The following is a 266,743-nucleotide window of genomic DNA, read 5'->3' on the forward strand; positions in this document are numbered from 1 at the left end:
CCATGTGCTCAGCTGAACCCTATGAGATGGCTACAGTATGCCTGCCCCATACAGAGCTGACATCCTCGCGGGGCCCATCTCTGAGACTGCTGAAACATTAACTCGCATGTGGTGGGTCATTTGCTGCATTTGCTGTCTTGAGATTCAGGGGTGGGATCAAGGTGATGGGAAGAGGGCAAGCCAAGTTTACCGTGAGACTATAACCAACCTTTTCTAATAGACCACATATGGAGAAAGAAGTGCTCTTCCTCTGTCCCCTTTTACAGAAAGCATGTACCTTTATATTAGGATGCAAAACCTCAGTCAGTCACCTTGCTATTCCTTCTTTCCCACAGAGCATGTGGCAGGACATGTTCTCATTTCCAAGGGGACTTTTCAGACCCTGGTTCTCTTTAAAAGAAGGCATCGTGGAAAAAGGGCATTCACACTGGCCTGTGAAAGTGGCAACATGGAAAAATCTTTGTTAAACTCAGGAGTCAACAAAAAGGAATTAGCCACAGCAAGTCATTCTCCTGAAGCTACAAGTAATGGAATTTGTGAAGAACTGGGTAGCTTGGGATTATTTTGAAGTTCAAACTTCTCTTCCTGGTCAATGAGTGTTTCACAAAGGAGCATGGAATTAATTTAAATTCAAGACTACAGACAAAACAAATGGCTCACAAATAGCTTATAAATGTTTTCTTGCATAAGAATAACTCTGTGATCTACCACTGAGTTCACTGCTGAAGTGTCTGGCCACAGCAAGGGACCTGTTCCTCCTGCCACACTGGTGTAAACCAGAATTGATTCAGTTGAAACAAATAAATGTATGAAGTCAGACTAAAGCAAATCAAACTGGGAGAAGTCTTACTTGTGTTTTGTAAACCCGTGCTAATGTTACTGTCTGACCCACTGCACTCAATTAAGCAAATTTCAGATGTATGTCATATATTCTGCAAATCATCTCTTCCCAGTTTATGTTCCTACAATTACACTGACTCTGCTTGGTGAGTATCTGGCCTAGTATTTATGACTTCAATTTCTTTGTCATTCATCATCAAAATTACTTGAGGGCTTCACTTAAAGAATATTGGAGCCTCCAATGACTGGATAAATGTATGGGTTATCTCTTGTGCTTTCTCTGACTAGCACAGCATTTTTCCTGGGAATAAATATGAAAGAGAAGTAAATCACTGGCCTTATGATTTTATTAATAAATAATGGAGATTGTAAAATACAACTTTCAGGCAAAAGATGATCTGTGTCCTCCCAGTACACATGCATACACACACACATACATCATTTCCTCCATTTTAGGATCTTGCATGATTGGGCTTTTTCTTCACATGCTCTATTAGATATATAATAGAATGCTCTATTATAACTGTAAGAGTGTGGTACTATATTAGGAAAAGAACTCGTGGGATATTTGAAATCTTTGTGAGCTACAATTTAAGCTTGTTTTTTTTTTTGTGTGAGGTGAAACTGAGGACAAGCTAGCCTAAGCAGGAGATGTTGCTAGCAGGTAATAGAACTGCCTTGGTCAAACTGACTCTTTAGTAACTTTCTGATAGATTTTTAAGAAAATAAAATTCTTGAACAGCATAGGCTGTTCGCTTGTCTGGTTTGTTCGGAGTTCTTTATTTTCTGAAGGGTATTTCTGCTGCAGTACATGGGTCCCTCAGTGGCTGATACAGCACTTTTTAATCAACTTTTAATGCCTCTTAAGTGACAAAGCAAACCTGAACAGTATGTTCTTTTGTTTTTATAAAGAACACATATAAATTGAGTGTATTTGTGACACCAGTTGGTTTAACACTGACAAGGGTTAAGTGCTTAAGCCATGTAGAACTAGTCAGGCGTTTTCCTGGGCTTCACCTTGTTTTTTCCTCCCATGATTCTTTCTTCAAAATTCCATATTTGCCTTGAATAAAGACCCTGACCCCTCCTTTGACATAGAAACAGGCTGACTGTTGGGAAAGGTACGGCATAGCAGGCAAGAGAGGAACAAGTGAAGAAAGGGAGAATAACTTTCCTTCCCTCGCTCTGCAGCCTTGTTACCAACGGTATACCAGTCTTGTCTTGATGCAGCCTACACACCACTTCAGGAATTTCTTTGTGTTTTCAAGGACCACTGTTCCAATGCCTATGCCTGATTCTCAAGATCAGACAGCTCTATCTGGTGAAAGTCTTTCTATGGCAGAAAGTCAAAAAAAAAAAGAAAAAAGCAGTAACTGCTTCTCATGGATCCCATAGAAGGCATAGGTGTGGGCAAAAAAGACGCAACAAACCCCTTTTATTCCAGGACTAAACATTTGCTCAAACGGGTTGAAAGAAGTTACAAGACTATGTGCAACAGTGCCATCTGATGGGCTTACTCAAAAGGGTAAACAAGGTGACAATCTGCAGGCCTGGCAAGCTACCTTCAGTCCTAAGCAAAATGATGTGCCCAATACTAGATTTTACTGAAAGAAGCTGATGTCCAATGAATTCTTATTTACATAGCCTTTTCCCATGAGCCTCTGTCAAACCACTTTTTAAAATAAGGTTATGGGTATCTTTGATAAAGGTAAAGGGTTAATATAAGTTCAATTGTGGGGCACTTTATTTAGTTTTGTTGGACATTTTGATTGAGACAGTACAGCAAACAAAACATACAGGCAAAGCTAAATGCAGTAATTACTGGGCAATTGACCCTCGAGTGAAATTTTGAAGCAGGAAGCAATGCAGTGGAGATGATGGTCCAGAGGTCTCTCAGGAAATGCTGGTATGTCACAGGCACAGACTACTACTACAGAAAAGATAAGGAAATACTACATAATTGATCAGCATTTATGTGTTGTTATCTCTTTGACAATGTAAAACACTGAGGGTTTCATCTTTGCAGAATACATTGCCTTTAAATAGTTGCTAGAAATTTGTAGGACAAAGTTAACATAGGGATTAATTTTTTTTAATCTAATTAATTCTTCTACAAGACCCCAGTCAAGTGATTTTGCTTTGAAGGATGAGGTGTGATCATTACCTATTAAAATAAATATAGAAATGAGGTTTCTGAATTTCAGTCGTGTCTTCCAAGTGCTTGGTGTGGCTACCTACACTAGACTGCCTCTCCCTAAGCCTCTTCTACCTATAGTGCTTGAAATTATTATTATGTCATTAATATTGAAAGGATTGTTCTTCTTACATCAATTCCAAATATGAAGTGACCTTTTAATTGATTTACATCTTCATTACTGTATTACAGCATAGGTAAAACACTCGATTTCCCCAGGTCTGAATTCCCATGAATACAGAGAAGTGGACATCAAAATTTACTTCATTTGCTGCAGTGAAAGTGCAAAAGCCATCCCTGGCCACAGAAATCAGTTCATGGCCCTGTAATAGAAACAGTTTTTATCAATGAGCCAGGAGAAAACCTTAAATTATTATTTATACAATCCCTAAATAACACAGACACTGGCAATATGTATAAATACTGGAAATATATATAAATATTGGAAAGAGAAGACTTTTGAAAAAAGGCCTGAACCATTTTGTTGGTAGGATTCACATCAGTGTTATATTGTTCAGCATAGGTAAATGAAAACTTAGGGAAAACATAGTACATCTTTTGGGGAATCACTTTATCTTCAACCAGAAGTCCTCTAAAAATGGATGTTATGATAGATAACTGGTTGAATATTGACTATCTTCTTTTGTGTTTGTTTTCAACTTTCTTTTCTCTTAACTTTTACAGCTAACAACCCTGACATTTTTTCTCCACAAATTGATTAGTCTCGGAAAGTAGAAGCAATGCTGAACCATTGTCATGCAAAAATACTTCTTTCCAGAGATGAATAATAATACACAAAATTTGGTTTTAGCTCTTGATTTTCTTTGGAGTTCTAACTCCTGTCTAGGGAATGTTTGTGGAGGAAAGCCCTGTTCAAACATCTGTCTCAGAGGGGGATTAGGTACATAACATATGAAAGGCCAGGGCAGAAAAAAGGTTTGTGTTGAACCAGGAAAGGATTATTTCGTTTATTGCTGTTTGGAAGGAGACAAGGAAATACGGAACGATGGCAGGGTCGGAGGGAGTGGGAATGGTGAGATGTAGGCATCTCACACATAAAGCATCATTGATGCCTTTGGAAAACTGAAATTAAATATGCAAACACTATGGTTGAGACATCTTATTGTACTTGACATTTCCTGAGTTGACTCACATCAGTCCTTGATATTAACAGGAGAACAATCGATTCTCTGTCAAAAGCTGTTGATAAACCTATTTCATAGCAAAGCTCACTTCATAGTAGTACCTGGAGATAGTACTGATAGAATATTTAGATTCTATAATTTACACATTGGCAGATATTAAATCTATAAGCTATTTTGCAATAAAAGCACAATGGGAAACCTCAGGTAACCAGCCTTTTCTTTTGTGTATGTATTATGTGTACAGTTTAGTTATGCAACAAAAAAGACCAAATCCAGATGTCCTCAGCTGACATAGCAGAAATCATGTCTAACACCCTAGCCTTGCTATGAGTGGAGCCACAGTGCAGAGCACAGAAGTATAACATGGTTGTCTGTAGCTTCATGATCAGAGGAAAGGTAGGAAGCAAATATGCAGCCCCATATCTATGCTTTTATCTACTTTTCTTATTGATCCCAAAATGCTCTGGGAGCCATTCTACAATGAGTGACTGATATTAAATTGATGTTTACCAGTTAATCTTGTCTGCTATCTCCTTTGTCAGTAAGTCTAGGCCTGGTTATAGCCTACAAGGTAAGATGGAAATGTGAACTCCAGCCAGTTATGTTGTCAGAGTGGCACTAAACCTGCTCTATCAGTAAAACCAGAGGTGGAGGCTCATAAATCTGTGTGTGCATGTATAGCTGCCATGATCTAGTTCCTTCTGGGACTCTGCATGTGGCTTCCAAACAGAGTTCCTGGCAGTTCATCTTTCTCATCTAGAGGTACATCTGCGATAAAGCAGATTTAATGGGGAAGACCTTGCAGTGGAATAACATAAGCTGTATGTTTTCTTTCTTTCCTCTCACCAAAAGCTAATATGCACTTTCTCCCCTGTCCAAGTCAGATTAGCTTCCCATAACAGCAGTCACCCATGACAGTCTCCAGTATTTTATTTCATTACAAACCAAGCTTTATGAACTTCATGAACTGAGCTTCATGGACTTTGGAGCTGACTGCAAGGGATGCTGAAAAAGCCTCAAGCATTTGCACTTGGAATGGGGCAAAGCTGTGTATTTGGATTCTAGCTCTCTGCCTGCATGTCTGACTGTATATGTGATCTAATGCCAAACAAGAAAGTTCATCTATGAATTGCAACACTAATGTAATGTGCAATGCATATAGAGAGGAATATGTTTCATTTATGGAGCATGAAACAGTAGTATCTGTTATCCTTTGGTTTTGTTAGCCAAGAGAAAAACAAATCTTGTGATATTTTTGTTTGTGAAGAATCAACATTTTTTTGGAAGTTTCTCAGTAGAAATATTATACCATGTACTTTATTAACACTGATTTTTAAAAAAGCTATCAAGTTAGTCCACTGGTTTAAAGAGAATGCATTAGCACATCCTTTTTTTTTGTGTTCTTTTTTTTTAGCTTTTCTAGTCATAAGTGCAATGTTTCACTGCATATTTAGCATAAGTTCTACAGTTTCATGGGAGCATTCAAAACACGAATTCTTATGAAGCAGAGGCAGGACTGAAAGATATTAACAAGGTTTCAAATGCATCAGAAGCAGTAAGCATGGCAAAGAGTCTGTGGAGTCAACAGTTTCAGCTGTAAAAGAAGCTTTACAGAAAGATAAAGACCATTAAAGAAAATCTGGATTAAATCTTTACTTACTGATGGAGGTTTCCACCACAGCCTTTCTTTACGGAGGGCTGTCTGAGGGGCTGTTTCAAATTGCAGCATCAGGAGAGATTTTTGAATTAAATTTATAAAATGAGAAGTAGGAAATCAGAAGGACCAGGTGGTGTTCAGCCGGCCTTCCTGAAGGAGCGCACGCACGCATGTGAAAATGTCATGTGTTATCTGCCATTTAAAATCCATGTCATTCCCAGAGAAACAGAAAGGAACAGATACGACAGTGTTTTTAAGCCATCAGGGAAGATTTGGGGAGCTATAGGTCAGTAAGTCTCACTTCTATGTAGGGGAAAGTACGGAAACTATAATAAAATACAGAATTACTAGCCACGTGGAAAGATTTGATTTAGCAAGGAAGAGTCAAAACTGCTTTTCTGGATGGAAGTAACAGCTCAAATATTAAATATTTCTTCAAAGTAATTAATGACCACACAGACAGCTGTCCAGAAGTGCCCACTCTGTGTTTCAGGCACGAGAAGTAGAGGGGAAAACACAAACTCTGTTAAGTGACTGTATGAATCCATGTTGAATGCTGTAAAAAGAACTTGCTTATGGCCAGTGTCTCAAAATCCTAGATCTGTCTGTGTCTAAGAAGAGCATCATACACTTACAAGCACACAAGCACTCATAACACCAGAGGTCACATTGCAACAAGAAGGTATTTATTCTTTCCCCATTCTTCTGCACCAGAAAACACCTCCCATATATGCTCCATTTCCCCTGCCATCTACAGTAATTATGCGCACAGGAGGCGGGTGTCCCAGTAATATTTCTAAACCTTTCACTTCACAGAAGGAGTCACTGTTGAGTGTTTTCTTCTGGAAAAGGCAAAGCAAGTAGCCTCTCGTCTTGATTCAAACCCTCTGACTTTTGGAATCTTCTGCTAAATTTTATTTGCCATACAGGAAGGGTGTAGGAGGGAGGGAAAGAATTGAAAAACTCCAGTCTTGTGTCAGTTATCAAGTGTTTTAAATTTAGAGATTTTCCCATCAACTAGAAACTAAATCCACTTGCTTGTTGCCAGGGAAAATGGGTGAAGATGCCATTTCTAAAGTGTGTAAAGACTTTGTGGTTCATTTCACAATAATATTTGTTGAACTTTTGTGGCATGCTTTCAGAGGAAGCAAGATGGAGCTGTGCTAGTCATGATTTGCTAAATAGTGCGTCCTAATCCTTACTAGTTTTTGTTTATTCGTGCCTTCTGTGGGATTTACAGTGTTAGCTCATGGAAAGAAAACGAAAATCCCAGCAGATAGAGGAATGCAGCCTTCCAGTCCACTGCTTGGAGGCAGGTTTGGATATTTCTGTCAGGAGGACTTGTTCCACTTTTGACAGAAACCTATATGCACAGTGAATGGGGAAAAGGAGCAGAAACAGGTGGTCAGCTCTTCAGGTGCAGACCTGTGAGATCCAGGAGACTAAGGTCCACACATAAGATGACCTTGAAATCAGAGGTACAGCCCAGCAAGGCAATGAAGGTTGAGCTGTGCCCGTCTCCCAAGAGCTTATCACACCCCTGTCCACTGCTTCTGACAGCCAAAGCTGTGGTCAGGTAGAGACCATCTAGTTTTGGGTACCTCAGGGCACCTCCAAGCAATGCCACAGTGAGGAGGAGGATACAAGCTGTGCTACAAGCATTCCCACGAGCTCTACCTCCTGCCTCACAGGTTGTTTCAAAGGCTTTCATTATCCATCTCTCCAGGCTGAGCCGACTGATAAAGGAGCTCCTCTTATTTTTGTCTCACCCACTCTGAAACAGGATCTGTTCATTGTGAGAGAGCCTTTTGGCAGAGGAGGATGCCTGCTCTTTGTTTTGTTTCCTCTTGACTCTCACTGGCCATAACCTTGATGGAGCTGGAGGAGGGAGCTGCAGTGTTGCTGTGGGTGGCGAAGCCCCATCCCACCCATGGGGAGCAGGTGTGGAGGGCTGGTGAACAAGGGAGGGAGTGTGTTGAAATCCTGCCTGTGCTTTTCCTGTTCAGGTGATCCTGTCACTGACAGATCTGGTCTGAACCTTTGCTACTGCTGAGGAAGGAGAGGGTGGAGGGAGAGGAAAACCAAAGCCTGTGACATATAATGAAGTCCTTATGTGCTGAAAACTTGTATTCAATATGCCATAGACAGAGATGCTGACAGTCACACTCTGTGCCTTGCAGGAAAAGGTTTTGAGGGGAAAATACATCGCCTTTGCAAATGCTGGCACAGAGCTGGAGTGGGCCTGCAGAGCATTGGGACTGTTCAGTGATGACTGCTGTTAGAGAACTAAGGAAGAAGTAGTTGGATTTTTATTTTTCTTTTTACTTTAGTGCATAGCTCAGTTGCTGAGTGTGCAGAACAAGGACTGCAGCATCCAAGAAGGCTGGATTTCTGTTCCTCAGTCTCTCATGATCTTGGTGCATGAATTTATGCAGAGCTGCTCTGTCCTGGGCTCTTTGGTTTCTTCATCTCAAGTCTTTGCAGCACTTGAGAAGCCAAATGTCAAATATTAACTAAATTCTCTTCATTTTTAGTCTTGGTCAGTTTTTCAATCCTCAAGAGAAGTCGGTTTTTACAAACCTCTCCTTTCCAGTGAAAATGCATTTTCCTACACAAGTTACTGTGAAAATGACGTGGCGAGACTCCATCAGGGCAAATGTGTGTTCTGTGGCTGATACGCAAGAGAGAAAAGACTCCAGCTGCATCTTCCTGTGCTCCTTTGAAGCAATTGGGAAAACAGGACTCAAAACCATGTGTAATTCATTAGTTTAAGCCTGACTGTACCTTGTAGATTTTGTTATGATCTATTTTTGTTATGATCTAAATTTTGTTATGAATTTGGAGGCATGTATTCTTGATTATAATGCAGGATTTTAACATGCCATTTGAACTGCAGTAGAAACTTCTTTTGGCTCAACTACTCCAGTACATTGTGTATTCAGTTCACACACCTTTTTCAGTAGTAATTCCTAAGGTTATCATCTCACTTCATTATTTCTCTTCACTTATAATACTGGACTCAGGTTTGCAGGACACAATTTGTGAGCACAGGTTCCACAATCTCTCTCTAGTTGGCATGATACGAAGTAGCTATTCTGCCACTGCAAACTGCAATATGAGTATTTTCAACCAGAACTGGACAAGCAGATATGAATCCCTGAGACCCCCGAAACCACATCTAGCATTCTTACTGTATAAAGAGTGGTATGCCATATCTGTATCATTTTATCTCTCTTCACCATATTGACACATTACCATATTGCCACAAGTTGACAACCACCCACACTCCACACCCTGTGCTGAGTGGTAGGAGAGACACCAGTGTCTAGCTACTATAGCTTTTCCCAATCCAGGAAATTTTCCTCAGGATTTGCATGGTGGGTTGGCCATGACACACACATCCAGCTAGCACATCCCTGGGTAGCTTGGCTGTAAAAGCTATATATCTAGTGAAAGAAGCTGTGTCAGTTTGCAGCTGCAGCTCTGCACCCACGCCATAGTTAGGGATAAATTCCAAATGTAGTTCTTCCCTTTCGCCTTTTCCAATTTCTCAAAATATTGCTTAGAAATAATAGAAGTCAGAGATAAAATTTAAAAATAGAGGCCTCAAAGAAGAGCCTCCCATCTGTGGTGGCGCTTTCACTGTGCACGGCTCTGGCAGTGATTCCTCAGATCCCACCCTTCCTAGGGCTTTTCTTTCTAGGCTTGTTGGTTTGTTTTAAATAAGCAAGCCAATAAGGCATAAGTTTTTTTCAAATTAAGCAAGATCTAAAACGAAAGACAATTTTGCACATAGGAATGAGGAGCAGGGCGGAATTATGCTTTTATTAAAGGTAGATGTCCTTTTAGGTTGTTTGAACCACTGTGCAATGTTTGCAACAGTATGGAAAGAAACTGAAATTTATATTTGACGCTACATTTAATGCAGTTTTTTGTTTTGTAGACTAGTCAGAACACCACTTTTCATTCAGGAGATCAGAGATCTGCAATGGAAAACATTTTCTTTCAGTTCATTTCGCAGCGTTGTTGCTTCTGAGTCACTAGAAGAGCTTTTTCTGTTACCCACATTATACTCTTAGAACATAAAAGCCTAAATGCAGAATAAATGCTAAGTACAAAACTTTCATCATAAAGTATATGTAATAAAAAAAACCAAGCCACAAACAAAAATCAGAAACCAAAACTCTCCTCTCATCATTGCAACTTCATATTATATTCTTCAAAACGTTGTCTTGCATAGATTATATGCCAAGACATACTTTCTTGAACTTCATTTCCTCCATGACAAAACCCAGGGCAGTCTCAAAAACTGTGATGCTGTCTATTAAGACCATGATGCTGCAGTCTGTTGTAATTTCTACCATGTAAACACTGATGGCTTGACAGGCAAAGCAGACAGCTCAGTTCAAGTTCAACGTCATGTATTTCAACAGTATTATTCCCATTTTTTTTCCTATGTACAAAATAAATTAGATAGCTTAGATAATAATATTGCATTTCTGAATGCAAGCAGCAGGTCTGGGGTTTTCAGCATTAGCAATGTCACTGTTCATCCAAGGGAACAGACAAATGTGCAAAAAACATTTGGGTAAGCATTCCCCATGTTTTGAGTCTTTTCTTATACCAAAACAAAACCCAGAGTGTTTTGGGGTAGCTGAAATTTACACAGACCCATGTGCAATTTTGGAAATGTCTGGATTGCAGGATAACAGAGCTTAGGAAGCTGCAATTGCTTCTGTTTCCCTCTATTCAAAATTCAGACGCTTTTAGCCATGTCCTTTATTTTCAAAATTATCTCACATTACTACTTTACACTGTTACTGCTAATTCATGTTCTTATGAAGAGTAGGGATTGGATTTAGTTATATAACAACCATCTTGTAGGTAATGTGTGAATGTTGACTATGATCTACCTTCTCCATAGTACAAAATTTGTCACTAAAAATATAGTATCAAAGTGAAATAATTTCTATGTTAAAACAGTACCCAAAATCATGTCTTACTCTTTGGGGAATGTCATGGGCTAGTCAGTGCTCGTGAGCTTCCACCTACCGATAGTCCATCCTGCTGGGAATGAATGTCCACAGGCATTTGAAAATCTAGACCTGATTCCAGAAGTATGAATACAAAAGGGTAAAGTTACTGTTTTGCTAACTAGATGAGATACCAGATTCATGTCTACAGTTGAGACAATTTGTTGTTGCACAAAGTTGTCATTTTGTAAAACAGGCAAATAGTTGCCAAGCTGGAAAGCAAGGCAGAATGTGGCCACACAAGTATGTCTTTATTATCTTTTCCTTGATGTGTTCCTACCATCCAGATGTTTCTAGACATCTGTCTTTGCTCAGCAGGCACAGTCCCATCACCTTATGCTGAGTAATTGAGAAAAACAACATATACTCAACTCAGCAACACCCTGTTTACGGGATAAAAGCTTTAATTTCAGCACTTTCAACTTGGAGTGCTATTTGGAAACATTTAGCTCATAAAAAGCCTTAGAGTTCACGCTTTGACCTCATCATGACCTGAACATTTTGTTAACAAAGTACCCTGTTAATGTTTTGACCAAAAGAACGAACATACTTGGGGCTGGTTGTGTTGCCAAAGTGGTGCTTGCTCCTAAAAAGGGAAAGTTTTAATTTTATTTTCAAAAGCAGTGTCTTACTCCTAACTATATATGGAAATGTCATCAATCAGTCCTGAAACAGAGTGCACTCTGCAACGCATTATAATAGCTTGTGTTTCTCCATTCGGTGTAACAAATCTCACCGTACCGTAGCTTACAGCGGAAGTCTTATATCTATTTTCACTCTACTAGCTGGAGTAAATGTGAATATAATTTTAGTTTTAATTACCAGCAGTGACGTATAAAGTAATAAGCTAGTTAAAAAGGGGGATAGTAAAATACATAGCTACTCCCAGTCATATTTACAACAGAATTCTTTGACTAAATTGCTTTTGCTCATGTTATTTTTAATTACCATGTAAACCACCTGAACCCTTTCCCTCCACTGGCACGATCTTCTGCTGCTGCCTCTTTTTAATGTAATAAGCAACAATTTAGCTAAAAAATAGGTTCTAATGATTTATATCAGTAAAAATTTTCTGTAAGTCTTGGTTAAGATTCAAAAAGCAATATACACTATGCATATCTTAAACCAGTCATATTAACTCCCCTGTTTTTTCATATGGAGCTTATCAAACATTTTGGGGTTTGGGGGGTTTGGTTTTTTTGTTGGTTTTTGTTTGTTTGTTTGTTGGTTTTTTTTGTTGTTGTTGGGGTTATTTTTCATTTTTAATCATCTTATTTACTACTGTCTCCTTCATGTGGAAATAACAAGCACTTCAAGGTCGTTTCAGAAGTGAATCTTAAGAACTCAAACCAGTCATAGCTGATTGGGTTAATTTGCAAAAGGGTGTTCTACAAGTCCCTGACAGGAGAGTCCTCATGGAAGAAAATATCAGTGAGTAGACAGGTTGCAGGGAAAAAAGTGAAAGCGGATAATAAATGAGAGGGTTTGTGGCTTCTTAAAATATTGCCAGCTAAATGTAGGACAGCAGAGGCCTTGTCAAAATTAGCAGCCAACATGATGTAAGTGTGTAGGATAAAATTTATTTTGTTGGTGGGGAAAAGAAGACTGTTGTAACTTATTTAGCTACAGGATATTGTTTCTGACACTTTGTCAGCATGTTCTTATTAATGCGGAGGCTGAGCATTATTTGTGTCAAAATTGTCACTTGGAGCCCTCACTTCCCAGCAAACTTCAGTTTCTTAGTAGTCTGCAAACTCACACTGTTATTTTTACTTTGGTGTTCAAACTCTCTATGATAAACAGAAAGAGATAGAAACCCTTCCTAGAGCTCAAACTACTGAGCACAGATTCCTAAACTTTTTATTTTTATTTTAGGTAAGAAGCCTGATCATCTATAGGAAAACAGGATGAACATCTAGAGAGTCTTATTTGGAAAAGTCTACCCACTTTTGAAGTATCCTGTTCCTTGAAGAAATTACACTATTTGTTTCAGAAAGGTCAGCTAATTAAAATGCTTACATTAAATACAGAATATCCTGAGTTACAGAAGCTTTAGGAGAACAATTAAATGTGGTTCAGATTTAAGCCAATCTCTGTAAACCAGGGTTCAGGGGAAATCTTTAGTGAGCATATTTTCATGAACATTCTAGGTGATGGAAAACAGAAAGTCCATATTAAATGTGCAGACAATAGGAAGGCTGGTGCTTCAGACATGACAAAGAGCTCGGAATGATACTGAAAACTGAAGTTACATGGAAAAAAACACGTATTCAACAAAGAAGAAAGTAAAGTACCATGCTTAGCCAGAAGGAATCAGCTTTTCAGATGCAGGATGGGGAACAACTGGTTAGGTGGACAAGGATGGAAGAGGATCCTGGGTTTACAAAGCACTGTTGCCAGACTATAAATCAGCTTTGTCATCCTGCTCTGGACAGGCCAAATGCTAAGCTACAACTTATAAACAGGGGAAAAGGCATGCAGCAGCTTCTGTTCTACTCAGGCAAAAAACATGCTGTTCTGCTTTAGTCGATTTTGGTGTCTCCACTTCTCAATCCACTGTAGCTCTATTTCCTAGGATGATTGTTACTCCAGGCTTTGCAATACCTTCTTCAGAGGATGTGGAGCCAGCCACCATTGGTGATAATGAGCAGGGGTTCTGTGGTTTGTCCATCCTCCATGGCTCTCCTGTACAGAGTGCCCCACACAGGGGACTGGCTGCTTGTTTTGCATTGCTTTTTATTTCATTTCCATTTGAGAAGGTGGGCCCAACATCCAGATCTGACAATAGTTCTGAAACATTTCTGTTCCTAATTTCTCCCAAACTCTAGGCTCACCTCCAAGTCCTTTAGATAGGAAAATGTCATATCACATTTGTATTGCCTTCATGTCAGTCATTCTGCAGCAGCGCCAGGCCAAACATCCATCCAAACATGGAATGGAAGGGAAGACAGAAGAAAGGATAAAAGGTCAGGTCTCAAAGTACTGCACATAATTCATTGAGGGGAATGAAGAACTTTCAAGTTTCACATCCATAATTTACTTGAGTTCAGGCCAGTCAATAAACACCCTTATTCTGAAAAATATGTTGTGCAGCTATTGAATTCTCATATTTTGTTCCACTGGCTTCTAAAGCCCTTCCTTAGATTTTGCTATTTCTAATTGATTTCTGATGAAAACAAAGACAATTACTTGGTCCGACTTAATTTTCGTTTATTTTCTAAACTGTATGCCCTCCAGAAAGCAGAAACTGGCTAGCCACAAATGAATTATCGTAGACTGCTTGGGGAACAGCTTCGTGAGGAAAAGCAGTCACTGCTGAAGTCCAGTATTCTCTTTAGCCTACAAAAGACTTAAAACTTTGATATTTCTATTGCAAGCTAGTAACAACACTGGTTTCGGTTCCACCCTCCAGACAACACACCACCTCCCTCAAGTGGTCAGCGAAATGAGGATTGTTTTCTCTGCTTCAAGGGCTGTTTTTTGGCACTGCCCAAAGAATGTGTTGAAGAATGCACTTCTTAAAAACATTATTAATAGATCGAGTTTAAACTGTTCTGCAAAAAAAAACCCATTTTGAGTAGTAGAAAGAGATAACAATCCCATAGAAACAAATACTTAGCTGGCATCACTTGGGCACTGTAGACTTTTGATGAGAAGAAAACTGAAATAGCTGCTTTTGTGTGGATGGGCTCTAATAGCTTGCTGCCTGCGGTTACAGGCTTCAGTTATGGTCACTGCTACAGCAGGGATTGTATAAGCACATATGCTAATCAAAACTGTGGCACAATTGGAAAAGCAGCACTGTTAATTCTGATGGTTTGCTCAAATCCTCAATAATTACAGTTTTCTTCTTTTGTTCAAAATGCTCCTCATTTAGAAACAGTTCTTTTGTAATTTGCTGCCTAACATGTGCTTGCAGAGCAAACTGGAACAATGATGGGTAAGAGCTCACAGGAACTCAAACCAGAATTACATAAATTCTGAAACCGGCAATAATGATGGCAAGATAAAAACAGAGAACAAATAAAAAGCTTCGCACATCAGGAAGCAACCCAGGCACACACTATAGGGTTCTGAATGCAAATTTCTCAAGGAACAATACACTGTAGAAGTGCCTTGCAGAGAGTCATATACCCAAGACATCAAGCAATGCCTTTGTACATATGCTGACAATATCCACCATGGCTATGGGTAAAGGAATTCCTGCTCATGCAGCCAAATCATGCTTTTCTACACATCACTGGATACCTGCAAAATTCTGTGGGTATTATCCAGGATAAAACCAGACATTCACACAGACCGCTATCCTGTCAGTGCTCAGATGTTGTGATTTTCAGCATTAAATCACATGAGCAAAGACTGATAGCAAACACAAGAAGAAAGCAGTTCAGGTAGAACTAGGAGAACAATTTAAAATCAGGAGCACTGTAAAAAGTATCTTTATTTATAGTCTGACAAAAAATATCTAAACAAACCTATCTAACAAAAGACTACACAACACATAGGTTTAGAGAGAAGGCAAAAAACAGAGATGCCAAGTCACCAGCAGTTAAATTTGTTAGCACAGGAAACACAGTCCTCATGTTTCAAGGCCTAAGTCGGTCCCCAGCAGGAGTCAGGAATAAAATTGTGAAGTACGACACATACAGCCAAATACATTATGAGCATTGCTCTTGCTAGAGGCAATGTTCTGTTCTAGGATGTAATTTTTGTTTCTTTTGCTGGGTAAAACTGCAATCAGGTAGTTCCAACCACTTCTTTTAACAAAAGCCTACTAATTAAAGCAACACTACCCAGCCTCCTTCTTGGCATTAATGAAGTGCCAGAGGAAGGAAGCCTTAAGCATTTATTTTCCTTTCAGAACATCTAATATCCCACAGTAAAGCTGGTGGAAAAATGGTAACACATTTCCTGACCAAGAAAAGAAAAAAAAGCGGCAGGACGTATTTATCACAAAAGTTTGAAGTACACAGTTTCTTCTGCAGTCGGTTTGAAAGCTGTTGAAAGGATAACGTCCTCTGCATATTTGAAAGAAAAATAAGTGGAATGAAAAAAGGTCCTTCTTGCCTTACTACAGCACCAGGGTGGTTTAGGTTGGCTGTTGCAGGTCTCTGAAAACTACATCCAAATCAGACTGTACACAACTTGCAGGTGTTGTGACAGAAGCATGGCTGAGGATGACAGCCTTGTAGTACAGATGTGAATAGATGCAGAGGAAGAAGATAGTTTCAGATAACTTGCAAGGTGGTCATTGCTAACTTTATGTGATTAATCTACAGCTACAACTCCTATCCATTTGTCTGCTATTTTCACTTATTCTCCTGCTCCTACCTTGAGCTGCTTTTCATTCATTATGGAGTCTGAGAAGCCTGTAGAAAGAAAAGTGATTCCTTGATACCAGATGCAAGCCAAACCAAACTTTCACCTCTAAATATCCCTGAAGTTTAGAATTGCTTGAAATTTAAACTCGTATCTAGATCCAAATTTGGCTGTTTGAGGTCATCTTTACACATTTTTGTTAAAAAAATAGCATTGTCTGATTCTCCCAAACTTTTTTACTTCCACCTTTTGGGTCATGGTCAGATTAGCTTACCAGAAGCTCTGGTAACCTACCGTACACATCCCATTCCCTCCCCTCTTCACCTCATAATCTTCCAGAGATGAAATTCAAGATTGCCCACTAATTGTAACAGGACAGCTTCTCAGACAGATGACTTTCCAAGTAACCTTCTCATTCCACTCATATTCGGGGAATGAAAAAGTATGCCAGAGCCTTATGTGATGATGGATGAGGGCCAACATTACAATTTACGTTTGTGACCTGGCATACAGATGGAAACACAGAGTATGATTCAGTGGTTTTTTCAGCCTTAATCCCTACTAAAGAGCGGCTCTGCCAAGGTAAACGTGACATTTTAAATGAAACTGCTTTGCATACGCTGCATGGAACCTGAGATCCCACTTTTGTACTGTGGTTTCCTTCTAAAATGTAGCTACTGCCTGACAGGGCAGAGTAAGTATGCAGTCTGGACTCCCCTGTGCTAACAGTATTTGGTCTGCTTCAGCAAATGGCAGTGACGAGCAGACCGTGCAAAAAGAGTGAGACAGATGTTATTTGAACATGTACCTTCCCAAAGCTGAGAAAAGGAGCAAAAGAAAAGGGCTGGATCCCACTTTCCTTCCCCACCCAGGCAACTCCCAAGCAACAAAATCCAAATTAAGCCCCACATTTGTAATAACATCATATTTCTTAGTAAATCTATCACTAACTTACAGAACTAGGAAGGGCAATACATCTCATCATTACATCCACAACTCAAAATAAAGTTTTAGCACTGGAAACACTTTCCTCTTTCCCCTTGACATTGGCTCCTTCATGCTCTTTCTAAAAATGAAATATTGACAGTTTTTTGTTGGTCTTTTTTTTAAAAAAAAAAAAAGGAGAAAAGGAAGGAATTCAAATCATTTAGTGCTCATTACAGCACCAGTCCAGCACAGCACAAAAAGCTAGCCTCTGCTGAAGTATACAAGTAGTCAAAATCAGTGAGGTTTATCCAAGAGCTTAAAGGTACTGCACCAAAGCCTGAATGTTTCCAGCTGAGCCTTTCTGCACCAGAGCGGTAGGAACACCAGTGGTTTTCCTCAAGCAAAACCCTACCAAAACAGTTCTCATGCAGTGGACAGAGCTATATCACAAAATACAGCTCATCTCCCCACTCTCTTGCTCTCCCAAAGACACTGCTGTGAGCATGCAATAAGATTTATTAGACTGAGAGCAAGTCATTTCACCAAACACTCCATGGTCATCAAATGTCATCAAAGCCATTATCTCTTACTACCATTAGCCAGACCTGGATCAAAGTTACAACCTGTGTTGTGTATAAATTACACATCTCCAAACATTGCATAAGCCTAGGAAAAGAGCACAGAGACAACTGGAGACAATCAGTTAACACAGGCTTCCTCAGCCTGCCTATCTCTGCCTGGGGAGAACATAAAGCATTTAAGTATCCTTGTGTCTTACTTCTTATCCACTCCCAGCCACTTTCTATTATTTCCTTCAAACCAGGCATAGTTTATATGTGAAGAGGTGAAAAACTGAAGCCCCAGTTAAGTCAGGCCTCACCTTGGGCTCCAGGACTGAGGATCAGAAGTATAAGATCCTATTCAACAGCTTGCTGGTAGCACTCCCTTGACCAGATTTACCCACATGAGCACCTTTCTTTTAGCACTGGCTTTTGAGCCTTTCCAGGAGCTTCCCTGCCTTATCTCTCAGGTCCTGCCAGAAGGTAAAGAGAGATTTCTATTTATCTCTAAACATGTGGCTGTCCTACAGGGACCTATTGTTAAGACTTAGGTAGCTGGTTTGTCTTTGAAAACAGTTTCTTTCTTATGTTCTACTTAATGTGTAGGTCCGGAAATAGCTGCAGTAATGATTTCTACATTTTTTTTTTTGTTAAATATGACCAGAGCAAGACTATTTCAAATCATCTATTTGATCTAAACCTATTAGTAAAAATGTTTTCAGTCTCTTAATGCTGAACTTATAGAATGAAGTGCTGAGAAATTCCTCTTCTTCCAGAAAAGAATGATGGGGAAATGGCAGCAGAGTTCACAAAGAAGTAAAAATCAGAAACATTTGAAAGACATGATTTCCATTCAACTTCCTTAAAAAGATTCTGAAAGACAGGAACTGAAAGAATCCCACGGATTTTTCTAGTCAAACAAGTATGAAAGGGGACTTCCTAACATCCCAGAGGTGCCAGGGACGTTGGGTATCTGCCTTCAGCATCCTAAACGTTTTAGTTTAGTTGCTGTTACTCTACCTCTGCTCTCGTCCTCTAGCTTCTCCAGTAAAGCTGTCCCTGATCATCTGTGTGCAAATACTGCCTAACAGGGATTTCTGACACAGATTTATGTTCCTTTCAGCAAGGTCAGCTTGGACTTCAACCACATTTCTAGGCAGCTAGATGCAGCATCCTTTCTCATGCAGCTATAAGATCTGCCTAATGCAGTGGAATCTTCTACTGTTTAAATATTTTTTTCCAGACTATAATTTAAACAGGATTGGCCATAATTATATATGTTTTGGAAATCGGAAAAAACGTATGATAGGAAATGTATGTTTCCTCCTTTCCATTGCTGATTTTGAGGCTCTCCAAAGAGGTATCAAAAGCTTTGAAAACTTTTCTTCTGCTTTCACTGATCACATCTTTTTGATATTAAAAGTCAAAATGCAGAAGTTTACAAGTCAACAAACCCAGCACATTTTTATTGCAATATAACCGCAGAGCATTGCACTGCAGGAGTTCCAATAGGGCAAGGTATAATGGTTTTAAACTAAAAGAGGGTAGATTTAGGCTAGATGTAAGGAAGAATAGGTTGGAATAGGTTGCCCAGATAGGTGGTAGACGCCCCATCCCTGGCAACATTCAAGGTCAGGTTGAACAGGGCTCTGAGTAATCTGCTCCAGTTGAAGATGTCCCCGCTCATTGCAGAGGGGTTGGTCTACGTGACCTTTAAATGTTCCTTCCAACCCAAACTATTCTACAATTTTATGATTTTATCTGTCTTTAGAAAGTAAGTGCAGACAAAAAATGAGACGAAATCCAACTGAAATGCAACTGGCAGAAAGGGGGAGAAACAGGTTCAGAGGGATAAAGGAAAAAAAACAAAGATGAAAAAGACACAGGGACATAGAAGCACATCCATGTGTCTCTCTTTCTAACTACCAGCAGATCATTGGATCTTAATAAAACTCCACATGGAAGGAAAGAAGGAAGGAAGGGAGGGAGGGAGGAAGATAAAGACTGAAAGCAGCTTCAAAATATTGCTAGCTGTAAAGGATAAAAGATGTGCAAAAGTATGTAACTGTATTAGGACAACCTCATTACAGCTCATTACTCCCTAAAAACTTTGTAAAGATAGAAAAAAATGTAAAGCATTGTAACATCTTCTGACAGTTTTAGTTGTGTAAGCTGTAGTGTAAACTTTGTAAGAGCTAAGATGTTAAAAACCTTTGGACCATGCATTAGCACTTCTTTTAACTAACTGGTTAGATATTAACTTTAGAAGCATATTGGACATCATAATATTTAGGAGCAGATTTAGCTATTTTTTTATTGATATAACACATAAGATTCACGGGTCATTTGTAAATTTTGTTTTCAAGAAAAGAAAAACAAGAAAGTTGCAAACGAAAGCCCTGCCAATAGTCAAACAAGGAGAAATGTAACCAAACTAGTGGAAATCTGAAACCACACGTGTAGTCATGTGAAGGTGCTGCCATAGAACTCCACAGATCTCCAAGGCGCGTGTTGACTCTTTAAACCAAGAAGAATTCTTGGATGGGTTCCTGAAGGACTAAGACAATGACAGCTGCTCCCAGGGACAGTTAGTACTTCAGGATGATTCCACTTCAGGATGCAGCACTATCCGTGAAGTTGGCAAATGATCAAGGTGGCATCGTGTTCCCTAAATCTAACCTGCAGGCACAAGCAAGTTTATACAAATCCTCCTTCCACTATTTAACACAGATTTATTTGTTCTTCCTGTATACATGTTCCATGGGCATGTCCATCTTTATTCACTTTATGTCCAAAACTGCCTGCTTTGAGTGACAGGCACACAAAGCTCTGCTGCAGAATCATTTCAGTGGATGAATACTGCACCTGAACACTACATAAGTCTCTAGAAGAAGCACAAAGAGTTAAAGATGGATGTAGTGTTGGTGCCTGCCTTTCGATAGCACAGGATTAAAGCAGGAAGCAAAAGGGACTGATCAGCCTGAGAGGGATTAAGCCCACACACTCCCTAAAAAGCGCTCTAACCACCAGATCATAGGGTATGCTGGACAAGAGCATTCCTCATTCTCCCTCTTGAAACTGAGCCACAGTGCAGCTGGGCATGCAGGAGCTACAGGCAACAAGGAATATGTAAGCTACTAATTAAGGCACTCATCTTGGAGGGAGAGGGTCAAAAAGCCTAGCCTATTGGCCTGGTCTATTCTGGATTTTCTTTAACCCACTAGTCCAGTGACCATCTGAAGGGAAATGGATACGGAGCTCTAAGAAGTAGGGTGTAATCTCCAGCTTCCTCCCTTCACAGTCAAGTAACTAACTAATCAGTTAAACTCAACATGTCTCTTGCTGCCGTTTCCTGCAGGTTCAACAGATGGAAGAGATACTCTTAAATGGGGTACAGTATGGCCTTGCAGCTTACTGCTTTTACAAGATAAAGAGAGAAGTTTGTTCCTCATCCAGCTGAGGAGACCCAGCACTGAAAGCATCCTGCTGCCCATGAGAGCACTGTGACCACTGCTATGTGGAAAGAATGTCCCTCTGGTCCCCTCTTCCATTAGGTACCTATCCTTAGAAAGTATGCAGACAAAGCAGCTTAGTAGAGACTAGCACATAATTTCCAAAAGGTCTGCTGTATTCTTAGTGGAAGAAGCAGGTACCTAAATTAGGTGACCTGGCTAACCATGAGAGGTGGCGCTACTCACAAGACTGGCACTGAATGGGATAAGGAGGCTAAGCAGATGAAGAATACACCTGATGCTGGTTTGTGCATATGTGTGTGTGTGTGTGTGAAGGAACATGAGCATCTTCCAATGTAGTGATCGCTCAGGTAATGTCAAGAGAAGTTAAGACATGCACATGCACAGACATAGTGTAATGATCCAGCCAGACTGCTATAAGCTTTTGGTTTCTGCTGATACAAACCAGATGTTGACAAGATCTGAATTTCTGAGTTTGCTTAACTCCTTGGAGCATCGTTTTAGAACAAACACAAGAGGCATCTTTGCTCACAGCTCTCACAGCTCTCTGCTCTCCCACATAAGACTCACCTCAGATGAACAGGTTATTTATTTTCCAGTGGGAAATGTCAGTTACTTAGCATCATTTGAAAACTTGGAGGGAGGAGGGGAAAGAAAAAGACTGAAATTTTCAAGGCAAAACTACGTTTTTACCCTTCATTTGATCTGATACAGTGGCTTGCTACTGTCACCTACAGATTCATTGGTATGTTTAAGCAGACCAGAGAAAAACCTCACACTTCAGCATAGCAAAATAAATGTAAATTTAATGTACTGCTTATTGCAAATCGATTTAAGATTTTAGTCAAAGGATAATATCATCCTCCTCTCCCTCGTCATTTATTTACTGCATGAAGAACAGCTTCTTAGAGAAGTACTTCAGAGAGAGTGTACCTGGATAAGAGATTAACATCTGTCCCATTCTACTTGTGTGAGATAGTACACAACAATTTCAACACCACCTAGAGCAACTCTGTATAATTTCACAGCTAGCATATAGTGCCTCGAGTTATGCCTTCACAAGTGTCGTACTGTGGATGTTAACAGCGACATTTGAGAGGGAGTTTCAAAATTTTAGCTTACTGACTTGATCTTTGCTGCCACATAGCAAAGGCATGCCAAAGAGTCTACCCAAAGCTACTCCATGGGAGTCAAGAGCCAGCAAGGAGGAGGAAGCATGCCCCCAGCAATGCTGCTGAGTCCAGCAAGAACAAAGTCTCCTAGGTCTACACCCTTTTACATAGAGGGGGTGTCTGCTCTCTATATATTATTATGTGGTATCCCCACTATTCTAAACATCTCAAAAGAGTGGGAAGGAAGAACAGGGAAGACTAGAACCCTTCTCGTGCAAACTCTTCCCCTCCAAACTAGCTGCCCTGCACCAGCTGTGCCTCCCAGATGTCTGCAGTCTGTGTCTGGCTCACAAACGGGAAAAGCAATCGGCCTTCTTTCCTGAAGGAAGATTGTCTCAAACACAAAAACTGTGGGAAAATGCAGAAGACCAGACTATATGGCATGGCAAAGCCTCTGACCAAAATATAGTAAATTGCACTTATAAAGTGAACAAAAGATGGGGAAAAATAACTCATGGATGACCTATAACAAACTTTTCACCTAGGTGATACAGTGCTCCTTTTGCCATTTCCACTTATTACTGAGAAAATCTCTTGCTCTGCAAGAGCATCTACTTTTACAGACTTGCATGGATGTTTAGTGCACTGCTCTGCAGTAGCACACTGCTGCCTAGCTCACCAGAAATACATGGGTGGAGGACTTGGCAAAACTGACTTGATTGTTTTCACCTGAACTGATCAATAGCGCTAAAAAATCTGTAGGGGTTATAACTGTCCTCACTGCAAGGATCTCTCATCATGTAAAATTTGAGCGTGCAGCTAGCTATTCATGAAAATAAAATTAATTTTATGATCAGAAAACCTATTTACATAAGCATTGCAAAATCCTTTATTTGTTGGCTGTTTGGGTTTTTTTGGTTTTTGTTTTGGGGTTGGTTTTTTTTTTTTTATATGAACCAGCTCGCTCTCCTTCCCCCGAATCAGCAAGGATGATCTATCTTTTCCAAGGAGAAGAGCAGATTTAGAGTAGCCTAGAAGAAAGCAAATAGCTGAAGAGGCCAGTTTCAGACTTGGAGGTGTAAAAGGATGCAGTGAGGCAGATCTCTGGCTTACAAAGACAAAGAGGACTCCACTATAAGTGGAAGCAAAAGAGATGATGTTTCCAGTGCTGCACATGTTTGGTCCGTTCAGTGGGTAAATAATAGATCAGTCTACTGGATGTGATAAGTCTCCTGGGATATCTGCACATGTGCAAGAAACACCCTTGTTTTATTAGGATCAGAGAGGAGAAATCCTGAAACTCTCTCTTTTTGTGACTTCAGGTCACAGCCTGGAAGAGATTGTGTTAGGGAGCCTCAGTCTCTGGCACTAATCAATCCAGCATCTTTCCTGAGAGGTAGAAGAGTTGATAACCATCTATACTGCCCACAGAACACTGACAGTAGTCTAGCAGGCTCACTGATCAGCCAGGCTTCTGAGTAGTAGTCAAAATGAGACAAAATAATTAGCTCCAGCTGTAGATTTGGAACATACATCTAACTAAAGCACCTCTCTCTCTGAAAAATGTCCTCCTGTCAACGTTGCAAAGGCTCTGCTTGATAGGCCTGTTCTCCCTGGTCTCTGTATGGCTGACAGCCCTGGTACTGCCAGCTACTCTGCAATCATTCCCATTTATTAGCTGGAGGCTGACAAATCCATTGAATTCCACTCAGCAATAAAGCATGTAAGGAGTGACAGTGTCTTCTGCTTCTGGGATTACTCACTTGCTTTGTTTTTGAGCAGTTCTTAAGTGCTTTGCTGGAGTGAACCAAGCCACACAGCACCATCCAGTATCTGGCACTGCAACTGCAGTCGTACATCCAGTGCTCTACATTATGCTAATAACGCTAAATGCTCTGCGTTTAGGATAGGAAAATATAGATATAGATATAGAATATTAATATAGAATATTATATATCCTATGATGTAGATATAGGATATGGATATAGAAAAATATATCTATGGATATAGATAAGAATAGGAAATATCTATGAATATTCATAGATGAGTTGGTAAATCATGGAAGATTTGAAGGAAAATGATCAGAGGGAAAGTTACACTGGTGTGATCTACAAGCAAAGAAAGAAAGACTTCAAACCAGATGTTTTAAGAGATCTTACTCTACACAGAATACACTAAAGGGAAATAGTCCTGGTTTGACAACGTACAGGACATGCTGGAACAGCCTAACACACTGAGATGACAAATTTAGGCTAAAGATCAAAAGTTAACTATAAAATCAGTTGGACAGAAGTGCAGACACTCAAAAGAGGCAGATGAAACCACAAGATCTGCAGCTGTGCAAGAACCCGTAAGGTACCACAGGACATGAACCAGGGCATAGTCCCACGAATGTAGGGGACCCTTTTTCTGGATCACCCAGGTTGATGTTATATTTTTCCCTATCCATTGATAGACTAAACTTACTTCCGTTGAAGTCAGTGGGAATTTTGCCACTGACTTCCCAGGGAGCAGCAGCCCTGTTATTTGGCTGTGTACGATTTCAATTAAAAAGTCTATGAATCACATCATTTTGCCCTTGGCAGCTGAGACATGAAGACAGCGGGATAGGAAAATTGCAGCTCAAGCAAATGGAAATCATTTTTTATTAATCTTTTTTTAAAGGAAGATACTCAGCAGAGCTTTCTCTTTTTTTTCTCCTGTTCTGTAATTAACAACTGTCTGGTGTTAAATAAAGTAAACAAGATGATAATATCTTGTTTACTTTTCCCTATCTACAGGTTTGATCCTGTGAGATTTATTCACCATTCCTCATTCCAATACAGAAAAAGTTTTCTTCTTCAGGGGTCATTCAAGTCCTCACTTAGCTCAATTTTGACAGTTAACTTGGGCTGCGGCTAATGGCACACCCTTGTGAACAGGGCATGGGGAAGCCTCTCAAAAGTACTTCTGTGAGCTTCAATGATACCAGTGGAGCTGACTAATTGCTCAGATTGGAAACAGACCTCTGACCTTCCACTGCTTCTGTGTCATGAGCACCCAGCTGGTTTGAAACATACCATTGTATGTGCATGCCTGCATTGTAGACTTGGGTGTGTTGAAGTATATTTACCAAAAAAGCTATCCTGAGAGCAAACTGCAGTTATGCAAAAACCTTTGTGTGCAGTATTTTCTGAAGGAATGTAGGAAGAACACAGGACAGTGCCAGTGGATAGAGAGTGATGTTCAGATGGCCTTGGCTCAGCTCCAGCCTTCTTAAATGTCTGAGTACAAGTCATTAGGAAAGTGCCAGAGTAGATCCGTAGACAGATGACTGCTGATTCCATTAACGCTACATTCAAAACCGAAAAAAAGACCCAACCCAAGCCTGAAAAACACAAGGCTAGAGGAAAAGGGTACTGACTGAGCACAAATGAACATGGACAGGGTGTGCCTGTCTGATCAGCCTGTGGAGAGGCATTCCTGTGGCTCAGGGATGCCACTCCATAAGCCAAGCTACCCCACATCCCCATCAGATCTGTCTGGCTCACCTCCACTGCACTGCATGGTGCCGTCTCGGGCCAGCCCCAGCACCAACATCTCAGATGCTCAAGGCAGTTGGGTGTTTGGCTCACACTGATTTCAGTGAGATTTAGGCACATAAAGCAGGAATAACTTTGGATAATCTGTGCCTTAATTCCCTGTCTGTAAAACAAAGATATTTGCCTTTTCCCATACTGTCTGTTTTGATCTGTAAGACCTATTTTGACAGAGAAATATTCGTTGTTTTTTTCTTTTATGAAGGCATCAAGTCATGAAGGGGAGACTAAAAATCTTCAATTCTGTAAATCTACCAGGTCTTCTTCATGTTTGTGCCATGTGTCCCTTGGTAGTCTTCTTATTTAATATCCACGGTCCACGCTTTCTTTCCATAACACACATAATCCTTTGATACTGCATGGAGTAGAGTTCAGGAGCTTTGCAAGCCAAGACATTTTTAAGTGATTTATACAGTGAAGCAGAATTTCCTCTGCCCACCTGCAAGAGATGAAGAATTTCTGTGATTGTAGTTAATTTTTAAAAGTTTCCATTCATGTAGGGTTTTTTATTTAAAAAAGAAGCAGCACATTAAAAGGATTCAGATATATGTCTGCTACTTAAATCTTCAACAGGTCTCACAGTGTGCCACTTGGAAGAGCAAGCTTGATTACATTTGAAACAATCTGCTTGCTACATGTATTTGTTTTAGCTGTAAATTGTTTTGTTACACTATAAACAAACAGAATATAGGAAAGGAAAATATCAATTACACATGCAGAGTTTTTCCTCTAATAACATCACCACACACTTGCTTTTATTGAAGTAGCAATCTGTTCATTTTCATTAGCAATGTCATGCTCTTAACAGCTATTAAAATCACTTCTTGAGGATCAAATTAGAACAATTAAATGGAAAAAAATAAGCCCTTCTAATACAAAACCAGTCTCAGTCTAGACATGTAGTAGCAAGATAGTGGCAAACATTTTCATATCCCATGCCTTACTCCCTAAGCCATGCTGTCCCTTGTTAACAGAAAAAAACCCTTCAGATTAATCAAAAGAATACCTATCAGAGAATATTCCATTTGGAACAAAAAGAGAAATTATTAGCAATGTCATAAAATTGCAGCTGGTAAGTTGAATGTCTGCAAGGATTGCAGGCAAAGAAGCAGTGCTCAGAACTCTAAATTAAACACAAATTAAAGGCCTCATTGAAAATTAAGAGACGTGCCCCTACGTTTAAAATAAAATGTATGGAATAGGATGCTGAAGAAACTATCAAAAGCAGCAACCAAGGAAGGAAAATTATTACAGGGTACATAAACACTAGTTAGAGGAATAGCATGGCCTTCTTCCATCTTGGAAGGCTGTTATGTTACTAAAAGGCAGCAGTAAAAGATCAGAGCATTGTTAATCAGCATGAAAGGAGAAGATCAGCCAAGAACAGCAAAAAATAAATATATTTTTAATGGCTATTAAAAATCGCAGGTCTTCTGGCCAAGCAGGGAGTCTGGGATGTCTGGCTACCTCACTCTAACAGGAGACACAGTAATTGAATTTACCCTTTCGTGCTTACACAGAGGAGGCCAGTTTTAGCAGCACCTGCGGTATGCAGAAACAGAGAGGGAAGCCTGGACAGCTGTTTTATCTGTCCCTTTGTTGTCGTCTTTGGTAGGCAATGGCTTCATCTCTTTGTACAGAGCAGCTGAATAACCGCAAGATGCTGTGGCACTGAACCACTGCTCATAACAATAGCTTAAGTCCACAAAGTCTAAGTTCCACCTATGTTTAATAAAGTAGGTAGATTTCTTACAACATATAGAATAACGTACATAATTTCTATGCAACAAATACCATGTGTACATGTTTTCAGCTGAGGTTGGGCCTTTAGAGGCACTTAGACAATAGAAAACACCAGAAATCTTAACTGCGGGGAAGACTGTCAGTAGAGCTCAGTGAATGAGCAATATAAAGAGCAACACTTCAGTGCTTCAGTAACTGTAGGCCTCACAAATCAATGATGTACCTGCCTCAAAAATCAATGATGTACCTACTGGAGGAGCAGGACATGGAGCCACCAGGTTAAACAAAATATTATCTAAATCTTACCCTTCTGAAGGAGGATCTTGCTAATGGAATTTTAAACCCCTTGTGGTCATTCAGGAGCTGCCAGACGTCCCTCCAATGAAGCTTCAGGCTAGACTTACACCCAAACACCACCTCGCTAAATGTATTTGTCAGGAGGGCATACAAAATGAGATAAGACTGCTACTCAAACGTATTGTGCTCACATACTAAGGAGTATTGTTCTGTGTGTTGTGACTTTCCTCACTTTCTAATGCAGAAGTGGATCCATCTTTCACAGGAGTTTCTGAAGTGAAACATAGCTAAAAGGCTTATTTCATAGGAATATTCAATAAACATGATGAAGTACCTTACACCACATACCAGCTATTGCTTCAGTGGGACTTACTGCTAAATATATGACACTGTGACCAAGGCATTGCACAGAGCTGATGACACGCTACTCCTGGGAAACTGAAGACTGGAAAATAAAAAGCATCTAAAACGTGATATTTCTGGTGAATCAAATGCCAGCAAACTGTCTCACCCATGGGTCATTTAATATGCACTTTCAAAGCAGATGTGGTTTCTTTTAGTGCTGTTTACAGATCTCTGAAGCTGCAAATACAATTCCTTTTGTTGCTCAGACTTTTTCCCATCTGAAATACAACATGGATAGAAGTCTGGGTGTTATTTTAGGATGTCTCTAATATTTTTATTTTTATTTTTATCTTGCATTGCTTGTTAAAATTTCTTTGGCTCCCATTTGAACATCTGTGGAAAATACAAGTGGGTTTACATTTCAATAAGAAGCTTTCATTGATTGTTTTTTCTCCTGAATGAAATCTGTCCTCCTATTTTCATGTTTCCATGGGAGGAAATCCAGTTTTCTTCTGCAATTCCTTATTTTTGTTTGGTTCTTTCTGAAACCTTTAAATTACCTCTTATTCTTTAACTGGGGGAAAGGAAGAAGGATTCCTTTCCTCACCTCATGTTTTGGCCATTCATTCTTAGCAGGATCTCAAAATGTATAGATTATATTCACAAGTCATATATTGTGATATTTTTTACTCAGGTAGCAATTACTGAGACAGCTTTGGATTTTTAAAACTCCATCTGTTGTTCAAGCATAAAATTCAGAGGTAGTGATTGCATTGATCTATGTGAAATGCCGCATACTTTAACCAAACGCAATTCAAGAAAGCAGCATTTAAGACCCATGGTATATTTCAGCTGGGGTTCAGGGTCTAGATCTGAAACTGAACCAAAGCCAAGAATAATGTTCCATTTATTTCCATGGCTTTATTCCTCATTTAGATTAAAAAGAAAAGGAAAGAAAACACAAAAGTGCTTTAAATCTCACAAATTGAATGTAATCAGAACTGTACAGCATAATCCCACAGGTTCAAACTCAGGAACTAGAGCTTTAATTTTCAAACGCATGGGGTTTACAGTGCACTTAAGATGGTCCAATCTAGCACTTCACTGTATTATTTTATCTTATTTTTTTTAATAAGATAAACTGTAGATCAAATGCTCTTGCCTAAAACAATGTTGGTTGTTACAGTGTTAAAATCAGAATAAGTCTTTTCAGGTCAAGGCATTTTGGTAATTTCTGTTAGACGTCACACAGGCTACAAGGATCTGTTACATATAATATTCCTTTAATTCTTAGCACCAGCAACAGTTTACTCTTTGACAGCTCTAATATCAATTTAGTTTTGATGAATTCTCGAAGCTATCCAGAGATACAAAATTCACAGCATGAGATTAGGTATCTTTTCAAAGTGGACTTTACCACCTGTTTTGTACGACTTCATGAAGTCTGGGGTTTTTAATAGCATCTCAGGACCTGTGACTTCAAACTTGAGCACAACCAGAAAAGCAAAGAAATTTTAGAATTGCTTCAGCATCGTTTTATTCAGCTGGAAGCAACCGATATTTTGCAGACAGAAGCACAAGGGTGTTGGTTATGCCAGTTCATCTGTTTATGATCTGTATCACCTGACTCCTGTGCTTAATAAAGATAAAAAACTTTTTTATATGTACTGATAAAGGTGACTTAATGCAAAATCCTATCACTTTCTGTCTGCTCGAGCTCCTCTCATCCCTCTTTTGTAGGTTGAAGGCAAAGATTGCGGATCCTCCTGCTTTCTGTGTTCACCTGCAACTTTGAAAAGCATCTGTAGGACAAAACCTATTCGAAGAGAGAAAACTTTGGCTATCCTGATAATATAAGTCTGTAAAAGAAAGCCTGCCTGAGAAAGGAGGTGAGAGAAAAGGTAGATATTTTTCCCACTTTTTTTCTGCATTTTTCTCCTGGAGAAGGCTAACTGCACACAGAGAAGCACACGCAACCAACCAAAGCCTGCAGACTCAAAAAGAAAACGAGCTTCTGGGGAATCCTGTTTGAGACAGGAGTAAATGGGGAGCTCCCGTGTGATTTCGACAACAGCACACTGTTTGCTTCTTTGTGTTTCTTACTGTGATCTGAAAACAGAGACAAGGTTTCACGGTTTTCACTTCATGAGCATAGTACAGAAAATTTAAAAATATGGTAGAACCCATGGGAAAACAGACCTTTACCTGTTCTGCTGCTTTAAAGCCTTTCACCCAATTTATTCTGATTGCTTGACTCTTATAAATTAAGAACCAGATTGACAACACCTAGTAAATTAGCATAGCACTGCTAAATATGTCAAGTTCATTTACAGGAGTCCAGATCTGAATCCTCTGTTGCCTTAAAGTATGTGTTCTGTACTAAGCAATTTCCCCAAGCTGTTTAATCATTTTGGATTGTTAGGATATTTTTGCACTCTATTCATGAGATTAGCTTTATTAGATTTATCTGAAGTTTCAAGAGATGATGTAATTCTCAATGACTAAAGCAATAAAATTGAGGTTTTTTCAAAAAAAGAAATCATAACAAGTTTGCCAGCATTGTAAAGTGAAAAAGAAGCAGAAATGGCAAAAAATTCAACATGGATGGGGCAGGTTATGACTGGGAAATATGGAAAATTAGTTGTTTGACTGCATAATGACTTAATAAAAATATGTACTTTACACAGTGTAGGCTACTATATCTCAATTTATACTTGTAAAAGCAATCTCCTTTTATCTCTCCAGGCTGTGGAACATCTGGTAAGCAGCTTCCACGCTGCATTCTTTGTTGCCCACTGAAACTTTAAGGTTTGAGGAAAACCCATTACCCAACTTGTCCCTAAAAAGTAAATATTTTAAGAGATCCACCAAAATGTCTGAGGATAATTCACGTATTTATGGACATGCAATCAACTTTATAGTTCAAGCCAGTTCTGCCTCAAAGGTTCTGCAGCTGATGGTGGGAAACCTGTTTTTCATGGCAGATGGATGACAGAAAGGATAGCCCTTCTCAGAGGGAACATGTTTAACAACTTTTGAGAATTGAGCCATACAGTGCAACTCAATCAAATGCAGTAACAAAGTCTGAAGATTGAGCTTCTTGAAAATATTTCCACCACGACTATCTTTGGAGGGGAATTTTCTCACAAGTATCTTCTTTCTAGCTCTTTTTCATTCTCTTTCTCATTGAAAAACTCAACAGCCAAACTCTAAAACTTTCCCTCTTTGGCCTGGTGCATCATCATCCCTCAGGGTGGTTGTGCTCTTCTTCATTTCCCTCAGCTGGCTTCTGTCATCATACCTACAGGTGACTTGAGGAGAGCTATGGGGCAACCATGGAGCTGAGCTTGCAGGTCAGATTCAGAAAGTCTCCTTTGGACCTTATCCTGATCTTGTTAAAAAATGGAGGACACAGGACTGGAAAAATACTATCCAGCCTGTTCATAAATCAAACCTACAGATTTAGTGCAGCTTTTCCCCGTATCCCACTCCCAATATTTTTACATTCCCATTGCGCCAGAGCAGCAAGTTTTGAAACACCCTTATTTTTTATGTGGTTTGTCATTTACCAAACTTACTCTCAGCTCACAAAAAGTAGCTGGATGCCATGCAATAGCAGAAGACACAGACAGCTCTGCAGCAGCTTTGCCTTCCAGGCACGCTGCTAAACCTGTCGCCCAGGCTCAGTCCGCACCATGCTCAGCAGGATCTGAGGCCAGGGACCTGTCCAGGGCTGAAGCAGCACAACCTTCAGACCTGCCTGTGGCCAGCCCTTCCAGAGGAGCCCATACAAGGGATCTCAGTGGTTTTGCCCATTCCACTCTTTCATAAACTTCTAGGGCTGGGGCTGGCTTCACACCACAGCAGATGTCTAGTGATAGCCTGACAAAAAATATCTATGTGGGGGCAGTTGCTTTGACAGGAAAATGTCTGAATAGCTAACCATAGCTGTTAGGAAGCTGGGTTGGAGAGGCCAAGTAACGGCATGGTCCTAAGGATGAAAAGATTGGAGTTACATCATTTCTAGACATTGCAAAAGGACACTGAAGCATGAGTCTGAAAAGGTTTGCTTTAAATTAGCATTGAAAACATATGCACAGGTCCTAAATTGAGCTCTTATGGCTCATACGATTTGTTATACTGGCACTTCCCACCCCTGGCTTTGTTTAATCTTACCCAGATGTGCTGTACTACAGAGACCCAGACATAAGGTATGCACATTTACCGCTCCACTCCAGCCCTGCAAACTGTCCAACAGGTGTGATTGCTGAAGAGCAATATATCCTGGTGGTACCAAATAAAAAATAAGAGGGAGATGCTCTGGGTCAACAGGAAGGTGCGAGGCAGGGAAAGGAAGCTTTACTTGTTTTAACAACTAAGTTGCAGGATTCCCTGGAGGGAGCCCATGATGCCAAAGAGAAGGTACAACCCTCTCCCATGAGCTCTCTCCATTCGTCTACCCCCATCTCAACTGCCTCCTCCTTCCTGACTTTGAAGAGGAGAAAGGAAGAAGATCCCTCTCTTGTTCTTCTTATGAAACAAAACTCTCCCTCTTCCTCCTGACCTGCTCTGTGGATGAAAAGGGAGAATGAACCCACAACCTCCCCCTCCCCCTGCAGCTCCCAGGCAGGGTAAAAAGGCACTGCTGGCATGGGTTTCCTTGTTTAACTTTAGGCACACAGGATTGAATTTATGCTCTTAGCTTTTAGCCTGTTTCCTTTTAAAAGAACATACTGGATAAAAGTAATTGCTTAGGGCAAAAAAAGACACTGGGCTTTGAGTTTCATTCAGCTTATTAGTCCAAGCTGACTTGTGGCATAACAGTAATTGTTCCAGCTATCTGGTTAAACGTCCAGCTTGCTCCGGTTCTGTGACTGTTTCTTTTCAGTGTAACTTGCAGCTGTATAGAAAGGGTACGAGTCCCAGCACCTAGAGTAGACAAGGAAAACTACTACTGTTAAATTCACAGGTTTCGGTATTTAAAGGGCTGGGTGCTTTTAATCTGCATATGCTGCTGTTAAAAAGTTCTCCTTTGCCACTATTCCTTCTAAATGACCTATTGGAATCCAAACATGTAAAAAAGAAAAAATCAGCAGAGAATGGTGGCAACAGCAAAATGCTAACAGAGAAGTAACAATTTACCTGTAAGAAACAGCCAAAACATCAGAAAATGCAATCTAGCTAAATAAATAAAGTGAACCATGAGCTGAAGTATAGCCTGCAACAGTTCTACAGACCTAGAAAAAGGACTCTTGGTCTGTTAGCATACCTCCTGGAAATGTATCAAGTCATGGGCAGGGGGAGCTGGGATGCTCTGCCTCCTTCAGGAGCCAGGGTGGAGCTGGCTTCTCGGCAGCACTCATCTCCCTTCCCTGATCTCCAGGAGACCTCTCTGTGAATGCCGATGGTGGTTTTCAGGCATTTCTTTATTTGCAGACCCCCTGGAACATTAGGGTAGAGAGGCAGAGTACATTAAACTGCTTTAAATCCTACTGCCAATAGGCTTGTTTTTCTTAGTCTCCATTCACAGGCCCTTTCAAAGTAGTTCTAAGACAATCCAGAGGTTTAAAAGCACTGCCTTTAGACCCTCACTTTTGTCAGCAAGGGAAGGAAAAGAAAAACAAAAGCTGTGAAAGCGTGCGTCCATCACAAGTGAAAGTCCAGAATGGGCAGAGATTCACAGGAAGTTCTTAGAGAACTTGCTATCCCCCTGTCCAGGAAGGTGTTTAGGATTATCCTAGAAGCTGCACCAGCTGCTTTTATACCAAGAGAAACCGGCATAGGAAGATGGATAAGACGGTAGAATCTGTCAGAAATGCCAGAAGATGCCCTGCAGAGAGCTCTGTTTCTTCTGGTACCAGACTTGTATGAAGGCAAAGGCTTGTTCAGGAAATAAACTTGCTCTCATCTAATGACAGGGACATACTGAATTCTGCTCTACCTCAACCTCTTCTGAAACAGAATTTTCATAACCTGCACGTACATGGAATAACAAAGTACCCAGAAAATACAAGTGAGAAAGGGTACATTGCTCTTGAATTGAATGAAAATTAATTCAGTATTTTCAAAGAAAGCTGCGGCAGCCTTCTTCAAAGCAGAAGTATCTCACCAAGTGCCCACAAGGATGGTCTGATGAGGCGAGAGGTCTTTGCAGTTTCAGAATTAAGCCCTTTGGGAATGAATAAAATAGAAGATTGTGTTACGCTGATAATATTCTTCTGTACATTTCAGTCTCCATAATGCTCTGGACACAAAGCATTTAATTTAATTAGGGATAGGACAAGAAGGCCATGTTATGGTTTTGGTTTTGAAGAACTACATTAGTCAGGTTGTGATTTGCACAACCCAAATCGGGCATGGTTTAAATCCAGGCTCCATTTTTAGCCAAACCACCAAAGTCCAGAGGGGATAGAGGGCCCAGATCAAAGGTTTCAAGTTCAGTCTCATGTCTATAATGGACAAACTGGAGTGGTTTGGGTTTGAAATTTGCAAAACCTCATCACTCAGGTTTTGGTTTTGCAAAAGCAAAAGAAACTTGGAGTCAGTTTGAATGTCATTCCATTTTATCTGAATCATTAAATTTGGGGGAGAGGATGGGGTTTGTTAAAGACTCCATTTATGCCCCATCTCCAGCTGTAACAGCGTTATTGTGATTTTTCAGGAGACAGAAAAAAAAAAACAGCCTCCCAAAAAAGAAAAAAGTAGATTCTGAAATCAGTTTAGCACTCATTTTTTTAAGATGCTAAGCAATTCTGCAAAGTATTGAGCTAACACAGTTGCCAGTACCTTTACAGGACATTGAGGGCACATGGCATTTTGTACGGGACTAGCCCACTGGCACTTTACAGGTCAGGCCCTTCACTGGCAGAGCTGTCACTATGCCTCTAAACCTTGATAGCCAAGGATCTGCTCCACTGAACTAAATCTCACTGCCGTAATTAAGTGTGTAAGTCCCAATCGTGAAGTTAGTCAATTTGGATAGAAGCAATTGGAACACTAAGATGTCAGAGATTTAAAAATTGATATGACATTTGAAACTGAGAATTCATATTCTCTGAGCTGAAAGGTTAACACTGTCCAGTACAGGATATGTGTTGGGAATGATTAGACAAAGAACATCTGATTATCAGTTATGAAACAACTCATTAAAACAATGCTATTCATAGCTTAATTCAGTAATGTTTTATTATTCCTTCTTCTTCTTCCTCTAGCTCTGCGTTGATTTTTCTCAAAGGCAAATTCAGATATAAAGCAAGTTGCTGACATTTTTAGAAATCCGTTGTATTTATGTCCTCTAGAACAATTTTTGCTCCCCCTTTTTGATTGCTGTGTTTTCAGCAAATGAAAAGATTTGAAAGAAAATATATTTAAATAAACATAAATGTTCGTCAGTGTTATTAAGAATCAGACCTAGCTGTTAAATTTAGGTATTCTTTTAATTTTGAGTAGAACAAATGTCAATACATGGTTCATTAAAGATACCTCTTTTGCTCAAATAAATTTGGATCAATTCTGTAGTCAACGATTACATGTCTGTAGAGTAGTATCAGAAAATGAGTGAAAACATGTTAATGAATGGTAAAATATTTATGTCATCTTCTTCCTAGCATTTGATCACCAGCTCCCTCTTCCTATACTGCTATATCCAAACTCTGTCTTCATACTCAAGTCCTACCTCTTAATTTTCCCAGATGGCTGCTTCTTCTCCAGATTCCAGCACTTGATGACAAATGTGTGATGAAGCTTTACCACAGACCATGTGATAGAGCTGGGCCAACGGAGACATTCACTTTCCACAGTTTCCTCTCCAACCTCCTTAATGCATCCAGGTTTCTGAAATCCCAAGATCTGTAAAGGATTCTGGAACATTCTGGAAGACAGAGGGGATTGGAGGCACCTGTGCTCATTGTCTTACTAGTCACTCTTGGTCATTATTAATGACTATGTAACACATTAACCAACTTATAATAAATTGTCTTATCTATTTTCTGACTTCCCTCGGTCTCTGTTGTTTATCATAGAATCATAGAATCACAGAATAGTTAGGGTTGGAAAGGACCTTAAGGTCACCAAGTTCCACCCCCCTGCCATGGGCAGGGATTATACATTCTTTTCTTCTTTGTCTGCTTTGTCTTTTCCTTTTTTTATTTATTTTTTCCTTGTCACCTTATCAACTAACTTCAGACTATGCATTTTGCCCTCCATCTCTTAACCACAGTTCACCCAGATCCTTTTTCTCTCTTCCCATCCATACACCTATGTCCTTAATGTCAAATACCTGTCTCACCCCCTTCACATGGACTCATAACCATTATTACTACACTGTTGTATTATAACCACAGCAAATTGCTCTAAGTTGCATGCCCCTTACAGACAAACTAAGGATTGTGGCTCCTAAGCTTCTTGTAATTGTTTCACACACCACATTCATCCCTGTAATCCTCAAAACTGCCCTGATCCAGTTTTCAAAGCCTGGAAAGCAGTAGTATGATTTCACATTTTGTGTGAAAAATACATCTAGATATGTGCCTGAAACAGGAACATAACCTTATGTCTTCCTGAGTGCAAAATAGCATTTCATGTTGTAGTTGTAAGCTCTACAAATACCTTGGCTTTGCTACAAATACCCTCCTACTACATGTGTACCTAACCTATACAACTTTGAGAGTAACAGGCTATTAGCACCCTGCATACTATAGCCTGAGACCCTACAGCTCCTGTTGATGTTGCCTTCAAATACACAGGGAACTCACAGTGCCTTTCTGAATGGGACAGTGCAGGTTTGTTAAATCCTTTATTATCTGTGTTGTAGAATGAGGATAGAAGGGAAAGCAGATTAACTCAAAACAGCTGCTCTGGCTGTCCTGTGATCAGGTTCTGCTTTAGCAGCTATTCTCTTATCAGGAAAAAATTAAGTTTTCCCAGTGGTATGTGGCTGCTTGCTGTCTTCAGGCCCTAGACCTTATTCCTTTCCTGCCAAAAGGAGGTTAAGAGCTCATTTTAACTTGGGGGGAAAGGTGGGATCAAAAGTATCAGACGCTTTCCAAAATTATTCTCAAAGAGAGGATTTCCCAGATAAAGAAAACCAACATTGGGTTGTGATAACTGGAAACTCATTTCCCACTTAATGTTGTGAGAATGGAAGAAGCTCTCATGAGGTACTGCTCAATCCCAGTGAACAGATAAGCGCATGAAAACTTTGAGTTCTGTGCATGCTGGGGATGTAGGAATGGACTGCCTCACTGAACCAGAACAGGGTGCTGATGAATTCCAGGTGATGTATGACACGTGCTAGTAGGAATGGGGAAGTGGGTGATCACATGGAGACAACCAGTGTTTTAAAATGGAAAACAGTGATACCTCATGCAGAAAACCAGTGTTTTAAAACAGAAAATGGTGATACCTGCTAGGGGGAAAATGCTCCTTTGTAATTCCCAAAACAGGCCCAATGTTTACACTTCTGGCATAAATGCCTTACACATCATGAATGCTAACATATATTTTTCCAGTTTCCTCTCTCAGCCTCATTCAGACTTCCAACAGCACTCCAGACTCACTATGGAGTAAAAGCAGAAGGAAAAAAACAACAAACAACAAAACAACCAAAACCCAACACACATACACAAAAAAATAACTAAAAAAAAAGCGGGGATAAGCAGCAAAAGTTTATTTTTACAGACAGCAAAATCAGAAAAACACAAGTCAGGGGAGATTACCCAATACTGAAAATAAATCCCAGGTTTCAGGGCTCTCACTCAGTACCCTGAACAAAATTTCACCTTTCTATAACTCATGTTGAAAAACTGTCAGTGTTAAAATGACAGTGCCGGGAAGGGCATTGCATGTCCTCAGACCAAATGCTCAAAAAAACTTTTTGCTCCTATCACAGTAATGAGGGGCACAAGAGAGATTTGTTGGGAAAAAAAGTCAAAGCTTTAAGATGAAGGGGTGTTAGTTTGGAAAATTTTGTCACAAAGGGTTGCGGGAATTATTTTTTCTGCCTATAACTAAGGAAATGAAATGCAAACAAGTCTCCTTTATAACTCATTTGAGATTTTTAAGCACTGAGAACTCAAGAATTTCATTACTAACATTCCCACGGCAACTGGAACTTGTCCATACTGCACATGTATACGGCACCATAAAAGCTAACACTCCAGACAGTAATAGAAAATTTCTGAACAATACTTGTGTACTGTGGTGGTTATTGCAGAAATTAAAAGGCTGATTTCCATCGTACATCTTGTATCAAAATGTCAGCCAGAAGGCTGAAGTAACGTTGGATAGGTTTCACTCAACTGTTAAGGCACTCTCTTAACTTCCTCAGAGAAATGCCCTTCTCTACATTGCCCTTGAACCTTCTCCACCTTTATCCATGAGCCATCTCCACCTTCACACACCTTCATGCTGTCCTTGGTTATGTCCACTGCTATAAGCCATGAGATGAAAATCGCTGCAGATTTGTTGCATGCTTGGGAGGATGTAAGACGGTGGTAGCATGCCTGCTGGGATACAGGAACACAAGAAGCCGAAACAGAGGTGGCATCAGTTGTGTACCAACTCTTTGGTCCTACCTGCAGATTTGAGGTGTTAGATCATTCTGCTACTATAACAGAGAAGCTTCCCACACCCAGGGTATGGGTAAATGCCTCTCTATTATGCACAAATCCAGCATTCAGGGCAGTTAATCACAGTGGAAACAGATCTTTGATGTTTTTTTCATGTGGACTCAAGGTTCTGTTTGACCATCAGGCAGGAAGTCTTGCTCAGGGCATCTATATTTAAAAACTAGTAATAAACCTTCTGTGAAATGTATAGTATATAATAAGCAAGTCATTGTGATACCATCTTTCACCTCTGTGATAGTAGCTGAGCTTGTGGAAGCCAAGCTGAGTCAGGAAAAAGTTGTCTTTATCTATGTATGTCTCCAAGATGCACCATCTGTCACCCATAGCCGGAGAACCACTGCAGAGCTTGTCTTGGTATCACCATCTGCCATCTGGAGGCAGAACAACCAGGTAACGTGTTCAGGCGACAAAGTTCTTTGAGTCAAGCCAGGGTACTTGCAGGAATTATGAGTGTGAACAGTGTATAGGTCCCGATCTGCCACAGAGGAAGGCTTGGTGCTGGAGCACACAACTGGCAGCTGTCAGGGAGCCTGTATCTCCTTCACCCATGTTCCCACATTTTCTGCTCATCCTTCCTGAAACATCTCTGCTGCCTTTTGCTCTTCTGCTCTCTCCAGCACAGCTCCCAGGATGGGTTCTGCTGAGCATCTGTCTCACTCCTCCTCCAGAAACAGTTCCCACCAGCTAAAACAGGCAGACCATAATAATCAGGACCACATGCAAAGCAAACCGAGAAGGTCTCTCCTATTTGCAGTTCACCTCTTTGTTCTGGCCTGCTGCTGGGGAAGGGAGCTGTGAACTGGGAGGGAATCACTGCAACTTGTGGGGATGAGGGAGCTGGTAGCTTGTAGGGAAGCTGAAGATGGAGCTTGGAGCCAGTGAGCTCCAAGCTGAGTTGGCCGAGGAGCAAGTGGAAAGATGAAAATATGGGAGACTCCTATGTTTTTGGCAGTTGTGGGACTGTCTTTGGCTCACAGCACAGTACATGACTGGCACAAATAGTTATTTGGAGGAACAAGGGAAAGAGAACACTGTATATTTCACATACAGTTTGACCCTCCATAATCAAATTTGTTAATAATAACCAGCAAATAGCTGAGTAGTAATGAAATGATACAGAACATGTTCTGTGGAAATTTCTAGGCAGCACCAAAACTCTCATGCTGAGTTCTGTAAAACACCACCCTTTTAAGGAGGAAAGAAGCCATTTGAAAAACAGCCTTCCCATCCTCCCATAGGTCAGATGCAACAGATGGATTCAGTTATGGCAAAATCAATAGAACAAAGAAAGGAATTAAAAGTAATCAGGTAGCTGAGCACTAATGCATCCAAGAAATTGAGTCAAGGCAGCAAAGGAGGACATTGCCAGTGACTGGGAGCAGAACAGGGGAAATGTCTGAAGGAGAGGGAGAAGGAAAGGAATTTGTGGGAGAGATACAGCAAAGCAGAGCTAGAGACATAGAGTCAGACTCCCAGACTTGGAGTTTCCCCAAGCAGCTCTATTCAGTGGTATCACACAGGCACTGCTCATATTGGGGAGCTTCTCATACTGGGGAACAAGCTTAGCTGGCCCCTGCCATGCAACAGGGTTAGGCAGATTGCCCTAGCAAACTCCACTTTGCATGGTGCTGGGAAGGCAGAAGACCTTGGGTCTGAAGATAAATCTGCATACAGAGACCTAACAGGAATACAGAGAAAAGTTTGAGAAAGACAAGTCCACTGAAGCCAAAGATTGTAAGAAGGAGGGGAAGACAAGTAGCATGCTTGAATCATATAAAATAAAGTCAAGCTCCACGAACTGGCATTCAGTGATTCTTATATATATGTACATATATGGCAATCCATGACTCACATGATGGAAAAGGTCAGAACAAAATATCGTAACAGTCTCTGCTGACCTTATACTTTATGAATCTCTGAATTATGAATTTATATTTGAAAGTGCAGCCCTCTTGCAGGTCCAGCAAGATACACCAACAGCACTTTAATGGTGAGCCAAGTGAGAACCACACATGGAGAATAAAGTCATGAGCAGCCAGGCAGCGGGGCTATTGTAATCACTTTTTATACTGCTATTTAGGAAAATCTGAAAGGGTCCCAGTATTTTTTCCATATGTGAAAAAAATCGATGCAAGTTTTGGGTCTCAGCATGGGGACAAGTATCCAGGCCTGCCTGGGAAGGTTCTGCTCTGCAGCTGGTCATTTTGCACAGCTAATCCCACAGCCGCCACGCAGTTCTGTCAGCACAGTGCTGCTTCCTGACTAGCACACTCCATGAATCTTATGTACTGTCAGTGCATCATGCAGAGAGGATTTTGTTTATACACACACACACGTGTGACAGAGAGCTCCCTGGAGCTGTGTGCATTATAACCTGTGCTTTGACATTTTCCCTTAGCTGGCTTTGATCAGACTATGAGATTTTTGTTGAGGATGTGCCATATATGCAAAGCAGATTTCGTGCAGCGTGATAAGGACAAAGCAGTGGGATGCTAGATGAACAAACAAACAAGCAAGCAAACAAACACCAAACCTCTACTAAAAATTTGATTTTGCTGTCATATGATTCTGTTTTGGCTTCTGTTTACAACATTTAAGGGTAACCACACTGGTGGCTGCAAATTCCCCTCTTTAACTTTGCTGTGTTCCTCCAGGTCATCCCATAACCCTCTTTTCTGTCCTTCATATTTTCCCACATAGATCATTGTCTTTGCAATTGGAATATTGAAAATCGTAAACACTGAATTGTTTGCCTGCTGGCCTTGGAAACACTGCAACCACCCCACTCCACCCATGTGCATGTTCATCTGCTGTCCTCCCATTCCATTGAAGCCACTGCTGAAGCTGTGTGACGGTTGTCCTCAGGGCTGCTTAAGGGAGACCATGCCCTGCCAAAGGGAAGGGCGCCTTTAGCACAGCTCCACAAGTGCACACGTGAGCAGGGCCCCAGAGATGCTGTCCTCCCAGGAGGGGTTTCAGCCTGCTCCACCATGGGATACAAACCATAGCTAATTAGGGTCATTTATTCCAGCCCATAGAGAAACTGTTGATTTTAAAGGGAACTATGTCAATCCCGGTTCTGCATGGAGCAGCTGTGGCCTGGCTGGGGTCATCTGGGGTGTCAGTAAGGACACGGCTGCAGTTCGCAAACGTGTCCCAGAATGACCCAAATGGAGAAGAAGGCTGTGGGAAAGCCCATCCCCTTCCCTGGACACCCCTTGTCCCTGGTAAAACAGAAGAAGCTGAGATCCCTCCCTCTTGGTATTGTTTTTGGTTTGTCGAATTTGAGAATCCTGCTCAGAAAATAGTTAAGCTCATTACACAAGATGGTGTGAAAATAAAAGTGAAAGCTCCTGCCCCATATATGCCTTCGTCACTTCTCCATGAGCTGCAATGTTTTCTGTTGTGCTATCTTCCTTTCCAGTGCTGTTTTTTGTACAATAATAACATGCTCAAAAGTCTCCAAAGCTCCACTTCAAGATAAACAGCAAATTAGATCTACCCAGACACAACCGCCTTCAAATAAATTTGCAGTTAGAAACTGCCTCAAAGACATACAGTCACCTTTACGTTTTGCATTACACATCTGAAAAAGCAGTGACTGCCCTGCTTTCTACAAATTATCTGCCTTGAACTGAATTCCAATTTTATCATACATTGAAAATGAAGAATGGAGGAGAAAAAGTGGAAGGGAAAACCTGACTGACACTTCCCTATGTACTCTATAATGATCATGCCATCAGCCAAGAAGGCTAACTTCCAGTTAAGGACTCTGACCTGTAAGGGGTTATATCACTGACAGGGCTATTTCCTCTGAGCTAAAATGTTAGCATAAGAGGTCTTACAGCTCACACTTAAAAGCAATAGCTCTGAGAAAAGCAGGTACCAGACAGTAGGTTTGGGGTTTTTTTAAATCGCTGTTATATTCCTAACGCTTGCAGAATGACCGTATCCTGAAAGATTTTCTGTCTTCTGATTTAGATCAGAATAGTTATTTGGATTTCAGGAAAGAGTTATTGTTCCCATGTGCAGCAATTTTTATATGGCCAACAAAGCTTTGTGATGTTTCTAACATATGGTGTGAGTGCATTTAATGGTTGGACTTGATGATCTTAAAGGTCTTTTCCAACCCAAACGATTCTATAATTCTATGATTTACTTGACAGCTCACTCTATATTTAGTCCAGAAGCTTGGGTTAGAAGACACAGCAGTGATTAGAAACTCCTTAGCTCTCACCTGGCTCTTCTCACTGGCTCTCTGTGTGGCTTGGGATGCTAGGCTAGAGCAGTTTTCAAAAACACCCTCAGAGCAGGACTGCTGAGTCTCTGGCTAGTGCTAGACACTGCCGGCATTCTCCTTACACTCCTGGAAAAAAATCACATGGTTGGGCTTTTTTCTCCTGAAGTGTTCACCTAACAGCCACCTAAGTTCTGGGACATAAATGTCTATATCAGTTTCCCCATTTCTAAATGTGGTACACTAATATTAATGTGCTTCACCAACATGAATCAATTATTTAAAATCTTTACAAAGCTTTGATGTTCACTTTGAATCAGTTCATATTCAGTCTCTTTTATTTCAATACAGAATTCAAGTCAGGTTGAATCAGGATGTACACGTGCTACACAGCATAAGGAGACCTTCCTTTACAGGCAATCCAGAATGGTCTGACTTCAGCCCAGTTCTAATGGCAATTGACTGAAGTGTTTACTGTAAGTCCAACAAGTCCCAGCTGCAAGACTCCTTATGCAAATGTGCAGGTTGACTGTTGCCACTTACGCCAAGTAGCCTTCACGCAGGATTTCTGAGCAGCTAGCAGACTGGAAGCTCTACATCTAGCCAAACAAAGTGAGAAGGCAGTAGGGAATTGCTAAAATGTTATAGAGGCAGCAGGGATAGAATAACCCCTGATTGTATCTGCAAAACAAAATTCTTCCAGCATAAGCTGTCTCAGAATAAAGCCACATTCTGGTGATTGCTTCAGATCTTTACTCGCACAAATCACAGCCATTCACTTTTTTTTCAACCACTGTTGCTCTGCTGTGTCTGGAGAAATTGGCAGGGCTATGAAAGGGCTGCCCACCTTCCTTACAGCAAAGTGCTAAGTGTCCAGAAGGAGAGCATTTCAGAAATAAAAACAATACGCAGTTCACAGGTGATCAGCTCCACGGAAACATCGGCTGTTCTCAAGGATCTCAGGCTCTCCCCAAGGCTTTCTTCTCTGGGTCCTCGCCTGTCAGTGCTGAGGTGAAGAACGTTTTGATGGGTTTCCAGCATTGTCATCCTGTGCCCCTAATGCAAAGCATATGGGGAGATCTCTGTGGCTGAGGTCTCCTTACAGGTCATCTTGCTGGGCTCTGCTTCTTGACTGGGATTTTTGGTGGACATGTGATGAATGGAAGTGTCCCCCACGCCCCATCTCTGTTATACATTCAGCACAGAGAAGTCATTAAAGCAAATTTAAGCTTTAATATGTCTATATGAGGACAATCAATTTCATAGTGTGGCATAAGGAACAATGCCAGATTGATCATCTGAGGACAAGCAGCTTCTTTAGCAAGTGTTATGCTCTTGCAGGCTACCTATTGTTGTTTTCCTAAAATTGCTAGGATCTCCTTAAATCAATCAGCCATGGGTACTTCACAAGCAATTGCCAGTTTCGGAGTAAAATTTTCAGAAGCACCTTTGTTACTAAGCCCTGCTGACTTTGAGTGGTACTTAAAGATCAAACGTATGGTCAGGTTACTCAGACCTGTCCAGCCAGGAGTTACCAGAGGTTGTGTGCAAGCTGAATGGCAGTAAATGTCTGTGTGCATACAAATGCAGTGTAAATTGATCTAATTTAAACTCCTCATATCATGAAGTAAATTCAGAGCTGCCACAGACTGAAAGTAGACACATGGAGAGGTATTGCAGCTTACTGGACACATGGTCCTGTAGGCTGCAGGACACGTGGACACATAGGCTGCAGGAGCTGGGTGGTTGGTCTGGGCTCTTAGGTTCCCAAATCCCTTTCAGAAATGGAACTTTGGCACTTCAAAAAATTACACAAATCTCGTTTGGATCTTGACAGCCTAAACTCAGCCTTGTGAACCCCACATAGCTTTGGAGGCACTTTTAGAGATAGCTGCTATCAATAATAGCACTTGGGGGAAAAGAAAAGCTACAAAAAATAAAAGGCAACTCTGACATAGCTTCCCCTTCTCCCAGCTGAAGATACTATGGGACCTTACAACTTACAATGATTTCTGACTCCCAGGCAGATCACAACAATTGTGCTCAAATAGTCATAGTGAGGAGAGAACTTGGTAGTGGAAAACTGAATTACCATGTACTTAGCTTTACTTTCACAAAGGTTTCTAATGAACTTATCATATAACTTCCATAACAAAGCATGTAATCATTCCTCTTTTTCATTGACTAGTAGCCTCAGGTCTACTGCTAAACCACATGCTACAATGAAGCTGTTGTTTTGTTCGAATTTAATTCTTAGACCTAACAAAAGGACACCCTGGCAGAGCTTGTTTAAAGTAGAAAATTGGTTACATCCCTTGAAGCTGAAAGAAAATATAATTTATTATACCGTCTTCTCAATGTCTTCATGAGCATTGTCCATTTTCTGTAAAAGCATGTCAATAAATCAACCACTAATTGTTTGAAGGTCAAGCAAAAGGTTTTCCTTGTAGTTGACTTCTGTAGGTGGGGAAACATTCGGCTTCATGGCTAGATGTTCTTGGAATTAATTTTCCACCAGTTCTTGTGCTACTGAATGTCAAATATTTCTGTCACATCATTCTGTGGAGCTAAATCTAATTGCCACCTCTTTGAAATGTTTCTTTGAACATTTCTGTGGCTTTTTAATTTTCGTCTGTATTCTTTCCTTTTCTGCCTTTGGCACTTTTTTTTTTTTTTTTTTTAGCTCCAAAGACTGTTCTGAATCTAAAAGAGCCTTGTTAGGAGCCAGGCTACAAATTAAAATTGTGAGTAAGTAAATGAATCTTCACCGTGGTGTGCTGACTTCCTTAATACTTTAGAAAAGGGTCTCACTTGCTCTGCTGGGCTGAGAGGGAAAGAGTGACTGGCCATGGCAAGAAGCCATGCACGAGTTTAGCAGAGAAGGTGACCTCTGGATGCCTTAAAAAAGAGCAAAGGTAGTTACAAGAATGCAACTCTTCCCTGACTTCATCTCATTCAAGGAGCTGCTGGAGGGACATGCTTTATGTCAGACATTATCACAGTTTTTTCCCATTGTGTTGGTTATCATATACTATTCGGCATCAGTCCCAAGGAACTGACTGCACCAATGCGCATGAGGCTCTGGCTATGCAGCCTGTTTCTTTGCTTGCTGTGGTGAGTCAAGGTGGAAGGCTGTCACATCGCACCTGGTACAGTGCGCATCACAGCATCCTTTCTGCCATGGCCACTAAAGCTGATCTCACCTACTATTAAATGCCAATAGACATCTGCACCTGGGCTAATTGTCTAAACTCACTCTATAGGTAATGGGGAGAAACAGACACACCAAAAATGCAGTTCACCTCTTCTTAGGGCTTCCTAATTAATCTTAAACAGGGCAGATGAATTGCTCTCCTGATAAGTCCATTTCTTTTCTTTGACTATAAAGGAAGTAAGTTCTGTAAGCCCCTAAAGTTAGTTTACATGAATGTGCTCTACCTATCTGTAAGGACTAATTCTTTTTTTACAGTATTGACATGAGCAACATTTGTTGGATTTTTGCTTCTTTCTAGTATTTGTTCTTTACGGAACTAACTCTTTTCATATTTTAATCTCTTTGCCTTTATCATACGTACGATGCATGATGTCTGCTGTTCCTCTGTTGCCTTGCTCATTTACTAGACACCAGCAACATGATTGGTGCTGGCTGCATCAGAAAACATTCACTCTGAATTCACTGACTGAGCAAAAGTAGCAGTTGCACAATGTTTCAGAATCAGAGAGAAATTCTACATCTCTTCCTGAAAGATGTAGAATCATACATCGTCTTCCAGATGAGAGAGGCAATAAAAATAGCAAGGATCACGCAGCAGATTGGGAACAGATGATTTCAGAACATAGCTGAATTTTGGAGAGAGTGCTTGGGTGTGTTGGATGGAAAAGAATTCCTTCGAATTCTTCTAAGGAAGGAAAGGAAATCTTTTCACAAAGACAGGAGAAAAGACTAAAATGAGAGAAAGAAAGAGGGTTAAGAATGTAAGAAACGAATGAGAGCAGTTTGAGGAGGGTGCCTATAAATCACTCCCACCTCCTGCTCTGCTACAACCAGCCCAAATTTTAGAAATGCCTGATGGTACCCTCCTTCCTCATGCTGCTTCTTCCTGCAAGCAGTTCATGGTATTGCCCCTGCCCACGTCCCTGAGGAGAGAGCCTTGCCTCTAACAGCAGCCAAGGTGAAGGGGTAGGAGAGAAAGACTGCAGTGAGAGATGTGAAGAAACCATTCAGGTCTGTCCAGAGGGAGGGGTTTATACCCTGCTAAGATCTAGAAAACAAGCGGAAACTGTAGCCATAAGTTTCGAATAAATAAAATAAATATTAAAAAATAAACCCCAAAACAGTTCTGCAGTTCTAAGGAGAAAATAATATTTGATTAAAAGACAAAACATGTATGGGGTAACTTTTTCATTTCCTGTTCATGATGAAGGTATTACTGACATTACTTAAACTGTGTTGAAGACATATAACGAGAGTCTAAGCAGATATAAATGCTCTTTTGGAATGTTATTTATAGTTCCTTGGTACCCAATGCCAAATGTTAATAAGGTTTATGAGAAACCAACGGAGACTGTAAATTGTTAGACTTCTAATTTAAATCATGTTGCTGACCCCATTTGTTTCCTACACATTCATCTGTCATTCAGATAAATCTGATAAAACTCTCCAAGTTGGAAAGACATTTTTGTTTTCTGATGGTGGGAATCTATTAGACAGACAAGGAGTGAGGTTATTTGGAACAAAGCTACAGGCACCACACCTGAATATATACCACACCTGAATACTTCTTTTTTATTTATTTAAATGTTACAGTATTTGATAAATTGCTTATGCAGCCATTTAACTGACTCTTCTGGAAAGTGTTTATTTGCAGTCACCTCAATGTCAGCAGTGAAATGAGCCGGGACTGAAATTTCATTAAGAAAGTCATATTTCATTATTACAGCCCCAGCAATCATCACTCTGTATATGTTAAGTACAAAACCTATAGATTCTTTAAATAATAATACAGCTATGCCAAAAAATGGGCATGAGCCAGACAGGATATTCAGTGTTAACGCACTGGCCATACCAACAGGCCGGGCTGTTATGGGACAAATAGCTGAAAGAGTACGTGGGTCTTAAACTTTGAATTTCCTTTGATTTGCCCATTTCAACTTGCAGCCTTAATTTCCTTCAGTGCAAAGAAAATCTCAAGGTACCTGCTCTGTGCCAAATTAAGCCCTTCTGCTCTAAGATGTGAAGGAGAAGGCCAAAAAAGGAAGGGAAAAGTTATGACAACCTTCCTTAGGATGTCTCCTCTGAATGCTTCCCTCAGGATAGAAGGCGGTTTCCCTCCTGTGAAGGGAAGCCTTCACAGAGGGAAGGTTTAAGGTTGCAGAGGTGGGTTAGTACCCCATCCCACAGACAGCCACAGGGTCCAGGGCAGGGGCTGCTGCCCTCCTGGTTTTGAAACTCCCACCATCTTATTTCTATTTCAGAGAAGCTAAGTTTAGCCTTACTCCAGACTCCTCTGTAATGTTTGTCTACAAATGAGCCTGCCCCAGTTTAGTTAAATCAGCCTTAACATTTCTTCTCCCAGAATACAAGTCTGTGTTGTAAGGGTTTGGTATTCCTATGGAGTGGCATGCTTCAGAATATATGAGGCCAACAGAGAGAGGGACAGATAGACAAACAGGCAAACAGGGCTTAAGCAGACATGCTGCCCCGAAGCAGGTGAGAGTCCACAGCACAAAGCTCAAGGCAGGGTAAAGCCTTGACTTAAGAGGGCTTGTTTTGCCCAGGTGTAGTCCTTAATTTTTCTTCCCATCACATACCCTGTCACCTGAGTGGTCTGGTGCACCCCAAACGTCACACACTGACTCAGAAGCAAACTGCAATATTTGCATCTGACTGTGTTATGAAGGTAACTTTGGGTTTAGAAGTCTCATTTTAAAGAAACAGTATTTGGAAATAACCGCATGTTAGGAATCAGGAGGCGGAGCACTTTCATTGCTCATTATGCCTTGTAGAGATTACATAGAATTCTATTCCTATTTTCTGTCAGCAGAAAAAATCTCAAGGAAAACAGTCACGCAGAAATGAAGACAATTTAGACATAGTAAATAGAATAAATCATATAAGGTACAGTTATACTGGGGGTTTTGTACTTGCCTTTGAATATACCAGGATGAACAAAATGAAAATCAGAATATCACAGGAAAATGGGACCAAAGGGGATCTTGAAAGACAAGCAACTCTTAGATAGCTTATCTACACGTTCCTTCCCAACAGTGTGATTCAAACCCTTCAGAAGTCAATTTGTGTCATAGGCTTCAGTGGCTTTAACTCAGCTCCTCCGTGTTTTACAGTCCCTTTAGAGCAAGAGAAATCTAGCTGACCTCCTCCTATACACCAAATAAAGTTTCCAAAATGGCACCTCAGCCTTGCTGACTACACGCTTTTCTTTTTTAATTGTACACATGTATCCCTGAGAAACCTCACTCCAAGTTCAGGATAAACTCATGTTTCCTCTGCTTGCCAGAAGAAAATGAAAAGTAAAGCCCCATCAATTTTATTGCTCATAATTGTGGATAAAATGCAATATATTTGGCTCATATAAATTTGCTAGCAAATTATATTCAATAAAACCCTGGTGAGCAATTTAAAAGCATAAATCCCCCCATGCTGAAAAAAAGCTCATAAATTATACAAGAAAAAGGAGTGATTTCATCAAAGAGCCAAGCTCTGCCCATGGAATGTTTCAATAGTACTGGATTTATAGTTTTCTGGGAGACGATTTATGATCCCTAATTTTCTGCAATAAAAAGCTCAGCGGGGATTCTCTGAATGAAATATCTTTTAACAAAGAAATAAATAAATAAAAATCCATCTGAGAGAGAATGCAGACAATGCCATTCTTGGAGAGCTGTCCCTTTCGTGTTCCATTAATCACGGAAGACCCTAATAAAGATTGCATAGTGAGAAAGGAAAGAAAGGCCATTAGACTTTGAAACAGATGCATTTCACAGTTGGAGAGGGCATTTTTAGTAATAAATTCACTCTTGATACTTCATAGCCACTGTCTTTAAATAAGAATAAAATGATCAGACTGGTTTTAAGGAAAGGTTAAACATTTCCAAAACACACAGGGATGATTACATCATGTAAATAACCTAGAAGGGGAGGTTGTGTGTGAAGCCTGTGCACAGATGTGACATGTAATCACAGCTAGATACAGAGAGATTCACTTCCCCTAATTTTAGGGCTCTGATTCACAATCCTTGCCAATGGTGGTGGCCAAAGAGGTTACTGTTCCCACGGGCCATTAGTCATAGGGCAGCAGAAACTATGAATCAGAGCACGCATCTGTGACAGGTCACAGACCAGGGTGCTAAGGTAAAGTGAGAACAAGACTTAAGTTAATATGCCAGGCTGTGAATTATGACAGCTCAGGAGATAACTTAATGTCTCTTTGACTACTAAAGGAATGGAATAGAAAAAAAATCTTCAATCACCTTTTAGAAACTACATGTCAGATTGAGGACTGTTCTCCCCCTCTACCATGCTAGTTCTCCATACACAGCCCATGACTCTAGTACACAGGAATAACTGTCAGGATAAGTGGGAGCAGTGAAAGTACCTCCATTGCTGTGGTCATCAGCAAACACTCAAAATCTGTCACTGATCTTCCAGACTTTGAGACTTTGAAAAACAGAAAAAGGGTTAAGCTGCGGTTCAAGTAGATTTCCCATTTCTATTCACTGGATTTTCCTTGGTTATTTCTCCTTTGTAAGAGCTCTAGTCTAGGCCTCCAAGGTTTCAACTTCCATAGCAAAAAATAGACACAAACAGTTAGGGGCTGATCCAATGCCGACACAAGCCGATAGACAAAAGCTCTCTATTGCCTTTGTTAAGCATTAGATTGAGCCCTTGCCTAAACCCATGTAATAAGAATGAAAAGAAAATGCTCAAAAACATTTTGCTTTGACAGCTAACAATGGGCAGAAAAGGTCAGTGAAGATATTTGACCGACCAGTATTTTTCTCATCAACTATTTTATGAAACGGCACAAGAATTGCTGAAATTAACCTTGGTTCAACTAACTTTTTCTTACATAGCACAGCAGATTAAGTTGACAGAGCTTCAGGAAAGAGGGGTAAGAAAACTGCAGCAAGGAAGAAGATTTTTCAAGAAATTAATTTAAACTCACATTGCAGCTCTGGAAGACTACCAGCGAAGTGTGTTGAGGCGGAACAGCTGGCTCAAAGGAAGGAAGTGTGTCTTTGGAAAGGTAATTTGTAAGTATTAAGCATGCAAGATTTGCTATCTATCATCTATCCCCACTCCAAAACACTTTACAAGCACTGGGCATTTTGCCCATGTCTGTCTGGCAGGACCTGGGAGTACTTCCTAGCTCCTCTGCCTAGGAATTCACATCAGCTACATCCAATGCTGTGTTGGGAGCAGACCCAGCTAGAGACTGGTCCTCTCCATCCCATGGAGTGGAAATAGCGACTTTTAGCCTGTGAGGTAACTGCAAAGTGCCCCTGCTGCTCCCCTGATCTGCACAGAGAGTATGGTGCCTGGAGCTAACTTACCTCGTACCCTTACATTTGTGGCTGAAGCAGACCTGGAGAAGGCAATCATCAACACCTTGTTCATTGTTCCCCTAAGAAAAAAGAAACAACAAAACAAGAAACCCATAGACTATAGGTTGATAATTCACTGCTCTTAGAATTGTTTTTCTGTTGTTGTTTGGGGTTTTTTTACCCGAGTATCTGGACTGTATTTCTGATTGATCAAGAATGCAAAATAAGACCTGGGGTTTTTTTGCAGGTATAAGTGTTCTAGTTATCTACAGATATTCCAGTAAATAGATCGATATGTTTTTCATCCACTATTGACACCAGAAGAGACGTTAGGGAATATATATATGCAGCCATATATTAACACATCTACTTGGCATCCTAGTGTACCAAAAATGTAGCATTTTCTTATGCAGACAGTGGTGTCTGGCTTCTGTACCAAATAGCAATAACATTTATTCAACATAAGTAGAAGCATCTCTACAAAACAACAGCTCCCTACAAAATAAAGGCATTTGAAACTAGAGCTCTGTGACTCAATCAATCAGCTGAATAGATTTCATTTGAGACAAAATTAAACTTATTTTTTACATGTCTTGGAGATAATTCTAACATTTCACTAAATGAGACATCACTGACGCTGAAGCGTCCTAGTATGTCCCCTGAAGTACACCAACTGGCTTACCTAGGCAAGAGCTGTTTCTGTTTAGGAGTACCTGTTCCTGAAAGGGCCTTTAAAAAATGCCTGCTTCCTGGGATCTTCCACCTAACCGAGGTAAAAAGCCAAAGAGATGTGGGGAGGTATGGGAAGGCATTATGGGAAGCCATCCCTTAGTTATTTATCTTGATCCATAGAAGAGTTCCAAACCAGCCATCCAGACTTTTACTTGATCCCATATGGAAATTCAGGTCAATAAACATGGTAATTATCCACGGCATTGTGAAGCCTCACTGCATTACTACAGGTTCCCAACGATCCGCTACAATAAAAATAGGATTTTTGAAAAACCTGCCCATTATTAGTGCTTAAAATGGCAGAGCTGGATCGCCAGAATAGATTATGTTCAGAGAAGTGAAGGAGCCCTGCCTGAAAGCTTTTCATTTTTCTTGTTAGCGTAATCTGACTACAAGAGGTCTTGAAGCTACTAAAAAAGGAACCAAGCAAATAAGAAGCTGGTCCCCCAAACAGAAATGCACAAGAGGACATCAAAAAAGAGACAAAACAACTAGAAGACAAATGTACAGTAGGCATAAAAGAAACAACAAAAGAATAAAACAAAAAAGAAACAACAAAAGAAACAAGCACCTCCCGTATGAAGATAGGCTGTAAAAGTTGGGGCTGTTCAGCCTGGAGAAGAGAAGGCTGCGTGGAGACCTCATAGCAGCCTTCCAGTACCTGAAGGGGGCCTATAGGGATGCTGGGGAGGGACTCTTCATCAGGGACTGTAGTGACAGGACGAGGGGTAACTGGTTAAAACTTAAACAGGGGAAGTTTAGATTGGATATAAGGAGAAAATTCTTTCCTGTTAGGGTGGTGAGGCACTGGAATCGGTTGCCCAGGGAGGTTGTGAGTGCTCCATCCCTGGCGGTGTTCAAGGCCAGGTTGGGTGAAGCCTTGTGTGGGATGGTTTAGTGTGAGGTGTCCCTGCCCATGGCAGGGGGGTTGGAACTAGATGATCTTGAAGTCCTTTCCAACCCTAACTATTCTATGATTCTATGAACATAAGCTGAAGAGCAGTCCACATACGTGGAGGGGAGGAGAGAGTAGGGGAGGAAAGGGCAGGGGAGGAAGGCTAACAGTAAAAATAGGCGCTTACTAAATAAGCCATAAAAAGCCAGGGACGCCTCGCCTAAATGTCATGGTGTACTTACTCCTTTCAGTGTACTTACTCCTTTCTCCAGTTAATTTCAAGCATAAGAAAGTTGAAAATGGCTCAAAAAGAAAAACAGAGCAAGAGGGACTGTGTGCTTCACCGAGCGCCAGTTCTAGGATGCCCCTGAGTGAATCAATAGAAAGCAAGAGAAAAAATACCTGGAGGGAGTGCACTAACTTGCCTACATGCCTGCTGAGGCCATCAGATATCTCACGGTGTTTCTGGGCTACAGTGAGACAAATTGGTGCTGATATTCATGCCAAGCCACAGATACCACACTCAATTTGTTAGGGAATAACCCAAGGTCTTTCCAGCAAAATATTCACTCCCTCCATATCCTGTCAGTGAGCAATATGGAAAAATTTCCCTCTAATGGGTGAGTGCTGTGTCCTAAAACAAGACTGAGAAACCATAGCTTGTACTTCGTGCATGAAAGTACTGGACAATTAGAAACTCAGCTGAACCATGCAGATTGTCTGCTGATGAGGGTAGACGCTTATTAAAAAAGCGTGGAGGAATTTATTCTTTGAAGTTTACAGCTGTAGCCATTTCAACCACAAGGCCAAGTTTACATCCACGACAGCTGAAAAACACAGCACAGAAAAAAGAGATCCAGCTTGCTAATTACATGACCGTTTTCAACAGGAGGCTTTTGTTTCCTTCTATTTCTGTGGCTTTGTCAGGGCAAAAGGTGATTTGTTTCATACCCCAGGAAGACGAAGTCTCTTGCTGTTCCCCAAGACGGGGTAACCTGGACAGGAGGAGTGTCTTGAAGCAGCTTCTGTCTGCTCTAGGTGGGAGGCCAGGCTGTTTTCAGTGTGAGTCTCCCCACAATGCCTTCCTCCCTTCACGCTCCACATAAAATTACTTCTCCCAAAAACATACTTCTCTCCTAGAGAGAAGCCAGGATAGGACTCAACTAGAGATGAAAGAGAACATTAGTATCCATGCTTACTTTCTTTTCAGGTTACCTGTTAAATTACAGCAAGGACTCTAGAGATGTGTTTTTCTTTTACCTGGATGAAAAGCTTAAGGTCTCTAGCCTCTGTAATGACACTCTGATGTCATGTGTTTAATGCAGTCCGTCGAACAAATGGTAACAACCTTCCTCGATGTTTTATTCTTGATTGAACTAAGCTGCTGCCTACTTGTTCTTCACCTCAGAGCCAAGTGATCTCTTCACTGCTATTCCAAAATCAGTGAAACAACATTAAGACCATCCAAGACCAAACCTTGACATTGCCACATAGCCCCAGTTCAAATCGTCTTAACAAAAACTTTTCGGAAGCATCCTCAAACCTGTAGGTTGCCTAGTCTGATCTGAAGAGCATTAAGTGTCAGGACAGGCATCTCTCTACATTTATTACGCTGTGTGACTCTCAAGCTGATGTCCTAGGGACATCCATATATGTGATGGACAAGGAGCAGCCTAGTGCATATTTGTCTGTGTAGTACACGGTGTGATGGACACAGAGCTACTCCACAATAATTTTAATAGCATGCATTGGCCTAATAACTGTTTATTGCACAAATATATTGGTTAAGTTTAATAGTAGACGGTAAGGAAAACAATCAGAAAGGAAGAAAAACGGCTTGAACTCAGCCAGCCCTGCAGTTAACACAGGACAATGGGAAAGTCATGGGCTCACAGGAGTCTGGTTCAGCTTCCTGCAGGGCCTACTGAGCTGGTTGGGAAAAACAAAGCCAAAAGTCTGACAACCAAGAAGCACAAATGAACTCTGGCTGCATCAGCAGGACTCTCTTTTCAGAGCCAGGGAGATCTTGGGGAGCTGTTGAGGAGCACCAGACCAAGACTCAGGCACTCGCTGTAGTGTCTGCGAGTGAAGCAAGACCCTGCCTCAGTTGCCAAAGGGGAAGAGCTTTGGATAATTTGGAGGATGGGGAAGAACTGCTCATTTTGTAAGTGCTTTTTGGAAAAGGAAGCAATACTGTAGTTTTGAGAAAGTGACTTTGACATTTTGTGGGCATTATTTGTCATCCTATCCTTGAGGGAAAGTCCACAGGCATCCAAACATGGCTGGGCGCTTTGTGAAATCTTTCCTCCCTGTACTGCAACGCCTGGCAACCCAAGGAGAGATGAGACCCAAACTCTTGAATTCTCCCTCAGCTGGCCAAGGCTCAGTGCCCAAGATGAGATCAAGACCCAGTTGTTTGTAGTAACAAACTCTGGTGGGACTACAGATATCGAGGCCACCCTGTGAGCCCCACAGCCCAGGTCGTCCTGAATCACCCTGGTCAGACACTGGCAGTTGGCTCCTCCACATCTCTCCTGCCAAGAAGCCCATCAGATAGTGCCTGATGTCTGAGCCCAACTGTTTTCTTCTCCTCTTGTGGGCTTTGCAGTCCATCAGAGCCCCAACACCAGAGGGGCAGAAATGTTGCTAGTCATGCAGTCAGAGTGGCACAGAGTGTGCCTGAACAGATGCACAGAGCAAGCTTATGCCATCTGGAGAAAGCATTGACTACTGGCACTGAGGAGGGTAACATCTCTTGCTAGGGCGCAGTATCCTTTGCTCTATTGCAAATAAGTAAGCTAGGCTGGTTTAAGACACCTAAAATGATGTTAAATCTGTTAGCCTATTACTGATTTTGCATTACATTTGCAATGGGATATGTACCAAGCCTGCTCAATTCCTGCCTTGCAGCGTACCCTCTCAGCATTGCTTTACCAAGCTGCGTTTCAGAACTAGCGGTTCTCCTCTTCCAAAACCAAACTGCTCATTTAGGTGAAATTTCATTGAGATTTCTGTGTGCATTATAGATGTGTATCCCCAAGAAAGGACATAGCCCTTGCTGAACAACAGCGAACACTCACTGGCTTATGTGTATGAGGACAAGTGACTGCTAGGTCATATTTAATTCACCCTTACCACACTGACCATAATTCTGTCTGAAGAGAAGAAAACATTGCATGATAGGGAAAACAGGCAGACCACAAACTAAGTGTACGCCACAAAATCCAGTACTGCATGTTGAGTAAGCAGATGCCACTGGAAGGAAAGTACAATACTGTAGGTACTAAAAACCTTCATCCGACATCTGCATTCCTTTATTTCTATCTAAAAGTCTCCTTTAATAGCTGGCTTCATGATCTTATTTTCGTTCTTTCAGATGTAAAATGGTGGTAGCCTGTATCTGCAAATCTCTGAAAGACATTTTCCTTCCTGCTCAGAAAATCGGGTATTTTCTTGCTACAAGTGAATTAATGTTCATCTGAAAGACAATTTCTGACCAACACTGGTGGGTTACTTTAGGGAAGGTCATATATGATCATAAAGAAAGCAACATTTGTCTGAAGAAAGAACCAGCAGCAAAAAAAATGTCTGTCAACCTTACACAGCCTGAGCAGCGCCTTGTCCCTTAGTGGGACCCTAATCTTGAAAAGCAATGCTAACAAGGGAAGAACTGGCCCATAAGAGCAGAAATCTTTTCCCTTCTGTCCACAACTGCTCAGAGAAACTACAGCTCAAAATCTTAGCAGGGAGCTGGATGCCGAGTACCTCACAGTCTGGATGCACAACTTGAGAAATATTACAGGGGCCCAATTTTAGAGGAGTCCTCTCAAAAATCAGGCTTTATTTTGGACATCATAAGTATCACCAGTCAGACGCTAAGATCTTGGATAGAAAGTGCCTCTTCCCATAGCAGCATGCACATCTTCACAACAGGAGCCCAGTCTGCTGTTTGTAATGCTTGGCATTCTAACCTCAATACACAAAGTAATCTGCAGGATATGTCTTTAGCATGCTTACATGGTAATAATGATGTTAAAGTAGAACAGCCGTATGATTTATTATGCCCTGCGAAATAAAGCAAAGCCAATCTCTGCCCACCACGGAAGTACCATCACAGTAGAAAATGGAAACAAGAAAAAATGAAATACCACCCAGGCCTGGTTCAAGCATGCAAACTTTCTAATAAAATATCGGAACCAGATGCTGCTGAAGATGAGTGATAATTAAAGAAGATAAATTAAAGAAATGTTTTCCCAGGGAATGACTCTACTGCACACAAATTGTTTCAGCATGGGGAAAAAACATAATAAAATTACCGCTGCTGCCTGTTTCCAAAAGTTTCCATTAATAAGTCAAGGCAGGTTCCCTGCTAAATTCCCTCATATCCAGGCTCCGTCTTTGCCTCTGTTGGTTTAATCTTGGTGTGGTTTAGCAGAGTGAGCAGAGGATTGAGCGCCAGGAGCTCAGTTCCAGCACTGACTCACTGTGTGGGCTCCCTTTTGCCATGCTCGGGGCAGGTCAGCCTTAGAAAGCACATCTCTAAAAAGGTTTTGAGGGGTGCAGTGCCTGACGGTGTCCCCAGTCTTCATGTCAGATGTGCACAGTTCACCAGAGGTTCTCCCCTGCCTGCCAATCCAGCAAACCGAGCTCGGGCTAAGCCTGTGTAATGTGATTTTGTTCTGTCTGGTGTCTCATCGCAAGCAGTGAGTACACTGGAAGCCAAATTGTACAGACACCTGTGCAAACTCACTTCAGGAAACATGGCTGAAGCGCTGCAGATGAAGGGCAGATCTAGCAGACCCACTAAGACCACCCTGGAGCTTTATGTGCCTGTGTATAAACTCATCTTAGTACAGGTTGTTGCTAAGTTTCATTTTGGCTAAACACAAGATGATGTTTAAGCCCCTCAAAGACTTTTAATTTCTTTAGATTTCTTGCATGCAGAAAGGTGCCTGTCCAATTGCTGTAGGCATTTTCGTAGCAAATAAAATAATGTGCTGCACTGGGAAAGGAAAAGAATAAAATGAAACCATGTAAATACATGGCCTACTTCCCTTTTAACCACATGTTCCCCAGGCTCATAACCTCTGTGAATGCCTATGAGGAATAATGTGGTTTGCAGTTTGCCTTTAAAGTCAACAAATCTGGCCTGTTTCAGGCTGAACAAGGGCTCAGACACAAGATCGGGTTCCCCTGGCTTAATGAGCTGCCATGCAGTGAGCATCTGCGTGAGCACAGTTCGCACATGGTGAGTGCAAGGTGAAACAGCACAGCTTCAGCCAGCCTCACTAAGGTTCCTGTCTCCGGGCTTCTGCCTTGCTTGCCCGAGGGCTGAGACGATGTGTATGGCGGGTCAGTGCAGTTCAGTGGCCACCTCCCCGCTTGCTAAGCTGGGGTAACAGGGCTGCGTGAATTGCATGCAAATGTCAAAGCAAAGACAGCTTCATGAAGGACACTGGGCTCACTGCTCTTTGTCCTGCATAGTGAAGTCAAACCAAACAGAACAGGGATGGGCCTCTCAAGCACACAAGTTCCTACCTATTTGCAGATGTTTTAGCTAAAACTGGGAATTTATACTCAATTTGAGGCTCCATGCAAGATAAATCTGTCCACAGGCTGTCACCTGCAGGTCCTATCCCCGCCACCCCCATGGCAGGAGGAGCTGCACTTGGTGCCTTCCCCTTCCAGGCCTACAGAGAGGAATCCAGGCACAAGGGGACAAGGAATAGGTGGCGGTAGCTATGGCTGCTTCCAAAAGGGTAACAGCCATGATCTGCTGGCCAGACTCACACACTGAAGAGCAGTGCTGACTACAGCTCTCACTTGGTCCTCTAAAACATGCTCTAAAAAATCCTCTATTAAAATGCTCTACCCCCTTTTTTATTTGAAATAAGGAGCATTGGTTACACATTTCATAGGGAGCGTGGCGACTTCCCAATCTCTGCTTCAGTCCTCATGCTATTGATGCCATGGGGCATCTGCCCGAGTCGCGCTTCTCTCCTGCAAATCTGTCTCCACATCCTTCTGCAATAGCTATATTGTCTGAAAAAAGGGCTGAGAAAAAGAAACACTGGGGAGGGAGGAGAGGAGAGGAGAGGAGAGGAGAGGAGAGGAGAGGAGAGGAGAGGAGAGGAGAGGAGAGGAGAGGAGAGGAGAGGAGAGGAGAGGAGAGGAGAGGAGAGGAGAGGAGAGGAGAGGAGAGGAGAGGAGAGGAGAGGAGAGGAGAGGTGGGAAAGGGAGAGGAAGATGGAGGGGGAGAGGGGGGAGGGAGAGAGGGGAGAGGGAGAGGAAAAGGAGAGGAGAAGAGAGAAGAGGAGAGGGGAGGAGAGGAGAAAAAGAGACGTGAGTCTGGGTGTGTAATTTATATATGAGGGAAAGTTTAAACCCGTGTGATTGGCAAAAATACAATGTTACTAAAAGCCACAGACATGCTAATTGGTGAGTCATTTAAGTAAACCCTATTGATCTTGTAAGATTGCCAGTTTTCAATTTTCACTTTTGCTTGAAACAGCTCAGAAAATAAGACTTTACCAAAAACTCATGATCAGTGACTTCTTAATCCAATATTTTAGTAAATGTAACTCACCTGTCCTGAGGGGTGCTTTTGTCTGACCAAGGGAACAGTTACAGAGAGCTTCCCTTTACTCCCCTAAGCCTCTCCCAGGAGGAGATGCACAGTCAGGGCAGGCCAGGTCCTCTATGTTTTTCTTCTGCAGCTGCAAACCAAGATATTATTCTCAGTGGTGATCTCTACTGCAAGTAACCTGGTTTAGGTGCATGAGGAATAACTACCAGAGGCCTTTGACACCTCAGCCATGCCACTGCAAAGGTGGGGAGATATGAATGGTCAAGCTTGGCTCAGCTCAGTCTCTGCAGTTCTTGCAGCCATGCCCAGCACAGGAGTTCTGAGCTGCTCAGAAGTTTGACTGACACCATCGTCTTGCTGCCAATGAAGGAACATGACCAACGTCTGACAGTCCAAATATGAGCTTAGAATGGTGATTCACATCAAGACACAACAAATAACGAAGCTTTCATCCCATTATCCCACTCCTCCTTTATAATTTGGGCTGTAGCTAAGGCAAACTTGAGAGAAATGGCCAAAGCAGATATCCCTGGCCATCCACCCTGCTCCTTTGCCGCAGGTTAGGAAGGCCTTTTCCTCCCTGAAGGAAGCACCATCAGCTGCCAGGCAATTCTGGGCTTCTGAGATAAAGGGACAGGCTCCTTCTCTGCCTCAGACAGTGTCAGTAAGCAGACACAGGCTTTCCACGTTCCTAAGCAAAATATTTACTTTACAAGCACTGAAACAAAATTTGGAAAAGTGAAGAATAATATTTATTTTGACAACATTAAATTGCATTAAGGTTGAAAGTGAAAATTAGATGCATGCACATACACCGAGGGCATTATTCACTAATCACAAGAACATAAAAGAACTGGAAAATACCCTCCTCTACTGCCACTATGAAAGCTGGTCTGGACTAAATTACAGGCAAATGTATAATTAAGCAAGCTATTATTATCCAGTGTCTTAGCAGATGCTGACCTCCTTAACGGTGATTTGGATGAGAATTCAGCCGAGGTTTGATTTCACAGCTGTGTCCACGATGCCTTGGACCTGTTGTTCTGCCCCAGAAATTCCCAGCATGTGAGCACTGGTGTGTAACTGCGGTGCTTCCAGTTTCCTATCCTCCCTGGCTGCTGACTGGTGAACTTTTCTTTAGCTTCTTGGGAAGGAGAAAATGGTTTCACTGATGTGTCAGCCAGGCTTTATACTTGAAACCTGTGTTTAATTACTTTGAAGAAGCTTTAATATTCCACCAGTACAAGGAGGGGGGACCTTCCACTGCTGTGTTATTCTCTTATTTTTATTTTTTGCAGGTGTAGGCTTGTGGCTTAGTTACTGAAATAACAATTCTGCTGGAAACATCCCTGGCTTGAGAGATGAGCTGCCAAAGTGTTACAGGCTCAGTAATTTGTACATGGAAATGAGGATCCAGGGAACAACATGAACATCAGTGGCCCGAGGAGCTTATGATTAAAACATGATGCTGAGCTCTTATGATTTCTACAGCTAATTAGCAAGATTTATAAGCATCTAACAAAAACCAAGTCTGAATAAAGTAATGATCCTTATTTTCCACTTGGAGCAGAAAACTACTGGGTTCTAAAATAGCAGGGAAAGCAATAGAGGAGCAAACACCCTTATCTCTTCATTTGCCCACAGTTTAGCTTAATTACTTCTCTCTTTTCCACAGGATGAATGGATGTCTCTCAGGTGGCAAGCATGAAGTCTGTGACTTATTCACATCAATGGCAATACCTTGTTTTAATAGAGAAAAGGCTTCTTGCAGTTTCCTCGTGGCTTCATACTAGCACCAGTTTTGTTTTCCAACAGCATGTTGGGGGAATGTGAGACGTCTGAAAAAGCCACTTCCACCAATATATACTTGGTTGATTCTGTTTGCCAGAGGTGCAAAGGAAAAGGAGGGGGGAAAGGAGGGAAGAATAAATACCAAGCTAGTCCACAGAGGAGCAAAGGGCTCACCCTGAAGTCCTAGACCCGCAAGGTCCCCTGCTGCTCCCAGGAGGGCTTCTGGCTGGCAGTGCCTGCGTGATCCACCTGGGAAGATCCCAGTGTACACGAAGGGGCTGTGTATGACCCAAGCCTTTTCCCTACGGATTCTATCTCCAAAAGCTCAAACGCCTTCACATAGTCATGGACTGGAAACCCCTGGCCAGGGTGTGAAGCTCTTTTATTCTTCCTGGACAACCTTTTCAGCCAGAAAAGGAGACATCTCCAGAAAACTAGATTGCATGGACCTTTCACTGCATAGGGTGAGCCTTGCTTAAAGTGTAGATAAAGAGAGATACCATTGGCAAGCAAATTGCTCCAACACAGATCCACAGCTGAAGTCAGATGTGGTGACTGGTTTTGTTGCGATTTGTCATGATAGCTAGCTCCTGTGCACAGCACAGCTCAGATTTCACTCAGAACGCAGCTGGCTGTTTGGGCCAGGGTGCTCCTTGCCCAGTTTGCCTTTGGGAAAAGGTTCTCCAGACATTGCGTGCATTGCCCTTTTTCAGCATCAAGCACCGGGCACCTCTCCTGTTTCTAGCCAGGACTGCGAGGACCTCAGGCAGGTCTGTGCCCCCCTTGCTGGGAATCATGACCCATGGTGGGGGACTAAGAGCTTCACCAGGCCCTTTGCTGCCTGGGCAGCAGTGCTCTCCTATGGAGCTATGTGGAGGGAGATGTGCTGTGTACAGTCATCCCAGGCAAACCTGACCTTCGGAGGGCTGTACTTACTTTGTTGTCAGTTATGAACTTTTAGTAGCAGGCACAGCATCTTCCCGTGTCCATGGAAAGTGCTTTACCCATTCTGTATGTCACCACAACATAATTAAAAATACGCTGTCTTTCTGCACAGTCGGTGTGACCACAAAAGTCCATTTATAAAGCTCCATCTATTTATAGTGGAACTGTGTTTCCTCAGCTTAGAGATATACAAATATTGGTATGACATGCTTCACAGTATCCTAGCATTTTATTATTTTTAATGAACCACTGTCATCACTTCCTCCAGTATTTCTTTTCCCTGTTCCTGTATTCCTAGACAGTTGGCCTAAATGGGTATAATGGGATAATTTCCACTCCAACAATGGTTTGGCACTTACATTAAACAGTGCCTGGTAGCTGGCGCATCCTTGAGACTCAAAGTTTACCAAAGTTTATGGTGAGACCCACACTGGAGTGATGCCATATTCTCCATTTTCATCTCCAAAAACAAAGCTTTTTCGGTGACGTGGAGTGGGAGCAACTACCCAGAAACACTGTTTGAGAATTTCTGATCTAACGTTAGATGGGGAGGCTTAGCCAATGAACTTCCTCCAAAGTGGCACCTACCATCCTGCTTTCTTGGCCAGAGGTGCTTCAGACCACAGGAATATCACATCAGCATCTTTGACTGCAAAATGTACAGTGAGTAAATATCCCATTATTGTTATTATTATCTCATTGTATAAACCCAGGGCTGCATACGGATGCAAAGCTTCAAAACAGGGCTGTGGGTGAAAGGATCTTGCCCTGCCGGAAAAACGGAATGAAGGCCTGTGCTTGGACAGCATCGCTGGGTCGCTGGCAGTCCTTGGGCTACCACTAGCAGCAGCAGGAGGGGAGCAGGGTAGGGGGCAGCACACTGCAGGGCAGCACAGGGAGCAGGGTCTGCCCAGCCTCTTTTACAGGTGTGCAGGGAAACAGGGGAGCGACAGGCTGCTGGGGCTCTCCTCCTAAGCATGTGCGCTCCAGCTGTGCCAGGAGTGAAAGCCAGCCAATAAGGAGTATTATTTATAATAACAATAATAACAATATTAATAACATAAGAACATCTGGTAGCGGTTTTTTTCCATCTACCATTTGGCTGGAGGCAGAGCATCCGGGTGACATGACAATCCTTGTTTCTGTTTCCAATTTAGCCCCAGCTCAGCTGCTGCAGTGACTCGGAGACAGGCGCTTCCAGGGATGCATCCCTGGCTCCCAGGCTCGGCTGGCCCCACAGGTGTCACTCTGGCCACCTAAAATTTTCTGGGGTCGGGTTTCCTTTATTGGCTGTTTCACAGGAGATTGCAAGGAGTTTTTTTACGCTTCCATGGCTCCTTTCCATCCCGCCCGGCAGAAAGTTACCCAACTACAACGGTGTGAGGTTTCAGACAGAAAACAAAAGCTAGCTGTTTGAAAACAAAACTGAAGGGGCCCTCTTACGCATTTCATGCTATTGAAAGCATACTTGACTAAATACATATTTAAACCATTTTGGTATTGTTTTGAATTTTAAGGCTTTCAAATGTGTCCAGTAAATATATCACTTCCATCTCCAAACATTTCAGTTTTGACATGCAAATAACATCTAGCCTGCAAAATTAATGCTGTGATTAAGAAACAGTCCTCTAGCTTCTCTTTCCTCATTATACTGACACAAAACTAAACGCAAAATTACTATGGAAGCTGCATCTGCTGCTTCTGAAATGCATATAGACAGTTATAATAGAAATCTTTTTACCCATTCTGCTGATCATTAGTTTCTCCCAGCGAGATGTAGGCTGGGGAGTTAATTTCGTCAGGATCTAGTGCACAGAGAGTGGATTGCTCAGCCACATGCAACAGGCTTTCGCTTCAAAGCAGGTAACGCATTGCACAGACTCTCATCTGCTGTAAATTTATACAGGTTGATGAAAAAATGTGCACTATTAAAACTTTGTGCTCAAGAATAACATTCATTTAAACACCTCAAAGTCCTTAAAGACTGAGATTTATATAGAGCAAATGAAGAGGCCCCCTTATGCCTTTGGAGGCATGTATCCTGTTCCTGTCCTTGGGGTCAGCCAGCTCTGCACGTACGCTCAAGGACAAACTAGGCCCCAACACTCATTATATTGTCATATTTGCCTATGAAGCAGCAAATGTTGCTGATAAACAGAAACTCTAGGCCTTTGGCTCAGCTCTTGTCCAATTATTAAAATCAATTGCTTTAGATGACATCTGAAATAAATCTATTTCTTCTAATGCAGTTTACACACCACTCCATGGGTAATAGGTTAGATTAAATCTAATTATCCAGCTAGACCTCCTAGTCCATGCAGGGCAATGCAAGACTGCTCCCAGCACCTTTGGCTCTAGTGCAGTGACTCTAGTGACTCCTAAAAAGAAAATATCCAAACCTCCCCCCTCCCCGCAAAAACCCAACAGTGAAAATTTCGATAGTGCATTGCTATCTGTAACTGGCAAAAGCCAGGAATTTGGGTTAATTCTACCTCCAGCCTTCTTTTAATCCCCACATGGGCTCCCTGTTGTCACAAATATTGTTAGCATATGAAATCTGTTGACTGCTAAACTCTGGGGAATTCCAGTGGTGAAGGAATTTCCATACCCTTAAATCTGACACATTTTCTGAAGCGGATGCTCAACTAATGCATCTTACAAAGCTCCGCTAGTTGCTTCCATGCTAACTCACAGAATCTAACAGCCAGAAGCTCTGGCATATGAATATTGGGCTAGAGTCTCATCCCTTGGCCTGGACAGACAGTGGCTCCTGGCTCCCAATCCTCTTGGGAATGCTCATGTTGCCAGCCAAGTGGGACCCAATGCTCACCTTCCTTTGGGATGATTGGCTGTCTCCAGGTTCAGTGATTGCAGGGCAGCACACAAACAGAATAGAAATTTGGCAGCCAGAAGAGATGGGTTAGAAACAGAGTGGGAATGAGCACACCTGGGAAAAAGAAACTGGAAAGGAACAAATAGAGAGCTGCAATCAGAAATCATCTGAAGAAATGCTGTTAGTATGTTATGCGCAACAACGTCCTTGATAATAGTCCAGGACTCTCAATTTGGGCCAGGGAACTGTCAGCTACAAAGGAGTAAGTCGTTACATAGGTTCATACTATTAACAGTGACAGTGCTCAGTAAATCTTACCTCGTGTGCTGTAAACAAGTTTTTATTCCTGTGGCTCAGGACAAGTCCTTTCAAAACCTAGAATTTATCTGTCTCCCAGCTACGCAGACCAGTGGTCCAGCTTTGCAGGTAGAACTGAAACACTGCAACACCGAGCACTGCACTGATTGCATACATTTTTTTAGCATAAATAGGTACGATTCACTGTCCTCTTGCAAGATACTGAGCCTCTCAGTACATTTTCTCCTCCTCACATCCTAGCTCTCTGAAACAGGGTCTTCCCTCCATTCTGCAGTGCATTCCCTCACAAACATGCTCTTCTGGTTTATGTGAACTGAAGTATTTGTGACAGTCACTTGGAAGGGTGAGAAGTGGCTATCTGCCTCTGAAAGATCTGGTGTTTCAAAGAAGGGGTCTGCCTTATTTTACCATCAGCGGTAGGCAGTGAGCCAGCCAGTCTTTGAATACTGAGTCTCTGTGCAGCAGATGACTGAATACCATTAGGCAGAGGTGCTCTGCTCCCCACTCCAGGATTTCAATAGTCCATTACCAAGAAATCCTGAATATTAACATTGATTTCCTGGTAAGTTTTTCATTGGTTTTAAAAATGCAGGTCTAGAAGACTGATGAAAGGTTCCCAGATCAATGTGTGTTACGGTGTCCTCAGAAATCCAGAGAGAATATTAGTGGTTCACTCTCATATTTCTTCAGGCATGCCTTCTGAAAGAAAAGCTCGGTTAGTGCTGAGCATCATACCGTTGTGAAAGGACAGAGAAATCAAATAGGAGAAGCACATGCTTCAGGCTATGCTAAGAAATACCCCTAGAAATGAATACTGCAATTGTGAGGCAATTTTGTGAGGCAATACTGACAGGCAAGACACCTTCCTCTCCTTCTGGGCATAAAAAAGAGAAACTTCTTTCCCAAAAAAGGCTTGGAGGGGAGTAGACACAGTCTACCTGGAAATTAAATCTGGGAGTCTTCAAGAGCTTCAGGATCTTCAAAGCACTGATGCTCACAAATTTGCTTGAACATTTTATGTTGCTCTTCAGTGGAGAAAAAATGTTGACTAGATTTACCTTGATTTCCAAAACCAATTTGTAGGCTCCCTGAGCACCAGGCATGCTGGGTTACTGGATTACTTAACACTTCCACTTATGTGCTTCTGAGTGTTTTGGCCATAGGGCCATGGATTACTCTGTCTTCTCAAAGAGGATGCTGCTAGGAGCATAGCTCCCTCCTGGCACGAGGTTAGCGTTGCTGGTCATGAGCTGTGGGCTCATGTTGTGGCGGAAGGAAGAAATACTTCTTGGATTCATAAAGAGAGGACCCTGGAGCGGCCAGTAAATGGGAGATGAAGTGAAGATGACTAGTGTCATAGTGATTGCTGTCAGCAAGCTACCCAGAGCACAGTCCCTTGCAACTTCTTTATAAGGAAGGACAAAAGACTCAGGCAGGGGAAGAGAAGCCATCCAGCCCAGTGAATCAGGATGGACAGTCCATCTCTGCAGTGGGTAAATAAGCTAGGCCAGCTCCCACCACAAAATAGCAGAAGCTGGAGGGCTAAGCCTACTTAACTTTAACCAACTTTTGCTAATGTGGGACCTTAAATCACACATTTGGGGGGATCAAGAAACAAGAGTGCTACTGGCTGCATTACAATGAACAAAACGAGCAGCAAAGTGACTGCATGTGGGTAATAAAAATAATACCCGGTGGGAAACATGCGGAATCATTTAAATGATGCAAGAGAAACGATATACATCTGAGTATATTTTTCATAGGCAAAGAGACAAAAACTGGTCCTCCAGCAAAGCTGGGGTACAGCCAGGGACTTGGATGTTGCAATGTTTTAATTTGCAGATTTCTTGCTGCCTAGTAGACTCCTCAGCCACGAATCAGGCAGTCGAGATACCATTCCCAGGGAGAATTAGGTGCCTTAGTAGTCCTAGTAACCAGCACACTGAGCATGAAGTTATGTACACTGGCCTGGAGAAACCACAGAACAGAACAGGACCACAGTCAGAGACAGCAAAAATATCTCTCTCTGCTCAGTCTTCAATCTCCTCCTGAAGGCAGGTGTTCAGGCCTAGTTAACTTCATCACAAAACCGTACTTTTCCGTTTTCTTCACCTCGCACTGCACTGAGTATCTTAGTGGCTAGATCGCTCTCCACAGAGTATGAAAACCCGCTTCAAACCTCCATGCTGCCTGATCTGTAGCAAGGATTTAGTCATGACTGCTGCACATCACGTATGACCACCAACATTAAATCGTGTTCACCTGCACCCTCTCCCTCTGCAGTGACTATGCAAACTGAAATGCCTTCAACAGGAGAAACTGAGAAAGGGTCACCTTGAAACACCAGGCGAAGCAGTAAGCTGAATACTGACAGCGGATGCCAGGGAATGACATTCCAATTTTTGTTCTAAACCAGCTAGGGAGTATGAGTTTGCAAAAATGGCCAACTTCCCAGGTCAGCCTTCTGTCTACTGGGTAACATCTATCCAATACATCCTGAAAAGCTTAACTTTTGCCGCTTGCAAAAGCAAGACTCGGTCTGATGACAAATGTGAAGGCCGACCTACAGCTGCGATGGGGGGAGACGCGCCATTTAAGAAGTTGCTCTGCAAGAACTTGGGGGTGAGTGAGGCTCTGAGAAGAGTGGCCACACCAAGGCTGACGCTGCAGTAAGCGTGACAACAGACAGAGGGTTAGGTGGACAGCATGGCCTTTCAACCGTGCTTAGAAATCAGGATTTAGGTGCCCCGAGAAATCTACACATCCGATACTAACACAACAATGCCATAGCTGCCTCTGTTACTCACAGTAAGGTGAAGGTGCAGATAAACCTTGCAAAAGCTTAATGTGGAAGAGTTTCATGGCCAGCTCTTTGTCAGCATTTTCTCACCCCTGTATTAGGCATGGAAAACTGATAGACAGGCTCTTATTACCTTCCCTTGTGTTTGCTACCTTGATAAAAAGGCTGTGCTCTCCCAGAGGAAGAGAAGCAAGCTGTGTAATTCTTCTCTATTAGATGCAATATCTGTTGAACTCTGCCAGAAATTCTCCTTCTCCTTGTGCTCCTTTGTTAAGCATACAAGAGTAGTACTTACGTGAAATCAAGTGAGAGCTACATCCAAAACACAACTATCCCAAACAATATTGATGTGATTTTATCCAGCTAACAGTGAAATGCTTCTGCATGAACAGAATCTATTTATGTAACATTATTTTTGCATATTGCTTGCAGGCAACCTCTCCTCTGATTCTGGTTGGCAAGCAGACCTTAGGGCACTGAAGGAACTTATTTATTAATAAAAATATACTTCTCATTGCAAATTTAGAATATTCTTGAAAGTCTAACCTTAGAAAATCACTTTGAAATTGGCTTTAATTATATATGCTTTAGACTGGTATTACAGAATCCTTGAAATTTAAGATAAATGTGCACTAATGCATTTCCAATGCATCATTACTCGCAGCCTCAGATTCAGTGTATTTCTGTCTCTGTGGATCCCAGGGAAACTCTGTTTCCTTCTGTAGGCAAGTGATTTTCATTCGTGTCTTATCTAGCTCCTTAAGACAGGCTTCCCTACTAGATAAAGCACTGCAGCTTGAAACCATGGGAAAGGAAAATGCAGACCTCTTTGCCCAGAATGACCATCCAAGGGAACATGCACTCAATAAACAAAAGAACCTTTCAGTTAACGTTGCACATGCCAACAGCCATCTTGTTTTCTGCTAAGAGAATATTCTAGGCTGAAAAGACTGAGATAAGCAGGACTGAAACGGTGTTGTTGATGTAGATGTTTGATTTGACCAGTTAGTGAAATATGCTTCAGAAAACCTTACTGAATCTGATCTGGGAAAGAAGAGTCAAAAACCAGATAATTTTTCTGACCATACAAGACCATCTTCCACCTCTCAAGAATACCCCAGACTACTCCCTTGTTATAATTAAGGTTATGTGGGGTATTATTGGTGGCAAAACTTTGTCGAATAAACAGGACCTATTTAGCAATCGGTTGGACAAAACAATAACAAATTGTCCATGAAAGCAATAATCCTGTGCTGGCAGAGATGGACACGGGATGATCTAATTGACCTTCCACATTTAAGCTTTGTCATCTATCACTGGCTACAGGCTACAGAAGAATGAAAAAATGCGTAAGACGAAAACAGGTTTAACAATAGAAAAAGAAAACACAAATGTAAATGCAGAATGCAATATGATTGCTCAAGCTGCAAATTATAACCAGACCCAGGGACAGATTAAGAAATGATGAGTATACTCAGAGTGCCAGACTCCAAATAGTAGGTTACTGTAATGCCTCCTTTTTAACCCCACTCAGTCACTTAGACAGCAGCACACTTCTTTGCCAGAACTTGGATCTCTTCACATTCAGGACGTAGGTAGAAATGCACATTCAAAGCTCCAATTTTAATTCTAGGTCTACAGAGCATTAGAGACAACCTAGAATTCATTTTACAACAGGAAATGTCACAGAAACTAGCTCATCTCATCCAAGGCAGCTGAAGGCCGGATAAAATCTGTGTCTGTGGAAGATGGTATAATTGACACATCACCTCTGAATAAATTCTTATAACTCTCTATAAACTCTTGATTTCCTAGATTTTATGCTAGAGGCTATGCTAATTTTTCAGCCACAGTTAGCTGAAAAAAATGCTTGCATTTCTATTATAATCAACCTGAAAATCTTCAGTTTGCAGAACAAGTCAATCTGCATTGCTTCAGTTTCTGCTGATTTGTAACGTACACCCTGTGGCCAGCCCAATTAGGCTACCAGGGCCTAAGGACAATAGCATGCTAAGTGCTTTTCCACACTCTTCAAGATGTAACCACAGAAGGATTATCCACCTTTTTGTTCCCAGGCTCAAGCCTATCACCTTACCAGGCAAAATAGAGGGAAAGAGACTCTTCTCCCACTGTAGAACTGCTCTACTTCCTTCCTTTGGGAAACACCGGATCTGCTTCCCAATTCCTGGTAAAGAAGCAACTCTAATGCATCCCCACTTTGTTCAGCTGAAGTTAAAAAGCAGAAATTCTTTAAAAGAAGGAAAAGAAGGAAAAGGAGGAGCCACAGCTCTGCTGTCTCTCATCTCTGTTACTCATCTTGAGGTCCACTGACCTCAATGTTTTCTGTAACATCAGGAGATGGCTCCTAAAATGACTACCCCTTGCTTCAAGCATACTCACAGCTTTCAAGGGGCTTTGCTGGGATGCATCACTGCCTGTTGGGGAAAACAGTAGGAGCCAGTCATTCAGACAACAGGTTCTTATGGGTTGTCAGGACCTATTAGCTGGTAGTATGAAAGTGACCATTTATATTGTAGTTTTCCAATTTCTTCTCTTGCAAGTAGAATTCATGATAAGTTTAGGCTCATTCTATTCCTTAGACTCTTTAACAAAAGCAATTTCTGCCCTCCATTTCTAACAAACGGTCCCCAATCTCAGTATTATCCCAACTGCTCTACTAAACAGTTACGGATTTCCACTGAACAATTTCTTTGCAAATCAGATTGACACAGAGCAATTTCCTTGGCCAAGAAAACCAAGAATTCAGCCAAAAAAAAGAGAAAAAAAAAAGGCATTTTCCCCCTCAATTTTCAGGCAAACACACAACTGTAATAATATTTGAGCATATTTTATCATCAAAATCAACTACTTCACTCTTAAACAACTTACACTATTCAGCCAACCATCCAACTAAACTGCTGGTCTGTCCAAACAATTACTCACATTTTAAACCAATGATAACAGGCAAGACAGTGGTTTCCATAATAAATAAAGTGATCATTTTAAGTAGAAACCATACTTAGTGTCTGTTTCTCCAATATATATGTTATTTTATGTGCATTGATGTAGCTAATACTCAGATGACAACCAACAGAGAATAGAAAAGAAACCAAGGCTGGCATAGATCCTACCTCATCCTGAGTTTCTGCTTCTGGGACAAGAGTCAGGAAAATGAAAGGTCTCGGTAAATGTCATTTTGCCATAAGTAATGAGAAGGAAAAGTGGAAGGTGAACCCACAAAAAACAACAGAACAAGATGAGACCTTGGGATTTCAAACACTCTTCCAATTCATACAAATAGAGGCTACTTCCTTTGGGTTTAAATCCCTTCCCCACCTTATCGCTCTGTTGCACATTATAAGTAGAGGTCCCAACCATTTACCTGGCTAGATTACCACAGTATACTCCCAGACAACCTGCTATCACTAGGAGAACTCAGGTCATCAGTGCCCAGTCCAAAATGTATGCTGCTCTACACCTGCAAAGGGATGGGCATTTCTACTGGCATGAAGCAGACCTGTTTGGAGCCAAGCACATGGCACATTTTGTTCCTTCCAAGCCCCACAACTCAGGACACAGTGTTCAACAGTAAAAGTATTGACAGCACAAAATAAAGCAGCTCAGCACACCAATGCTGGCTTCCCACCATGGTGAGGAGAAGAGAATGAGTGTCTCTCTTAGCCTCTGGCACCCAGGCATAGATCCCTTTCCCCTCTAACCACCCATGTAGGCAGGTGCTAAGAGGGGACCCGTCCCTATGAAGCTGGCTGCAGCCAGACCCCCTTTTTCACAAGAAAAGACCTGGGACCTTCAGAGCACAAACCCAGGCTTTGGTGGTTTGGGCATGATGCTGGGTTTTGTTGCCTTGGGGCTTTTTTTCAGGCATACATTTATGTAACAGGGAACACCTGAACTAACTGAAATCTAAGTAACCATGTGGGGAAGGAACAGGGGGGAGGAACAGGGAAAGGAGTGGAAAAGCTTGGTCTTCAGTAATTTACCTGTAATAACTTCTGAAACTGGCTAAGCACCTAAGCATGTGCAAAACAGCATAGCCTGAAGTCTTCCTCTGGATCACCTCCAAGACATTGATGCATATACAATAATAATTAATGAGATTACAGATTTTGTGAGATCCCATTGTTTCCAACTTAATGCAAGAACAACAGTTTTGGAGGGGTCAGTTGCCCTTTCTTATCCAAAGGACTTGCGCCAATGTAAAATTACTAAGTGGGAGGAGAATTAAAGCATGTCACTGGAAACTGGACAATTTAATTCCCTGGAGATAATACATCTGGTTTTATAGTTCATTCTTTGATATTTCTCTTTAAAAGCCAGAAAAAGTACAAGCAACTGAATACCAATTAAACCGTTACAGTGTCTGCAGGGCTTTTTTTCCATTACAGGTTCAGTAATCTAAATGAGGCATTTTAGTTACTTCTACAGAGTCCAGATTTACAAGAACACACCGGCACGCACACACACATATGCCTCTGAATGCTGAAAACCCTGGTTTATAAAATCAGTTCTGAGGAAACTCAGAAGCAACAATGAAGTTATGTATCTAACAGAACAGCTGGCAGAGAGGGATCGTTTTGAAGAAAGGCACACCTTTTGCTCCACTCAGAACAGCTGTATGTTTGAGAATAAGTCAAAGTGAAGTACATTCACTCATTGTAGCTACAAAGGCATCCTACAGTTACAGCAGGGACTACTGAATGTTTACAGCACTTGTGCTTCGAGTTCTAAATAAAGCAACCTGTGGGACTGGGTGCTTAATGCTTGTGATTCACCTGGTGTTCTTTACCCCCTTTTTTCAAAACTTAGGTATTAATGCGACAGATTAGTTGAACACTTTAAAAACTGCCCTATCCAACTTTCCAGATGCTCCAAATCTACAAAGCAAAAGGCAACTGGTACCGAAATACAGTCTTTTGGTACCAAGCTTACAGACTGGTAAAACCTTAAGCCAAGAAGTGGTTAGGTTTCCCACTTTCTGCCCAGACTATAAAGAGGATGTAATATTTCGTGGTAAAAGTTTGCCATGGAAGATATTTGCCTTCACTTTTTTAGCAAGTCTATTTGGCAGATATAGGGGAATGGACCATTAGGTATTTTTCCATCTCTAGCATCTATTATTCTAGTTTCATCTAGCAATAGCAGCCCAGTACCCATTTGTAGCAGTGAAGGCTTAGGAAGGTAGAGTTAAGCGTAGACATTAAAACACAGGCTGCTGGAGCAGCCAACACGATCAGTTGTCCATATCTGGTAGCCAGTAATCGGATAGTCTAGCCTTTTGCCTTTAAGACTGAAAATATCCATCACCATAGAGTGGGAATTCATTTCTAGAAGAACAAACAGAAAACTTTGAAAATAATCTTCTAGGCTTGTGCTGGAGGCATCTCACCACCCTGTCCTCTGTCTTTGTGGTGACGTGTTGCATCCTGCGGAGAAGGCTAAGGCAGACTCTCTGAAATCTTGTCATGTTTTTCTCTTCACCTTGTCACAGCTCTGCTGAGTGACGGAGAAGGATCTGAATGGTCTATTCTCTCTGGAGTGGGAGAATAGTGTCAGCACTGCTCTAGATTTCAGATCTGGCAAAACGTGCCTGAAGGTGACGTGGAAGAACAGTAAGTTTTAAATGACATCTCTGTTCTCATATGACTCTTGTGAAGGTCTGCCATTAATAACATAAAGCTTTCTTAAAAATCAAATGTTACTCGTGGGTCTCTCATACTGAGTATGTCGGCACAATGCTGAGTTAAACAAGGCAGGCGCTTATTTTAGATGTGGAGCGATAAGCACTAATTATTTACTTCTTTTAATGAAATTCTCTAAGTAGGTTTTAGTCCCAGCAGCACTGGTACTCACAGGCCAGTGGTGCTCCATAGATAAATTAGTCTTTCTTGATATAAGCACTCACAAACATTTTTCTTTGGAAGCCCTAACACAGTCAGGTCTTCTGTGGAAAAAATCTTTCAGACAAGCTTTGAAGATAACCGCTACAATGAAGGATTAATTTTCTTAGCTTCCTGATCTTGATCTGTTTGCTGTAGCGTGGCATAAAATAAAGAGAATCTTCCTTAAAAATGACAGATCACAGTGAATGAAACCAATTGTGCAGATTACAACCTTTGAAGTTTTATTGAAGATCATATTAACTGTCCAGAAAAAATTAACAACCATTGACAAGTCCTCCTGCATTATTGCTCGTGGCACCAGGCAGTTCACATAACCTGCATTTTGTTCAAGAGAATGAGAAGTATATTGTGGACAATTACTTTATAGTGCACCACGAATTTCCCCACCAATTTTAAAACCAGTCTTTCTTTCACTGCTTTTTCAGTGCTTGTCAGTGCTTTTTCAGTGCATGCCTATGGGTCATTGGCTCTTTCCAGTCACAAACAAATCAATATAAACAGTGTGTGCAAGCACTAACATATTAAATGCTACAACAGAACTCTACAAAATTAGTAGTCTCACAGATATATCCAGATTTAGATTTACACATCCAGAACATTCTTCTTACCTGATCTCCTAGCACAGAAATTGAGAGCATTGTGAGCTGGTTGTGATCAACCCTGGGAAAAAAAAAGATGGTAGTGTAGTTTGGGAGCTAGCCTGAGATTTGGGAGATGTTAATTTTCCTGCTCCACTATGACACTCATGTATGGTCTCAGGCAAGTCACAAGTCTAAGATGGGAATAACATATGTTGCATTAGGATCTTATGAGGACAAATTCATTCAAGAATACAATACACTCAAATCATAGAATCGTAGAATGGTTTGGGCTGGAAGGGACCTTAAAACTCATCTAGTTCTACCCCTCCTGCCATGGGCCGGGACACCTTCCTCCCATTATACCAGGTTGCTCAAAGCCCCATCCAACCTGGCCTTGAACACTGCCAGGAATGGAGCAACCAAAGCTCCTCTGGGCAACCTGTGCAAGTGCTTCACCACCCTCACAGTAAAGAATTTCTTCCTTATGCCTAATTTAATCTCCCCTCTTTCAGTTTAAAGCCATTCGCCCTTGTCCTGTCCCCCTTGCAAAAAGTTCCTCTCCAGTTTTCTTGAAGGCCCCTTTAGGCACTGGAAGGCTGCTCTAAGGTGTATCAGAAGCTTTCTCTTCCCCAGGCTGAACAAGCCCAATTCTCTCAGCCTGTCTTCACAGGAGAGGTGCTCCAGCCCTCTGATCATCTTCATGGCCCTGCTCTGGACTCACTCAAGCAGGTCCGTCTCTTATACTGGGGGACCCAGAGCTGACGACATAAATACGTAAAATAACTATGCAAGCTCTGAGGCTGGAAACTTAGCAGGATAATTTGTAGAAAGAATGGCCACAGCACTATGTAAAAGGAATCTTTATCCTTCATTCCTGAAGGTAGATGTTCCACGTGGGAAGATGACGGGAAGCCTCAGAGATGAATGCCTACTTGCATTTCACATATAAAAAATGCCTTCAGGCTTCAGCCAGGGTATAAATCTGGTATACCCACTGCAGTCACAATCTTCTGCCTGCAATGCCACTCTTGTAACACTTCATTTTCTCAGCGTATCAAGTACAAATACCCCCACATAGCACCTCATTCCAAACACCTTCCAAAACTCCTCTGCTTGCTGCTCTTTGCTGGGTAACTGACTTAACCTGCTACAGAACACTGCTCATCCCACATACTACTCAGGGTGGGATTTTCTAAGCAGTGCTTTCGCACATTGAGTCCAATTTATGTGCTGCTGCTTACACCTTACCCACAAAGGCAAGGGCTGTTTCACCAAACCACACTCAGGGATAAAAAACCCAGCACATCATTACACCACGTAGTCAGGCATGCTCTTTGAAACACCAGGGTCAGAAAGTTCCAGTATCCAAATTAAAGGAATCCCAGGGTTCACTGACTAGGAGGAAAGAACAAATTTCTCACTAAAAGTAAGTAACCACTGGGATGCAAATCCAAACAGGACAAAGCCTAAATCAGAAACACATTATGCTCCAACAGGGCCAGTTTCACAGGGTTGGAAACTATTATGACCCAAATCAGTTTGGAAAGAGAAGTTTTGAAAGGAAAACAGAAATAATAATTAGGAGGCATTAAAAAAGAGAGGACTGAACACCTAAAGATCTACAATCACACACACAAAAGGAGATCTTTGCTGCTGTGACACGCAGCATGGCTGGACTTCTCTATACCTTAAACTCTCCCCAACCTGAAGAGAGGATGCAAGTGCCCCAAGGCAGCAAATTTCTTCACTCCCCTTGGAGGTGCTTAATCCCATGGACCAAACATGGACCAAAAGCCCAGTTGCAGCTCCTGATCATCATGGTTTCTCTGGGTTAACTTTGACACATCCTGTCCCTGAATCACAAGAAAAGAAAGCTTTCAGCAGCCAAAACATAGTTCTTAATTTAAAAGAAAAGCACAATAAAGCATAAGTTGTGAGTAAACAGCCCCCACAGGCAATACTCTAGTTTTACTTTATCTTCCTTTCCTCAAAGACATGGCCAATTTGTGCTGCAAAAGGCAGCTAATTATTTTCCTTCTTCAACCTTCCAACAATTCCAGTTTAACAACACCCACTGTGACACAAAAGACCATCAGCTGCTTGCTTTCCCCTGCCAGGAGGTTCTTAGGCAATTCACTCAGGAGCTGCAGTGTCCACAGTCAGCCTGAGGTCTAGGAGGGATGTGACAGAGACCAGAGTTTCATGATCACAGTGAGCTGATCCAGCAGCTCACCTCCAATGGAAGAAAACTCCGTGCCTTGCAGTACTCTTTTTCAGCAAAAATAGGTTTCTGCTGACATAGTAAGTTGAACTGGCACATGAAGGCTCCAGTAAGAACCAGAGGCAGTGCAAGAGTGGGCAACTCTGCCGAGCACAGTGGGAGGAAAGCCAGGATTAGGGAAAGGAAAAGGCGCAAACGCCCTCTCCTTTCAGCAGCACTGCACTGTCACATTAGCTTCCCTGCTTGTGAAACCGCAGGCTGAGGACTTACTGCAGAGCAATTACTTATCTGCAGAACCTTTCATGAGAATTACTCTGGTACTCCCAGGCAGGATTCGTATCTCGCCCATCAGCTCCCCAAAGCACCATACATATAAAGTAACAATCTAGTGAAAGGGGGAGCAAAATTAGCTGTACAAATATTTACATAACCCATGGAAAATGTACAAGTAGGCAGCAACTCTCAGAACTCATAAGCCAGAAAACTGATAAGGCAGCCAAAGGGAGATAAATTCTGTGACCACCAAAAGACACAGATTTGGTGAGATTTGATGTTTGGGTGTTGCTGTCCTGTGTGTTTGTTGAATTCTTGGCTGTTGCTGTATATCAAAAGCAAATTGCTTTGCTTTTGGATGGATAAAGTAGGTAAAAATGAAGATGCAGAACTATTTAATAAATATTTTTATCCAGCATTATAGAAGCAGCAGCTGATATGCATATATGAAATGACTGTGAATTAACTGGCCTCACTGTAAAGAGTTTCAGTATAACAGTAGACATCACCCACAAAAGTAAGTCTTAAATGAACAAGTCTGAATGGTGCATATCCAAGAGCTCTAGAAGAGCAGACTGACAAGCGCTCTAGACTTACTCCTCTCCATTTCCTAGAAGGAGACTAACATGACTGCTTTAGATACAGATCTTGACATGAAAGATTAGGCAAGTCAGACCTCAGTCTAGATGTTGATTGTCGGTGTGTTGCAGAAACTGACGATATCTGGAATAAAGAGAATGTTGTGCCAGTTTTGTAACAGACAAAGTACTGGCCTGCCAACTTGGTCTGCTGTACCAATCTTGATACAATAAACAATCAATGAAAGAAACCAGGAAGGAAATTAAAACAGTCAATATAACTCAGAACGGGCACCTGGAGAGCGGCTTCCTCGAACTTGTAGCGATTCCTGAAAGCCTGCTGTCTGAAACTCTCAGCTGCCTCAGCGTGGTTGTGAAGAGAGGAATGAACTGAGCAAGGTCTTAGCAAGCTCAAGGGGTTCCAGAAGGCTCTCCTGGCGAGAGGGAGGAGGGGAAGGAACATCGGCCACTTGCCAGAGATTAATTTCTTTAAATTGGACAGATCAATGTAATTGTTTGTGGCAGTGGGAGAGCTTGCAGCTGCTGGCTCCAGGAAGCCTGGACAGCAAGGAAACACAGCACCAGCACTGCTAGGATTAAGCAAGAGAGGTGAGCACCCAGCAGCTGGGACTAGGGAAGCGCGGTGTCTTCATGTCCCTGCAGTGACAGGCTTGCACATGCTTTGTCATTGTGAACACCTACTTCCCAGCATGGCAACTTGCTCTAAAACCCATGCTGGCTATTTACACGTAGGGTAGCTGGTCTGAGATAGGACTTAACCGCCCCCCCCCACTGCTGTCAAAACCTCACCCTGCAAAATCCAGGGGTCTGTCCTGCAAAGGGGAGTCCCGACAGGCAACTAAGCACCATTTACCCGCTCCATGCCCTGCATGCAGGAGCCTGCTACCCCAGCCCAGGCAGGGGAAGAGCAGGGAGAGCACTAACAACCGTGTCATTACACAATTATCTTTGCTTATTTTTCCCTTTTTTTTTGACTCAGAAGATAAGAACAGTTGGAGAAGTATATGCTGTGGGGCCTCAGCAGATCTACTGCCAGGACTTGCTGTTTGAGGCTTTCATCCATCCAGTTTTAATCCAAATTAGTAGGCGCTTCAGAAAGGGATTCTGGCAAAGTCACTGCTGGGGAGATTTCCACCATTAATTCTGCCAGGCATATGAAAATACAATTAACGAAAACAGAGAAAGAGGGGTGGGATATAACAGTTCTTTGGCTCAAACATCTTTTGCTTTGCTTTTAGAGTAAAAACAAAAATCTATATTTAATTAAAAAATAGCCCGTATCTTTTTCTTCGACATTTTTACGTAAGACTAAAAATGCTATCCTGTGGTTATTATAAAACTAATTTGTTACTGAGGTAGACATCTCCCTTGCTTTATAAAGAGGCAAGGCGGCTGTGGGTGAGAGGGGAGGGTGGTCCCTGTGTGGCTTTTTGGTCGGTCATTCCCCTAACAAACAGCGGTAGTTTATCGAGTTCTGCCTTACAGTTTGTCAGGTCGCTCCAGAGAACAGCAGGATAGGGAGGCAGAACAAACACAGGCAGTGCTTGGGTACTTGTGCACTTTTCCCCAGTGCACACAAGCATATTCACCACTGTCCGCCCCAGCTGCTTTGCACTGCCAGGACTGAGCAGAGGCATCATGCTGCTGAAGAAGCTGCTTTCCAGTAACCGCTATCAAAGAACCACCCCATAGCATGTGACCTTTGTGACAGCTCCTGTGCAAGCCATAGAGACTAAAATATGACATTTTACAAAGACCAACTTTGACTACTAGTTACTGATTATAGCAAACCAAGCCCTTTTCTCATGTAATTTCATTACCTTTTTCCAGGGAGCGTAGTGTTAAGGCATGAGGTACAAGCAAAGGCATACAAGTGTTCTCTGTCACATACACATTTTGAAGAGAGAGTAGAAACTTCACAAAATATTCCTAAATTGGTAAGAGGATGTTTATTACCAACACATAAGGTTCTCTCCAAGACAGAAACATGTGTCCTACGGTGCTGCTCAGATTCTGGTTATACTAGTCTTTGCCACAACTGTTACTGCAATAAACACGCTGCACTTGCCTAGCACTTCTAATCTCAGGGTATCACGGCTTTATGCACACAGCCACCACAGAGCAGAACACTTATAAAGGCACGAACTGTGGACAGAAAGGCATCATTACACCCATCACATGCATTCACACAAAGAACAGGACCACAACTCAGTGGAGAAGACTGCCTGTGTGTAAGGACCTATCCTTCTAACTGAACAGATCCAAATACTCACAGGATTTTCTCCACATACCTATGCTTCATCTTTAGCCAATAATCATAGTATTTTATGAACCTTCCCTATTACTCATTAAGAACTTTCATAGCTAAACTTATCCTGGACTGAAATTACCCACTAGCATTTCTCCTGCTCCATTCAATAGAGAAAAAGACAGATGAAGGTTTAGTCTTGCCTCCAAAACGCAGTCACCAGTATAATTCCCAGTGTTCAGTGGAAATCTCCACTACCAGTCTCAGGACAAAGCAAAGACACTCTGGGCTGTCCAGCCATGGCACTGAACATCCATCCTTAGTCACCACTCAGAGGCATCCCATCTCATGAGACAGACTCTTATAGAAGGAAGTATTGTCATTAATTGCTATGTGACTATTTTGCCAGTGATATCTCCTTACGGAGATAAGATTGTTTAGTTAGGAGTTATGTCTTTGATTAAAATTAATTATTTATCCCATCATGTACAGTAACATGAACTGTTATTTTGCATTTTATTAGTGAAAAATTTGTTTAAAAGAATCTGTGAAGAAAAAGTTTTAAATTAGAATGTTATACAGCAAGTGGCATTTTCACTAAATTAATACTGTGGCCTTCATAATAACAGTGCTGGTCTGACAGCTTTAGAAGATAAGATTTTTTTTTAATTTAAACCATTTTTATGTAAAGCAACAAATTCTGGATTAGAATCTCAGATGATCATTGACAATCATTGTATCTTTATACAAAACAGTCTCTTTTCAGCACCCAAAAATGGAATCTAAATTAATTAATGGGGGGAATTTTAAACTAAGCAAAACATCCTTTCCCTACCCTGCTGTACTCCAAATACTCCTTGTCAAACCCAACATGCTGGGTCGCAGCTTCCTTTGCTAAGGTCTGCTGTGGGTTGCCAGCAATCTACAATCCATCTCCTGGGCACCTTAATGAATGTATAGATGCAAAAGCTTGTAACAGTGGCAGAAAAAATGTTAAGATCTTCCTCCTACCAATGGATTCTACCTTTTAGCTGTCCACCTAATTTTAGCAACCTACAAGAATTAAAGAACTTCCTTGGCAAACCTGCTTTGAGGTCCAATGCCCATAAAGTAGCCAGACAGATTGTCCTTTCTCTGGGACCTCAAGGCTGATGAAGCCTTTTAGCTACCAGAGAGCTGATGTCTCTTTTGAGTGGTGTCCTCCCCACTCACAGGCTCAGGAAAGCTGTAACTGGTTAGAGGCACTGTACAAAATGGCAGTGGCCACGACAGAATACTGCAATGAGAACAGTTGCCAGGATACAGACATAAACAGAGATTTTTACAGCCTAATAAGCCAATAACAGAACATCAGAGAAATACATTTAAAAGGGTAGCATGGAGACAGGTAAGATGCATTGTGCTGGTTTAAGTTATGTGATCACCAAAATCAACAACTTCTGAGAAGGTTAAAAAAACACGTTTTTTTCCAAGTAGCAAGCAGAAGAAAAAGGCAGAGAGCGATACCGGTCTCTTCATTCTCCTGGGCACCCACAACTCTTTTCAGTGGCAGGGAAGAAGTTTCCAGATTGAAAAGACAGCCTTGTTCAACTCTGGACCTCATTTTAAACAGCAGATGAAGCTAAGCAGCAAAAAAAGAACACATTAGATTTTTATTCCCGGCTTCTGTGAAGGGGTGAAAAGGAGTCAAGAGAAACATGGTGGTATGGGAGCTGTGCCAGCAGAGAACAACCTTTGCCTTTTGGAGGCTTCATCATCCTCCTGTCAGCTAACTCCAGAACTGCTTGTTGTCCAACAGGAAAACCCATAACGACTGTTATCTGCTCCAGTCTTGCCCCTGTCAACTGGACATTTCTGTCTCTGGAAAACCTGTGGCCAGAGGACAATGTGAAGTCACAGGGTCATCATCACTGTGGCACCCTTCGCTCATGCTCTCTGTATGTTTTTGGGTTTTTTTTTGCTTTAAAGAGATGAAGCATCAATGCAAACAGCACTGGTTGTCACAGCAGCAACAGAAAACATTGGTTATGAGTTTTTTGTCTCCAGGTCTTGTTTCCATGTGGGTTCTCCAATATTAAATTTAACAAGAGCTGAACTCATATTACAACCTTTTCCTTCAAAGACATTATCTAGGTCTTTTTCTTCAACACCTTTGCCTATTTCAACAGGATTTGTCACTCCCTGTTATCTCTAAGACCTCATCAAACCTTGACCTTCTGTCAAATTTGTTCAAATTAGCCACTAATTACAAAAAGTATTAGAGCAAGAACACACAATTAATGCAGAGAAAAATCTATTACTGCTACTTTTCTACTTCTTCTTCCCACAGATACATGAGAGGATTGGCAGCCATGAATGCCACCACCACCAAGCAAAGGGATCCAGTGAAAAGAAGGGGCTCTTTCCTTTTCTTGCCTCCACAAATCGCTCCCCACAGCAAGAGACAGCCTCTGCCCATACGACCTCGCAGCCATTTCCAGCTCCTTCCTCCCTTCATCTAATTCGCTACAGCGCAACAAAGCCCTCCAAAAATAACATTTATTTTTCAAAACTGGAAAATGGCACAAAACACCCCACAGGAGAGAATGACAGCGGCATGAGTTCAGTGCGGGCTCGTGAACGGACCTTCCCTGCCAGGGACAGGAAACTGGAACCTCACAAAAAGAGACTGAATGGAACCAGATTGAACAAAGCGCCAGAAACCACAGCCATCGATGGCCAAATCCTGCCGAAAGGATAACTCACCTGCCTGTCAGTCCTTCACTACAGCAAGCACAATGACTGTGTCACGGCTCTACAGCCATAAACGCCTCCGCCTTGCAAGTCTGCACGTACGATACGCTGGAGCATGCATATGAAGTAAGGAAAAATTTAAAGATGAGAAATATCTCCAACTTACAGCTTTAAAGGTGGGGATCAGCAGTGCTTGAATGTTCGATTTCAATTCTAAACTATTTTTGATTAGTGGATGTTGATGCAGTATCTCAAATGCACTTCATGTTTCTGTTCAAAATGGTATCCTTCAGTAATGATAGAGCTGTTATGTATGAACTGCTAAACAGCTGCCACACCACTGCTGTTGAACGGACTGAAAGTTGGACAAGGCAGAGGAGGAATAAACTAAATCATTCTCTTTGAACAGACAGAGCCAGATTTGCCACTACCCTACATCTTGTATAACCATTTAGACCATGTCTATGTAGGGTAACTTTTATGAAAATGAAGTTATAAATGCATAAATCCATCGAGAAAAATTCCTTACCTATGAAGAGCAGAATGTAATTTTAATTTGTAAAGTAATAAAAGCTGAATGCCAAATTGTAATGCTAAAATTGAAGTCAGAAGTTGTACGAAGACAGGTTTTCAGAAGCAGTAATTTTTTGATGTAATATTTGAAAGTGATCAATTCAAATTCTGCTTTTGAAAAATGTTCTGAGCTTTGATCTTGCTCCAAGTTTAGCCCAGAATAACTATTATACAGCTGACATTAAAAGCCTCAAAACAAAGTGATTTATAATGGAAACACAGAAAATAAATCACTATTTCAGAACTTCCCAACACACCACATATTAGATCCAGAAGGTCAGACAAAGTTGTCATAGAGCATGTGAGCTCTCCCTGCTGCAGCTGAGGACAACACACAGAAGAGCAAATTGAGTTAATAAACTCAATCAGATACACGGAATAACTAGAGCTTGAGAGGCACTTAAAGATTATAATGTACCAAGACTGTAACATGACCATAGTTAGTGACTTGCAGCAAGTTCAGAAGCAAGGCTTCCTCTGGCTGGAGCATGCAGATACATTCACCAACGCCCTGCTGAAGAATATTTGACCATACCAGACCATCAAAATAAGAAGAGCCATTAACATCCTGAATTAATAGGCTCAGTGATTTTCAAATGAGGTATTTTCATGATGGACATGGTGCGGATTCAGCAAAGTTTGCCCTTTAACAAATACAGTTTCAATTTCAAAGCTTTGATTAGGCTTAATACCATTAGGGAAGCATTACTGATTTTATGCTGTTGTTGTTACTGCTTTAACTATCAATTTCTGAACCAAAAATTGCAGACAGTTGGCTTGACCAAGAGTCAAGGTTTAGGAATGTAAAAGCAAATCCAAGGTACAGATGAGCTTCAGATGTGGACAGGCTTCACAGGGTTTAACAGGCTCTCCAAAGTCTGTCAGGTCACAGAGGCTTTTTTTGGGGGGCAGGGCGGGGAGGGAGAGAGGTGTGTATGCACATCTGCACACATTTGTTTCTTTGTGGTTTTTGTTTGTTTTAAACACTTCTGGCCTCAGCCAGGGCAACTGGAATTCATACGAGCAGTTATTGCATGCAACAACTAAGAAAAACTCACAACAATCTTTTGGTTTATTGTATACCATGTACAAAAAAGCAAAACAAATGAAAATGATCATCTTAATAAGCAATTGTTAATCACCACCACGTGTAGCTGAAACAGCCAGATGTTTACAGTTTAAGAAGCCAAATAATACTACTACTTTTTTGCAAACGTTAATGGTGAAAGAACAGTAATAATGGTTTTAGTCAATCATCATTAGTACTTGAAAGTACAAATATAAATTAAATAAGACTCAAAAAACTTGTACAATAAAATCTGCTATAAACAAAGCTAATTAAAAAGAACTGCTCTCAACCTGTGTTGTGGGTTTCATCTTGGTTTAAAATGTTTATTTTTCTGAAGTATCCAAATGAATGTTCGTATCCAGATGTTCTTACCAAGAAACACGACCTTCATTCTTTCCTCATTTTTTAATCTGTTTATATTATATTTTACTTCTGATTGTCTTTTTCTTCCTTGGCAATCCTCTTTGTCACACCACTGAAATACTTCTCACGGAAAGAATTGTGTCCCCTGTATGGCATATATTGTCCATCCAACAAGTAAGAATTCTGATCTTGATCCTGCACGGTATCAAAACACAAGCATTAGATTTTAAGATAGAATGTTCAGCATGTATTGCCATTGGTTTTCCTCCAGTCTTTTTCAACCAAATACAATCAAAAACAAAGCTGGTTTTTGGTTGGTTTTTCATTTGTTTTGGTTTGGGGTTTTTGTGGGGTTTTTTTGTTGTTTGTTTTTTTTTTTTTTAATGTTTGCCATTGAATTGTTAAGTCACTAGATTGATTAAAAATATTACAGTGCTAAGGCTTCTACTAGGATTAACAAGAACACACACATCCTCCTGCAAAGTCTTAAAATCTAACAGAAATGAAAATCTGTATGCAATGGATACTCATTTGACAATGATCAAATACAAGCTGTAAGCAGATAAGAGATTTTTTACTGGTTATTCTGGGATTCTATGTACTCATTCATATTTTCATTATTCTACCCTGTACAGCAAAATGATGCAAGTGGTCTATACCAAGCTGATGAAGTTTTAACAGCGCTGTATCACTGGAAATATCTCAGCTGACATCACCAGGAACCACTCTTTCCGTGAATGAATGAGAGCAGAGGTACTCTGCCATACAGACTTTTTATGAAGAAAAATATAGGGATAAGCTTCCAGAAAAACATACCATCTGGATAATTCAATCACTCAAAGGTTTGTGGAAGGCAGAAACAAACAGAACACAGATGACTAAAAGGAGTTCCTACAGTTACTGCAGCACAACCAGAAGATTTTTTTCTTGTTCAATATTCATGTACTTTGGAAAGTTAAAGTTGACACACTAAATCCGTACACATAATACCCATAATACCTATTTGACATCAGCCAGGAATATTATATATACAAAAGTCTAGTTCATCATGCAGTGTCTTTATACAATTAAGATACTTGTCAACTAATGTTATCAATACTCTAATATAAACAACACATCATATTTTAATCTGAGTGCTAATGAAAACCAATGGCAACTTTTAAAAACAGTTTTACACTTATGGTTGATGTCAGTTTATTATGTTCAATATAGCAAGATGGAACTGAGATAAGCAGCCTCATACAGGACAACAGAGCTGTGCAAAGAGAAAATAAAAACAAGTGTATGAGACCATTCCACTAAATGTTTCAGAGTTATTCATATCTGAAAACAAGGTTACTGTGGAATGCTTTAGCATAAATAGTAGGAACATGGTAGTATATTTAAGTCAGTATTTTCATACTACAAAAGTATTAACTATGCAAGTGATGAACTAAATCCTAGTGGACAATCTTCCCCTTTAGCTCTTTTGTAGCGTTTCCAGTCTTCCACCTAGCAAGATCAACATCTCATCTTTCTTTGCATATATTAGTTCACATTCTGAAGGAGTGAAACAAAAGGTTTTTCAACACGGCAAGATGCCTGTGCGCATGTACAAAAGTGCCCTCTTCTGGACACAATGAGATATTCCTCTGAAGCAGTTCTCATCTACCACCCTAGCAGATAATTTAAGCATGCCACTGGCTTAAATTAACCTGCTAAATGTTAAATGCCATTGGATACATAACACGTAAAGCATATACACTAGTAGCAGCAAATTAGTTCCATTTAAATACTGCACTGTTGGAAAACTACCTCAGTAAACCCACTGCAAACACAGTACTATTGTCTTTTGGACACCTCTGAGATACTGCCATCTCCAAGACTGATTATCAACATACTTTTAACATGTCCATGGGGAACCTGGGAGGAAGAATACTACAGACAGACAGGAAACAAGGAGGATTTGAGACACACTCCTTTCACAGCCAGCACCCACTTCTCCAGGTCTCTTACACAGGACCACTCTGAGGAAAAGAACACTTCTTATTCCCCTAAATTTGCAGGTCAGAAATCCTTCTTTGACCTAAATATATAATTTTATACCTTTGCAATGTCTTTTAACAATAATTCTACATAATATGCTTGTTTTGAGAAATGGATGGGATATTTCACTCTGAAGGATAATGATACATGTATGGGTCAACAGTATTTTAACATAAAAATTAATCCCCACAACCTCTAAGAGGTCACACATCTGTACACCATTCATCTTGATTCCTTAAGTAACAAAATGCTGACTCAAGGTGAAGGGAGTAAGGAAGAAAGGTATCATCTCCTCTGCCCCCAAGCTGGTTAGGGCAAAAAGAGGAACATAGTATGTCAGAGCAAACTTTAAGCTAAACACAGCTGTAAGAGGAGCATCTGCATTTATCAAATGGAAGCAGGTTTGGTGCATCACTACTGTCCTGGGTTCAGCAGTAGCAGTCATTTTTCTCCTTCTTAGTAGCTAGTGCAGTGCTATGTTTTCATTTCTTGGCCTGGGAAGAGTGTTGATAAGGCTGATGTTTTTAGTTGCTGCTCAAATGTTTGGTCTGACCAAGGGCTTTCTGAGTCTCATGCTCTGCCAGGGAGGAGGGGAAGCTGGGAGGAACCAGAAACAGGACACCTGACTCAAAATGACCAAAGAGGTATTCCATACCACAGCATGTCATGCCCAGGATGTAACGGAGAGTTACCTGGAAGGGCTAGGGGACTGCAGGGTTGGACGAGGTATCGGTCGGTGCTCGGCTGGGGCGAGTGGGGCGAGTTATTGGTTGGCTGGTGTTGAGGTGTTGTATTCTTTCCTCTTGTTATTTCCTTTATCATTATTATTATTGGTGGTAGCAGTAGTGATTTGTGTTATACCTTAGTTACTAAACTGTTCTTATCTCAACCCGTGGGAGTTGCATTCTTTTCGATTCTCCTCTCCATCCCTCCAGGAGTGAGTGAACGAGCTTTGTGGTTGGGTTTAAACCACGACAACTACACAGCAGAAACCATTTTGTAAATCCAGGCCTCATCAAAGCTATGCAAATCATCATTCACTAGATGTGAAAGAGATCTGCAGTCAGGCATGGATTTCATGGAAAAGCTTACGAAGGAACCTCCTGGCCCACATCACAGTAATTACACTGTGAGAGCTTCTTTTCCCTACCTCTACCCTGTACAGACTTGACTGCCCAATAAAATGATGGCATTGCTTTATAGAAAAATAACAGATTGGGAATTCTCAAAAAAAGAGAATAAGTAAGAAATCCCAAACTACCTGGAGATGCCACTCACTGTTGACATTTACTAGTCAAAACAGTCTTATGGCAATGTTCATTGCCCATAGAGAACGGATCGAAATAAAAGGAATTCTTGGATTTCATAGACTAACAATTTTGGAACAAAATCTAACTTAGGGTACTTGATATCTACACAGGAAGCTGAATGGTTACAATTTAAACATCAGGGATAGGATGGATTTAACTCTACATAGATAAGAACTTGTTAAAAAATAAACTTCATGAAACAATTTGTTTTGACCATTTACACTATAATTTGCCTAGCCATCAGGCACCATCTCATTTCAACAGGGAAGCCAGTCAGACATCCTTAGTTTGCATAGCGTAAGTTGGTAGAATATGCACTCTAAATATCTGACAGGAATGTTTTACAGTAAGAGAAGATCTCTTACGGAGGGTGGCAGTATCAATACTGCTTGTGATACACAGCTGAATGTAGAGATGAGTAGCATCTTTTTCCACTTATTTCCTTTGAAACAACTGTACGCAGTTTTCAAAGCATGAAGTTTGCAATTGGTTATTCAACAGAAAACAGTGAAACTTCCCAAGAAATCATTTCCAAGTCTGATCAGCAATGATCAGCCTGCTTGGCACTAGGCCAGCTCCTTCCCTAGTCTGACAGCACTACCAAGATGACAAAGACTTCTTCCTTTCTTTGTGAAAGTCAGAACTGAAGTAATTTGTTGATCGCTGGTGATTCTTTATCGTCATCTTCGGTTCTCACTTTGAATAATTCAAGTTCTCAAAACAACAGGCTAATTGCTAACAACAGTTATCATGTTGAACTTTTGCTCTGAAATGTTTTATGACGACTTCTGTGACAACTGAAAACCAACGAGGCTCTTGTCAAAGTGCATGCTACCAAACTGTTTCTAGCTAATTTGAGTTTTCAACTCAACACTTACTTGCTGTAAGGGCAATACTAAAAAAGGTGTGACATATTTCCAATAAATAATGAAGGAGTTGGAAGAAAGAGGAGGAAGCTTAAAGATAACAAGCGAGCTTTATTCTTCCTTAAATCTTGGCAGATATTAAGTGATACTGTAAAGGTTTATATGAATCTAGCATGACACAGTTCAGCCACAGGGCAATTACCCACATTCAGGTTTTGTTTTAAAAAACCTAGAAACCTTCTTAGCCTTATCACAGCTTCGTACCACCCTACATCTGGTGCTGGACAGTAGCTATAAAAACCACTTGTACTAATGTTATACAGCTATAAACAGTACAGAGCAGTTTCCAAATCAGGGACAACAGGGTCATATCCAGGAACAGACACTGCTAAATTCAGTAGGAAAAGTTCTACACCAGTAACAAGTGACCATGTGACGGGGAAATGTTGGACCCACTCAGTATGGTGCATTTCTATGTCTGATGCTCCAGAGTCCTTTCATAGGCTTTCATATGCTCAGAGCCCATCCCTCAGTCAAATTCTCTGTTTCATCTTGCTGCATAATTTTTAAGTGTCTCTCTTAGTCCTTGTCAATTACAGACCTCTCCTGCATTTTTTTTCTTTTTAGAAGTCCAGATTAGAAACTTCAGAACCAGGTAGCATTTACCAGCCACATAGATTCCATGTATTTCTGTAAAACAGCCAGCAGAGGAATGAAACAAATAATTCAGCAGTAGCTGTAATAATGCAACATGGGGAAATCAACAAGCCTCAGAAGACAAAGACAGACATACTGTTGGAAAGAAACACCAAACAACCTTACAGGTAAACATTCTTATTAAGTTCACCCCTTCTGAAAACAGTCGGCTGACAGATTCCCAAGAACCCTTGTGGTAAGTAGTGCTGTAGGTTTCTATAGTCCAATTTTTCTACTGATAAACCACTTACCAGTTATTTGACATTTAAATTAAAAATAATTATGACAGTTCAGATCTAGTTGGCATACACTGAAACCTTTTAGCCTTACACAACTGTATTTTTAAGGCTTTTGAAAAACAAACTGGCGCAATGGAAGGTATGCTTTTATTTGATTCAGGCTGTAAGGACTCGTTCAAACCTCCTCTGACCTGAAGCAATACCTGCTCGGCCAACAGCTTCTCAAACTTCCGCTACCACTGTATTTCAGTTCTTACATACGAATGCCTACAGTCTTTGGAGAGCTGAACGGGTATTTTTACTGCTTAAAAAAAGCCTCCCTTCACAGTTCAATGAGGGCAGCCTCACACACAGTCTTGCCTGATATAATATCAATTAGAAAATTTAATTTCAGGTTTAGAGGAATACTGGGGCAATCCATACCCATTTAATACCAGTAGGGACAATAATGTCCATAGAAAGAAGTAATACATTCAGCTAGTAAGCTCTCACCTCGTATCACTTCTGTTTTGTTCCTCTCCTGCTCGACACTCCAGTTCCTCACTTCTCTAATTCTTCTGCCTTCTGAGTTTTAGAATACTAAAAGTCACTAGCTAGCTACTGCATTCACTTTTATTATTATGACTATAATTTAAGACTGGGGAGGAGGGTCATTACTAATGACCACCATGGCTATCCAAAGAAGAGCCTTAAATGTTAAAAACCAAACAATTCTTCCACTCAGACTGTCCAGATTGGAAAAGTCTATTCATATCAACACTGTGTTCAGTAAGAAATCTCCTTCCAGTTGGCGTGATTTCATCATACACTTAAGGAGAACAGACTGGATGCTCACAAGACAAGTGACTTATATACCACCTTTTGCAAGGTTTTTATTCCAACTTTTATGATCTTCATGCTTATGATGAATTATGATAGATCAATACTTCAACTAGACATACTCACTTTTTACATTCACTCTGGTCTCCTTTATATTGCAAGCACAAGCAAATTGCACCACCAATTTCACATTTAGTAACTAATTGAATTCATCTCTAGTTAAGAGTTTAGGGTGTTAATAGTGGAATTGAATTTGCTGTGAAATCTGCAATTCATTATTGGTGGCATCACTGGGGAAACCAAAGGACTGCATAATGAGACTACACAATTTGTAAAAGTTCTTAGCCACTTGCACGTACTACATTAAGCTGAATTAAGAGGCATTTGAGAGTGCCTGTTACAAACCACTCTAGTAAAGCAGACAGGAACTGTCTGGAAATGCAAATGCTTGTATATTCACAAATATTCACTTTTTGATTGGGGGAAAAAGAAAACCAAATAAAGACCCAACTACTGAATTTTACAGTCATATCTGGGCAGTCAGAAGTATCCAATTCAAAGATTGCTCAGGATATTAAGACAGGAAAAAGCATTCCAGATAAGGGACACTCAGTGGGGAAATCCTTGATAGTTAAACAAGACCATAAACCAATCCGCGCTAGCTAAGGAGTCAATATGTATATTGTTATTTAGACAAGTTTTGCATCATCAGAAACTGAGCATGGGTCCTGGTATCTTTGAATTATTTAAAAGACATCTGGAGTCCTGAGTGTAAGCACCTGCACAGCTTTATCTAAGCAGTAAGCCTGCCAACAAGACTCAGGTGTTCAGAGCTAAGCACTTCCAGACATAAACCTGTCAAAGCATGTACTGGAGAACAGGTGATGCACAAAACAAGAATACCAAATGATGAAAGTCTATTCGCAGAAGGGTGGATATATTTTTTAAATCAGAACATGTTATCCTACAGCCCTGGCAGTAATAAAACTCCTGCAGAAAATTCCTACAAACACCCTGAGACACACACGTCAAAAACTTTCATAATTTACCCTCTCGGTTTGCTACTGGTGAACTTGGCAGCTCTGGCTCCAAACTCCACACAGCCTTTTAAAAAAACCAGGTGCTGCTTGAGAATCTCAGTCACCATTAACAATATAAATGCAGTACTGAAACCCTGCTGTGTTACTAGCTCAAGCACCATGCAGACACAGCAGTCTGACCATTTCCTGTCATTAAAAATAGCTCTTCCAACTGACAAGGAATATACTAAAAACACTTGTTCACTGTTTGCATGTGTTTTCATTAAGAATTTGCTTCACCTTGGTTTAGTATCTCTTTTAACAGTATGAGGCGATAGAAGCAGCAAGAATGAAAGAAGATCTGAATGAAATATTCCCTGGGCCTCAAGGAATAAGTGCCTTAGGAGAGGTACTCACTGTGTCCCAAAACAAACAAAAAAAGCCGATGTATTTCTGTACTTATGTCACTCTGTGAATGGGGTTCACAGACCTCAGTTTTCCAAGCAAAGCATATGCAACTTTCACAAGTAACTAAGTTTGGAAATTTCTGTTGTATTATTAAGTAGCCCACTCAGGATGAAAAGTTTATAAAAAACTGAGGAGAAAAAAGAAAAGACCAAAACTAAAACAGTCCCTTAAATCACTAACCAAGAAATGTGTGGCAATTTTATAAAAGCTCTAACTTTCATCATAAAACACTCAAGTGTGATAGAAATAAGGATCAAATGCTGAACAGTACGAACTTTTCCCGAATGCAATAGCTCCTATTTTATACAACATAATCAAGAATTCAAACTTACCTTGAATTCTTTCACCTTTTCCATGGTTATCAGGCGCCTTGATGTGTGGCTGGAAAGCATCTGCTCACAGTTACTAACAAGTTTCAGGCATGGGTGGCGGGGAATGATATCTTCTGTATATCTGGAAGAAATAAACATTCATAGAGCTGTAAGCTCATGAGTTGGAAGTCCTGCATCTGAAACAAAATTCATACAGATTCTTCACAAAATAGCTTACACTAGAAAGCTGATATACATTTTAATCTGATTAAAGAAACTCAGGTATTGGTGATCAAGAGTTTTTACATCATAAATCCCAATCATCCTGTGACAAAATGTGTAGAATAAATTAAAAACTCACAGTAAAGAGAATCCTCCCCACATTTTCTACATTTCTGGCATTGCTTAAGGATAACAAGTGAGGTGTCGAACAAGAGAGACAATACCAAATACAGACTTGAAATTAGGAAAAAAACCAAGCAGTACTTCTTTGCATTGTTCTCAAATTTGCATATCGCGAAACAACCTTTCAGTTACTTCTCGTGTGTAATCAAGTCACTACTTCTGCTAAGTGAAGTCAGAACATGCTTTTGACAAAGGAGAATCAAAATTCTCAACTCTTTTTTCTGTTAGATGAGACTTTTGATGCATCTATTACCACCAAACTCCCTCCTTCTCTTACAAAGGCAGACATCTGCCACAACATCTTAAAAAGTTTCTCTGCACGACCACATAAAAGCCTGACTGCAAAGGAATTAAAAGAATTTAGACTCAACAATGATTTCAATGTCAGATTGAAAGAGTAAACTTTGGAGGGAGATGCTATCTTACAAGGGAGAGATCATTATCACTTTGTTAAAAAGCCTTGTCTGTTAGCATCAATGCATATTATTTCTACATTCTTTTCAGGTAAAACTCAGAACATTATCAAGTAAGAAATACAGTAGCTTTGTTTTTAATTTAAGGTAATATACATGATCTCAAATAACACGTGAATCTGATTGCAGGTGTTGCCAAATATCTGATAACACTACATATTAGTAGACAGATTCTTGCCTTCCCCCCACATACCTGATGTTTGTTCCTGTGTTCATCATGACAGCTGAAATTGAAGTTAACTATACTAACATTCTGTGCAAATATAGGGACTTCAGTATTTCAGCTGTATGTACAAATTCACTTTTCAAGAGACAACCCAACTACAGCTTCAGAGAGCTGACCTCCCCAAAACACCAACTAAAGTAGAACCAGAACATGCAGTTCATAGCTCTCTAAAGTTAAACCTTCATACTGCTGTACTGAGGAAGCATGCTCTTACCCATGTTCTATGAGCAGACAAAAAGCTCTGATATTTTGACAAACTCTGCTATTTTGAGAATAAACTCGGTAATTCTGAACAGAGGCTATTGACACAGCAATCTAAAAACTCACAACCACACATGTTCAGTCAGAGTTAAGCACATACAGCCAGACATTTGGAACGATTAGCTATAATACTGTTAATGGCATTCACTGCTTTGTTTGCGAATATTCTTACAAGATAAAAAGCTTATGATACCAATTCTAGCACTAAAAAAAAAAAAAAAAAAGCAAGCTACTAAGTGTGTTTTTCTGTTAGGGAAGCACGTAACAGAAATGGCTACTTTTGACTTCCAAATTTTCAAAACTGCATGTGATAATTACATGTAGGGCTGTCACAAGACATTTCCATGGTGAAACCAGGGACAACAACCACTTTGTAAGTATAGTTTGACTGCGCATAAAAGCGCACAACATCACATAAGCTACCTTCAGAGCACATCTACACCCTGAAGATACTTAGAAACAGCTACTGTACATTAACTTCTCACTTTACTGTGAAACAGTTTTTGGAAAAAATAAACCCACCCCCACCCCCCAAAAAAACCTTGGATAAGAGATGCTGAAGTAAGGTATGCAAACAGATGTGTCTCCTTTTAAACCCAGTTTTAATCTCAGGCTGCACTACTGAGCAGACAGCGTCTGCTGGCCTCTCTCATCCTTAACAGGGCTGCTCCCCTATGCTTCTTGCCTTTCACTGCCATCTCTTGGTCACTTGGCTTTTGCTTTATCAGAAGATAAATTATTACTGACAAGTCCCAGAGCCAAGAATGTTCTCTTATAGGACCTTGTCATGCACCTCTATCAACTACTCTACTAGAAACACATATTAATAACAGCCTTGCTATTATCTTAGAAATCTATCTGCACCTTGAAACTAATTTTCTAAGTTTAAACTTCAACCCATTAGACATGCATTTGCAAGGACAGGTGAAGGTTTTTTCTTTTTGGTAATAGTCAGAAATTATCTCCATCTAAAAGCCTTATTTAAAAATCTGCTTTCTCTTATATGAAATTGTAAAATATGAAGTCTGAGCACTACTTGTAAGTGCTAGTACTGTGGAAGTTCCAGCCGTACTATGCCCCAAAAGAAAGCACAGTGAGAAGACCTAAGGGGCCTACAAGAAAGCTGGAAAGAGGCTTTTTACAAAGTCATGTGATGATAGGACAAGGGGCAATGGCTTTAAGCTGAAAGAGGAGAGATTTAGATTTGATATTAGGAAGAAATTCTTCACTGTGAGGGTGGTGAGATACTGGAACAGGTTGCCCAGAAAAGTAGTGGCTGCTTCATCCCTGGCTGTGTCCAAGGCCAGGCTGGACGGGGCTTGGAGCAACCTGGTCTACTGGAAGGTCTCCCTGCCCATGGCAGGGGCATTGTAACTAGATGAGCTTTAAGATCTCTTCCAACCAAAACCACTCTATGATTCTATGGTTCTACATACCAGAAATAAGAATACATACTCAGGCCTGTATATCGGCAGCCAGTAAACTAATCTTCCTCCCATCACCAAATACTCTGCCGCAAACTTCAATAGGTCAAAAAAGATGTCACTCAGATGATAACTGGATGAAACGAAGATGTGATTTTCTGTGCTAAACAAAAAATATTTTACAAGTGTAAACATAAAAGCTCAGGTAAAACCTACATTTTTAATTAAAAAAACCCCAAAACCAACAAAACTACACAGAATAGCACTGTGATTTTGCAAAACTACAGGAGTACAACTTCTATACAGCTTCTAATATGAGGAATATGACTTCCCAAATTCCCTACTGGGTCTTTAGACTATCATCTTTAGTGCTCATGGAAATCAAAGACTCATAAGCACACTGGGAATAGTTATTTTGCACAGCCCCTTTCTTAAGGGCAATTTAGAGTAAAAGACAGAAGACAAGGAAGGCCAGGCAGTGGAGAAGCCATATGTTATCTCTGAAGAGAAAGGAGCAGTGGAAATCCAAGAAAGAAGGCTAAGGTAAAATAAAATGAATTAAAAAAAAAAAAAAAAAAAGGGAGTTATTCTATTTTAGCCTGATTTTGCATTGTGCACAGACTGAAGAGAACTTTAATAATAGGAAACACAACGCAATTGTGGCTCAAAGACAAATAGGATTTGGAATCTGAACACAAGCAAATGATAAGCAGGGAGAACAAAACCAAGACGATTTCAGGAAGTGACATGCTAATTTTGCAGAGCAGAATGAGCTTTTGTTCTTTATTTATTATTACTACCCTTTTTTTTTTTCTAACTGCTGATGGGCAAGCAAGAAATAATAAAGATTCTAAAACTGTGACTGGATTTCCATGACGATGTTTCTATTCTACAACAGACAAAACAGCTCACCTACCTTCTTTCAGCTGTCTTAACTGTTTCCTTTTGTGAACCCGTTCTGCGAGTAGCTTCTCTGATACCATATGGTGCTATGCAAAGCAAATGCACAATGCAGAGATGAGAACCTCACTCTTTGTTCAAATAACATACAGTTAGATTAGACATACACAACGGTGCACAAACTGTGGCTTATACAAAAGCTCTTACAAAGTAGAAGTTGGTCAGAGTAATTTCCTCAAGATCTATTAGAAGTTCCTTGCTCAAAAAGGTTATTTTAACACTGTTTCAAAGAAAGCCCTTCAGCTGTAAGCCACTTCTAGCAGCCTAGGTGTTTACTGCACTACAAAGGACAATGCTTTTCTGTTTTGTTCATTAAAAGATATTCCTTACTTTTCCAATATGTGACTAACAATCTCATCTTTTGTTTGACAGACACAGACATCTCCCCTGTAGCACTCAGCTATACATTTTTCAAAATGAAATTATATATATTGGAATTTCTTGCCAACACATTACAGAAATGGTAAGACAGGTAACAAAAGCCAGAGATGGCTTTTTCTTTTGCATTTTCACACATTTCCAATAGCATAACATACTTCACGTTGAACACATCTGGTTGTGTGAGTCTTTTGTCAGCATCATGGGAGCACCAATATAACCATTTTGCAAATGAAGAAGTTGTGACTAAATCCACAAACTTAGTTCTAAGTCATATTAATGTTCTACATTGCCTTATTGCCAAATAAAAAATAGCAGGCAACCCACAAAGCTGCACTCCCTATATTCCTCATTAATATGAATGGATCATTGTAACAGCCAGCACCAGAGATCAGAAATTGCTGTATCAGGGTCTTTTATTTATTCTCTTAGCCTCTACTCCCTCTCGCACATAACAAAAGGAGTTAAGTACATTAGATTTCTAAAAGAGTGAAGGATCCTTTCAAACTGCTAGTGTGCCTAGTAGTTAAGTGTATCAGAAACGCACTAAAACTTCTTGGAAACATTCCAATAAGCACTTAAGTCTCCAGAAGTCCATCAGAGCTGCACGGCTGATTCCAGTGTGCTGCAGTTCAAATCTTAACAGCAACATGGATCATTCTGATAACAAGTCTCTGTGCATCAGTAAAGTTATGCCTTTACTGAATGAGACTTCCTTGAAGGATGATTTTCAGCCATATTGATTTCTAGTGGCAAATATAATATGCTGTCCATGGAAGAAAGTGTTATAGCCAACTTTCCTACACATCTGTAACTAGCCTTAAAATAAATGCAGAGATGTCAAATGCAGATTTCAACAGTGCTGCTCTCAACAGTCAACTTTCACAACATGAAAACTGCAGGCCTGAGCACTCATCAACACATTAAAGCAATTTACATAGACAATCTTTTAGTCACTGTTATCAGGCAACAAAAAGCAGTACAAGCTTACGATCTGTAATGATTGCATCGAACAGCATCCCTTTTCGCCATACTGGTCTTGAAGAATCAGAAACTAGTGCATCAAGGTAATATTTCTCTAAACCGTACTGTCGGAGATTAGCTCTGATATTTTCATCTGGCCCTCTCCATTTCTGGTTCTTTCTGGTTGCTTTGCCTGAGGGGAGAAGCACATGGAAAAGAAAAAAAACCCATACTCAACAACAAACTATTTTATAGGAAACGCTTTCGGAAAATCTGTGATTCAATTTAAAGGAAAGTAACTGTAACATTCAAAACGAGGGTCTATCTCCTGCCTTATTCTACTCACTGTCACAAATACTTGTGATAAACTTCACAAGTAACAAGGAATACTGAAAATACATGACAAATTCTACTGCACCATCTGCACAAGATATCTAAAGATGTATTTATAATAACGCTAGTTTGTATATGTTCTCACTATACATCAGTCCTAATTGTGTCCAACGACTCAGATATAATTTGCACTGGAGTCTTTCAGAGAAGTAAGAATGGAATTCGTCTTCCTGGGTTAGGTTACGAGAAGCTTCCCCCACCACAGACTAAGAAAGCACACAGCTGTTGTAACTACTATTTGGAACCTTGTTTTGGTTTTTATTATTCCTTTTATTAAATATTTCCTGATTAAATAAGAGAACAGCTTAGCTAGGATACATGCAAATGAGTTAATAAAAATAACCATGACCAAATAAATCCTGTGAAATTGATGTTGCTTTAAAATCCACTAAGTATTATCTGCTACCATCAGTATTTCTTAAATTCCAGAGAGTAAGATTTCTGTGGCTTAGAAATATGTAACATACCTAATCCATGGATTGTATTGTAATCTATATCAGTACCACAAACATATGCTCCAAAGTGTGCTGAGGAGATTAGAAGGCCACCTATAAAGAGGAGAAAAGGGGAAAAATATAAACTGCTGCCATAAATGTTACCTGTGCTAGGATTTTTTTCTCAGGAACTTCAGGAGTTTTACACCAGTAGCAGCACACTACACCTAAAGCTAGACCCAGGAAAAAAAAAAAGAAGAAAAAAAACCCCAAACTAAAACTACCAACCACTTAGAATCATGATGTAACTATAACCAGAGCTAATAACACTTAATAACACTAAGCCCCTTGTCTGCTATACCTATCTTCCTTATCTTGCTATGCCCTATGTCACTCCTTATTTCTGGAGACTGTTCTTAGGAGCTTGCTTATGGTTTTCTGTATTTCAAGGCAGTAAGATCCTTTAATCGTTACATGAACTGAAACTTTTAATTCTACTTGGCAAGGAGCAAAATTTCAAAGTGTTGGAAAATTCAAATTGTTGGAAAAATCATTACAAGACAAATGGCAATTCTACCACATCTGTTCTCAAAGTCAATCTCCTCGATTCTGTTTAAAATCAATCCTGTTGTTGATTTTGGCCACTCCCTGTGTAAGAAGCAATGGTCAAGAACCTTCTAAATATTTCCAGCGTAAACAGCAACATCAAAAAATTTTCTATAATTGTTTTGCTGTGTGAAAACTATATAGAGATGCATTTTTCTGTGAGTATGCTGCCTATTTTGCCAGTATATTTATCAGCATGCTCACCCTGGAACTAAACTATTTTATTAAACATTACTATTGTGATCTGCTTTCCTAATTAAAAACAAAACAAAAAGCCGGAAAAATACGTGTGATTTCCCCTTGAAATTTGGCAATGACTGAACAGCCCACAGAAAAGAGCAAATTATTTTATCTCTTCAACAGCTTTCAAATGAAAAAATGGATGGACAGCAGGAGATTATCAAAGAGCTGTGCTGTCAAGTTGTTAATAAGGAGGTATGCAGCTCACATGATGAATTAAATAAGAACAAGGCTGTGAACCCCACACTACCGATGCCAGCTGCTTATGGATACAAATAATCCTGCTAAAATAAAGGGGATGACTGCTACAGGACGAAGCGTTGAGGAAGCAAGCTTGCTGTGCAGGTGACTCCCTTCCACTGCAGCGTAGAGTGGCATCTCAAGTGGCAGCATTGCTCCATGCCACACATAGAGCACTGACAAATCCCTAACATGTCCTGCATACACAGGCTAAAATCCCTGTCTCAGGCACTAGAAAATTCCTACGCAGTGTACTAATGAACTCTACCAAAACTGAAGGTGAGGGAGAAAACCAAAAAGAATTCCTCTGCTTTTTGTTGTGAAATGGATCAGGGAAAAGTAAGGTTACTCACCCCAGAGGAGTCACCCATTTCCCTTCTTGGCTGCAATCCCTCAGAACAGATGGGCAGTACCTCCAGAGGGTCAAGACAAATTTAGCTAGCCCTGACCCCAAGTATGGCATACCACCCAGTCCTATAAAAAAAGTAAGAAGAAAGTACTTTGCCCATCTAAGAATGTTTTTAATCACAGAGGAAAAAAGGGTTTTAGTTAAGAAAACATGAACTTACAGCTTTTAATAAATTTCAGGTGGTACTAGCTCAATTGTGTTCACATGGAAGGTGCATGAATACTTAAAAACTCTAACATGGCCAGCCCTTTGGCCTGCTATGGACAAAAGAAATGTAATCAAAGGGTTAATCACTGAATCACTGTGTCCCCAGTGATTATCAGCAGAACAATGATGGCACAGAACTTCACACCTTTCTATCCTACTCTATTTCCCCCATCTCTTCAGCACAGGTGGGGCCCTGGTCATACCACTATCCTCCAGGATGTCAAAGAAAACATTTCTGTCATTTGCAATTATGCAGTATCACAAATCAGCAAAGTAGGGACAAATACCTTTCAAAGGTATAAACAACAAGCTTACTGAGCTAACCTGAACAGATTGTCTAGGAGAAAGTACAAAGCACTCAGGTAAAAGACTTCATTTATTCTTCCAGAAACCTCCAGGTTTTCTTCTGCCCAACACTGAGGAAAGGATATTTAAACAGTTTATAGAAAGTCTGTTTTACAACTCAAAACCAATCCTAGCCAGTCCAATTCTGCTTTACAAAAAACGGGACTCAAGTCTCCTAAACCAGCCTGATCAAAAGCACCTTTTATTCCAAGGACAAATTTCAATTGCTCACTCTTACACCAGTGTGGAAGACTTGCAATTTGGCTCAGCCAGCAAAAACAGTTTATTTCCAACAGGCAAGCACCATCTTGCAAGGCCATTCTAACTTGGTACTATTAACCTTTTCAGCATAAAAACCAGGAAGAAGCCAAGCCAGGTATTAAAAGTTGCACCAAAAAAGAAACCTTCAAAATGCTCCTCAAATCTTGAATGTATGTCCTTTCCAAACCCATCTGCTCAAACTCACTGCATCGCTCTCAACTCTTAACTACCTCACAGAATTCCAGTGCCAGGGAACTGCTGCACTGACAATCTGGAAAATCCTCTAAAGGACCCCAAGAGACAACTGAAATTCCCAGGGTTTACCCACCAAAAGTAGGTGGCAAAGGCCACTGTTTACTTGTTTCATTATAAATACACTTTACTGACAAATGGGGTACTACCCAGTATCTCCAACTTCCCAAAGTACAGTTAAATATCAAGCCAATATAGTCCAGATGTCTCATGCAATAAACCCACAAAAACTGCAACTGAAATCATTGGGCAATCTGAAGAGAATTTTGCATATGCTATGTTCTGAACTGAAACATCTCTTAACATTTATCTTGCATTTATTAACATTTATCTTGCATTTCTATAGCTTCACCACTTCAATGTGATTTACCCTTCCTTTCTTTTCCCCAATTTTCTCTTCCAAGGAAATAAACATTCTCAGAGAATTTTGCATTTTAAGTTTAGCAGATTTTTGTAAAAAGACACAAAACCATAGACGTCAAAATGAAACAAGCTGCTTAGAAAAGAGGCAGAGGACTTTCCTCAACCTTTCAAAGAGTACTACCCATCTACAAGGAACACAAGAACAAAGAGGAGGAAATTTTGTAAGACATTATGGTGCATGTAAAAAACCAGGTCATAAATGAACAAAAATTTAAGATAAAAACATACAGTTCACAGGAACCTCATGTTTCTGAAAAGATTATATCCCTGGTCTGTTTTCTATGGTATAAAGAAGCCACATACTAATATGAATTTGTCCTATTAGTGACACTGTAGTGTTGTCCTCTCTCCCCCTAACTTCTTTGCAGTGATTTCCACAGCAAATTCTCTTCATCCTCCCATTAATGTAAGTATTTTTCATTGTACATGTCTCACATGTCACCTTCTTAATCAAAGTCTAGCAAATCCAGGTCAGAAACATAGCCTTTGTTATGCTTTTGGAGATACTACTATCAGTAGCTTAACACAATATACACTTGTATGATTAAACGGCAGGAGCTGACACAATAGATCTTCTATTTCACCTACAAATAGCTGAGTTTCCCTTAGGCAAAAAGCGCGTCTATGCCACACACAGACTAATATGTGGAATAAGAGCTCCCCCTCCTGGCTCAACCAGGAAAAGTTCAGCTGGGGGCGAATACCTTGGGTGAGCAATATTATCCTGAAGACCAGACGTGATGGTACAAGGAGGTGATCGCTATCTTGAATGCTATGACCTAACTATTGCCATATTGTGTTATATGCTCAGAAGTGCCCTCAGCACTCCTCTAAAAAGCCACCTCCACAAATGCTGCTCCTTGTAACATTCTGAAAGTAGCTGCAGGGAGCACTCTAGCCAAATACCAGTTTTTGGTCACTTGGCTGCCTTAAGCAGACCGTGACAACCACAAACTGGTGTTTTAAGACACGTTACTTAAGTCTGTCTTCACTGTATTACTTTATCAGAAGTGTAAAACAAACTGCTTACATTTTCTGAAGTTGGTCTCCTTCCCCCAAAATCCCTTTCAAGTTAACAAAACATTAATTTTAGAATCACCATTTTGCTTTTGTATCATCTCAATTACTAGTCGAGCACCAGAAGCCACTGCACCAGGAAAAGTGTGGTGCAAACAGTAACACAATCTCCCAGTTTTTCCCACCAGTAGAAAAAAAAAACAAATACATACCTGTTCCCACAAATGGATCATATACAACATCATTGGGTTTTACTCTCCCATGGTTTGCCATAATGAAAGACAGGCAGGCATCCATGCTCGTGTTTCCAATGAAGTGTCTCCTTTTTACACTGTAGGACTCAATAAGTTCTCTTTGGCCATCTGCAATCTGTTGAAGCATTTAAAAATCACTGTCAGGTCTTAGATACATATATAAGCAGACATCTAACAGCTCACAAGAACTGAAGCAAGCATACTCACGTACCCATCTACCAAAATAGAGGTGAAAAGGCTCTTCTGGAACATTATTAGGGTCCATTCCATAATCTTCTAAAATCCAAAAGATGTGTTCTGGTTTCTTTAAATTTACTTTTCCTTTGAATGGCAGAAATTCAAGGGCCTGTGCAACAAAATAAAACAGAATAAAAAAGTAACAGGTTCAAACCTTTTAAAGATGCACCCCCAAAAAAAACTAAAAGGGAAAAAAAAAACCCACAGTTGTGAATATGATACATTCTCAATTTTCTCTGGATTTACAAAATCACTTCTCTTGTAACTAAAGACAGCTCTAATGATTAAGGATTAGATATCAGGAACTATGTTTTTTATTAACTGAACAGAATCCAACTTTAGAATAAATGAGCTGTACATATTAATTATACAATTTTCAAGTTGCAGTGATGATGAAGAGTGGAATTTAAAATTTCAGTAATGTGCAGCTACACCAATTCACACACTCAGCATTATTTCATGTACACAAAAACTGAACAAACAGGAAAGGGCAGCTACTACGAATACAGATAATTTTGGTCTCAGTAAATTAAGTACATAGCCTAAATAGGTGCTAAAATAAAACATGGAAGAGCAAAAACTAACAGTAATTTAGAAAAACAGTCTAATTAAAATACTGATATAGTTAGGAGAGCACAAGCGTAGACAGGAGCATAAGGACAGAAGAGAAAATCAGCACACAGCCCACAGCTTGCAACTTAAGTCACTTGTTCTACATTCTACAACAATAAACACCTAAGATGGAGATCAAGTAACAGATTTTCTAAACACCGAGCACCTAACGCTAGCCACTTGAATCCTATGGCTCTGGGCAATAAGCTTTAGTTTCCCAGGACACTGGGCTGAAACCAGAAGTGATATTTGTCTTTACATATGCCTTACGTGGTATGTTCAGAGAAAAAAAAAAAAAACCAACAACAAAACAAAGTAGTGAATTTTGAGGGAATGTTAATTCAGACACAAAGATCTCATTTAGAGCTTACTAGACATAAGCTCTAAACTGCGTTAAGACCTTCAGGAAAACAAAAATTAAATAAACAGCATGGAGTTAAGAACAACATGAACAGATGAAATTAAATGTCAAAGATTTCTTAAACATCTACTTACATCTATCTTTTTTATTTTCTGTGCTTGGGTCAGGGTTTTGTTAAATGTATGAATACATATTTTGTAAGTAGAGTCTGACTGCAGATATGGAAGCTGAAAAAGAAGCAAAGACACTTTCATTTGTACAGCTTCAGTGCTATTACCACATTTTTAATGACGAATCTGGTCATTCTACAATTCTACAATGGAGCTATGGCATTGTTGGATAGGAACAGAGCAACTGATGTCATCTACCTGAACATGTGCAAAGTGTTTGACACTGTCCTGCACAACATCCTTGTTTCTAAACTGGAGAGGCATAGATTTGATGGGTGGACACATGGTGGACAACGAATTGGCTGGACGGCCACACTCAAAGAGTTGTGGTCAGCAGTTCAAAGTCTGAGAATGGTGATAAGTGGTATTCCTCAGTGGTCAGTACTGGGACCGGTCTTGTTCAGCATCTTTGTTGGTGACATGGACAGTGGGATTGAGTGCACCCTCAGCAAGTTTGCTGATGACACCAAGCTGTGTGGTTTGGCTGATATCCTGGAGGGTAGGGATGCCATCCAGAGGGACCTTGACATGCTTGAGAGATGGGCCAACCTCATTAAGCTCAATAAGTGCAAGGTCCTGTACCTGGGTCAGGACAATTCTAGGCACAGTTACAGGCTGGGCAGAGAACTTATTGAGAGCAGTGCTGAGGAGAAGGTCTTGGGAGTGTTGGCTGATGAGAAGGTCTGCATGAGCCAGCTTCAGTGTCTGCTTGCAACCGGGAAATCAACAGTATCCTGGCCTGCATTAAAAAGAGTGAGGCCAGCAGGTCAAGGGCAGTGATTTTACCCCTCTGTTCTCATGAGACTCCATCTCAGGGTTCAGCTCTGGGGCCCGCCAACGTAAGGAGATGAACCTGCTGGAGCAAGTACAGAGGAGGTCCAAGAGGATGATCAGAGAGCTGGAGCACGTCTCCTGTGAAGACAGGCTGAGACAGCTGGCCTTGTTTAACCTGGAGAAGGCTCCAGGGAGGCCTCAGAGGAGCTTCCAGTGCTTAAAGCAGGCCAATAGGAGAGCTGGAGAGAGACTTTTTACAAGGGCATAGAGTGACAGGGCAAGGGGGAATGGCTTTAAACTGACAGAGGATTGATTTAGATTAGATATTAGGAAGAAATCCTTTAATTTCTGTGAGGGTGCTGAGGCACTGGCACAGGTTGCCCAGTGAAGTTATGGCTGCCTCATCCTGGAAGTGCCCAAGGCCAGGTTGAACAGGGCTTTGAGCAACCTGATCTAGTGGAAGGTGTCCTTGCCTGTGGCAGGGGAGTAGAACTAGATGATCTTTGAGATCCCTTCCGAACCAAAATGTGCTATGAGTAAGGAACCATTTTATCCACATGCTTTATAACCATACCATCTTGTCCACTGGATAGTTCTTCAAAGATGCATAGAGCTCTCCTGCAGATCTTCCATGACCCCACAGCTCAAATATAGATCTGAAATTACAAAGTTTAAGAGTGCAGTAATGTGGAGGGACAAAAATACCTTACAGACACTTCTTCCTTTTAATCTTCTTGGACAATGTACTTAGGCTTTGCTTCATGAACTGCTGAAATTCAGTATTTAACTCTTAGCACATGCTTAGGTTTTGTTCTTAACAGGACACACAATTTTATTCCCAAGGTGATATTTCAATTATGCTTTTTTGTTTGGTAACATGTACTAAAAGGTAAATTTCAGTCTTAGTACCTTTGGCTATCACCAGACCTTTTTCTAGCACACGGTGGTATCAGCAAACAAGACAAAATTCATTTACACCTACCAATTTGATGAGGTAAGCAAAGGCTGAAAAAGGTCAAGAGCAGACTTACAGTGTTTTGCTGCCCTGGAGTAACACAAATGGTCACTACATGCAAGACGCAGTTTCACATCTCAGAGGTTCTGTCCCATTTTGAGATGTTGAAATACTGTCATCTTATTTTGTCTGTTTACTTAATGTCAGCTTTAAGTATTGCCTTGACAATGAGAGAACTGATGCTACTGTAATGAAGGCTAACACCACAGACCTCTCCCCCAGCATTCAAATATCCCAACCAAGTGGCCTTTCCATATCAAAGAAAAAATAACCCTTTTAGTGCAGGAATCCTAATGTCACTGCATTTGTTGTTAGACACTCATATGCGCATTTGCAACATGCTATAAACACAGTCTTTAAGGACTGGAATGCTATGGAGCACCTTTTCAAAGAATGTTCAAAGATTTAGCTCACTCAAACAAAAACAACAGAACTACATTTTACTAAGTGACACTAACAGATACCAAAGCCGTGATAATTTTGTTAAAGTACTCCTTTCCTGAATAAATTAAGGCTATATTTCTAACCTGCACCCTACCCTGAAAAAGAGAGTACTTTTTTGCAGTGTCTATTTTTTTTATTAAAGCATCTGATTAATCTACTGTGAGAATTTAAGCTATATTTATAGATAAAGCAACAAAAATGCTGACAGCATAGGCTATCAGAGAACTGAATCATTTAATTTTATTCAGCTGTTGGAGAAACTCTTCTAACAGGCCTGCTTCCTACTTCTACACTTACATGTGTATTTGGGGAGGGAAAAAAAAACAAACACAACACAGAATGTTGGGAAGATTTTGTTTAGATAAATGTATACTTCAGAACTCCTAATTTTTATTAGCAATGCAATGGAGATGCTTCAACAATCTTACTCTAAAATGAACATCTCTCCCCACGGCCAGTAGTAGGTCAGTAAGAAAAATCTGGACCTGTTATGCTTTCTACATCAGGTAAGCATACATTAGCTGAGAGAGGATGGCATATGGAGCATCTGCAAACTTCTTTAGACATCTATGGCTGCTTTTTGAAGTACACTACAGCTTTTCTCCATCAGAAACATACTGTCATAACAACAATTTTGTATACATGGGGTTTCTTTAGGCAAGAGTTGACAGACCAAGTCATTGTAGGTAAAACTGAACACCTGACACAAACAGCACACAACAGGGACCATGCGACACTGCGCAAAGGCATCCAAACTAACTCTGAACAGGACAGCACAGACTTAGTATGGTCACAGAGCCATACCACAGTCATGTTGCTTCTCATTCTGAACTATACCTCTGAGGTATCTCTCAAGCCTCAGCAGAAAGCATGTTATTGAGACACCTCTAAAAAGGACCAAAAGCAGCTGAAGCAATCACACTGTGGCATATTCCTGTGGCCTTGAATTTTCTAGAAAGACCTCTGCTGCAGCAGTCTGGGCTGAGGGCTCAGATACCAGCACTAGGAAGGTCCACAACCTTTCCCTTCCAAACAGGATTTTTTTTTTTTTTTTTTTTTTTTACATATCACTAGGTTTATCTTTTCATTCCAGACATATTTTAAAACAAGCCAGTAACTAAACAGTACTCAAGGCAACTAAAACACTGACACTACAGGTCAAGTACTGGCTCTGCAGTGAAGAACACCATTTCAAGACCCTGCACTGACTGTACACTAAGTAAAGAGAATGGGCATGCTACACAATCAATCCTATAGGCTCCAGTAATGCCTTCTCAGTTCTAGAGGTAATTAAAGACTGCTTAAGACTCTATACAAAATTAGTACTAATTTTATATACATATATATATATGAACAACTTTCCACTGCCTTCATTACCATTTACAAGATTTTTCACCTCTTACTTTGCACATACTGTCCGTTTCATCAGTCCCCTTGCCATCTCTTCTGAAGGAATACTGAGAATCCAAAATGGAGACTGAAATAAAGAGAAGATAACTGAGGCAAATACCAAGCTGGAGGATCTCACATGAGTTACACAACTACACAATTCTGATCTATAAAAACAGAATATGCATGCTGAAGATTTTAAAAATAGATAAACAGGTGAACTGTGCAGAGAACATGAGAATAAAACTTTTAATTCGAGACAAATATGTATACTTGGCTTCAGTGTCTGAGAAATTAGTAGGTATTTCATTTTCCCACCACATCTTTGACTGGTAAAATCTATTATTTATGCTTCTCTAGCTTATCCATCCTCTAAAGACTCAAAATACCTCATTACGCACAAGCGGTAAGTAAAACTCAGTAATAAGCACGAAGACCAGAATCATAGAGCTTCCTAGCTTCACTCTTCCAGATACACTGCCTCACTGATTTAGTCAAACACTAAATTCAAACCACTGCTGAATGATTTCGCGGCTCGGATATTCCGAGAAGGCAGGAGAGCCTCCCAGCAGGTGGCACTGCTTCCTGTCACACTGTGAATTTAAGCCATCCTGAGGTGCATTTCATGCACCTTTTACTCAGTCCTGAGTCTTTACTGAATTTGAGAATTGCTTAGTTTTGGAAGATTCCTTATTTCCCTCAGAAAATTCCAAATTTATTCAGCTACCCACATTTAATAAAAATACTACAAAAAAACCATACTTGCACATCATACCTGCACTCAAGTAAAATATTAAGTTCACTTACATTTACATGAATTTCCTGCTCACCGCTGAACTGTCCACCGTGAAGTGAGAGCAAAGATTTTATTTCCTAAAGTGAAAATATAATGGTCAGCTTTTAGAAGCATTAATTAATGTTTCAAAGAAAGGAAAAGGGAAAACAAAATCAGCATGCCATAAATCTTAATGCAGATGGTGATCTCCATAGGGATTATAAGCAAAACATTAGCGAGAGCAACAGAAGAATGAACAGTTTTTATTATCAACTAACTGTGGGAACTGACAGTGAAACACTCAACATAGATGTGTGGACAGAGCAGAGATTCACAATTAAATTCAGTTCTTACGTACTGCCCATGAACTGAAAAAAAAATTAGACTCTCCTGAAAAAACAGTCTCTCACAACATTTCTCTTACAAAATTATTCTATTCTTCAAATATTTTTTGGACTTTCATGTAAAAGCCATGTCTCACCAGTAATACTGACCCAGGGCCAGGCCCAGCACTGAGCATCAATTCCTTTTCTGTTACCTCTTGGCTTTATGGGTATCTCAACAGTTTTCTTCCATAGATGTCTTTCCTCAAGTAAATTAAATCATTACTTTTCCAAAGTAAACAAAATTGAGCATTGTTAGATTTGCAAATGAAACTGACATTGCCTTATTTGTTTCCATTTGCATAGAAAGGACATACCAAAACACTGGAAGGAGGTCTGCTCCAAGAGAATAGAAGTTTATGCACAGCTATTTCATTGTATGGTACTGGGATAGCAAGAGCACCTGAGATTTTACACATATCAGTGGCATCTCCACACACTACTGGTAATATTAGCTACACCAAAGTGACAAGAAAGAAAAGCATAAAAATCACGACCTGTGAGAAAAGGCTTGGAAAGAAATGCAAACATGACCTCTACACACCTAAAGGTTGCTGATAAAGTAATATTTTTGACATTTACTAAGAGGAGATGAGAGCACTGGCTTCTGTGCTGTGGATGAGAGGTTGGGAAGATCCTTACAAAAGTAAAGACAGTAAAGCACCGGAACAGATCTGCCAGAAAATACTGGTAAGTGAACATCTGACATGCACCACCTGTCCATCAGAGACACTCTGTGCTGGAAAAAGAATCAGGATGCCCGATGTCAGCCCTCAGTATCTGATCTACCCAAAGAGAAACCCCTGACTATGGAGCACAGTTTCCTACCGACTAAAAAATAAGAAATATGGAACTTCATCCTACAGACACTTAACCACAAACGTCGGTTTCAACAAACACCTTGTGCTGTTGTGATCCAGCACCATCACCAGAAGAAAAGCAGGCCTCTTGTATCCCATATGCATGTGTGCTAGAGCTGGAGATCAGGCAGCTGGATCCTTGCTTGTTTCATTCAGTTTCAGACAAATCAGGTCCCTAACGCTGCTCATTACAAAGCCAGATGTGTAGCTCAGCAGGTCACCAGAGTACAAGAAAAGGGAAATGGAGCTCCTGGAACAACCAAATAGAACTACAGCCTTCATGAGAAAAAAAAAAAAAAACTTGCTATGTTACATACGGATCATCTTTTTTTTACTTAAAGACTTTGCCTAAAGAAAAACTGGTTTGATCATAAACAAACTTGTGTTGCAGTCCCACAAAGCAGACAGTAAAAAAAAAATTATGCACAAAAGCATGAAAAATAATGAAAACAAATTATGCAACACACATGAAGGTATTTAAAAACGTGTAAGGATGACCTACCAATTCTAACAAAATAACTCTGCATTTCAGCACTACTTTAAACAACAGCAAACTACCCTGGATATCTTATTACTAGCTCTTGAAGATGGTGCCTAGTGGAGTACTTAGGGTACCAAAATTTTCTTAGTGTAGTAACACGGTAAGTCATCCTGGGAAAAAAATAAATCATAAGCTAAATTCACAAATCAGAGGGTTTTCTTATAAACCCATACATTGTTACATTAAACTAGACATTCACCAAGGGCACAGAAAAACCACCAGGACCTCACAAAGAATAGCAGGGAGCTTCAGATGTTACTTTTCCTGTTTTACATGATTTCTGTGAACACCGCTCAGTAAGATAAAACTGATTTAGTGACAGCGAACAAACTCTGCACCCCAAAATTTGCAGCCAAGAGGCATAAACATGTCCACGGCAAGCAGACTGCAGTCCTCGAGGCAGCAGGACCTGCTGGCTCCCGCACCATGTGTGCTGCTATCCTACCACACAGGGTCTGCTCACTGGTCCTGTGTCAGCCAGGGTGGCGCAAAGCCTTCTGACCACAGGGAAAGCAACACTCAGGATCGAAAGCCAGAAGCGAGCAGCCCTCGGTGTCGCCAGTAAGACTTCTGAGGAGAGTGGCTTGTGACCAGGACTCCAGCCAAGGCACTGGAGACCTCCATTAGCTCCCGGCCTTTGAGGCAGAGATTTCAGGGAAGCCCCATCCTAGCTGCACCCCAATAAAGGCATCTGGACCCTTCTGCCCCACACAGCTCCATCAGTGACTGGGTCAGAGAGGATCTCACCTGTTGCCAGGGCCACACCAACCATTTATGTACCCACACTATGCTAGTGGGAGCAGCTACATAGTTTAAAAAAAAAAAAAAGAAGTCACCACAAGACCTTAAAAGCATTTCTGTAAACAAAGTTTTCCCTATCAGTTTCCATTTCTGATCTGAAGACCCTGGTACTTTGCTCCCAATCTCTCCTAGTTCCAAAGGCTCTTAAAAGCGGCAAGGAAAGTCCTGCCTTACGGGCACCGTGAAGCGGCTCTCCACGGAGGCTGAAGCAGGAGGAGGAAGCTACCTTCCGCTACGGCTGAAGGCAGGAGGGGCAGCCCCGCGCCCAGGACCGCCTGACACAGGACGCGGAGAGCGAAAGGCCCCGGGCGCCCTTCGCCCGGCAGCCGCAGGCGCTCCCAAGACAAGCGGGGCGGGCAGGAGGCGAGGCCCCACCGGGACCGGCCACTTGCCGGGCACGCCCGGGGCTGCTCCCGAGGGCAGAGGCTCCCCCGGCCCCCAGGGCCCAGCCCCGACCCCGCGAGGTGCTCACCGGCAGGCGGAACTCGAGGTGCTCCTGCGCCAGCAGCAGGAGATACCGCCGCAGCGATACAGCCGCCAGCTCCATGTCCAGCCATTCCCCGCCTCCCCACACCGCATGCGCGGCCCGGCGGGCCCAGCGCCGCGGCGGCAGCCGGAGAGGGGCGGGAGCGACGGGAGGAGCCTGCCCGCCTCGGGGGGAGGTGGTGTTGCCAGCCCCACCACAGTCACCGGTAAGGGGGATGGGAGCCACAGAGTTCGTTGTGCGGCTCCGCCCGCTGCGGAGACTAGAGCCTAGGCGCGGGGGACGGGATAAAGTACGGCTCTCGATCTTAATTACTGCTTATTTCACCTCCTCCTCACTCTTTTCTTACCGTACGTCACGTGTAAGTGCAGCGGTACCGGCGTGTAAAGCAGTAAATAAATACATGTGTACTAGTGACGGGGGAAGGCTGCCGTTTCGGGCCGTGCACCCTTGTCCGCGCAGCTGCGGCCTCGCCTGCCCCGGGCGGAGCCTTCGCACGGTAGAGCAGGTCGTCAGTGACACCAAGAATTAACAGGCGCCAAAGGGGTCACGTCCGTTTTTCCAGGGGAGGGAGGTCGGCCGGGTAAGAGCAGATAGAGACACACACACATTCCCGGTAAAGGGACAGAGAGAGATGTGACTGCCCAGCAGGGGTTCAAAGTAACCAAACAGGTCTTTATATTGCCTCTGTTGGTTTATTAACATTTAGACTTGCTAGCTATAATCCTACACTCACTGCCCTCCCTGTTAAGTTGAGCTGAAAAGTTTGTCTTATCCAGATTTCGCTAAGCTTTTTATTAGGACAAGGCCAGCTCAGCGCTGAATTCATGTTCTGTATTTTCTGTGCTGATTTTTGAACAGCCTTTTTTTTTCCTATGGCTAAGATTTTGCTCATGATCTGTGAGCCCTGCATGGGCATTGTTCTACGTGGCCCTCCGTAATCTCGTCCTGCAGCTTCTCCTGTGCTGTTTTCCTGCAGTAATCAAAACTCAGGCTTGCTGTGAAGCTTTAGCTGTGACCATTGACAAGAAAACAATCTAAATGTGGACTTTCCTAGAAGAGAAAGAGGTAGGTATGGATCAGAATTGCTCACCTCAGCAGCTGAGTGCAGAGACCCAGCAACACTGAACTGCTGACAAATCCCATGTGTCTGAGGTTGCTTCCAAAACCTTGGGATTGCTGAAAGACATGTAGTGGAAGAAGTCTGCTTTTATTTTTCCAATCTGTCTCCCTTTAAATATCTTAGATGTATAGCTCCCATTTTAGAAACCCCGTAGAAGAGAGTATTATTAGTACAGTTTAATCTGAATCGCTTTGAGACTTTCTTACTTTATCTAGAGAACACTGCTGTCTGCTCTCAGAAGGTGAATGCCTCAGTTTTACAGTGATACTGTTTTCCAGAGAATTTAAGTGAAGTCCTGTTTTTTCCTGCTTTTGTCTTGAGGATCCATGCAAAATCGCTGGCAGTCTTTATGTGCTGCTCAGCACAATTTGGAAGTGTATGTATGTTAATAAGTAAGACTTGCGGAGTATTTGATTCTGACATAAAAACAAAGTGCTTTTTAGATGCTGTGTTTGTAAACCTAACATACAGACCTGTACTGCCACTGAGGAGAATCATATAGTTTGTTAGTATGGGTTTGGGGAGTCATGTTGACAACATTACATAGCTGGTTTAGGGAGGGAAAGGAAGACAAAAAGTACTTTTTTTAGCCTTCAAGGGAATTTTAAGGATGCAAAATGTGATTAGTCAAATTCAGATTTATCCAGGAAGCTAGAATTAACCACCCTCTTCTCACAAAAAAATATAACAACAGGATCATATGGCAGTCATGAGTTTCAGTTTAAAAGGGGAGGTCTATGAATGAAAAGCTGTTACTTCATGCGTGCGGCAGCTTGTTGTTCTTTGTCATCTTTTGCAGCCATTGTGTTGCCATCTCCAGCTCACCCCATGCACTTTTCTAGACTCAAAGGCATCATGAGTGTTGTTTGACTGAAAATCACATATTCTGCTGGGGAACTCTGGAAGAGCTCTGTCGCTGCTCATGGGGTTCACATGCAACAGCAGCTACATATGTATATAGGCAAATAAGAAACCTTACCAAAAAAACCCACAATGCTTTTAAAATAGGCATACCTAATCTATAATTCAGTTATTAAATTGTTCAGAAATTGTATTTCTGTCTATTTCCCCATAGAAAAGCCAGCACTAATCCTCTATTTTATTTCTGAGTAGCTGTTAAGAAAAGTAGCAGCTCTACTAATGTGCTGTACAGAAACTAATGTGTCTATTCCAACAGGTGAAGGATACAATCCATCAAATAAGTGGTTATAACACATTTGGATCTCTATAGGTACATATGAAAGTCTGTCCCTAATTAATCAGAATAATTACATACTGCACAGATAGTTGAAGTACTCATAATTCCATGCGTAGTGGCTCCCTTGCCAGCTTCCTGCCTTTAGGTTTTAGTAGTCAGACATGGCTGGGCAGCACAGCCTTTTAAGGGAGAACTATCTATTCTGATTTGGTTTTCTTCACTAAGTAGGGCATTGCAGACGGTGCCAAGCTCACTAACTGGATTTTTACTTCTCTCTTCAGTGCCTGATGAGCAAAATCCCCCTGGTCCCACCACATATTGGCATTACAGCTCTAGATACTGTTTTCTGCGGATAATAACTTCCATCGTGTCTGGGAACCTCATCAGCACAGTGTGGGTTTGTCCACCTTTAATCAGTGTGCAGGCAGGAGAAAGGCTGCCCAGTCCTGCCTATGGGTTGGTGCCTCTTGCAGAATGGTTTGCTCTCTCGCCTGTCAGTAAGACTGTGCTGAACAGGTCAGCCAGCACAGTGGCAGGTTGTTTTAGAAGTCTGCAGGGCTGCCGGGGGTAAGGATAAAGTTCTTTAAAAGGCATCATTGCATGAAGAGTAAGTACTGCACTACATTTGTGTTGCATGAAGGTGTGGGACTGGTGGTACACCCTATAACCTGTAACTTACTGCCCTGTATTACAAAATTACTCTGAATTTCACCTGAATCACTTCTACTTTCTTCACTGCTGTAAAATTATGGGTGGACTTAACAAAATCTTCAGACGTTTAACAAGTTTTTCAGCAGCCTTGCTTCTCACTTGGGCAAAACTGTTCCAAAAATTATCAGGCTGATTTGTTGTTTTCGCTTCACAGCTGACAGCACACCCAGGAACCACAGTTAAACCAGCCATTGATTTTTTTCCTGCTTGAGTGCCATAAAACATTTTCAAGAAATGGAAGAAGATAAAGGGCAGAGTGCTAAAGCTACCAGTGTGGTGGGTGACTTGAGGAAAAGTTGGCAGACCTGGGCAGAGGATCACATTGAGTATCAGAGAAAGAACCCATTCAGCAGTGAGGACAGGCTTGCATCTAAACCTGTACATACTCACAGAGGAGATCCTACCTACGGAAGACCCCCTGAAGGGTCTCGGACAGAGCAGAGAGGGAAAGATGCTCAGTCACACGTGGGTAAGGAAGTGGAAGAGCTGTGCTTGATCATCAAAAGCATTGGAGAGGTGGGAGAAGATGGACATGTGAGTGTAACATTCGGGCAGCTGTTTGAGACGTACGTGACTATTTCCAATAAAGTAGTAGGAATCTTGTTAAGAGCCAGAAAACATGGTCTGGTTCATTTTGAAGGTGAAATGCTTTGGCAAGGAAAAGATGATGGTGTGATCATCACTTTACTAGAGTAAGGCTTTGTCATCTAATGAATTCTGCATGGTTCCATTGTAAAAATGTATCTAGATAACATCTTTAAAGAGGTTTTCATTACAGAATTCCAGCTCAGCTACTTACTGGGACATGAGCAGGAGAGAAAGTGGGTGAAAAAGATACTTTTGTAAAAATGGTAGAGATTTGGACAGAAACCATAAATAATGAACTAACCCATCACACTGCCATTGGATTGTCCTTTCATTGTTATCATCCGCTACCAAATATACCACGGTTCTTCACATAACTCTGCTGGCTTACTGCTTTAGGTTACAGAAAATATAAATTACGAACTTGCTGCCATACAGTACTGATTCTTGTGGGCTGGGAAATACTGTGTGTGGGACTTTGATTTGTAAAACATGGAGTTGGAAACCTTCATGGGAGCTCATATACTTCTTCAAAAAAACAGCACAGTACATAGCAAAATTTAGGTTATTTTTACGTGGTGATACTGAATATGGAAATGCTATTCATGAAGTATGAAAATTCCCAAATTTCCAGAAATATCACAGCAAGGGTATTTGATGGTTCCTAAATGAGTTGCATCTCGCATGTGTTTTGGAGACATGCACTGCTCCTGGTATTTAATAGTCTGTTCTTGATCATCGTATCTTTTCCAGACCTTCCGTGTCTCCTCTTCTTTTTCCTCTGTATCTCACACCTTTTTTACCTATTCTGTTCTTCTAATGCTGTGTGAGACTGTAGAAAATCAGAAAGTTCTGCAGCCTTTTTTGGTGAATTCAGCTATACCTCTTCATTGAAGGTAGGGTGCCACAAAAAACAAGTGATGTGAAGGACAACAGAAACTGTTGTTCATAGTATATTAGGGCACTGTGTGTTCATGAGGAAAAACCAGAAATCTAGCACTGTTGTTTGCAAGAGAAGGAGAGTAGAGACCCTGTAGTGCCAAATGCATAAATAGAAGTTTAGTGGTGCAGTCTCATACCTTATTTATCTGTGGTGGAGCTGTGCTTTCAGAGCACAGTTGTGAGTTTTCCAAACTGGGAGAAAAAATGATCAGCTAGTTAAAGCTGAGACTGAAAGGTGACTGAAAAATGATTCGTTCAGGGCTATTTTGGGGGAACTTTTTCTATGCTAAAAACAAAACCAAAAGATTGGTTATGTATGATAGTTGTAATAATGCTATTAAAAATAATTGGGAGCTCTATATACGATAGTTCACACCAAGAAAACTGTATTATTAGAAATACAAATATAAAACATATATATAAAATATATATTCTTAGCAGGGTAAATAAAAGCTTTTATGTGGTGTTAACTACACTACTTGATGGATCTTTAAAGCCAGATATTCTCTTGCCTCAAAAGGATGTTGAAATTAAATTATGAACTTGATAAAAGTGGTAGATTATTTGATGTTATTTATACAAACGAATAATTTTCTTGCAAAAAGCCTAAAAGAGTGGTTTTTTGTATTGACATTTTCATCCAATGGGGATTTGTATCAAAATAAGCCTTTGACTAAGCAAATAAAAATAAAGATCTCATTATCCCTCTGCCTCCTTCTCCTAGTGAAAAGACAATGAAAGTAGAAAAAAAGGAAGAAATTAATGTGCTGAAATAAGTGGACAGGGGAATCAGATGCAGGTAGAGCATGCATGGGGAAACAAAGGATGGGTCTGAATCGCCACGTAATTTTACCAGTTTTACCATGTTGGAAACTGGGGAATATGTACTGCACTAGGCATTGCTGGCGTGTGTTCCCTTAGTTTTCCAATCCACTCCTTCTTCCTGAACAAATCCTTGTCTTGCAGCTGAAAACGAGAAATAGAATTTGTGAACTTAACACATTTAAAATGCGTTGTTGCTGGAACAGTCTTTGTTGCCCAAATGACACGAGTGCACCTCAGTGGATTTTGGCTCCCATTAGATAAAGTCTGTACATATATTTTGATTTCAAAACAAATCACACTTTTTACAATACAACTATGGAATGCAGGTCGTTTAACAATTTTGGAATCCAGTCAGTTCTGACATAGCATTAGCTCATAGCTTGCAAGAAGCAGTATCAGGTGGTTCAGATGACACCAGCTCACTAACAGGATGGCAGTAGCAGGAAAAACAATACATTACTAGATACTGTACAAATGATACATTAAAAGACACACACTTGAGGCAGGCTGTGTAGCCTGAGCACCATAAGATGGAAGTCCAGCTCATGTATACTCACTAGTTCTTAATTAAGGCTGGCTCAAATGGTTAAATGTCAGGAATCTAAGCTTCCAGTGCCATGTAAGTAGTTAGCGTTCGATTCTTACATGGCCTCTGCTGCACTCTCCTGCTGCTGATTGGTTTAAATATCACTTGAGTACAGCTAGAGCTTTAAGCACACCTCTGATCAAAACAAACAAGCAGAGTAAGCCCTAATGAAGTGGTCTTACCCACATCATAAGCAACTAAAAAAAGCTTGCCCTATCATGGTATTTTGAATAAAACCAAGGCTTGTTATAAAAAAACATTATTTATAGAGGAACGGATTTTTTTTTAAGAATTATACGTCCAAGTTTCCTGCAACTTTAGATGAATATTCTCTGTAGAGTGACTGAGATCTTTCTATGTGCCCATCCAATGTTTATGAACACCAAGCTGACAGACTGGGGCAGCATGCGGTCCAATCTCCTGCTTCCAGCAATAGCCAATATTTCAGAAGAAGTCTAGAAGGTAGATAATACAATTGGTCAGCTTGTCCGCTAGTACACTCCAGAATAAGAAACTACTCCTGAAGACTTTAGTCACAAATGCATCATATTGAATGCACATGACTCAATTTAGCTACCAGTTCACAAGTTTAACACAGTAATTCTTCCTCATCTGTGAGGAAGAGGAGGAGATCAGACAAGCATCTACAGATGAGACAGGAATTTAAACTTTCAACAGGCAACTGTTTTTGTAACAGGCTCCCATTAGAGTAAGTGGAACAGAATTTAGTAAATTATTTCTAGTATTTCTAGTATTAGAAGTTTTCTAGTATTACAGCTTATCTGGAGTAGTGAGTAAACTCTGACCTTCTAAAAGGTGTTCTTGCTCTACCGAGTAACTTTCAGCTCTTCAAATCTCTCCTAAATTTCTTTGTGACAAGCTCCCTCAGTGGTCTTTTCCTCTTCTGCCACTTGAAGCCTGTGAATTCTGCAGCTGGTTTAGACTGTACACTGTATGGGGATTATCTGTATTTTGTCAAGCACTGAAGGCACTTAGAGCACTTCAATAAATGTTGCACATCAGACTGCAATGACAGCAAATGAATTTTTATGTTTCCAAGTTTGTCAGATTTCAAAAGCGATTTTCACTGGTTTGCTCCAATTTTTATGCTTTTGTTTACCACTCACACTTAAGATAACTTCAGATTGCCTTGAGGACTAGTTACCAGTTTAATCACATGGTAAATGCTGTCCTTAGTCAAAACATAAACTTTTTATTCTACATTTAACAGTGCTGTCTGTGTATCCATTTCATCATCTCAGAGGGGCAGTTAGTACTTCAGTGTAAAAGCTTTATTCTCTGGGTTCAAATTAGGTTGAGAATTTATGCAAAACAATTGAACAAAAAAGCACAAACAAACCTTTGTCTTTCCTAAACTTGTAGTCAAAAAAGCAGCTTTTCTCAGGACAGCTAATACTGGATCAAAGAACAACAGAGCCAGCAGCACTGGCTAAACAACTTCACTTTGCTTCTCCAGGCTCCTGGAAAGTAAGAGCTGCCCAGTTCATGCTCCGACAGTTTTATTGCTCTTTGTGCTGCAGATGATTTTGGAAGTTTTAAAATTATGTTAATAATGCTGCTGTAGGAGAGAGTGCCAGTTAACGGTGTCTGCTCACCACCTCTTCCAGGGGCTAGCCAGGAATTCTGAGTGATACTCGAAGCATTAGGCTTTTCATAAAGTATTTCTTAGCCTAATTAAAAAAATTATCTGCTGAGTGCAAGAATGGTTGTCAATATAGAAAGAAAATGGAAAAACAGTTCTACGCTTAAAAACACTAATCAGATACTGAACATCCATCTCAGTAATTAATGTGTCTTGTTTAATGCTTTGTTGTTTGAGCCGATTTGAGGCCTGTCTGCTGCTGTCAGAACAAGCTGAATTCCCTATCTTGCTCATCAGTAAAAGTTTGGAAGCTAGATTGTATCCTGATTTGTACCTTTTCAGTCTTACTGTCATTACTAGGACTCTTCTCAAATGGAAGACATAGAAGTTGACCTTTGTGCTTGTGTGTACATTTCAGAACATACTGGGTCTGTCTGGGATGGAAATAGTTTTCCTCAGAGCAGCCTGTAAGGCACTACGTTTTGGGTTGGTGACAGAAACGGTGCTGCTTAACACATGTGTGGTTATTGCTGAGCATTGCTTGCAGCATCAAGGCCTTCTCTTTTTCCCCACTCTGCTCCTCCAGTGTGCAAAAAGCCTGCACACGTGAAACAAACTGACCAGCAGGGATATTCCACACCATACAAGAGAGAGGTCTTTTGGGGGTGGAGGCAGCCATTGCTACTGGCCTGCTTGTGGGAGGTCATGACGGATTACCTTTGCATCATAAAGCTTGTTTTATTTCATTCCTCTTTCCTTCACTTATTAAACTGCCTTTATCTTGACCCATGAGCTTTTTCACTTCTGCTTTTCCTATTCTGGGAGACATACTGGGTTTGAAGACTAAGCAAAGGGCTATCCAGGGCCAACCCCACAGTCAGGTCTTCCACTACACTGGAAGATCATTCCAAGATTAGCATTTATTCTGTTTATTAATCCTTTTTGACAACAGTTCATGTCAGTACTTTAAATATCAAGTCACAGTTAAGTACAGTCACATAAATTAATTACAGATCAGAACACATACACATAACTCTTGAAAGATCTTAGAGTTCAGATATTTCACAAAGCTAGGAGCCAGCTCAAACCTCCTCATCTGTTGCACACAAGCAGTCAAAGTTCAGTGGCTTTAATTCACTCTTCCTACCTGATGTTACAAATTTAAACCATAAAGGCGTGCAAATGACGTATGAGTGCCCACCAGTAAGAATAACAAGACATTAGGAAGAAAGTCTTACAGAAAAGAGGTGTAAACTCTTCCGAGTAGAAAATATTGATATTCAGAAGGATGTGAACTTTCTCAAGTATTACATATAGTTCACTGTAAGAATATTACAATACATTGTACAACTAAGGCAACAGGTGCTGGATCAGTGAAGAACACTGAGCAGATACCGTTCAGGGAAGCTTGCAGGTGCAACAGACCACCAACACCTCAACTGCATCTAAATGCATTAGCCAAGGGCACTTGACTAACTTGTTTTTAGCCGGGCTGGAAGTCAAAACACAGAGCTTGCACCAGTTACTAAGAAGGAGCAAAATGGCTCCTGGTAAACCCAGGACACTTGGGTACTGAGAGATACGCTCTGTGAAGGAAAATCCACCCCGTGTATTCTGGAGGTCTGACTTTCCAGTCTGCCTTAATATGGTATTGAAAAGCAGAGCACTAGTGTTACTCATTAGAGCCATACAGCAAAGGCAAAATGTTCAGCAGATTCCTTAAGCATCCCAGCTTGTTCTAATTCTGGGCTCAGTCCCTGCTATCCCAAATTCAAATCACATTGCTATTAGCAAGACTGCCACATACTCACTCCACTCAAGACACACTTCTCTTAGGACTTCATTTAGAATGCAAACTTAGCCAAGGCATGAGTAATCTCCAAGGAACTTCCAGGAGGAACAATATCAGAACCATCTAAAAATTTGGATTATTTTTTCTATTATCACACAGAAGAACAGTATATTAAATCAACTCCTCTTGAACTCTTCACATTTTTGTAAACAATTTTCAAATATTGTGTAAGTAAGAGGGAAACAACCTTTAAGTTCAAAATACAACCACTTACACAGACACTTCAACTATGTTCTATGTTATATAGCGTTATGACATCTTGGGCACCTATTGTACTAACATTGGCACTGTCATGCAAGACAGGTAATATATTAAAGTGGTTTAGCATCAGAAAATTAGTAGTGTTCTTTCAGCATGTACTAACTAATCACTAGGCATAACTAGCATATTATACAAATACAGGTGGAAACTTAAATGTTAATTGCAATCCTAGAACAACGCTGCTTCAAAATAAAAGCTTGATCCCACAACAAATATCCCTTTTGTTATCATGTACATGCTGTTAGTAGTTAACTTGTGCCATTTGAATGTTGCTATACCTGCCTTTTACTGGGGAAAGTTCTCTGCATGTGTGCCTATGTGTGTGTATGTATTATGTATGCATATACACAAATACAAAATTATAATTAAAATATATCGCCTTATTGTCAGAGAAGTACATAGACTAAGTATCCAAATGGGAAACTTAGGTTGGCAGCTACACATTCTGTGTGTATTTCCTCATAAGGAACTAAAGCTCTTTTTTTTTTTTATCCTGGTTTATTATTGGCAACATCAAACTATGCAACCTTAAAGCAGAGGCCAAAGCCGAAGAACAAACTGGCTGGCGACACAAGGCTAAGAGTGCTTTCAGCTGGTAGCATTTTCAGTTTGCAGTCGCTCAATCAGTTGTTCAGCCTATGAAACAGAGAAAGCAATGCATTAACTACACCATGGATCTTCAGTTTACTGAAAATTCTATTTTAAAAACAGTGACACTGACAGAGCATTTACTTTTCATTTTTGCAGACAAAGCATAAAACAAGCAGAATACAATGACTGCTTTAAACAGCAGACTCTTTCAGTTTCCATCAAACTCCCTAATGGCCACCAGAAAACAGAACCTACGAAAGTCAGAGGATGCTTAAGCAAATAAATAAGCATATAAAGCTGTGTGGTTTTAAAGACCTCAGAAGACAGCAGCGCCCAGAACAACCAAGCTCTGAGAACTGGAATTCTTTGGGAGACGGGGTGTTGTGGCCTCCCATCATCCAACAAGCTGTACACTAGCCACATACGTTGCTGAGGGATGGAGTGCATTCACATATGTGGTTCATGTCACAAGATACACATCCATTCTCTGGTTACAGAACCATGCTCACACATAATTTTCTCACCATGTAGTTATTTATTCATGTAGCACGTAACTGGCACAACTGTATCTTGTATATTTAACAGCAGCAGCCCAGACAGCCCTCAGAAAGGCTCGGGGCAGAAAGACAACACTGGCCTGCCAGTGTTGTTCTAGCAGGCCAAACTGGGCCTATTGTAGAATGGTTTGGGTTGGAAGGGACCTTAAGATCATGTAGTTCCAATCCCCCTGCCATCTAGTTCTCCACCTCAACACTAGATCAGACCTTCCATGGCAAGAAGCAAAAGCATCACCCTGCTTGCAACAGAACTTTGTGAGTTACATCTCTTAGAAAGAGAAGCTACTGTAACTGCCCCCTGAGAGAATGAAATATGAGGACAGAAAGCAATGCCGATTCTCCAGGTATCCTCAAAAGCTGTATTTTCTACCTTGTTGTGCAAGGACAAATAAATTATACATCTCATTTGGCATAAAGCATCTGACTGTTCTGTAAAACATATCCTGAAGTGTCCAAGTTCACAATGCCAGACAATTCACAGTGCTGAGTGAGGACAGGTGACACTCCAGAGAGTTCCCATGGCTGCATAATGCTTTATGTTTTTAAGAGCTGGATCTGTTCAGTAACTACACCTGTATGCTTTGACTAAAGGGAAAGCAGAACACATTTCAAACCCAAGTAAAACTGAATTTTACAATACACAGGGATGCTGTAGCTACATCGCAAGGACAAGTTCTTTGCTGTATCAAAGCAGTGAGAGTAGGCTTTAGTCCTTGAGAGAGATATTTTCAAAGTGAATATAGTTAGTACCAGTTCAGTCTTACTGCTTTTCTGTACTGACAAAAATCACTACAAACCATGTTTTTGTAAAGCAGGCACTTGTTTTAATTTAAAGATGTCAAGAGGACAAAACCCATGTGACCTGATAAAAGCAATCATTAGGTGGACGTTTTCACCTAAATTGCATGAACCAGGGTGTATGCACAACAGCCCATCACATTTGTACATATCCTTTCAAATTAAAGAGCAAATATTTACAAAATGTTCTCAGAAGCACATCGCATTAACCTCAGCTATATATTAGATCCAGAACTACTGTACTGCTTGCTGCTAATGGTACAGGCACTCCATTCCCCTTAACAAGCATAAACACGAAGGGTTTTACCATTAGATTTTTTCAAATAGTTACTGCAAAATATGCATAACAATTACAGTAATGCAAAAAGCTATTCTAAGAAACTCTGCATGTAGTTAAAATGTTCGAAAGACATCATATTTTCAGCTTGCAATTGAAAACCTATCGAAAAGCTCACCTGCATTACACTTACCGTGATAAACCAGTAGGAATTGATTCTGTAAAAGAGTCTGGATAAGAATCCTAGCTGGCTGGCTGGGGCCAGGACGTGAAGATGCAAGTGAGAGATTGAGCAGAATGGAGGCCAGTGAAAACCCATTCTTCAGAAAAGGAAAACAAGTAATGAAATACTGGTAATGTTAATTCAAGAAGAAGTGTAACATTGTAAGTTCTTTAACATGAGCAAATAAATTAACAACTCATGGCACTTTCCTTGTACATAATGGTAGGAACAATAATATACCTTTCATTATGCTTTCAGGGAACCTTTTCAAGAGCCCACTGACCTCCTCCTTCACATCTCTGTATTTAAGACACATTTTGATTAAAAGAAGGTTTAAAAATAAAATGTATCTTAAATGTATTATATCTAGTTTTCATCTGGAAAGCCAAGTGTCACTATAGATTAATGTAGTTTCTACCTATTTTACTCATGAAGGCCCAGCCCCCTATACTATTCAGTTTAAACTAAAGGGTGCAGCACTGAAATCAAATGAATGCAGATATGACTGAAGCACAACACAGTGCCCTGCTTGAACAGTTCAAAGTTTACTTCTCTTCTGGAATCTAGGACTTAGAGCATATTTTCAGCTTGTACATAAAGAGCAGCCTTTTAGGTAAGTTGTTTGTAGTGCCCTCCCTATCCCAAGATGTGGTCAGGAAAGGATCTGAGTTGGAACATAATCTGAGCTGGAAATTAATCAGAAAAAAAAAATTGAATACCAGCATATTCTACTTGAGAATCCATGCAATAAGTGAATGCAGACCAGATTTCTTCACTAAATCACACTGTACTTGTTGCACCACCTCTAAAATAGCATTCTGGAAAGTAAAAAACCCATAATAAACACAGGTTTCCATTACATACCTTACATCATTCAAGTCACTAAAATTATTTCTCTGGAGGACAGCTTTTCCAACTTCCATCATTCTCTTCACTGTTAAACACAAATAAATTTTAATTAATGTTTAAGTAGTATTTTACACATCATATGTCAAGTGATTTTTTAAAATGCTACTCTCCACAATATTAACTTCAACAAACTGATTACACTAAGATCACAAACATTTTTTTCAAGATACAAACATGACAGCTACTCGCAATCAAAGACTGCCAAGATGGTGTTGTGCAATGTGCAATGATTGACACGAAAATTGCCACTGTAACCAATTCCCACACTACCCATGCTCTTAAGTGTTATATTATCCTAAGAACTTTATACAAAGCCATGCCATCACCACATCCTCATGAAAAAAAGTAACAAATACGGACTGGTCAGAATTACGACATTTACACTAATTCCAGTGTTATATCTCTACACAGCTACAGGACTTTGATCCTGGGCAGCCTGGCGTAAGTTGGGAAGTTTCAGAGATGGTACACGAACTTAAATTAAAACAAAACAGTCAGTACTATTTATTACTAGGACGTTTCATGACTGTATCACTGAGAAAAGAAGCAACACTAAGGCAAGTCTAAGGAATTGTCTTGAAGCATATAGAAGTTCTCTTCTGGAGAAAGCTACCCTATGGTTAAAAGTAAAATACAGTAATGCAAAATTTGCAACACACAACTATAACTCTTTTTTTCTTGTACCACCTGTAAGTTTCCCTGAGGTGGAATCTCTTCATGCACATACGTGCTGTAGTTTTTCCTGTTACTCAACACACTTAGATAGGCATTTCTTGTGAAACAAATTACAGGACAATGTTTTCTTAAGGAAAAAAAAAAAAAAACCATGAAAAAGAAGCCTATTAACAATAAATCATAGCTTCAGAGTTTTATAACTATTTTTTCAAAAATTATTGAAGTTTATTGGAAAACCGTATCTTTTTTCTCTCACTCCCTTTTTCCCTGAAAAATAACATAACACTTGTTTTGAAACATACATTTAATAAAATTCTGCTGTATTTTAAATGTAATACAAAATTGCGCATATGCCTAAGAATATGTAATAAAGTGTCACATAAATGCTTTAAAAATAAAGCTGCAGTTACAGGAAAGTGCAGAGGCATCTCTACTCCATGCAAACAAAAAAGACTTCATACAGTAGTGCTATGTTTTTCTAACATGGCATAAAAAACGTGCTACTCTAGAATAGTACATGAAGCTCCCAGCAAGGGCAAGTGTCTGCCTGCACTGACTCGTACCATCTATTTCCGTGTTTACATCCTCAACCAAATGATGCTCAGAGGCATAATTTACTTGACAACACACTATTTAAGGCTGTGTGAAATTATTTTCCTTTGAACAGACACTTGCACTCTTACCTAAAGGTATGTGTTCTTTCTTCAGTGTTTTGCAGTTTCCCATGTGTTCCACCGGCACCACCAGATAGTGGTGGGGAGCTCCAGGTCTGCAATCCCTAAAGCAAGTAAGGTCTTCATACTAAAAAAAGATGCAAAGACATTAAATTGATTAGGACGAGGGTATCAGCAAAGAGTAGATAGCAAAGTCCACATTCCCCACATCAATACTATACTTAACAGACTATGTGAAGTAGCTAGCAAAAACCTTCACGGTTTTGGAGCTAGCCTCCAGAAAAGCCTGTAAGGGGGATTTGTGTCCCCAGCTGACCTGCAGCCAGGACGCCTCCGTGTCAGGTTTCCAGCTGTTGTGCCGACCTTCAAGGCTGGCAGTGTTTTCCTTCTGACCGACATTTCCCTCCGATCTGCACAGAAGAGCCGAGGTCCCTCAGCACTACCCCAGACCCTCCAAGCCCTCCGAAGCCAGGTCCTTCCCGACCTGGCGGCCCGGGCTGAGAGGGTGGAAGAAAGGCAGGGCCGGCAGCAGGCGGCCGCCTCAAGGCCCAGTCTCAGGCTTCGATCTCTCGTTCTCAAACTGCTCCCTCAGCCCTCTCCCGCTCCCCGGCGCACCACCCTCCCCGCGGGCCGCGGTGCCGAGCCGCACCGCGACTGACGCGGGGGCTGTCCCCGCACCAACATGGCGGCAGCCAGCGCTACGTTCTCCGGTAAGAACCGGTAACGAACAACCGCCGCCCGCACAGGCCAACGAGAGCCCCACCGCTTCCAGCGGGGGACCGGCACCCACGGGAGAGCTCGGGGGCGGTGGCTCCCGGCGCTCCGCCCGCGGGACGCCCCTGACCCACCTCGGAGGAGAGCAGCGCCGTGCCCGGCTCCTGGCGGCGGGCGATCCTGCAGAACACGCACTTGCCGTCGTAGCTGCCGCCCTTCCCGGCTTCGCCCCCCTCAGCAGCAGCAGCCGCCGCCGCCGCCGCCCCCTCCCCGCCCGCCATTGCCACCGCCCCGCAGCCGCGACCCCTGGCGGCGAAGGCGGGCGGCGTCCTCACGCGCTGGCGGAGAGGCCTAAAGGCGGGGCGGCGGCGTCAGCGCCCCTCCCACCTGCCCGCCTCCTGCACCGCCAGGGGGCGCCCTCTGCCCCGGCCTTGTTTACAGTCCCCCGCAAGTGAGCCTCAGTATAAGCCCCTGTTACCTCAGCGAAGCCTTCCACAGCTCAGCCAGGAGCCCCCCGTGCTCAGTCACCGCCGCCGGGCAGACTCTCCTGAACAGGTAAGACAGAGTTCCCTTGCATTGCCACAGCCAGGCACACGCTGCATTGCACCCCCGAAGCACCACCACGAGCACGTGAAGTCTGCTCACCCTCAGTTTTCAATAAAAATAGTAGAAACCGGGAATAAAATAAGTGAACGCATTCACATCACAGAATCGCAGACTGGTCTGGGTTGGAAGGGACCCTAAAGATCACCTAGTTCCAACCCCCTGCCACGGACAGGGACACCTTCCGCTAGAGCAAGGTGCTGCAAGCCCCATCCTAGCCTTGAACACTGCCAGGGATGGGGCAGCCACAGCTTCTCCGGACAACCTATTCCAGTGCCTCACCGCTCTCATCACACCAGCTACTTCTGAACCTAACAGAGTGTTTCTAAGTGGTAGCTAGACTTCAATTTCAAAATACGTTGTTTTCTTAATACTTACGGTTTAAATCACTTGCACTGCTCGTTAGACCAGAGTTGCAGAGCTGCAGCATTCCTCACCATGGAATTTCAATGTTTATGTGCATCACAGAGCCCGAGTGGCACAAAGCAGTTATCCCACATATGATAGGTCACAGTATTTAAAAAGGTTATGAGTTGCAAAGTTGGGAATGAGATTTTTCAAAGCCACATTTCTTTCAGAGCACAAGCTCTGAAACATGGTTAGCTATTCTACCTGAAGCAGCTCATTTGCCAGCATTTGCTGACCCACAGAGCATGAGGCAAACCCTCTGCAATGAGCTAACCTGCTCCTTTTCTCTGCTATGAACAGGCAAGAGAAACACACAAGGATCATTCTGAAAGTAACTACGTTTTACTCTGCTCTAAAGCCAGCATTGTACAGAACACCCAGTACAAAGCCTGCACTGAAATCAGCACCAAATCAAACAGCCATGATTGTCTGGGTACTTAAAAGCCTTATTGTGAATGAGCATTTTATCACTGCCCTGAGTCAAAAAACTTTATCCGAGTATCACTGAAGTACATGTGCTTCATATTGCAAGAACAAGCTTTCGCGCTCTGAGAGAAAAAAAAAATCTGTGTTTTTTCTAGTGATCATAATTTTCCTCTTACTTTAAGAAAATTCTTACTGCCACTTCAAAGCCAGATTCACAGACAGCACAATTATTCCATTTCATGTGTAATCACAGTTTGTTTTTTCTTAACGCCATCTCTGCATATCATAAAACCAATAAAACCTGAGAACAAAGCAGTTTTAAGATATGCATGCCTTTGTTATGCTTGGGCAGAAATAAAAATACACAGACACTTCAGCAACATAAAAAAGGTGCATACAAAAATTATGTACATGGACATTTGACTGCTGGGAAATGTTGGTCAAAAAAGATGAGGGAACATAGGAAATTCACTACAGGTAAGAGAAACAAGAACTACTTTGTAACAGCCTTTGAGTAAACCCAAACTTCCTAATGGCCTTTGAGTAAACCCAAACCACAGCTCTCTTTTAGGAGATGCTATACCACACACAAAAAACCCAAACAAAAAAAAACCCCAAAACTTCCCATCTCTTTACCTGTGTTTCTAAAATGTGATATTGCTGGAATTCTCTTTTCAAGGGGAGTCACAGGTACGTGTTAGCATAACTTGTAATTTAAGATGTATCCTTTCATCTTTAACATTTACTGAAGTTTGTGAGTAAAAAAAAAAAAAAAAAAAACTATAACAAGTTTCTGAATGCATAAATTCCTTTATTGAAAATATTGTGATAGCACTGCATTACATATATTCAATATTCATAGTTTCAAGGGTCACAGAATTTTGATTGAACAACACTGTTTGGAATATATAGATATGCTCTGACAAGGATAATATAATGGAGTAAGTTGTAGGCAGCACTAGTGAAATGTATGTAAAATGCTGAACTTGGTCGGGTTAGGTTGGGGTTTTTTTTTAACTATTAAGTGATCTGCCACCATTTAAAAGAGCAAACAGTATTAGGTATTCCTGGTATCTTCAAAGCGTTACGCTGTAAGTGACTTCCAAAATATTTTACAACTTTACCAATAAAAACTTTATTTATGGCTGTAGTAGACCACGCAGAAGGGAAGCGTGAAAAGCTCACGTGCAGCGTGCTACAGGCTGACTGTAAGATAGCATTGGCTTTTAGACTGTGAAATTTCTGTGCAGGATTAAGATTTCATAATGCTTTTGAATGAAAACCACTTCCCGGGGTTTTTTTAATCTCTTCAAAAAGGGAAGAGTAGTAATTTAAACTGAGCTGTATTAGTCAGTTAATAATATTTACTCCAAAATTAGACTGTACTGCTTTAATGCATGGAAGCACACTAACATTTCTAAAACCTGCTTTTCTCAGGACAGTGACACGTTTGAGCCTAAGGCAGGACAGCATCCTAACGCTGGTCAGGCCTGGATTGTGTAAGCAGAGCCACCTCTTAATGGGAAAGCAGAATTCCTTAGCAAACAGTGAAGATAGCCAGTCCTCTGTCATACTCTCCCTATTAACCAAATTTTTGTTTTGTAACATGGGAGTCTTTTCAGTGATGGGGGGGAAGAATGGGAAGTATCAGATTAGTTCATGAAAAGCAAAGAACAGTATTTAGTTGCCTGACAAACCTTAAACGAGCCTGTTGTTTTAAGTCTTTTGTGGGAAGGAAATCATATATATAATTACTAAGAAAACAACTATTACACTGACATGCCCTGGCCTGTTAGGAAAATAGCATTCTTCTCTAAATCTCAGTTGTATTTTCTCCTTAACAAATTCTTCAATTTGTAGATAAATGCTCATAAAAGCACAGTGGGTAGCTTATTTTGAATCATTTTGTGGTGATACAAAGAAACAATCCTCTTCAAAATGTCCGTCATAAACAATCAAGTAATACTAGGGCAGATGCTCAGAGCATGCTGTCCCAATCCTGCTGACTGCAACAGAGCTGATACAGTCTACACCAGGTGGCAGTCTGCCCAGTGTCTCCACAAACTGCCAAAATAACCATCTATTAACATGAATGTGGCAGCCGAGTTACTAGGAAGCACTATTTCCCTTTTCTCTCATCTCAGGAAAAAAAAAAAAAGGAACAGAATTATGCACTCAAGTGTTTCTACCAGAAAACAAACCCTCCAATTAGGGTAAAATGAAAATGCAATCTCATTTACAAAATAAAAATAGAAAAATCAACTTCAGAAATCAAACAAATTGATTCAGATTAAATGCCAATGCATAAGAAACCTACCTGAATAGTATTTATCAAATTGAGATTTGGAACATTAAAAGAAAAAACTCATAGCTAATACATTTACAAAAAAAAAAAACCAAACCCAAAACCTGCTATACAATAACAATAAATAAAAAGACTTGAAAAACATGTTCCCTTAAGTGCTGTGTACACCTATTTGATTCTTTTCCATGGCAAACAGTATGCTATAGATTTTGGTAAAGTAACCTTTTATTTTTGGTTAGCATTTGTACACTGAACATAAATACACATGGAATGTACTATATAGTTATAGCTTTTCCACAGGATCTTCTTCACAGTTACAGAAAAAGTTTTCAACTTATACACCATGAATGTTTTCATAAGCATCATATCTTCGATGGAGAAGTATTGGAGGAGGAAGTAAAAAACACTTCAGAATGATGTCTTATTGTTCTGTCTCTTACTGCCTCTCAAAACCAGCTCTGTTTGTTCTTGGGTTCCGTGGGTTTTTTTTGCGTAGTCATGCTCTGGTACAAACTTGAGGAAAAAGCGTGTAACGTTGTGAGGCAGCCTGCACCTTCTAGTTAGCTTTTAAGTGCCTAATGGATCCAGTCCTTAAGGCAGTTAGTATTTCACTCAAATGTCCATACTTCGATGTCTTGTATTATGAAATCTTCTTTCTTGGATAAGATGTCATTATTGAAGGTGCTGCAGGAGTTGCTTCGCCCGTGATACAAATCTGCATCTAACCATAAGCCAAACCGGCCACTAAAAAGGAAATGCACAATAATTTTCGGGTTACATATGATAGTAAAAATACCAGAAGCTGTAGAAACCACCAGAGAAGCGATATGGGGAAATCCAGGTAATTCTGAAGAGCTCTTGGACCAAATGTGAAGACCTGAATCTTAGCGAAACACTTGCCGAGAAGCTCACAGAGCAGCCCCTCACTTGTTTGCACCAACGAACAGGGCAGAGGGCAGGACTGAGTGTGTGCCTACAGCCCCTCGTGCCATTCAGCTGTTCGAATCCACCAGTTGCAGCTATGTCCAAGACTGGGATATGGACACAAGGATGTGGACACAAGGATCCCTTCCCCAGCTCTTCAGCCCCATCTGCTTTAGGAGAAGGAGGAGGAGTGTTTATACACTCCCAATGCAAACCAGCTGAAGCTGCAGTCAACCCTTGATTTCATACCCGCTGACTTTTGAAACTCAGGACATCATTAAGCACTGTCTGCATCCTTGCTTTGTGTATCAACAGAATAACAACAATTTAATAAGGACCACATGAGAAACCTTAAATGCTGGTGGCAAAACTGCTATTAAAGATTATCTTCCAGTGGCAAATCTCTTCAGCAATGAGACATGTATCCTACCAAAACATCTGGGGTTTTTTTCTAACAAAACCCCAAAACACAACAAACTCTACTCACTAACATCAGTCACTTTCTTTAAGCAATAGAAGTTCCTTTGTTTTGTAACAGAAATCAGACTGGTGAGATATCTGCTCTAAACAGTGTACTAGAAGTAAGTTCAGCCATTTTACTGATTAGTTTTTCTTGCAACTACCATTGTCCGTATTCTCATTTGAAAAGTTAGGTACAGAATTGGAAAACCATTCACTCACCCTCCACCTCCGAGCTCCAGAGAGCTGGTGTCTCCATTGATGAAGTAGGTGTTCTCTCCACTCCATTTGAATACCTAAGGCAGGGGAGAGAAGAGGTGAATTAATATACGTTTGGACTGTGAGGGTTCTTGTACTCTAGAACTCCTGGGGACCAACTCTTAACATGTATTTTTTGGTGTGGTCATATTTTATTTTATTTGTACTTAAAGGGGAGGAAGAGGTAATACGTAGAAAGTAAATTAACAATCATAGAATAGTTAGGGTTGGAAAGGACCTTAAGATCATCTAGTTCCAGCCCCCCTTGCCATGCATATTTAAAACTATGAACAAGGTACTCTAATCCTTTTTGAAATTCTGCTTGCATCTCTAAATCAACATGTATTCTGTTAAAAAGGAACAATGTGTTCAATATTGAAAAATGCATAAGCCATTCAATAATTTCTTAATTACTGAAAAATTAAGAGGTATTTCAGCATTCAGTATTTCAGCAGCACTCTGATCTCTGTTTTGTCATCACTGTGTTCTTAAGCATGTGTGAAATTATACCCTATACTTGATATCACTGCCTTCCAAGGCCAGGCTGGATGTGGTTCCGGGCAACCTGATCTAGTTGAAGATGTCCCTGCTCATTGCAAGGGGGTTGGAGTAGATGACCTTTGAAGGTCCCTTCTAACCCAACCAGTTCTATGATTCTATAAGGTGAGTCTTTGGCAGTCCACTCTTTATTCCTCCCTGCTTTCCCCTTCAATCCACTTAAAATCCTCACCCTTCTGTCCAGACTGTCCTCTTGGCACTTCAGATAATTACAGCCACTTCTGCATAAAGCACTGCATTGAAGCAATGAGTCATCAACAGCAGCCATTAACAGCTGGCACATCTTCTAAACTCAAATATGCTGTCTTCATAAAAATCTCATAAATATTTCAGAACTGGATCCCAAAAATCTTCCTCAGGAAAGTGAACACCCACTTACCTTGAAATGTGGACTGAATGTGTAGAGGAATGTTTCACCAGTACCATAGTAATGGTCACTAAACCTGAAGGGTTGTGTAGCATACGCTCCAAATATCTGTCAGAATAAAATGGTTAAACTATTTTTGAGGACAGTGCAAAATTCAAGAGAAAAATCGCCAAACATGTCAAACTATTTTCTAAAGAACAACTGAGCTGGTGTTTCCTGTTAGGAGAACCAACTAGTAAAGTACATCAGATAAGCAAATCTTTTGTATCCTGCAAGTTAAAAGCCAGATGACAGCAATGGCAACAGGAATGCCAACTCTAGGAGCTACTGAAGTCCTAGACCTCCACAGAGGCGTTACTTGTTACAGCTTGTTACCTGAGATACCTAAAGAAGATACTGCCATAGGTACTATTAAAATAAGCACTCACAGCAATTATGAAGCTGGTGGGATAGGTATGTCTATTACTGTATTGATATACTTTCCTGCCTGTAAGTTTAGTTTAAGCAGTAGAAAACACAAAAGAAAACACCAATGCCTTATTTTGGTATGATGTCATTTCGCAGTATGACTAGCACTTCATATTGATCACTTTTCATAATGTTGCCATTTCAGCCCAAATCCCTTAGAACAAACACTCCTTACCTGGTTGTCCATATCCTTGATGACAAGGAGAACTGGACTATCAAGAGATGACGATTTACGGTACAGAGTCTTCAGACTAGTCCCGTGTTCCAGTGTACTGTACACAAGCCGCCACGGATATCCCTGCACTCGCGCGGGCAAGCTCCGGGCAAGCTGGACAATGAACGGGGGGAAACGGTTACATACTCAAGAGGCTGGGTCACAGGAGGTGCTCCAAACTAATCCCTTTCTGCAGGGGCTCTGAACCAAAATACAGCTGTCAAAGGAACAGCTGATGCCAGCAGCTTCACATCACCACATGTATGCGGCCTTGCACTCTGAGCCCAACTGCCTGCATTCACATAGTCTTTGAAAGCCTTGAAAACTAGCACCCCCTCTCTGAGCACTGAAACACTTGCCAGTCCTCAATAACACAAATCAAACTCCAGAACTGCAAAACATAATACTAAGCTTTCCAGGTAAGCCAGTGCTGCAGCAAACGAGTCCTTGCACAATGGCACTCCAACATACTAAGCACTTTACAAACTCTTAAAAAGCACTGGTGTTGCCTCCAGGAGGCAGAATGTCCCACACTCAGCAGAGACAGCACCATAGCTAACAAGGACACTTTGAAGTGTTTCTAGCCATACCTGCTCTATGTGCATATTCTCCAGAAGAGCGCTGTGATGCTTTAAGACAGGCAAAGTATCATCATCTTCTTCTTCATAGTTACTGCAAATGCTTTTTCGTCGTTTGGCTTCTTCTACAGTAATGATCTGAAGCAAAAGAACAAGTGTCCAACCTAAAGAGTAGCTCTTACACTGTCAATCCTCTGCTGAAGCAAATTAATTTTAAACAACATACTCCTCGGCTGTCACACTGTGTGGAGCAAAACCACTGTATGGGATGATTATATCAAGCACAGGCAGTGTTAACCAAATGGGGAAAATCTTAATTGGCAAGGTGTCTTCGAGACAGCATGGACAGAATTTCTTCACACCCTGGTGACCTCCCAGAGCTGTAGAGTTCTTTGGGTTTAATAAACATTGAAGTAACAAGGTGACATCATGTGTTCGGCCTCAGACATACTTGGTCCCAGTCAGAAGGCTATAAAGTGCACCTACTTCTTCCAAGACACAATACACACATCTGAACTAGATGTCTTATGGAAGTCTAAATGAGGAGGACACAGAAGCTTCTTTGATTTCTCTCACGCAGCTAGTTAAGTATATCAATTATTTTCTCAAGTGCTAATGCATGAGAATATAAGAAGGTTTAAAATTTCACTTTTTTATTTAAACAGCTGCTTTTTCCTGATTTTCTTTACTGACTCAGACATGGCTTTGTGCTCACAAATTTAAACAAAATGAATATAGCAACGAAGGAAAAATGTAAATCAACTGGAACAGATATTTTGAGTTCTTTCTTGTAGGAAATGTACAAAGTAAGATGATTTTGAGCACCCGCTTTACGTAAGTTCTTGAAAATACTCATTCTGAGAGTCAAGGTCTTTATAAAATACATTCTTAGTTGAAAATGATCAAACAGCTCTCAGGGAACTTCTGTTTATTCCTTTGCCTAAGACTTCATAAAGACTTCATACTTCAGTGTAGTATTTCAAAAGGTGAGTCCATACAAATATTTCCAACATCAGGTTTACATTTAATACTTCAAAGCCAAGCACAGCCTTCTCTCCAGCAACTACTGGTAAGCCACACTACCTTTTCCCATAAAGCTGTGTACAAAATGATGACGTGAGTCCGTACATTTAAAGCTTGTCTATAAAAGGACTCAGCAGCCTATAAGGTGCTGAGAGAGACAGGGGTCAAACTCTGAACCACATGTGGCACAGGCAGCATTCAGGAGCCCAAACATGGCATGGGGCAGGAGCTCCCAGGCTGGAAGCATCCACAGTGCCCAGAGCTGACTCCAGAGGGGAGGGAGCTGCCTCACCCCTCAATGGCAGCGGTCTGGGTGACGTGGCTCCCAACAAGCTGCTGCTGGGGTGCTCAGCCTCCTGGCTGGCAGAGGAAATCACCTGGCACAGCTGGAAAGCTGCTAACCCTCCAGTGCAGCAGCTCGGGGTGCTTAGTGAGTGACAGGAGCCTCAGCTCTACACAACAGTAGGAGGTGAAATGAGGCCCACTGTGCCCAACAGCAGCCTTTACCTTGAGCTTGGTGTCACCATAGCGAGCAAGAAGCAACAGCAAGAGCTCAGAGATGGGGCTGAGGAGAAAGAAAAGGCAAAACAAGGAAGCCTAAATACAAACCTAACAGGAAACCTTAAACTGCCACCCTTCCATGAGCATACCACCACAGAGGTCTTATCTTGGAGCAGGAACCTCAAGATGTGGCTGCCAACGCCTGGAGCTGGGCCCAGGGCAGCCGCCCCAAGCAGGACCCACACACTGGCACCCCAACATACACAGTGAGGCTAGGAAAAGAGAAGAGGGCAGGACCACAGGCCAAAATCCAGCCTGCAAAAGCGATGTTGTTAGGTGCCCCGTTCACCCAAGGCAGGACAGGTATTGCATCCTGCCCCTCCAGCCCAGGCTCAGCGGAATCTAGTCCTGGGTCTTCTGAGGACTGCAGAGAATCCTGTGCTGGAAAATTTTCCCATGGCCAATTTCAGGAAGGTTTGCACTGCAAACATAATTATTTCTTTTTTCTTTTTAAAAAGCAACAAACTGTTGAAGGAAAATGGTCTTTCTGCTTTTATCCTTGTTCTTCTTCTACCTCCTGAACGGCCTGCCTTCCCTCCTCATCTCCCAGGCCATTTTTTTTTTTTTTTTTGTTTAATGATCACCTTTTTTCATCTTAAATTAAAAGTATCCATCTTTCAAAGTTTATTTTCTAGGAACAGTTTACCCCAGGGGGAATGGTGGTAGCACTGAAGTATTACAGTAAATGAACCAGCAAAATACAACCAAACTTACAGACACAGGTAACCACAGGAAACTTATTAATGGAGCAGTGAATAGAAATTGACTCCAAAGACAGTCAAGTCCCCCTCTTCACAGCATGGGTACCTGCTCAGCCCATAACTGAAGCACACATTTGAACGAAGTTCAGAGTCAAAAACTGCAAAAAAAGGTACCTGCAAGATCAGGTATTTACAGGGCACACAAAATCAGAGACAGATAAAAAACATCAACTACTACAGAAACTGGATCTACAAAATCCTTTAAAGAGTTTATGGGACTGAGAAAGCAAGCTACCTGGGGTGGGAATACCCTGTTAAATTCATCTCAATACAAAACACGCTTTTTACTAGGGCAGAAGTGCTATATCAGATCCAAACTGTTCAAACAGGGACACAGTTCAACATACCTCCACAAAAGGTTCCTCCTCGTCAGGTCTGGCATAGTAAAAAATCTGAATATTCAAAGGCATTTGTTTCCGTTTCATCATCTAAGTTTATTTTGCAGTATCCACTACACTTCCCTGCTCTAATGGCAAGAGCTCTTGCCCACAAGCACGACAGATGGCTACTGCCAATGGCATGCTGCAATGAAATTGCTTATATGCTTCTCTACAATCACACTTTCTGTTTCCCCGCAAGGAAGAATGAAACTTCCACAGTAAGCATGCCCAAATTTGGACTTTGATAAGGATTTCCTGGCAGACCTACTTTAAACTTGTAAAGCCTGAATATCTCACAAATAAAAGAGACACACCTTTAGAAGCAGTTTTCAGAAAATACTTCTCCCAATACATATTTGAACAAAACAATGAGAGACAAGCTCCCAGGGTGCCCAGACTTCTCCCAGCTCTGTTCTTTTGAACACTAGCTTTCATTTTGGATTTAAGAAAATGGCATGAAATTAAGACCGGAACAGTGAAATCTATTGCAGTATACGACTGCACGCAGCTCTGAGCAAAACAAGGAAGTGCAGTATATGACTACACTCAGCTCTGTGCCCAACAAGGAAGTGCAGTATATGACTACACTCAGCTCTGTGCCCAACAAGGAAGACTCTTTTTTTCCATCTTGCAGTTCACAAAACACCAACATTAAGAAACTATAGAACTGTAAAATAACAGCTATTTAGGATTAGAGGTGATGCTACTACATTTTCAATGACAAGCCCCACTCCCAAGCTCTGCTTTTGAATGGGACAACACACCTTAAAGATAGAAATTAAAAATAAAAACAAACAAAAAAACCCAAACAAAAACAATAAAAAGTAGTAGAACCTTAAAAACAAGTTTATGTTTAAGACTTTTTTAATTCATCATCAAGAGATTTCCCACTTTGGGATTTACCTTTTTTTAATTTATCCCATAATCCTTAGCACAGCTAGTGCTTCAACATTCAGAAGTATCATTAAAAAAAATGTGTGCAAGCTTATTTGCCTTAGAAACTAGGCTTTGTATGCTCAAGAGACAGACAAACATAGGCATGCCAACTAGTTAAAACAGATTGCAAAAGCCCCCATACGAAAAAGCCAAAGTCTGAGGATAAAATTTATCCATCTTACAGCCAAGATTTAAATGGTATTGCTGCATGCACCTGAGAAGCAAGGGTCTGGCACATCACCACGTACCAATCCATTCCAACCAGCACGTAGATATCTGTGTTGGTGTTTATGTGTACATATACATTTTTGAGAGTTTGCTTGTAGCACATATAAGTGTGAATTCAGCAACACTGACAACATAACACCTGTGTAGTTTCGCAGAAGGCTAACATCACACAACCAAAACTTTTACACAATTTCAGCTGGTTTGATCCCAGAGAGCTCCCAGTTATTTGCCTGCTATTTCTAGGGACAGAAGAAAGGAAGTCTGAAGCAGCAAGCATTATAAATGCCATAAACATCACCAAAAGAACAATTGCCTAGATTCTTAGAGGATGCACACTTGATATGCACATGCTTCATGTAAAGACAGAAAGCACTCACCTCCCAGCTTTTAGTAGTCGGTTCACTGAAGAAATTGTCTATCATGTCAAGCTCCTCCTTTTCTACCACGACAAAACCTTGCTCTTTGGCATCTTTCCCATATATTTCTGGTGACCACTGAACAAAAAATGTGTACAGGTGATCCACCCTATAAAGAAAAGAGGAGATGACTGTTGTTCAGTGGTCCATGAACACAGCACTATCATGTAGTACAGAAGTTTTGCCCAATGACAAAAGAAGGGACAACTATACAAACGGGATACCTGTGGACTTCCACCCTCACATACCACAAAATGCAACAGCTCCCTCCACCTGGCAGCCTGAAGCACTTCAAGGTTTCTCTGCTTTCACTCCCCACAATGTATTTTTCTTCTCCCTTTGCTATACACAGAGCCAAAACATCATGGTAAAACCAGGTGGCTTGTCCAGCCCCATACAGTTTGTATTAAAAAGTCAAACGGATTGGTATTAGGTCATACTCACAAAAGCCAAGTCCATAAAAACTCACTTCACTTATTCAGTTTGACCTCCTGCATAAAACAAGCCATATCACCAGTAGCCTGCACCACATTTCTAAAAGTTAGACAGACTAACCACAAAACAATACTTCAGTCTGTTAGCATTACGAAAAAGAGCAGTTACTGACAGCTTTGCTAATGATATAGTACCAGCAGTGTATGCACTTCCATAAACGTAGTCAGCTCTCTATAATTGTCTTTCATGAGATGTTCTTTGACAGCATCCATAACAGTGAAACAATTTCTGCAGAAGGAATTTGTGTAGTGTATTAAAAAGAACACATGCAATTTCAAATAGGAATACAATCTACTGCACAAGAAGTTGAAATGACAGCAAAAAAAAAAATCAAACCCCAACTAAAGAGGGCAGATAGAAAGACAGTAAGTATGTGTGACACTGGATCTTCCTCCAGTTATTCACCAGATACTCTGCTCCATTCCAGGTGCACAAGCTGGCATTTGCCTTTTCTGAACTTCCTGATGCTTCTGTCAGCCCATTCCACCTTGCTGATGTCCCCCAGAACAGCAGCCCTGCCCTCCAATGTATGAACACTCCCCATATTTGCTGTTATCCCCCAAAATGACAACGGTGCAGTCTTGTCACTATGTCCATGTCACCGATGAAGGCATTAAAAATTATCAATCCCCAAGGAATACCACTTGCACCTCGCTGCCACTCAGACTAGCTATCAACCTTTTGAGCCCAATGGTCCAGTCAGTTTTTCATCCACCTGGCAGTCTACCTGTCTAAGTCAAATCTTTCCCATTTGTCTCTAAGGATACTATGGGTGATTGTGTTGAAAGCCTTACCAAGGTCATAGTAAAACATGAATCTTCTGCTCTCTCCTTGTTCACAGAACTGGCCATCTTAAATAGAAAACTTATCTGGCTCATAGAAAAATTATTTTCCTTTGGTAAATCTTCTCTAGCTGTTCCTGATCACTTCTTGCCCTCCATGTGCTTGGAAAAGGACTTGCTTCATAATTTTCCAAGGACTGAGGTGGAGCTGACTGCCCTGTGCTCCCAGATCCTCCTCAATTTTTCTGAAGATGGTTGCAGTATTTGTCTCTCCAATTATTAAGGACATCTCCCAGTGATCATCCTTTCAAAAGATAATAGAAAGCAGCCGTGCAATAACATCAACCAACTTCCTCTGTACACTCAGAATATTTCCTGTCAGGTCCCACTGACCTGCATATGCTCATTTTATTTAAGTAGTCCGTAACTAAGTTTTCCTCTACAACGGACAGATGCTAAATAAATCCAGACCCTCCAGCTTTATAAAGCAGCAGAATAAAATGAGAAATAGGTGACTGTAGAAATGAGGTCATTCTCAAAGGGGATGCAGAGCATCCCTGCTCTGTTAATAAAATTGTAACATTATGCTATGGTGGTGTTTTCAAGCTACAAAATGGAAAAAATTGGAGACAATTTTTAAATTGAAAGCCCACTGCTTGAGGAACTCTCTTACAGTCAACTTGACAGCTGTGAGGAAACTTATCCTAGAACTCAATAGCTGTTTTGGTGATCACGTTTATTAGTGTGTCGTGCACTAACAGAGAAACATCAGTAAAACGGAAAGTGCTTGGAAAGGAACAACTTCAGAAACCTACAGTTAATCACTCCAGAAATAAAGCAGTAAAGATGAAAAGATGGTAATAAGAAAACTTTTTAAAATAAAAAACACAAAAAAACAACCTAGGAGATACAAATCGAAAGACAGAACACTGATTCAAGAGAGATTTCCCCCTCCAGCTGTAGCCAAATTAAAAGGAAAGCGAATATGCTCACAAAAATGTTCACAGTTAACACACACACAGATGCCACAAAACAAATATAGAAAAAAAAAAGGTTTATAGTGAATGATATACATTCAGTAGAAAATTAATTTTGGACAGTAAAAAACATGACATAAATAGCATGACAACAAAATGATAAAATCAGTGTAACACTGATTTTGAGGAGTATTTATTCCACTGTATTGCTTAGTAAACTGGGCACAATCAGTTGTGTGTGTGAATGTATCCAAACGAGCACACACTGAAGAACACTGAGCAGAGGCTGTGCTTGCAGGATGGGACTCTACCCTTGGCAGGAAGACCCTCAAGATGCGGGATAACAGCTCTGAATTTCAGAGCAGGAGCCCTGCACCAGCATGCTGATGACAATACTTGGTGCAATTCCTGAATGTACCAAGAAGGTAATATTCAGGGGAAGGAATGAGACTGTGTTTAGTTTGGTGGCTGACACTTTGGTGACCACTGCTGGAACACTCTGCCCATCTCTGGTGCACCATTCCCAAGTCATCTCAAGTGTTTCAGCTTAGAGATGCAAACCCAACTGGCATACAGCAAGAGGCAAAAAGAGTTGTTTAGGTTACAGGAGCAATACCCTGTAATAGCCTACAGTAAGAGGAAATAATATAGATACAACCAAAACCAGAGACTGGAAGCCAGGAAAATTAAAGTAGATATGTAGTGCATTGAAAAGAGCAAAAGCAATTATGGATAAAATACACCAGACAATTTTTGTCAAGTTACAGTTGATTCTTGAGGGGAAATTGTAAATTATTCTTCTTCTAAAAGATAGATTTTAATTTAGGAGGTCCCAAACTGACATCATCACCACAACCATTTCTGTTGATAAGCAACAGTTATCTGACTTCTTTGAGGGCAGACGCAAACCAGTTTTCCAAAATTGATGTCTCCAGGTCAGTCACAGGTCAGGGGGGGCTACTTCACATTTGTGTCAGGGGGGTGGGGAGTGGGGTTGTGTGCATTCTGTGATAAATATACAAAGGCTCAAAGTCCAAACACAGTTCCTGGCCTAGAAACAGGAATTAAATCAGGAGTCCTACGACTTTGTTACAAACATGCCTGACTAGATGATTCATGAATCTTAAGAAGGTTAAGGTATCATAAGCCCTCATATGCTTATATGAGCTTAACCAAACTTGTATGAGCCCCCACCGTAATATATTAAGCTATAGATACAAATGGGTTTTCATAGGTTTCATCTGTATAGTTAGATAACTTATTTATCAGGATTCCACGAGTACTCTATTTGTAAGAGGTTAATTCAAAAGAAGTCTAAGCTTTATGTTACCTATTCCATTCCATTAACAGAAGTACGGAAGACTGATGCTTCTGCACCAGGACAATCTTAGTTATTGTCCCTTTATGCAAAGCCCTGTGTAAGTGCATGGAAGCATCACATAAGTATTCACTCCAGCTAGCTGTGCTCCAAGTTGTTCCAGATCTCAGTTTCAACCCTATCAACTACAGGGTGTTACGCACTAGATACTAACAGGAGTCACAGTCAAGCAACATCTTGCTCTACAAGAGGAAACCCCACAGGAACAGTAACAAAAACAAACCAAAACTCACCCAATGCCCCAAACCAACCAACAAACCAAAGCCCTCAAAGTATCACTGGGGCAGGAAGCAAAGACTGAAAAAGAGAAGCAACCCCTGTTACTCTTCCTCATTGAAAATCTGCCTTCTCTCCAAAAAGAAACTTCCTAAAAAGCAGATGCCCTCTCAGCAGCATGAACTTGGTGCAGTATCTTTTATATCAACATTGATGCAAATTATATATTCATAAACCAAACCCATCTGCCAAATTTGTATTATAGATGATCAATGAGATTTACTTCTTGACTGAGAACTAGTCAATGCTAAAATGAGGAAATTATTTGTTAGGACATACATTTATAAACAAAGAAATTCTACATTATTACCTCTGTCCCTAGTGTAAGGCATTTACTTCTGCAAGACCTTGACGACACATCTGTGACATAATTACTGATCTACTACTACTCAAAATCCACTAGGGTGGAAAATCTACAGGCCATTTAAATGTAAAGCCACATAGTAAGAGCACGCACAGACTTACCTTCTAATACTATAAGCTATTCCCATTGCAAAACTTCTCAGCAAAAGAATCAACCTATTAGTGTCCTCTCTGCTCAGCTGAACCTGACACGAAGCTGCCTTACACACAGTAATCTGTATATAAGGCAGCTCCAGATGCCCACCACCCCCATTACGTGCTAAGGTGAGCACCACTGTGATCAAGCAGGCAGCACAAAGCAGCTCATTAGTCACTGATTAACTCAGCCGTGCTGTGCAGGTCATGGGGTGATGCATGCCTGGACACTCGGCACCTGAGAAGGCATGTAGGAAGAGAGATGACCTACAACAGCCGCAAAAGGCAGATGAGACTTACTGACAGCTTTTATATATTATCACCCTAATCTCAGTATTAATAATGTTTCCAGAGGCTTCCATGTAAGTACACCTCCACCCCAGTGCAGCCATCCCGCAGCCTGCCAAGGCCAGGAAAGCAGCAGCAGTCTGCAAGAACAGCTCTGCTGGGAGCAGTTGGCTATGGAGCCCAGGCTCAAAACAGAGCCATTTTCACAACTGATGACAGAAACACTAAGAGATCATGGAAAAATGTAACTGTAATTAAATATGAAACAAAGGAAGATTTAACTTACACAGTGGTTACAGACATGCCCACTGATTTCTTCACAATCACAGTCTGGGGTGGGTTTTATTTTTTTGGCTGGTTTTGGGTTTTGTTTTTTTGAGGATTTGTTTGTGTGTGGTTTAGGGGTTTCTTCTGATTACAATGAAAGGTTAAGATGCTTCACAAGCTACCATGACTGCACTGGACAAGAAGTATTTCATTTATGCTGCTTTACAGGCAATGAGACATGAATAGTAATCTTGCTATTTTCATACATGAATATAAATTGCATTACAGATTTTTTTAAACTTAGTAAATTATTCTGATAAATTGTATCAAAAATACATTGCAAAGCAATCCCAAATGCTCTACGGTCCACAGCACAGTCAAGATGCAACACTGATAATTATGTACTATTCAATACTGGTGCAAGAACATCACAGGCAGGTAGGAAACGATGCATTTTGATTTGGGGAAGGCATCAGAGTGTTTGGTGAAGACACTGACTTGTTAAGCAAAGACATGTCTTGCATTAATATGAAAGAGTGAGTCTCGCTTTTAATTTCTGTCCCATGTTCTACATGATTTTTTATGCACCTCTGTGGTGTTAAGACAGGTGTGCATGAATAGCATCAAAATGACCCAACCCCATGCTATATTCACCACTAATTTTGATCAAGATCTGAACAGCATCCAGGACATCAAAGATCTGGCCTGTCAGTCAGCATGGCCAAGCACTGCAGAAACAGCCCACTGCAGGAATTACTTTTTCCTCATTCTAAAAACTGAAAACCAATCAATATCGCAGTTTATATATGGGTTGGGTCCCCTCACTATTCAGAAAATTTCTGCCCATAAAAAAACAAGTTGAGAAGCCTTTTTCCAAGTTTGTGGTAAGAGGCTTAACAGATCAGAGCAACGATCAGAGACAACCTCTCTTCAGCTCAGCAGCTTTAGTCAACATCAGACACACTATCCCAAAGCAATAAACTGACCTTGTGTTATATTACAGCATCACTCCAACTCCTTTAAGTATTTACTCACACTTCAACCTAGAATTTTCTGAACCTGCCCTTTTGCAATCCCCAGGGAGCCAAGGACTGGTTCAGCAGATAGCAAGCAAAACAAAAGCTATCTACAGCTACACTCCCAATGGCCACATTCCAGCTGGATTTAATTTCTCCTCCTCCTCCCTGCGTCCTCCTCCCTGCTGGTCTGTTCAAAACACTCATTTCTAAAATGCAGGAAATAAACACTTAAATCAACACACATGCTACAAATTTGAAAATAAGATTAAATAGTCTGGAAAACTATTAAAAGAAAAAAAAAAAAAACAAAAAACAACTGAATCTTAAAAGAGACACCTCTGAGCTGGATCTCCGGTTCAGATTCTTCCTTCCTGGAATTTAATTTACCAGAAGTGTGATCACTGATTTCCCTGTTCTGGTTCATCAACACTAGAAAACTGCTTTAGCTGCCTTTTAGGAACAGAGGGACCAAGGATTTGATTCCTCACTGCCACTGAAAATTCTCATGTGATTTATGTGTAAAAATCACATAAATCTCTTTGTTGTTGTTGTTGTTACAGTACTATTTAGGCATTCATAAACACCTACAGGCACATAAAACTTCAATGGATTTTATTGTGAAAGAAGGGACCTCTTTTTTATGGGCCTGAAGGCAGACAGAGCCGCACCCATTCAGCTGGGACTGTTTCCCTTTTCCACATGATACCCTTTGCTCATATGAAATAACAACTGTTTTAGGACTGGCACCCTAACGGATTCCTTGCCTCTCCTGCCACTACTCCCCTTTTTCCCTTTCCCTCCCTTCTCGGACTACAGCCGAAACCCAGATTACCCCTCAGTGCTTTTATTGTATGCTAGCTGCATGTACACCCCTCTTTTCATCTTCCAAGTGGCACCTGATCCTTTCTTCCTCCCTACTGGGAGCCATATTAAACCAGCAACAAATACTGCTTTATCACTGGTATACAATGAAATGAGGGTACCCCTCCCCTCATCTCAGCATCCTTGCTGAATTTCACACCTTGGACCACGTAGGAAAAGTCAGATTCAATTCTAGAAAGCACTACACATTTAAAAAAAACCAAACCCAAGCAAAAGACAAACACATTCTTGTGCTACGTACTCCAGCTTACCTTTCCCGAGGAACAGCAAACCAGTACTCTGGTTGCTTTATCTTTTTGCTGTACTGTTGAGACATGGTGGTGCTCTGAGATGCAAAGGACTTTCTCATAGGCTTGCCTACTTTAATGCACAGAAACATTGGAGGAGTCTTGCTCTTCTCCTCTTTTGAAGGAAGCATATCTAAATAAGCGACAGAAGAAATTGGCTGTTTACAGGCAAGTACAAATACTGCAGATGATAAAACATTATCACAGAGATTAATAATCTTGTGCAAAGGAATACTCAGAGGCACCATACACAGAATTACACCTGATACGTCATTCAGTAGCAAAACTAGTTTAATAAATCCTTGTTCATCCTAAACTGTGTCCATCCCAATTTCTTCACAGCCTGTACTCTTCTCAGCTGTGCAGCTATGTACAGAATAGTATATGATAAAGCACAACAGTAAAATGACCAGGCTGAGTGCAAAAAAAAGCAGGCAAGTAAAGGGGACAGTGTTTGACTGGGCTCAGGAAACCCTTCCACTTGAAGGGTAACCCTGCACACATGCACACAAAGCCCGATCAGCTCCTTAACTCTGATGGTCAGCCAGCCACACTAACACCTTTTGTCTGCACAATGCAGAGTCAAGCAAAAGAGCAGTCTAAGTTCCTTAGACTGCTAGTGCAACAAACAATTGCTTCTTAAACAATAGCCTCAATTATACTGAGGTTGCCTCCTTCAATTTAGGTGTACACATACAGCCTTATTTTTCCCCCCACAGAAAACTATCACCAAACACAACTTAGCAAGATACACACTCTTCCAAAAAAGAAAAAAAAAAATAACAGCAACACACTGTTACTTCAGATACTATCAGATATTAACTGACAGAACTCACTGAAGCAATAAAACTTACCAATACAGAGTGACAATTCCTAGGCTACGAAATGTCCCTGTCAGTAATGCAACTGAATGACATTTTCTCCTTAAAGCCAGTAAACAGAGGTAAATTATATAAACACAGATCACTGAATACAGAAAATACTCACAAGCTACTTATCAAACTAGAACTTTAGGGTATTCAAAAGGGTTGTTTTCCCTCTAAATAGCAGGTAATTAAAAATAAAATATGCAAGAGTCAAAGAAAAAAGAAGCGGGTATTACAGAAACAGGAACTTCAGAGCAGAAGGCTATCAATTCAAAAGTTACCGTCATAATGCTGTCCAAGTCTCAGAGGAAACAACAATAACCAGAGACCTACCTTCAATTGGCACTTGAATTTTCTGCAGCAGCCACAGTCTGATTTCTGATTGATTGTCTAACTGTGTTTCTTGACAGGTCTTGTCTACAGCTGGTACTAATGAAGAGTCCACAGACTCTTTCAGATCCTTTTGCTCTGCTGCTGCTGAGCTGCTTTCTAATGAAGGTGCTTTCCTTTCAACACAGCAGGAATCAAGCTCCATACTTTTAACTGTATGGACTTCATTAGCTTGGGACTTTGAACAGCTAAGTGTAAGGTCTATGCCAACTGCTTTATTATTTTCACCTTTCTGGATTTCAGCCTTGTGTAAGTCTTCAGATGACTGAGACCCATTCCCATCCTTATTGAGGTAAAATTCAATAAGTTTATCTTTCTCTAGCTCTTTCTTAGTGTCCAATGCAGTCTCCACCTTACCTGTTGGGGAACTGACACATTTGTTTACTTCTGGAATAACATCTTGCTTTTCACACAGCTCTAAGTCTAAGTCAGCTTTAGGTTCAACACTGTCCTTTTTTTCCAAGGAATCAACTGTCAATCGCTCCTGGACTTCTGTAGTGTGTTTGGTTACCTGCTGCTTAGTTCTCCCCAACTCCCTGGGGTCAGCCAGCAAGCCTTCCATTACTGAGACTTTCTTGTCCAACCCTCTATCCACATGAGATGACGTCTTTTCCAGATCAATGAAGTCATCCTCTCCTTCTCCCAAAAGGGATTTTTCTTTGGTTTTGATATCTGAAGCATTTTTTTCCCCAGAAGGTTCCTTTGCACATGGATCCAAAGCAAACCTTTCCAAATGTTCAGTGGCAGTGATGTTGTTGGGAAACTCCAGTGACTTCGACTTGATTGAGCTTGTACTCTCCGATGACTGAAGAACTTCAAAATCAGCAGACTTCTCCTTATCTGAAGGCTTTATCTGTTTGGCACCCAAAGCAATGGATGGATCCCCATTCTGCTGCCTCTTTTCCTTGCTAAGGGATTTGAATTTGCTGAAAGGATTGATGTCTTTCTCAGAAGATAGGTCTTCCCATTCTCCTGGCCTGTACAGAGGACAAAGATCCTTTGGTATGTCACTGTCAGGGAAAATGACGGATGTACATATGATGTTAAAAGCAAAATGGAAACAGAAAAAAAATCGGAAAAGAAAAACTAAATAATATACCAACTTAAGCTCTGAAACACAATAAAAAGTTATTTTCTCCAAAATAAACATACATCAGTGAAAATAAGTGACTTGAAAGAAAATGGAGAAAAATGCAAAAAGGATAATACCAAAATAAAAGGAGTAAGCCATTTGGCAGAATATACCACACAGGTGAAGAAACGGTACACATGTAATAACAATGTGCAAGTAAAGTCATCAGAAGTTCGGTACTGAAAAACCACAGGACATGTATTCAGCTGCTGGGATTTAACTCATAACAATATTAATACAGTTATTTCCCACACCACCCATGCTTCCCTAGTCAGCACAAATGTTATTTTTGAGAAGAAAGCAAATCACAGATAAGCTGTATACCGTTTAAACATGTTTACTGCAAAAGAGTAACAGGCAAAGGAGTTGGAGTTTCTTCCTTTTATTTTTTCTCTAGCACTCAAATGTAGTGTTTGAATGCAGACTTCCCCAAAGACCTGTTTTTAAAGCAGGACAACCATAAAACATTTCAGAATGGAAAATTCTTAAAAACAGCATACAATTTGAACTCTTCATTGCCACTAAGAAGTCTGAGGTGAATGAGAATACAAGATTCTCATCACTTAAAGGTTACTAAGAGGGTACTAAACACTCTAGTAATGGGTGTAACAAATATCTGGAACCTTTTCCTTGAAATGAGAAAATGGACAGAAGTAGATTAATTTCACTGATCAAACAGGTGTTGCCTACAGTGACAAAACCTTGCTTACAACAAATACATAAGCAGTGCCTAGACTATGCATAAATAAAAGCAGTCCACCCCATAGAATCATAGAATCAGAATAGTTAGGGTTGGAAAGGACCTCAAGATCATCTAGTTCCAACCCCCTGCCATGGGCAGGGACACCTCACACTAAACCATCCCACCCAAGGCTTCATCCAACCTGGCCTTGAACACTGCCAGGGATGGAGCACTCACAACCTCCCTGGGCAATCCATTCCAGTGCCTCACCTTACAGGAAAGAATTTCCTCCTTATATCCAATTAAACTTCCCCTGTTTAAGTTTTAACCCATTACCCCTTGTCCTGTCACTGCAGTCCCTGACTAAGAGTCCCTCCCCAGCATCCCTATAGGCCCCCTTCAGGTACTGAAAGGCTGCTATGAGGTCTCCATGCAGCCTTCTCTTCTCCAGGCTGAGAAGTCTATTCAGAAAGTCTATTATGTATTATAAATGGTAACTATCAATGTGTTTCTGGTTCTGAAGTGGAAATATTCCACAGACTGGTATTTCTCAAAGTCCTGAAGATGGCAGTTAAGGTGCTATTATCTTCAAAAGTTTTAAATATTCCTCTCAGAACAGCCCTGGTAACACAACAAATGGTCCAAACTGAGATGGTGCAAGAGCCCAACGATGGCAAGCCACCGATATTTTTAATTACTGCATTTTACTCATCTCCTTTGCACACTGGTTGTCACATTCACAACCCATTTTTCTTTAATGCCACTGAAGCGTTCTAAAAAGCAAGTGTAAGAACAACACAAGTGAATCATTCCTTTGCTGGCACTTTCCTCCTGATTTATTTTATTCTGCTGCATTAAAACGCTTTCCTTCTGTTACCTCCCCATATCCCCTCTTTATGCATGACCCTTACTGAAGATCTGTAAACTTAAGTTCAGGGAAGAACACTCCTTACGATGGCAATGCATCTTTAATCTTCATGTGAGAGATGTCATTGTAGAGAGCGATTGAGACAACCTCCTCCATGGGGCAGATGAGCCCATATTCTTCACAGCCATTCTCAATTACCAGAGGATCAGACTTATGTGGGTCAAACATGATATTGTTTGGAGTTACTATCATGACTCCTCCGACTACACCCTAAAATAGGAGAAGGAAGAGTTAGCACATTACACGTACTTCACTTATCATTTGGTATTGGATGTTACATTACTATCCTAAAAAGAAAAACCTCTCTCCTACCTCTTTTTATCCCATCATGCAACGTTTGCTAGCAAAACATTTTACATCAAACTAGACATTGTATGGAGAGCAAAGAAATAATTGCTACTAAGTTCCTGGCTGATAAGAAAGAACATCTGAACTATTCAGCTTCCAGTGCTGGTTTCTACAGGCTAAAACTGCAGACTGTAATCAATCTCAGACAAAACAGATTAGAGGATTAAATAAAATAAAATAAATATTAATAATAAAAAAGTACCATTTTATTCTATATACAGCCACCTTCATTTGATACATGAATTTAGATGCAATCAGCACACTTGAAGGCAGTTTTACTCATGGAAATGTCAAGGTTACTATTTCCTATGCTGAGCTATTTTATAGGTCTCCTCGATGTGTTCTCCCTACATGAAAAAACACTTCTATATATAAGGACCTGATATGAAACAGTTTCTCCCTGATTTAGAAGCAGCCTCTATCACTGATTCAAGCATATTTTGCACAGCCGTAGAAGACATTTAAGTCTTCAAAACATACACTGGCCATGGATTTGATAAGAGGCTGCATCAGCCATTATTCAGCCTCCAGCCCATGACAACTGATCATTTGTCAAAGTTTACAGAGGATGGAGCAATGTCTTGCTTCTGCACTCTGTCATCCAGACAAGCTACAAAATTCACCAGACCAATTCAGAAGCTCTATGTAAATCATGATGTCTAACAAATAGGAGCCGCAGAGCAACAAGAGTGACCTACTGTAGATATTATTAATTATCCAAAGTCATCCACAAGGCAAGGCAAGGAAGACTAACAAACAGGAAGGTAAAGGACCACAAGCTTGGTTTGTTGGTTTGGGTTTTTTTAACTGTGTCAAGCTGATGGCTTGGCACTGGCAAGTGGGTACATGCATGCCTGCTCCTTTATAAAGCAAAGTATGTATGTATTTCCCATTTGTTTCTCCTGTATGACTCACATGTACACGCCTAGTTTGTGTTTGGATGAAAGAATCAAAATCAAGTGCAGAGGTTTCTCCCACAGGTCTGTATTAGCCAGAAGAACAATACATCAATAGGCTGTACCTCCTACCCAGCCACTGCAGGAAGCAAGGGAACAAGGGATTTCAGCTACACTGGCAAAAGAGCCATCAGATTGTTCTGACTGCAAATTACTTTTTCAGTCCTGCAGCCATAAAACTGGCAAGCTGTATCCTCTGAACCTAGCAAGCATCACATAACAAAGCAAAAGCACTGCCCTAGTTCACATGCAAGGCATCAAGTAGGCCTCTGTTACTCTCTACAAAACAGCAGATTGAAAAATTGCAGAGTGGTTTAATACAGTCTACATCCACTCGATGTGAAAAGAAGCCAGAAACTGCAGGTGTAAACACATCCATCTTACAATAGTCAGGACTAAGGGAAAAGTATGTTTAAACTACAATGGTTAGCATCTCCAGTGTTATAAATTCCAGAGAATTTGAAAATCCAGACATCTAACTGAAATCAAAGTCAACAAGAGTAGATATAAAGTAGACAGTTCAAAAAGACACAGTCTTGCAGCCTTGAGAAGAGGGTAAAAATACTGTCCAAGCTCTGTGCTATTGTTTCTAAAACAGTTGCTTTAAGATTTAGGGTTGCAGTCCCAGTGGGAACATGCATGTTACAAGAAAGCTTGTAAGAAAAAAAAAAAAAAAGGGTTGTATCATGCAATATTTATCTTTTTATTAGGATTTGCATGACTGATATTCATTTGCATGACTGACACAGAAGCAACGTAGACGTATTTAGAAATACTGCTGTGGAAACAGTTAAAATTTAGCTTAAAGTCATAAATGAAATAGGTATGTGCTCATTTTATAAAGCTGTTGCTCAATGTGGTGGAACTGGACAACTAATCCTGACATGACACAGCTCTAAAGTGCAGCTTTTCTGTGTATCTAGCAACACACTCTTAAACAGATAATTCTGTTAAGGTAAGGTATGGTAAGGGAATGAAGACATATAGAAGAGGCATTCTTTCATAAAGCAATTATTACAGATTATGCAACTGAAAGAACAAAATGATACAGCATATTGCCACAGTACCAATGAACACAGCAGTGACAGATAAAGCTACCGTTAACATTTACGCTCTTTACAAAGTGGAGCATGTTTGACTCCCCCAGTATCCATCTCTCACTCATCCAAACAGATTTCGCTTTTAAGGACTCCCAAACAATGCCCAAAAGCCTGGTTCCACCTACCTTACCATCTGTGAAGTAACGACAGTTCATTTTTAAAAATTTGACCACCACAGGCTCATCCTCTTCTGAAGTAGAGGACAGGACTCTCTCAACTGGTTTGAAGGCCTTTCTTGCCAAATCAGCATCCTTAAAAAAATAAAAGGTTCAGTGCAGAGCAGCAAGACCAGAATCATATACTTACAGGTTCTGGGCAACAAAAGGCCAGGTTCAACCAACTGTTTTCCTTTTGCTTAAGGAAGAAAAAATGGTGGTCACACATGCACACTCCCCACAGTATCATGTGTGGAAGAAAAACCTCGTAACATGGCAAAAAATCTCCATACAAGTAACAGGCAAGAAATTAGAAAATGCCACAGCAAATCAGCTCACCAAAATTCAGTGAGGCACTGTCATTTTATGAGAGGGCCAGTCCTGCCACCTTATCTACACTCAAGACCTCTGCATACAGTGAGTGCACTGGTGGGATTCACTCACTGCAATTATTCACTCACTGCAATTATTCACTCACTGCAATTATTCACTCCAGATTTCTCTCCACTTTCCTTTTCATTAGTTACAGATTTGAAATGTCCTAATTGGTTTAACATCAGCAGGTGGACAGCTAAACTCCCTAAAACAACTATCTAAAGTAGACATGGCCAATCACACTTCTAAAGAAAACGAATGATCAGCTATGCCAAGGCTTTCACAAAGATTAAATTCTATATATAAGTATCACCATAATATGCTTAACTAGACAAAAAACCTGACTGCTCAGACTAAATTAACAGCCTCTGAGTTCAAGGATCCCAGTGCAGGATAAAGACTCTGAACTGCAGAGCAGCATAAAAATCTCCAGGGTGAAACAACAAATAATTTTTCATATTTAATTTTCTATTCTTTAAAAACTATACACTACACTATTTTCAATTGCTTTGACAGGCTCTGGGCCCACCTGAGTTTGTGCTGGGTGTCTACGCTTAGACAGAATTCCCTTAATTTGGAATATTTTAAAGAGATTGTAAATTTTGTTGTACAGCAAATTAATGTTACTGAATACACTTACAAGGTGTGAACTGTAACCTCAAATATTTGCTATTTAAACAGCCTTGAATCTCAGCTTCAGAATCAGAAATTAATGTCTGAGTTGAAAGACCAGTGAAGCAATGTTTGACTTACAGGGAGTTTATCATATTCAGCATCTGATGATGAAGGAGAAACGGGAGCACCAGCATTGAAAGAGAGCCTCGCAGCACTTGTTTCTGGCACAAATAGAATCTAAATACAGACACACATGTCAAAACAGTAAGACACAAGCTTTTAAAAGTTATTCACTACAAATACTAAGTCTACTAGGAAGGCAACCCAGTACTGATCATTCACAATTGCAATGCACTCCTTATTCTAGAGTTTCTCTTCATAGGTGGTGATAGTGGGGCACATGCGTATCTAATTAATTTCAAGATCTAGCTCCGCACTTTGTTTAGCAGCACAGGCAAGAAACTAAAACATTTTCCACAGACTGAGAAGTTCCTTTTCCCTGCCAAACGTACAGTCTCTGGTCATCTTGCAACTATCGCAACTACAAAACAAGTAACAGTAAAATTACTATTACTAGTCATTAATTTGTAACAGCAAACTCTGGTCCAAAGAAAAGGCCATTGCTGAGGATGAGGGATTTTTAGTGCTAGAAGTCTGTAACATCTCATTACAGGTTGCTTTTTCCAAAAACATATTTGCATTTCTAAATGTAAGAAAATATTCTTTAGATGAACCAGCACTTTAGCATCATGTACTAAATTTAAAATAAAAACCAAACAAATAAAACAAACCTTATACAAGTGTATATAAAAATATAATGCTTTGGTTTAATTTTCACATTCCTTCACAGTGAACATCCCAGATTTTTAGTACAGCAGTACTAAAACTGCAGTACAGCTTTGGACCTCCACCCCAAATAAAACCAGTCGTATGTTGCAAGTGCCAAAGTAAAGAAAGATACTTCTAAAATTAAAAAAAAAAAAAAAAGTTTACAGTTTTGTTTTAGACAAAAACTGTTCAGAAAAATAAACCCATTTTCTTCATGCCAATTTTTGTCGGCTGGGTGTACTTAGGCAAGTCATGCCATCTCTTTGTGCCTCACTTTTACCATCTGCAAACTGGGACACTCCAATTTCTTCACATCTGTGAAGTAGAAGTAAAGATCTGCTCTTCCTGAACCAGGTGTTAGCCTTCACATTTGCTTTTCCATTACCTAACTCTCCCCAAAACAGACTATCTCCATTTATTTCTCATCTCACAGGAGAATGACTCATCCCCAACATAACGGCAAAGAGCCATTTCAATTACTGTATCTAACTCTCTAATTCTTTAATGTATTATACATAGTATTTATCTAAGCTTCCCAAGAATTCAACTCTCTTGCAACAGCTACATTACCCTCTTGAGCTTCAGAGTCCTTTGTAAGCTTTAGTGACAGCAAATAAACAATACAAGTCAGATATGGCAACTACAAAGCTCCCCGCCCCCCCCAAACTCCAGGTTAACTATCTCCCCTTTGAGGGATTTAAATTACTGTCCATTATGCTGGTATCCAACTTCTTAAAAGATACGTGAAAGTAGTAAAAAGCTTTTAAATACACAACAAATGATCAGGTTTCAGGTACTTAAAAAAAAAAAAAAAAAAAACCAACAACAACAAAACAACCAACCCCCCCTGCAAAAAAAAAAAAAAAACAAAAAAAAACAAAAAAACACAAAAACAAAACCAAAACAGAAGACCACAACATAAAAGATTTACCTGGCCTGGCACAATTGTCTGTGTGAAAAGTTTATTGAGCTCCACAAGCTTGTTTGGTGTGATGTTAAACTTTAATGCTATGCTGTTTATGGTGTCCTGATTCCCAGCCTGAAGAAAGAGTTGAAGCTTAATACACCATACTGAACACATTCAGCACAGCAGAACTAAAAGCATGTAACAAACTGGTTGCAGTAGTTTGATGATCTTAACACAACCTCTACTTTACAGGTTACATGATAAGCAAGCATCAATAAAAAGAAAAAAAATACATTGAACTATACAGCAGATACAATGGAGAAGTGTTACAGATGTCCCCCTCCTTTCTCATAAAACTTTAAAGCAGAACCACCTTATTTAGAACTGGTTTGGCAAGTGGGAAAAGGACAAACACTGCAAAGTTCATTACACCTTCAGCAGTCACAGCGTTCAGGCATTTGTGCTGTTCTAGGCTGGGACAGACGCTCTGCATGATGGAGAGTGAGGTGCAGCTCCCATTCAGGAACCTGGCCACTCACACAGAGACTTTCTGGGCAGACCAAGCCTCCTGAGCCGCTGCCACAGCGTGCTGCTGCCCTGCTTCAGCTTACAGAAAGAGGTCTCACATCGCCTCAGGATCAAGCACAGACCAGGCAGCTGATGACCCAAGCAGCACTGTGGAATGGAAGCATTTTTCAGGATAACAAATCAATTGCTCTAGTAAAGAGCCACGGTGCAGGAGTAAAAATAGGACTGGCAGTTGCAAGAAGAGGCAGAGAACCTTGGCTGAACAGTAGTTCAGGATGTGAGCCTAGCCCTTCCCATGCAGCGATATTTGGAGCAATCCCTACTGAGATAGGTACAAGCTGTAGCCAGTATTCACTTAATGCTTTCAGTTTTGTGCTGTTGGCTCCCTCTCAATCTCAACAACTCAATTGTCAGAAAGCAGACGTGAACAAACCACACACCGATACTTACAGTGTATTCTATGGTACCATGGGGTTTCTGAGAAACCATTTTTTTCTCTTTCTTTTCATTGGTTTTGTTTTGATTGTCATCTAAAGAGGAAAGAAAAGATTCAAGTATTCAAGTAACTGACTTTCACGGTGTTTGCCTGTCAACGTGTTTTGAAAAAAGTCTACAGAATTTTCCAATTTCAGCTGTGAACAGGAACAAGAGGACACACTGAAAACATCTATTAGACCTTAAAATTGCACTGCAAGGCAAGCAAAATTTCATCAAGTACAGCAGGCTTAGTAATCATTCAGGATCTCTGCAAGAATAATGTATACATGATACATGCTCCCATGCTTTCCTCCATGATTCCTACACAATTCACCTGTTAGATACAGGTACTTTGTGTGATGAGCTGCTATGAAGGCTGAGGTAGAAACCACCAGATGAATGTATGCACAGACACTGCACAGGCACGACCACAACAGATCATGGTTAATCACCACTTCACCACCAGTACATCATATTTAAGTACTATTTTAATCTCTGAAGGTAAAAAGTATGCCAACAGTCCTGCATAACAGGCTTGCATGCAGTATAGAGTCAAACATCAGAACATACAAAACTTATTCAGAAGACATTTTCCATCAGCTGCAATACACAAAACTCTCTGCACTTGCAAGACTCAAAAGGTATCCATGAGCTCTCAGCAGTGTGAGCAGGGCAGGTATTTCCAATTCTTACTGGAGCAGAGGGCAAGCAAAGCTGAGGATGAGGGTCAATGCCCACTGCCCAGCCAGCCCCAGCCCCACGAGGCTCCCCCTGCGCACCCAGACCCACGTACCTGGGGGTGGTGAGGGTGGCACATAGCCCCAGCTCCAGGAGTGGGGCTGGGGTGCGGTGAGGCTGTGCATGGCTGCCCTGCTTGTCCAGCTTGCTTGCTCCTGGCCCCTTGGAAAGGTCCTGCTGCCTCTGGCACGGGGCTACAGCCCAGCCAAGACAGGGAAAAGAGACAAGGCAAGGCAGGGCTCGGCCCGGCAACACCAGCACCCGGGGCCGGGAGCAGAGAGATGAAGTGCTCCTGGGGAGACTGTTCCCACTCTCCAAGCTGGCAGCTCCAGGAGGAGATCAGGGAGGAAAAGATGAGGAATGGCAGCACAGGGCTTGTGGCTCGCATTCAGGCTTTGCTGCAACCTTTGCTATTTCCAGAGAGCAAGAGGCAGATAGTAAAAAGAAGGGCGAGGACTCGCCTGGCGCACTGTAATGTACACAAGAAGAAAGGAGGGGCCAGGAACCGAGCTGCACCTGACCCTTCTGCCGGCCCATTTACACAGCAAGGTTAATGCTGGGGGCTGCCTCAGCATCTTCCAGAGGCTACATGGTCAGGGGCGGTCTCCTCCAGTTAACAGAGACTCACAAGAGCCCTGAACACACAAAGCATCACTGCAGGTGTACATCACATACACACACTTCTTACGCTAACACACACACACTACCTGCCAGGGATGTGGGCACGAGAAGCACCATGGTTAGCAATACAAGAGACAGCAAAGATGTTTTTCCCACAATGTAAGAGGCGGAAAGCATGTAGGGACTAAACACACACAATTTAAGTGCATGTGGATAGTACACATGGCGTGAAGGACAGAGGTAGGAAGAGGGAGATGAGGATGATGCTGGCTTGCCTTTCCCTGATAGCATTTCGGAACAGAGCACCACTCAATGATTTTAAACATTTCACCTCTGACAATGGAGACCCATAGTAAAACTTTTAAAATTAGCATTCTTGCTGCCTTTTTCTGACCATTTGTATTTCCAACGTTGTCAAACCATCCTCCTCTGATCAAAGTCAAAGCAGTCTATGGTGAAGGATGGAAAAATGGGTAATGACAACATTAATGACAACATCAGCAGGGCACAGTATCAAGCCACCAGAAACACAATGCTAACATAACAAAGATGCAGCAAATTTTTACATACAACTGGCAATATGGACACAATTATGCCTGAACAAACTCCCCCATCTATCAATGTGTGCATTCATGCTATTTTGTGCTACGCAAGAGATACCACTTCAATTACTCCAGGTTAAGGAGAACTATGTATCACACCCATGCAGGAAAACTACCCAAGCTGCCTGTGACCTATCACTGGAGACTGACAAGAAAGGTTTATAGGCAAACTTCGTCTTCTAGTAAACTATTTAGTCTAGCTGCAAAAAGTAGACAAGTTTTCAGATGTGTTAACCCTTGCTTAGCTCTGAAAGAGCACACAAGGTAGGAAACAGTTAAGAGCAATTATTTCATACTAACTAGACAGGCACCAGTAAGATCTTGAGGTGGGGGATAAAGTAGCCTAGAGAGATGGTGGTGGGGGGACAGATTTTGTAAGCCCACTTACTGTATATGTAGAGAGGACAAGGTCACAAATTATGTTGTACATGAGTGGACACTTCAGAAGGGTGGGAAGCCTGGCTAAGCAAGCAAAACACCACAATATACTATTTCTCCAGTTCCCTTATGCACTCCCAGTTCTCCTCCAGGAAGCCAAATGTTTTCTGACATGATGTGAAGGCAACTAGCTCTAGTAGTAGTCCCAAGGGCACCCAGAGCACATGGAGACCTCAGTAATCACATTTCTTTCAGACATAACTTTAATTAAGAGACCCACATATCCACAGGCTTTAAAATAAATGCCACTGGCTACTTTTTGAACTTGGACATACAGTGGTGAAAGTGACTCACAGTTCTGCCTCCCAAGTTTTCCTACATATATACTGAAGATGGGATTGCACAACCATGAGAACTGACTAGGTGCTAATGCAAATTTGGTCACACTGCATTTTTTAGGGAAGGGGCAGAGTGGGTGTACCGAACCGCTCCGTGATTCCAGGAAACACGTAAAATCAGAATTATGCATAAGGAGTAAAATCAATGAGCAATGAGAAGAACAATGCCAAGAGAGAACAGGCAGGAAAATTCAAGCCTATTGAAAATACGTAAGTCTAGAACAGGATCTTTTTCTGCCCTTATTACTGATATGTTTATACTTAGTTTCCTAGCAGACTGCTCATATTTCATTTTGCAATGCTATGGAAAACCTTAGGGAAAAAAAATATCTGGGAATAATTTGGAAAGCAACTATTGAAGGATTACAACAAAGAGGTCAATCAGTTATCATCCAAAAGACCTTGACGCACGATAGGAGAATTACACCTCTTCAACTATGTAAATAGCTGTGTAAGTAGATAGAATAGGTCAAGAAGCACCAACAGAATCCCAGGCTGCCCACAGTGACGTGCAACGCGCCACTGCAAGACCATACCATCACCACCAACATTACAGACTAACCTGTTGCTGGCCAATATCAGTGTGCAGTTTTGCCGTGCTGGCAGGGACACCCTGAACCTGCCTGACAGTTTCTGAGCCATCAGGTAGGCTGATGTCTGGCAATGCTAACAGGAATGCTGAAGTAAAAAAGGGGCCAAAGGACTGACCACTTCCCACACCAGGTAAACGAAATTGCTAGCCCAAGAGAACAGAGGCAATAGCATACTTGGACCCGAAGTCCATTTTACTCATTAATCTCTGTCTTACCAAAGACTTCAGCATCATGTAAATATAGAATTTTTCCCCCCCTCACTAGCTCCCTTGTCTTCTAGAAATCATGGCTTCCCCACAGCAGAGGGGCAATGGGGCACTAAACAGTGCAGTCCCTTCAATACCTCCACACTGGTCCTAAGCCAAGGAACCCCACAGTGCTACCACAGTGTGGTAGCACTGCAACCACACTGCGTAAGTAGTGCTTACTTTCTTGTACTTTGTACTTGATTAATTTCACTGAGCATCCTAATTGATGTTATTTTCAGGGTGAATAAGCAGACAGTCTTTATTCACATTCTGTATGCCACTCACAGTGTCAGATCTCCAGCATTTTCTCCATTTCACTTTTTCAGGTTGACTAATACTAGCATACTTTAGACTTTCCTATTTCTGTCATGACACAGGCTGTCCTTCTAGTTAGCTTTTCTTCTCCTACCCCATCTTTTCTGAGATGAAGGAAAACCAAATGCAGATTTTAAAATGCAAAAAACACATTAATTTGTGTAACGACATAGCGAGAATTTCCTTAAAACTGGAAGATATTAGTCATATTTTTCAACGTTGATGAGTATGTCACTGCTGTTTTAGGACATTCCAGTTCCACATCTCTATGACAGATTTGTTAAGACAAAATAGAACTATATTACCAGAGTCTAGCAAAGCACCAGGATCGAGGAGTGAAAACCTGAAGGTAGCTTACAAGAATCTGAAATGCAATAAATTCAGGGTAGAATGGCTACCACTTGGAGTAACCTAATCAGAGTGCTGATAAGAAGTTAAGCAAACAAGGCCTCCTGGGGTGGTTATCAGTAAATGAGGCCTGATACCAACTATCTTAACAGAGAAGGAGTAGAATAAGTATCACTTGAGTCATTTTAGAGAGACACAGAGACCTAAAGAATATGAAAGAAAGTCCTGCTTGGGCTGGTAGAGAAGAAATACAAATCAGTTTATCTGGACAACTTTTTTTCCATTTCTGCTTTTGAAACTGACATTTTCATAACTTCAAGTAACGTTGTTACATACAGGGTTGTATGGAGGATGATATAATTGTGTCTCACAAGTACCTTTCTGGCTCTTCTCATGGCCCTCAAAGTGAGCCGAACAGCATACACACTAAAATTATTACTTTTGAATATGAAGTCTTTCTCTCAGCTCGCCACCACCACAAGGGCCAAATCCCTGTTTTGAGACTCTCCACCCACTCTGACATTCCAGCAGTTCCCAGATGCCACAGCAGCCTTCTAGGAAGAGATATTACCCCTCTTTTAGCCAGCTGCAGCAGCTGGGGTGCCCATCAATAAAAATGTGGCCATCTGATCAGAGCTTTCTCCCTGAGGCACCAAGTTAGACAAACATTTTCTGCTCAGATTTGGGTAGTGGATTGCTACCATGTTAGAGGAGGAGAAGAGAAAAAAACCCAAACCAAACAACTCCACCACCATCTTGGTTGTCTGGCTTTCTACCCTGCTTCCCCATTTTTCCTGCAGCCTTCTGCCAAGCCCTCACCTTGCTCTTGCATATTTTTCCTCTACTGAATCATATTATCATTTGGCTTCCTCCTTCTCTACTGCTGAAGTCACCTGAAACAAAAAGGCTGCTGTAATCAATCACACCACACTTGTGCTCCTTCACTAGTGAAACTTCTCCTGTGACAGAATAGCAATTCCTTGATCAGTACAAATCCAGGCACATGATTCTTAAGTATCTATGCGTTGAACAGCTTTTCCCTGTTCTCAATAAAAACTGATTTTGATTCTCCACTAGAATAAAGAGATCACCAGAAAATACAGGGCCCAAACTAAAATGACAAGGAGTTCAAGGAATTGATATAAAAAAAGATAGCACCTTCTGCTATACATAGGTCAGGTATTTTAAGGCACATTTAAATAAAAAAATGATATTCATATACTGCAGCCTCTACATGAAAAAATGCAAATACCATAAAACCCCCACCACTCAATTTCAGAAGGATGTAGCTCATGCCCTCCAACTGCCAAGAAGAAAAATGGACATATTACTGTAAAAAAGCAGTGAGATGCAGCCAACAGCCCAGGGCTTTAGCTCTAAATCTCAGCTGGAAAACACTATGACAGAAGTTGAAATATAGTGAAACTAGAGTATTGCTGAAGCTGTGTGTCACTAGGCACCGAGAACGCAGTGCTGAAGAGGGGTGATCAGATGACTCTTCATATTGAATACTAGGGTCAGAAGGGAAGTTTTAAGGAGAGGATGCACAGTGCTGTGAGCAGGGAGGGCATGCAGAGGATGGGCAATTAAGCCAGAGGGTTCCTGGCATTTGCTCTAGGTGCTGTCTGAAGACACAGGAAGGATTCACGTTAACCAATAACCTCGTATCAGACAGAAAACAGACATACTTCTCCAGGTAGAGACCAGTACTTAAGAAACAGGTCATGGTGACGTTTGCCAAAGCACAGCAAGCCTGTAGGGAAAGTCATTCTGTGAGATGCACGTCTTGTTGATGGAGACTGCCTCTGCTCCAGCCCCGCTGAAACTTATCCTGGAAAAAAGGAGATGAGTGGCTCCCAGAGAGCTCTCTCCCATCTCTGTTCAGGTGCAAAGAAGCATATCTTCAATGTGCAATTTGGAGTCATGGGGAAGAACGAAGGAGAGAACACGAAGACAGGGCTGAAGGGCCCTTGTAGCCAAAAATAGGCAAGACAGGGCTACTGTGAGAGGTAAACAGTTTTCTCACAAAGCAGTGAATATAGGTGGGGGAAAAGAAAAAAAAGAAAATCAAGAGAATTCTTTGGGACCCAAAATACACTCTTCAGGTTTGACAAGGATCAGGCTTGCCTGCTAAATACACATTAGGAACAAGTTTTGATATGTATCAGCTGGACAGGAGAATAGCTCCCAGCTGGAATTATCGTATCTGTCTTTCTTCACCCTTAAGTAAACTGGTTACACATGCTTTTCTTTTGTGCTGGGGAAAATGTCCTACATGGAACAGATGCTTTGTGTCCTAAGCCTCTCTGAGACAGACTGGGTGCATGAGCAAACATCATCTCCAGCTGCCTGTGGATCAAAACAAAGATCGCATTCCCTTTTGAGTTTCAGGCAGAATTGTAACACACACTGAGATTGTTTTTAAACCGCTGGTAAGATTTCAATAAATAATTTTGTATGTCCCTCGGGAATGCAATGTACAGAAATGTAATTATCTTGAGCATCTCTCCAAAGGACAGAATGGTTTGTGTTTCAAAATGTGAAAGGAAAACAGGTAAGAGAAAGCAAACTCATTTCTGTTAGTCACATTGTTGGGGAACAGTTGATATGATTTTTAAACCAAGTCCCCATGATGCATCTGGAATACTTCTGTAAGCAAAGTTCTTGCAGACACAACTGAACACCTCCTTACACAAGGGTGAAACACACACCGTGACTAAGCAAAAACCTAATAATTGTTAATTGTATTATTAAACCGTATGTGGCTTTGCTTTTGGATGAGATGTAACTGATGCTGATACCAATTGCTCCTTCATTTGGGGTAGGATTTGCGTAAGTGCTTGGGTCAGGTTTTCCAAGAGCAATGTAGGGATCTGAAGTAACTGCACCACTCATGAAGATTTTACACTAAAGCAATCTGAAATTTTTACTCCTTAGTTTATTGGAATTAACAATTCACACTGCCATGCTGTAACACTAGAAAATGTTTGTTTAATCACCAAATGCAGGTAAAGGGTAGTGTCTGCTCTACAGGGGCGCTCAGATACCTAAAACTGAATACAACCTGTACGTCTGTAGACCTCTGTGACTTGGCCAAGACTGTACAACCGGAGCTGGGCAAGAAACTTCACTGCAGAGGCAGTCTACCTTTACATTATAAATCAGTTTTGTGTTTTTCAACTTGTACAAAATACATAATTCCCAATTTATATTTGTTCAAGGCAGCTATACGAATGAAAGACAGAAATGTAAGTGGTACAGGAATTAAAACACACAAAAGGAGAATACTTCGGAGAACACTTTGGGGAACAGGGGGAAAAAATGTGAACAGCTCTTAAATTAAAGGGTTTTTAGAGCATACTAAATAACCAAAAGTAACCATACAAGACCTTGAGCTCAAAAGCAAAATCAGTACTGCCTATGTAGAGGAAAGTGTTTACAGGATGAACCAAACTCCTCCATATGCAAATACTTTTAAAAAAACCCTAAAGAATCACATGTCAAGAGTCATTTGATTTTGGTGTAAGTGATGCAATAAGAAGAAAACCCACACAGCTGCTGACTTGACTTCAGCAAAGGCGCAATGGCCTAGAAAATCAGTTTGGTAGCTTTTAAACATAACTTACTTTAAAGCATAGCTTACTTAAGGCAGAACCCAGCACTGAAGCTTCAAAAGATTTAAAAAGTTAGACCATAAAGAAGTAAGTATAAAGCTTTTGTGCTCTGTATTCCTTATTATTCAGCAGTGACAGTGACACCAAATTCTACTTCAGGGCAGGCACAGGGGTATGGTTTCTTAAGCCAAATGAACAGCTCCAAAAAGGAGAGTAGCTGTTTGCTCCTCACATCTCTTTCTGCCTTGGACTCTGGCTCTCATCTGATCCCACAGAGAGATTACCCAACTGGTTAAAACAGTTATCTCAACCCTTTTTTCTACTGGTCTAGTGAATTGACTCATTTTAACTTTTGGTCAGATAAATGCCAGTGCCAGCTCAGAGGGAGAGAAAAAATGTAGCTCCTAGCAGGGAGAGGAAGCAAGAGACCTAACTGTTCACACTGGGGAACATCAAGCTCTTTGTGGCACTCAGCGGTAGTCTGAAACTATTGCCTAAGAAAACTATAGTCTCCAGACGTACGGACATAGCCTAAATCTAGGCTGGGATGCTTCAAGGAATAATTTTTGAAAAGAAAGCCTTTTTTGGGCATATGAAACCTATTTTTGACTTGTGAGGGACAATCAGAAAGATTCAGATGGCATAAAAATCAGTAGGTTTTAGCAACAAATAAGTTGGTTGACAACAGTAAGGAGGATTAACAGATGTAAGAGGGAAGAAAGTACCCATTAGTTTTGAAATAGAGCTTGACCAATTTAGTGTTTGTAAGGAATTGTACAATTAATATCTCTAGGGAATTACACAACTGTTACTACAGCAAAGACCAAGATCCAAGATACAAGCAGCTCCTCTAATACCAGGAATAAATTGGTAATATAAACAACATTGAATTACAAGTTATACATCCTAACAGCAGAGTTAATCTTGCTTCTATTACCATTTCATACATTTTCTAGAGTGCTATTCACCATTAATCACATTCATATGTAAGGTTTTAGCCTGAGCAACACTATTTCAAAATGCTACAGTGTACAATTTGGATTTATTCGTATTATGGTATAAAAACAAGTTTTCAGTTCCTCACTTCTGGGGAGTTTAAGTTTTTGGATTATGCTTTAAAACAGTAGATAGTTTCCCAGTTTTTGTTTCTGCACATCCTGCATTAATGTATAAACTCCCGCCCCATCCCAACCTGCCTAATCCTTCCAGAGTGAGGCAGCACTTAACCAAGCCTGGTGCCAGCACCGAGTAAAAGAGAGGAAAGGGGGGGGATGAGGTTTGGGGAGAAAAAGGGGATGAAAATGAAGAAGGGTGGGAGTGACAGAAATAACCAGCCCCATCACAGCTGAAACAGTGGGGTGGTAGATCCAGGTCCTAACTCTATTCCACCCTTTAGAATAAGGACAATTGTTTTCTCTTTTCATGATCAGTCCCATGTCTGTTATATGTTAACACAATTCTTTTTCTGAAGGCTGCCTTTAGTTCCTACTGATGCTGCCTGGATACAGAGACGTGGTAATTTTAACTTGCATTCCACAGCCAGGTGTCCTTCTGCACACTGCTGCGTATAGACAGAGCAGTGGTGAAACAAAAGGAGATCTTGTTACATAAAGCTTTAAGCATAACATTCAAAAGGAAATCCACAGAAAATTTCAAATGGGAAAATATCTGCAAGTGCTCTCCTGCATTTTGCACATACAATCTAGCTATACTTACTGTGGAAGTACTCGTAACCATGTATTTATTCTGGCCCTAGATAGTCACAGTAAAACTCTGACATGCCTATAACAATAGAAAGTGATGGCCATTTCTGTGATAGAAGCTTGTTCTCACACACCCTGGATAACTACATCACAGTATCATGAAAAATGTGGACTCCTCCTGATCTACTTTTCATTTATCACTAATAATTGTCTCTCCCCACACAAAAGATGGCCTGCAGCAATGGATGTCTACTACTTAAAGGCAGCTTAAACAGCTACCAGCCATGAGTTCTACAGCTATTAGGGATGTAATTACACAGCGTGTGGGTACACATGCTATTTTCAACCTTAGAAGTGCGAATACCAGCCAAAACAAACATGCAGCAATAGGAACTTCATCATGGGCTGCTACTGGTGTGTGGGGTACACGTACAACAAGAACCCCAGAAGTGCATTATTATATCCTCCAGACTGCTTGGCAACAGTATGGTCTAGCTCCCCATTAGCATGATTAGCATTATAGAAGTACACAGTATTAAGTCTACCTTCCACAGAAATACCAACTTGCATATGACAATTCACAGACAGCATCTAGAAACCTCCTCCCCATCCAGAGTTCAGCTTTACTCACATAAAAGAAATGCAAAGATTCATACCATCTACTGTCACTTCTTCCAGTTTCTAGTTCAGGACCATTCAATCAACCCCAAGATCCCTGTGTTTGACAGTCCACCTGCAAAATATCCTGCTATCCTTGTGTATTTGTGTAGGAAAAAAGGTCTTCTTGGGTGCACCGATAAAGTGGAGCCGCAGGACAAAATGAATTGTGCTTCACCAGACTTATCATCCAGTGGGGCCTCAGCTGCCTCACCATCTCACAACAGAGACCATGGACTTAGAAGTCGTATACACCCCCAAAGTTAGGAAGGTGAATTACATGAATGAACTACTTTCCCTGGACTTCTTTAAAAATCAGGGAGAAATTTTCAGTTTAATAAAGACAGTAATAAAGTACCTGATAAGTGCCTCCTTCAATAGCTTTTCCCACCATTATTCAGTAGAGCCCAGTGTACATCACCTGCAGATGTATACTCCATGCAGGTGCTTGTGCTATCAACTCATAATCAAGATCAAATTGCACAGCACAGCTGAAGTACGTCAACCTTTGAATGCTCTACAGAAATAAGCTGTGTTACTGGGAACTGCAAGAAGCAAGGCACACATATCCCTAGAGCAGAGAGACAAGGTTGCTCTTATTTTCTGTCACTTGCCCAGGTGAGCAGTTTAGACATTTGGTATCTGTGTGGTCAAGAGCCCAATTCTTGTGAGAACTGTCCATCCCATTTTCAGTGGTGTGGCAGACGACATTACCTGTGAACCTTGCTCAGGTAAGTGTCAGTACCTAAATTCATCTATCACAAAAGCTCCACCATAGAATTTCTCACTGTCCACTGTATCAGGGACTCAGACACAGTCCAGAGTGAGGAAAACCAGCCTGCCAACAAAGCAGGGCTGAGAGAAGGCAGGCTTACGCATCACAGAAGAAGACATGCACATTTTAGAAAACAGTTAACACAACACATGCTGTTTTTATTCATTTTGCTGTTTGAACACACAGCACCTTGCCTGGGAAGGCTCCGCCATACAAGTCGAGCAGGACATTTCTTCAAATCACATGCTGCATGTACTGCTTGTCTATTGGCTGGTGATTACAAAGTCATAGGTTAAAATATAGATGAAAAATCACAAAGACCCTAGAGAGATGGGACATGCCCTATTTTTGTCTGCAGAGATGACATCAGCATCTGATGTGTTGCTGACCACCAGCACTTCATCACACAGCTCCTCAGCTGCCACAGAAAAGAGCAATTCAGTTTATACACGCTACTGATCCCAAGTGTGACTTGCTGAGTCACATCACAGACATTGTGACAGACTGACGAGACGTGATGAAAAGTCAGTGTGGAAAGCTAGGAGCGAGTGTTACAAAATGAAAAGTATGTAACTTAACTTTGTATTATTATTTAAATGCCAGTGAAAGGAGTTCTGCTTTTCGGAACATTTGGGTGAACTTCTAACAGTGTATTTCACGCACAATATGGGAATTTGTTAAAGAAGAGAAATTAAAAGCCTGCCTTGAGGATACCAGGCTTGAGTTACGCAGACTCCCTGAGAATGACTCCCCTGTGCCTTTGCTTGGGGACCAGAAGATCTGCAATATGACTTCAAATGCACTATCTCATGCTCCTTATGTACTTGAGTTAAGAATATTCCTGCCTTAAACAGACAAATCTTACAAATGTAACCCTCATTCTGCAGCTACAAAGACAATATTCTGCCTCTTCTCTGTGGGCAGGGATCCCTCAGAGAGCTACAGGGAGGCACTAGGCAGGGGGAGAGACTTCAGCACTGACATACCAGGGTGCTGCAAAGAACTGCTTCACAGGTACCCAAGGCATGGGTCTTGGGGACCTGGGTGAGGGAAGAGGCAAAGGATCCAGTCTGCCTGGTCAACAGCCCTCCCGGGAAATGCTGAAGAGGAAAGCCTGTGTGAGTCCAACCCTTTCCCCCAGGACAAGACACTACCAAAATCACCTCCAAGGAGCTGCACATCCCCTGCAGGTACCCAGAGTAAGAGCGCAAGACCCAGCAGGCAGCTGGGGAAGTTCAGACTACCCCAAACATGCTGAGCCAGGGGAGCCTGGAAGTGAAGCACTCACTAACCGCACAGACAAGTTTGCTTTCATTACCCCTGGCAGAAATATGACAATTCTCTTCATTAATTCTCTTGACACGCTTCCCTTTCCCCTCCTGCACACAAACACCTGCCACAGCCTGGCAGTGTGCTATGTGACCAACTGCTCCACAGCTTTCCTCCTTTCCCTCGAGGGCCGCTTTTCAGAGATATTAAGTGCATCTGCATTTATATATAATTAAGAACATAAATGCTCACTCTTCCTGAAGATTCACACCCTGGGAAAAGAGACAGCCCTTGAAAATGCATGTGGTTCTTTCAGCAGCGAGATCAGTTTTAGCTTATCAAACACCCGTCATGTTAACACCCTAATCTGACCTCAGCAGAATAGGTCACAGGACATCACCATCTTAAATTTTACTTTAGTAACTGCAGTAATATAACTTTTAAAAAACACTGAACCCCAGTATTTTTTCCCTAGTGACAGAACTTCCACTTCCTAGTTTTCTGCCTCAATAATTACTGCTACTGTTAAAAAGGTGTCCCTGATATCTAATCCTCACTTGTTTCTCTCCGTCTCCTAAGCCTGCTCACCCTGCTAAAACTCTTTGCTATGATATTTTAATTACTTACACAAGTAATTTAGGATAAAGCTCTGGGTCTTTTTTCCCCAAGAACAATTATAACTGAAGGAGTCTCTCACAACTTTCTCTAGTTCCCCAAAATTTGCTTCCTCCCCAAGCTGTGCTGAACAGAGCTCACAGTAAATCAAGTCAGAGAATCTGAGTCAAGAGCAGAAACATCCCCCGTCCCAGGACCCTGGGTTGTGGAGGTTCAGAGAAGGATAACAGTGACAAGCAAAGTAACGAAACAGCTTACATGTAAGGAATGCCAATGCTCCTCAGCCTGGAAATGATGGAAGAGGGGTATTTTATAGAGAGAGGAGTATAAAAAATAAAAATAAGAAAAGAAAGAACCTTAGGAGGCCTGGAGGTGGTGACTAGGTACTGACTGTTCAACTTCTTCTATCTTTCTGGTTGAAACATACATTAGTTCACTATCAATGGCCAGTCTACAATTTGGTTTTATGTATCCATACAGCTTCACTTCCATCCAACATGAGACTTCAAAACAGCTCAATCTTCTGTCTTAACTATAGATTTTGAGGCAACTTGTGTGTTGATAGGCAATACCTATGGATTACACACAAAACACCAAGTTTGACTTATCTTTTACTTAGTTTCACAACAAACAGGAGCTTATCCATCATGACAAGAATTAGAAGAGGATTCCACAAGCAATGTTAAGACACTTCCATCCAAATGTTTAGAAGTGCTAACAACATTACTTCTGGTACTTACTGCTCAGATCAAATTCTCCTGCCTGTGGACAAGGCATCCCTTCTGCTTGAGACAGTTCCCGGTAAACACCAATTAACAACTCAGCTTGAATATAACCTGGTGGCCTTAACCCTGATCCACCAGGATTTGAGATCATTAGTTCTTATTCCAGAACAAACGGATCTGAAAATAGCTGCTTTTCAGTCGCTTCTCTATCTCATTCTTTCCACATGGCTTTGGCAACCAATACCAATACACCAACTGCCTGAAGCTTCCCAACCAGCCGCTGCCTACTACGCTCAGTTTACACTCATATGTAAATTATTCCAAACCCCTTGTTCTTCTACATAGGCAATTACAACCGAAACTCCTCCCTATGCTGATATAATTTTGAGATCTTTATTCTGGAAGAAACAAATTATTTCCCTTTTCACCACTCCTTGCATCTCATTTTTGCTGTCTGAAGCCAACCTGAAACACAAAGGCTAAAGCAATGTCTCAGAACCTGGGATAATTCAGATCCTGCTCCACTTACTGTTGTATTGAGCAACTTAACACAACACTGAGAAACCCAGTTTGTAAATCACTTGGAATACCCCAGAATACAAAATACTCTGTTACAGGAATAGGGCTTCAAAACCAAGTCCCTAGAGATTAGGGCTGATTACAGTTAGCTAATTACCAGCAAGAATTTACATGAATTTTCTTATTCTTTTTTAAATGCACTCGACCTTTTTATGACTAGCACCTTAAGTTCGCAGCTGCATCCTACTGCTGAACAACCACACCACGTAGGGCAAAAGACAAAACTAGGACTCGTTAGTAGAAGGACATTTCAATTTTTTAACTCGATATATACTGAAAAGTCAACTTCAGATTAAGCCTACCTAGCAAATGACCTACTTATTAGAAACTATTATGCAACATGGATTCAGTAGGTGCCCCATCTTTTTGTTAAATTTAGGTTACTTATAGATTTTCTGCATTGCAAGTGACTTTCAATTTTGAAACAGAGTACGCACTGCTGCTATCATGGGAGCGGCCTTCGCTGGTTCTGTGCCAGTTGCGACAAGCCTCACCACATTGTAAGTGATGAAAATTGCTACGCCCTCTCTGTTTTATTCACTAATATTTGTTCTTGGCCAGATACTCAGAACATTCAGAGTTCTGAGTAACGGCACGCATGCAGCACTACTCCTGTATGACCCCCTGCCTAAGTGGTGGCAGGGAAGGCAAGTCAAGAAGGCATCAGTTTTCTGCCTCTGGATTCTGGGGACATACTCTGGCTCCTCCTGTTCAACATGCAATATTCTATCTCATTAAATGGGCACACATCGTTTTCTCTCTCATGGTGTTTAGGACTCTCATTTGTTTTGGACAGAAATCAGAGCTACAATAACAGGAGGTTTTATTAGTCTCACCTCCCACTCGCTGCAGAAATTGAACACCATACAGTGAATGAGAAAGGATGGCTTTACAATTAGAGAGAAGAACCAACTGGATTTTGTTTTGCTGATAAGACAAAAGTAGCATGTAACGTGGCACAAGTCACCTAAACCAAACTTTTATTTATGATGCATTCTTTAATGAAGACCAATTCCTCACATAGTGCTGACAGCTCGTGTCTGCAAGCAGAATCAGTGGAATCTAGGAATATTCTGCACATCTGGTAGAAAGACACATTATATCATGCTAGAATAAACATACAGATGAAATTCAGTGTTGTGCTCAACCCTAATTTACACCGTTGTTACAGTGGCTGCTTTCAGGAGGTCACATTTTTTTCCTGTCTCAGTGTCTTCAGTGGCAAACCACAATCACCTTTGTTCATCTTAGCAATTCCTGACATGAATCCTGATTTCCTAATCTCTCAGGAGTCCATTTAACAGGTCTATCCCAGAGATGCACATCCTGCCTTAGAACAAATAAACTGGTGCTTCCAAGCTGTTACAATTCCACTGCTGGGTTCCCACAACTCGCCTCATGTTTGTGAAAGTGTTTTAGGGCCTGTGACACATGGGGGGGGGGGACGGGACGGGACACACAAAACAGTGAGAAGAAAAAAAAGGAGAAAAAAAAATTCCAAAGCTTAGCAAATCAACATCTTCCAACAAAAACAGGCTTCCACAGAAAATGTGTCTGAATCAAACAGCCAAGCTGCAGAATTAGGTCAACTAGGTTATCCCAAGAAGAAGGGGAGAGCACCCTGGGCACTGGGTATGGCAGGCACAGTGCCTATGCAACCACTGCAGAGTGCTAGACATCCTTGCAAGCTTGACAGCAGATTACTTCAGTAACAACAGCAGAAAGGTTAAGACAAACCTAAGAAGCCAGCTATCACATAAGCCAAGAGATGAAGCAAAAATGAGAAAGGAATGTTATTTTCACTAGTCCTCAGGAAAGAACAAGCTGTATCAGCGCCCCTCTTGTTATAAGGCAAGAAAACAAGGGCGATACCTGCAAAGCAATGTCTTATAGGCTGAGATTTGGAGACTGAATGATAAAAATTATTCCAGAACTAGAGAGCCACTGAAGAATAGTATTAGTGCTAAGAGAGAAGAAAATGAGGCTGTACTGGAGAAACCTTCTGGCAGCAGGACCTGTTCTGATATTTAGCAAAAGAAAAGCTCGCTACCTCATACCATTAGGTTATTTCTAACGCTGCCACCACTGTGCTAGCAGACACGCTGTACAGCACAGTGATGGCTCGGAGGGGGACGCTGGAGGATCCCTTTACAGCAGCTCCTCCTCGGCTCGGCGGTGCCACCCGCCGGCTGCAGGCATTAACGCAGCCCGGCCCCCGGAGACCAGACCAGGAGCTCCTGGCTCCACCACTGTGCTTCCATCTTCTCCGTATCAGAGAAGTCTTTTAAGCACCCTCTTTTCTGGAAAGTGTGGCAGGGAGCGCTGCCACCTCCAGTTCTCTGCAGCTTTTAGAAACTGCCTTATAGTCTTTCCACCGGAGAAGAGGGATTTACCGAGCCAACAACATCTTTCTGACACCGTCTCAGCCCTTGCAAAAGTCCATTAAAATGCATGACATTCAAACTGAGAGCAAGGGTGTCACAGCATTTACAAATTCATAAAGCAAACACATTCACAAACTTTTAATGAAGGGACATGGTGTGCAAGGAACAAATTATAGTGAGATGTGAAGTTCCTAGCCCAATCTCGTAGAACAGTAAATAAAGAAGGATTTACAGTCCTGTGAAATATGAAAAGGAGATTATTCAGAGGACAAGGGTCTTCATTCTATTAGAGTAACAGACACAACCCTTGTCATAAGATGCTTTGAGACTACAAGACCTCCATTAAACCACAAAATAAAGTATGTATGCGATCAGCCTATCAATACACATAGCAATATCCAAGACTTGCTACATCTAATGTACTCTTCTTGTGACTAGGACAACTAAGCATTTTGGCAAAGAGGAGCAGAAAGCATTTAGAAAAAGAATTATTAATTCCTGCATCACATTTTCTTACTGTTCTAGACACTAAGTCAAAGCTGGGTAATTGGGAAGAAACAAGCAAACAAAACCCCAAGCCCTTGTGCAAACACACCTAGAAAAATGGTTAACCATAAGAGAGAGGGACTATTTTAGTCAGAGCACTTCACAAACATCAGTAAAGGAACAACTCAAAGTCATGTGGAAGAAAAAAAAACTGCAGGAGATGCATCCAAAAATGTTAGACAGGAAGGGAGGTGTATACACACGGATAATCCCTCACAGCCAATGCATGTGAAAGCAGATCAGCAATTAAGAAAATGAAGTCCTTACAGTGGCGGCAGTACCCTTCCACCACTGCAGCTAACACAGCTTCCAGCAGGGAACTGCTGACTGCGCACCTCCTGGCAGAACTCGGCTCTGTGAGACAGATGGTTTTGCCCTCTGCCACATGCAGGTAAAGGGTAAGTATTTAAGCAAGTCCAGTTCTACAAGCTGCTAGGGGCGTAGGGAGAGCTCTCAGAAACTGCCCGGGATGCTCACAAAGGTACCAGCTTTCAGGAGAGTGGCACTAACAAACAGCTAAGCAGGTAACCGCCACCAGGTATAGCTGCAGTGGACAGAGGCTGCTGTAAGGCATGCAGACTAATAAATACTATGGCAACTAAGCATTCTGCTGAAATTACTTCATTTGAGAGCTGCATAGGGAACATGGAGCTATTGCAATTGTTTCACAACCAACTTTTTTCTATCTCTCTTTAAACTTCACTTCCACAATTCTGATGCTCTAGCTGGGTTAAAGCCTTTACTTCGGAACAGCCAAAAGCAGGCATTTAAACAACAAGGGAGTCTCTCTCTACAGCTTTGGCAGTTGGGTCTGCTCTCAGCCCAATAGCAGCATGAAATTACTGTAGTTCTCAACAGAAATTCTGTAATTCTGCAGAACCCAGAGGCTTTGCAGAACCATGGCATGATGGATAGCAGCATGTCAAGCTACCACCGCAACGATGCCAGCGCACACAAAGCATGGGAACACTTACAAAACAAACATTAGTACAATCTGAGTTTGTACTGACTGTTGGATCACAAGCCAAAGACAACCTGGAGAGCTTTACAGTCTCCCTCACCAGCCCTGCCGCACTCTTCCATGAAAAGAGGGATGCCATCGTCCTCCTCGCTACCACAACTACCAACTGTCAGAGCTCCATATACAAACCTGAAACACTACAGAAACAGAATTCAGCTACCTCACAAAACCCTACATTCCCCTAGGTACAAGCAAACAATAAATCAGTCTTTTAGCAGAAGCACTTTAATAGGAATGCAACAGAAATTTGTATTTTGGTGTGTTTGCCTTTTTTAAAAGATTACCCCTCTACCAAAGCAGAAAGCATTCACAGGTTCATTCATTAACAATTCTCCAGTTTTCCTCCACAGATTTCATTTCAACAACAGTGTAGGCAAGACTTGAGACAGACAAGCATGTTTTCTTTTAGCTTCCAAACTACTGATCTTGCTAGATTCAGGCCTGCCAAAAATTCCAGACTGATCAATAAATCACTGTAAGCTCTTGAGCTTGGCAGGAAATACCGCACCAAGCTTTATCTGCTTTTTTGTAAGGCCTGTGTTGCCTCACAAAAAATCTCCAGGTGCCGAGTAGTCTGCACATGCTATTCAATGTATAACAACATTTTCACCGTGGACTCCTTTCCTTCTCCTACTTAGGAGCTGGCCATTCACACACACACACTGTGTGAGCAGGAAAGAAGTCTGCTTTGGGATAGCTACAGTTTTCTGTTCCTTTCCTTCTCTTCACAGGATTCCTTACACAACAGAACCAGGGTTCCCTTAACCTAACAGTTCATTCCTACAACATACCAAGAGAAAATTCAAAGTAGTTCATAAATTATATCTGAAATTACTTAGAGTATCTAAAAACTTAGAATCCAGAACTGCAAACAGATGTGTGATTCATCTCATATTTATGCACAAACTTTTTTTTTTCTGGAATTAATTGTAAGAATAAATCTAAAGAAGGTGTTTATGATTAACTAATAATCAGAGGTACTGGTACTGTTGGGGGGGTGAAAGGGAAACAAGTTTTCCAGCACATAAGCCTTTCACATCTCATTTAAAAATACTGAGTTAATTTACGTACCTGCTCATACTTCAACAGGCAGAATGAATATGAATTAAGACTGAAGTCTTAAACAGTATACATCAAACAACCCCCCACAAAAAAAACAAGCCTGACCAAAATGCCATAAAATATTGAAGACGAATCTTAAAAAAATAAAATTAAATACAATAATAATTGTTGCCTAAAACAACACTGAGGCTTAGATCTCAGAAAGAAGAAATACATATATTTTTGAGAACTGCAAGGTTAAAGTTAGAGGCAGATGATATTCAAAACTACATAATTTTGTTTGGTTTTACACGAAGGATATCCAAAGTCAATTATTTTTTTAAGGAAAGCCTACATAATATGTGTGACATTACAAGCTATCAAAACAAACATGTTAATGCTATAGTATTTTGAAATACAACTCACCAGTACTATAGTATCGTTTAAGTTCTGTGCGTCTGATGTCTTTCAGTTGGTTGTACTTTTTCTTTTTCTTTTCTTTGTCTGAAGTAGTTTCCTTTTCCCCAGCAACTTTACAGTTGTCTTCAGAGGAACTGATTTGCTCCAAAATGACTTTACTTTCATCATCTTTCTCAGGTGTTTTGGAAACAGGAGATCCAGGGGAACTGGCAGAGACAGTCTCAGTGTTTTGTTTGGCTTGCCTTTTCTTTTTCAAGCTACGCATAAAGAAAAAACCCACAACATTAACATGATGCCGACCTCTACAGACAAGTTCAGTCACTTGCTAGCTTGGGATTTTTTAATTTAATATCAGGATTTCTCAGAATTCAGTAAAACCCACATATTTTGCATCAGTAACTTGGAAACTAAGATTATCCAACAGCATGCTCTACAATCATATCATCATCTCAAGGCTATCTTCTCAAGAATAACAAAAAAGGTAATAAAGTTTTTACTATTATTTACTGAGGAAGAGGGACAGGGAAAAAGAAACAACATTAAGAAGTTGTTTTGTTTTAAACCACCATACATCCAAACGCAGAAACAAGATACCTGGAGTCATGTTTTCAAGATCGAGGTTATGATAAAACAAAACCTCACCTCATAATATATTATAATGCAACAGCTAACATAACAATTTCACAGCCAACTGCTCCTGCTTTATAAGGCTATTTGTTTTGATACAAACTTGTTATTTCTTTCCATTTTGTCCAAGGTTATCTCCCAGCCACCAGCCATGCTTCTCCACATCTGTTCTTGCACAACCCATGCCAACTTGTACTCCAAGCGTCACTCAACAGCCCCTTCGGCAATGTGACCAATGTGGCTGCAAAGTGCTTGTGCAGGAACATTTTCCAGCTGCTGTAGCTCTTCTGAGAGAATTCTTAACAAGCTGCCGATAAATCTTCCAAATTATCACTATAGCAACAAGAGTATTTTCTTTTTAGAAGACTCCTTAAAGCACAGCTCAAGTGAGAAAGATGCCTCAGGATTCCTAACACTGAATTTTCTGCTAAATCACCATCTTTAGCACTGACTCTGCTCAGGGAGAGCAAAGGCTGACTTAGAGGGTCAGCATCAATAACAGAGTCCTCAGTTAAGAATCTCTGACACGTACCACACAAATGAAAAACTAATCTATCTAATGGACCTTCTTTCTAGTACCTTAGCTTCTAAGTTACAAGGTACCTAAGAGAGGGAGTAGCATATTTATGTTGTTGATGGTAAAAACTGTTACAAGCACAGGAAGATTTATGCTTAGAAGATAGAATGGGTCACCACAAATGGTAAAGGGTTGCATCATCTCACAGCAGTAGTTCACATAGGAAAAACCTAGTATCTTCAGTTACTAACATAATGCAGGAATTTCAGAAATTCTTCCAGCTAACCTTTGATATTTATATGCTCTTAATATATTTTTACAAGCTACAACATAAAAATAAATGCACAGAGCATTTGAAAATTACAGCAAGACATTTCAGGCTCCACACCTTTCTTGTTTTAAATAAAACCAATTCCCGAACTTATATACCCAGCTTGAGACCTCTGAGAAGGGTCAATTTATCAGACCACATGTGACCAACACATTCCAGTGAAACCTTCCAAAAGCTGTGTCTATCACACACATATGTACACGTGTTTCTTAAATGCTTCCCAAAATACAACAGCAGAAGATTCACATTCTGTAGCTAACTCAGTGAAGATGCTGTGGTTCCCCATTCATTCAGACCCACTGATTTGTGAGACAAGTAGTAGTAGTTCAGGCTTTGCACAGAAAGAGATTTATTGCCTGTGAAACTTTACACATCAGGTTCTGACTACATGTGAAAACAACCCACAGGGATTTCTAAAAGATAAAAGTGAATACATCTATATAACAAATGAAGTGTTTTGTTTACTCTAATGAAAATTTGTGTACGCAGAGGAAGCTTATTTTTGACTAAGACGCCACAGTCCTGAACAAAGGCTGCTGTGGCAACCACAAAATATTACAGTCACATTGCATACACAATGTCTATATTTAGCCTGGCAGATATCTTTGCAAAGCAGCCCTCTATGCTGAAATGGCAAGTCCTTACCATGGTTGTACTTGATTCTAGACTTTTAAATGAAACATATCCCTGACTTTTTACTCTAGTGACTCAGCAACCTTCCCGTATGTGTGCCTATTACAGAGTACCCAAATCATCTGCTCCAGCAGATGTGAACTAGCAAGCACCCACTAGCAGCCCCGTTTCTACTCACACTGCACCAAAGACTTCTGTCCCCAGATCAGTAGTCTGTTTGTTTTGATCACAAACTCTATTAAGTAAGTTTTCCATGGTATAAATGTAGTATGTCAAAACAACAAAAAAAAAAGCTGCTAATGGAAACACTGAACCGCTTTTGTTTGGTTTTTTTTTTTTCTTTTGAGGGAAAGGAAGAATAAAGAGGAAAAACCTCTCTTAGAGGTCAACAGTCCTCATGACAATACTAACGGCTTCCTTCGGTACTCTCCTTAAAACATACTCATTTGAACTAGAGTTTTCAAAGCTGCCCCAGGCAACCTTGAGAATAAAGAGCTGAAACAGAACTGGTCCACTAGTGATAAAAAAAAGGAAAACAGAAATGACTCCCTGAACTGACTCACTGCAACATACCTGACCAAGGCTTTGCCCCGTAGTGTTTAATCTTGCCAAATTCCCATATAACTACAGCCCACTGAGAGCTCACTACACAACCTATAGCATCCCCAGCAAGCACAGCTGCTGCTGCGAATGGGTAGCACCACAGGCGCTTTTTAGGTAAAACTGATCAAGAATCTGGGCACTCCATAATTCCTATTCCATCCTCAAGGCAGGCATCAGATTCTGAGATGTTGCCAAGCCTACTCCTCCTGCCCGCTGCTCTAAGGTAATAACCATGCAACTCTCAAAGCAGCAACCTTGGCACTAGAAAAAATACTAGATGAGGGCCAAGTATCCACAACATTCTTCAGAGGACTCAGACTTACTGCAACTCTGCCTAGGGTTATGAACTCTGCTAGGAAAATGCTGCTTTTAGGGGTCTTATAAAGCCTGGCCAAAATTACCCCAAACCCTCCACTTGACTTACCCAACTGTAATATGCCAAGGAACCAAAACAAGCTTTCAATAGCATTTTAAGCCGTAAGAGCAGCCTGAAATTTACTACGCTTTTTGACATTATATTTGCTTTACTAAGAGGGTGTATATAAAGTCCTCCATACACAAGGCAATTAATTAGTAACACACACACAGATATGGTGCAGCAGTTTGGGCTGTGAAGAGCACATGTGGAGGGTTTACTGCTTCAACAAAACTCCATCCCCTTGAGGTATCCCCTACAGCCTCCACTCGCCCTTCTCTAGCACTGACCTGCGCACCCCAGCAAGGCAGGTTGGGCACCCACAGACACTGACAGCCCCCTTGCTGCTCAGATTTCAAACCCATCACCTCCTGAAGAAGCTGGAGGCTGAAGGCTTCATCTGCTCTTCTCTCAGCTCTCCGGTATCACTCACCTTCATGGCAAAAGCTGCCATGGAACACTGATTCAAGAACACCATTTGTCAAATTATTTCCTTTTTCAAATACTTTAGAAGATTTCAAATAGTTTTGTTCAGTTTTGAAGGTGATTTCTCTGAACAAAAACAACATTCAGCCTAATGGTTATGAGAGCAAAGGGGAGATAAAGGCCAAATAAATAAATAAATAAATAAATAAAACCCCTCCCTGTCAGGTTTTGTAATTAAATCAGCCTTCCAGACAAAACAATATGCATCTTTTCCAGTGAACAGATACGGTGTTATTGGAGAAGGTGTTTGGTTTTCAGTATCGAAGTGAACGAGTATGTTGTGTTTTACCAGGAAAGTTGCTATGGGAAGGAAGAGGGAGAGAGAAAAAGGGAGGGTGGGAGAAACAAACAGCTTATCTGCAAAACCACTCTGGTTTCTGAAGAGTCTTACACATCTGTAATTTCATTTAGACACCAGACAACATTTCTCAAGCTAATTGGTTCTGACAGGCAAAACATTTCTTCTGAATTTATATAGAGGCAGCTCCTCAAAGCGTCTTCTGAGCAACAACTGATAAGCTGTTTCCTAAATCTGTTCAAACAGAGTTTCCCAGTGAAAGTTTTCAGTCTATTACTGTATACAGTGGATGGCATGGGGGCTCTTCCACCAAGTTCCATGAGAATCAGAGGAACAGGTTCTTAAGGGGCACTGTGAGGTGGCTGCAAAGATCTTTCAGACATCTACCTTACAGAAGGAACAGAGAGCAGAAGCTTTCTAGAACACAAAGAACATCCCCATACCATGTAATGAAGACTAACGAACTGAAATTGACATAATCTCATAGTAGGCAGGTAAAAATACAAGGTTAGCAGCGCTCACTTAAATCAATTTGCAACTGACTGCTTAATAGCTTAGGCACTGACTTACAGGAAAAGAGCTAGGGAAGATTTCAAGAAACAGCCTGCTTCATCTTCCAGACCCAAGTCTGTTTGACTGCCTACAAAAGGCAAATACATTTTTAAAGTAAAAGAGCCTGAACTGCCATTACACTAAGAATGTACATGGTTAGTGTAAAAAGAAAACTGATGAGAGAAACGAGGTGCCATCTCATCTGCACAACTTTCAGTAGAAGGCTACAAGCAACCAGTAAAGCTCTGCAACTTTGACACTGACACAATCGAGAAATGGAAATCTGACAATATTTCTTTTTTCCTAGAAATTGAATTTGGTTTTGGTTAACAGTATTCAGCAGAGATGCCTAACAAACAACTGAGTAGGACCTCAGCTGATCTATAATAATTAGACAAAGAGCACTACATAGAATATTCTAAAATAACTCCTAAAGCACAATTTTGATGATGCATTAACAAAAAAAAAAAAAAAGAAAAAAATCATACACCACAGACAACTCTTGCTTTAGAAAGAAAAGCATCAAAGTGACCCCAAAAAGTTATATTAATAAAAAACAAAAGAAGAGGGAAGGGAGAAGAAATCTTCATTTTATCTTGAAGCTGACACAGTTTTCCTTTTGGGAATTTTCCACAATGTGCATCCTCTAAAACATGCCTTGATATCTGGCATACAATCAGCTTGACATCCTGCACAGCACAAACAGATCATGTTCTGCAAATGCTGGTTTTTTTTTAAATCCACTTATGCATTTATGCAGTAAGATTAACCAAACTTGTAAAAAAGAGCTTTAAAATGCTTCCAGCATCTTAATCTGGTTTGTTCCTAGCAAGATTCCTGTTCATTTACTTTGTATACAAAATTACATACACCCCAATTATTTTATTCAGAATTAAACATTTTCATCTTAATTCAAGCCTCTGCACTCAATATGTAGTAATTCCTTTGTACCCTACATGTGTTTCTTCACCCATCCAGAACTGCTGAATAAATCAAACTCATGAAATTAAAAAAAATTATACACAGAAACCTTACAGTAAAAACTCCCATTAGGCACCCACTGGTCAGACCCTAGTCAGCTATATTCCAGCCCACACAGATCATCCATCTCCCCTTCACCAGCTTGGTGCCAGCACAACCCAGCCAGCTCCAGGCACTGCTGTGCTCTCATCCCATCTAATGCAACCTCACGAATACACGACCTCAGACAAAATATATCATTACTGTTTGCAAAGCCAAAAGAAGTCAGACTGCTTGCCAGACTGTAACGCTTAGCTCCGGACTTCCTCAGTGTGGCTGCTTTCACTTCTCAACAGGAATGAATACAAAGCTGTTCCCTCTCAGTGAGAAATCCTCCTAAAACTAAAGAGCTTCCACCCTGCAAGAAGGCATGCTCCATAAAACACAAGTCATTTCAGGCTGGTATGCATCCTGTTTTGGAAATGGGCGAGCCACAAGGCTATATGTTTACTATTAAAACAGACTATCAAGGCAAAAATAAGGGATGGAACACGTTTCTTATGAGAGATTTAAACAGTTAACTGCAGAGGGCAAAAAGATGACAAGACAATGTGGTTTCAGACACTAAATAATCCATAATCTGATCTTCATTCCAAATGACATATAGCAACTAAATGAAGCTCTGATTAATGTCACAGCAGCACAGGTCAAAATGGGAAATTTCAACTTTTACCAGAATTCCTGTTACTAATTTATAACAAATACCAGCACCAGGTTTCACACATGGTCAGTCATCAGCAACAGTCAAGAAAGTTGGCATGCTCCAAAGAGTAAAGTGCTGTACTGACAATCAGGGTTATGTCCATCTTCTTCCTGATACTGCTCTTAGCTTGCAAAAATAAGTCACTCTACCTCTGTTTCATCACCTGTAATGCTGAGGGAAGTATTTCTGGTAAAGCTGCTCTGGAAAAGTAAAGACATTGTACCTTCTGACAGGAAAAAGTATGCTGATTTTCCTCCCAGTTTTCTGATTGATATCAGGAAATTTTAAATACCCAATTAAGCTCTCTTACATATGTTAGGGGGTAGGGCAGAAATAATCGCAACTTCCCAGGATAAAATTCAAGAGAGCTTTGAGCTGTCAGAAAGTTTTTATTTTCTTAGATTTAGGAATATAATGCTACCATATAGCTTAATAAACTTTCTATTTTCAAAGGCAAAAAGTATCCCCATATTTTCTGTTTACTTAGCAAAAGAGGTTATGATGTATTCAACAATGCCATTACCATGACAACAATTTAATAAAACCTTTTCCCTAGGGAAAGGATTTTGGAAACCTGTTTTATTCAATTCCTTCTCTTATAACCTCACTTTACTGCAGGCTCTCACAAAACAGCTTTAGGCAGAAGGCAAAATGAAGAAATCCTTCCCTTTGGCCAAGTCCTTTAAGTGTGCCTGATGTTCACTTAATAGGCTTGCTCAATGAAATCTGCACCACAACTCTCTACCTTGTCAATAATACCAACCTGACTCTTACCACACTCCCATCTTGCTTCTCCTTCTCTCTGCTAGCGATGCCAGATACTCTCTCCCACTGTGGTGTTCATCAATCAGCCCAAACCACTCCTACACATGCAACAGATTCTTCATAAAACAGCTTAGCAAGATGCTCTCCCTGCACCGAAGCCCTGCCAAGGGAGGAACGGCCTTGCCCGGTCACCTCCAGCCAGTGCTGGGTTCCCTCCAGCTGCTGTCCCAGTGCCAGCTCCCAGAGCCACTACTCCCCCTGACATCAGCTGGCTTGAAGTGCTAAGGAAAAGGTTTGCACTGCGAGGACTGGGAGAAGAGCAGCATCCCCTGCTGCGAAGCACAAGGAAACGGTGGCTGCTTCTCCAGCAGCAAGAGGGAAGAGAAGAAATTGATGCTTTCTCCATAAAAAGGATCTTAACGTTAAATAAGTTGACTGTAAGTGAAGTCACCTGTATGACTGCTGACTGGCAAGGCTGGGAGGATCCAGAAGTAACCATGGTCAAGAAGTCAGTGATCAAACTGAAGTAAAAATATGCAATTATTTCTTTATTTAAATGACTATTTAAGGGTTAAAAGAGGGGGACTGAGATTTAAAGCACCTGTCTCTCTGAATTAGCTTCTGCTTTTACTTAAGAAGTAACCTTAAAAATTAACACTTAAATGTCAAGGCTCTCTGCATCATTGCACCACTCTACAAACAAAAGTAGTTTAAAAAGGAAAAACAAAAAAAAACCCATACAACTTCTTTTCTGATCTTGAGGTCCTTTCCAACCCTAACTATTCTATGATTCTATGATGAATAGAGAAGACAGGTAGGGGGGGAGAAGCAGCACGAAAAAGAAAGTCAAACTTACGTTTTTAAATGCTAACTTTCATAATCATGCCAGATATATTCAAATATCACCACATATTTCTCAGGAATTCTGTTAATCACAGCTGGAGCTTATAGCATAAGAGATGCTGTGCATGTGCTTATAAAAAGGCTGCAAACTCATCTGTTCAGGAACAAATTTACAGCAAGAAGCATACTGGCAAAAGTGGAAGAGGTTGTATTTCAAGTTTTTCACAGTAAACGTTAAAAACAACACCAAACTCACCGCTGTGTCTCAGTTCTATGTTTGAATTCACTGTCCCGTGTTTGAATTCACTGTCCCCAAAAACCTCACAAACTAGCTTGTACATTGAGCAGTTTAATGGGCTTTCTGAATGGAGTTCCCATTAACTGACACTCACAGGAGAGGAAATGCCCAAGTGCACTAAAGACCCTGTTACACGGGTTACAGTACTAAGAAAACACGCAGCAATGCTGCTAACAGGTGGGAAAAAAAGGGATCTGTAGCTTCAGTATCTGGAATAATGACTGGTATGGTCTCACACAATGGATATTTCATAAATGGGAAAGATAATCCCCCTCCACCTAGAGGAGGTGTTTGCATCAATGCTTCTATACAAAATATGACCTTTCTAATACCAAGGTCAAAAGGCCATTAACGATAAGTATCAAGATGACACAATAGGGTAGGGCTTGCCCACATGGTTCAGTCACATGGCAGGCATGTACCAAGAAAACTTCTCATACGCATATACCCTATGCTAAAATGCATATTTGCATGGCCTGATATTTTTCAGTAGCCAAAGCATTGTAACAGTCCTCCATTATATTTACGCTTGTTAACTACAGTGTCTTAAAATTTCTGTTTTTTTACATCAAATATTGTAATATTTATGCTTTATGATTAAAAAATATTTGGATTTTTTCATTTATTCTTCAGCTAAAACTTTAAACATGTGATCAAAATGCGTATGGTTGGAAGGGAAGAAGCAACTACTGCAGGGGAAAAACAAAAGGCAAAAAGTAAACCTTGCCTTCACCAACATGACAAGAAGGGGCAAGAGGAGAACACAAGAGGTTCTGCTCCACCTCTGTGTTCTCCGGACTCTGTAAGGCCAGAAGGTCCCACCACACCTCAGGCAAGCGCTGAATTAGAATAAACAGCTGAGGAAGACGGACAGTTGGGATCTGACCTTTTAAGGCAACCCCTCCGCTTAACACCGAGTGCCCCCACTCCCGGCAGCAGCCACATGCCCCGAGGCTGCGGCAGGGCTGAGTGCCCCCCTCTGCCCCGAAGCTGCGGAGCAGGAGTGCGGCAGGTGGACGCAGGCCAGCTATCGTCAGTGCCCTGCTGCGCTCAAGGACAACGGCCTCCTAGCAGATGCGGCCGGCTGCAGCCAGATAAGGCGGGTGCTGTGCGACACGCCGTCCTGCTGCCTTCCACTACCCCCACCGTGCCCCTTCCTTTCGGGGCTGGGAAGGAAAGCCTCCTGGCACGCTGGGTCCGGGTCCTGCTGCTGCAGGCGGGCGGGCTGATCTGATGGTGGCCTCCCTTCCTCTCGCAATGCCCTGGCGTTTCACCTGCAGCAGCACCGCCCTGGACCTGCTCCCACCACCGTTGCTCCAGCTCTGTTGCCACCAGCAGTTTTCACTGCTGTTGAACCTAACAGTATGATTGATTCCTCAAATTGCTGAAATGCTCAAATTTTTCACGGGACCAGAGCCATATGCTGTAGTTTTAACGGACTCCCAGATTGCGGGGGGGGGAGGGAGAGGGGTGGTGGTGGCAGCATTTGTAACACAAAATACTTCTATAATGCCAAAAAAACCCTTCCCAGCTTTAGGCAATCAGAACTGCTACATGCAGCACCTGCTGTGCTCCAGGTGGATAGAGGAGCACCATCTTTTCACCACAGACACTGAACGTACAGCTAAATCTTCTGCTTAAGGAGATGTGATTTTTAAAGGCTGATTGAAACACGTGATTAACACCTTGAAGCCATGTATTTATAGAAGCATTACTGAAAGCAAAAATCCAGCAGCTGACAGAAATGCACTGTTATGCCAAAACCATAAAATAGAATCTAAATTCACCTGTGATTGGCTAGATGTTAAGTTTACACCTACTGAAATAAAACCAGCCACTCCAGAAAAATAGGGGAAGACAGCTCCTATCAGTATATTAAGTGCTACACAAGAGAAGTTCTCTGTGCCAGACTGCTGTCTAACAGGAAAATAGTGCATTTAGACAACCAAAGAGCTGATTTATGGCTCGTTTACATTACAAAGGTTTTACAGCACAAGGACAATTCTGTCCCTCCTCCCCAAATTCCTAACCAGTTCTCTGCTCTCCTTGGGATTTTCTCCCACATAAATCAACAAGACAAATCCCACGGACCTCAATGGAATAGCACCGGAGACTTAAGAGTTTAGCTAACATAGATGCTTAAATTTCAGATGATCCTAGGCAACACTCCCTGCCCAGACTACAGAACAGGACCAAAAAAACCCACTGCAAACCTACACTTAGAACACACCTCTCCATTATCAGATTGGCAGGGGCAGGGTTTGGAGAAATCCTGTCAAAACCCAGCCTGGAAGCTGGATTAATGCTGAGGACATGAAAGTTTACCAGCCTGGCACCAGAGGGAACCTAATGCCATTGGGAATATCCACACAGCCTCTTACCTTGCCCAAGGTGCTAGGGAAAAGGGGAAAAGCTTCATTTCCTGGGGGAGAGACAGGAGTGGGGAGCCCACTGTCCACAGGCACACAGCAGAAACTGCAGAACATGCAACTAACAGCTCCAGTTCAGCATAAGCATGAAGCATACCCATGCAGGATCCACAGCACTTCTTTTACCAACAAAATTCCCTTAGTTAGCTATATAAGGCTTTCCAATCACTTGGACAGAGAGGGGGGGAAAAACTGCCTCTTTCCAAAAGCACATTCCTGCAGGTATAATTCATATCTTTCCCTTTAAAGATGCAGCACTGTTACCAGAAACAGACCATCCCACCAGCCAAACCAACAACCCAATGTAGCATGGCACATGCAGAAACAAAAGGGCAAAAGTGGAATCATAGCAGCAGACACAAGGCAAGCAACTTTGGCTGTGGGCCAGAAACACCAGCAACCTTCTCTGAAGGGACTTATCTAGCTTCTTATCAACCTGGGCTTTCTTCAGTCCAGCAAACTCTGACATATCTCACAATGCTGATTCTTCTTCTCAAAATACTGTAACACTACATGCCCTAATATCATACGGTACAAAGCTCCGGAAAGCTGACCAGGACTACTGCCACAAGGTGGTAAAACAGCTGGATTTCTCAGAGCACAAGCAAGAGAGATTTAACAGCACCACCAAAAAGTCAATACCATCAGGCATCTCTTCAGGGTGTGCCTCCCTGTCATTTAAACAAAACTCTGGCTGCTTCTGGAATGGGCCTTCATGCCACAGCATCTCCTTCCTATCAGCTCTGCCATCAGTAAGAGATGTGGCAAAACCAGAAGACTGAGTGGGGCTGCCTCTTTCAATAGCATCTTTCACAGCATCACTTCAAAACTGACTGTGGAACCACACATCCACCACCAATTATTAATGCTGAGGTTCCACCAGTGTTTAAGCTAGGCTTAATTTTTAAACAGTTCACTGGGATTAAACAGAATTTTATGCAGTGGGTCCTAAGAGCAGAAGAGAAGATACATTTGGGAGGCTGAAGGGAGAACACCACACACTACAGAAACACAGCTTAATTTATAAGGTTAATTATATTAGTTTCCTACAGACAACAGTAAAAAGTCTCTATCTCACCTATCCAGAAAACCATCTTATGAAGGCCCCAAATTTTATAGCCTTTAGGATACAACATCTTTAAATCTTTCCAAGAGGAAAAAGTTAGATGGCATGGCCCACCAGGAGCCTCCAGCACACCCCTCATGTCTTGGCATACACAGCTGCAAGCCACGTGGAAGAAGACAAAATACAACTATGGTAATAGCAACTCTTATCAAAATTGCACAGACTCCTACAATTAAAGAACTATCATGTTACTATTTATGTTCTAAATGGAGGCTAAGTAAGTTCCCTTTTTTGCAGTTTCTTTATAAAGGCTGATCAGAGACACCCAAATATCCCTTTGGGACAAGTAAATATGTGGTCATAGTATGCTTGCTGCCTAACAAGCCAGCTTATACATATCTTGCAAGGTCATCAGTGACATTTTTGTAATTGCTGGTGTGACACTGCATGTTTGAAGAGTAAATAAACAGAAACTCTTTTCTCTGTATATTCTGTGATGTAGTCCTCAAAGAAATCAAGAACATCATAAAACTCTGCCTTTTTTCTCTTTTCTAAAAAAAAGCCTCTTTATACAGAGCCCACACTGCTACCCAGTCTCACTTCACATGCAGAGGGAAGTGAACGGGTGAGGAGATTAACCATGCTTCCCATCTTATGCAAGCTTTCTATCTCCATAAATAGCATTTCTGGTACTGGAAAATTTTGTAAAACCCTGAAGAAAGCCTCAGGGCCCCATTAAATACTTCCACTAACTCTGTTATCCAATAACAGAATTCTTCTTCAATCCTAAATGACTCCATACTCTTGAAGATAAAAGCGCTGGAAAGAACCGAGGCTGCAGAAACCACTGCCTGGTTTACGCTTCCCAGAGGAAGCACTCACATTGAGAATAATTCAGTGATTCACAGGCTAAGTAGAGGACAGTAATTCATGCTCTTCTGCTGACTCTCATCCTGTACTACAGAATTACAAGACCACTCATCTCAAAACCTCCCAGTCCAGAGAGCTACAGGAATGTGAGATGAGGACACAATTCCCAAGACAAGCAGCTGTTCAACGTAACTTTTCCCCTGCACTGCAGTATGTGTCAGAGAAAGCAGGTTCAACTTCCCCCCCAACTCTCATTCTCCAGGTTTACACCCATCACAAAAAGAATTTCTTTCTATTATTATATATATATATGTATATATACACACACACCAGTAAGTTTGTGAGCAATGAACAGCGTGTCTCAAGCTTCTGAAGGCCTTAACCAACCTCCCAAAGCTCTACTCAAAAGCTCCTCATGGTGCTGTCTGTGAAATTCTAAACATTCTTCAGTGTCTGAAAACTACAGTGATTGCAAAGGACAGCTGAAATGCTAACCTACACAGCAGCAGGCTGCAAGCCTGCTAAAAACATTGAAACCTCTCAATTTTAAGTAACTGTAAGGCAAATCACAATACTGTATGTTTCAGAAAGTATTTAATGGGTTCTCTCAGCATCCAACATAACAAATCAGTTATCCTGCACACACATCCCTAAATAACAGAGCAAATAATATCAATTGCACCCCATAAATCTGAAATAGTGGTATCTGTAGCGTTTTCTTAGAAAATAAAATGCATCAGGCATACACGTTATTGGCCAAAACAATGTGAGTAAAACGCAATACTGTGTTTTAGTTTCAATAACAGGATTGTGAAGTAATGCTTATATATCTGGAAGCAGAGCTAAGAAATTTCCATTATACAGATGAGCTGAAATGATGTATTATTTCCTAGAGCCATTTAAAAAAAATTAAGCATCTGCAGGATCTTGGCTTGACTATTCTTCACACCCAAGATAAACCTCCACAACGGCTTGTTTTAAAAACAACGTGTGGAAAGTTTTCCTTCTAAAAGCACGAAATAAATTATGGGTGCTACAGGAAACCTGAATAAACATCAACACTTTGGCTCAGCAGAGCAAGAACAATTGCGAGGAGATTATTGCTAGAGAAACAGTGATCTGAGGAGCATGCAGCAAAAACCCTGTTACATGGATACAATAACACTGGCCAGCAAGGAAAGTACCTAACAGAAAAACCTATGACAAAGTCTTACATACAGGAGATGCCCTCAGAAAAGTATGTTTGTGCATATATTCCTTATCTGGCTTTCCCTCCTTCCTAACCATCATCAATACTCTCTCGATACATTCCCTCCATGCTTGCTGCAGTTTTCTTATTTCATCATCTTTCTATGTCTTAATACCTATAGGGATAAAAAATATGAAGCATACAAACACTGATTATGGGAATAAACCAGAGCAAAGCCAGTAAAATTTCAAATTAGGTGTTTATAAACCTATTAGTCTGTAATATGTAGAAGACTGACCAAGGAGTTACCACAATGCATCAGACCAAGGGTCCATGCATCCTGCCTCCAACACCAGCCAAGAGCAAGGACCAGGGAAAGACCATAACAATATGACAAGTATGTATGAGACTCCTTCTACAGCTAAGTTTTCCATATTCCAGCTGTTTGCAGCTCTGCAGCTATGTATTAATGAAGCCTGTCTTTGTGGGTTGTGAATGTTTCAAAGGAGAAATAGCGTTAGGTCACAAACAACTAATGTGATTGGAATGCTGTATACCATTTCTTGTATGGTCCGTTTTACTTAATTTTAGGTATTAAAAAATAATTAGAAGAAGAAAAAAAGCTGTAGATTAGAACCTGGTAACAAGCAAATGGTAACTGTACTAAACACTTACATATATTTTTGTAAATCTTGGGTTTAATGTACAAACCTTAATCTGCATTAATGTAAATTTAAGTATCTAAGCTGAGAATCTAAACTAAAAAAGAGCATGCTGAAGATCCATTTACTTCCCTTAAATATTCACATCATATGGCAACACAAGGTGAACGCCAGGCTGAACAACTGGCTTTGGCTTCTGATACAGTAGAAGCAATCTGAAGTTAAGGGGAGTCTCTGCCTACTCGTATGGGCTTTGGAGCATGTCCCAGGCATTTATGTAGTTTTCAAAAGAATGGTAACAAGACCAATGCAAATCCAACAAACACAAAAGCACCCAAATCCCAGTGAGAATATTTCCCCTCGTAGAAGCACTTCATGTTTGACCTCAGAAATCTGGCTCAGTGATGATTGAGGGGAAAAAAAAAATATATATATATATAGATAAGAGACTGAGAACTAAAATAACTAAAACTCAATTCCCCTGGAATTTATTAAAAAAAATCATTCAATGTAAGTACCAGTTTTGCAGTTCATCTGTATACAGCATTCTTCAGATTAAGGTCACCACGAGCTGGAGACTTAACTATTGATAAAATTAATGTAAGAATTTTGGTTGACTTGTTGAAAAATAACAGTTTTTCAGCTAAAGCACTGCTAAGTTCTCTGCTAGGAAATTAGTAGAGAGCTACTTGACATAGATCATAGATAGATCCTATAAGCACAGGGAATGCTGAGCAACTGAGGAAGGCCAAGAGACACAGAAAACTTGAAATTGAAAGCCCCTTTTTTCATTCTTTCAGAAAGCTGTTGAAACTCTTCTCTTACAAGTCCTCATCTCCTAGAACTTCTTGTCTAAATATATCCAGTGTCAAACAATAGCACACACAAAGCAATTCCAGTTTCAAGCTCTACATTCAGTGTTCCAGACTACCAATTTATATTCAAGGCAATTCTTTCCATGTGACATATGTCACTCATTTTGGTAATTTCTTTTTAAATTAAGTTATAATCTTAATAGCTGTTCATTTCACAAGGTTTAATACCTCTGAATTTGTCCCTGCTCAATGGGCAGGGGAAAACCGAGAGGTTCTCCATTCTGTAGGGAGAGGGAAGATGAAAGAACAAGCAAAGGGAAATGTCAAACTGTACCAGGGTTCAAGGGCACATGATCATACTAAAAGGAACCAAATATCATAGTGAAGTCAGGGACCCAGTACACACAGTTGTGTCACTGTACATCTATACTATACTGTACATTTGGTTTTGAACTTGTTGGATACCAGGACAGACTTCACAGCCAGAGGAGACAGTTCTTTGCAAGAGCTGGGATAATACTGGTCTGTTTGGGAGCTAATGACACAGAAGTCAGCAGAACAGCCTAAAAACAAGGTTTGAAGAATTAGGTAAGAAAAACTTAACTACACAGAATAGTCTTTAAGTAGGAGTAGCAGTCTTAAATAAGGACTTATTGCATAAGAGAAATTTATGCTTGCATGTTACTCTTATACTTTTATTTCTTGCCTGTTAAACTCCCACAAGCTGTAACATCTTCGCTGCATAAGGAATCTAAATCAGTCTTTAAAAAGTTATGTAGAGATTTCTATTTTGTTAGAAAAGTTACTTGCTTCATTTCTTGCCAACCAAGGAAAAAATAAGCCCTTCACCACAAAACACAGCGTGTAAAGCAGCATTTGGTAGGAAGCAAAAAAAAAAAAACAGTGAGGGTTTACTTACGTACTTATGGCTTAATCTGCCACAGCGAGCGGGGAAAGCAGACCCCTCTCCCCCACCCTCCTGACATGGAGCACAGTTTTCCCTCTTGCTGGCAAAAAGTCTACCCCATTTCCCATTCTCTTCCTAGGTAAGCAATAGTCTTCTCCCATAAACATCTGATCATAGACAAAAATAACGCTCAGGCAACAGGGTAAGGGGGAGAGTACTTATCTCATAAGAAAGTTTACTATACATAAATTCAGATTTCATAAATATTATTATCTTAGGCTCAGAAAATATAGCAGCAATAAGAAGGGGAAAAAAATAGTAATGGAAGTAGAGGTGTTGGGGAACCAGCTGAGGTTGCTCCTAGCTTAGCAAGTATGAGCCCAAGCTATCAGGAAATGGAGGGTGTCTGAAATAGCACACAAAACAGTATGAAGGTGAAAACTTATTAAACTTGGGTGTTTTAATTCAAGGATAGAAGAGGTGTCTAGAGATTATAAAATACAAAACAACAAAACTGTCAGCAACAGCAAAACATGCACCTGATGAAATTATCTCTGTGTCTCAGTATCAGTCACCTAAGATGGGAACTCCAGTCTACGTCAAGGCAAAAGCTAAATTGTTAGAACTGCCTTAATACTGAAGGCAGTACATAAGCAACCTATTATTCCCAGGTATTCATATGACATTTACATGGGTCATCATGTAAAGCATTTTCACCATTCATCTGTGAGGTGCTAGGACACCTGTTTGCTAGAGGAAGCATGATGGACTTCAGCTGTTAGACTAAAATCAAGGACATGTCTATTCAGTTCTGCTTCTGCCCCTGACTGTACATGAAGCCAATGTACAGGAAGTTAAGCTGGGCTTATACCACCTTCTGACCTATTTTAGCTTCTATTAAAACATGCCTTGAGGATCTGTGAGAACATTCTTGTGGAAATCATACGGGTTTGCTTAGAGTGGGAATTTCAATCAAGGGCCTGCAACCTACCTGAAGAAAAAAGCTGCAAGCCAGCAGGGAAAGAGACTTCCCCAAAGTTACACAGTGCTAGAACTAAGAATTAATTTCAGGTCGTTCTGACCCTTGCCTGATGCCCTACACCCATACAAGACACACTGCCCCTCTGCATTTTTAAAAGGGAACAGCCATAGAGAACACAGAAAAGCTGCAAAACAAATGAAATGCACATCAGGGACTATGCTGAAAGCCTCTTGAGGCTGTTTAACAGACAGCATTTAGAAAGGACTCAAAGCAGTTTTCAAAACTGAAGCATCTTACACAGACATGTCTCTCAAAGCCTCAGTCTTCTGTAACAAGAAGTTACTTGTTCCTTAGCACAATCTCTTTAGCTACTTCTGCTTTCTTCTTCTTGATGCCTTCTCTGCTATAGGTGACATTATTTTTATTTCCTTCTCAAAACCCAAAACTGCAACATTCCTTTCTGTCATCAGCAACATACTTGCATTTCTCCAAAAAGGAAGCAAGTTACCTGGCATTAACAGATGTCCTACACCACAACACATCCTCCGGTCTTTAGCCACCACTACATACCACCTGAGCAAAAATAAAGTGCTGCAACTTTTCCCTACACTTTGGTGGTGCAACAGGTATGTTTGTAATGCACTAAGGCTAGTGTTTCAGTGCAGTTTCACTAATAGTTACTTAGTACAGAGTGGAGGGAGCATATGCTTTTCCTCCTCAATGATGCAGAATGTAACTTTGAGTCAAAAGATGCTTTTTACACTGATTTCCTCCCCCTCCTACCCTTCTGAGAGTAAGCAAGCTTCAGTTCCTCATCAGAGCTCAGAGATGATTACAGATTTGATAAATTAACAAAGACAAGTTATTAGGAAATCAACATCACTTATTTCTTAAAAATACACTAATCATGTATTCCAAATGATAAAAATGATTGACTGCAAAAACATTGCTTTTATTTATAAAGATGATAGATTTAGGGAGCTTACCCTTTTTTAACTGATCTTATCCTATGAGATGATATTATTTAGTATGCAGTTTATTTGAAATCAGACAAACTTTATGTTTAGACATTTATGTTTTAGATGTGCTTGTTTTTATAAACAATCTTCAGGAACTGGAGTAAGCTCAAATGCAGTGTTACCTGCAGTTGTGTACCCAAGAACAGTTCTGTGTTACAAGTAACAATAAAAATTTTGAGTTTATCTCCAGTACCCAAAAGGAAAAAAAAAACCAACCAAAAAAACAACAAAACCACAAAAAACCACTCCAAATAAAGTATACAGCAAGGAAAGAACTTTCTGGATACATAATGAAGCATGGGTTTCATTTTTTACATACCTGAAAAATTATAAAGCCTTTTGAAACAGGCAGAATGAGGAGTTCTGTATTTTAAACAAGACTGAAATAAACCCTGTAACCTTACCGAGCAAAATAGCCTTGTCTTCGTTCCTTCTTCTCTTCCTTGGTCTCCATTATGTACAGTCCAATGGGCAAGGTGAGCAGCCAAGCGCGATGCTCTTTTTCCCCTCAGTACCTCATATCCAGGCCGAGTCCTCTATATATAACATTCAAAAAACAGGAAGTTCATAAATCAACATGTCAACAACACCTACAAAAAACAACAGGGTTGTGGAAATGCAATTGACACAGTGACAAAGCAAAGTAAAACTTTAACCAGTCAGTGCTTGCCACGTGATATCCATTTAGTACACAAAGAGATAAACCCCAATAAATTCACTTAGGCCAGTTTCTCCAGCAGAGGAAGAGAGAGACAGCAAAGCAGGTAACCCAAAAGGTAGTAGCAAGCTGCCTGGAAACACTGCAGTATTTGGCAAGCTGTTAAATAGTTTATACCAAAACATCTTCCTGGTTTCATATGTTTTAGAAACAGGAAGATCAAGAGAAGCTTTGGAAATATCTAGTACAAACAGTATAACCAGAAAGACACATAATGTTCACTTTACAAAAATTCGGTGAAAATGTGAGGAAGAAGGAAGTTTTAAAACAATGTAGAGAAAAAAAGAGCAATTTACGTTCTTCAGACAGGCTGGATCCTTGTGAACATACAAACAAGTATACGGGGAGAAACACAACAGACCTCCTGCTCTCCATATGAACTGCAGTCACCTTGAGATACGCGCAACTAGGGAAGGTTTTCCGAGAAGGTTGTGGGGGGGGGTTTAATAAAAAATTAAAAAGGAGACTGGTACCACTGGCTTTTGACATGGAAATCACCACCTCTTTGCAGAATGCCATACTGAGGCACCTAGAAACCAAGAGCTGGGAATTTCAGAACTGCTTGGTAGTTACAGCAACTAATGACATGTCACATCAGTTGCTGTCCCAAATTCCTGTCAAGCTGCTTTATCCTTTTCCCCTTCTCCAACACGCATTCGAGCTACCCTGACAGCTTGTGCACATGCACAAAATAAGTTAACTTCTTAAGAATTCTTTATCAGTATTTCAGATTAAAGATCAAATCAAAGTCACTACTAAACATTTCAGCTTAATGGGCTGTACAACAAAGAAATAGAAGCCACATAAATTATGATTCATAGCTAAAGAAGAAAAATTCCTCTGGGACCTAATCGGTTCCCATTGTTTTCCCTCGCATTAAAACACTGTAAGCTACAAACTGGTAGATGTCAACAAAAGAGATAATGTAGCAAAACCAGACTTACCTACTTGAAAAGCCCAAGAAAACAATTGCCAAGATTCTATAAGAAATACCTGCCATAATTTTCTCTCCATACTTACGAAGCACTGATGCACAGCAATTAAAGTCCATTGCTTCAAAATGCACTTTTTATTACTCATTAATTTTTAACAGATCCAGCACATCAAAAAGAATCTAATCTCTCTGATCTTTAGGCATCAGGTAGAGTCTTACAGTAATGGTCATTTTAAATGGCAAATTTGCCGATGACTTTTTTGGTTTTATAAAGGGAACACTATTTTATCTCTTCAAGATAACACACGTGGCAGTCTTCAGCCAGACACAAAAAACTACATAACAGCAGTGTAAAAGCAACATCAAAATGAACTGTCCTGCCCAGATGGCTGGTCCGCATGAAGAGATCGCATATTTCCTGATAATTTCAGTGCATTCTTATATTCCTTGCTGGGGCATGTCCTTAGATCAAAACTAGTGGCTTTGCGAGCACTGGATTTAGAGTTACAAGAAATCTTTCAAAGCAGACAACTTCTACAGCAAAGTACAAAAGGTTCAGTGAAAGAGGAACCAGTCTTTCCCCTTTGCCTTCATGAGACTTGCTGATGTGTGCACACAGGCACAAACAGGCCAGAGCTGCACCTCACATTGACTCTAAGAACTATTAAATAACCACAGAGCATCAAGATAGTATTAAACCCATGATCACCAGAACAGCAGGACCTATGGGAACAAGAAGAGGGAAGTGTGAGAGCCCCTCTCACTTCACTGAAACACAATCAGCTAGGATGAATGGAGGGAAGTGAGATCTGTCCTCAAGGCCTCACCCCAAGCATGAATCAGCAGAATACTTCTTCCATTCATACTCTTCCTCTCCCATGATCTATCAATCCCACCCAGGGGAATAACATCCCTGCTCCAGCATGGAGGGGACAGATAAAGGGAGTACTATTAGCAGGGAGCCAGGAGGACAAAAACATGCCTGCCCGTAGCCCTGTCTTGCCCAGTGCCAGAGCAGCTGCTCCCTGCTTCTGCAAAGAGGGGCATGAAGAGAGAGGAGACAGGGCTTAACCCTAGACCTAGCCACAGATGCTGCAGGAAGTGCCAGCACCAACCAGGAGGGCACTACTCAGGTTTTCTGTTTGCTTTCATCAGCAAGAAACAAAGCTAGCAATGACAATGTGGGGTATGGAGCCTGTTCTTCCTACACCAACTAAACGCCATTCCAAGTCCTTTCACATGGTGAGAGGGAATAAATCAAGAACTCCAAAGAAAAAAAAAATATTATATTCAGAACAGATGGGCATTCAGAAAATTGGAATGTTATCCATGGATCAGGAGTAACAAAGGTATTCAGGTGGCTTGGTTTTTTTTCTTTTGCTCATAAAAAAAGCACAGGGATCTCATATCCAGTCACCGATTAATGAAAATTTTCATAATAAAAGAATTTAACATCAGGTCCCGCTCTGCTGACTTAAAACTTATTTAGCTCCCCTTCATAGAAGAAACAAAGATGGCACTCTTGGAAGCCATATTTAAGTCTGAAAATCATACTTTGAAAATACAGTACTAGGAAAAGCAAACTGACTAGGAGTACCGACTTCATAACCTCCGAGTTCACTTCTGGTTTTGGGCATTTTGCACGTACTAGTTGGCTTTGAGGAGGAAAACCAAACTAAAGCCTGAGAGCTAGGAGGATCACAGCATAACTTGCAGCAACTGCTACTGAAACCTAGTATTTCTGAAAGGTCGCTGTCAATTTTTAGTTCTTTAAGCTGTAACAAGTAACAGTACAAACCCCACATTTACTTTACAGGTTGTCACTGATGTTTTAAAGTTACATCAAAAAAAGCAAATCTACTCCACACCTTCCCCCTACCTGTCCTTTGGTATCTCCCAAGAAAGAAATCCCAGGTATTCTTTATTAACTCCTTAAAATGTTATTAAGCATACATGATTAAAATTAACGTTGGTTTCCTGGTAGCTCCTTTCTGGTGGCGACAAAGACTGAATCAGGCAGACTATTAAAAATGCACATATTTGGGGGATATTTACATGCTGAGAGACAGACATCTTACTCATATGAGTATAGTCCAAATTCAAATGATGATGTCATGGTTTAGACAAAGCTGATTTTCAGGCTTAGTTTTACCCTTTCTACCCCAAGACAGAAACAGACAGTGAAAAGTTTTAAATTATGTGTCAACAGGAGTACTAATTCTTTCATTCAGCAATTTCAAGAGGAAAGATATTCCTGATAGGCAAACCAGGCTTTTAAGGATCCTGTTAAAAATTTGCCACTCTCCAAATTTGGCCTATGTCAGCACCCAAAAATTTTACAAAGAACAAAACACATAAGAATACACTGTGCTTTTTGTTGTTAGTCCTACCGCTCCGGATTTTTTCATTTATACTAGCGTATTTTTGGATACCTGCTTTGTCTGGTTAGGTTTAGCTGCCAGGGGGTTTTGGGGATGTTACTGGGAATTTGTAATGAACAAGCGAAAAAAGGAACAGACTGAACTCCTGACTATGGCAAGTGCACTGCAAGTCCCACCACCCTCCCAACTGTACTTTTAAGGGGAACATTAAAAATCAATAAGTATGTGAACAGAACAGCTTAAGTCCTCTGAAGATTTTGATAAATCTATCGTAATTTTTTTATTCTACTTTCTCTCTTTTTCCTCCCTTCTCAGGCATGAAGAATAATATACTTTACCTGCAAGTAACAAGGCAATTTACATTTTCATGAGACAACAAAAGGACCTGCTTGCCATGCTTAGGGCTAAGCACCCAGCAAAATAAAGCATCAACTATGAATCCTCCAATTATGAGCATTACTTTCCAAAACCCTGCACATGAACAACAGCACTAGCAACACAGAAGCCAATGAAGTATCTGATTATTTTTAGAACATTCAGTGGACTCGATAGCTTGTCTCTGGCCATCTGCACCCACTGCAAGTCCTGGAAAGATATACAGAAATAAAAAAACCAAAACAACAAGATCGTGCAATTCTCTAAATGTATTTTCACAGCCCTGTAGAGTCAGTATCTCTCAACCTTTCATGAGGCAGGAAAATGCTGTAATGCCCTGCAACTGAACTGTACGAAGTATCCCCGCACACTCAAATGAGAGCAGAAGAGCAACATGTGAAAGTATCCTCTCACTAGCTTTAATCTCAGCAGCAACGAGAACAAAAGGGAAACTTTTGACTGTTTTCTGTGTAAAATTCAAACAGAAACTTTGGGGACCAGTAGCACAATCTCACCTCTGTCTGGCTTTGCAGGCATATGCATAAAAATTAAAGCTGAGAGCCACAAATGGTAATAAAAAGCCTAACTCCTCTGAGGGTCTAGGTTTAAATGGCTCTCTCAACTCCTTCAGCAAGTATGTAAAAAAGCAATGAACTGACTTTAGGCAAACCAAGTCAAGAGTAAGCATGCTGTGCCTTAGCAGGGGACCTACAAGGTAAGCAAAGGTGGCAACAATCATACTGTGAAAACAGTTAAGGAAGGCAAGAGAGGCCCAAGCACAAATCTTCCACAATTAGGAAGACAGCAGATTAAGGCAGAAGACTCCCAGTGAGACAACCAAGCGGACATGGTCATGCTAGGGATGTACCAGGGAGACCCCAGTGTGCTGGGGGAACAGCATGCTGCTCAGGCACACCACACAGCTCTCTGGTGCAGTATCACATACATTAGAATTTTTATTTTTGCCTCTCTCTTTTACCTCTGCCCTGTAGACTACAGTCAAACACTGCATGCATCTGCTCATAGTACTGCATACTTCCTTATTATCACCTCTGTAATAGGAACATTCAAATGTTGCTACGGGTCATTCTCAGACATGAAGCATTACTAATGATTCTACTTAAATCTGCAACTCCGCAACAGTGGCTTCTTATGGATAAAAAGCTTTCTGGGTACATGTGCCAGTTGTGACCCCTAAAAAGAATGCACAATGAGAGATGACAAGGATTACACCAAGTCAATAGTAGGACCAAAAAATGAAATTATGTATGTAGTACTTCACGACCAATACTAAAAATGTCTATCAAGCTCGCAGAATAAAATTGTAGAATAAATCACAGATAGACGGGAAGCATTTCCAGTGTGTTAGACCTGAAACCGAACCCTTGAGGGTTGCTGTCTGCACCTCTGGTGAGCCCAAAAGCAGTTTCCAGGGCACTGTAGAGATGCATATAGATAAAAACACAAGGTTGCAGCATAAGGTCACACACAACAGCTTTAAGCACAAGGCAAGAGGAACAGGTTAACATGTAAGAGGAGACATGTTATAACTGGCTACTGGGGCATACAAATGCATATGATTAAGCTTCACAAACCAAAATACTAATATCAACTCTAGTATTCATTTCAACAGACACACCATTTTTAAAAACAGGAAGAACAAAGCACATGAATGCCTCATGAGAAATGCTAAACTTTATGGCATTTCATTAGTGCCTCACTGACTGAGGCACTCGCTAGGCTGAGTTTTACGGACTTTATATTCTGTTAGTGTATTCCATACAGTGTAATAGTAAAGGTAAGTTTCAGAATAAACACTACAGCATCTCAAGATGAAAGGCAACAGAAATGCACATCCAGCAAAGGGGAGATTAAGCTACAATGGTTTTAGTCTTTTCTTCAGGCAGAGTGACCTAGCTAAAAGTGATACTGGAAGCTTTCAGACTGGAAGCTTTCAGGAAAGCACTAGCACAAGTCAGTAAAACACAGCATAGACTAATTACATTGTTAGATTAATTAGAATGGACAAAAAAATCTGTTTATTCTAAAGCTATCTTAAGTATGGAATTATTTTTATACAATCACATAGTTACATTACAATGAGCATATAAAGTGTAATGTTAATTCTAAAACTCTAAGAAGCTCTATAAAGAAGTTCCAGTCCATTATACATGACTAAAGGGTGCTAAACTAACCTAAGAGAGCTTCTCCACCTTGGTGAAGCTGAGGCTGACAACTCAAGCCTTGCTTAGGTAAATGACCCTTATTTATGCACACAACTCCACCGACCTTTAAAGTATTAAGCCTGGTGTGTTTCCTGTAACAAGGACACACTCTTAAAATCACCAATTAATTAAATGCAAGAATTAAGAGACTGAAAATAAATTTGTTATTTGTTCAGATTAAGCACAGAACAGCATCACAATTTCTCTATCTCCAAATGGAAAGGAGAGATTTGATGTGGCTACTGCACCCTGTGGACTCTCAAGGACAGTGAATATAAGATCTAGAGGTTAAGATACGCAAAGGAAGCAAACACCCCTGCTCTTGAGGAACTGAGTGCAATCTTTAGGAGGTTATCATCCCCACTGCAGAGGTGAAGTAAGCTAACGGTCCAAGTATGTTCATCCCCCACTAATGCAGTAAGAACAGGCCAAGCTTAGATCACCTTCCACTCACCGACTGCATCTGCAACAGCCTGTTAACAAGAACAAAGTTTAAATAAAATAAATGGGTATCAATGTAACAGAAACATTCCTGATTCAGAAACAGAATAACAATAACAAAACTTGATTCAACTCCAATGGACTCCCCAAATTATTTCTACCTTTCTTTGGAGACTTTTACCCACTAACACAAGCTGCCATGTTTCACACAGTGTAAGTGGAAGCAACAGGGTTATGAGAAATCCCACATCACCAGTGAGGGCTGTCAAGAGAGAGGAAAAAACATTCAGATTTAAACTTCCCTCACTGGCAGCTAAACATCACCAGATGCATTTTCTGTAAGGAACAACGTATTTTACTGTGTAACTCAGCTGCAGCTGCTAGACAGACACTAGTTTCAGAACACAGTGTGCGTATTAACAGGTGGAGAGCTATGCCACACCAAATGTAGAAGTGCAGTGCTGTTTGAAATCAGGCCACTTGGGAAGATTTTAATTTTTAAGTCAATGAGAACATTGCTGCAGAAGCTTTAAAGTGATTAATACCTTCATTTTCTTGTATCCCTGTTTCAATCCACCCCAGTTCAATTAAGCATCAAGCCCAAGACTTCTGAACCCCACAGACTTTCAATGCTTGCATTGTGCATAACATGAAGAGTTTGAATACAAAACCCTACATCTTCATGGACTCTTGACAGGAAACACTGGCCTTTGCCTACCAAATACTGTAACAGTAGGTACAAGGCAGCAGAAAAACTCCAGCATTTAGATAAAAAGAATTATTTTGTAGCCACTGAAATATGAAAACCTCATACGTGTAAATAAAAGGAACACCTAAGAATTTGCAGGGTGCTGGTTCCAGTTCATTGGTACTTTCGTGAGACCCCACTTGAAGTACCGTGCGCAGTTCTGGTGTCCTCAATATAAAAAGGACATGGAACTGTTGAAATAAGTCCAGAGGAGGGCCACGAGGATGATCAGGGGGCTGGAGCACCTCCCGTATGAAGACAGGCTGAGGAAGATGGGGCTGTTCAGCCTGGAGAAGAGAAGGCTGCATGGAGACCTCATAGCAGCCTTCCAGTATCTGAAGGGGGCCTATAGGGATGCTGGGGAGAAACTCTTCATTAGGGACTGTAGTGATAGCACAAGCAGTAGCAGGTTTAAACTTAAATAGGGGAAGTTCAGGTTAGATACAAGGAAGAAGTTCTTTATTGTGAGGGTGGTGAGGCACTGGAACAGATCGCACAAAAAAGTGGTAAATGCTCCATTCTTGGCAGTGTTCAAGGTCAGGCTGGACAGAGCCTTGGGCAACATAGTCTAGTGTGCGGCATCCCTGCCCATGGCAGGGTGGTTGGAACTTTATGATCTCAAGGTCCTTTCCAACTCTTAACTATTTTATGATTATATGATTCCAGTAAATTTTAGCTACTTTTATTTAAAAAGCTAAGCCTCTCCAATATTCCCCATGAACCACATTGCTTTCATCTTACAGGTGAGAGACTCAGATCCAGAAGGAACTTGTGGTCATTTTGCAAAGTTATCACAATACCACAGATCTTGAAGCTTCAAGGTAAATGGCTTACCCTTTGTGCCTTTCTTTCCTGGGACACCTGGTGAATAAAATCAAGTCTGTGCTTACACCACATACTAAAGCATTTCGATCACAGTTTACGCTGCATTTCTGAGTCAGATCCTAAATTAATGTACAGCGCCACAGTTCCACCACCACAGAACAAGATGAGGATGCAGTTTACTATACCCAGAAAGGGTAAGATAGATGTCACTGTTCTCTTACCTCTCACTGGAGCACGCAGGCACACACACAAAGGACTTTTGTACAGGTGCTTAACAGTGTTCAACTAAAACATCAAGTACTTGCCATTTTTCTAAAAAACTGATGAACTTTCAACACATGAACTAGCATTTAGACAATCCCCTTTGCACTACCTTGATGATCTGGCAGGTAGCACCAGCATGTCTCTTGCTCATTAACAACTGCCAGTTTCATGATCTGTTTAGAAACATTTCAAAGAAAGCCTGCACATCTGGTTTGACAAGGTCAAAACATATGCATACAGATAAACACATCCCCCCCAGAGCCAATGAGATACAGGCTCTCTCCCAGGTTTCTGAAGGACATGACCAAGACCTCCCTAGCTTCCCCTCTCTGAACCAATCAAAGGGACAGAAGCATTGAATTAAAAGTCACTCCATCTTCACCACTCCTACACAGCAATGGATTATAAGAGCAAGTCAGGTAACAAAATTAGCTTACTGCCTCATGCCACCTCCATGCCAGGTGAGCAACCAGAAGAACTGTCTTATGTTCCATACGCATCATGATGTTAAGAGCCATTGGATCCAGTGTCACATATTCCAGGCTTGGCTATACATCAGAGTGACTTCTATGAATTAGCTTACACAGGCTCAAGCAGGATCTGCACTGATGAAACAGCAGCACCACTGCAGACAGATGCACAGCTATGTCCTTTGGCCAGCCAAAGCTCAAAGCCAAAGAATCTGGGCTTTTGCTCACTAATCTCTGACTGTTAAAATAGGTCCATGCAACAAGAAGCTGCCAGTTGTAAGCTGCCTTTTGCCTTTCTCCCTTTCACATGCTTCAGCAGTTTGCTACCACTCCTGAAACCAAAATTATGATACAAATTACCTGCACGAGAGTCAGCAGAAACTGTTCTGTATCTGTGGTTCAGTTTATATGCTGCCATGCCAGCTTAAATCCACTTCCAGCAGACTTTACTGCACACAGCTGAACTTCAAGAACACCTTACTCCACCCCCGAAGGCAGACCTGCAGCAGAAGGCTTGGGCAGACAACCACTGATTCAACTCCTTGAGCAGTGACTTTGTTCAGTGGGCCTCAACAACCACACACTTTGAAACATGAGTGCTGCTGAGACCTACAGCCAGTGTTCATGAGATGAGAAACACCACAAAACACAAATGCATCTTCTCAGCTTCCCAGCAAACTTGCTTTCTCACTTCTCAGCTCTTTTCTCACCAACCCAATAAAGGCATCAATACGAATGGTAAATAGAGGTAGAGCAGAAAGAGTTAAGATATTTGAAGTCACTTAAATCACAAAGACACAGCTTGATGTTCGGCACAAATACCTGTACCATAAATCACAGGTACCATAAATCACCTTCTACTTACAATTAGTTTACGTCCCAGAATGCTTCATCATAAAGTTAGGTTTATATTTGTAAATATTCCCACTGCACTTAGTGAGACTTGGTTAACATGTTCTCAAAGCTTTACAGACTAAGGCCAAGCAGCAAGAAAGTGGTAACATACAAATAATCCCATAAATCTAATAGGAAGTTCTAGAACTGGTCACTGGTTTTTAGGTCAAGGACACTTCCAATAATATTCATAACCATGCTGTGAAAATTACTGGAAATTTTTCTTTAGCATACACCCTTTGTTTTCAGGTTTTTTTCAAGAAGCCCCTCAAATTAACAGCCCACTGGCACTACCCTGTGAAACATTAACATTTAAATACTTCCTCACTTCACAAAGCAACTCAAGAGCTTCTTGAAGGTAAAACTGTAATTTTTGAGTTTCAGCTCAACATCTCCTTTTCAATCGACCCTGACTCATGCAAATTCCAGGCCATTTTCTCTGCCACCTACTTCCCAACTGAGAAGCAAAGCAGCCAAGGACTGGGGGTAGAAAGGAGTCTCACAGTAATGCAATGCAAATGTTTTCCTAGCCGTAATACTGTTAACAGATCCAAAATGCCAGGTTACCATAGCAACCGCCATTGTGTCACACTGCATACACTGTACATTAGGTAACATACTGAACAGTGTAATTGTAACAGAAAATACTGTAAGTTTGTAAGGTACAAAAATCAATGCTGGAAACCTCCACCATTTGTTTTTCAATTCCTTAACCTGAAACATTTATTGCATTACAGTCTGTTAAGTGTCACCTCGTATTATACCAGCACAGACAAGCTTCACAGGTGCTCAGATGCTGGCAGCATTTGTGGCATTAAAACTACAACGACTGAAAGTTAAGTTGTACCCTCTACCCACTAAAACAGGCTTCAGACTATGCAAGAGAAGCGATGTTTCCAATTATTTCCTTCTTGCAAAATTCCTGTAGGTATTGTGCAACTGAGAATGATTTAGTTCACTAAAACATCACCAAAATCTTTATTATCTTACTATTTTCTCTTCCTCCATCTCCAGATTGCTGTACAACACTACATGAAGTTTGTGCCCTTGTACTGAGTTATCTTGCACTATATACAAATCAAAACCTCCCCTCTCAAACAGAATTCCCTTTGCTATATACCATATCACAGGCACATTTACCTACCTAACTAGTCTCTCTGAATAGCTGCTTGCTTCTTTCCGGAAACAAAAAAATAAGTTCTCTAATTTTCTCTGTTCTAACCATTTGTGCACAAGCTAAGTGTCTGCTCCAAGTTATTCAGGTAAATAAAGTCAGCAATCTATTTCTGTGTATGCAGAAAAGACAGAATGATGGAATGATTCATACAAAACAGCTATAGGCTCTCCTTTTTACATTTTTTAACATTATTACTGAACCGAAGTGCTCTTGTTGAACAAAATAGGCAGATCTTGAAGCTGAAATTCAGATGTCTTACACTTGACAGTACTGACACAGTAACTCAGCATTTCTGAAAGTAGAGTCCTCTTTTTTCACGGGGAGGGAGGGAGCAACCCCAAGAAACAAGCAAAAAAACCAACAAAAATCCACTCACAAAATTTGACCTAATTTTACAAATAGCTTACATTCCTCTAGTGCTGCATTCTCATGGAAGCCATCTCAGCCACATCGCCAGGTACTGCAACATCACTGAGCTCTCTACTCATGTACCAAGTACACGCAAAGGGATGATGTACTTACACTTGTTATGCTTGTAACACCTAAGCACACACTGGCAGAACTGCGGTCCAAAGATGAAAGCTGCTAACTTTCCATTCACCCCAAGTTAACGCCTGTCATCACTGGTCATGGCAAGTGTTTCAGATCGCCCAACATGTTTCAAACAAAACCATGTCTTCACTTGTTTACAGCTACATCACAGTAATTGCTTTGCCCTTCCTCAAGATGAAACCAGCCAAGTTTTGGATTTTTTTCTAGTCCATGTGAAAGTCTCCTTTTTTTTTTTTTTTTTGAGGGGCTATAGTGCTTCTACTTTTGGTGCTAAAATTTGGCAGAAAGCAATTCCGACCTTTTTACGGTTGCTCTGAAAATCTGTCCAAACTGAGTAGAGACCTACACCTTTAAGAAAACAGGAAAAGCAGCTTACACCTACCCTATCTGGGTGCATTAGTGATTTGTAGTGTAAAAGGACTGATGCATTACGTGTGGAAAGCATATTACAAGACGTAGGTTAAAATGCACACTTTCAATCTCAAAGACATGGCTGGGCTAACCTAATTTGATGGGTAATACCTGGCACTAGCTTCCACAGGTCAAAGCTGCCTTTCTGAGCTATCTGCTTGATGACCTTGGTAGAGGAAAAAATAAAAAAGGGAAGAGAAGCAGGAAGCAAGATATGTTCCAAGGCCAGATAAAGTAAATACCAGTTTATAACAGAGTACGCTGTCATCCTAGAGCCTTTCAGTGAGAAAATAATCATCCACAGCTTTTTCATCACAGAATTCACAACAAATAGTATGCAGTATGAAGAAGAAATCAAAACTTAAAACAGTTACAAAACACAGTACAAGGTAAAACTTTTATTTTAAAGACAATATAGTGCTGACAGGAAAGCAGTTAAGAGTTGAAAACTGTACTCGGTACTCAAGTCCTGATTGCAGTGATGTCCACGGAAGTTTGATTGTTTATGAAGTTGCTAGATACTAAAAGAACAAAACAAACAACCAAACAAAAATACAGCCAAAAGAAAGGCTTTTAAAAACCTGTTATCAGTTACTGAGAGATAACAATAATTTTGCCCAAGAAATACATTTTAACTTGAAGCCCCTACATCCAAAATCCTACACTGGCCCACGTGGCAAAATGAACACATTACAGTTACCAAGTACAAAGAAAGGCACATTTCTTTAAAAGCACCTAAAATCAGGTTTGGAGTAGCCCCTTCAGTTCTTCTTTTGCAAACCTCCTCAGCTTTCTGCTGGCATCTGCACAGCCTGCCCATGGCATTCTTCATTCAGTCATGGCCCGCTCCTAGCGGGGGGGAGCCCCATTCCACAAGGAGCAGCGTGCCCATGCTCTACCAGGCCCGAGTCTGCGTTTCCTTCCCAGAAGGAAAATAAGGAAGGTAATGCACCTTCCTTGCTTTTCTCACAAGCTTAATCTGAAGCACGCTCATTTGATCAGAAGGGTTGGGAACCACTCTTCTGGGTGCAGTGTTTTTTTCCACAGCTTGCCATACGTAGAGTCCAGGAGAACGCACCAACACACAACACTGCATAAGGTCTGGCGGTTTCCTGGAGTCCATGTTACTTGCTCCTCCCACCCTTCCTGTAGAAGATTCTGGACTCCTCATACTTGCTGTACCATTTTGGTCTCTAGTCCCGTAAAACCAGCCTGTTACCTGCCAGGCTCAGCCTGGGACTGGGAACTACCAGAGCAGGGCTCAGAAAAGGACACAACTAGTTGACAAAACACTGAAATTTACTACTCACACAATAGGACCAAGTGTACAGTGTCAACAGTGGAGGAGAAAAGAAAAACTAATCTCCAGCTCCTTAATCTCTTTTCATGACAACCAACATGTTACCTGTACTAACAGAACTTATGCATTACAAAGGGAAATCCAATTTTCAAAACAAATAACCCACCTAAAAATGTATCCACTGAGCAATCAGTTAGGAGCAGGGCTCAATTTTAAGAAATCCAGAATTCCCGTATATAAGAAAACCAGTGTGCAGCAGTGAGTAACCACATGGCACTAGCCCAGCACAGGAGATTTTACCTGCTATCCTGCAACAATGACTGTAGCAGGACACAGATGTAGTTGTCATGGCAAGCGTGTGCTTAGCCTCTGTCCAGTGATGTGCTGTTGCCAGCCATCTCCCACCACCTACTCACCACTAGCAAGGCATACCTACCCAACACAGCTGAGAAAAGAAACCAAACACAAAGTACAAAACAACCCCAAACCATGAAACAAATTAGTTGAAAATCAAATTAAGTTTCTTCAGCTGATACTTTAGCATGAGGACTGGAGAACAACTCACCACACTGGCTGAAAGCCACCCCTGTCATTCCTTTGTAGTTCTCATTTCATCTCCTAACTGCTCTGATGACTACTTGGACTGCTTGCTACTTGACCCCACATATCTGGGTGGCAAGAGGACTACCATGCTCATCAGCTGTTGAATAGCTGTTAATCATTTCAGCCCCATGTGCACAAGCAACTGGCTTACAGCAGGCAAAGTCAATCTTTCACCACATACCTGGACACGTCTCAGCATACTGTGCCCTAAGAAAGCAAGAATCAAAGTTTTATCTCCTTCGTTCTCCATTCATTGTCACCAGGATGTCACCACTTGTACCACTTATCTACTGTACAACACCCGTATTTCAGAAGCTTCTGGGACAGGTATAACTAACTGGATTTTATGCCATGGGCTATCACACCTCTGACCTTTAGCCATCAGTCTTCAGTAACTTCACTGCAAAACGTCTGATAGACAGCCAGGATGGGAAAAAAAAAAAAGAAAAAAAAAAGGAGTACAGAAGTCAAGTGCTGCTTATATATTACAAGCAAAAATTTTGGGTTTAATACTTATTCTAAATATCATATAAATAATCTTAATGTGCAAAATTATTATACTCTAATGCTTCTCTGAATTCTTTGAACCTCTGTGAGAAAGTATGAAGGAAAAAACTCAAACCATTCTCTGGCTGACATAGCTTTGCTGAGCTTGTTACAGCTAACAGAACCTGCATACAGTCTTATATCCAGCTTTATCAGAAATGCCCTGGTCTTTTGCATCATTACAGCTACTTACAAAACATGTTAGAAATACTATTTCTTAAGCTGACAATAAAATAAAGCCCTTGCCACTAGAATGGGGCACTACCTAATCACAGGACAGTTAACTACAGCAAGACTAGTACTACCTACTACTGTGTTATTTTGCACAGTGACTACGGACACAGTATGCAAGCACTGCTGAGCCACTGGTGATACCGAGTTGTTCCTTGTAGCATCCACTCGAATCAGCAATCTAAGCAGATCCCAATTAGTTTCTGCAATCACAGCATCACCTGACCCAGCAGGAAGTCATCAACACCTCTTCCTCTTACACTAAAAGGTGGCAGTGACGTTTCATAAACATTCATACTTCTTTTCTATGTGCTCCATTAGCTTAGAGTATTTAAAAAGAAAAAAGACAGAAAGTAAGACAGATGGCATGTGGGACAGAAAGCAGAAAAACATAGACAGGAGTAGCAGCAGATAAGAGAGATCACTGTTAGAAAAGGTTACATTTACTTGAAAAATGAGTCAGGGAATAAATTACCTTTTCTTCAGATAAGGCTGAGTTCAAGAAAGCAGTAGCTCTCACCATGACTTGTGTAAAACAAAAGCTGTGATTTCCTCTAACTGGTGCAATGGGACAGCTCTTTGTCTGCCCCGGGAATCTTAGATATCAGAGCTATTTTCTCAAAACCTACAGAAGCACTATGAGAATATCCCAAAATCAGTCACTAATGGGTCAGACTACTGTAAGAAAATTTCCTTTCTAGAAATTTGTATCTATTAATAAAAGGCTTTTAAATGCTGCTAACTGAACACAGAACGAAACAAAGAATCCTAATTTGACACTGTAACAAAAAAGGAAATGCAAATCTTGCCTGTATAAGCAGGTATAACTTCCCTGCTCAGCTTGGATGTTTTCTGTTTCTGTAATCCGGGTTGATTATTACCATTACTTAAATATGAAGGGTAGTCATAGAACCTGCATTTCAAAAAAGATGTTGGAAAAAAACCCCAAACCTGTAACCACATGCAGAGTAACCACAACAAAGGCAACAAAGGAAAAAAGTGACACTTCAGTGGGATCTACAGGTACCATATCAAAGAGGAGGCCTGCTGCTTAATTATAACAAATGAGTTCTACAGGGGACCAAGTAAGCAGGGAAGAGCTTCATCTAGCTGACAAGGCCACATCACACATGGCATTTGAGCCATGCAACTAAAAGCACAGCTCACATCTTGAAAACAAGATAAACAACAATGAGAAAGGCTTGTTAAGATTACGATGAGTGCTCTATCCATTGAGACCTTCACATCTAAGTCAGAAGTCTCCCTAAAGAATAAACTGTGATTCCATGACAAGTCATTAAGTCTCAAGTAAGTACAGTAAGTCATTAAGACGTGAGAGGGTACCAAGCTGAAATACTGGTACTATTTCTCCACGACTGGTCAGTCTGGGAGCAGCACAGGTGCACCTGGAGGAACTCACCCTTCTGCATTGCTACCCACTGGGAAACACCAGCAGACCCCACAAAGCCTGCCTGCACCCTGTCCTTGTAGGCAAGCAGAGAAGAGACTGCAGATACATAACCACAGCCCCCTGCCCTGCTGCAACATGCTGCCTACCCCAAAACTGAACAAACTGCTCATACCAAACACCTTCCAGCAGCAGTAGAACCACTCGCACCCACCTGACATTTTGATCAAGAACAAAGGACAGCTTTCCACCTACAATCAAAAGGGTTTGCAAAGAAAAGGGAGAAGAAAAATACTCCTGTATATGTGTTTAATGTAGTGGGGAATATAATGTTTAATGTGGTGGGAATATAATCCCTCTATCTTGCTGTGAATTTTGTCACTACCTCCCTGTTTCACGAGTCCAGCACACCAGCAAGGGACAAATAACATGGTAATAAGAAAACCAGACGCATTTAAAATAAATAAATCTGAAAACTTATCTCTCCTACCCTGCTTTTCTTCCCAGTCAAAGTGAGTGCTCTTAATGCTGACTTCCCTCCTCAACTGCAGCATTATGTTTCCTCTTTTTGGGAAAGCAATCTTAACCCCCGGGACAAACAGCAGCAGCGTGACTTGCTCATTTTCCTCCACAAGGGCACAAATCCCAAGGCCCAGCTCCTTCACAGCAGGGAGTGAGAAACCACCAACTCCATGGCAGGTGGCCATCCTCACTGTCAGTATCTACACTACCGAGCAGACACCTCACTAAAACAAGAGCTGCCCCCATAAAGCTTTAGACCTTTTTTGGTTTATTGATCACTTACTAAGGAGGAAGAGATATGTCAATCTGCTGGTTCTCAGGTGATAACACTAGATTCACCCCACCAGCAGAGCTGAAGACCACAACTTCCTGCTGCTGTATAGGGCACCTGCTGAGATACAGAGGGCACAAGCCAAGCACCAGACAGGAATTTTTCTCAACACTGGTTATGTTACAGCTTTTTTTCAATGCCTACTGGAAAGTAAAGAGAAATTAAGTCCCTTTGTCCCTCATTTCCATCATAATTATAATTTGTGAACATCGCCAGCTGCCTGGAGCAGCAGCTTCTTGTGCGAGCTTCTGCAGCATGATCTGACACAAACTTTCCACCTCTGAAACATGCACCCAGCTGTGGGACTGCTGGGAGCCACTGTGGCTGCAGTACCCACCATAGGACTCTCACAGTTTCATTAACAACCTTCCTGAAGAAATGTTTTCTCCAACCCAAATCACATTCCAATGAATTCACCTCTATTTGAGTAAAGGGACTTATTCCCTAACCCTGCAAGAGATTTGCAAGTTGCCCACTTCAATCAGGACCATAAGCTAGTCATGTATTTACTAAAGCCAACCCCCAGCTGATTTTAATCTTTTCTTCCAGAACCATGGATACACAAAGCAACAAAGCCATATTCTTACACAACCAGACAAGGACTGTTCCAATCAATTCTAAGTCACTTCAACTCTAAAGGGAATCGCTTATCATTTTGCCATGTGACCAAAGGGAGTGTGGCCACCTATGTGGTGAGAAAAGGACACTGGGCAAATGTGAGGATCAAGATGCAGAGAGTGGGCCTCACAACCGATTTTGTCTGAATCAGGTTTTCTAGAAGCACTTCTTTCTTCAAAGCATAACACACAGCAAGAAAAAAAAAAAGGTACTGAATTTTACTGAAGCACAGAATTCCCTTCGAGACCCAAGATCTTGATCCGTTATGGAAAAAAAGAAAGGAAAAAACCACGGAAAGCCATCAGACAGGATTTTGTCTACATGCAGTCCCATCAGTTTCAACATAACTCTTTTCAGAGCCAACATTACTTGCCTATTTAGAGCCTTAGGATATTTCATGTATGTTTATGAACATTTTCAGGTAAAAGCATAAAATAGAAAGCAGCACAGAATGCACCAGGACTTATACATTTTTAACAATGAATTACATATAAAGACCTATAATCCTGATAAAGTAATTTTCATTCAGAAAGTACACATGCATACTTCTCTTACCATTTTCTATCGCCTACTCCATTAATTTTCTGAAGTCTGCACGTGCATACATACATATCCAGAAGAACACTATGAAAAAAATGTGACTTCCGTGCTATATAAACACTTGCTGATACAATATGCTGGGAGAGTTCATCAATACGCATTTTAAGTATCATCCAAACACAGGCCCTTATTCTGGCTCACAGCATTTGAGGCAAACCATAACCGACTAATGGGCACCTACCCATCTTAAAAGTCCACCACTATGCATTAATACAAGAAACGTACGACTACTTAATGGGAGAACAATAATTGTGGCACGTAAAGTAAACACATGGTAAAAGCCTGTTACTGAGTCCAAGTGTTCATCACCTTATTTCATCACCTAGAGGACAAGCAGTTACTGCATCCTTTAGCACCATAACATCGCACACATACCACCAACACGCAGGTAAGCCACTCCAGCCAAAAAACAACTCCGAAGCAGGGTATGATGAGGTACACGAAGTCAGTTGCACAGATTAAAAAGACAAAAACCAACAATCAGTTACCAACACACCTTTGGCACCCGGCAGCACTTCTTAATCATGACAACCTGAGACTATAAATTAATATATAGCCAGCCTGGAACATTCCAGTGAATCATCCAAGATCTGGGGAGGGAGGAAATAAATGAGGTTTGGAACCGCGCAAGCCAACAAAGCAACCCCCTCGGCTGTACCAGCTGGTTAAAGGCAGCAGCAGAGGCGAAACCCGGAGCTGCACCATAGCCACCACGACCGGGCCGGTCACCGCAACCCCCCCCCCGGTCACGGCCGCCCCTCACCTCCCGCGACGCCCCGCCGGGCGGGCTCGGTAAACAACCGGGCAGGCAAGCTGCCCCTCCCGCACCGCGGTACCGACGGCGCTGGCCTCAGCCCGCAGCCCCCCGGCAGCGTCCGAGCAGCCCCGCCCGCCTCTTGCCTGCCTGCATACTCGCCCCCGCCCCGCCCACCGGCACGGCGTAAACAGGAAAAGGACGGGGCCTGCCCGCGGCGCGCACCTGCAGGGCGGGGGGCGAGCGGCATGGCGGCCCCGCGGCGCACGGGCCCCCCTGCCGGGCGGCGGCGGAAGATCGCTGCGGGAGCGGCGGCCGCTGCTGCCCTCCCCGCTCGGCCGCAGCAGCGCCAGCTCCAGCCCCGCCGCTGCGCTGCGCTCCGGTCCGATCCGCTCCGCCCTGCCCTGCCGATCCCGCCTACCGCGGGGGCCGGGGCTCGGCGGGCTCTGGATGGGCTTGTCGCTGCGGGAGCGCCCGGCAGCGGAGCGCCGGGCTGGAGGACGTGAGCGCGCTTCCCCCCGAGCCGCCCCACGGGCCCCAGTCCCGCCCCCCCCCTGGCGAGCCCCGTCTTGGGGCAAGGGGTCTGTGTTTGGGGCAGAGTAATCCGAGCGTGGCGTAGTGCTGCACACAGGCCAAGCGCCGGGCTGTGCCTCTGGAGGGGAGTTTTCTCAAGGGCAGTACTAAAACAAACCAAGCGATCCGGGGAATTGAGGTTAACCAAAGCCTTTAGATCCATGGGAAACTGAAAAGCCTGCAAACTTTTATCTGCTGTTCCCACGCTGTCAGCATGCAGGCTTCACCCAACCCCAAAAACAGAACCTGACACAGTTACAAAAACTCCGTTCCCTTATCCGAGCCAACTCCAGGTAGCCCTTCTGCGTGTTGGCAGCTAGCCTAAACAACGTCTAAATTCCTATTTCCTCCTTTGGCCAGTAACCAGCTCTGAAAGACTGGGAAGCTTAAGGAAAGGCTTACAAATGTTTTGTAGCATCAGTAAATCTCAAATTCTGCAAGAGAAAACCATGAAGATAGGCAGAAACTTGCATAAATAAAAAGTAAAACAAATTGTATGCATATGCATACAGAGGCTAGGACAGTGTGCCAGTGTCTCGAGGCAAGAATATTTTAGTAGTTATAAATCCAACAATTTTTAAGTAAGACAGATATTTGTCAGAGGCTTATTTTTCAGTCTAACAGCTGCTTAAAGGTCTGTTTCAAAACCATACGTGTTGTTTTCAAGGCCAAATACAACTCCAGTATGGACACACAGCCACCTCCTACCAACACTACCATCACCCTACTCATAGCATGTGCTTTCTACCACTCAGTGTCAGTACTGGGACAGTAACTGTCTCAATTCCTCCACTAAATTTGCTGCTGTACTTCCAGCTAAAATTGAAGTTTACATCTATTCTTTTTTATCACCAAAACAGTTTATTTTGCAAGACATAGATTCCTTTAAAACAGAGTCTTCCTGCTTAGAGGTTGTGTTTTGATTGCATACTGCAGTTACAATATCTTAAATCTATATTACTACCCAGGCAAAAGTTAGGCAAATCCAAAGTTACATTGGTTAAAATCTCCAACCTCACTGGCACAAGGATTCTCTAGTACAGCACAGAAGAATGGGGCCCTGCTCTCAGTTACTCCTCCAGCACCACTTAGATTACAGAATTGGGGAAAAAAAGGCAGAAAACTGCAGACCAAAACCGATACCATTTACCAAACTTCTCTGGCCAAGTTGCAGAAGGTATGCAGCCCTATCCATCAAAGTGGTGGAAACCCTACTTACCTCTTAGCTGAACTGGCACAACAATGACAGTGACCAAGACCTTATTTTAGCTCCAGGAAAAGTTGTCTCTGTTCTTATGTACCAGTTCACTGCCCATCATCATTCTAAGCACGGTCAGCCCTGCTGTACTGTGTAGAAAGCTCTATGAGGACAGTGCATAGGTTCCATATAGCAGGCTGTCGTGGTTTAAACCCAGGCACACAGCTCGTTCTTCCACTCCCCCCCTCTTCCTCCCCCCGGCTCCCAGAGGGATGAGGAGGAAAATCGAAAGAATGTAACTCCCATGGGTTGAGATAAGAACAGCCCAGTAACTAAGGTATAACACAAATCAGTACTGCTACCGCCAATAATAATAATGATAAGGGAAATAACAAGGGAAGAGAATACAACTGCTCACAACCTGCCTACCGATACCCAGCCCGACCCGAGCACTGAACCAGCCCTTCCAGGTATCTGCCCCCAGTTTATATAGTGGGCATGACGTGCTGTGGTATGGAATACCCCTTTGGCTAGTTTGGGTCAGGTGTCCTGTCTCTGCTTCCTTCCAGCTTCCCCTCCTCCCTGGCAGAGCATGAGACTCAGAAATTCCTTGGTCAGACTAAACATTACTGAGCAGTAACTAAAAGCATCGGTGTTATCAGCGCTGTTCCCAGGCAGAAAGTCAAAACCACAGCACTGCACCAGCTACTAAGAAGGAGAAAAATGACTGCTACTGCTGAACCCAGGACACAGATAAAGAAATTAAGGTACTCCGGTATTTACACTGCCCCAAGCATTTCACATACATATTCTAGCCAACTGGCATGGTGAAGAAATCACTCAAACTCCTGACAGCCTAGCAGAATAAGAAGGCTGGGACTGGCACAGAATCATTGTACAAGTCCTGATTATAGCACTGTAATTTAGTTTGGGTCTCTATACAGCACAGAGGGTAGAAGATGGTCTGAATGGGTAGCTCTTTCCCCAGGCAATATGTTCCGCAGCGGTTCATTTGAGTACAAATGACCTAACATCATTTTAATTCATTGTCTTTGTGACGTCAATGCTTAGAATCTAAAATTCATGTCACTCACTCATTTCAGGATTGGGCAAATTTGTTTTTCACTCTTTGCACTGTTTTTATAGGGTGTGATTCATGTAATTTATTTTTTTTTAACATCTGCAACTGTTAGCTTATAGCTTGTTTATTTAAGGAAGACAACCTGCCAGAAAGAATTACACTGCTGAGCTTGAACGCCATAACAGTCCTACTGTTTTCAGAAGGAAGTTTCCAAAAGGAATAAAAATAAAGGTGACACCAGTCTTTTCCGCCTTAGCAGTCATCCTGGTTTTCTCGATTATTCTGACGATTGCTCACCATGAAGTAGTCACAAAATAGGTCTCATACAGGCAGACTCTTATGCATACATAATTGAGGCTCTGCTTGATCCTACTGTGCACTGGGGGTTGACTTCTGTAACAATACATGGCTATTTTTATCCTGGTTTCTTTGGTTTATGTAATGATGAATTTTCTGACTGTCCCCAACTAACCCTGTAACTTTGAATTGATTGTCTAGATGTAACTCAATTTGACAGAGGTATTGAAAATTTCTTCAAGTTTCACAAAAATGAAAGAGAAAGAGGTCAGAACTTGAAACTTAATCAGAAGTTCTCCTCTGTGCATCCGTTTCTGCTGTTTAGCAGAGCAAAACAGAAGTCGTTTCCAAAATGTTCTGCAGAGAAAGGACTGTAAAAGAAAAGGAATTTGCTGAGATATGTGAGATTATGATTTAAAACATCATATTTGTTCCAACTAAGGTATTCCGTTGACCTCAGTGACACTGGATGAAGCACCCCTTTGCCATAGTTATCCTTGAACCCCAGAATCATGTGTGTTTTACCCCAGGGTAAGAGGAAAAAAGCTGACACAGGTCTTCCTGGATCAAATCCAGTGGCAGGGGAAGAACGAAAGATCAAGGAAAACAATACAAGAACTTGTAAAAGTATTTATAAAAATATTGTTGGTGAGGTACTCCGCCAGTTTTCTTCAGGATCTTTAAAATACTTGCTGTAAAGTCAGTGACCAGCCTGCGGAGCGTTAAGACGTGACACGACAAATTCTCACATGCTGCCCCCTAGCTCGACTTTAGTTAAACTACAAGAAGAGAGAGCAAGTCACTGTACAGCTTGGAAGATGTCTTTGGAGCTAGAGTACCAGAACTGCTGTAACATTTGGACAACGCCTTTTGAGATTGTCCTTAGATTATTTCCATAAAATACAATTACGGTGAAAACAGATATCAGGAATGTAAACTACAATAGTATTTTCGCCCCAAAAAAATCATTATAATCTAATAGTTAAGTAACCATTCTGACCACACATGGAAATTAAACATAAAACCGCAAAAGACTGGGCGTAAATTTTAACTTTGCTTCCCTAAAACTGGGATGATGTACATTTTAAATCAGGCTAACTTAAAGAAGAAAAGCTGATGTCAAGACTTTCCATATAAAATATTCACTTGAGGAAAGAGAGGACTGATAAATACACACATTACATATAGTTATAACTATCATATACAGCTTTTGTATAAATAAGGATTTTCACTAGTGCTGAAGCATGTACTCCAGGCAGTCAAGGCAATTTGCACTTACCATTATATGGCCCTGCCTTGGCAGGGGTGTGGACTAGAGGATCTCCAGAGGTCCCTTCCAACCCTAATGATTCTGTGATTTTGTGATTATATAGTGGAAGAGTACTCAAATAATATACTTTCAGTAAATTAGCACATTACTTTGATGCTATTCTTACTCGTGTTTATATAGTAAGCCTACTGTCACACATAACTCACATGGCAAATTAAAATAATAATAATATGCAATATATTCATATGGAACAGACAAGTTAATTGCACGCTGCTTTACAGCTTGCATTGAAAGTAATTGCTCTTATTTATCAGATTGCAAATTTATTTAAGCTTTGCGCACCGCACTCTGAGAGCTGGGATACAGTACCTCGAACACTGGATGTTACTCTCTTGGTTTTACCAACACGCCACTGTTCCGTTAAGTGGGAAGGAACACTGGCCTCTGACATTCCTTCCCTGGTGCTTTTGGGAAGATTGTTCTTCTCCAGCTAGCATCACATGGATGCAGGCACAGGCACAGGCTGCTTCTGTGCTGGCAGGAGGCTGAATCACTGATAGCTTCACTGATGCATTTCTCTGTTGAGTATAAGAAGTCAGAGAAGAGGTGTAATTTTTTGCAGTGCACATGACTTGTACACAAAAGAAAGCTACTTCTAATAATAACTAGAGCACATATTATTTTGAGTGCTACTTCCCTGGTGGTCTAGTGGTCAGACTCCTGCCTCCCACAACCTGGGGGAGATTTCTTATTTCAGTAAAATTTCTCTAGTACATGTATACAGAGTTTTCACCACTCTTAAGGTCGTAATCAACAACCCTTTCACTGCTCAAGAGAAATTCAGTGTGATATATTGCACATCTCAAAAATAACTTGCTAATTGTCAAGCATAAGAGAGTGAGAAGTACTTGTTTCAACATCTTAACAGTTTCCTAAGGCACACACAAAACGCATTCCTCTGCCCTGCCATTAGGCATGAGATCCCACCTTTCACAGGCTAAGCTACTTTTCTGAAATTGACAGGGCAATATTTTGTCTCTGTCCAACAGGCAACTTCAAAATCAGGGGGAGGAGGTCACCCCTGCCTTCCTCTGAGGTGTTGCACAACAGAGGTGCTCTTAAGAACAAGCAGCGGCAACGACCCTCCTCTAAGACGTCTTCAATGCAGCTGATACAGACCTACCCTAGTTTTAACCTGGCCTTCTCAAGTGCTGCTAGCATCACAGCCATGGAAGCACAGAAATCAGTACCTTCCAAAACCCACCCGAGAAGCACCCAGGGTGGGGAAACAGGCACTTTTAACCACAACTCTGTGGTGCGAAGCATGCAAACTCCTTTAAAGCTAGATCACTTTCTGCGGTGGAGCACCACCGTAATATTTGGTTGGTACCCCTTGCAGGTTCTGAGTTGCAGGAAACCAGATCCCTTTGCCTTTCTTCTGAGTTTGTAGGAAACCAGAAACTTTGCCTTTCTTCTCAAGACAGGGCACAGATTACCTGTTGGGACCAGGCAACCTCTTTCACCTAACCACATCCCCCTTTTTGCGATGGCTTTAGGCTGCAGTGGTGCCTCTGTCTGAGCTGTGCTCTGCCTCCAGGGCTCCACAGCTTTGTCTCCTCTAAGGCCTTAACAAAGCAGCAGCTGCAGATAGACACATGAAATGCAGTTCCTGCAGTATGTAAGAGTATGTGTATTTAATTGGGCCTGATTGCAACCTCACATTCTGTAAGTTATCTACTTCACTGCACAGTAATGTTGCTCAGTTTGGACAAAAGAAAGCTCCATCACAATCAAGACATTTTGCTCAAGCCTGCTCCTATGAAGGCTTTGGGATGAAATGAACCATTGGCTGAACAGGGACTCAAGTGAGAGGGAAACCAAACACCCAAACCTCCCAAGTACATCCCTGAGGAAAAGTGGTCTCCCTAAGTTTGTTTTCAGACTCTAAAGCTTTTAAAGATAAGCTAATGCATATTTGCAGAGTCCACAAATATATAGGCTGAAGCTTATCTATCTTCACATGAAAAAGGTTACTTTTACAGTGCATTTCAGAGGGGTGTGTGTGAGAGAGAACTAGAGAAATTTGCTTGTGTACAGCACACCCTCTTACATTATGGACACTGTAATAGGAAAAGATCACTTCTGCTAGTACCGCTCTCAGATCCACTTTGCTCACGAAATCAACACACCAGAGGAAAAAGCACTTACGCAGATGTCATTTGCATTGATAGCAGAGCTTTCACTCCTCTCTTAGAAACCTTACCAATAAAATACGAAGTCACAGATTCGTAACTGTTGTGTAAGAGGGCCCTGGCAGCGCGAGGCAGGAGAACCCCCACCAGTCTCGTTTCCCCTGTGGAGACACGGGCTTCCGCCTGAGGCAGGCCTTTGATCGGCTGTCCCCTGCAGGTCAAACACCGAAAACCGGTGAAGCTGCGGGGTTTTGTTTCCACAGGTGCCTGCAGAGCAACCCAGGCGAGCGGAGGACCGCTCCACCGGCACGCTCGCTCCCCGCTGCCGGGAGCCGCCGGCCGGGATTCGCAGCGCGCAAGCGGCTGCAGCAGCATGCCGTAGTGAGACTGTCTTCTGAGGGACGGCGTGAACAGGCAACACGAAACGAGGAACAGCCACCCCGCACAGCGCTGCTCCCGACAGGGACCGCCCAGAGCCCGGCGGGGTAACAGAGAAGCCGCCGGGCGGAGGGGGACGCGCGCCAGGACGCGCTCGTCTCCTTCCTCCGACCGACCTGCCCTTTGCGCCGGCTGCGCAGCGCTGGCCACCACGTTGTGCAGAGCATAGCTGTCCCCTCTCCTGCAGCGCCAGACTGACCGCAGGGCCTGGGCTATGTCGCGCCCGGCATCCCACCGCCATCCCGTATCTCACCCCGTCTGGGATGCTTCCTCTCTCCTCATCCCCCTTCCGTGGGATGGAATGGAACGTCCCTCACTACGTACAGCCGCCTCCGGGACTTGGTACTGCCAGAAAGAGGGGAGCACAAAGAAGAGAAAAAAGGGTGGCAAGAGGCGGGTATGTGAATTAATTCTTGAGGAGGCTGGTAGAAGGTTTCGTAGAGGCTCCCTGGTGGTCTAGTGGTTAGGATTCGGCGCTCTCACCGCCGCGGCCCGGGTTCGATTCCCGGTCAGGGAATATTTCTTTTTTCCTTCACACTTGCCCCAAGTTTTTCACTTTTCAGGATTCTTTTCGATCGATCTTCTCCTGCTGTTATTTTTTAGGGAGCATCCGGCCGGCTGCCGTGAGAGCTCGAGGTGTCAGCGTTGCTGCCCAGCAGTAAGTTTTAAGAAACATTTGGCAGCTTGGAGGAGTCATGCATGGAGGGAGCATGCAAAGTCTTATTGCCCTGTGCAGGTGCAGGCAGGAGAAGCCCATCCAGATGCAGCATCTGTCTGGAAGTCTTCCCTTCACAGAACTGTATGGACACTCCATGCCCACCCAAAGGGTTTCTAGGGCTGCTGATCAGTGTCTGCCTAGAGAGGCACAGGTAGCACTTAGGAAAACCATATCACCCTTTATTTTTGGCTGCTCTGATAGGTAAGGGTGTTCCCACACCTTTTGCCCCACAAATGAATGGTCATTCGGTGCTGTCATGAATCCTTGAGGAATGGGAGGGGGGATCCCCTTAGCTGTCATGCTGCACATGTGTCCCTCTGGCCGAGTTCTGTTTCACTCAGAGAAGATGAGAAAGGTTTGTTCCCAGCATCTCTGTTCTGGCAGGAGCAGGGCTGCAACTCTCCATGGTGTTTACTCACCCGAGGAACAGACAGACTGGCTCTTTGCAGTGTATTTATGGTGAAATGACTTACCAAGTTGGTGGAAGTAGTTGCTGGTTTTCTACCTCAGAAAATGATGGGTCATTTTAGAAGCAGCTAAAGTGAATTTCAGGTGGTTCTCAGAAAAGGTATAGATATGGTGTTACAGAATAGGAATGAAAGAAGCATTTCCTTTGTTTAGGGTTTTTGGTGGTTTGTTGTTGTTGTTGTTTTATAGTAGTATGTTTGGATGCTGTTAGCACCATGAGTCCAGCTTTAGAGTCATTTAAGAACGGGTAATCATATGTAAGATTTTAGAAACCTAGGGAAAAATATCACCGTAATAGCTCATGCACACAAAGGAAGAGTACAGTTTCCAGTACTTTGCTGGGAATGGAAGCATAGTCCCTGAAGAGAGTACCTAATGACCTTCCCAATCCCTTTTCAGTCTGATGCCAGACCTGAAACTGACCCTTGCGCAGAGAACAAATATCCACCCCGCAAAGAGAGGGAATTTGTCCTCTTGCAGTCCTCTGCCACTTCAGGTCCCACTGTGATTAAAAGTGTCCTGGTTTGGGATGAAAAGATGCCAGGATCAGTCCTCACCTTCAGCATGGCTTGAACAGTTATGACAGTTTCTGACTCCCTGTTTGCTGGGCCTTAGGTTTAGTGTGATAGAGGGAAGCAACAGCGTATGCGTTTGCTTTTCAACAGGTGAAAGAAGCCTCTTTCCTAAAGTCTTTGTTGATATTTTTGTTTAAAATAATACGTAACTTGTGACACTGCCATGCTGATGCCCCAGAAAAAAACAGGCTATTTTTCAGAGGACTGACAGTACAGTCAAAAGCGCATTACAAAAATGACGTGGCACATGGCTGCACAGGCTAGAGCAGAGGTATTTCAATCAAATATAAGATCAATATGTTACTATTATCACTGTCATCATCATCACCGCCACATTCTCAAGATGTAGCTGAATTTGCTTCTAACTGCGGTACATTCTGAGATACTGGATCACAAATATTTTTACATTAGTTTCTGCTCTTTCTCAAAAGCTTGACCAATTGCCCTCTATCTCACAGCGACAGCTGGTGGGAATGCACTGCAGTAGAAATAAGGGAAGTAAGGAAGACAATACCTTAACTACAGATCAGTTTATACCAGCAACTGAGTTTCTGTTAGCTCTTAACTCTTACCTCTTTATGTGCTTTATTGAAAAATTTGTGAGCAGAAGCTTTCATATCCCAACTTGATCTTTTATTTCTGGCGTTTGCTTTTATTTCTGGTTACCCCCTTTAAGTTATGCATTAATTCCGCTTAAGTTGTTTACAATCTTACATGAAATATCTTGCTTGGGAGTGAACATAAAATTTTGCATTACTTTGACAACCAGTAGACTTTTTAGAAAATGAAAATGAAAGCTCCTTTTGTTTTTGTTTTTTTTCTCCCTATAGGGATATATTCTACATGCTCTCTTATTTCACTTATATCTGGAGCACATACGGGCATGCAGTTATTGGATTTATTCTGTTCCCAGGACATTCTGGTGGCCGCTTATCCCCCCCCCCTTTTTTTGGCTTTAGCGTAGACACAAACAAGTACGATTTCATGCCATTTTTTGTAGGGTGAGCCTCTGCTTGTTGGTATCAGCATCATTTGAACATGCCACGAGGTGGCACCCCGGTCCCGTGTCTGCAACCACTCGCCCTCGCCTCCCAGAATGGTAACTGCTGTGAAGATTTCAGGCTTAATTCCATGGGTTAATATTGCGCTCATTTAATTCCAGTGAGCTATAGAGTAATGAACACTTTGTATTTGCTGATAAAGCTAACTTTTTGTACAGATGAAGCTGCTATTAAGCCAAATTATGTGCATGTTTCCTTGAGTCTAAAGCTGTACATGGAAGCTTTACGATCTTTTAAACAGTCTTAATGTAGCATTTAAAAAAGAGAAGTTACAACGGATTCTTTAACACCTCAGCCTGTCTGTGGCATTTATATATTGATGATATATACCGTTACCAGAGAGATGAACCATCACATGGCCATCAGTGGCCTGTCACTGGCCAGCAGCATCTCTGCTTTTCATGTGTAAATGTTGAAGATCATGCAGAAAGTCTGCGCCAAGGCAAAGGAGGGAACCAGAATTTCTGCATCTTGGGTCAGGATCCAAGGGATTCAGCTGCCCAAGGAGACAAGATGGGTGTGATTTTGTTCCCTTCTACACACATGCACAAGGCTAGTGAACCATGGAACAGTCTGTGCTATGATGTTAGTGTCACAGGATACAGTCAAAGGGCACAAACATGGCAAAGTGTTTATTAAATTGCTGGAGATGGAAATAAAATAAATAAATAAAGAAAGATGCTTTCAGACACACAATCCCTTCTGCAGGTATTTTTTTCCCCTGCCTCCCGTTATCTCTCCCCAAAATCCTTACTGTAAAATATTGCTATCTTAAAACATAACTATCAATCTCTTTCCCAGGTACAGATCTAATATGGAACACCTCCTGGACAGTAAGATAAACTGAAAAAATATAACAGCGCCATTTCAAATCCTGCCAGGACTGTCCCTTCAGAACTACAGTTGGAAAATGTACTCTGATTAATGTTTTAAGACAAATTATTTTATCCAAACCAAGGCATTTTATTTAAGGTGATGGTAATGAAAGTCCAATGCAGAATTAATTACCACACATATTGCTAGGTAATACTATCCGAGGACCATTTTCCAGAAAGTCCTTTTACAGGAGCAGTTGTCATATCCTATTAAGAAGTGCTCTGATCATGAAATTATGAAAGCTCTGATCCTTTTAAAAGCCTGAACCTTTTCACTTACACACTTAAAATCTTCTTTCTAGACCCCTTTCATTACTGCCTTGTGGCTACAGGCAATCATTACCTTCTGCTTTTCCATGTTTTGTTTCCCATGTGCTCTTTTGGTTAATCACATTTTAGTAAACTATATTGACAGTGTTATTATGTGTGCCTAATCTTTGTCTTGCTGTCAGGAAAAAGGAGCTGGGAGGTGCCAGCTTCCCCTAGAAGCAGGGAAAATAATAACTGACTATAAATTGATATTGCAACACATGCTCTGGCTGGTGTTGCTGCCTGCTGCGTGTAACAGAGAACAGCAGTGACCCAGGCAAGGCCGAGGTGACTGATGGAGTGTGGCCACAGCAGGGTGCCTTCTGCTGCTCTGCCACCAAGCAGCTATGCACCCAAACTGACCCCACATCCTTTGCAAGGGTTTTTTTGGCATAAATGACACCTCTGTATTCCTTAAATGGCTTAATTGGTATTGTGTAAGCTGCACGTCTGCACAAGAAATCCAGCAAAATAAATGAAAGAGACGGGAATGATCTTTCCCTCTGTTCAGATAAGACACTGCCTGTCTAATCCTACCAGGATGAAGTTTTGCAGGGTATAATCTTTAGTTTGTTCATTCTCTACCCCAAGCTGGGTACAAAGTTTCAACTTCAGATCTGTTTGGACTGCGGCCATGGGTTAATCAAATGTAGCATCATGCTGTAGCTTGCTAGGTGGCTTTCATCCCTCCAACCATGTGGCACCCATCTCCCCTTGAGTCTGAAGCTGAGTGTGAAAAGCAAGTGAGCTCCTATCACTGTGACTCCCCTACCGGCTGTGAGGCTCACAAGGATGCCTTGTGTGCATGCCAAACCCCATTCTACAGTGCTCACCTTTGGGCTGCCCATCATGGCCTCCCCAAGTCTGTGTTTGGGGAGAAAGGAGTGACGTGAGTTGCTGGTGGCCGTGCCTGTAAATGCAGGCAATATGCAACAGCTCACTGCCACACGCCGTACTGCCATGTTTCTTCAAGAATACAGAAGTTTAGAAGGGGCGCCCATCACCCCCCATCACTGCTGGGCAGTTTGGAGTGGTTAACTCAGGCCAGCAGGAGCAGGCAGGCCTGATTCACCTCACCTAAGCATGGGAGCGATTCCACCGTGACAGCTCAGCACAGCAATACCCAGAAGCAGTATCCTCTGCTTATTCATCCCCATCATATTGCTATACTTGCAGATGCTTCAGTGCTTTTGAAAACCAGGTATCTTAAGTTCTTTGGTACCTAGTGTTTATTACTGTTTGCCAATCCTGCTTTAAGAGTAAAAAAATCAATGGTTAAATGTAATTGAATAAATTCTGCTTCTCCATTGATCATACAATTTAAAGGAGATTTTTCCCTCCCCTCTGCCAGATGTGATCCCTTATGCCATCAGAAATTTGCTTCACTCACTATCAACTGGATTCCAGGACAGTTAGTATCCTCTATTAACTGGAGGCTTATGGTAAGGGCCAGAAACTCTAGTTAAGGGTGCTCACAAGATGATCATTAGTTCGGAGACAATCTTTCCTGGAGTTTGAGGTCTAACTAGACAAGATCAAGGACAAGATCGTAATAACAATATTCCCACTTTACAGGTGGACAGCCAAGAAGTGGACTACCAAACAGTTGTATTTCTGACGTATTTAAACACTCAGAAAGAGCTTGACAGCTACATATTTTTACAAAACAGACGAGTGAGAATCGATCCTCCAAAGTTTTGGTCCTGTAGGGGCTTAAAACCATTAGTAACTATTTATATTATTAGTCCCACTGAGGAAGAATAGTTCCTCTGTGTCCCTCAGAGAGACTTCTTTAGTCACTCTGAAGGATCAGTCCTTAAGTGCATGTTGGTGATGAACTGTCGGATTGATTTTGAAAAGCAACAGGGAATCCCCCCCCTTAGCTAAAAATGTCATGCACATCAATGGTAGCTAAAGAATATCTCTCCAACACTTTTCTCCTCTCAAAAAGTTATATACAGGAAAAAAAAAAAAAGGCTTTATTTCCCTTTTTTGTCTCAAATTTCCACCACAGGCTCAGAAATGCCCCACTGCAAAAGCTGGGCATACAGGCAGGCAGATTTTACATATTTATATTGAATTATTACTTGTCTATTGTTTTGTTGGTGGCTACTACTACTGGGAATCCTTGGGGTTTGACGGTCACATCAAAGGAGCTGCTCTGGCGTGAGAACCGGTCAAAGTGAGCCAGATAATTAATGGATTTATTACTGAGGTCGGTTCCCATGATTGTCAGTGGGCAGCAGCCACTGCTGTGTCGTAATCCTCATTCTCTTGGTGAGGCACATACTGCCTTAAAAAGGTTTAATGATCCAATAGTGATTTACTAATGGGAATCTTTCTTGTGGGTTTAGCAGGCCTTGGAGGAGGACAGAGCGGCACATGAAGGCCAGTTTTCAGCAGTATCAAGAAACGTTTTCATCTGTTTTGAGGATCCTGTTTGTAGCATTTTTATCCACTAACTGCAAAAATAAATTGAAGGGACAAAGTCATTGCAGCTGGCCAGGTATTAGACTCATGATGATGACATGATAAGGAAAGGAAGCAGACACCAGTGACTGGCAGATTGTTGCTGAAGATCTGAGATGAAAACCCACACACTTTTGCCTTTATGATCAATGAAATGAAAAGAGTGAGTCGAAAGAGACCACGACAGCCTGCTGAAACCACAGGCTGGCAGCTGGTCCTTGCCACCAGCCCCTGCTGAGGCAGCTGCCTGGCAGGGACCTTTTGCTATGGTTGCATCCCCTGTCTCTCAGGGAAGGAGGGAGAGGGTTGCCTGCTGGGATGGCTGCCCAGAAAGAGGGCAGGGGAGGGAAAAGTCAAGGAAGTGGCTTTGCCTACCCAGAGGGAAGGAGATGCTCCTCGCACTGAAGGAGTCAGTGTACCCTGCCAAGGCTCCTCCTTGCTACCCCAGTCCTCTCCACAAAAACAAACCCAAGAAAACCCAAGCAAAATAAACTGCCTTTTCCTCCACCAAAATACATTTAGAAGGGGTGGGGAGAGAAACAACATTATTTTAAGGCTTGTATATTAAAGCTAAGGGTTGTGCTGGGAAATGTCATTAAAATGTATTTGTGCTATCCACACACAGCAGACCTCATCTTGTTAAACTAGTTGCAAAAGCGTACCTTGAATGCATTAATATTTTGTTTTAAACTCCTTGAGGGAGAGTCCTTCTCCTAAAGAAAAATAAAGTTACTTGTCTCTCTCATGTACGAAAAATAAATAAATAAATGCAGCATTCAGAGTTAAATCAAAACTAAGAGGGGAAAAAAAAGTGTAGGCCTTTAGATAATTGTAATTTTGTCTGCTTAGATTTATGGATAGCCTTGTAGTCATTCAATTAGATTTTCTTCTAGCGCACAATATTACAGAATGCTATCCATGTGTATTCTTTACAGGTAAACCACTTTTCTTTACATCTTTCAGTAAGACATTGTTTTCTGGAGCAGTGAGTTGATTCCATAGAAGGAGGTCTTGAAGCATAACTTCTATGAAGATGTGGGCAAAGTTAGAAGTTTGCCAGCTGCTAGGCTATTGCAATCACAACTTCAGTGTTGTGTCGAGGTCATTTTTTCTCATCCTGAAGACTTCCATTTGTAGAAGAGAAAAATGCTGAATATGGACTGTGCAAAAACCAAAATTAAGTCAACACCTCAGGACTGTCCTGTAGAATAAGAAATAGAACTGTTCAGATAAACATTGTCTAAAATGTTTACCTTTGCTTGAATTCAGTTATCAGCAGTTGTAGCTGTAAAAAAGGAGTGCGCCTCTCTGGACCATGAAAGTAATTCAACCCCACACACTTCCTTTTACTTCCCACATTCATTTCCTTTTGCTTCTGAGTTTTTAATTTCTAGGGTACAACACTAATTCACACATCTCTGCTTGCACTAGCACCATGAATGCAAAAAACCATCCCTTTAAAAAGGAATTATATTGACATCATCTTATAATCACTGCCACTGCTGCAGCCAGACCATTATAAGGAACTCTGAAGTTAGTGTTGAATGAGGTGTTGACTGGTCTTACTGTTACAATCTTGATAGATTATAACAACACATTATCATCAAGTAATTTTGATGCTGTTCTGTTGTTTTTTTCAGGTGAGAAGGAAGCCGATTCTTTGAAAACATTAGATCAAGTGTGAAAATATTATTAAGCTTCAAATCCTAACCAGGGATGATACAAGATGGAGGAGGAGAAATTCAGTTGCCTGACCATATACATTTCAGTGCCACTTAGGCAACCTTGAGTTTCCCAGGTGTTTGCACAGGGCTGGCAGAGGTGACACAGGACACAAAGGGAGACCTGCACCTTCCGGAGTGATAGTTGGAGCCCAGCTTAGGACTTGGCAAATATTTAGGCATCTGAATACCGACTAAGTGATTATACTTACTTATTAATGGCATTTTACATCTTCCAGCAGTAGCAATTATTGGAGCATGAGGAACCACCCAATCAAAAGAAACCCTACCAAAACCAAACCAAACCACCTTTTTGCAGATAATTATCTGTCAACATTTTGTTCTAGTTGCAAATCAGGAAAGACTGAGATCACCCTCAAGTTGAGATCCCAGCATTTCTAGCACCTGCCTGGTTCTTCCTTGCTTATAATTTCTGGTCATGGTCAGATGTATTGCTTGTGGTCATCTGTTTTGAGACCTTTATGCACCAGCTTCCAAAACACAAGTCTGTGCTGTGCAAAATGCTGAAGCAGAGGGACATAGCACAAGTAAATATTCCAGGGTTGAGTAAAATAATATTCAGTTTCAGGCAACAGCCTCACACAATGAGGCTGGGCACACAAAGCTTGCAAACTAAGCCATACCAATTCCTTTATCTTTTTTCGAAGTTGAACAAAACTATCCGTGACTGTTAAATGGCTCAGGTCCTCATTTGTGTGATCTCAAGGCTATCTGTGCCTATAAAAGCAGATGAGTAATGAGACTGGTGACTAAAGAGCCGCTAACAGTCCACTTCACTCTTCAGTAGTATTTTCTGATGTCATATCTTCTGATGAAAAGACGCTTGTGACCTTTCCTATTAAGAACAAACACCTCCTTTACAATAGCTCTAAGAACGTGCTAATATTTAAGTCCCAGGCCTGGGTAAATGCCCTTTACCTATCTCAAGGCATCCTGATTGAAGTATCATTTTTCAGAATGGCTGCAAACAAACATTTTAAAGGCTCACAGTAAGGAGGCAGCAGCGTGAACTGACACCTCCTGGCTGTGACTACATCTGCCTGAACAACTGCCAAACTATTCTGTTTTGAATATATGCATTCAGCCCTCAGCCGCAGTAGCCGGTTTTTTTGGGGGCAATACCTAGTGCCGGATTTCCTCCAGTCGCAATCAGAGCCATGGGAGGACAAGCAGCACCACCCCTCTGTTGCCCATCTCCTCTCTAGGGTAATAATCTTCCAGCAGCCTAAGTGCTTCTTATTTGCACTGCTGAGGGCTAAGGTTTCGAGCCTGCTAATGCTGAGTGACAGAATTGGTTTTTAGGTTTTTCCTCTTAAGAAAAACATTCTAGGAAATTGCATAACCTTCTTTGATCCTCTTGATAACTGGAATTTAAAGTTGCAAACCCACCCATTGAAAAGTTAGTCAAAGCCAACTGCTTACTGTTCAGCAAGCAGCCTGGTTTGTCTTCTTGTGCTATGTGCTATGATATAATCCTAAATTATATAAATCACAGACTTTCTTCTTCCTCCCGGTCCATTCATCATTGAATGCAAAATAAAGATAGAAAAGGGCTGAAGAAAGGTTGTATGTGCACAGCCACAAGTCCTGCCTTTTGGATCTTGGTTATGCCAAGGAAACAGCTTACCATTGCTCTGTTCTAAACATTGCATAGACTCCTATAGCTACAGCCAAAGCCATTAGAGGCTATTACTCTCTGATATCTTTCCAACAGCACATGTGCAATAGGCTGCTTCTCCACTAGTTTCTCACTCGGGAAATCTTCATCCACTCCAGGGAGGTAACATTCCCAACAGAAGCTAGGGATAAAGAGGCATGAAGACTGAACTCCCGTCTCGTTTCCTGGTTCCTTTAGGTGACTCAGGTTAAAAGACAAAACAATCTAAAAGAAAACAAAACAAGAAACAGAGGAGACATCTGCAACCCAGTGTCCATAAATTTGGCCTATTTTGTGACAGTGAAAATGGGATAAGCCTAAACACACTGGATGCACAAATCCATCCATGGTGTTGTTCCAGGATACTAAAATAACTATACTTTTGTCTAATTGGTCTCTCAGAAGCTCTGAGAGGTCTCCCTTTTTTCAAACTCCTTTTATTTTTAGAACTAGGCAAAATGCTGCATTAGCAGCAACAAATGGTTATGTTTGGGAGCACATCAGTTAGAGTGAAGCCCTTAGGTGAAACCAAGTTAGTGGCTGCCCATTTTTAACACAGTAAGATGCCTGTGAAACCTCCTACCAGGCTTTTAGAAGGCAGGTTAATAGTTAACAGCCTAAAGTCAAGTAGGGCTGCATCCTGCTCTTTTTCATGTAAATCAAGCCCACTTTTCATCTACTTGCAAGTTGGCTGATGTCGTTTTTTATTCTTGAAACTGCAGAAAGTGAATGGCACCTGAACTGAATGCAGCTAAACAGGCCTGGACAGCGGTACAGCATTTGTGTCCTGAGTCACAAAATGTCAAATTCCCCTCAAACAACAAAACTTCAAAGAATATCAACGATGATTTACAGTGCAGGGGTAGCAAGCCTTCTTCCCCCTCCTTTGTCCATTTTCTCCATGGGACTGCCTGCTGTTCAAGCAAATCACTATCCCTCCTCACCTGGGTGCTGGAGACCAGTTGGTGCAGGTGGGGATGGGTTACATGTTTAACATTTGGGAGAAAGGGATGATGGGGTGTGAGCCACTGAGCTGAGGCTGCGTATTGACGACAGATGAAGTCTCTGGCTGGCTGTAGGATGATCACCCTGTTTCTGTGGCTCAGTCTTGTCAGCTGCTCCTTGGGCATAATACTCTTTTATTGTCTTCGGGGCATGTAAGACTTTGTGCTTATCCTTAAGAACAGAGCTTTATAGGCCTTCTACAGATGGGCTTTGCAGACTGAGATGGAACAATTACAAACCCTTGCCTCAGTGAGAACCAGAAGACCAGAACTGGAAGTAAAAACTACCCGCTCTCAATCCAGATATTTAATGATGTCATTGGCTTACACTCTTCCCCTTCTAAATATGGGCTCATAGTGGGGATCTGAAGGAAAGCTGAACCTAGAAACTCACACCATTTTGGGGGCTCCCCAGGATGTGCAGATGGGTTTGCATCATTAAGCATACTGTCAATGCAGGACCAGTTTACAAGCCTGAAAACCAACGTTGCTTTACCAACTGCTTTTTTTCTGCCTATTTCAGAGCACACTGTATAAGACAGGCTTCGTGCCTGACCAAGGGGAGCAGCAGACAACCGAGCAGCTGACAGGCTTGTTACCAGTGGCAGAAACTAACTCTGAGTGCACAAGTATTCCTCAAGAGCAAACAAAAACTGCAAGAAATCATCCATAAAACGCAGTCAAAAAGGACTTCGTTTAATTAGTGATATGTAAAGGCTTTTGCATAGAAAAAGGTTAACAAAGTAATGCATAAAAGACCAACTAGGTACAGTATTTTTAAAACAAATATTTTAAAGTATATTTTGCATAATGTTTAACATTCTCAATGCTTATTGCTTTCTCCACACAGCAGAGAAATCAAGTGCATAATAATACATGCTGTGTTTTATTTTTATTATTTTTTAATTTTTTTTTTACATAAAATCTCTAGTTCTTGACTGGATGTATTAAAATACTTAGGTTATTTTAAGTCACTGTAATAAAAAATGAAAGCAAACCATTTTATGCAGCACTAGTTGTCTGGGTATTGACAAAATAATTTACTCACACCCCCCCTTAATACATTCATTTTGGTTTGGAATCAAACCCATGTTACAATGTTGGCGTGTTAATAGCCAGTTTTAAAACTGTCCCTACCATAAGTTCATTCATACCCAGAGTGATCGTTCTCCCAGAAGCTGATAGTGAAGAGGAATCTTCCACAGAATCAGCTAAATGTCCAAATACAGTTAAATAAGTGAATTTGAACTCTTAAGACACTGAGTCTCTTGTATTGGCATGAATCAACTGTATCCAAGTGTGCACAATTTAAATAGGTGTTTACTTCTGGGTGCATGACAAATTCACTGTGCAGATAGGAGCTAGCACCATATTTAAGCCATAAAAAAGGGTGCCTCAAGGCTCACAGGCAGTGCTGAAATGTTCATTAATCCCAGCACTGATAAGATAATTGCTTTTACCAATGCTATGCTAGATGTCACAATCTGGCAAGTCTGTACAAAGAAAGTGAACTAAGGAAGCGAGAACTAGGCCTGTCAAATCAAACATTCTTCCTCAGTAATCTTTTGGCTAAAAACCCCTCTCCCCTTCAAAAGCACGCACTTCCCTGGAGAGGTGTCCCAGTTCTGAAGCTGAATGCAGAATTTCACCTCTCTCCCATACCATTTCCATACCTGTGCAATGTTACTTGTTTTAGCAGAACACACATATATATATATATAATTTTTATTTATTATTTTTTTTCAACGTCAGGCACTTATTAAAGTCAAACTCTTTCTAGCCTGGGGAAGCCTGGTAGGTGCGATCCCTCACCGCTTTGCCAAAGAAGGATGCATAGCTGGAGAGTTATTAGCTCTAATGTCTACATATTTCTATGTATTCCCAGGAAACCTCTACATGCTGACATGATCACGCTGTTACGAAAGCCGCTGCTGCTCCCTCAAAATGGCTCCAGCAAACCAGAACGAGAAGAAGGTATCAGTCTGTGTCCTCTCCGATGCCTGAAGTGAGGATAGCTGTGCCATTCCTTGGCAGGCTCACCAGCACCCCCAGGCCCTTCGGGTGAGCAGGAAGGACACGCTGAGTCCTGAGGGCTCGCGTCTGGGAGTGTGTGGGCACACGGGGCTGTGTGTGCACGTGTGCTGATGGAGAGGAGGGAGCTAGACTGGGAAGGGAGACAGGGCACTTAAAAGGCTCCAACTTCAGTCCCCCAGGGTCGGTACGGTTTGGTGTTGCCCCCGCTGGCAGCCTGCTGAGGGCTGGCGGTGGCTGATACGGCCAACGGCGGGGTGATGGCTGTCGCTGCAGCCACCGCGGCGGCAGCTGCGCTGGGGGGGAGCATGGGGAAGGTGCCGGTGAAGGAGAGGGGGAAGCTCTGGGCAGCAGCCGTAGCTGCCGCTGCTGCAGCATGAACGGTGGCCGAGAGGGATAAGAGGGAGGTAGAGAGAGGAGGGACGCAGGGAGCGATGCTGGCAGCGGAGGGGACTCGGAGCGCGGCGTCGGCGTGGGCAAAGGTGGCCGTGAGCAGGGCAGAGCCGTGGGGGGGCACATCCGAGGAGAGTCTGCACGGGGCGGCATCGGAGGTGTGGAGTCCGTTGGGCTGCAGCAAAGCGGCAGGGAGGTGGTGGAAGGCAGCTGCCCAGTGGTGAGGGTGCAAGGGGTGGTGGTGGTGGTGGGCCATCGAGGAGGTCATGGCGGCGGCTTCCCTCTGAGAGGCACAGGTGCTCAGGTGAGACACGAGTCGAACGCGCAGGGGGTCGGACGTGTCGAGGCCTTCCACCGAACTCAGGTACCTCGCGACTTCTGTCAAGCACTCCCGGAAGCCAATGCTCATGAAATCCATGGCCAGGGAATGGGCATCAAAATAACCTGTGAGAGGAGGAGGGCAAAAGATGCACGGAATGTTGAGGCAGCTTCCTGGCTGACACTGGGTGACGCGGCTAACCTGGTCCTTGTGCGGCTGCCAGGTCTCCCACTTACGGGTTAAGATTTGCAACACAAAAAGTTTGTTCTCTGATCTGTAAATGATTTGTGCGGCCATCCCTGTAATGCAATAGGTTGCAGTTGTTTTTGCAGACAATATACAAATGAAAAGAATTAAGTCCATGAGTACTCATGATCCTTAAAAAGATACATGATGCCTCTCCTGAAATTCCTCAGCAAGCTGCTGCAGTGCTGCATTGATTCTGCACATGTGTGTGAAAGAGACGTTTATTCACACAAAGAAACAGGCTGAGGATCAGAGAGCTTGCATGTACTACTCTGCCTTGTCTTCCCTGCGCTGGCATTCATCCTAACGCTCTCAAACTATTTCTCGACATGGTGAGATAGTTGTTGTAACTGCTGCTGAGGTCCCATCTACTTCACAGAGTCATTAAGACAATATGACATACGGTGTTACTTAACTGCAAACTAAAAACATCTTGTCATGACTCTGCACACACACAATAAAAAGCTTTACTGAGAAAACGTTTTATGTAATGCCATTGCTAATTTGGAGATGGAAGACTGACAGTCATATGGCCCATGAGGTATTTCAACAAACAGCAACTGGAGCTCCACAGGCTTGGGACAAAAAAGCTTTTGGAAAAAAAAAAAAAATCCTTATTAAATGCACATGAAAAGATATTCCCTTTCTAAAAGGGTCTAGCATCAAATCTAGTCTGCAAGCTGCAGCTCTTCAACCACAAAAACCTATTCCAGTTTTTGGAATTTTCCTACTTCAGTTTAAAAGTACTCTCCTTGGGGGAAGAATGTCCATTCCATTCCCAAGCTGGTATGGGTTTTTTTCCCCTCTGTCAGTGAAAACTTTTGGGTATGCGTAACTACGATGTGTGCTAGTATATGAAGACTGAGTGCCCTTACTGCCGAGTAAAGTGGCAGCAATACCTGCTTTAGGCCTTGTACTCTCTGGCATGAAACATCTCTCTTTCTGAAAAATGCTAGCATCCTAGATGGTTTTTTTTTTCCACTGGTATCAACTTTCAAGCTAGAAAGGAGCGTTCCCGTTGCTGCACTCCTGCATTACAGAATTAACCTGGACACATTTATAGATGTCCCTCCCAATTCCCTGCTCACTGTACACCCCTTCTTGCCAAATTTTGGCAGCACTTTTGCTTCGATCCACCTTGCTCAGCTGAGGCTGTACAAAACCTAGGAGAAGCACTGGTTTTACCACCAGATTGGTGATCAGTGAGCATGAGGGCCTGAGGTCTCGTGTCAGCAAGCACTGATTCCTCCCAGCTTTTTTCCTGCTAAGCCCACTGTGACCAAGGGATCTGTGGCAACACCATGGCTGAGTGCACTCCTGAGAAACAAATGCCAGGCAGGGCAGCGGTAGCAAGCTAGCAGGGTACCTGCTCGGGTGCCAGCCAGCCTGGCGTGGGGACTGACTCCATGCTGGAGGCTCCAGGACCTCCGGCAGCTTCAGAGGGGCTGACATGCAGCCAAACCCGCCTCCCAGCTCTGGCCACAAGTCAGCCAGCCTGGGAGTCTTGGGAGCCGTGGCTCAAGCCAGGGCTTCCCAGCCTCCCTCCAGACCAGAGGAGACGTGGGGGATGTGGTTGCCACCAGCTTCTCTGGAGTCTCAGCTGCTGGCTCTGTGATGAGCTGCCCCAAAGCCCTGGTGATCCTGGCTCCTTCTCAGTCTCCGATGGTGGCTGAGACATGAAAACAGAGGGGAGATGAGAGCTGGGACTCCCAGGCTCCATTATGTTTTGATTTTGATGGTTATCTTTTCCAGGTTTCCCCTTTGCTGGCTTCCCTCTTCTCAGAGAGACTGAAAAATATTTTTTCTTGTTTGTTTCCAAAATCCAAGAACATCCTCCACCACCCCCCACGACACGGACATGCCAGCATTATGTAGTGAACGGGGTACGCCAGCTTTACTTGGGCTATCCTGGTAACCTACCTGCTCTGCGCACAGGACACAGGCTGTGTCGTTCCAGCTATATTAACCCATGTTGCTGACTCAGGTGTCAGTCACCCAAACTAAATTTGCAGTGAAGCTGCAATAAAACCACACCAATGTTTCAGCAAGCGACTCACTGTTGACAAATTACTCCTCCCCTGCACTCGCTTGCAGGGTCAGCAAAAATCCCTGGACCCAGGCCAAAACATAACTCAACACGAGCAGGAGACCATTGCCCACACCTGCATTAAGGCAGCAGAAACATGGATCCATGCAGGACCTCAAAGGCAGCGGCATGCCTGCCTGGAGAGCTCTGCAAAGCAGAGCAGAGACAGGAGCCACGTTGGGCTTTCTTCTGCCAAGCCCACCTCAGGCTCAGCGTGCTGAGCAGTGGCTGACTCAGTCAGCCCAGCTTGCCTAGCCCCAGGCATTCCCCATCGTGGGTGTCCTCCACTTCTCCATGAGGAGGAAGAGCTTTCCCCAGTTCCTCAATGCAGGGGACCATGAGGGCATCAGGACACATTTCCCCCTGCTGCAGTAACAGCTTTTGTCCATAGGAAAACTGCTGGAACTCATTTTTCTATTGACCCAAAAATGTTTCTGGCTCAGAAGATGAGTTACAAAGTAGAAATAACTACACTTGCAAATAAAACAAACTTCTGCCATAAAAACACCCTAAGAAATTGTATTTAAAGCTGTTACTTAGGCTGCAAAGTAAAACATTAAGCAAGCAGGAAATGCAGGCTTAAACTTTGCCCAGTACTAACTGGCAAACCTCTTTTTCTTAAAGTTTCTAAATCCACACAGTGAGAGATTACTCTTATCTCTGGGTCAGAAGGAGAAGATAAAGCTGTAGTATTTGTGAAGTGATTGGGGGTTATATGGATGTGCCACTCACTATGGACCATTGGGTGGATGGAAGGCAGCTCTGGGTATAAGCCAGAATCACCTCTCCCCAGCACTTCAATGCATCATCCCTCCCCACACTGGCCTCCAGTAGCCACAGGCACGCTGGTGTTAGCCAGGGCAGGGAGAGGCATGGCTGCGGTGGCAGACCAAGGAAGAGACCGCATTGACCTGTGACTGCTCACAAAATCCAGCTTGTCCTGCAGCAGCTGGATGCCGGGGCTCTGTTGACACCTCTTTCCACCCAGCAGCTCCCATCCCAGGCACTTTGTTCCCTGCCCCACTGGCTGGGCCACCTCACCTGACCTAATTATAAAATAATCCCCTACAAGTTTTTCTGGGGTAGGGACGCAGGTAAAGGGGGGTTCATACTAAATTAAGCCCCCGATCAGGTTCACCTCCTGGCCTCTCACTATCAGTGCAGACACTGGAGGGGTGGGAGCTGCTTCAGCTTTTCAGAGGAGCGCAAAGCAGGGTCAGGTTGGGTGGGTTAGCTGAGCTGCACGTTGCATGGGGAGGACAAAGCAGAACCATCGGTTCCCCCAGCAGCCGAACACTGTTCGCTCTGTGCATCAGGCGACACAGCTTGTGGAAAGCCAGCATGCCACCATGCAATTGAACATGGCACCACCACACACACACACAGAGGATCTGAATTAAAATTGCACAAGCACAATCAATTCTGGTGTTTCGTAACTTTCAAGAGTGCAGCTTTACCAACTAAACAGTGCTTTTTGAAAGACACTTTTAAGACATAAATATGAACTTCTTGTAATTTTGCACATTTTCTGAGGAACCAAGAGGCATGTCTGTTACATGAAGGGCAAAAAAATTCCTTTCACAGCTTATAGAACAAGTTACCTATGAATTTTAAGCTTAAATGGACTCCCAACAAAAGCCTCTTAACACCTAGAAAATAGGTACGTCAGCCTGGTGTCAATTTTCACAAACAACAGAATACCAGCCTTCAGCATGCTTTCCCATAACCATCTGTTGCTAAGCATGCGCCGATTTCGAGTTCTATAATCACTGCAAGGTACGGAGAGGAGCAGTAATTCAATCACGGGCTAAAAACTTTAATCAAAAAAGGAAGACAAAGAGCAACAGCAGCTTCTTTTCTAGCCTTTACCTATATAGCCAGTGGGTTCATGAAAAATCAGCTGGTTTCCATTACAGCAATTTGAACCATAATCACTGTCGATGGCACTGGACGTGGGACTGTGCTTACAGGAGGCCGGCAAGTTTTTCAGTCCAAGTAAGTTCCAAACCCATGACTACACAGAATACCTCGTGGGTGGCTGAAATCACTTGGCCTCCAGCCTCAGGACTGTCAGCTTGCACAAGCGAGGTGCGCTTGGCTCCCAGCAGTCGGCTGATCCAGTGGGTCAGCCAGTGCAGCCCCTGCGTCATGCCAGCACCCAAGGAGCTGCCCAGACCTCTGACACACAAATGCACCATACAAATGTGAACTCAAGAGTCTGCTTTATCAGGTACCTGGAGCTGCAGAGAGCAAGTCTGGGTTTTGTTCTGGGGAACAAGACAGTCTAACCTGGCATTTAAAAGTCTTTCCAGGGCAAAGAAAATACATAAACAACAATGAAAGTTCCTCTCCATCCACTTCCTTCGGTATAGCTGCTGGATAATGAGGTTTAGCATCGGTTTTGTGCTACACAATTGTTGCCACAAACCTCCTGTTTATGTTTGGTGTTTGTGTATTTGTTTTGTCTCCCTGTGCAGATTTCAGTGCTCTTTGGAAACCCTAAACAAATCTCTGACTGGGCTGCCTGTGAATGAAGCCTTTACTCCCACAGTGTTATGAAAGCAAACACAAGCCCAGGGTCAAGTGCTTCTTTTGTCCCAGTAGTTCTTTCCCACGAGTTCAATCCTGCCATTAGCATTGATTTCCACTCCTTTAATCTGGAAATGCAGCTCATCAAAGCACTTTTTTTGCTGAGATTTCCCCGAATATTAGAAAAGAAACCATGGGCTCCTTACCTTTACCTCCAGTTGCCTGCAGCATCTTCAGATGATCCACTGTCATTTGCAGTATTTCCGCTTTTTCTAATTTGGCAGATCCCTTTGAGATAAACAGACTCATATAAATAAAGACTTACAAGCACTAGAAACTTTAATTTGATATACTTTCCACTGAGCTCAGCCTTATGGTTTCAATTTCCCCTATCATTAGGACATTCTCAGCTTAATTCTTTCGTGAGCATCTGCCTCGCAGATCCTGTCTAAGGACTAATGCCGTCTCCTCTCTAGCTATACAAGCAGCAGCACGATTCTGCTTTATTAAGGCTATAGCTCAGGGTAGCTCTGGCCTTGAAGATAGTGTAGAGAGGACATCTTCATGAAATGAGATAAATAGATAACTTCCTGGGCTTTCTTTTAAACAACAGACAGAAACGAAGGGCTGGCAGGACAGGTCTGCACAGTTATCGATGAAGACCCTGGAGCAACATAACTTTTTTGTGCTTTTACCAGTAGGTGTCCCTGTGGGCACATACACCCCAAAGTATCCCTCTTCCTTAATAGCTTGTTAATTTTCGACATATCATTTGGCTGCTGACTATTCTATACTCATTCTCGACTGAAAAAACTAGTATTTTAAGTTAGCAAAAGGCCTAGTTTTGTGGGACATGAAGCTACATATTGTGAAAGAGTTCAGCTCCTCTGCCAGTAAAAGTCTTTTCTGCTAGTGAGGGTGGCTCACAGAGCTACAATAGGTGCTGGAAAATTACCAAATACAATTCAAAAGGTAGTATTAACATATTAATCTATAAATAAACCTATTTTGAATGGTAGCATTTCCTTCAATATCTGGAGAACACCCAGATGACTGAGTTTACCATGCAAATGTTATTCCAGTGCAAGAGACTGTCCCTTGGCATCAGCCAACACCAGGGCTGCACAAGCTGCAGTCACCAGCAGATCACATCCCACAAGCCAAATTTTTCTCTTATTTATCTACTCTGCAGCCTCAGACGTGCAGGTTAGGTAAGACTTATACCCTCCCCCTCTGCAGCCCCACTTCATCAAAGCTTTCTAATCTCTGAGAAGGATTCTGGAGCGCAGAGCTGTGATTTGATTTGGGGAAGGAAGGAGGGAAGCAGAAGCGAAACTAAACCTCCAACTTGGAAACTCCAGTGAGCTGAATGTCAAGGAGCTGGAAAAGGGCTGATGACTTTGCCCTTGGCATATTGCAGAAAAATGGTGGGGCTTTCTGAGCAAAATACAGCATGCACTCATTTTTACACTAAATTCTGTTTGATCTGCTTATTGCTTTTGGCGCTTTCCTCGTGCAAAGGTTGGTGCGAGTGTGAATTTTTGGTCAGAATTCCCCATTTACATGCAACTACATCCTGTAGTTTTCTCAGACTTCATCTTTTCCACAGACACAGTACAAGCTGTCTCAGTAAGAGTGACTAATAGCTAAAAACTGCATGGTGCTGGGTAATTTCCAAAGGCTCTGTAGGACTTGCTTTATAACGTTTGTGGTTTTCAAGAAGTAAACAATAAAATCGGACAAACAACCGTTGTCTCTTGACCCTGTTTATCTAGCTGAAGACACCTCTGTCATTGTTTTGCCAGAACCTCCACCAGGGCATGGTTACAACTATTAGTTACCAAAACAATATTGCAGGTGACAGGTGATGCTGTCATCATGATTACAATACTTCAGATTTCTCTATAACCAGGTTTTGTTCAGACCAAGGATGTAACAGACCTAATATGGTGCAGTACTTGCCACATAATTAACACTGACATTCAGTGCCTCACAATCCTGCTCTCAAATTCTACTTTCTGTTGTTTTATTTTACTATTACAAGGAGGTCAGGTTCTTTATTTTCAGTTGGGTCTTTTTATTGCAATGTAGTGTCAATTGCACATATCCATAGATCTTCAGATACATTCAAGAAAACAGGAATTTGAAGCAAATACATATTGAACCAAAACCCTAAAAAAAAAAAATAAAAATCAACGTGTGGAAAAGTAAATAAAAAATTTGAATGGCAGAAACAAAATGCTCTTTTTTTAAAGGACAAATTGTATTCTAAGCTTTCGGCCTGACGAAGGAGCTGAACCAAAGCTAGCTGGATCCTTACAGCCTTTGCACTGAATACTTTCTTACTGAATGTCTTTGAATGTATCACTGACTTCACGGTCCTATTCCCCTTCCTAATGCGCTGTTTCTACACAGTCACTCTAAAATACGAGTAATGCAGGTTGCTTGCTCCCTTTTCAGGAAACTGGGTTGATTACTTTGCAACTGAAATGATAGATTAAAAAATAAAGGATTCTTAAAGTAGGTGTGAAGCAGATTATATTTAAAGGTTTAGACAGAAGGCAAACTGACACCCAGGTTTGGGGGAATTGTGTTGGGTTTGTTGGTTGTTTTGTTTGGTTTTTGGTGGGGTTTTTTTCTTTTTTTTTTTAATATGGAATAAAGCACATTTTTAACAAACCACTACTGGAATGCACTGAAAGAACAGAGGCAACACAAACACAGTTACCCTTAAGGGGAAAACAAGCCAAAGAATGGAAATGTTTTTCAGCCTTATAATGAATTATATTTCTAATAGTTTTGCCACAACAAAGCATTTTATTGAAATGCCTGCTTTGTGCCAGATCAGGACACATACAATATTATTTTAATGACTTTTACAAGAGAACTAATATTGCCAGATGACATGCAGAATTTAAAAACAGGGAAAAAAAAGGCTTACTTGTTTTTCAAACGCAGTTGGCACAAGCCGCCTCAGCTCTGATAAACTGTTATTTATACGATCACGGCGCCTTTTCTCTATAATCTATTCCCAAAGAAAACCAAAACATGTTAAGTTTAGAAAAAATGTCGAAGGGCAAAATCAAAACATGCATGCAAATTGTCACACGGGAAAATCATTAAATGCAACGTACCCCTCTTCTTTTCTTTCTGGCCATAATCTGAGATGTTGTTGTGGGGGAATTTGATCGAATGACAGAACTATTACTTTGCCTGTGAAACAATAAAAGTATGTCAGGTGTTGCACAACTTGGCACTGATCTTTGAAGACACCTTAGGTCACTGTATTAGTTATGCATAGTCCTTCACCTGCTGTTTTCAGCGCTTAAAAGATGTGCTTTGCACTGCACAGTATTTTTAAAGAAAGACATTTAATTTTTGACAGCCCCAGAATATATTTTGAATGGACAGAACACCCTGTCAGCAATAAAGTCCCTTTCTGGAGAGAGGTCACTCTCCTGAGCAGCAGATTTCGTTTCCATTGCATACAAAGCCCTGCCTACCAAACACAGGCTGAAGAACCGAGTGCAAACCCACGTGAACCACCTCTATACGCTAACAGTGGTGGTAAGTACAGGTATCCGACACCACAACCTCTACCTGACCTGCTAGGTTTTGACATCCTGCCCATTGCTACTCGAGCCAGTAGATGCTCAAGTCAGATGCCCACCCCAATCTGCTGCATTGTCCCACATCAGGAGCAGAATTCAAGACCCACTTTTAAACCTACACCACCCACGAGCATGAAAAGGCTTTTATTTCATCATGTGTAAGCAAAAAAATCCGGTAGCTTTTAATACTGATCTGGACGAGACAGGGCTCCAGAGCATGTGCCCCTAAGTTGGCAAGGCCAGCTGTGAAGGCCAGCAGGGTCCTGCCGAGCTCCCAGCCATCCCCTCTTCGCGAATACCACGGCTCACCCTCGGCTTGCCGAAGTTACCATTCAGCTGCCGTGGCTCCCTGGTTACTTTCCACAGCTCGCTGCCTGCTGGCGCACATTCCCTTAGGTTGTCCGCCCTGCTCAGGAGCTATTTTGGAAAAGATCTGATTGAAAACGGCAAATTAAGCGGAGCTAATGAACTGCAGCCTGATGCCTCCCAAGCTACTTGAGTGCTCCGGGTTATTTCGAGGCTCGGGCAGCTACACCGCGGGGCAAACTCCCTGTTATCAAGAACCTTATCAATAAGCCGCTGGTTGACCTGGAGGAAGACACTACAGCCCCACCCCCTTTCACTCCCTCCGCCGGGGCGGCCAAGTTTCCCCCGCGCTCTACACCGGTCCTCACGGAGCCGGCGGCCCCGGAGGGAGGGGGTGTGTGCGTTCCACTTACCCTGAGTAGTTGTTCTCGCTCCCCACATCTATAGTCTCGTCCATGTCGCTGTCTGAGGTAGTTTCCTCGCAAGGTCGCTTCATCGTGGGCACAGGATGCGGCACAGCTTATAACCGGGGTGGGGGCAGTGATAAATAAATCCGGGGGGGGTCCGGTGCAGCAAGGCAAGGCAAGGCACGGCACGGCACGGCACGGCACGGCTCAACTCCACACCACACCACCAGCAGAGCAACCCCTTTCTGGAGCGCTTTCCCACGCCGCGGCACAGCCTCAAGCCCGACGGCCCGCCCCCGGCAAGACCCGCCCCGCCGGGGGTGACGGGCGGAGAGGGGGGGCCGCCCACCGCGGAGGCGCGGGCGGGCGGGCGGGCAGCCGCCGGCCCCGCGGGGGGCCTGGTCGCCCTCGACCCGCTCCAGGCGGGGAGCGGAGCGGTGCATTTGCCCCCGGCACGGGGCTGGGGGGAGGACAGGGCTCCCGGGCATCGCCGGTGCTCCCCTTCGGGGGACAAGTGACATCTGGCCCCTAGCCCTCCCATGTTGCCGGAGGGAGAAGGGAAGAAGCCCCGCCATCCCACCCAGCATTTAGCGGGGGCTTTGTGCTCCTGGCCTGTAAACTCCGAGCAGAACCAGCCCCCCCCCCGCCCCGTCCCGCAAAGCGCCGGCGGGCAGCCCTGACAGCAGCTTCTTGGGTGCCGCGGAGTGTCTTGTAGGATGCAGGAACGTGGGTGTGAGGGTTGTGTGTATCCCGTGAAAAGTATAAATCCCGGCCCAGCCAGGCAAGCCGGGGCTCTCACGGGCTCCCGAAGTGTAGCCGGGCACTTACAGGGACGGGAAACAAGCACGGCGATAATCCCAGCTGGAAAAGACTCGGAGGAAGTTTACCGACTAGGTTACCGGATCTGTAGCAGGCGGGTTTTAGTTTGCTTTTGTCTGGGATTCCCCCTCTCCCAGTTGTCTGTCTTGTGTTTTCCAGTTCCGGCTTCCTGACAATATACATTCGGAGCGCTACGATCTCCGCAGAAATGTAATCTTTCACCTTAGGAGACTGTGCCCCACTGCCTGTCCCTCATTTCCGCCCACTTTCCCACGTTCCTGGGAACGCTTTTCCCCAGCTCCTGCGGCCGGAATGCTGCTCAGGAGGTGCCGGCGGAGGTCGGCGCGCTGCGGCCACGGCATCGGCCTGGACATGGCCGGTTTTTCCGGCTCCTCGGGGGGCACACGGGGCCAGGGACAGGCTTGCAGCCGGGCGGGGAGGCGGGCCCTCGATACTGCCCTGTGGTAGCGTTCGGCACGAGCAGTCCCCCCGGCCGGGCTCCAGGCACCTGCCGGAGAGAGACGCGGGAAGCAGTCACCGGGGTCGCCGCAAAACGATCAGGTGGCGAGCCGTCTCGCCGTCGGCGCGGCATGGCCCCGCGACCCTCATCGTGGCTCCGGGGCCGCCCTGCTCTCGCCTCTCTCGGTGTCCGGGCGGCGACAGCATGATGCTGCGCCGGCCCGAGGCGGGGGTGAACGACGGGTCAGGATCGTGGAGAGAAGGTCTAGAGTGGGAATGGCTCCGGCTGCTCTTTTGGGCAGGCTACGAGCTCGGTCGGCCCTGTCTGGGGAAGCGAGCACCTCGCCGGCGCGGCTCCGCTCCGTAGTGCCGGGGCTGCTTCTTCCCCGGTTGCCTACTGTTTAGCGACTGTGCTGCCGGTAACTCGGTTTTCCACTCCATGAAATTCTGCTGAAGGTACAGGCGGTTTAGCTCCTTTAGCGGTGTGCGTGCGAGAAAGGGCCGCGGCGAAAAAGAAACCAGCAGCAGCTTTTTTTTTTTCCTCACATACCCTCCATCTAATGCAATTATATTTGGTGGCACGTCGGGTGTTTCCCCTTTCATGTGGATGTTGCTACTATGTAAAGGAACAGAGAGATTTCATGCCTCATTGCCCTCCCGGGACATGCCTTTCACGCCCGTATTTGACCGTATTTGAGGAGCTCTGCGGCTGCTTGGACACCACAGAAGCAGCACCCGCAGGAGAGGCAAAAGCAGTCCCTGGGAACTTGGGATTTGTATAGCTCGCAATGGGCGCTTTGATGGGATCTGTCATAATAATAATAATAATAATAGTAATAAAAATATTCCCCCCAAAACTGTCGGGATCTTTCGGGAGAAGTGGAATAGCAGGAGCAGTCTCCGGCGCCCGGCTGCGATTAGAAGCACAAGCGCTTTAGAAACCTGGGAGCAGACTCGGCAGATTTAATGCTGGGCGCGGGGGATTCTAGATGCAATAAATAAATAAAAAATAGCAAAACTTCAAACTTCTCTCTGTTCTCTGCGCTGTAACGGCACGGGGGGAGCAGCGAGAGACGGACCCTTTCCTGGTACCTTCGGGCCGAGGCTCCCCGGAGATTTGGTAGATGCGAGTTAAACAAAGCCCGTGTCCCCTGGCCCGGGCTGCCGCGGCGACGGGTGCGCCTGCGGGCGCTTCCGAAACGGGGCCACGGACTCGGGAGGCGGAGGCTTGTTCCCGCTATACCACGCCAACCACCAGGGAATGTCGGTGCGTTTCCGAGCCGTCTCGGAGTTTTGCACAGAAATCTTCACTGTCACGCGTCGGTGCCGCTGGATTTGTAATTTCTGCTCACTCGGGCAACAGTTCCTGCTGCCTTATGATAATTTTTTTTCCCCCTAGGGCACAAGTCTCCCTCGCTGTTCCCCTCGGAAATCTGAGCTGCCCTGTGTTTACCTCCCCGAGCAGAGCTTATGTCAGCGTTGTTTGTCACGGAACCAGCTACCAAATACTCCCACCGAAGTCCCTCCTCCGGGAAGCTGCTTACATTAGCAGGCAATTACATTTTCATCTTGCCCATATTATTATTTTTATTATATTACTATTGCTATTATTATTATTTCACTTATTAGATCTACCTGCTCCTTGGGGGAAGAATTACGGACTTTCCCAGGGCACAGCCAGGTCCCAGGCTCGCCCGCTGCCGCAGGCAGGGACTCTGTAGGTTGCCCCCACGGGCAGGGCGCGGGCAGTACCGCGACCCGCGGGTAGGGCCGGGACTGCGGCGGGCCGTCTGCACTCGGGGACCCACCGTCGCGGAGCGAAGCCTCTTGCTTTGCTTAGGTCCCGGGTGGAAGTGTTTACCATGACTCAAGTATCTCTTTCTCCAGTGATCCGCGGAGCACTTGCTGCAGTGGGGATTACCCGTTCTGCTAGCAGCAAGCAGCGTTGACACGCACGCATTTGAAGCCCAGAGAGATTCATCTTTCTCCGTCCCCCCAGTGCTTTTCCCTCCGAAGGGAAGAAGCCATTCCATCCCGCCGCTCCCCTCCGGCGCTCCCTACCTCCCGCCTGGAAACCGGAGGACCCGGAGCAGCCCTCCTTCTCCAGCCTTGCTCCCCGGAACCCCCTGAACAGCTTTGCCCTGGGAGACGCAGCCCGGGCCAGCGCGCAGCGGCTTCCTGGCTCTTCAGACCCCTTGTCCCGCAGCCGGGGGGTGCGGGAGGGAGTCAGGCCGCTGGGGCCGGTGCTCCCGCGCTGTCCCCCGCGAGTGGTTGAACGCTGGGGGCGTTTCGAGAACTGGCTTTCGAAAAAAGGAAAGCGAGACGTTTCTCGCTACATCTACGGAGGCGGCTCGTCGTCCCCCCCACCTTCCCGCTCTGGAAAATGAGGCTGCCACTTCCATAGGATTTCAGGGTCGCCCCTTTTAGCTAGCTGCGGGACGTTTAAGATTAAATAGTTTTAAAGAACATTTCAAAATTGAGCGTGGCCTTCTGAAGGAGCTCTGGTTTTACCCAGCAGTTCTCTTCAAGGGGACTCAAGATTGACACGAGTTTCTTCACAGGACACAGAAGGCACACAGTGTTTTAGTCTTAGAGATGTTTTCTTTTATACTTTACCCTCTCCCTCTTAATAAACGTTTGCATCTCCTTTCCTTCATCCAGTAAGCAGCCTCTTAGGGATAACTGTTCTATTACTTTTCAGTTTCTCCTACTAGGAAGCTCTAAGAACAGTAGAGAAAGACGAGCCGCATTCATGGACTGTGGACAACGACGCTGTATTTTTTTCTGGACGCACTCTGCACTAACTGCCAGGAAAAGCTGAGAAAAGACAGCAACCCCCTTCTTCATTCTTCTCGCTGATGTAACTAAAAGGTTAAGACGATTTCTGGCTAAATTCAAACCGACGCGGGATTGACAGACTGAAGAAAGAGCAGAGAACTGAAGAAATCATGTCATGAAGCTGAAGGAAATAATGCTCAAAAGAGGTGGAGAGACCTTAAAACGTGTGGCTTTGTCTAGACTGTGGCTGCACACGGGTGGAAGTGGATGTGTGGCATTTCACACTTTTTTTACATCATGGAGGAGTATCTGACTATTAGCTGGGGTGTAGGACTCTTGTCAATGGGTCAAAAGCCGGGACCAATCCGTTGATGGTTGCCGTGGTATTGCAGTAACTGCATAGGTACTGGTATAATTGTGCTGCCCTGAGGTGGATGTTATCATTCCGCAAGATCACTACAATTTACTTCAGTTTTGGGAAGCATGAAAATTGCACAGAGACTTGCTGTAAGAAACGACAGTTTCAAGCTGAGTATGATTAAAAAAAAAAAAAGTAGGAAGGAAGAAAGATGCACTGTGTATTTATAGATCTTTCTCAGTGGCATCTTTCAATGTTTATCATTGAGTTACACCTCCGCAAATCTGATTATGGTGGAGTAGTGAGGCTGACTATGAGGTTTTCAGGCAGACCACTGAACGCACAGCTCTGTGTTCTCTGTGACGTGTCACACTACTTCTCTGCTTTCAGTGCCTACAGAGGTCAATGAATGCACTCTCTTGGGTCGAGTGCTTCCTCCTGGCCCCTAGTCAATAGGTGCTGCATGTTTGTCCTGTCCTCCCATTCAATGCCTGAAATGCTCTCCCTGAGAGCTGTCACTACATGGTAGGTGACAGGGAAAGGCAGGAATACCTCCTCTGCCTCCCACAGAACTGTGCCGTCCGGTGAAAAGGAGGATGGTTGAGCAGCAGAGAAGGGCTGCTGGGGAGGACAAACCCTGCAGTTGATGATCCTTAACTCCTTGCACCTTGGCACGCTTCCTATGTGAGCTCAGGCCCTCAGGACAATTAATTAAAGTAACAAAAGGTGTAAATTGAAAGTGCCTGTGAACTGTATTGAACCTCAATTTACATGCTCTTATTCACAACAGAACCGGCTGCAATTTGATTTAAATTAATTCCCTTTCAGAATAAAATAACACTGAATAGAATAAAAGCAGCTTTAGTTTCGAATGGATGTCTACATAGAATTGTTTGTGGTTTAACTAATCCACTTAAAAAATTAAGTCTATTAATTTTCCTGGACATTTCCATCTAGCCTAGCTTGCTTTGTCTATTTTAGTTGCCTATCAGTAAAATGTAAATAGTAATTGCCTGCTAACTGTTTAAAGTAATTTCATTGAAGGGTCTTAGTAATTGCCGCATCTTGCTTGGTACTGAGTATATATGTTCAGCAAAAGTCAGGTCTTGATTTTCTACACATGTGCAAAGTTCTTGCTCGGTAGTATTTTACAAGGAGTGTACCCAGCTGTACATGCCCACAGGAGACACACAGCAGTGAAGAATTAAGGCCTCATCATGCATTTTAAACTTTCACTGAACATCTCCTTGGCTTTAGCTCTGTTTTCTTCAAAGACCATGAGCCAAGATTTAAGAACTCTTTAACTTCAGTTATGTTAATGAACAGCTTCATCTGTGTTAATGGAACTAGGGCACTTTATTAATGGAAATCAGGCCACTTAATTACCTCACAAAAATATACACATTTTTCTCCACAACACAAATTAATATTTTAGAAGTAGTTCTATTAAAATCCATACAGCTATTGCAAGAATAAAATTAACCTATTATAATGAAAATAGAGTACTTACTTGTAGAAATGAACACATAAGCATGGCTTTCTCATTGAAACTCATTTCTGTTTAAATAAATTTTTGCAGTGGTGAAGGATGGCTTGACTCACTAGTGACTACGTTAAGGCTGCATAAACATACCCTGTTTTGAAAATGGGGACCTTCTTGATTTTTTAAGTCCAAATTTGGTGGGTTTTGGACTAAAGGAATTCTGACTTTTTTAGTTCATTCCTAGCCCACTTTCTGCAGTATTTTTCTCTCTTGAATGTTTTCACTCCAAATGAGACTCCTTTTTTGCTTTTCGGTTGCCAAAAACTGGAGAATTATAATTATTGGAGTTTTGTTATTGGTTGTTCTTTTAAAATAAAACCCGAGATGCTTCCCAGAGAGTTAGAAAGGAAACAATTTTCAGGGACTGCTAAGGAAACAGCAGTGACATTAGCTGAGTTTTCTTTACAAGAGAAAATGGCCTATTATCTTCAGGCTTCAAACCTAGCTGTTAATAATAAAGCGTTTCCCCCAATGGTCTAAAAATGCTCCTGTACATAGACTATGCATACAACAAAAATAAGCAACCCAGATATTCTGTCTAGATCCATGGTACTTTAATGAACTTCCTCAATAACAGTAGCTATCGTTGGCACCTGGAAGTGAAGGTGAAACTATAGATCCCATAAAGCAGGTAAGGAAGAGGACACATCTGCTTGTCAGTAGAAGCTATAATCTCTCCGAAAAAAAAAAAAAAAAAAATTAATGAAAACTTCTTCCAAATCTCTGCAATAAACCGGGTAGGGTCAAAATGAAAACTGAACTGGTAAAATTTGCACCCAAATTAAGCAGGCATAAATCCAGACAAGAGCCAGAGTGTTCTGCCACAGAATAGTTTGGATCGGGATCTTAAGCGAAAGAGAGAAACTTCTTTTCACCAAACTGAAAGCTTTAAAGACTGCCACGAATGTGTGTCCATGCAGAGAACAGTTAGTGTAGACTGCAGAAAGTTCCCTCTTGTCAATCACTCTCATTTTCCAAGGGAGAGAAACTGCCTCTGTCTTGGTTGTGCTCAGTCTTGTGTCCTACAGCTGCCTGTGCTTAAGCAAGTATTTTTGTGATTCTTTAGTTAATACTGCATTTGATCCTGCTGAGCTTAATCAGGAAAACCTGTGTTGAATGAATATGACTTTTGCTTCGAGAAAGGGATTGAAGAGCTCTCTGTAGGAGCTAGGCCTAATTCCAATTTTCTTCCAACTTCTAAAAGCAAAGGATACTGTCAAGGTATTTTTGATTTATGGTGATAAACATTTTTCTCTCTTTCAAAACGTCATATTACTTTGGTAGGTATTTTAGTTTAACATCTTTCTGATTAATTTTATTCTGTGTACCTTTTTTCATTTATACAGAACTGAAAAAAAAGTCATATTACAGCAAAAAGATCAGACTTTCTCTTTGAGAAAAACCTCTGCAGCTCTGAGGACATGTCAGACTAATTGTCAGTGACTTAAAAAGTGTTCACTGTTCTTTGTGCTGCAAGAGATGAAAAACTCTGTGCAGACTGAAGGCTTTCCAAAATGCTAAATGCTTTCTTTGCTTGGTAAGTTGTTTTGCTTGTGTTTTATATTACTGTGAGAGAGTGCTTTGCTTTTGGTGCTTGCCTGTTCTGTGTAGCTGTTGGTGCTTACATTTGTAAAGAGCAGAGGTTTCATTTTAGGACCCATGCTATTCCTGCTTTGGATTCCACCGCAGGACCTGAGGTGGCCAGCACCACTTCTCAAGCCTGTGACCTTTCTGGAGCTGCAGCAAATGCATGTTCCCCCTGCCAAAACACCATGAGATCCCCCGGTGTTTTCCTCCTGGTGTTGAGAATAAAACAAATGCTGTTATTTTATGTTTCTTCCCTCCAGACCCCACTTCAGTTGCTGTTGCATTGTTTTTGACCATGGAATGTTTTGGGTTTTTTTCCAACTGAAGATTTTAGCTTCATTTTCCCAGCCAGATTTCAGGTCTCTGAAACTTTCTCTTCTTTCAGGCCATCATTCCTGCTTGGGAAGCTGCCCTCCCTGGCCTTTGGCAAGCCGTGCGCTTTAGCTTCTTTTCCTGCTTTTGATTGTCCTTTTATTTTCTACTGCCCTTCAACAGACATGCGCAGGTCTCAACTTTTTCTCCCTGTTTGCCAACTCCACCTCTAAGGCCAGCCTAAGGATGTTGTTCATATGGACCACAGCTCACAGAAATCAGTTTCTAGCAATGACTCATTACAGTGTCACAGGATTGGCTCTTAATATGGTGTCTTTTTTGTCAGGCTCTCCTTCTTATTATGTCCCTCTTCCATCTTTGGTCTTTATACAGCCAGTGTGGAACTTCTTTCTTCCTAAAGCTCTCATCTCTACTTCCTTGCACAAGACTGAGGGCATCAGTTGGTGAGAAAGGCTTATACTGCTGGTACTTTGTCTGCCCTCTTGATTGCTTAGATGTGAAGGTTGTCTTCAAGCACAGCTATCAGGTCTTCTTACAAAAGCAGAGAATAATCTGACTTTTCTGTTAGATAGACTAAACTTTGTTCAGGTTTCTGCCTGATTTCACAAGCACATCTTTCTCTTCTTCTGGGCTGTTAGAAAAGCTGTTCAGTTCACCCTTCTGGAGAATAGTTCCGGCCGTATCACTCCTGTTGTTTCCTCTGGCTTACTCGTTCCTACTCTGCCTTAAATAACCTGCCTTCACTACCTTGGCCTTTTCCCAACCTTCCCTCACCCCTGGCTTTTCTCTTTTACCATGTTCTCTTCCTCCCTCCTTCTACTAGTCCAGTCAAGTCACTCTTACCTGCCTTCACTGTTCCTGTGCATGCAGAGTCACCAAAACATTTTGGTGGATTTTCCAGACATGCTCAGGGTTAGTGGTGGTTCCATGGGACTCCCAAGCATGAGGGCTGTGACAGTTGTCTGTGACATCTTCTCAGGCTCTCCATACTGATTTTACAGGCTCAGCAGATGCTCCCCAGTGCAGACTAGCTCCAGTATTTACAAGTTACATTAGACTAGTAGTGTGATTGTATCTCCTTTATATGGTTTCTGGCCATAAGCACTGTAAACCCTGGGTGCCCCCAGGGCTACTAGGTATGTCCATGTCCCTAAGATACCAAAATGTTCCCCTCAGCCTTGGAGCTCCTGTAGTCTGGGAGCCGCACACGGAGGTTCTTCGGTGTGCTTGACTTATTTTGTGAGGTGACATGTGAGAGCAGCGGCACTTGTACTCTATCACCCATCCGCCTCTGTGGGATACTTGGTTTGTCACAATCAGTGGGATTTTTCTTCCCTGATAGGGGAATTCCAAGCTAGAGCTGCAGCCTGCTGGCTCTGTCAGGGAGGAGGGAGGCAAGAGGGATGAGCTCCAGAAACTTCCCTGCTGCTGCCCTTCCTCAGCTGCAAGGGGGTCCAGGTGGGTACATGGGGCTGGGGAGGGCGAAGGGAGGTAGGCCATTTCCTGAAGCAGAACTTGGGCTGAGGAAATGTGCTGGGCAAACCTTCCTGTTCTGAGAGTCTGACAGTAAGGAGAACAAGGGAAAATCGTGGTGGGAGAGGGGATTGTCCTGCAGGGAAAGTGTCCTGATGCAGGCATTTGCCAGGTACCTGCCCGTACAATGGGTACATGTCACTCATATGCTCTGCTTCCAAAGCCAGGTAACCTGCAGGGCTTGGGGGCTTAGGGTACAGTTTCCTCTAGAACTTTTGGTATGGTTTCAGAAAGGTCAGATTTCTTGTGCTCAGTGAGTCCATGGGCTCACCTGAAGTCCATCACTTACATTATTACTGAACCACCATTTCATTTGTTCCATTCAGCAAAACATAAAGTAGCTCAAGTAATACGTATTTAGTACTACTCTTCAAAGCAGTTTCTCCAGGAACATTTGCTTTCTGTTTATTGAAGTTCTCTCAGATAAAACCACTGATATAAAGAGAGAAAGGCAGCTAACAGACCAGGTGCAAAGAGGGCATGCCAGCATTATCTCATGAGATAGAGGGAAGTGTCTGAGGGAATTGTTTTTTGGTCCATTGATTTCTTCTGTATTGATCTTATAGCAGGAATCAAGCAGACTACTGGAGCAACGTTAAAGAGAGCATATAAAATTATTTAAAATTTAGAAGATCTGGCAATAGCAGTGAGGACACAGACATGACAGAAAGCAACCTGGAGAGCTCAGGAAACCCAGCCCAAGGTGCAAGGTGAATGAATGGGGGTGCATTCCAGCACAGAGTGGCACAGAGTATTTATAATATAGCAAGTGTATAAAGTGGCTCAGCTGGTCAAAAAGCTGTGCACTTGTGGGGCAGGCTTGCACAGATACCAGGGGAGTAAATCCTCATGGTACAGTGAGTCGCTGTCCTGTCGGTGACAGAAGCAGACCATTTATCCCTCTCTGGAAGCTTGGGATGCCTTCCACTGAGTGTTTCATGCTGTTCTCGCCTTCTCGTTCAATTTAAATCTTTTTGGTCTAGAACATGGCTTGTACAGAGACCAGGGTCAAAATGAGAAATATTTAGAGAGGATAATACCTCTTTGTAGGAAGAGAACAGAATTCCATTGCTAGGGCCAGAAGTAGTACAAAGTGCATGTGTCCACGCACCTTTGTTCATATAGCTACGTCTAACCCTCGCCTTCATATTCGCTTTCACATCACCACCCCTCTCCTTTTTCACGTGTGCCTGTGCAGGTACAGACTCTTTAGTGAGGGAGAATGTAAGTCCTTCAAAAACAGTGGAAGAACCTGTTGAATTAATTTTCAGTGTAGCCAGTTTTGCAGCGTTGGGTTGGCTGGACTTTTAATGTTTTGCTGGGGTTCCATGGTTGCTGGCAAAATGCCTATGGAAGTGTTTCACAGAGTCATCTAAGGGAGAAGAAAACCCCATCCTAATAGAACACATTCCAGGAGATGACTAACTTTAAAAATACTTTCTGATACTTGCTCATATAACTCTACATCACACACAAAATTTTAACAGATGAGAAAATGCACCACTGACATATTTTTTTCCTACATCAGTATCTTGTCCAGTAAAGTCATGTTCAGATCTCTCTTGTGAGATATATTACAACACTAAGATCACAAGGGAGAGATAAACACTTGTTCTGAAATACGGTGTAACTGATCTGCTGCTATTTTATACTTCACTAGGTTTGAGTAGTCCACACAATGCCTCATAGAGAGACCTCTGATGTTTTAGTAATAGGAACTTTTCTGCTGACTTCTTTATTAGCACACGATTGCATAGCCTAGTTATTAATCGCTTCATTTACTATGAATTAGCTAAATTAATAACTAGGGCTTAAAAATCTGTATCTTGTTAATATACAGTAAGTCAGCTTTTGAGTGTGGGAGCAATTCATGTTGAAATATTGCCCTTGTATTTTTTAACAGATTGAGTGCTCTTCCTAGACTCAGAATACGCAGACTTAGTGGCTCCCACATAAAAAAAAAAATATAAAATTGTTCGAACAGCAAAGCTGCAAAACTCCAGTTCAAAGGGTGAAAGTTTTGCAGAGTGTTCCAGTAATAATAAATGTAAATTTTGCTATGACCACTTGGTGTCATCTAGTCAGAGCTAGTTAGTTAGCTTCTTGTTTTAGACTTGGTGTTAGTGTTTTAAAAAGTCACATTTAATCTTGATTATCTGAGAACTGGGGGACCAATACCAGTTCTTATTTTCCCCAGGTGAGCTCCTCAGAGACCGTATTGCTGGGTCACCAGAAGGCCACCAGCCTTAACGACTGTATTCGGTCTCAGGAAGGCTGCTTATGGAGCACACCTAGGTGTGTGGCTGAGACTTTTTGCTCTGATTGCAAAGGTATCCTGCTACCAGTGCTGCTGGAGAGCAGACAAGGTGAGTGCACCCTGCTGCTATGCCTGAGATCCAGTGCAACGGTCTGGTGTCCAGCAGGCAGCACTATTAGGGGACACAAGTGGAGCCCTCAGGAGCAAATCTGGTGTCAGCCCAGGACAGCTCTTCTCTCACTCCGCAGCATGAGCCCTCCACCTCTTTGCCAGCCTGCTAGCGAGAGGAAAACACGCAGCCCTTGAATGAGACAAACAACTGCAGGTCTCTGGGGGAAAGCACATTTTTCAAGAATTCCTTGTGAGGTGAAACACTGGGAATATTCTTTTTTTTAATTCTTTGTAAAGAGCCCTTTCTGTTCTGCTCTCCAGTTGGGTGACCCTGCAGTGAGTTACACCCAGCAAATGGATAATTGCTTGGAACTTGGAACCGAGGCTCGGAAAATCTTTTTGTGTTTAAATCTGTACCTAATCAAATATCTACTCACTCTGTGAGGAGCAAGAACATAGACCAGAGAAGGGGAATATTTCACATCAGCAGAAATGAAATGCAATGGTTTGGTTTCATTTCTTTGCTACCACTTAAATTCAGTTTACCAGGAGATGGATTTAGAGAGAGGATGCTTTTGAAAGGGTTTTAATTGTTACATATGTCAGAGTTGGCTGGGTTTTAAATATTTAGGGCAATTGTTTTTGCTGCTGACGGACTAAAGAATCCGATTGTGTCTGGTGCTGCTTACCACAAAAAGTGTAATACAGATAGTGTAATGGAATTTTTAAAAATAGAGGTAGAATTAGGTGCAATTAGTTAAATGCAATAAATGAGTAGCTGGTTACTTACCAGAAAGAAAACGGTCACACCTTGTCAGCACTGTGACAACCCAGTTATTCAAAGATCAGAGCATTGCAGATTGATGTTGACAAACTGGAGGGAAATCACATAAAGTAACTCAAACCGCTTTTGCACTTTAAGGACTGGTTTATGGGAAAGATGAAAACAGCTTGATAAAGCCTGTCTGTCTAGGTACTTGCATAACAATAATGAATGTGATATATTATGCTGAGTGGTGAAGGGCTTGGTGGAAGCTGAGGGATCCAGTAACCACTTACAAAGTTGTAGGCTGTAAGCATGAAGAAAGGAAAGAAGTGGGTAAGGATTACTGAAGGAGCACAAGTGCTAAGATGAAAAGGGGGAAAGCTCATGCCAAACACTAGGAAATATTACCTCCTGTGAGAACTGTTAGGCTGTGGTCAGAAGTTATACAAAACCTCTCAGCTGAGTCATTTAAACTGAATTGTAAAAAACACTAGAAAATATGCTGTATTGGCACAAGGCGAGCCTAAATCAGGAACAACCAGCCTACTCCCTGGTTTCCTTTTTCCCAAGGGGCCTGTACTGCTAGTATGGTAGATATTAATTGACTTAGCAAGAACAGGGATGGCTGGAGGCAAAGAGGGAAAACTCAGTACGTGAGTTTTGTGCATCGCGGGGGCTCGGCGTGGCTGCTCTTAGCAGATGCAGTAGCCCCACGGACATGGCAAGTCGCACTGACAGGCAGGGCACAAACATGCCCTGTCCTGCAATAGGCTATTGTATCAGTTCAGATCTAATCTTCCCTGTATTGCTGATCAAAGAGGTTTATGAGGACAAGAACTGCTAGAAGACATAGTGGGGCAATGCAGGGGATCTGTGACAGCTGCTCCTGTTGCATCTATGTGCATGGGTGGTTGTGTGTGTGAAAGGGGATCAAGGCAGGAGGCTTTCAAAGATGTTTCACCTTGCAGTGCTGATGTGTTTTCACCTCTTTCTCTTGCCACCACAGATTTCCCACATTTTTAGTTCAGAAGAAAAACAGTTGAACCTGGACATTTTATGTTTCCTTCCTTTCTTGTATCGATAAGGCAGGGGTTACAGGGATCTGGGGGGAAGCTCTGCGGCAACCGAAAACTGTCTGGAAAATTGCTCTCTTCAGAGCCTCAGAAGAAAGCTGCAAAGCGACAAAAAAGTATTCTCTGCTGCATGGAAAATACTGGGTCTGTCTTACTCATCCTGCTGAGGTCACCATGGAGGCTTGGTTGTGCCCAGCTGCACTCATCATGCACATCCAGCTAGTGTTATTTACTTCTCCAGGAGATGTCTCCCTGTGGCTTTATCCCATCATGGCCAGCACCGTATTCACCCATCCAAAATCTAAACCAGTCTTTAACATAAATACTGTCTTTACTGTGAGGGAAAACTTGTGATTTTATAAAGTCTCACTTCTCAGTTCGTGTTTGCTGGAGAGTCTTATTTTTAATTTTGGCCACAAAAGCCATGTCAGAGTACGCTGTGAAGGTGATTGATAAGCAGGAATGCTTATTTCCCTATAATACCTGTAACTCGATCATAGCAAAATGACCCCAAAGACACAAAGAATTAAGTACCACATGGACTTTGATGTGATTTATATTCACAGTACTCCTCCGAGTTGCAGAAATGTTTTATCTGGTGAAAAATATCGTTTGTCTTATGCAAGTGCATATGGGATGGGCCAAGGAAGAGATTCACAACAGGATAGCAAAGTTTTAACTCTCACCATTGGCTGGCAAAGCCCATGTCTTTGAGTTGGGCTCCCGATGACATGCAGTGGTGTCATGCAGAGAATGAAGTTCCTCTGAGCAGCACTTACATTCTGGGATGTGTAGTGGCATGTGTAGTAGACATAAATGACATTTACATGTTGCTTAGCATGCTTGCAGGACACACTATGGGTATGTCCAAGCCCCAGGCCTTTTTGGATCTGCAGGACTGCTGTAGGACACAGCCTGAATGTAGAACACCAAAGCAACCCATGCTCAATGTTCTCAGCAACACAGCCAGCCTCGTCTGAGAAGAGTGGTGAAGAGACTGGACTTGCCCTAAGAGAAGGGAGAGAAGGAAAGGGAAAATCTGAGGCAGAGAGCTGTGGGAGAGCCCAGCCTGCTGCTCCTGCTCATGTGTGCACGCCTGGTGAAAGAAGGAGGGAGGATCCCACCAGCAGGAGCTGGTCATGCAAGGTCAAACAGCAAAGTGCGTTTCGCGGGCCTGTGCCACCAGCAGAGCAGACCACGGGGCTGCTATCCTCAGCAGGCCATGGCCCACCTCGGCTGCCTACGTCCAGTCCCAGCGCTGTGCTAGAGCCAGTCCTTTGAAAAACAGCCAGGCTTATCTCTTGCTCTCAAAATCTACTTAGAGATGCAGTGCTTGTTCCTTCCATGGCTTAAAACTGATGGATGTTGGAGTGGATATTTGCATTTGCTTCTGTTGAAGTCATGGCCTTTCGGGATGACCACAGGAAAAAATGAATGAGTGGACCTCCTCTTTGCATGGACAGTACTCTGAACAAGACCCACTGCCAGCCTCTCGACAGCCTGGCGTGGAGGAGGGAAATTTCAGGGGTTAGTGACACATGGCCTTGTGCTCAGCCAGCGCAACCATTCTTTAAGTATTTAGTGAGTAATACTAATAAGTCTTGAAAAGTACTATGTACCATAATTAAGTAGATTTTTGGACATTTTGACCTAGGGATCTTTTTTTCTTACGATGGATTACAGCAGGAGAGGCCAGACACAATGGAAGTCTCTTTGCTTATGAGAGTTGTGTGAGTTGCAAGATGACAGAATGCTCTGCAGAAGATGTCCTTTGTCAGAGCCTTTGGTCTTCACAACTGAGTGTGTTAACTCTGGCTGATCTGCAAAGGTCCATCCCTTCTCTATCTGCCAGACTTGCAATCTGGGTAGCAAAAAGTGGACTTGGCAACTTTCAGTCTTCAACAGGGTCTATGATCTCTTTATTTGATGATGTATTTTTAGCCGAATATGATAGGTATCATTTTCTGGGAGAGAAATGCAGTAAAAACTTCAGTGAATAAATACAAGTTTTTGTTTTCAACACTCTCCTCCTGGACTCCCACTGTCAAGTGACTGCAAAATTCAAAGCGATTATTTTGGCGGTTCAAAAAAATCTGTCATACAGATCTGAGTTTTTTTCCTTGTATTTGTCAATGTGTGACTAAGCACAAGTATTACAGGAAACATGGAAATGTTTGGGCTTTAAAGAATGGCTGTGGAAAAAACCTCCTACTGATTAACAACTGCTGCTCAATAAAATAATTTTCGGATGTCCAAACTGCTGATTGTTCCAGTGAGGGTTAGGTTCTGACCAGAAGGGATCCCACCATGTCATCAGCCTGGGTGCGCTGAGAAGAGGCTTTTCTGCAGCCATTTTCTGCTTCAAAACAATGGAGAAAGAGAGATGCCCATCTTCACTCCCGCTGTGCAAGGATCTGTTTAGTACAATCTTTTAGGGTGGCACCAAAACCATGCGTGAAGGAGCTAGGAGAGGAGCTGGAGCATGAGGAAGCATCTTTGTTTCAAAGATGCAACCTACTGGATGATTAGGAGAGCCCAGCTAGGATGAAAAACAAGAAGGTGTCTCGTGCTTGTTGAAATGTTGAGGGTCAGTGTGGGTGTACCGGGAGCTAGCTGGAAGGACAGCAGCATCAGACAGGAATCCGTGAGATGCTCACCTGCAGCTTCTGTATCCTGAAATTTTCCCTCTGTGGCAGTGTCTTAGGCTGGCTGCTCTCATGCTGTCCTCTGCAGGACTGGCACTTGGGCTGTCCACCAAAGCCCACCAAAGCCCTGGCAGGCATATGGCTGCTTTAATTGTGCCGATTCAACCAATTCCAGTTCTCACATACACACACACACACACACACACACACACGAATTCTTACTTTTATCTTTGTTATGTTCTGTGCCTGTTTCTGCTGTGCTGTGAGGCTCGGGTCTAGGCGGATTGTCTACTGGATGGTCTTTTTCAGGTGTTATGCACAGTGCTACAGCTAAACTGTTCACCTTGAACCAGGGCCTCATTCATGGCGGGTCCAACATTCCTAGCAAATATGTGTTCCCTATGCCAGTTTCTCACTGGGTACAAGACACATCTTCAGCTCCATGCACTTGTGTATTCTTAGTTTAAATGTAGCTGAAGGCAGCAAATTGATGCGACTGCTCTTTTTTTTGGTGTTTTTACAGGCAGACAGCAGATGCCAGGAAGGGTTGCTTACTGACATTAATCATTACCCTGTTGATAGCCCTGGGAAGGCTGCTTTAATTGACCAGAACTGAATCCAGTAATCATATCATGGAAAATATACATCACGTTTATTTCAGTAGCACATCTGAATTACAGTAATATGAGTTCATGGCAAAATTCTCAGTGACTACATTAGAAGCAGGAGCAGAGCCATTGTCTGCTAGCACAGATGTAACGAAGCTGTCCCCCACTGTCTGTTGTGCTTAGGCAGGACAGTGAGTCTATGTCCAAAAAGTCGTAAAATTACCCTGCAGGATCCTGCAGCCTAAACCCTATTCAGGCAAATAAAGAGAAGTCCATGCACGGCAGTTGTAGAATTGCGTTTTCCATTGTTTTTTTTTGAGTATAGCCCTTCAGTGGGAGGGATGGTCACAGTCCCTTCAAACAGCAGATGTGCTTTAATAAGAATACATAAAAGAGACCATCCAAAGAAACAATAATTACAGAAGCATCTCGTCTTACCCAATTATTTACAGAAAATGATAGTTAAACAAACAGCCCAGAAATTAAAGCAACAAGAAAAATGTCCTGAGATTTAGTTTGATCACTTTATGCCTGGGAAAAAGAAAAATAAGTTAATTATCAAACAATATTTGTATATTGACTAATGTGTTAATGAATTCAATTTTTGTTAAATAGCATCAACATGTTAAATGTTACACTGAAAAGAAACAAGGATGAATAGCTGGCCAATATAGTCAATTGAGTACAAAAGGCCTTACTTACAGTGAGAGCTGTGCAGTTGTTTCAGACATTGAAGTAGTTTATTACTATAGGGTTTTAGAGCAGTGCCGATGTATTTCTAGGTAACACCCACCCCCTTAAACTTTGCTGTTTCTGGGAAAGGGGATATAATACCCTGAAAAGCAGAGTACACATAAGCAGTAAGATGTAAAATGTACACATACACATGTACTGAAAAGGTAAGTAGCTTTTAGTTAAATAATTGCCTCCTTTCTTGCAGGAAACGTGTGTTTCAAATCATCAGGAGTGATCTGTAATGGTTTCAAAAGGGAAATTGGTGAGAACATTGGTGCGAGGGATCAGAATTGTCTGTCAGTTTTGAGGAGGTTCCGAGGGGAGGTAGAGCTGAGGTAGATACCAGAATTAGTTTATGTTCCTTTTATATTGTAGTGACTTAGTATGAAATTCTTTAAATATAGCTTACTTAGTAGGGAAGATAGCCTTTTCATAATAATAAGGAAATATCTAGAGGTAGATTGGTGTTTGTAGTTGCCTTGCCTTCAGAAGGAAATCCACCTCTGGGGTGCTTAAAAATTCTCAATTTCTAAAAAATTTTAATCTTTCTTTTAAACCATCATAATAATGCATAAAAACTAAACAATGCTCAGAATTTAACCTTTTTATTTCACTTCTCCAGTAATAGATATATTGCAGCGTGTAAGACCAAACAGTTCTCAGCTTAAAACGACTACTGCCTATTATCCAGCCATATTCTACTTCAGATTTTGGAATCCATGCAAATTTTAATGGAGAATCTCAGTTTTCAAATGTTATTATTAGTAGGCAGAGAGAAAGTGTAACATTTTTAGTTATTCTCTAACTTGGTCTGCATAAGATCTCCTTAGAAAAACTTGCTGTGTATGGATCGGTCACATCCTTGAGTGATTTGCTGCCTCAGGACCTCCCAGACCAGGCTGAATGTGCTAGGTAATCATGTGATTTCCTTGTTCTAAGCTTTTGATAATGAAGTCAGGAATACAGTGAAGTTGGAACCCACCTTGCCACGACTTGATCCTCATCTCTCTTCTCTGTATAGATCTGTACTTTAAAGCACTGGTGAGAAAATTCACAGTCCTGCTGCTTTCCCTGCATTCTAGAACTGACTGTGAGGTCAGTAACTTATGTCTCAAGAGGAAAAATTAAAAGGATTAAGTTATCAAGACTGAATTTCATTTTGTTCTACTTCCAGAAGGGGTTGAATTACATTAATGATGGATCCATGTTTGAATTTTCCCTGGCAGAGTTGACAATGTGTGAAGGACTTGGTAATGAAATACTTGCCTAAGTGGCTGGGCTTCCAAATTTTCCTCTGTTAGTGCTCAACAAATGTGGAGACTGGTTAATATTCACCTTTTTCCATTCTGATGCTTGGCCCCAGCTGTTTTTCTGAGAGCCAAAACTTTGTTAGGAAAAAGCAAAGAAGACCCAAAAGAATGTGATGCTCCTTTATGGAAGAGAAATCTTCTCTTTCTACCCTGGCATTAAACTCTTGAAGGTGAATAAGGAGGGAGACGTGTCTAGAAATGCACAAAGAAGCTGAGCTAATTAAGAGAGCTCCCACTGCCAGCCTTCATGAAAGCTGCTATGCTTTTGAAACCCTGGAGATGGTTTCACTGTGAATTTGTGAGGTTAGGAATACAGCTGGGATGCTGAGACTGTGGGCTGGGTGGTATGTATAGAATGTGTTTGATCAGTTTCCCTGGTTGTATTAGAAAGAGATGGCATAACAAATGGGGTGGAAATAGGCAGAAAAGATGAGCAGCTCCCTCTGGGATAAGTCTGAACTGATTTAGATTGTGGGAAATATTTTTTTGTGTCGGGTGTACTTTTTCCTGGAGATTTCAGTAAGAAGATTTTTTTTTTTTCCTCTCTAATCTTTATCAACGTCATAAAAACCAGGTTTTGAGCCTTCACAAACATGAGACTTAGACCCCGCAGTTCACTCCTGCAGATGTTAGCATGGCATGCTACAGCCCAGCTTTGTGTATATTGACATGAGAATACCTTGCCAATCTCATCTTGCCCATGGCATTTTGCACTGCTTATATAACTATAGCTATCTATATATATACTTATACATAGTTATATTATTACTCTCCTTGCCTGAAGCATCCTCACTGAGGGGGTACTTGAGCACTGATACGTGTAGGTTAAATGTATGTAGTTGCAGCATGCTGGACAAACAGAACCTGGGTGATGCAGGACATGGAGCCTCTCTTTACAAGCCACTGTCATGGTTTAAAAGAAACCAGGACAGCTCCTGAAAATGAATAATGAACCTTCACTGCATCCCATTAAATCCACCAACATTTAGGCTGCCCAGGAGTTGACAACTCATTGATAAGGAGGTTCTTACTGTACTCAGTCCTTTCTGTCCTATTAACAGGCAACAGCTCCTTCAGTCCTCCTTCAGTAAGCAGTATATGAAAAAATTCTTTACACCATCCTGAAATGCATCAGAGTCCTTGTGTCTTGTCCCTGGTTAGCCCAGCTCTAATCATCTGATTCCTGCACCAGCAAGGAGGGATTTCCTCACTTGACAGGACCGTGGATAAACTTGGCAGAAAGTAAAGAGCATTAATAATAACAGATGTTGCAATGTTTTGCTATGTTTACAAGACCCCCGTGTGCTCCATGTATCATTTGAAATTATATTGAAATGATTGATTTTCATTTAATTAATACAAGATAAAACACTTGCAGAACAGCTCAAGGCTTTTGGAAGATGTAAATAAAGAACTATAAGTCTGTCTGAGAACTGGGTTTGGACGTGACTCCACCCATTAAAAACTTCTACTCAATTAAATGCAAAACTGTAAGTTTGTTTCAGTTTCCTTTCTCTGGTAAAGATGAGAGCTGCACTGAGATTCTACTGGGAAAGCAATACTTGTTAAGGAAAACTAAAGCATCAGAATTAAAGGGAAAACAGTTTTAAAGTTTATTTGAAGACTATGCAGTCATTTATGACTGCCTGAGCTTTTCTTTCAATGTCTCTTCCGTCTGGCTTTTATTCAGCAAGCTGCTTAAGCCTATGGCTTGTTTAAAGCAGGCAGAAGAGCAAAATCCTTGTTGAACTGGGGTAGGCACAGTTACGTGTTAGTTCAGCTCAGAATGATAAATATTTGCTCATATAAGCGCTATGCAAAACTTAATCTTTAACCTCATGAAAACTCTGTGACATGAGCACAGGACTTGTATTCTTGCATAAGCCTCTTGAGAAGTTCCCCATGTACACATGGCGCATGAAGGGCACCTTTATTCAGAAGCAGCTATGGATCTGTAGATCTGTGATGACTCATTGAGCAATTTCTGGTGATCGTGGAAACCTGGAATTTCCTGGGGCAGCAGCAGGAGTACTAACATATTTGGCAAAGGAAATGGATTAACTTTGCTTTTTCTGCCAACCAGGGGACATCGCATTCTCCCTCAGGGTGTCAAGAAAGGGACTAGCAGTCAGCCTTTGAATGTAAGTTCCTTCCTGCTTTCTCACATGATAGCTTGTAGTACAGGAGTGATGGGACACTGGGGCAAGTCATAGCCACAACAAGCAAAAGTTGGTTGAGTTTATAGTTTTTATGAAGTGAGTCAACTCATTTAATCCTAAATTGTAGCGGAAAGTTGAGACATGCTAAAACAATACAGTCTGCAGATTCAACCCAGAGCTCTTAACACATTTTTAATCTGAACACTACACACAATGAAGCAAGGAAGACAGACGACAGACTACTTACCAATAACCAGCCCTCTGTTTCAAAGACAGGCAGTTCCCATGTATGACTCAGTGGATGAAAGTAGATATGCTGGTTCATATCTGAGCCTCTCCCCATCTCCCCAGGTTTGCCAAATGCACGTGAACACGGCACCATCTTGATCACCATGTCCCCAAAGAGGCAGATTCAGAAGCCTTTAATGGAAAAGGAGATGTGTGTACTGTATGTTCAGGCCACGCATTGTGAAACTTTCCATTGCTGTTGTTCCTGTCTTTGAGGCCACATACACCTTCATACTGGGACTACCCCCAGGCTGTAATGCCATGCACTCACAGTAGGGCTTGGCCTCCAGGTAGGTGCTCAGCAGATGTCATGGACAATGCCAGTCCTCAGCAAAGCCACCGAGCTTGCTTGGGGCTATTGTTGAACACATTGCTGTAAGAGGTAACTAGTAAAGGGCTGTGTGAAGGAGATCAGCTACTACATCTCTCCTCCTCTGCAAACAGACAGAAAATGAATTACCCTTTTACAAAGCATCCCCATAACAAGTCAGGACATTAATTTGGGCTCAGAGGGCTGTCCATGAGAGTGCTGAGTGCCACATTCATGTCCCTCTGAGGATCATGTAAAGGTGGGATCAGTAGGCTAATCAGTCTTTGGAGAAAGCATCTAGCACCATACCTATGTACACAGGCTGGTGTTCAAAACCCACATGTAGGTGCATTGAGAGAGAGGACAAAACAGGTTGTAAAAGACAAAAAAAACCCAAAACCCAACCCAAAAATCTGACCAAAATGCAGCGCTCAGGAGCACTCTGTGGATTTGTAGATTTGGCCCTGGTGAGTTATTACCTCAAAAAGTTATTACCTCCCATCCCTACCCTGTGAGAAGCTGGAGTGACTGTAGTCCCCTCTGTCACCTCAAGGAAGCTTAGGTACTGGCAGCACCATCCATGTGCTGGGACAGTGAGTGCCACAGCTACTTGGCTGCCACTTTGAGCAGAAGCCGAGGAAATTCAACTCAGTGGGAGATGCAAATCCATGCCCTGTAGTCCCTCTTAGGCTATTCAGCTAGAACAGCCTCTTCTAGGGGGGGAGCAACTCTGCATGTTCCCTTTTAAGCACTCCCACTCAAGAGGCAGAAACCTTCTTTTCCCTCCTCTTTAGCAAGTGGAAGATTTGAAAAAATGCTTTCCTGAAATCAGGCTCTGAGCAGACTCAAATTGCTTGAACCACACTTCTCCTAGTACAAGAAAGGCAGCTCTGGTTTTTCCCCATACACCAAAGCCCCTTATTATTTGTCCTCCCTATCCTGGAGCCATTCTACCACCATTTCCAAAACTGCATTTCCCCTACACTGCTCAGAAGCCTTGAGCTGCCTTTACATTAAAAAATATTAAAGCCAGCTTAATAGTTAGGAATGTGGAGGCTGAGGAAAATTTGAGTCATAAGCAACACTATTATTTGAGTGAGGCTCTTTGCCTGGCTTCGAAAGAAGTACTCTGACATCTTAGGTATGGGGTGATTTGAAAAGCTTCTTTTCATTTATTTTTCTTTTTATTTTTTTTATTCTTCACTCCCTACGTTGCAGTTTTAAAGCTTAGCCCCTGTATCTCTGTAAACCCATATGCTGGTTTGCCACTCATATCTCACTGCTGCCTGCTTTACAAGTGGCTGGGCACTAGTATAGGCAGCGCAGCAGTCTGAGGTGCATCCATCCAAACCTTGGCTATGACAGCAACACTGAGGTGAAGCTATGTCAACAGATTTGAGGTCTGTTGTATTGCTACTCTGAGCTCTGCGGGGAATCCAAGACACAATCGTGGTATTTTGGAGTGAGCATTTTAAAGAGAAGGAACAATTTCCAGTGAACTGTAGGGAGGGCGGGAGAGCAGCTTTGCTGTTAGAAGAGGAAGCTGGAAAGAAAGGCTTTTGTTTCTTCCTGCGTGGAGAGGTCACTCAGTGTCTCTGAACTTCCAGTTACCTCCTATAAAAAATATTACAGCTGTTAATGTGACCCATTGTAGTGCCCAAGTACAAAACCGGACAAGCTGAATGGCAGGGCTGGTCTTTGGGTGGTTGTTTTGTTTTTCTCTGGGAAGAAATAAAAAAGAAGCAGAATAAAATGGGTGCAAATTGTAAAGTCTTTTCTCTCCATTTTAAATTGCTGTAATAAAAGGGGCTAATATATAACACACAGAGAATAACACAGAGGGGGAAAGGAATAGTAAGGTGGCTTACAGCTCAAGAAACAGAGCTCATTAGGCTGATTGCAGTGCTGTATTGACACAGGATTAATTCCTCTTCGTGCAGTACCTCCTTTA

At 41.8% G+C, this 266,743-nt stretch overlaps 3 protein-coding genes, 3 long non-coding RNA genes and 1 other non-coding gene across 20 annotated transcripts in view; 4 read left to right on the forward strand and 3 right to left on the reverse strand.

The window, feature by feature from the left end:
- LOC136014336 (uncharacterized) overlaps positions 1–834 on the forward strand; it is an 849-nt gene extending 15 nt beyond the window's left edge. The window contains exons 1-2 of the long non-coding RNA XR_010612642.1: positions 1–111; positions 336–834. The exon at positions 1–111 is cut by the window's left edge and continues 15 nt beyond it. This is a non-coding gene — a long non-coding RNA (uncharacterized LOC136014336). The remainder of the gene's footprint in view (positions 112–335) is intronic.
- Positions 835–84,756: 83,922 nt separating this feature from the next.
- LOC136015235 (tRNA (guanine(10)-N2)-methyltransferase homolog) lies at positions 84,757–127,347 on the reverse strand. Of its 4 annotated transcripts, XM_065680938.1 has the most exons (16): positions 127,143–127,347; positions 126,304–126,421; positions 124,901–124,970; positions 124,007–124,133; positions 108,868–108,933; positions 108,075–108,148; positions 105,787–105,868; positions 104,403–104,495; positions 103,270–103,404; positions 103,017–103,173; positions 98,838–98,918; positions 98,006–98,170; positions 96,593–96,665; positions 95,708–95,839; positions 92,909–93,029; positions 84,757–85,329 (listed from the first exon to the last, which is right to left on the reverse strand). In XM_065680938.1, exons 1-16 carry the CDS (start codon positions 127,287–127,289, stop codon positions 85,198–85,200), a joined length of 1,773 nt encoding a protein of 590 aa, XP_065537010.1. In that variant the 5' UTR covers positions 127,290–127,347; the 3' UTR covers positions 84,757–85,197. The 4 variants fall into 4 exon arrangements, with proteins under 4 accessions (XP_065537010.1, XP_065537009.1, XP_065537007.1 ...); XM_065680937.1 differs by lacking the exons at positions 124,007–124,133; positions 124,901–124,970; positions 126,304–126,421; positions 127,143–127,347 and adding an exon at positions 112,998–113,015; XM_065680935.1 differs by lacking the exons at positions 124,007–124,133; positions 124,901–124,970; positions 126,304–126,421; positions 127,143–127,347 and adding an exon at positions 111,893–112,016.
- On the forward strand, positions 111,784–120,262 carry LOC136015236 (uncharacterized). Of its 3 annotated transcripts, none has more exons than XR_010613110.1 (4): positions 111,784–112,112; positions 112,884–112,972; positions 114,205–114,258; positions 114,507–120,262. It is a non-coding gene; the product is annotated as an uncharacterized LOC136015236 (long non-coding RNA). The 3 variants fall into 3 exon arrangements; XR_010613112.1 differs by lacking the exon at positions 111,784–112,112 and adding an exon at positions 112,117–112,196; XR_010613111.1 differs by lacking the exon at positions 114,205–114,258.
- Positions 127,348–129,235: 1,888 nt separating the features above from the next.
- On the reverse strand, positions 129,236–213,673 carry NCOA7 (nuclear receptor coactivator 7). 9 transcript variants are annotated; one of them, XM_065680943.1, is made up of 17 exons: positions 213,491–213,673; positions 213,008–213,101; positions 194,342–194,473; positions 175,914–176,164; positions 156,291–156,370; positions 155,337–155,444; positions 153,716–153,814; positions 152,558–152,683; positions 150,054–150,238; positions 147,230–148,296; positions 145,995–146,163; positions 138,843–138,990; positions 134,589–134,714; positions 133,960–134,112; positions 133,329–133,424; positions 132,356–132,429; positions 129,236–131,494 (listed from the first exon to the last, which is right to left on the reverse strand). In XM_065680943.1, the coding sequence occupies exons 3-17, from the start codon at positions 194,389–194,391 to the stop codon at positions 131,359–131,361; spliced, it is 2,868 nt and encodes a 955-aa protein (XP_065537015.1). In that variant the 5' UTR covers positions 194,392–194,473; positions 213,008–213,101; positions 213,491–213,673; the 3' UTR covers positions 129,236–131,358. The 9 variants fall into 9 exon arrangements, with proteins under 9 accessions (XP_065537015.1, XP_065537014.1, XP_065537013.1 ...); XM_065680942.1 differs by lacking the exon at positions 213,491–213,673 and adding an exon at positions 213,275–213,416; XM_065680941.1 differs by lacking the exon at positions 213,008–213,101 and having other exon boundaries at positions 213,491–213,672.
- Positions 213,674–220,759: 7,086 nt separating this feature from the next.
- On the forward strand, positions 220,760–220,831 carry TRNAE-CUC (transfer RNA glutamic acid (anticodon CUC)). The gene has a single exon. It is a non-coding gene; the product is annotated as a tRNA-Glu (tRNA).
- Positions 220,832–231,872: 11,041 nt separating this feature from the next.
- HEY2 (hes related family bHLH transcription factor with YRPW motif 2) lies at positions 231,873–243,301 on the reverse strand. The gene is made up of 5 exons (XM_065680950.1): positions 243,127–243,301; positions 241,931–242,009; positions 241,738–241,821; positions 239,003–239,084; positions 231,873–234,060 (listed from the first exon to the last, which is right to left on the reverse strand). The coding sequence occupies exons 1-5, from the start codon at positions 243,207–243,209 to the stop codon at positions 233,378–233,380; spliced, it is 1,011 nt and encodes a 336-aa protein (XP_065537022.1). The 5' UTR covers positions 243,210–243,301; the 3' UTR covers positions 231,873–233,377.
- A 9,801-nt stretch (positions 243,302–253,102) lies between these two features.
- Positions 253,103–257,642, forward strand: LOC136014337 (uncharacterized). Its single transcript, XR_010612643.1, has 3 exons — positions 253,103–253,240; positions 254,728–254,896; positions 256,671–257,642. It is a non-coding gene; the product is annotated as an uncharacterized LOC136014337 (long non-coding RNA).
- The last annotated feature ends 9,101 nt before the right edge of the window (positions 257,643–266,743 follow it).

Source organism: Lathamus discolor, chromosome 5, assembly GCF_037157495.1.
Source record: "Lathamus discolor isolate bLatDis1 chromosome 5, bLatDis1.hap1, whole genome shotgun sequence".
Lineage (NCBI taxonomy): Eukaryota > Metazoa > Chordata > Aves > Psittaciformes > Psittacidae > Lathamus > Lathamus discolor.

Coding starts and splice junctions, on each gene's coding strand:
- HEY2 (XM_065680950.1), bottom strand. CDS start 243,209: ATGAAGCGACCTTGCGAGGAAACTACCTCAGACAGCGACATGGACGAG. Junction 239,085..241,737: donor CAACTGCGTTTGAAAAACAA/GTAAGCCTTTTT, acceptor TTTATCTCAAAG/GGATCTGCCAAATTAGAAAA. Junction 234,061..239,002: donor GCAGGCAACTGGAGGTAAAG/GTAAGGAGCCCA, acceptor CTCCTCTCACAG/GTTATTTTGATGCCCATTCC.
- LOC136015235 (XM_065680938.1), bottom strand. CDS start 127,289: ATGGCGGGCGGGGAGGGGGCGGCGGCGGCGGCGGCTGCTGCTGCTGAG. Junction 126,422..127,142: donor CGGCGCTGCTCTCCTCCGAG/GTGGGTCAGGGG, acceptor ATCTTTTTTTAG/TATGAAGACCTTACTTGCTT. Junction 93,030..95,707: donor CTGCCGATATACAGGCCTGA/GTATGTATTCTT, acceptor TATTTCTTCCAG/ATATACAGAAGATATCATTC.
- NCOA7 (XM_065680943.1), bottom strand. CDS start 194,391: ATGGAGACCAAGGAAGAGAAGAAGGAACGAAGACAAGGCTATTTTGCT. Junction 155,445..156,290: donor ATGGTACCATAGAATACACT/GTAAGTATCGGT, acceptor CTCTTTCTTCAG/GCTGGGAATCAGGACACCAT. Junction 134,715..138,842: donor CGACTACTAAAAGCTGGGAG/GTGAGTGCTTTC, acceptor CTTTTGCTTCAG/ATCATTACTGTAGAAGAAGC.